At 46.5% G+C, this 250,958-nt stretch overlaps 2 protein-coding genes across 3 annotated transcripts; both read right to left on the bottom strand.

Moving 5' to 3' along the window:
* Positions 1-74,776: 74,776 nt before the first annotated feature.
* Positions 74,777-108,268, bottom strand: LOC142245930 (putative methyltransferase DDB_G0268948). The gene is made up of 6 exons (XM_075318938.1): positions 108,158-108,268; positions 95,874-96,037; positions 95,571-95,784; positions 84,184-84,284; positions 81,525-81,662; positions 74,777-74,969 (listed from the first exon to the last, which is right to left on the bottom strand). The coding sequence occupies exons 1-6, from the start codon at positions 108,266-108,268 to the stop codon at positions 74,882-74,884; spliced, it is 816 nt and encodes a 271-aa protein (XP_075175053.1). The 3' UTR covers positions 74,777-74,881.
* Positions 108,269-120,136: 11,868 nt separating this feature from the next.
* On the bottom strand, positions 120,137-228,489 carry LOC142245128 (putative methyltransferase DDB_G0268948). Of its 2 annotated transcripts, none has more exons than XM_075317486.1 (8): positions 207,833-207,922; positions 188,632-188,792; positions 166,916-167,079; positions 166,612-166,825; positions 159,933-160,033; positions 153,007-153,144; positions 147,399-147,517; positions 120,137-120,428 (listed from the first exon to the last, which is right to left on the bottom strand). In XM_075317486.1, the coding sequence occupies exons 2-7, from the start codon at positions 188,740-188,742 to the stop codon at positions 147,430-147,432; spliced, it is 816 nt and encodes a 271-aa protein (XP_075173601.1). In that variant the 5' UTR covers positions 188,743-188,792; positions 207,833-207,922; the 3' UTR covers positions 120,137-120,428; positions 147,399-147,429. The 2 variants fall into 2 exon arrangements, with proteins under 2 accessions (XP_075173601.1, XP_075173600.1); XM_075317485.1 differs by lacking the exon at positions 207,833-207,922 and adding an exon at positions 228,398-228,489 and having other exon boundaries at positions 120,139-120,428.
* Between the last annotated feature and the right edge of the window lie 22,469 nt (positions 228,490-250,958).

Raw genomic sequence — 250,958 nt, 5'->3', positions numbered from 1 at the left:
GGGCTGTGGCGGCGCTCACAGTTATCTCAAGTGCTTCAGGAAGGGAAAAGGGAAGGCCGCAGAGTCTTCGTCAAAAAGGGAAGACCCCAGTGAGGGTAGATCGGATGGCGCCGTTTCTAAGTAGATACCCGGATCGGGTGACGGCGGAATTGTTGAGTGAAGGTTTTAGTTTTGGTTTCAAGATACCGTCAGTTGTTAAGACGGGAGAGATTCGTTTAAAAAATTTACAGTCGACTCGCCTACATGGTGAGATTGTTGCAGATAAGTTACAGAAGGAGGTGGAATTAGGACGTATGTCGGGGCCTTTTGATGCCCCTCCATTGCCTGACTTGGTGGTGTCCCCGTTGGGGTTGGTCCCAAAAAAGGAACCTAACAAATTTCGGCTGATTCACCATTTGTATATCCTACTGGCAGGTCGGTGAACGACGGTATTGATCCGGAACTGGTTTCGGTATCGTATGTTTGTTTTTATAAGGCGGTGGAATGGCTGAGGAAGCTGGGTCGTGGCTCGCTTTTGGCAAAAACGGATGTGGAGGCCGCCTTCCGTCTGTTACCGGTGAACCCGGACAGTTTTCACCTGTTGGGGTGTTGGTGGGAGGACAAGTTTTATGTGGATTGTTGTTTGCCTATGGGCTGCTCAATTTCATGTTCCTATTTTGAAAAGTTTAGTTGTTTTATGGAATGGGTGATTAAGGAGGAGGCGGGCCTGGATTCAGTGTTGCACTATTTGGACGACTTTTTGTGTATGGGGCCTGCTGGATCTCCGCAGTGTTCCCTTTTGCTTCGGACAGTGGAGCAGGTTGCTCGCCGTTTTGGTGTTCCATTGGCACCTGAGAAGACGGAGGGTCCTGTTACGGTTTTGAAATTTCTCGGAATTGAGTTAGATACCATTGCCATGGAGTGCCGCTTGCCGGAGGACAAGCTGACGGATTTGAGGTGTTGTGTACATAGGGCCCTGGAAGCCAAGAAAATTTGTTTACGGGAATTGCAGTCCCTCTTAGGCAAGTTGAATTTTGCTTGTCGGATTTTGCCGATGGGAAGAGTTTTTTCCCGTCGTTTGGCTCAAGCCACCGCCGGTGTGTTGCACCCTTTGCATTTTGTACGTTTAAAGGTGGAACACAAGGCGGACTTGCGAGTGTGGTCCCGTTTTTTACAATTGTATAATGGCCGTCCATTGTGGTCATTGTGGCTTCGTGAGGTGGTGTCCAATGATGAGTTGGTCCTTTATACGGATGCGGCGGGGTCCAATGGCTTCGGGGCATATTTTGGGGGGAGATGGTGTGTCGGCAGGTGGCCCGAATCTTGGTGGGTTTCCGGTTTGACCAGGAATTTGGCCTTGTTGGAACTTTTTCCCATTGTCGTGGCCATAGAGGTTTGGGGGCAGGATCTGAGAGACAGAAAGGTGCATTTTATGTGTGACAACCTGGGGGTCGTTCAGTGTGTTAACAAGTTGACAGCTGATTCCCCTCCGGTGGTGGATCTCTTGCGGCATTTGGTGTTGAAGTGTCTGGAGCTGAATTTGTGGGTTTGTGCGGTGCATGTGCCGGGTGTTCTGAATTCTGTGCCTGATGCTTTATCTCGCTTCCAGTGGGACCGTTTTCGAATGCTGGCGCCGGTCGCGGAGCAGCAGGAGACCGTGTGGCCCGTCTGGTTGGGTTGTGGGACCTGGTTTGCAGCCGGCCTGGGATTTGATCAAACAATCGGTGGCACCCAGTACGTGGCGCAGCTATACTGCGGCGTGGGATCATTGGCTCGAGTTGGTTGCTGAGGTTGGAGGTGATGTACATGAAGATGACAGGGTTTATTTAGGTTTATTAATGATGGGTAGAGCGAAGGAAGAAGGCCTGTCATGGTCGGCGGTTGCTAGCAGGCTGGCTGGCATGGCTTTCTTTTTTAGGTTACTGGGCTGCAAGGACGTCACTAAGGATTTCATGGTGCGTCAGGCGTTGAAGGGCTACCATAGAGCAAGGGCGTGCCGAGACCTTAGGCGCCCGGTGTCTTTTGAGCTGCTGGGCAATTTGTTGTCAGTTTTGCCCCGTGTGTGCTTTTCAGAGTATGAATGCCGTTTTTTCGGGACCGCTTTCGTTTTGGCCTTTTTTGGTGTGTTTAGGATCAGTGAACTGGTGAGTAGGAATGTGAGGAGTCACGGGGGTTTGTTGTTGGAGGACGTGGCATGTGGTGTGGATGTGGTACAGTGTTGCTTGAGACGATCAAAGACGGATTAGCTGGGCAGAGGTCATGTGGTGGAACTGTGGGGTGTACCTGGCCTAGCGGAGTGCCCCGTCAAACAGGTTTTGTCATTTTTAGAGGTGAGGGGAACCCGCCCTGGGTCCCTTTTGTCTCATCAAGACGGGTCAGCCTTGTCCAGTTACCAGTTTGTCTGCATCTTTCGGAGGTGCCTGCAGTGTTGCGGTCTCAACGAGGCTGAGTTCGCGTCTCATTCCTTTCGGATTGGGGCTGCGACTCAGGCGGCTCGTTGGGGCCTGGGCGCGCAAGTTGTCCGTAAGATTGGACACTGGGAATCGGCTAGGTATAGATCCTACGTGCGGCCAACCTTGTTGTAATGTTGTGTGGGGGGTCGGGGCGGTATTTGCTGGGTCCTCATTACCCCCTTTCTTCCCCATGTCCCCCCCCATGTTGTCACTTTTTGTCTCGTAGGATTACCTTTGTTGGTATGGGTGCTCGGTCACTCGTATGTGTACTGGGGTGCGTTTCGTGCGGGAGTAAGACCGAACGGCCGTCAGCTGGGGGTCCCCAGGGAAAAGGCGATGGATCGGCATCAGGGGTATGCTGTGGAGTGAAGTTTTGCCTACCTGGCGCCACCATGCAGAATTGGATAGACCCCCGGACGTGGTAGTGCTACACGCGGGTGGGAATGACTTGAGTCTTCGGGCGTCCAGAGACCTGAACCAGGACATAAAAAGTGCGACTGCCTGCGGCTCCTGTCATCCCACCCGGGTCTAGTGATCGTGTGGTCTGATATTGTAGCGCGGCGGGCATGGCGGCGCGCCAGGTCGGTGGAGGCTGTTAACAGAGCGCGTAGCAAAGTTAATCGTGAGATTAGGCGTTTTTTTTCTCGGGTCGGGGGTGTCTCGGTTCGGCACCCGGAGTTGGAATCGGCGTCCGCCAACTTGTTGTGGCGGGACGGGGTCCATTTAAATTCGGTGGGGAATGATATCTGGGCCTTAGGGCTTATGGAAGGGGTCGAGAAGGCTTTGGTGTTGTGGGAGGACTCGCGCGCACAAGGGGTCATGCGCACTCGTGGTGGCGGAAAGGAGGGGGTTGTCTGAAGGTGGGGGTTTGCACAGAGGAGAGGACGGAACCCAGTGCCGGAGCGGGTTACCTCTAGCAGTGCAATTGTTTGGTGAAACGGGTCCTTGCTGGGTTGAGTCTCAGCGGGACATGGTGTGGGCAACATCTGGCCAGGGCTCTCGAGTCGGTGTGTTGCGGCTGAGGGTCAGGAGGTGGGCTGATGTTGCAAGGAACAGTTTGGTCAACCTTCAGTTACCCCCCTCTCCTTTTTCGGGTGTTCTTCAATGAAGATGTGTAATGTTATATGGCTTATGTTTTTGTTATTAATAAATGGGGCTGCTGTGGCCTTTATATCCAATGTCAAGCAGTGTTTTGTGTTTATTTTAGATAAGAACCCTGGTGGGTAGGGGGTGTTGGGTGAATGATAAGGCCTTCAGTCAGACATTCCGGAGTCAAGGAATAGCCCGGACTGCTGCCCCAAAGGGGCTCAAGGGAGGGCAGCATGACTAGTAGGGATGCCAGGCCATAGGGTCAGTAAGGGGTTAATGTAGGATGTAGTTTGAGCGGGAAATCTGGGGGTGGAACTAAGGGGCAGTTAGGACTAGGGGTCAGTTGATTGGTCAGGGGGTGGTGCTGTTGGGGGTTGTATATAGGTCAGGTCAAAGGGTGGGAGGGCATTCTTACCTGGACGGTGACTGGAATCGTTCCCGCCCGCCCGCCCTGATGATGGATTCAACATCGACGACGAAGAGGAGGAAGATCGTAATTTGTCGCAGCGGCGGAAAGGAGGGGGGTGTCTGAAGGTGGGGGTTTGCACAGAGGAGAGGACGGAACCCAGTGCCGGAGCGGGTTACCTCTAGCGGTGCAATTGTTTGGTGAAACGGGTCCTTGCTGGGTTGAGTCTCAGCGGGACATGGTGTGGGCAACATCTGGCCAGGGCTCTCGAGTCGGTGTGTTGCGGCTGAGGGTCAGGAGGTGGGATGATGTTGCAAGGAAGAGTTTGGTCAACCTTCAGTTACCCCCCCTCCTTTTTCGGGTGTTCTTCAATGAAGATGTGTAATGTTATATGGCTTATGTTTTTGTTATTAATAAATGGGGCTGCTGTGGACTTTATATCCAATGTCACGCAGTGTTTTGTGTTTATTTTAGATAAGAACCCTGGTGGGTAGGGGGTGTTGGGTGAATGATAAGGCCTTCAGTCAGACATTCCGGAGTCATGCCTTATTGAGTAGTATGAAATCATCAACTCACTAGTATCAATTAGTTCTTATCAGCTGTAGTTCTAAATTGCGTAATAACAGTGCCAGTTTGTAAAAATAGACTTATTTCGCAACGAACTATAGCAGCACAAAGTGATTGGCCCCAAAAGTTCTGAGGAGCCAAAGCACACAATTGATGATAATGATCTCTAAGGCTTGCAAGCAATAAATCAATAACAGCATACAATCAATAGCAGCACCTGTATTACTAAAGTGCCTTAAGCTGGGTTTACACACTGCATCATCGCAAAGGACATCGCTGTAACGTCACCGGTTTGGTGACGCAATAGCGACCTCCCTAAGTCTCTGCTAAGTCTCTGGTGAGCGTTCAAACAGGCAAACCTGGCCAACAACGCAACAGCGATCCGGACCTGCAGAGCGACCTAGCTGGTTGTTGGGGACGTTGATAAGCAGCCTTTTGAAAGGGAAGTTGCTAACAAAGTCGCTCCAAAGTCTTCACACACTGAAACTTCATGCTGCACAGCGGGAAACAAAGGACCTAGGAATGGTCCTGAACGATTTGTAATGATTACAACTTCACAGCAGGGGCCGGGTCGCTGATAGGTTTCACACACTGCAACATCGCAAACAACATCGCTATTGCGTCACAAAACCGGTGACGTTACAGCGATGTTGTTTGAGATCTTGCAGTGTGTAAACCCAGCTTAACATAAGTGCGAAAATGTAAACATACACTGGTGAATAACAAAAAGTCATACTGCTGACCTATGTAGAATGTAAACATAACCTTGATAGCACCTCAGACACGCAGTTGATAGGTGTTAGGTTAGAACCCATAAAGCCAATAGCAACAATAAGAAAAATAACAGCATACAACAAATAATTCTTCCTATAAGGCCCCCTTCACACACACGTGAAAAACAGGTGCGTGTCTTACGTTCCGTTTTTCGTGTCCGTGTTCCGTATTTTATGTCCGTTTCTCCGGTACATTTGACATCCGTGTGATGGCGTATGCTAGCCGTGTGTGCGTGTCATACGTATGTACCGCCCTGAGAGGGGCTCGGCCGCTCCCTTGCCGGGCCGAGCCGCTTGAGGTCCGGGCTCGGGTTGTCGGTGGCTTGAGCGCCTCCGGACTGGGGGCCACGTCGCTCTGTTAAGGAGAGGCAGTGGGGTGGTGGTGTGGGACGAGGTTCGCAGCCGGGGGCCGCGTTGTCATTGGACGGGTCGTGATGCCACCCACGGGTTGTGGTGACGGGATGCACCACAGCTGCGGCGGGAGTGAAGGGGGCTCCCGGGATTGGTGTTGAGGGCGTAGCCTGGATGTTAACCCCTCCATGGGTAGGGGGGGTGTGTCCCGGGGCCCGATGGGATGGGCGACAGTGATGTCGGGGTGCAAGGTGCCATGCTGCGGTGCGATGTCGTGCCCGGATGGCACTGGTGTACTCACTATTAATTCACACTCAGAGTCACTGGTAAACCAAAGTTCGGGTATGGTCGGGTCCCGCAGCTGGCTGCTTGTGTCCCTTGTGAGGCTGATGGTGGCCCCTTTCCCTTGCACCTCTTGTTTTGACTTTTGGCTCCCCTGCCTGGACAGTGGTAGCCCGCTCCCCGACGTTTAGCTGCCGCAGGAGCCCTCGGTTGCCCGAAGGCGCTGGCCCGTCGGGTGTTTGGCCCTTGGCGGTGGCTCTCACCCGGTATCGGTGGGCTGTTGCCTTCTTTCGGGACTTTGGGTGAGGATGAACCCGTAAGTCCAGACTGCAATCAGTTAATTTGCCTACACTCAGTGGCTTCCAAGCTAGGACGGGGTCTGAGTACCCGGTTTCTGGTGCTCCGGTAAACGGTTGACTCCCCGATTCAGGTCCGGCGGGCTCCAACCCTGCCTGGTCCCTACAGTTCCGCCGGTCATACACCGGTACTCCTGCAGGCGGCCACCACCGTCTGCCTGCCTGACGTTACAAGGGTCCCAGGCTCCTACCCGGGTCCCTGACAGCTCTGCCCCTCTACACCTCCTGTCACTGTCACTCCACAACTCGAACTCCCAAACTCGACTGTTTGTATTTCCTGCCTCAGGACAGTAGTCTCTTCGGTGGGCGTGTCTTTCCACCTGACTCCACCCACCTGGTGTGCCCTACTTGCCCTGAGGCATAAGGTCTCCCTTTCGGGTGACTGTTGTGTCCTCACAAGGGATGGGGGTGTGTGTGTGCGTGTTGGTACCTGTGACCCCTGGTGTCCAGGGCGTCACACGTACATGCAATGTCCGTGTGTTGTCCGTGTGAAATGTTCCGTGTGTGATGCACAATGATGTAGCTAGTAGCTACATACCTGCTGACAGCAGACAACGACGCGTGATGAGAATGAACTCGGGTGAACTTCACCCAACTTCATTGTCATACCGCGGCTCTGTCTGTGTGTCGCATCCTGATTAGCGGTCACCCGTGAACGACTCACCGGTGACCGATAATCCCCTGAGTGACTGAAGTGAGCTGCGCGATTTGCGCTGCTGTCACTCAGGTTACCCGCGGCTAGCTGGAGTATTCCACCCAAAACCACAACTCACCTGTGACTTCATCGCTGATCGCGCAGCACACTTCAGTCACTCGGGAGACTTGCTGTCACAGTTGGAGGATCCAACGGTGGCCATGAGTGACCTGAGTGACGTCATCGCTGATTGCGCTTCTCTCCTCAGTTGCTGCGTGGAGTTGACAGGAGCGGCGGTGTTCTACTGCTACTCCTGTCACCTTCATGTAGCAGAGCTGAGAGCGTTACAGGACCCCCGTGGATTACGCTGGACCTGGAGGGGTTTTCGGAGCTTAATAAAGTGGTGAGCGAGGGTATTATTTTATTTTGATTATTTCAAATAAAGGATTTTTCGTTGTGTGTGTTTATTTTCTTTAACTTACAGGTTAATCATAGAAGGTATCTCGGGGAGACGCCTGTCATGATTAATCTTAGACTTAGTGGCAGCTATGGGCTGCTGCCATTAAATCTTTATTACCTCGTAATTCGGGATGAGTCGGGTACAGTCCCGGGACTGTCGCATCTAATGGATGCGGCAATTCCGGGCGGCTGCTGGCTGATATTGTTAGGCTGGGGGGCTCCCCATAATGTGGAGCTCCCAATCCTGAGAATACCAGCCTTCAGCCGTGTGGCTTTAATCTGGCTGGTATCAAAATTGGGGGGGATCGCACGCCATTTTTCTTAATTATTTTTTTTTTTTTTAATGCTCGATATTGACATGCCCACCGGCGGCTGTGATTGGTTGCAGTGACAGCTGTCACTCAGCGTGGGGGCGTGTCTCACTGCAACAAATCATAGGCGCCGGTGGGCGGGGAAAGCAGGGAATACGAGATTGAATAATGAGCGGACGGCTTTTTCAAAATAGTAAATGCCGCCGGAGTTTTTTTTAACAGCTGTGCAGCGCTGCGCCGGTGATCAGGGAACGGTCAGTATGAGAGAGGGGGAGACTGACTGACAGACTGAGAGAGGGACAGACAAGAGAGAGAGACCGACCGACGGACTGAGGGAGATTGCTGAAATACACAGAAAAAAAAGATTGACCGACATCGCTTCAAAAAAGCACAATACGTACACGGACCACTACGGAGATGCATCTGTGTCACGTACGTGTGCTCACGGACCCATAGACTTTCATTGGGTGTGTGTGTGCGTGTTCCGTGCAGAAAACGGACATGCATCCGTGTAATATGGACACACATACGTATCATGCACACGGACACATGGACAGTACGGAAAAATGCACGTGTAACTACAAACATTGAATAACATTGGAATACGTGTGTCCGTGTCTCCGGTATATATGGAAACGGACCAAACACGTACCGGAGACACGTGCGTGTGAAGGGGGCCTAATACAAAGGAAGACACTGACCATACTGGAATACAGCAATTATATGACTAGTAACCTTAAATAATTGACCATGAGATATATATATATATATATATATATATGTCGTGGGCGAAGAGGACGCCACTGCGCTGCGCTCGCTAACGCTCGGGTCCGGCGCTGCTGCGATGGCTGCTCGGTGGCTCAAGCGGTGGGCCGGATCCGGGGACTCGAGCGGCGCTCCTCGCCCGTGAGTGAAAGGGGTGGTTGGTTTGGGGAATTTAGTCCGTGACGCCACCCACGGGTCGTGGTGAAGATAGGCACCACCGCTGCTGGTGACGGGGAGCGATGGTAGGGAGCAGCTGGGATGTTGTTTTCTCCCTCCGTGGGTAGGGGCCGGTGGTCCCGTGGCCCGATGATGTGACGGGGAGGCAGGGTTGGTGAGGTGCAGGGTTGGTGAGGTGCAGGGTTGCAGGGACAGCGCGGCGCGGTTCCGGATGGCACGGGTGTACTCACTCAGCAAGAAAGGTACAGAGTCCTCAGTAAACCAAACGGCTGGATGGACGGGTCCCGCAGCCGGCTGCAGTGTCTCTCCCCGGACAGGTGTTGGCGGCTGTCTTTCCCTGCACCTTGATGTTCTCCTTCTGACTACTATGGATTCCCAACGGTAGTCCCGCTCCCCGGTGTATGGGTACCGGAGGAGCCCGTTTGCCCGCAGGCGCTGGCGCTTGGGTCTCTAGCCTTAGGCGGTAGCTGTATACCCTCACGGTGTGGGCGGTTGCCTTCAATCGGGACTTTTGCTGTTATGAAACCCCTCTGGTTCCAGTCACATTCAGATCTGACTATTATCGGCGGCTCCAAGCCTGGTCAGGGTTCGATGGCCCCTGCCTGTGTGTACTGGCTTCACTTCGCTCCCCGGTCGGTACCGGCGGGCCGTCGCCCGTCCCCGGTCCAACGGTTCCGCGTTGCTCCACTCCTCCTGCAGACGGCCACCACCGTCTGCCAACCTTGCTGTCAGTGCCTGGGCCACAAACCCAGACACCCAAGTGTTCACTCCTCTCACGTCAAACTCCAAACTCTATCTCACACTTTTCCCGCCTCCAGGCCTGTGAACTCCTCGGTGGGTGGGGCCAACCGCCTGACTCCGCCCCACCTGGTGTGGACATCAGACCCTGGAGGGAGGCAACAAGGATTTTGTGTTTGGCTGTTGTCCCTGTCTAATGGGGGTGGGGGTGTTTGTGTGTTATCTGTGACCACCTGGCTAGGCCAGGGCGCCACATTCCCCTTTGGTGAAATGCAGACCGTCCGCGGGCTGCTCGTCCATCACCGGTTTTATTTTTCTTTTCAAAAACTGTAAAAATATAAATAAAAGGAAAACATTTTAAACATAAGTATTTTTGTTAGGACACTTGAACGTTGCACATATATACAAAAACATTTTTAATAAGGACGGATGTCTTCCACTCTCCCACCCAAGCAACCTAGCCCTGATGCTGCCCCTAAGAAGTGGGCAGCACCCCTTGACCCCAGTCCAGGTTCTGGCTGCCCGAGCGGGAATGGGTACGGTTACTCGCACCCGGCTGTCACTTAAGGGGACCCCACGTCCTTGGGGGACCCCTGACCCCCGGAGGATGGCCACTGGTCCTGGTGGTGGCCGGGCCCCAGCCTGCTCTGCTGCGGGCCCTTCCTCCAATCTGCCTCTCCGGAGGTGGCTCCGACGGAAAATCACCACTCAACTTATTTACAAGCCCACAAGTTCGTGGGTGGCTGCCAGTTCTCGGCCATGTCCATGAGTAGTCTCTCATGCAGGGGGGGTTAAAAGTACACAGAGTCCCTCCGGAGACAACTTGCCGGCAACGGCCAGAATAATCACATGGACAATCAGATGAAGGTTCACGGTTCATTAAAGTCATTCAATCACACTGCTGAGGGTCCCAACGGGGACAACTGCTTGCAACGGCGAACCACTGCCACTACTGCTCACTTCCGTACTCCTCACCCGGCTCCAGGTTAAGAAGCACGGATTCCAACCCCTCCAGCGCACGGCAGGCGCGACGAGGAAGAGCTGCCCGGTATCCATTATTTCCGCTCTGAGGGATGTAAGTGGCATCCATGTCATACAAGCCGAAGACTCCCTCCTCCTCCGAGACAGACTCCGTGTCCGCCCCCGAGCCACTGTCATCTGACTCCAGGGGGTTAATGGTGGGACTTGGCAGGTCGGTAACGGTTTCCAGCTGAGCCCAGACTCGAGGCTCCTCAGTGGCAAGTGACGCGTCATTGGCCGGTGTATGGAGGTCTGCCCTCGGTTCTTCTACGTTACCCGCTCCAGCGATTGATTGGCTGGCTTCCTCTTGGGCCTCCGGGCCCTGGCGGGGCAACACGGACTCTGCCACCTCCATTGGGGACGGTGATCTGGGTGGGGTGGTATGGGCGGTCAGCACAGGCGATGGGTCGGGCCCTGCTGGGGCTAGGGGTAGACCGAGTCCTTCAGCCGCAGCGTCCAGTCCTCTAGGGACACAAAGGTGTGGGTCTCTCACCAGCTCCTCTAGCATGATCTCTATTTCATGCGCCCGCACGACCGTGGCCAGCTCCTCCATCTCAGCGGTCCAGCGATTTAGAAAGGTCCCGTGCTTGGGCCCGGTTACGGCAGCACAGCAGCATCACTTGGGTATTCAGCCAAGCCGCCGTCCCTGGGGCAGGCTCCGGAGACTCAGGCCTCTCAGGTGGTGCGGACATGTTGCAAGCTGCTTCCAGGAACCGGATATATTTGCAGAGTCCTGGCGTCCCCACTTTATAGCTTCGGCTACATTAGGCAGACACACACCTGCCCCCCCTTGGTTCTCTTCAGCACTTCCGTTTGTTGGGGGCGGGGCTTTGCTTTCGCGCCTTTCCTGCTCGGAGAAGACGCTCGAGCGGGAGATTTTCACACCAAGATGGCGGGCACTTCACAATTTTTGGCCATACGCCGCCGGCGGAGATCACAAGGCGCACTTCTACTGGTGAGTAGAGGGGTTCAATCCTGTTCGTTGTCGCGGGCAGGGAGGACGCCACTGCGCTGCGCCCGCTAACGCTCGGGTCCGGCGCTGCTGCGATGGCTGCTCAGTGGGCCGGATCCGGGGACTCGAGCGGTGCTCCTCGCCCGTGAGTGAAAGGGGTGGTTGGTTTGGGGAATTTAGTCCATGACGCCACCCACGGGTCGTGGTGAAGATATGCACCACCGCTGCTGGTGACGGGGATCCCGGGAGCGATGGTAGGGAGCAGCTGGGATGTTGTTTTCTTCCTCTGTTTGTAGGGGCCGGTGGTCCCGGGGCCCGATGATGTGACGGGGAGGCAGGGTTGGTGAGGTGCAGGGATTCAGGGACAGCGCGGCGCGGGTGCCGGATGGCACGGGTGTACTCACTCAGCAAGAAAGGTACAGAGTCCTCAGTAAACCAAACGGCTGGATGGACGGGTCCCGCAGCCGGCTACAGTGTCTCTCCCCGGACAGGAGATGGCGGCTGTCTTTCCCTGCACCTTGATGTTCTCCTTCTGACTACTATGGATTGGATTCCCAACGGTAGTCCGCTCCCCGGTGTATGGGTACCGGAGGAGCCCGTTTGCCCGCAGGCACTGGCCCTTGGGTCTCTAGCCTTAGGCGGTAGCTGTATACCCTCACGGTGTGGGCGGTTGCCTTCAATCGGGACTTTTGCTGTTGTGAAACCCCTCTGGTTCCAGTCACATTCAGATCTGACTATTATCGGCGGCTCCAAGCCTGGTCGGGGTCCGATGGCCCTGCCTGTGTGTGCTGTCTTCACTTCGCTCCCCGGTCGGTACCAGCGGGCCATGAATAGTACATAACCCCAGCACTCAAATGAAGGCGAGAGAATATTTGTGATGCAAGTGAATTTATTGGCACACTGCAAAAGTGAACCTAACCAGAGCAACACCGACGTTTCGGCGTAGAGCCTTTCTCAAGGTAGTTGCCTGCAAGGTGTGAAAAATAACAAAATAAGTGCATATATGTACATGTGGGACATAGAATATGTACAGGATAAATACAAGAATATTTACAAAAATATACATGTAGGGAAAGAACATACATCAATGGTTACAGCTTGATGGCGCGGGTCCCATAGGACAACCGAAATGTATAAAGAGAGGTTCTTTCACAGTTGCAAAGTGTGCTCTAATAACATAAGGGAGAAAATAATTAGTAAGCATGTTCCAAATAGAGAGGTACCATGGGAGAAAATGGTTTGAGGGGCAACGGTACAAACCAAAGACAATATCCTGGGATAGAGATGGCAGAGTAAGCGTAACAGAGGCAGAATGTGAGAGTAATAGAAATGAGACATAGATAGAAGAAAGAGAGAGAAAAAAAGAGAGAGAAAAAAAGGAGAGAGAGAAAAAAAGAGAGAGAGAAAAAAAGAGAGAGAGAAAAAAAGAGAGAGAGAAAAAAAGAGAGAGAGAAAAAAAAGAGGGAGAGAGAAAAAGAGAAAGAGAGAGAGAAGAGAGAGAGAAAGAGAGAGAGAGAGAAAGAGAAAAAGAGAGAGAGAAAAAGAGAGAGAGAGAGAGAGAGAAAGAGAGAGAAAGAGAGAGAGAAAGAGAGAGAAAGAAGAGAGAGAAAGAAAGAGAGAAAGAAAGAGAGAGAAAGAAAGAGAGAGAGAAAGAGAGAGAGAGAAAGAGAGAGAGAGAGAAAAAAGAGAGAGAGAGAAAGAAAAAGAGAGAGAGAGAGAGAAAAAAAATGAGAGAAAGAGGGAGAGGGAGAAAGAGAAAGAAAAAGAGAGAACGAAAAAGAGGAAGGGAGAAGGCGGAAAGGGAGAAAGAGAAAGAAGGAAAGGAGAAAGAGGGAGAAAGAGAGCGGGAAAAAGGAAAAAGAGGAAGAAAGAAAGAAAGAGAGAAAGAGGGAGAAAGAAAGAAGAAAAGAGGGGAAGGAGAGGGGGAGGGAAAGAGAAAGAGCATAAAAGAGAAAGAGAAAGAGATCCTACCACCAGGGTTTTACGACACTATGATATGGACAGTAAATTTTCTGCAAGGGGCTATCCACCATATGTAAACCCCCCCCCTTCCAATACTACTTCTAATGTGGGACATGACAAAAGGATTCCGTTTGTGAGTACGTACCATCCATTCACTCCCCTTATTAACGGTATTATCCTCAAACATTGGCCTCTCTTACACCAAGCCTATCCCTCTGTCTCTGAGTTTGACTCTCGACCCCCTCATTTGCTATAAACGCCCCCAGAACCTGAAGGACACATTGGTTAGGGCAGACATTGGTCCCTCCAAACCCACGGTGAAACAAACGTTTTTTTCCAGCCAACGTAAGGGCACATTTCCCTGCTTGCACTGTTTACAGTGCTCACACATAACCAAGGGGGAATATTTCACCCACCCACGTACTGGCAAAAAGTTCCCAATTCCGGGGTACTTCACATGTGAGTCCAACTACGTTGTTTATCTCATCAAGTGTCCTTGCGGTCTCGGATATGTGGGTGAGACCACCCAACATATCCGGGACCGCATTAACAAACATAAATCCACCATTCGTTGCAAACAGACCACACTACCGATTCCTGCACACTTCATCACAGCTGGCCATACAATACCGCAACTCAGATTCCAGGTTCTGGAACATATTGATCAACCTCGCCGTGGTGGTAATCGTATCAGAATACTTAGAGAACGTGAAGCCTACTGGATCCACACGTTACAAACTTTGGAGCCCCTAGGGCTCAATAGGGAATATGAGGCCCCCATTTAACCTACTTCTCAACTTTTCCTTGCATTTTTCTAGTTGGCTCACTAGCCCTCTTTATGCCGTTTGACCCATAATAGTAGGATTTTTCCTTTGTGACTTTTTCTTAATGTGTTATGCATCTGACCTATGGCACTCTAATAGGCCTATTGTATTCCAATTCTTATGTATTTCTATATGGACATATTTTGGTCTTCTGTATCCCTTTGTGCCTACTGTATACCTATACTATTTATATATTTTTTTCCCCTTATATATTGTAATACCGGTTTGCCCAACAGGATCTGACCTATTGCACTCTAATATGATTCTTTCGGCTCATATGTACTAATGCTTTTTTCTCCATTTCCTTTCCAGATCTCCCACAATTGATCCCTTGCTCTCCTGCACCTCTCCTTAGTGGCACGCTCTCCTCCACGCCCCGCAGCAGGTAACGTCACCCACCTATAGTTTCTCCATAACGCACGCAGCCCTGCACTATTGCTGCGCCCCCCTCTATTACGCCTTTGCCTGCCCATACACCATGTGACTGCATGTGTCACTAACATGGGCCGCTCTGTGCGTTCCACACGAGCGTTCCACAGCGCGTCACCGGATGTGACGTGTCACCGGTTCTGACGCGCTTCCCTCCATCCTCCACGGCCATTCCTCCTCCTTATAATGGCGCCATACAGCGTCTGGGGCACACGCCGCTGCTGCCACACACCCAGCCCCTGCTGTTGTCCACAGGCCGTTACTGCAGGTAACGCTCCTTCTTGCCTTCCCAGGCTTCAGCTTTGCACCCTGCTATCGACCTCACCAGGCCATGATTTTCTCTTTACAGGCGTTCACCCATCCTCCACAGTGACACTGTCACTCCTCTGTACATGGTATGTAGCTCCCTGCTCCTTATGGCTGCTTGATTCTCCTGCTGTTTTCTTCCTCTACCTCCTTTTTCTCTCTTTCTCTTTTTCTCTTTCTTTCTCTTTCTCTTTCTCTTTTATGCTCTTTCTCTTTCCCTCCCCCCTCTCCTTCCCCTCTTTTCTTCTTTCTTTCTCCCTCTTTCTCTTTCTTTCTTTCTTCCTCTTTTTCCTTTTTCCCGCTCTCTTTCTCCCTCTTTCTCCTTTCCTTCTTTCTCTTTCTCCCTTTCCCCTTCTCCCTTCCTCTTTTTCGTTCTCTCTTTTTCTTTCTCTTTCTCCCTCTCCCTCTTTCTCTCATTTTTTTTCTCTCTCTCTCTCTCTTTTTCTTTCTCTCTCTCTCTTTTTTTCTCTCTCTCTCTTTCTCTCTCTCTCTTTCTCTCTCTCTTTCTTTCTCTCTCTTTCTTTCTCTCTCTTTCTTTCTCTCTCTTTCTTTCTCTCTCTTTCTCTCTCTCTTTCTCTCTCTTTCTCTCTCTCTCTCTCTCTCTTTTTCTCTCTCTCTTTTTCCTCTTTCTCTCTCTCTCTTTCTCTCTCTCTTTCTCTCTCTCTTTCTCTTTTTCTCTCTCCCTCTTTTTTTCTCTCTCTCTTTTTTTCTCTCTCTCTTTTTTTTCTCTCTCTCTTTTTTTCTCTCTCTCCTTTTTTTCTCTCTCTTTTTTTCTCTCTCTTTCTTCTATCTATGTCTCATTTCTATTACTCTCACATTCTGCCTCTGTTACGCTTACTCTGCCATCTCTATCCCAGGATATTGTCTTTGGTTTGTACCGTTGCCCCTCAAACCATTTTCTCCCATGGTACCCTCTCTATTTGGAACATGCTTACTAATTATTTTCTCCCTTATGTTATTAGAGCACACTTTGCAACTGTGAAAGAACCTCTCTTTATACATTTCGGTTGTCCTATGGGACCCGCGCCATCAAGCTGTAACCATTGATGTATGTTCTTTCCCTACATGTATATTTTTGTAAATATTCTTGTATTTATCCTGTACATATTCTATGTCCCACATGTACATATATGCACTTATTTTGTTATTTTTCACACCTTGCAGGCAACTACCTTGAGAAAGGCTCTACGCCGAAACGTCGGTGTTGCTCTGGTTAGGTTCACTTTTGCAGTGTGCCAATAAATTCACTTGCATCACAAATATTCTCTCGCCTTCATTTGAGTGCTGGGGTTATGTACTATTCATGACTCTTTTTTCCCCTAAGCACCTATACTAAGTGGTTGAGCCTGGAATTACCATTGTCTTACGGTACCAGCGGGCCGTCGCCCGACCCCGGTCCTATGGTTCCGCGTTGCTCCACCACTCCTGCAGACGGCCACCACCGTCTGCCAACCTTGCTGTCAGTGCCTGGGCCACAAACCCAGACACCCAAGTGTTCACTCCTCTCACTTCAAACTCCAAACTCTATCTCACACTTTTCCCGCCTCCAGGCCTGTGAACTCCTCGGTGGGTGGGGCCAACCGCCTGACACCGCCCCACCTGGTGTGGACATCAGACCCTGGAGGGAGGCAACAAGGATTTTGTGTTTGGCTGTTGTCCCTGTCTACTGGGGGTGGGGGTGTTTGTGTGTTATCTGTGATGACCTGGCTAGGCCAGGGCGCCACATATATATATATATATATATATATATAAAGGTATTGCTTAGCTGATTTGCTGATGCTTATCAAAATGAAGCTGGATTGCTTCTGCTCTACACGTTTCCCCCCCAATGTCCTTTCTCACGCGGTTCCTCAGGGGCACCCCCAATCTGGTCTATAAAAGTGGTGGCAGCCTCATCCATCTGGTCAAACAAATGACCCAATCGACACCTGGAAGCTTACAACGTGTCTGCTCCATTATATATATGTCGCGGGCGGAGGAGGGGACGCTGCACTCTCCCACTGCTCAAGGCCGGCTGCCGCTGCTGCTGCGACCTGCTGCTGCTCGGTGGCTCGAGCGATGGGCCGGATCCCGGGGACTCGAGCGGCGCTCCTCGCCCGTGAGTGAAAGGGGTTTGGTTTTTGGGATAGTTTATTGTCCGTGACGCCACCCACGGATGTGGTGATAGTATGGACACCACCGCTGCTCTGTATGGGGATCCCGGGAGCGGTGACAGGGAGCAGCAAAGTTGTTAGTTCTCCCCTCCGTGGGTAGGGGGTGGTTGTCCCGGGGCCCAGTGATGAGGTGGGGGATGCTGGACGGCAGAGCCGGTGCAGGGCTTGGTGGGGTGCAGGGACGTGGGGGCAGCGCTGTGCCTCACGGCACTGTGGTACTCACTCAGCCTGAGACGGTGACACAGTTCTCGGTAAAACACACGGCTGGAAAGATGGTTCCCACGGACGGCTGCTGTTGCTTTTCCCCGGTAGTTGACGGTGACGGTCTCTGTCCCTGCACCTAATGAAATGTTGGTAGCGATGGGTTCCCACCGGTAACCCGCTCCCCGGCTTGGATATGTGCCGGAGGAGCCCCTCGTTGCCCGCAGGCGCTGGCCCTGAGAAACTGGTTCCTTGGCAGTGGCGGTGTCTCTCTCTAACGGTTGGACTGTTGCCTTCAATCGGGACTTGGTTGTTGGGAGACCCAGAGGTCCCCTTCACTGACGGATTTGGCAAATTCACGGCGACTCCTAGCCTTGCCGGGATCCGAAAGGCCCATGCCAATGGTGCTGGCTTCTCTTCGTATACCGCTCCGGTACCGCCGGGCCACCACCCGTCCACGGTCCTTTCGGCAACCTCCAAGCAGCCTCTCCTGCAGACAGTCACCGCCGTCTGCTAACCTTGCTGTTCTCAGTCCGGGGCACACACCTGGACCAACTTCAGGCTTTCTCAACTGTCACCTTTACTGTCACTACTCTCACTTGCTCCTCTACCACTTCCTTCCACTTCACTCCTCAAACTCTATCTAATCTAATCTGCCTGGTTTTCCCGCCTCCAGGGCTGTGAACTCCTCGGTGGGCGGAGCCAACCACCTGGCCCACCCCCTGGTGTGGACATCAGCCCCTGGAGGAAGGCAACAAGGATTTTTGTGTAGCTTTGATGTACCTATCCGGGGTGTAGGGTGTGGTGGTGTCATGACCTGTGACCCCTGGCTTGCCCAGAGCGTCACATTCCCCCTTAGCAAAATGCAGACCGTCCGTGGGCTGCCCGTCCAACACCGGTTTTATTTTTCTGAAAAGAGATAAAACATAAACAAGTATAATAACTTCATCCCACAACGGGAGGCACGGTATTTAAACGTTGCAAAACGGTAACTTTTTAAACGGTTGCTGCTGCCGCTCTCTCCCACCCAAGTAACCTGGCCCTGATGCTGCCCCTAAGAAACAGGCAGCACCCCTTGACCCCAGTCCTGAACCAGTTACCCGAGCGGGATCTGTCCTTCCCCTCCAGAGGGTAGCCACCGGTTCCTGTGGTGGCTGGGCCCCAGCCTGCTCCACTGCGGGCCTCCCTCCAACCTGCCTCTCCGGAGGCGGTAGCGGTGGCTGCAACACAACATTTTTATTTACAAGCCACTAACGCTTGTGGTTGCCCTGCAAGTTTTCGGGCCTGTTCATAGAGAGTTCCCTATGCAACTTTTGAAGGGTCCCCACGGGGACAACAATGCCGGCAACGGCCGGTTCCAATCATGGTTGACAATCAGCTGAGGCTTTGGTTGATTACTTTCATTTTATCTCAAAACTTTTCAAAACTTTCAACACACACACAGACTTCCTCCCCCCTTTTAAAGGACGGTTTCCCTGTACCTAAGTGGGGGTCTACCTAGGTTGGGACGGGTGACCTCCGGGGTCCGGTGTAAGTAGGGCTAGGCAGTGGGGCAGAGGGAACAATCAGTTCCTCCTCCCTGCTATCGTGTGGGGCAGGCGGAGGCATAGGGGAGCTGGGTACAGGTTCATCCCTGGGCACTGCCACTGACTCACGGTTGACCGCCTCCATCACTTTTTCATCCACGGGTTGTGGGAACAGTATCACTGGAAGAATCACCGCGGCGTTCTGTGTAGTCCAGTCCGCTGGGAAGTCTCCCATCGCAGTGTGGATCACCTCTTTTGCCTTCTCTGCTGGTGGGGGAACCGGTACTTCAGCCACCGCTCTTAAGGCTGGTGGGCACCTTTTCAGATGGTCCCGGGAAACCGTGGCCAAAGTGCCCCCTTGGTCACGACTGATTTGGTAGGCCTTCCCATCTTCCCATCCTGTGGGCTGTATGACTTACGGGGTTTGTTCCCATTGATCATCCAGCTTGTGGGTTCTCCTCTTCCGCTGCAGTACGACATCTCCGGGCTGAAAAGGGCCAGCAGATGCCTTTTGATTGAAGCGCTGCTCCTGCAGTTCCTGACTCCGACTCAAGTTCATCTCAACATATTCTTGAATCTGCCGGTATTGTGCCCTTCGCCGAGTTTCCCATTCAGCTGTCGAAGGGAGTGCTTCTGGGGCCTCCAATCCCATTTCCAGGTCGACTGGCAGTCGGCCGGGGCGAGCCCTCATCAGATATGCTGGGGTGCACTTCGTTGAGCTGGACGGGATGTTGTTGTACATATCGACCAAGTCGGGTAGCTTCTCTGGCCACAGGTTCCGCTCTTCCAGCGGTAACGTCTTGAGGAGTCCCAGGACCAAGTGGTTCATTTTCTCACACATGCCGTTGGTCTGGGCATGGTAAGGGGTGGTCCGGATCTTCTTGCAGCCGTACAACTGGCAGAACTCATGGAACACCTCTGCTTCAAAAGCCGGGCCTTAGTCAGTAAGCACTTTCTCTGGGTATCCATGTGGCCGGCAGAAATAAGCCTGGAACACTCTAGCGGCAGTACGACCAGTTAGGTCCTTGACTAGGATAACCACCATGAACTTCGAATAGTGGTCTACTATGGTCAACGCGTATGCATACCCACTTTGGCTGGGGGTGAGCTTGACATGGTCCAGGGCGACCAGCTCCAGCGGCTGATGTGTAATGATCGGGCGTAGGGGCGCCTTCTGGCTGGCCTCGTCCTTCCTCCTCAGCGTGCAAGGACCGCACTCTCGGCACCAGGCCTCTACAGACTCCCGGATTCCACTCCAATAGAACCGCTCTCTCAACAGCATCTCCAGCTTCTTCCATCCGAAGTGTCCGGCACCATCATGGTATGCCTGCAAAACAGTGGGCACATCAGCTTGGGGAATAACCAACTGGCGGATTTTCTCATGAGTCTTCGGGTTGATCAGCTCACGGTACAGCTTCCCTTGATGTAGATACAGCCGGTTCCGTTCCTTCCACAAGCGTTGGGCTTCAGCTGGGGCGGCAGGGTCCATCCCAACAGCGCCTCGTTCCACCAGGGTCTTGACTAGGTGGACAGCGGGCGCCTGGTTTTGAGCTTCCTGCCACTCCTGACTGGGCAGTGGATCCAGGTTCACCCGTTGTTGGTGGACATGTACCTTCTCAGTTGGTGGCTGGTGAAATGCAGGCAACTCGATCTCTTCGAGGTCGTCATCCTCGCACACTTCTTCTGACAAGTGGGGCATCCGAGAGAGTGCATCAGCATTAATGTTGACACGACCAGCCCTGTATTTGATTGTGAAGTCATAGTTGGCTAGCCTGGCCACCCACCGCTGCTCCAACGCGCCAAACTTGGCCGTGTCCAGGTGAGTCAACGGATTGTTATCCGTGAAAGCGGTGAATTTTGCTGCGGCCAAGTAGTGGCGGAACCGCTCGGTGATAGCCCATACCAGTGCCAGGAGCTCGAGCTTGAAGGAGCTGTAGTTCTCAGGGTTCCTTTCCGTTGGCCGGAGATTTCGGCTAGCATAAGCAATCACTTTTTCCTTCCCGTCCTGGACCTGGGACAGGACTGCCCCTAAGCCCACATTTCTGGCATCTGTGTAGAGGATGAATGGGCAGCCGTAGTCAGGGTACGCTAGGACCTCCTCTCCGGTCAAGGCCGCTTTCAGCTGGCGGAGGGATTCCTCATGCCTTTCTTCCCACACCAGTGGGGCTCCGATGGGTCTACCACCTTTGGTCTGTCCCACGAGGAGGTCTTGCATGGGGGCAGCCATCATTGTATACCCCTTGATAAAGCGTCGGTAGTACCCCACCAGACCCAGAAACTGCCTTACTTCCCTCACTGTGGTTGGTCTTGGCCAGCCTTGGATGGCAGTGATCTTCTCAGGGTCGGGGGCGACACCTTCTGCACTCACTACATGCCCCAGGTACTGGACTCTGGGTTTCAGCAGGTGACACTTAGAGGGCTTCAACTTCATCCCGTATTTGGCAAGGGACGCGAACACCTCGGCCAGGTGCTCCAGATGGGCTTCATACGTCTGGGAGTACACAATCACATCATCCAAGTATAACAGGACGGTCTCGAAGTTTAGATGTCCCAGACAGCACTTCATCAGCTGTTGGAAGGTTCCAGGGGCGTTGCACAGCCCGAACGGCATACTATTGAATTCACAGAGCCCCATTGGGGTGGTGAAGGCGGTTTTCTCCCGGTCCTCCGGTGCCACTGCCACTTGCCAGTATCCACTGGTGTGGTCAAGGGTAGAGAAGTAATTTGCAGTTCTCAGTGCGGCCAAAGACTCTTCGATACGGGGCAGTGGATAAGCATCTTTATGCGTTATCTGGTTAATCTTCCGGTAGTCCACGCACATCCGCATGGTGCCATCCTTCTTTTTGACCAGCACCAACGGGGCGGCCCAGGGACTACAGCTGTCCCGAATAACCCCTGCCTCTTTCATGTTCCTCAACATATCTTTGGCGCATTGGTAATGCGCAGGGGGAATAGGCCTGTACCTCTCTTTGATAGGGGGGTGCTCACCAGTGGGGATGTGGTGTTGTACCCCTTTGATCTGCCCCAAGTCTAATGGATGTTTGCTGAAGACTTGCTCATACTCCCGCACCACCCTGTACACCCCTTCTTTGTGATGTGTAGGGGTATCGTCAGTGCCCACGTGTAACTGTTGGTGCCACTCATTTAACTCCCCTTGGGGCGGGTGAGTGCTGGTAGTAGGTGGGGAGACTGGGGGAGCTGCCTCGTGGATAGTGTGGGGATCCACGGTGAGCAGCTTGGCAAGGGTGGCATACCGGGGAAGCCTGACTTCTTCCTCCCCACAGTTCAGCACCCTCATGGGCACTCTCCCCTTCTTTACATTTACCACCCCTCAGGCGGCCATTACGGTGGGCCAGTGTTCGGAGGGCATGGGCTCTATCATGGCAGGGTAGTCATGCCCCTGAGGCCCTACCGCCGCTCTACACCAAATCATCATCTCGCTCCTAGGGGGTACAATCAACGGAGCAGCATCCATCACTCTCACTCCACCAATCTCTCCCCCTGTTGAGTTTACATGCTGGCGGTACATCAAGGCTCGGATCTCACGCTGCACAGCTCTCTGTCGGCTCCCCGCCGCCGTGGCGGCCAGCTGCTGCAGTAGGGCCAACACATCACCCATACAGTGCTCCATCACATTGGTTCCTAGCACTATTTTCGGGTTATGGTCACTGGGTTCATTCATGATCACAATCATACCCTGGTGTTGCAGTTCAGCTCGCCCCACTGTCATAGCCACTTGTTTATACCCCACTTGGGTCAATGGGAGTCCATCAGCAGCAATCAGTGTTATACTAGTATCTGGGGGTGCCAGCTCGTCTGTCCCCCAATACCGCTGGTATAATGTGTATGGTATGGTGGTTACCTGTGATCAAGTGTCCAAGAGAGCCATCACCGGTATGCCATCCACAGCCACGGGGATGATGGGCCGGGCCCCGATATACCGGTCCTGCCAGTCTGGGGGGCCACGGGGTTCTACTCCTGAGGATTGGCCCGTGGCCCCAGGGGTTGCTCGTTTAACGGGCACTGTCGGAAGTAATGGCCAGGCTTGCTGCACTTGTAGCAGGTTGGAGGTCTGTTCCGTGAGTTGTTAGCACTTCTCCGCTGCATCCAGGGAACATCCTCAGGGCTGTCGGCGAGCTGTATTTTGGTCGGAGGCTGGGATCTGGTCAAAGGTTGGAGTGCAGCGAGAATCTTGGCGAGGTCTCCGTCCATGCGGCGGACCTGGGCTGCCAGTTCTTCCATTGTGCTTCTGGGAGCTGTAGGCATTGGAGAGGCTGGTGGGGCAGGGGCCACCACGACGGGGGCCGTCTCAATTGGCCACGGGGCTGGCTCCGAGATTTCTGAAGCTGGGGGTTGCAGTGCTTTAATGGCCCGTTCCTTTAACACAGCAAAGTCCACATCAGGGTGTTCCAGGGCCCACAGCCGGAGCTGTTTGCGATCCTCAGAGGACCTCATCCCCTGCACAAATTGCTCTACTAACATCTTGTTGCTGTCCGCCTCATTGATAGTGTCTACCCGCTTTAGGGTGCGAAGGGCGGTTTGCAGACGTAAAGCGTAGTCCCGAATGCTATCCACAGACCGTTGCCGGCACTGGTAAAACTGCATCCTCAGCTCAGCTTCGGTACGGGTCTCAAAGGCAGTCTGTAGCTTCTCAAAGATGGTGGCTACAGAGAACCGGTCCCCCTCGGCCCAGGTCTCCACTTCCTGCTCAGCCGCACCGGTTAGCTGGCACAGCACTACCGCTGCACGTTGCTTATCAGTCACGGGGTACAATTCCAAAAGCGGATTAAGCTTTTTCCGGAAGACCTGTAAAGCATCAGGTTTCCCGTCATACTGCGGTAGCCAGGTAGCTCCGGGCACATAGGGCAAGGAGAACGGCATCACCTGAGCGAGAGCGGGGGCTGCGGCACCTCCCGCCAGCACGGCCGGGACCTGCGGCTGCGACCACCGCTCCTCCAACGGCTCCGTCGGGCGCAGACATCTTGTTTCCGTCCCCCTTAGCCTCTTTCCGGCCCCTCCTCTATCGGGGCGGGGTTTTGGCCTTCGCGCCTCTGCTACTCGAGAAGACGCTCGAGAGGGAACTCTTCGCGCCAAAGATGGCGGCTTCTGAAATTTTCCGGCCGGACACCTCCGGCGGTCACAAGGCGCACCTCTACCCAACAGCAGAGCGGTAAGATCCTGTTCGTGACGCCAAGTTGTCGTGGGCGGAGGAGGGGACGCTGCACTCTCCCACTGCTCGGGTCCGGCTGCTGCTGCTGCTGCGACCTGCTGCTGCTCGGTGGCTCGAGCGATGGCCCGGATCCCGGGGACTCGAGCGGCGCTCCTCGCCCGTGAGTGAAAGGGGTTTGGTTTTTGGGATAGTTTATTGTCCGTGACGCCGCCCACGGTTGTGGTGATTGTATGGACACCACCGCTGCTCTGTATGGGGATCCCGGGAGCGGTGACAGGGAGCAGCAAAGTTGTTAGTTCTCCCCTCCGTGTGTAGGGGGTGGTTGTCCCGGGGCACAGTGATGAGGTGGGGGATGCTGGACGGCAGGGCCGGTGCAGGGCTTGGTGGGGTGCAGGGACGCGGGGGCAGTGCTGTGCCTCACGGCACTGTGGTACTCACTCAGCCTGAGACGGTGACACAGTTCTCGGTAAAACACACGGCTGGAAAGACGGTTCCCACGGATGGCTGCTGTTGCTTTTCCCCGGTAGTTGACGGTGACGGTCTCTGTCCCTGCACCTAATGAAATGTTGGTAGCGATGGGTTCCCACCGGTAACCCGCTCCCCGGCTTGGATATGTGCCGGAGGAGCCCCTCTTTGCCCGCAGGCGCTGGCCCTGAGAAACTGGTGCCTTGGCGGTGGCGGTGTCTCTCTCTAACGGTTGGACTGTTGCCTTCAATCGGGACTTGGTTGTTGGGAGACCCAGAGGTCCCCTTCACTGACGGATTTGGCAAATTCACGGTGACTCCTAGCCTTGCCGGGATCCGAAAGGCCCATGCCAATGGTGCTGGCTTCTCTTCGTATACCGCTCCGGTACCGCCGGGCCACCACCCGTCCACGGTCCTTTCGGCAACCTCCAAGCAGCCTCTCCTGCAGACAGTCACCGCCGTCTGCTAACCTTGCTGTTCTCAGTCCGGGGCACACACCCGGACCAACTTCAGGCTTTCTCAACTGTCACCTTTACTGTCACTACTCTCACTTGCTCCTCTACCACTTCCTTCCACTTCACTCCTCAAACTCTATCTAATCTAATCTGCCTGGTTTTCCCGCCTCCAGGGCTGTGAACTCCTCGGTGGGCGGAGCCAACCGCCTGGCCCACCCCCTGGTGTGGACATCAGCCCCTGGAGGAAGGCAACAAGGATTTTTGTGTAGCTTTGGTGTACCTATCCGGGGTGTAGGGTGTGGTGGTGTCATGACCTGTGACCCCTAGCTTGCCCAGGACGTCACGTATACAATTTTAAATTCCTCCCCAGATCGTCCCCCCCAACAATGGGGTACCGGCCCGAGAGAGGGTCTCCTGGGAGAATGGTTTGACCAGTCTATCTCAGAGGTGTCTGTCCACACATATAGCCAAGACTTAGCAGCATCCAAGGACTCAGGAGTTTTGTAAATCATCAAGGCATCTTTTAATTTTTCTGAAAGGCACTGACAGATTTGGCTTCTCTGAGTCAGGTCATTCCATTTATTGTCAGTTGCCCATCTTTGAAATTCTGAACAAAAAAGGCCGCTTTACATGCTGCGATCTTGCTAGCGAGATCGCTAGCGAGCGTACCCGGCCCCATCGTTTGTGCGTCACGGGCAAATCGCTGAACGTGGAGCACAAATTCGCGCGGACCCGTCACACAAACTTACCTGCCTTCGTCGCTGTAACCGGCAAACCGCCTCCTTTCAAAGGGGGGCGGTTCGTTCGGCGTCACAGCGACGTCACTAAGCGGCTGCCCAATAGAAGCGGAGGGGCAGAGATGAGCGGACGTAACATCCCGCCCACCTCCTTCCTTCCTCATTGCCGGCGGCCGCAGGTAAGGTGAGGTTCCTCGTTCCTGCGGTGTCACACATAGCGATGTGTGCTGCCACAGGAACGAGGAACAACATCGTACCTGCAGCAGCAACGATAATTGGGAATAGGGGGGATGTCACCGATTAGCGATTTTGAACGTTTTTTGCGACGATTCAAAATCGCTCATAGGTGTCACACGCAACGACATCGCTAACGCGGCAGGATGTGCGTCACAAAATACGTGGCCCCAACGACATCGCTTTAGCGATGTCGTAGCATGTAAAGCGGCCTTTAGTCTCTGCTGACTGATCACCCTGCTGGAGGCAATGCAGCCTGGACTCAGCCAAGGAGACTCGGTCAGGATCATCATAGATGAGACGCAAGGCATCAAAAAATTCATCCACTGACCGGAGCCATGTGGCAAAATGAAAGCCCAGGATTGCGGTTCCCCTTGCAACAGTGAGATCACAATCCCCACCCACTGTTCTCATCTATAGAGGAGTAAGGCCAAAGCCTAAAGTACAGTTTACAGGTTTCCTTCAAGACAAAACATTTGCCTCTACTCCCTGCAAACCTGTCTGGGAGAGCAATTTTGCGCTCTGGCTAGACCTGCCTACCCGCAAAATCCCCAACATTAGGAGTTTGCGACCGCTGCTGCTACTGCACAGCTAACTTAAGGTCTGCAAACTCAATAGACATACTCTGCAGCCGCTGGGCCAAGGCAGCAACAGGATCAATGATGAGGGTGGTGGTAATGTCAAGCTAAGTACGGGCAAGTACCAAGCGAGCTGCAAAAGGTAAGGGAAGGTGGAGATGGTGACACGTGACCAAACCTACAGCTGGTCCCTGGGGTCCCTCACCCCCCTAAATAGGTTCCGCACCTATGTGCTAAGCGGGATACGTGACCCTAGGTATCCCTAGTGCTGGACCTTAAATAGGGAACGGGTGAGATGAGCTCTTTGTCAACCCCACTAAATGCTAATGAAAGAAAACATGGGGGAAAAGCATGAATTTCTTATCCACAGATGACATAGTAAGGAATTCAGCAAGCTTCAGCAGCAATACTACAGATGAGAGCAAGCCACCTGCTTGCAACCAGAGTTAGAATGAACTGATTAGTTTCACCAGCACTAGGCCAGGGAAGAAGGGAGTATTTAAGCACCAAGAGAATACTGATGGTCAGCAGCTGGGTGTAAGGCGATCTCCTGCTAGGTCCAAAAAGGGAAGAGATGAAAATCCAGCAGGAAAGCTACCTATTACAATGAATAATGACAACATGAACAATAGAAAGTCAGAGAGAATTTTGCAAACCAAACTCTGAGCAGCTGTCAAGCCCAGAAACTTTAAAGTTGATTTTAAGAGAACCTTTAACATTCCTTGAGTAGCTGCTGAGACATATGGAGGCTGTGATCTGTTACCATACTTCACAGCTTCCAGGTGTCACAACAGCTGGAACTACAAAAAACTTTAAAGGCTCCTTTAAGGCTCCTGGGCCTCACAACTGTTGGACTGTCAGATTGCGAGACACGACGCCACAGCATTCCAACATTCTAGCAGTCAGGTCAGCGGAGGTCACACTGGAGCTCCCCGCTGCTCTCAGTGAAAGTGGAACCCACTGCTCAATTGTGGGACATAGCCGTACGGCAATCTGTCAGCAGGTTCCACTTTCACTGAAAGCAGCTGGGAGCCTCGACTGTGACTGGGTCTCCCAGCCGATATCCTGACTGATGTCACCTCTTCTCACCACCGGGTCAATGTTTCCTGAAGTCTGCAGTGATCACTCATAGTATTGATCCCTGCAGACCCTGGATGTAGCAGAGTCGGGGTGGTCATGGGATCTCGTGTGAATTATGTTGGACCTGCAGGGGTGTTTTGGGAGTTAATGCATTGGTGAAACAGGGTGTGTTTTTTAATTTCAAATAAAAGATTTTTCTCTGTTTGTGTTTTTTTTTTCACTTAGTGTTAGTAATCAGGAGGATCTCATCGATCCCTCCCCATTACTAATCCAGATTTTAATGGCAGCTGTGACTTTTGACAAATCATAGCTGTCATTAGCCCCTTATATTACCCAGATTGTCACTGCACAAGGGCAATCGAGGTGAACCGGGGAAAGTGGCGGGATTGCCGCATCTAATGGATGCAACAATTCTGGGTGTCTTCAGGATGATTTGTTTAGCCTGAAGGGCCCCAATAACGATGTGCCTCCCCAGCCTGAAAATAAAATCCCCCAGCTGTTGACTTATCTTAGCTGGGTATCAAAATTGGGTGAGACCAAACTTTTTTTTTTAATTATTTATTTAAATAATTTAAAGAAAGTCAGATGGGGTTCCTCTAAGGCTATGTGCGCACGTTGTGTTCTCTGCAGTGCGAAAAAGAACGCACCCTCTGGCAGACTGGACACTGAGTTTTTAAAATAAAATGCATCCATAACGCATGCATTTTGGATTCTTTTGGATGCATTTTTGACAGTGCGTTCCCCTGGCAATTCAGCTCTGGAAAAACAAAAGAAAAAACTCCTAAGATTCAATTTTAATATAATCCAATTAAAAGGGAAGGGAATCTTCCAAAACCAAATCAAAAAATCCTTTCAAAATACAATAAGTGTCAATGTTAAAAAAGCCACAAGGGGGGGGGGGAAATCTGACCCTCACAATGCCCTATATTCACCCCTTCCTTGCCGCGGAGGTCGACGCCCTAAGAGCCTGCGCAGTTGGCGCCCCGCTCTACGTCGACTCTCCCTCCTGGCCCTATACTGGCCCTAGGAGCTGTGAGGTGATGGTACTGTGAAGGATTCACACATTCAAATGAACCAATTTTTAAGATCAAATATAGATAACATCAATAACCTATGTCCAATGTAATTAATTGGAAACATATACGGGCACAATGACCCAGAGCCCACTCAATAAACTCCAGTGGTCCCTAATCGAAACCACCCACGGGTTGAATCTTAGGAGTTTTTTCTATTGTTTTTCCATGACTGCACTACTAATTATTGATTTATGAATACCAATTAAGCTCTGCTACATGCTGGCTGACAGCCGACACAGACAGAGTCGCGCGATGAGGATGAACTCGGGTGAACTGCACCCGACTTCATTGTCATGCCGCAGCTCTGTCTGTGTGTGGCGTCCCGATTATCATCTTCACTGCACACATCTCGACATCCCCGCACACATCCCGACATTACCGCCGACATCCCCGCACACAACCCGACATTCCCGCACACATCCTGACATTACCGCTGACATCCCCCGCAAACATGCTGACATCCCCGTACACATGGCGACATTCCCGCACACATCCCGACATTACCGCCGACATTCCCGCACACATCCCGACATCCCCGCACACATCCCGACATTACCGCCGACATCCCCGCACACAACCCGACATTACCGCCGACATCCCCGCACACATCCCGACATCCCCGCACACATCCTGACATTACCGCCGACATCCCCGCACACATCCCAACATCCCCGCACACATCCCGACATTACCGCCGACATCCCCGCACACAACCCGACATTCCCACACACATCCTGACATTACCGCTGACATCCCCGCAAACATGCCGACATCCCTGTACACATCCCGACATTCCCGCACACATCCCGACATTACCGCCGACATTCCCGCGCACACCCGACATCCCCGCACACATCCCGACATTACCGCCGACATCCCTGCACACAACCCGACATTACCGCCGACATCCCCGCACACATCCCGACATCCCCGCACACATCCTGACATTACCGCCGACATCCCGGCACACATCCCAACATCCCCGCACACATCCCGACATTACCGCCGACATCCCCACACACAACCCGACATCCCCGCACACAACCCGACATTACCGCCGACATCCCCCCACACGTCCCGACATTACCGCCGACATCCCCGCACACATCCCGACACTACAGTCCTCATCATCACTGCACACACACCGGCATTACCTCAGTGACGTCCCTGCTGACAGCGCGATTCACTTCAGTTGCTGCGTGGAGCTCACAGGGACGGCGGTGTTCTACTGCCGCTCGTGTCAGCTTCATGTAGCAGAGCTGGATGCGTCGCGGGACCTCTGGATTACGCCGGACCTGTTGGGGTATTTGGGGATTTTAATACAGTGGTGAAAGAGGGTGTTTTTTTGTCTTTTATTACAAGTAAATGATTTTTTCGGGTGTATGTGTTTATTTACTTTCACTTACAGGTTAATTATGGAAGATATCTTGGGAAGATGCCTGTCATGATTAAACTAGGACTTAGTGGCAGCTATGGGCTGCTGCCATTAACCCCTTATTACCCCAATTGCCACCGCACCAGGGCAATTCGGGATGAGCCGGATAAAGTCCCAGGACTGTCGCATGTAATGGATGCAGCAATTCCGGGCGGCTCCTAGCTGATATTGTTCGGCTGGGGGGCTCCTCATAACGTGGTGCTCCCCATCCTGAGAATACCAGCCTTCAGCCATGTGGCTTTATCTTGGCTGGTATCAAAATTGGGGGGGGCCACACGTTTTTTTTTAATTATTTATTTTACGGCACGATATAGACCCGCCCACCTGTGGCTGTGATTGGTTGCAGTGAGACAGCTGTCACTCAACGTGGGGGCGTGTCTGACTGCAACCAATCATATGCGCCGATGGGGAAAGCAGGGAATACGAGATTGAATAATGAGCGGCCAGCATTTTCAAAAGAGGAAAAAGCCGCCGGAGCAGTGTGAATGCCGTGCAGCGCCGCGCCGGTGATCGGGGAACGGTGAGTATGAGAGAGGGGGGGGGAGACTGACCGACGGACAGAGAGAGGGACAGACAGACAGAGAAACCGACTGACAGAGAGAGAGAGAGAGACATACAGAGCGACCAACTGACAGAGAAAGAGACCAACCGACAGACAGATGGAGATTCACCGACATCCACAGACAGAGATTGACCGACATTGACAGAGAGAGACTGAAAAGACTTGCGTTTAAAGCATGCGTAACGCAACAAAAATGCAATCCAAGTGCATTTTGGTTGCGTTGTGACCCACATCATTGATTTCAATGGGTGGAGAATGCAGCTACAACGCATAAAAGAAGTGACATACTGCTTTTTTTTCGCAGCGATTTTGGGCATCCAAAACGCTGCGTTTACAAACGCAGCGTGTTCATTGATTTTTCGGCTTTCTCATAGACTTTGCTGGGGAAGCTGAACACATGCAGTTCAAAACGCAGCATTTCCGCGGGAAAAAACGCAACGTGCGCACATAGCCTTATTTGGATACACAGCCAAGATAACATGCACAGACTGGCTGCAGCCTGTAGCCATATGCTTTATCTGTGCTGGGTATCAATATTAGAGATGAGCGAACCGGTCCCCGGTTCGGCTCGAGGCCGGTTCGCCGAACGGGGGTCCCGTTCGAGTTCGGTTCGTCGAACGTTCGACGAACCGAACTAGAACCAATAGGCTATAATGGGAGGCAATCACAAACACATAAAAATGCATTATAAATGTACACAAACAGTTAATAAACATTGCCATAACACTTACCGGTCCTCGCGATCCCTTCTGCACTCTGTCTCCTGCCGCTATTCCATCCGATGATCGCTGAATCCTCCCGGTGACCTGCACTGCAGCAGAGAAGCAGGACCTATCGTGACGTCAAAATAGCCATGTGACCAGTCACGTGGCTATTATCTCATTGGCTACAGACTGGTCACATGACTATGACACGTCATGTAGGACCTGCGAGTGCATCTCTCCGGTACACGGTGCACATATGTGTATCGCCGTGTACCGGCGACATGCTCTAGCACACGGTCGACTCCCCGTTCCGTTAGGGACCGGCTGACACAGCCGGTCATTAACGGAGATCACCGTTGCCATAGCAACGCAGTTAGCGGTGACGTCACCGCTAACCGCGGCTCCGGGAGCACCGTTGCTATGGTAACGCGTCTGTCAGCGTTACCGCTAGCAGCCAGCAGTGATCACTCACGGAGTGAAGGCTGCACGCTGCTTCCCGATTGTAGTGAGCATTGTAGTTAGGATGGAGGTTCCCCCAGCCCCAAGTGATGCCCCTCACTACAATCGTCACTACTACTACACTAGAAAGAAAGAAGACAGAAGAGCAGGATCGTGGAGGGCTGACAGGGGTAATAAAGATGGAGTCTCTAATGTGTCTGTGTATTTATTTCTATTAAAGTATTTTTTCTCTGTGTGGTGTCTTTTTTTAACCCTTTATTGGAGATTCTTAATGGCCGGGTCAAACGTGCCTGACATTAAGAATCTCTGGCTTAATACTGGCTGGTAAAACAAAGCCAGTATTAACTCATGATTACCCAACAAGCCACCCGGCTCCAGGGCTGTTGGAAGAGTTGGATACAGCGCCAGATGATGGCGCTTCTATGAGAGCGCCATTTTCTGGGACGGCTGCGGACTGAAATCCGCAGCAGAGGCGCCCACAAACCTCGGGCTAACCTGTGCTGCGGATTCCAATCCCCAGCTGCCTAGTTGTACCCGGCTGGACACAAAAATAGGGCGAAGCCCACGTCATTTGTTTTTTAATTATTTCATGAAATAAGTGAAATAATTAAAAAAAACGGGCTTCCCTATATTTTTGGTTCCCAGCCGGGTACAAATAGGCAACTGGGGGTTGGAGGCAGCCCGTGGCTGCCAGCTGTACCTGGCTAGCATACAAAAATATGGCGAAGCCCACGTCATTTTTTTGGTGGGCAAAAAACTTCTGCATGCAGTCCTGGATGGAGTATGCTGAGCCTTGTAGTTCTGCAGCTGCTGTCTGCTCTTCTCCATACAGACAGACAGCAGCTGCAGAACTACAAGGCTCAGCATACTCCATCCAGGACTGTATGCAGAAGTTTTTTGCCCCCTGAAAAAATTATGTGGCTTCGCCATATTTTTGTATGCTAGCCAGGTACAGCAGGCAGGTACGGCTGCCCCCAACCCCCAGTTGCCTATTTGTACCCGGCTGGGAACCAAAAATAAAGGGAAGCCCTTTTTTTATTATTTCATGAATTTCATGAAATAATTAGAAAACAAATGACGTAGGCTTTGCCCCATTTTTGTGTCCAGCCAGGTACAACTAGGCAGCTGGGGATTGGAATCCGCAGCACAGGTTGGCCTGAGCTTTCTGGGCCCCACTGCTGCGATTTGCAGTCTGCAGCCGCCTCAGAAAATGGCATTTTCATAGAAGCGCCATCTTCTGGCGCTGTATCCAACTCTTCCAGCACCTGCCTGCTATACCTGGCTAGCATACAAAAATATGGCGAAGCTCACGTCCTTTTTTTGCAGCTTTTTGGCAAAAAAAAAAAAAAATGCTTCCCTGGATTTTCCATTGCCAGTGAAGGTAACACCAAGCAGTGGGGGTTAGCAGCCAGTAGCTGCTTGGATTACCCTTAGCTAGCAATACAAAAAATGCAGTGGGAGCTAACATATATTTTTTTTAATTATTTATTTAAATAACTAAAAATAAAATGGGCTTCCCTGTATTTTGATTGCTGGACATCACAGTGCTGTAAAAATAAATCTTTAAAAAAATGACGTAGCGCTCCGCGGTATTTTTGATTCTCAGCGCAGATAAAGCAGACAGCTATGGGTTGCCACCCCCATCTGCCTGCCGTTACCTTGGTTGGCAATCAAAATACAGGGAAGCCCATTAATTTTTTCTATTTAAAAAATAGTTAAAAAAAAAAAATTACGTTGGGTCCCCCCATTTTTGATAGCCAGCTAGGGTAAAGCAGACGGCTGTAGCCTGAAAACCACAGCTGGCAGCTTTACCGTGGTTGGGGATCCAATGTGGAGGTCCCCTCAGGCTCTTTTTTATAATTATTTTATAAATATTAATAATTACACAATAAAAGTAGGGGACCCCCCAAATTGGATCACCAGCCAAGGTAAAGCGGACAGCTGTGGTCTGGTATTCTCAGGGTGGGAAGGTCCATAGTTATTGGGCCTTCACAGCCTAAAAATAGCAGGCCGCAGGCACCCCAGACGTGGCGCATCCACTAGATGCGCCAATCCTGGCGCTTCACCCCAGCTCATCCCGTGCCCTGGTGCAGTGGCAAACGGGGTAATAAATCGGGTTGATACTAGCTGTAAAGTCACCTGAGATCAAGCCCAGCAGTTTGTGATGTCATGGCGTCTATTAGATACCCAACATCATAAACTGTCAGTACTAACAAAAACAAAAAATCGACAAAAGAAATTTATTTGAAAAAACAGTCCCCAAAACATTTCCTCTTTCACCAATTTATTGTAAGAAAAAAAATAAAGGGGTCCCACGACGACTCTGGACCGTCTAGAATATGGGGGGGGAGACACTCAGGGAACGTATCCCCCATTTTCTAGGAGTGCGGACCCTTCATGTGAGGAGTGTGGGTGCAATGAATCTGCACTCACTCTCCCCGGGTCCACAGCAGCAGAGTCCATGTCGTAATGGTTGCTACCAAAGCTGCAATGCCCTGCTCAATGAGGTAAGGGCATGCCTAATCAGGAGAACTACTGTAGAGGAAGCTCTGCTCACTGGTATATAGGTGCTCAGAGGTAATAATAGATAAAATTAGTGAGTAACCTCGGCACTCTATATCTCCCAGACTAAGTCAGTAAGTCACAACGGATAGTAATGCAAAATCACTCTTTATTGGTCCGTATTAAGAAAATTTTTTTTTCATAAGCATATATGTTTTTGTCCAAAACAAGTTACAAATGACGTTTCGGCCTGAGCCTTCGTCAGATTGGACTTATCTGCATGTAATCATGAAAAATGACAATAATCAGTATCACATAAGAGTGAGAGAACAATAACATAAACTCGAACAATGTAGAGGTACAATTGGGATGCAGCAAAAAATTGCAACACAGCAAGAAATGAAACACATGATACAAATGTCATAATACAGTACAAGGACAATATAGTAATGACAAATATGGGGTCAGAGTAGACTTAGACAGCTCTGGTACGAAAGAGATGTCAATCATAAAGTAACATGTGCAGTAGGTGTAGAGCTACACTATGCATGGCAGAGCTAATGGGTAGACCGACCATAGAAAAAGTAGAGAAAAAGTGGAGAAAAAGTGGAGAATAAGTGGAACATAAGAGGAGAAAAAAAAGTGGAGAAAAAGTGGAGAAAAAAGTGGAGAAAAAGTGGAGAAAAAGTGGAGAAAAAGTGGAGAAAAAGTGGAGAAAAAGTGGAGATTAAGAGGAGAAAAAGTGGAGAAAAAAGTGGAGAAAAAGTGGAGAAAAAGTGGAGCATAAGTGGAGAAAAAGTGGAGAAAAAGTGGAGCATAAGAGGAGAAAAAGTGGAGAAAAAAGTGGAGAAAAAGTGGAGAAAAAGTGAGCATAAGAGGAGAAAAAGTGGAGAAAAAGTGGAGAAAAAGTGGAGCATAAGAGGAGAAAAAGTGGAGAAAAAGTGGAGAAAAAGTGGAGCATAAGAGGAGAAAAAGTGGAGATTAAGAGGAGAAAAAGTGAGAAAAAGTGGAGCATAAGAGGAGAAAAAGTGGAGAAAAAGTGGAGCATAAGAGGAGAAAAAGTGGAGATTAAGAGGAGAAAAAGTGGAGAAAAAGTGGAGAAAAAGTGGAGAAAAAGTGGAGCATAAGAGGAGAAAAAGTGGAGAAAAAAGTGGAGAAAAAGTGGAGAAAAAGTGGAGAAAAAGTGGAGATTAAGAGGAGAAAAAGTGGAGCATAAGAGGAGAAAAAGTGGAGAAAAAAGTGGAGAAAAAGTGGAGAAAGTGAGAAAAAAATGGAGATAAAGTGGAGAAAAAGTGGAGAAAAAGTGGAGAATAAGAGGAGAAAAAGTGGAGAAAAAGTGGAGAAAAAGTGGAGAATAAGAGGAGAAAAAGTGGAGAATAAGTGGAGAAAAAATGGAGAAAAAGTGGAGAAAAAGTGGAGAAAAAGTGGAGCATAAGAGGAGAAAAAGTGGAGAAAAAGTGGAGAAAAAGTGGAGCATAAGAGGAGAAAAAGTGGAGAAAAAAGTGGAGAAAACGTGGAGAAAAAGTGGAGAAAAAGTGGAGCATAAGAGGAGAAAAAGTGGAGATTAAGAGGAGAAAAAGTGGAGAAAAAGTGGAGAAAAAGTGGAGCATAAGAGGAGAAAAAGTGGAGAAAAAAGTGGAGAAAAAGTGGAGAAAAAGTGGAGATTAAGAGGAGAAAAAGTGGAGCATAAGAGGAGAAAAAGTGGAGAAAAAAGTGGAGAAAAAGTGGAGAAAGTGGAGAAAAAAATGGAGAAAAAGTGGAGAAAAAGTGGAGAAAAAGTGGAGAATAAGAGGAGAAAAAGTGGAGAAAAAGTGGAGAAAAAGTGGAGAATAAGAGGAGAAAAAGTGGAGAATAAGTGGAGAAAAAAATGGAGAAAAAGTGGAGAAAAAGTGGAGAAAAAGTGGAGCATAAGAGGAGAAAAAGTGGAGAAAAAGTGGAGAAAAAGTGGAGAAAAAGTGGAGCATAAGAGGAGAAAAAGTGGAGAAAAAAGTGGAGAAAAAGTGGAGAAAAAGTGGAGCATAAGAGGAGAAAAAGTGGAGAAAAAGTGGAGAAAAAGTGGAGCATAAGAGGAGAAAAAGTGGAGAAAAAGTGGAGAAAAAGTGGAGAAAAAGTGGAGCATAAGAGGAGAAAAAGTGGAGAAAAAAGTGGAGAAAAAGTGGAGAAAAAGTGGAGAAAAAGTGGAGAAAAAGTGGAGAAAAAGTGGAGATTAAGAGGAGAAAAAGTGGAGAAAAAGTGGAGCATAAGAGGAGAAAAAGTGGAGAAAAAAGTGGAGAAAACGTGGAGAAAACGTGGAGAAAAAGTGGAGAAAAAGTGGAGAAAAAGTGGAGCATAAGAGGAGAAAAAGTGGAGAAAAAGTGGAGAAAAAAGTGGAGAAAAAGTGGAGTAAAAGTGGAGAAAAAATGGAGAAAAAGTGGAGAAAAAGTGGAGATTAGGAGGAGAAAAAGTGGAGAAAAAGTGGAGAAAAAGTGGAGCATAAGAGGAGAAAAAGTGGAGAAAAAAGTGGAGAAAACGTGGAGAAAACGTGGAGGAAAAAGTGGAGAAAAAGTGGAGAAAAAGTGGAGAAAAAGTGGAGAAAAAGTGGAGCATAAGAGGAGAAAAAGTGGAGAAAAAAGTGGAGAAAACGTGGAGAAAAAGTGGAGCATAAGAGGAGAAAAAGTGGAGATTAAGAGGAGAAAAAGTGGAGAAAAAGTGGAGAAAAAGTGGAGAAAAAGTGGAGAAAAAGTGGAGCATAAGAGGAGAAAAAGTGGAGAAAAAGTGGAGAAAAAAAGTGGAGAAAAAGTGGAGAAAAAGTGGAGAAAAAGTGGAGAAAAAGTGGAGATTAAGAGGAGAAAAAGTGGAGAAAAAGTGGAGAAAAAGTGGAGCATAAGAGGAGAAAAAGTGGAGAAAAAAGTGGAGAAAACGTGGAGAAAACGTGGAGAAAAAGTGGAGAAAAAGTGGAGAAAAAGTGGAGAAAAAGTGGAGCATAAGAGGAGAAAAAGTGGAGAAAAAAGTGGAGAAAACGTGGAGAAAACGTGGAGAAAAAGTGGAGAAAAAGTGGAGAAAAAGTGGAGAAAAAGTGGAGCATAAGAGGAGAAAAAGTGGAGAAAAAAGTGGAGAAAACGTGGAGAAAAAGTGGAGAAAAAGTGGAGAAAAGTGGAGCATAAGAGGAGAAAAAGTGGAGATTAAGAGGAGAAAAAGTGGAGAAAAAGTGGAGAAAAAGTGGAGAAAAAGTGGAGAAAAAGTGGAGAAAAAGTGGAGAAAAAGTGGAGCATAAGAGGAGAAAAAGTGGAGAAAAAAGTGGAGAAAAAGTGGAGAAAAAGTGGAGAAAAAGTGGAGATTAAGAGGAGAAAAAGTGGAGCATAAGAGGAGAAAAAGTGGAGAAAAAAGTGGAGAAAAAGTGGAGAAAGTGGAGAAAAAAATGGAGAAAAAGTGGAGAAAAAGTGGAGAAAAAGTGGAGAATAAGAGGAGAAAAAGTGGAGAAAAAGTGGAGAAAAAGTGGAGAATAAGAGGAGAAAAAGTGGAGAATAAGTGGAGAAAAAAATGGAGAAAAAGTGGAGAAAAAGTGGAGAGAAAGTGGAGAAAAAAATGGAGAAAAAGTGGAACACCCTTTGGTACCTTTCATGTGGCACTAAGGGGTGCTTAGCTTTGTATTTAGCCAAAAAAATGAAAAAAAAAATGACATAGGGTTCCCCCTAGTTTTGTAGCCAGCTAGGGTAAAGCAGACGGCTGCAGCCTGCAGACCACAGCTGGCAACCTCACCTTGGCTGGTAATCCAAAACTGAGGGCACCCCACGCTGTTATTTTAAATTAAATAAATAATTAAAAAAAAAAACCACGTAGGGGTCCCCCAAAATTGGATCACCAGCCAAGGTAAAGCAGACAGCTGGGGCCTGATATTCTCAGACTAGGGAGGTCCATGGTTATTGGAATCTCCCCAGCCTAAAAATAGCAGGCCGCAGCCGCCCCAGAAGTGGCGCATCCATTAGATGCGCCAATCCTGGTGCTTCGCCCCAGCTCATCCCGCGCCCTGGTGCGGTGGCAAACGGGGTAATATTTGGGGTTAATACCAGGTGTGTAATGTCACCTGGCATCAAGCCCTGGGGTTGGTGAGGTCAGGCGTCTATCAGATACCCGACATCACCAACCCAGTCAGTAATAAAAAAAAATACACGACAAACACATTTTTATTTGAAAAAACACTCCCCAAAACATTCCCTCTTTAACCAATTTATTAGATTGAAAAACAAATCCAGGTCTGGTGTAATCCAAGGGGTTGCCATGACGATGCACACTGTCCCAGTCAATGAAGAGCAGGATGTTCCCCATTGGCTGGGAGAGCAGTGCAGTGACCTGAGCTAACATCAATGGGTCAGCCCAGGTCACTGCAGGGCATGAGAAGTGCTGCTGTCAGTGAGGTACATTACCTGCGCTGATCTCCAGCACACTGACAGCCCCTGTCACTGAGGTCAATGACCGGCGCCTTCACATCAAGTATCGCGAGAGGTCCGTGACGTCACCGCCAGTGTCAGTCTCGGGTCGGAAGCGAGAGGTGATGTGACAAGCGGCGGCCATGGAGGACAGTGACAGCGCTGAGGTCGGGATGGCGGGACTTCATCACCGCAGGTAAGCCGAGCGAGCGAGCGAGCGAGCGAGCGGGCGGGCGGGCGGGCGGGGGGGGGGGGTGGATGTGTGTGTGTGTGTGTGTTTGTGTATGTGTATGTATGTGTACATGCCGCGGGCAGGAGGGGGTGGAGCGAGCTGAGCGGGAAAGTGTGGGCTTCCTGCACGTAACTAAGATAAACATCGGGTTACTAACCAAAGCGCTTTGCTTGGATACCCGATGTTTATCTTGGTTACCAGCTTGTGGCAGGCTGCCAGCGATGGCTCCTGCTCACTGTAGCTGTAAAAACCCTGCTTTTTGCTGCTAGAACCGTTCTCGAACGTATCTAGAACTATCGAGCTTTTAGCAAAAAGCTCGAGTTCTAGTTCGATCTCGAACAGCCCAAAAATCACTCGAGCCGCGAACTGGAGAACCACGAACCACGAACCGCGCTCAACTCTAATCAATATACTGGGGACCCTGCAAAATTTAGCTAATTAATTAATTCATTCATTTATTTACACTCCATTAGGGAGTCCAGACAGCTACAATGAGGGCAGCCAATAATAGATGCCAGCACAACAGCAGTCTGACTGCAGCCATTTACAGAAGCCAGCAGAGAGGGTGGGCATGGAGCAAGTGCATTTGTATGAGTTCTAATGAGCAGACATGGAAGAAGTGTGACAGCCAAGGGGAATCTCAGTAAAGGCCGCTTTACATGCTGCGATATCGGTACCGATATCGCTAGCGTGTTTACCCGCCCCCATCGGTTGTACGACACGGGCAAATCGCTGCCCGTGGTGCACAACATCGCCCAGACCCGTCACACATACTTACCTGCCTAGCGACGTCGCTGTGACTAGCGAACCGCTTTATTTCTAAGCGGGCGGTCCGTGCGGCATCACAGCGACGTCACTAAGCGGCCGCCCAATAGAAGCGGAGGGGCAGAGATGAGTGGGACGTAACATCCCGCCTACCTTCTTCCTTCCTCATTGCGGGCAGGACGCAGGTAAGGAGAGGTTCCTCGTTCCTACGATGTCACACATAGCGATGTGTGCTGCTGCAGGAGAGACGAACTACATCGTTACTGCAGCAGCAACGATATTCGAGAATAGACCCCCATGTCACAGATAAGCGATTTTGCACGTTTTTGCGACGATGCAAAATCGCTCATAGGTGTCATACGCAACAACATCGCTAAAGCGACCGGATGTGCGTCACAAATTCTGTGACCCCAACGAGATCGCTTTAGCGATGTCGTAGCGAGTAAAGCGGCCTTTAGTCTTTTTTTTTTTCACTGCGCCTCCCAATCACAGTAATGCCAATAGCAAAGATGGCAGCATTACTTTGATTAAAAGGCAATCCCAGCATGTTTAGTGGCTGAAAGTCAGGCTCTAAACATGCTCAGAGGGGTCTCAAATCTCACGAGGCAAATACCAAAATGCATGGCTAGAAATGGATATTGCGAATAATAGTGCCAAGTACACTGTGTGCAGAATTATTAGGCAAATGAGTATTTTGATCACATGATACTTTTTATACATGTTGTCCTACTCCAAGCTATATAGGCTTGAGAACCAACTACCAATTAAGTAAATCAGGTGATGTGCATCTCTGTAATGAGGAGGGGTGCGGTGTAATGACATCAACACCCGATATAAGGTGTGCTTAATTATTAGGCAACTTCCTTTCCTTTGGCAAAATGGGTCAGAAGAGAGATTTGACAGACTCTGAAAAGTCCAACATTGTGAGATGTCTTGCAGAGGGATGCAGCAGTCTTGAAATTGCCAAACTTTTGAAGTGGGATCACTGAAGAATCAAGCGTTTCATGGCAAATAGCCAACAGGTTCGCAAGAAGTGTGTTGGGCAAAAAAGGCGCAAAATAACTGCCCATGAATTGAGGAAAATCAAGCGTGAAGCTGCCAAGATGCCATTTCCCACCAGTTTGGCCATATTTCAGAGCTGCAACGTTACTGGAGTATCAAAAAGCACAAGGTGTGCCATACTCAGGGACATGGCCAAGGTAAGGAAGGCTGAAAAACGACCATCTTTGAACAAGAAACATTAGATAAAACGTCAAGACTGGGCCAAGAAATATCTTAAGACTGATTTTTCAAAGGTTTTATGGACTATTGAAATGTAAGTAAAGGCCGCTTTACACGCTGCGACATCGCTAGCGATGTTGCTAGCGATCGTACCCGCCCCGTCGTTTGTGCGTCATGGGCAAATCGCTGCCCATGGCGAACAAAATCGCTAGGACGCATCAAACCGACTTACATTCCTAGCGACGTCGCTGTGGGCGGTGAACAACCTCTTTTTTAAGGTGGCGGTTCGTGTGGCGTCACAGCGACGTCAATCAGCGGGCCACCAATAGAAGCGGAGGGGCTGAGAGCAGCCGCATTCACGTCACTCCCACCTCGTTGCTGGAGGACGCAGGAATGCTGTTGTTCGTCGTTCCTGGGGTGTCACACGTACTGATGTGTGCTTCCTCAGGAACGATGAATAACCTGCGTCCAAAATGAGCAACGATATTTGAGAAATGAACGACGTGTCAACAATCAACGATTTTTGCCATTTTTCGGATCGTTAGTGGTTGCTTGTAGGTGTCACACGCAACGACGTCGCTAACGACGCCGGATGTGCGTCACGAATTCCGTGACCCCAACGATATTTAGTTAGCGATGTCGTTGCGTGTAAAGCGGCCTTAACTCTTGATGGGCCAGATGGATGGGCCAGAGGCTGGATCAGTAAAGGGCAGAGAGCTCCACTCTGACTCAGATGCCAGCAAGGTGGAGGTGGGGTACTGGTATGGGCTGGTATCATCAAAGATGAACTTGTGGAACCTTTTCGGGTTGAGGATGGAGTGAAGCTCAACTCCCAGACCTACTGCCAGTTTCTGGAAGACGACTTCTTGAAGCAATGGTACAGGAAGAAGTCAGTATCCTTCAAGAAAAACATGATTTTCATGCAGGACAATGCTCCATCACATGTATCCAACTACTTCACAGCGTGGCTGGCCAGTAAAGGTCTAAAAGATGGAAAAAAAATGACATGGCCCCCTTGTTCACCTGATCTGAACCCCATAGAAAACCTGTGGTACTCATAAAATGTAAGATCTACAGGGAGGGAAAGCAGTACACCTCTCGGAACAGTGTCTGGGAGGCTATGGTGGCTGCTGCATGCAATTTGTATCGTAAACAGATCAAGCAACTGACAGAATCTATGGATGGTAGGCTGTTGAGTGTCATCATAAAGAAAGGTGGCAATATTGGTCACTAATTTTTTGGGGTTTTGTTTTTGCATGTCAGAAATGTTTATTTCTAAATTTTGTGCAGTTATATTGGTTTACCTGGTGAAAATAAACAAGTGAGATGGGAATATATTTGTTTTTTATTATGTTGCCTAATAATTCTGCACAATAATAGTTACCTGCACAAACAGATATCCTCCTAAGATAGCCAAATCTAAAAAAAACCCACTCCAACTTCCAAAAATATTAAGCTTTGATATTTATGAGTCTTTTGGGTTGATTGAGAACATAGTTGTTGATCAATAATAAATAAAAATCCTCAAAAATACAACTTGCCTAATAATTCTGCACACAGTATATATAGCTTATAGAGCCTAGTCCCCTCTCCCCTACATATAGTGTCGCGGGCGGAGGGGACACGCTCGCCACGCTTGGGTTCGGGGCGGGGCTTCTGCTGCCGCTGCTTGGTGGCTCGAGCGGTGGGCCGGACCCGGGGACTCGAGCAGCACTCCTCACCCGTGAGTGAAAAGGGATGGTTTGGTTGGGGAGATTGTTCGTGATGCCACCCACTGGATGTGGTGATGATGGCACTACCGCTGCTGGTAACGGGGATCCTGGGAGAGATGGTAGGGTGCAGCTGAGGTGTTGTCCCCTCCGTGGTGTTATGGTTAATATTTTATATTAAGTTTTGATTATCATTTAATCGATTTATATTTGTTTAATAATTTTGTATTTTTGTATTAGCTTTATAAGTGTTATTCATAAAAGCAATAGCACTGGGTGTAGTCTCTTTAAGGAGGCTTTTGTCTAAAGTTTCTTTGTTACTGAAGGTCCAGAAAACTGGACAGATCTGGTTTTAAGGAATTCAGCAGGGTCCATAATTTACGATTTTGTTATTTCCAACTTTCATTCCATTTTTGGTCATGTACTAAGCCGTCCCCTTATCTTTTGTGGTTTTAATAAACTACTGTTTGGGCATCTGAGTTTCAGACAAAGCCTGGTACACGGACATTAACTGTGTGTTCTTGTGTTTGTCTCCGATGCATCGCTATTAATTGGACCAACATTGGCAGATCTGGAGATCACTTTGCATCTCACCCTAAATTAGCTCTCCCAGGAAAGGGGTTTCCACGACAGAACATGGTGCCTGAAACCCGGGATGGTTACTGGACCTCTCTGTGACCCGACTACAAAGACCTTCCCAGGAACCACTGAACAAAATCCGCGGTGAGTAACCCATTGTGTTACAAATGTTTCAGTGCTTTCTGGAGGTCCGAGACGGGTACGTAGTGATCTAACAAGACCATTCTTATCAAACCTCTGCCAGTGTTTGGATTTTGTGTGTATGATTGAAATAATAGAGATATGCCATCTGTGATCTGTTATATGTATCAATGTGTTTTTAAATGTGCGAATGATTGTTGAAGGAAATTGAATGAAGAGTATATCATCTCAGCAGTTGAAAGATTATATGTTGTCCTGTGTTTTCTATATGACTGTTATGTCTGGAATTATATTTTAAGTTATGAGGATCCTTTAATGTGGGACTGATTGATCTTTGAGTGACGGATGTATTGTAAAAATCTGATAAACCATTGTGCTGGTGTTTATGTTCTCTTGCATTTGCATTTAAGATGGGAATTGGCTTAATAGGAGTTGTAGTTTGTAATCATCCAGTTTATCCAGACAAAGAAACATATAGCCAGAGAGGGAAAACTTATTGTAGATTTTATTTTTGGAGCTGCGCCCTCTACAGGACAAGAAAGGGAACTTGTTTGAGTAGTTGAAATCTGATATGCTCTGGTCTGGATACACGGTCTCTTTTGTGTTTGATGTAATCTGTTTGAGTCAGAGGTAGATGGAGATTTTGTAGGAAATTAGCTTAGTCTCCCATGATATATTATATTGAGAAGTAGAAGTAATCCCAATAACTGTTGGTAGTAGAGTTTATGAATTGTTATTTGTTTGGTTCTGTCTCAGAATTGTACGGGTACAAAGGGCTGGTAACCTGATGCTTCCTAGAAATTCTTCTCTTGTGAGAACAGTGGTTCTGGGAGTAGAAATCCTTCTCTTGCGAGCAAATTGGTGCTGGGAGAAGAGTAGAGTCTTCTGCGGTTAAGACTCTATGGCCCATTTCAGTTCTACGGTTAACTGCGGGCATTGAAGTTGCAGTCAGAGGACTGGCAGCTATAGGAAGTAATTAGCCTCAGAGGTACCACCCATGTCCCTACAAAGGATATAGAAGAAAGACGAAAAGGGAATGAAGCAATGGATTGATGCAACATGTTATTGGAATTTTTTTTGATTTGGGAGACGTTTTTCTGCAAATGTGAAGCCTGTTTGAAAGATAAAAACAAACACTTTAGAATGTGGTAAAGTATCCAAGTGTCTCTCACTGAGTGACCATAAATCAGATTAAACCATTCATGGTGGTGTATATGTAATCTGTGATAGTATAAAGGCAGTAAGAACCACTCCCCTCGAGCTACTCTGCGCAAGAGGTTGAGCTGAAGGCATTCGCTGTAATGTGCAGTCTGGGAAAAGGTAAGAAGAGTAATGTATTTTCTGACTCACAATACGCTTTTGGGGTAGCACACGACTTTGGCGTCATTTGGCGGAGCCGTAATTTCCTGACCTCTGTTGGCAAACCCATAAAGTATACGCAGGCGGTAGAGCAGCTACTCGCAGCACTCACCATTCCCCAAAGGGCAGCCATAGTCAAAGTATCGGCACTCACACGGGAACAAACTCCCCTTGCAGTAGGGAATGCACTGGCCGACAAGCTGGCTAAAGAAGCAGCAAGACTACCTCTGACAGGAATACTGGCCATAACAGACATAGTCCTCTAAGGGAGCTTAGTGACCGAGAGTGCGGGGCGCCACGTTTCAGCAAAGGAGGCTGGCACCGTACCGGCCCCAGTGGCCGTTGATCGTGAACTGTTTCAGGTCTTCCAGACCCAGGCCCCCTCAAACGAACAGAATGCAATGCACTGTACGGTCAGAGTCAGTGGTATGGCAGGTAAACACCCGGATTTGCCTCCCTCGCTGCCTGTTCCCCATGATGGCTGCCCTGGCACATTCCCCGGTGCAAAGGTATGACGTGTGCGGTAGTGCTGCAAAACTGATGTGCCCCAGGGTTCCCGAATATGGCTGCAAAGTATGTCTTGTTTGTGCAAAAACACAGCCCCGGTAGGCCTATTTGAGTTCCGCAGAAATTCAGCACCAAAACCAGATTACTCATTTCAGAGACTGCAGGTGGACTACATACTGCTGCCTAAGGTGGGTACTTATAAATATGTCCTGGTATGTCTGAAGCTTAGACCGTGAAGAAAGATAATACAAAGACCACAATTACCATCAAGAAAGTAATAAGTAAGGTGGTTTGCAGATATGGATTTCCCAAAACTATAGAAAGTAACAGAGGTGCTTACTTCAATGGAGAATTAAATGAAACAGATCATGGCTACTTTGGGATTAGAACATGCTTTCCACATTCCCTTTGACCCACAAAGTAGTGGGAAGGTGGAACGCTTTAACGGTACTCTTAAATTAAAGTGCATGGAGGAAACACACTTGTCCTGGGTAGATTGCTTGCCCACCACATTGCTTTCAGTGAGAACTGCCCGAAGAGGTATAAAGAAGCTGTCCCCATATGAATTAATGTTTGGTAGTATTCCTGAGACAGAATTATATTTCCCACAGCAATTGCAGGCCTCGTATGCTTTTCTCACTGAATATGTCGCTGAGTTGCACAAACATCTGACTGTTACTCATAACTGTGTTCTTTCCTCCATCCCAGACCCCATGTTTATAAGCGGCACACACACACCGGCACCAGGTGACTGGGTCGTGGTCAAGAGACACATAAAGAGACCATTGGAGCCTAGATCCAGGGAACCATTCTAAGTGATGCTAACCACTGCCACTTCTGTCAAGATCCAAGGCAAAGATACAAAGATAACCACTCTACAAAATATAGCATAGACGAGTAGGGGAAAATCTCATAATATAGTTTCATCCTAGTGGATTAAATATTAAACCCCAATCAAAAGGACGTCATAGAATATACTCCAAAATAGACTCAAAAAATCGTGTAAAAAACACGTATAGGAGACTTATTCAAAAATATCACATTTTATTAATATAAATATAACCAAAAAAGGTAAAATCATTGTACATACATAGAAGTATGAGGTAAGTGGATTCTATATTCACCCACCCATCAATGAACCACCCAGGTCAGCCCATCATAGTATAGAGACCATAGATAAACAGCAAGTGCAATAAATGGTAAAGGCACATCATGTGAACAAATAGTCACATCAAACAATCGCCCTATATGGACTTACCCATGGTGTAAAGATAGGAAGCCAAACGGGGGTGGTTCAGAGGTGGACAGGCAAATACCCTTCAACCCGGACGCGCGTGTCGCCAAAGCTTCATCAGCGGGGTGCAGGCGAATGGATAATCACACAGTACGCTCCTCATTTATAACCGTAGCTGCCCTGATTACAGGTGCCGTTCTCCATGTGTGTGGATCGCCGATGATACAGCGCATGCGCGCAGGACGGGGCACCCGGAAGTAGCGTCACCACACGGCAGCACTCATCCCCGACGCGCACGTCAGAGGGAATCCCCTCAGTGACGTCACCAGACATGCGCATCGGGAATATTGAGGCCGCCGCGCGGCGACATCCGGAGGCCGCGTCCCGCGCGCACGCGCAGCAGCAGCATCCACACTCAGGGAATGTTTGGTATAGTAGCCGATAACAGGTATATACAAGGGATCTGACTCATAGAGACCTGACAAGGGGATGAATATTAACAATAAATAGATATCCATTCGCCTGCACCCCGCTGATGAAGCTTTGGCGACACGCGCATCCGGGTTGAAGGGTATTTGCCTGTCCACCTCTGAACCACCCCCGTTTGGCTTCCTATCTTTACACCATGGGTAAGTCCATATAGGGCGATTGTTTGATGTGACTATTTGTTCACATGATGTGCCTTTACCATTTATTGCACTTGCTGTTTATCTATGGTCTCTATACTATGATGGGCTGACCTGGGTGGTTCATTGATGGGTGGGTGAATATAGAATCCACTTACCTCATACTTCTATGTATGTACAATGATTTTACCTTTTTTGGTTATATTTATATTAATAAAATTTGATATTTTTGAATAAGTCTCCTATACGTGTTTTTTACACGATTTTTTGAGTCTATTTTGGAGTATATTCTATGACGTCCTTTTGATTGGGGTTTAATATTTAATCCACTAGGATGAAACTATATTATGAGATTTTCCCCTACTCGTCTATGCTATATTTTGTAGTGATTATTTCTGTGTTTTTCACAGCTTGTGGTGGCAAGGACATGGATTATAAGGCCCGAGACAGTTCGTGGCTTAATTTATTAAATGAGGTTTTCAAGGAGGATTCCCTGGGGAGTGGTGGTGAGAGTCGTAAGGATCTTACACTGCATATTCGTAATCTTAAACAGTTACTTCACCGCAGAACACGAATTTGGTGGAATAAAGGGTTCTTAGAACAATATGTTACCAAGGGATTAATCCCACGGGGCCTGCGCATACAGGTGTTCCCATCATTTCTAATTGATAAGGAATGGTTTAAAGATAAATGGGAGGAAAGTGCCAACCAATGTCCATTAAAATTTATGGAACTGCTAATTAAATTAAATGGTGAAAATCTGAAAGAAATTGAGAAGGAGATTGAGACCCTACAAGATTTCGTTTATAAAGAACTCCCAGCCAGTGAGTTACAAAAATTTAATGCTGAATTGGAAGCTGACTTCATCAAGTGGGAGAACGAATTAAAAACCACTAAAAGCAAAAAGTTCCAAAGGGATCTTTCTGATCTTCAACTAAACCAAGTCTATAGGTGGAATAAAAAGAAATTTCCACTACGTGGTCTAAATAGATCAAGATCCTTCTCTATTTCCTCTGTTACCTCTGGGGAAGAGTCAGAAGTTGATGGTGCCAAGGGTGGGCCTGGTTCGTCATACCGCCAGAAATGGGATAAACCGGGAGTACTTCGAAGTTATAAAGGAAAAAACGGGAATAAACGGAAGGAAATCTCCCCAAATGGCGCCCAGGACACCAAAAGAAAACAGAATAACTTAGAGGTAATTAATTTATCACCTTATAAGCTGTCTGATGCACAATGTCAGGTATTGAAATTGGGCCTGACCTTTGTCCCCAATAATAGATTTGATTATTTCACATCTGTGAAAGATTTACATCTATTTTCACGCAAATTGGTTTTGGGGAAGTTGCATCATAAACGTGACACTCCAGAGGTATCTTTGTCCACTATTGAACAAGAGGCCCTTAGGGATTTGGAGGATTTGCTCAGGGAGCAGGAAACTGGTTCCTTGAGCAGATTTCCTGGGAGGCTTCTTCCAAAATCGACCACATTCCCCCCCTTGTCTTTGTGCCCTCAGGTGGAAATTTTCACGAAATTGGTTCTGGAAGATTTCAGGGCCATTCAAATGTTTCCAAAAAGTGATAATCTGTCTAGAGCCCAGAGAACGGCAATAAGTGAACTGAGGGACATGAAGGACATTGTAATCAAGAGCGCCGACAAGGGCGGGAATGTGGTGGTATGGCCAACTAATAAATACGAACGTGAAGCCTTCCGCCAGTTGAATGATAAGACTACATACCTACAACTGGATAAGAATCCAATTCCAGCCTTCAATGTGGAATTGCAGGAGATACTAGATAGAGCATGTTGCAATGGAGTCATCCCCCAAAAAGTTATGGATGGTTTGATTGTAAAACATCCAAAAACCCCAACGTTTTATCTACTCCCCAAGGTCAACAAGGATGCCACCAATCCCCCTGGACGTCCCATCGTCTCGGGGATTGGTGGCATCTGCGATCCTATCTGTAGGTTCGTGGATCATTATTTAAAACCTCTGGTCCATGATTTACCATCTTACGTCAGAGATACCTCTGACGTACTAACTAAAATGGAGGGACTTCACATCGACGAGGATATGTGGATTGTGACGGCCGATGTGGAGTCCCTTTATATGTGCATTTTGCACAAGGATGGACTGGAGGCTGCTCAACTGTTCCTGGGGAGTAGTGGATGGGGTGGCGCTGTTCGTGGATTGATAGTGGAGCTCCTTGAATTCGCTCTGACGCACAATGTGTTCGTTTTTAAAGACAGATATTACCTCCAGCGACGTGGCACCGCCATGGGGGCAGCATGCGCACCATCTTATGCGAATTTATTTTTGGGCATGTGGGAGCGCCAACTCTTCCATGAGAACAGCATGTTTTGTAAACATGTTGTTCTCTGGTTGAGGTATATAGATGATGTGCTGTTCCTGTGGCAGGGTGCCAGGTCAGAGTTGGAGGACTTTATGAGAGCTATTAATGTCAATAATTTGAACATCAGACTGACACATTGTGCGCATCAGAAGCGGATGGAGTTCTTAGATATATTATTTGAAGTGGATAGTGATGGTGTGTTGCAGACGGATATTCACAGAAAGGACACTTCTGTGAATTCCCTTCTGCACGCATCATCAGCCCACACTCGATCCACGATCAGGGCCGTCCCCACTGGACAGTTTTTGAGGGTCAGGAGAGTGTGTTCCACTGACCAGAGATTTGAGACGCAGGCTGAGGACCTTGGGGAGCGTTTTCTACAGAGGGGGTATAGTAGACGGAACATCAAAAAAAGTTACTTGTGGGCTAGGCATACACGAAGGGAACAGCTCCTTTTCAAACCGACTCCCCCGGAGACTACTGATAATGTACTAAGGTTTATTTCAACCTTTAACTGTAGATGGGGTGAGATGAGAGACTCTTTGTCCAAGCACTGGTCGGTTTTACAAACAGACCCGGTTTTGGCGGGTCTTATCCCAAAGTCGCCCCTTATGACTTCTCGGAGGGGAAGAAACCTTAAGGACATGCTGGTGGAAAGCCACTATGTGGCTAAGCCAGGTAATCTCTTCGGTATCTCTGAGGGACTTTCGAGGAGAGAGGGTGGCTGTTTTCCATGCGGGGATTGCCTGGCCTGTAGGGAGAGAAATATCATTAGGGGTCTCGAGTTTTGCTCTGCTAATGGTAAAAAAACATTCAAAATCTTGAAACGTATCTCCTGTAATAGCACATACGTCATCTATCTGGCAACGTGTCCGTGCCAAAAGTTATACGTTGGACTTACATCACGGCAACTGCGGACAAGAATTAGAGAGCATGTTCGTGACATTTTGAATTCAAAACAGTGTTTAGATTTATCACTTCTTAGAACCCTTCCACGACACTTCCATGTTCACCATAATTGCGACCCCTCAGGGTTAAAGGTCAGAGGGATTGATATTCTACACTGTGGCATTAGGGGGGGCGATCTAAAAAAGCGGCTGGCCCAAATGGAGTGCCGTTGGATTGTTACTCTAGGCACTATGGCCCCTATGGGGCTTAATGAGAAACTAAGTTTCTCCTCCTTTTTATGAGTTTTCAGCCATGGGTTTGCCCCTCCTAAATGCCTCTTAGACATGTTGATTGCATGTGGAAATATTTATGGTTCTGTAACATGGTGGTGTCTCTGTGAGTAAAATCTTTGATGTATCTGATTGAGATATATGGGATTAATCTTTATGCAGTGTTTTTCCAGGACTCTTTTTAATTTGTGTTGTCTTTATGTATTATTTTAACAGTAAACTCCATGTACATTCTCCTCATTGTTACTCTGGATGTTTGATGATGAATAAGGAAAATGACCAACTGACAGGAAGGATGGATGGACCATCTTGACTACATTATAAATTGCCATTCCACCATGGGAACCTTGATGTGAATGAACGTAGCAGCAAACATATGGCATGAACTTCGGATTTATTAAATTGGATATACTTATGTGGCTTGTTATTGATGTTCTATCTATTTTCATGCAATGATGTGTAATTGCTGGCTAATGATGTATGGTACATTCTTATATGGATGGCAATTTATTTATTTATATAGTAGGGAGACATTTGGGCTGTATAATATGATGGCAACTTGATCTGAGCTATTAGGTATATATTGATAGAATATTTTCATATTCAATATTTTCCTGTCATTGTATTTCCCTTTTTTTCCCCTTTGTCTTTCTTTCTATCTCTCTATTTATTGTTAATATTCATCCCCTTGTCAGGTCTCTATGAGTCAGATCCCTTGTATATACCTGTTATCGGCTACTATACCAAACATTCCCTGAGTGTGGATGCTGCTGCTGCGCGTGCGCGCGGGACGCGGCCTCCGGATGTCGCCGCGCGGCGGCCTCAATATTCCCGATGCGCATGTCTGGTGACGTCACTGAGGGGATTCCCTCTGACGTGCGCGTCGGGGATGAGTGCTGCCGTGTGGTGACGCTACTTCCGGGTGCCCCGTCCTGCGCGCATGCGCTGTATCATCGGCGATCCACACACATGGAGAACGGCACCTGTAATCAGGGCAGCTACGGTTATAAATGAGGAGCGTACTGTGTGATTATCCATTCGCCTGCACCCCGCTGATGAGGCGTTGGCGACACGCGCGTCCGGGTTGAAGGGTATTTGCCTGTCCACCTCTGAACCACCCCCGTTTGGCTTCCTATCTTTACACCATGGGTAAGTCCATATAGGGCGATTGTTTGATGTGACTATTTGTTCACATGATGTGCCTTTACCATTTATTGCACTTGCTGTTTATCTATGGTCTCTATACTATGATGGGCTGACCTGGGTGGTTCATTGATGGGTGGGTGAATATAGAATCCACTTACCTCATACTTCTATGTATGTACAATGATTTTACCTTTTTTGGTTATATTTATATTAATAAAATTTGATATTTTTGAATAAGTCTCCTATACGTGTTTTTTACACGATTTTTAAAGATAACCACTCTGCCTTTTGGATTATGCTGATGGTAACTGTACCTCTTGTCCTATCAATGAGGCACTAAAAGAGGACTGTGATAACAAACTGATAAAGCATCACCAAGTTCTGTTCCAAGATATGGACTCTAAAGCACTAAGAACTGTTGGATATGCACTCCGAGCCCAATATCTTCTAATTCTACGCCATATCTTGCAGATCCCCTGATCCTATATGAGGACTATAAGTTACGCCTGTGATGCTCACACTCTTAGGACTGGAAAAACTGTGAGAGTACTTCAATTACTCGTGATTATTTGTAATGATAGTTGTTTCCAGAAAAGTGACCATGGATGTTTTGAGCAATAGTGAACTGTGGTTTACACATTCTGTGTAGACTTGTGAACAACTTTACCAATTTAACTAACATTTTGAGTCTAAAGGTCCAGTCACACTAAGCAACTTACCAGCGATCCCAACAACGATAGGGATCGCTGGTAAGTTGCTAGGAGGTTGCTGGTGAGATGTCACACTGCGACGCTCCAGCGATCCCACCAGCAACCTGACCTGGCAGGGATCGCTGGAGCGTGGCTACACGAGTTGCTGGTGAGCTCACCAGCAACCAGTGACCAGCCCCCAGCGCCGCGTGGAAGATGCTGCGCTTGGTAACTAAGGTAAATATCGGGTAACCAACCCGATATTTACCTTGGTTACCAGCGCACGGAGCTACACGTGCAGAGAACAGGGAGCAGTGCACACTGAGCGCTGGCTCCTTGCTCTCCTAGTTACAGCACACATCGGGTTAATTACCCGATGTGTGCTGCAGCTAAATGTGCACAGAGCAGGGAGCAGTGCACAATGCTTAGCGCTGGCTCCCTGCTCTCCTAGTTACAGCACACATCGGGTTAATTACCCGATGTGTGCTGCAGCTAAATGTGCACAGAGCAGGGAGCAGCGCACAATGCTTAGCGCTGGCTCCCTGCTCTTCTAGCTACAGCACACATCGGGTTAATTAACCCGATGTGTCCTGCAGCTACATGTGCACAGAGCAGGAGCTGGCACTGACAGTGAGAGCGGCGGAGGCTGGTAACAAAGGTAAATATCGGGTAACCAAGGACAGGGCTTCTTGGTTACCCGATGTTTACATTGGTTACCAGCCTCCGCAGAAGCCGGCTCCTGCTGCCTGCACGTTTAGTTGTTGCTGTCTCGCTGTCACACACAGCGATCTGTGCTTCACAGCGGGAGAGCAACAACTAAAAAATGGCCCAGGACATTCAGCAACAACCAACGACCTCACAGCAGGGGCCAGGTTGTTGCTGGATGTCACACACAGCAACATCGCTAGCAACATCGCTGCTACCTCACAAAAGTTGTTCGTTAGCAGCGATGTTGCTAGCGATGTTGCTTAGTGTGACGGGGCCTTAAGACATCCTGAAGGAATGAGGTCTGTCTCAAAAACTGCTGAAATTTGTGTACCAAACTTTCGAAGCAAAGGACGTTTGACTGATATGTGTTGTGTTGGGAGAACCACTGACATAATACACTGCATAATTCCTAAGGATTTATATCTAGTACTAGAAGGTGGCCCGATTCTACGCATCGGGTATTCTAGAATTTACGTATTGTGTAGTTCATGTATGATTTTTGTTATATATATATATATATATATATATATAGATGTTGTTGTGTGTAGTTACCAAGTGTTTGTGTAGGGCGCTGTACATGTTCTGGGTGTTGTCTGGGTGTGGCGGGGGGTGAGAGCGATGTTGTATGTGTGTTGCTTTGTTTGTGGAGCGCTGTGTGTCTGTAGCGTTGTGTGTGTGTTGCGCGGTTTGTGTGTGTGTGGTGTGTTTTGGGGGGAGGTATGTTTTGTGCAATGTGTGTGTTGTGCGGTATGTGCGTATATTTGTGTGTGCAGCGTTGTCTGTGTGTGGGTGTCTGTGTAGGGCAGTTGTTTGTGGTTCCCAGTATGTGTGTGTGGTGTGTTGTGCAGTGCGCGCGTGTGTGTGTGTTGGGGGGAGGTGTGCACTTCCCATCGTGCTCCATCCCCCATGCAACGCACTCACCATCGTGCTCCATTCCCTATGCTGCGCACCCCCCATCGTGCTCCATTTCCCATCCTGCGCACTCGTAAACGTGCTCCATCCGCCATGCAGCGCACTCCCCATCGTGCTCCATCCCCCATGCTGCGCACTCCCAAACGTGCTCCATCCGCCATGCTGCGCACTCCCAAACGTGCTCCATCCGCCATGCTGCGCACTCCCAAACGTGCTCCATCCGCCATACTCCGCACTCCCCATCGTGCTCCATCCGCCATGCAGCGCACTCCCCATCGTGCTCCATCCCCCATGCTGCGCACTCTCAAACGTGCTCCATCCGCCATGCTGCGCACTCCCCATCGTGCTCCATCTCCCATGCTGCGCACTCCCAAACGTGCTCCATCCGCCATGCTGCGCACTCTCAACCGTGCTCCATCCGCCATGCTGCGCACTCCCAAACGTGCTACATCCGCCATACTCCGCACTCCCCATCGTGCTGCATCCCCTATGCTGCGCACTCCCAAACGTGCTCCATCCGCTATGCTGCGCACTCCCAAACGTGCTCCATCCCCTATGCTGCGCACCCCCCATCGTGCTCCATCTCCCATCCTGCGCACTCCCAAACGTGGTCCATCCGCCATGCTGCGCACTCCCAAACGTGCTCCATCCGCCATGCTGCGCACTCCCAAACGTGCTCCATCCGCCATGCTGCGCACTCCCAAACGTGCTCCATCCGCCATGCTGCGCACTCCCAAAGGTGCTCCATCCGCCATGCTGCCCACTCCCAAACGTGCTCCATCCGCCATGCTGCGCACTCCCAAACGTGCTCCATCCGCCATGCTGCGCACTCCCAAACGTGCTCCATCCGCCATGCTGCGCACTCCCAAACATGCTCCATCTGCCATGCTGCGCACTCCGAAACGTGCTCCATCTGCCATGCTGCGCCAGCATCAGCCTCTCTACCCGCAGCATCAGCCTCTCTCCTCCCAGCATCAGCCTCTCTCCCCGCAGCATCAGCCACTCTGTCCCCAGCATCAGCCTCTCTGTCCCCAGCATCAGCCTCTCTGTCCCCAGCATCAGCCTCTCTGTCCCTAGCATCAGCCTCTCTGTCCCCAGCATCAGCCTCTCTGTCCCCAGCATCAGCCTCTCTGTCCCCAGCATCAGCCTCTCTGTCCTCAGCATCAGCCTCTCTGTCCCCAGCATCAGCCTCTCTGTCCCCAGCATCAGCCTCTCTGTCCCCAGCATCAGCCTCTCTGTCCCCAGCATCAGCCTCTCCATCCCAGCCTTCCCCTGGATCAGCCTCTCTCATCCCAGCATCAGCCTCTCTGTCCCCAGCATCAGCCTCTCTGTCCCCAGCATCAGCCTCTCTGTCCCCATCATCAGCCTCTCTGTCCCCAGCATCAGCCTCTCTGTCCCCAGCATCAGCCTCTCCATCCCAGCCTTCCCCAGGATCAGCCTCTCTCATCCCAGCATCAGCCTCTCTGTCCCCAGCATCAGCCTCTCTGTCCCCAGCATCAGCCTCTCTGTCCCCAGCATCAGCCTCCCCATCCCAGCCTTCCCCAGGATCAGCCTCTCTCCTCCCAGCCTCCTCCAGCACGCCATGCTCCTCTGCCGACACTCACAGATACGATCGCATACACTCACACACACCCGATCGCATACACTCACACACACCCGATCGCATACATTCACACACACCCGATCGCATACACTCACACACACCCGATCGCATACACTCACACACACCCGATCGCATACACTCACACACACCCGATCGCATACACTCACACACACCCGATTGCATACACTCACACACACACACACATTGACGATATCGCACATACGCGCTTATACTCACAACATCCGGAGATACCACATGCTTCTGGCCATGTGATCCTCCGGCAGGTCCTGGAAGCTCACAGCACAGTATCGCCGCCGAGAAGCAAGCGATATCCCAGGATGTTGTGAGTATGTGGATGCGATGTGATGTGTGTGTGATGTGTGTGTGTGATGTGTGTGTGTGATGTGTGTGTGAGAGTGAGTGTGATCTGATGTGTGTGTGTGTGTGTATGTGTGTGTGTGTGTGTGTATGTTCCGCCGCTGCAGGACCTTGATGGGTGGATGCGATGTGAGGTGTGTGTGAGGTGTGTGTGAGAGTGAGTGTGATCTGATGTGTGTGTGTGTGTGTTTGCTGTTATGTGTGTGCGTGTGGATCTTCCGCCGCAGCAGGACCTTGATGTGCTGGTAACCATGCTACCATGGTTACCAGCGCATCACGTCCCCCACTCGCACGGGAGCCCACACCAGCATACGGCGGCAAGGCCAGCAATGCGAGGGTAAGTGTCGGCTGGGTTGGCGGCGTACGCTGATGTGGGCTCCCGTTGGGGGAGGGGGTGGGTGGGGTTGTACAGTACTTACCTGGGAGCCGTGACCGTGTCAGTTCGGGGAATGCGCGGGGGGGGCAGAGCTAACGTCCATTGCGTGAGGGGGGCGGGGCGTGGCGTGGCCGAGTTGCCAATGCCTGCAGGGTGCCGGGGCGAGAGGCCAATCTGTGGGGGGGGCGGAGCCTGGGCGAGCGGCTGGCCAATCAGTGTGGGGGCGCAGCCTGGGCGAGCGGCCAATCGGTGGGGGGGCGGGGCCATGGTGAGCCCAGCGGCCAATCAGCTTTGTGTCACCGTAAGGACACAATGTCACCGGAAGGACACAATTTTGAAGCATGACAGACAGACAGACAGACAGACAGACAGAATAAGGCAATTATATATATAGATGTGGTCACCAGGCCTATAAATGACTTCCCCGGGGCGCAGAGGGGATCGACACCTCTACACGCCTTATACCGTTACCTTCATATTTCCTCATGGTGTTCTAGATATAAGTGCTTTATCCAAACATTCCCTATATAACCGAGCTGCAGACAAATGTCTCCGACAATTTGGTTCTCAGGTATCACTGGGTGGCTGATGGGCATTCTACAGATGGGAATGTTGGTACTATTAGTGTATGTAGCTGCTAGAATTGGTATATTTGTTATGACAACACTATGAAAAGAGACATGTAAGATCAAGTATCACAGGCCGTCAGTTACAACATGTGAAAAATACCTCAGTGCTCCCTTAGTAAATATATATGATGACATTTACAAACAAGATATCTATCGGTGAACGGGGTTAGCCCCTCCATGCTGTCATAGCATGGAGATATAGCTGATGGATAAATTGTCTGTAAATAATAAAAAGGGAGGAATTGTTATGGTTAATATTTTATATTAAGTTTTGATTATCATTTAAGCAATTTATATTTGTTTAATAATTTTGTATTTTTGTATTAGCTTTATAAGTGTTATTCATAAAAGCAATAGCACTGGGTGTAGTCTCTTTAAGGAGGCCTTTGTCTAAAGTTTCTTTGTTACTGAAGGTCCAGAAAACTGGACAGATCTGGTTTTAAGGAATTCAGCAGGGTCCATAATTTACGATTTTGTTATTTCCAACTTTCATTCCATTTTTGGTCATGTACTAAGCCGTCCCCTTATCTTTTGTGGTTTTAATAAACTACTGTTTGGGCATCTGAGTTTCAGACAAAGCCTGGTACACGGACATTAACTGTGTGTTCTTGTGTTTGTCTCCGATGCATCGCTATTAATTGGACCAACATTGGCAGATCTGGAGATCACTTTGCATCTCACCCTAAATTAGCTCTCCCAGGAAAGGGGTTTCCACGACAGTGGGTAGGGGGGTTGGTGATCCCGGGGCCCGGAGGTGTGACGGGGAGGCCGGATGGCTGGGGTGGAGGGACTGCGCGGCGCGGTGCCGGACGTCACTGGTGTACTCACTCAGACAATCACTGACAGACTCGTAGGTAAGCCAAAACGGCCGGATGGACGGGTCCCGCAACCGGCTGCCGTGTTGTTGTTGTGCTCTCTCCGGACGGCTGATGGTGGCTGTCTTTCCCTGCACCTTTGAGAATGTTCTTGACTCCTGTGGTTGCTCACCGGTAGTCCGTTCCCCGGCGTATAGATGCCGTAGGAGCCCGCTGGCCCTGGAGGAGGCGCTGGCCCTTGGATCTCTAGCCTGTGACGGTGGCTGTATATCCTCTCTGGGTGGACGGTTGCCTTCAATCGGGACTTGGTTGTTAGGAAACCCCTGGGGTCCCTGTCACATTCGGATTTGACTATTGACGGCGGCTCCAAGCCTGGTCGGGGTCCGATGGCCCTGCCTGTGTGCTTAGCTTCACTCCGTTCCCCGGTCCGGTACCGGTGGACTGACGCCCAACCCCGGTCCTTACGGCTCTGCGGAGTTCCACCAACTCCTGCAGACGGCCACCACCGTCTGCCAACCTTGCTGTCAGTGTCTGGGCTCCAACCCAGACACCTCAAGTGTTCACTCCTCTCCCTTTCACCTCCAAGACTGAACTGACACCTTTCCCGCCTCCAGGCCTGTGAACTCCTCGGTGGGTGGGGCCACCCGCCTGGCTCCACCCCACCTGGTGTGGACATCAGACTCTGGCGGGAGGCAACAAGGGTTTTTGGTTTGGCTGGTGTAACTGCCTAGGGTGGGGGTTTGTGTGTTGGTATGTATGTGACTACCTGGCTAGTCCAGGGCGTCACACTCCCCCTTGGTAAAATGCAGACCGTCCGCGGGCTGCCCGTCCATCACCGGTTTTATTTTTCAAAACTGTAAAAAGATAAATAACATATTAAAACTTCAACATACGTATATTTTCAAGTCTTCCCTTACAGAAGGTGCATTACTTTTAACGTTTCAAACATTTTTATTAAACGGACGGGTTCACGGTCATCTGCTCTCCCACCCAAATAACCTAAACCTTGATGCTGCCCCTAAGAAACGGGCAGCACCCCTTTATCCCAGTCCAGGTCCAGGTTACCCGAGCGGGAACGGGTACGGTGTCTCGCACCCAGCTGTCACTTCAGGGGACCCCACGTCCAGGGGGACCCCTGACCCCCGGAGGATAGACACCGGTCCAGGTGGTGGCTGGGCCCCAGCCTGCTCTGCTGCGGGGCCCTTCCACCAATCTGCCTCTCTGGAGGCGGCACGGATGGAAACCAGCCCGCCAAACTATTTACAGGCCCACAAGTTTGTGGGTGGCCTGCCAGTTCTCGGCCATGTTCATGAGCAGTTTCTCATGTGGGTGGTAAACACAAAGAGTCCCTCCGGGGACAACTTGCCGGCAACGGCCGGGATAATCACTGTCGACAATAAGGTGAAAACTTCGGTTGATTTGTGTTCATTCAAAGTGCTGAGGGTCCCAACGGGGACAATTTGGTTGCAATGGAGGACAGCTGCCACTATTTGAGGTCGCACTCATCCAAGACCTCTTCCAGCTCGATATCCGGACAGCTCGGTGAAGGAGGGGGCAGGGGCCGCATCTGCACACCGCGGCTCTCCCTTTGTTTAACGTCTAGGGCGAACCAGCCCCTCTCCCCGCAGTGTCGGGTGTAGGTTACCAGGTCACCCAGCAACAGATCGCGACCTGGGTGGCCTGTTGGGAGGTGTGAGTTAACGTCGTGGTGAGCCAAAAACACTTCGGCCTCCAGGTCCGGTTTGTAAATAAAGCCGAACCCCCTTTTTGGGTCAAACTTCCGGACTTGGCCTTCATACACCGGGCCCTGCACCCGAAAGGTGGCATTGGGGAGAGCATCCTTCTCCTTAATCACTCGCGCCATCACTTCGGCCCTCTGCTGCTCCCTGGCGGCGATTTCTCGGCCCACCTGGCTTGGCTCCCTGTCCCAGTATCGGTTGCTGGCATACCCCTGCGCTCGGGTCGGGCCCCGCTGGACCGCGCCCACACCGGCCACAACCGGTACTCTCTTGTGGGGGTCCTGCAGTGATGTGGCCTGAACTGCTGCTTTGCAGTGTCGGCCCGGCGCAGCCTCAGCCGAGGCGTGGGACTCAGGGACAGCTGGCCTCGCCGGTTGGGCCTTCGGGCCCGCAGTGGCCGGTTCTTCCACGGCCGGGCGGACTGCCGGGGCCGGGACGGTCTCTGGTGCGGCCACTTCCGGGGCCGACAGCTTCTCGTCGCGGACGGGCACTTCCCATGGGATCTTCCATGGCAGCGGGAGGGATACTGGCCGTTCCCAGACAATGCCCCCAGGCCGGTCCTCTAGGGCGGACGGGCTAGATTTCGCTACCGATGTTGGGGGTAGCGGACCGAGCGGATGGGCAACAGCAACTAGTACGGATGGCGGGGGAGGCAGGAGGGTGAGCGGACGCAGGCCGGGCCCCTCAGCCGCAGCGGCCGGTCCTTCTCGGACACAGGGGCGTGGGTCACTTACCCGCTCCTCCAACACTACCTCCACCTTGCATCTCCGCACGGCCGCTGCCACTTCCTCCATCTCGGCCACCCAGCGCTCCATCAAGAACCGGACCTGGGTTCGGAGGCGGCAGCACATTTGTGCGGTCCAGGCTTCCACCCACGCCGCCGTTCCTGGCGTGGGCTCGGGAATTTCGGCATCACCGGACGGGACGGACAGGCTTGCTGGCAGACTTCCAGGAACCGGATATGTTACAGAGTCCTGGCGTCCCCGCTTTTTATGCCCTCGGCTACATTAGGCAGGCTTTCACCCGCCCCCCCCTTGGTTCTTTCTAGCACTTCCGCTTGTTGAGGGCGGGGCTTCACTTTCACGCCTTCCCTGCTCGGGGAAATCTTCGCACCAAAGATGGCGGCGCTTTAAATTTTTCGGCCGGACGCCGCCGGCGGAGACTGCAAGGCGCACTTCTACTGGTAAGTAGATCGGCTCGATCCTGTTCGTTATGCCAAGTTGTCGCGGGCGGAGGGGACGCGCTCGCCACGCTCGGGTTCGGGCCGGGGCTTCTGCTGCCGCTGCTCGGTGGCTCGAGCGGTGGGCCGGACCCGGGGACTCGAGCAGCACTCCTCACCCATGAGTGAAAAGGGATGGTTTGGTTGGGGAGATTGTTCGTGAGAGATGGTAGGGTGCAGAGATGGTAGGGTGCAGCTGAGATGTTGTCCCCTCCGTGGGTAGGGGGGTTGGTGATCCCGGGGCCCGGTGGTGTGACGAGGAGGCCGGATGGCTGGGGTTCAGGGACTGTGCGGCGCGGTGCCGGACGGCACTGGTGTACTCACTCAGACAATCACTGACAGACTCATAGGTAAGCCAAAACGGCCGGATGGACGGGTCCCGCAGCCGGCTGTAGTGTTGTTGTTGTGCTCTCCCCGGACGGCTGATGGTGGCTGTCTTTCCCTGCACCTTTGAGAATGTTCTTGACTCCTGTGGTTGCCCACCGGTAGTCTGCTCCCCGGCGTATAGATGCCGTAGGAGCCCGTTTTGCCCACAGGCGCTGGCCCTTGGATCTCTAGCCTGTGGCGGTGGCTGTATATCCTCTCTGGGTGGACGGTTGCCTTCAATCGGGACTTGGTTGTTAGGAAACCCCTGGGGTTCCTGTCACATTTGGATTTGACTATTGACGGCGGCTCCAAGCCTGGTCGGGGTCCGATGGCCCTGCCTGTGTGCTTAGCTTCACTCCATTCCCCAGTCCGGTACCGGCGGGATGACGCTTGACCCCAGTCCTTACGGCTCTGCGGAGTTCCACCAACTCCTGCAGACAGTCACCACCGTCTGCCAACTTTGCTGTCAGTGTCTGGGCTCCAACCCAGACACCTCAAGTGTTCACTCCTCTCCCTTTCACCTCCAAGACTGAACTGACACCTTTCCCGCCTCCAGGCCTGTGAACTCCTCGGTGCGTGGGGCTAACCGCCTGGCTCCGCCCCACCTGGTGTGGACATCAGACTCTGGCGGGAGGCAACAAGGGTTTTTGGTTTGGCTGGTGTAACTGCCTAGGGTGGGGGTGTGTGTGTTGGTATGTATGTGACTACCTGGCTAGTCCAGGGTGTCACAATAGCATATATAGCCTAGCCCCCCCTTCAACACATAAAGCATATATAACCTAGTTCCCCCATCTCACAGACTGCATATATAGCTGTGGCGCCCTGGCCTAGCCAGGTCGTCACAGATACCATACATACACCCCACCCCCACTAGACAGGGACACCAGCCAAACACAGAACCCTTGTTGCCTCCCTCCAGTGTCTGATGTCCACACCAGGTGGGGCGGAGCTAAGCAGTTGGCTCCACCCACCGAGGAGTTCACAGGCCTGGAGGCGGGAAAAGTGACAGTTTAGTCCAGGAGGTGGAAGTGAGAGGAGTAAACACTTGGGTGTCTGGGTTTGTGGCCCAGGCACTGACAGCAAGGTTGGCAGATGGTGGTGGCCGTCTGCAGGAGTGGTGGAGCAACGTGGTACCGTAGGACCGGGAACGGGCTACGGCCCGCCGGTACCAACCGGGGAGCGAAGTGAAGCCAGCACACACAGGCAGGGCCATCGGACCCTGACCAGGCTTGGAGCCGCCGACAATAGTCAGATCCGAATGTGACTGGAACCCCAGGGGTTTCACAACAGCAAAAGTCCCGATTGAAGGCAACCGCCCACACCGTGAGGGTATACAGCTACCGCCTAAGGCTAGAGACCCAAGGGCCAGCGCCTGCGGGCAAACGGGCTCCTTCGGTACCCATACACCGGGAAGCGGACTACCGTTGTGAATCCATAGTAGTCAGAAGAAGAACATCAAGGTGCAGGGAAAGACAGCCGCCATCACCTGTCTGGGGAGAGACACTGCAGCCGGCTGCGGGACCCGTCCATCCAGCCGTTTGGTTTACCGAGGACTTTGTACCTTTCTTGCTGAGTGAGTAAACCCGTGCTATCCGGCACTGTGCCGCGCTGTCCCTGCAACCCCGCACCTCACCGACCCTGCCTCCCCATCACATCACCGGGCCTCGGGACCACCGGCCCCTACCCACTGAGGGGGAAAACAACATCCCAGCTGCTCCCTACCATCGCTCCCGGGATCCCCGTCACCAGCAGCGGTGGTACCTATCTTCACCACGACCCGTGGGTGGCGTCATGGACTAAATTCCCCAAAGCAACCACCCCTTTCACTCACGGGCGAGGAGCGGCGCTCGAGTCCCTGGATCCGGCCCACCGCTCGAGCCACTGAACAGCCATCGCAGCAGCGCTGGACCCGAGCGTTAGCGAGAGCGCAGCAGCAATGGCGTCCTGCGACATAGCCACGTCCCCACTCTCCCACATATAGTCTATATTGCCTAGTCCCACCTGTCCCATATATAGCCTATATAGTCTAGTCCCCCTCCCCAGTTATAGCCTATATAGTCTAGTCCCCCTCTCCTACACATAGCATATTTAACCTAGTCCCCCTCTCCCACATATAGCCTATATAGTCTAGTCCCCCCTCCCCACATATAGCCCATATAGCCTACTCCCTCCTCTCTCACATATAGCATATTTATCTTATTTCCCCCTTTCCCACATATAGCCTATATAGCTTAGTCCCCCATTCCCACATATAGCCTGTATAGCCTAGTCCCCCCTCTCTTACATGTAACATATATAGCCTAGTCCACCCTCCCCCACATATAGCTTGTATAGCCAGTCCCTCTTCTCTCACGTGTAGTGTATATAGCCTAGTCCTTTCTTTCATACATATAACATGAATCACCAAGTCTCCCTATCCCTCATATACTTGTCATGTGGTGTTCTACTTTGCCCTTGCTGGTGTGTTATGGTGGCGTCGGACTCTGTTTACACTGCAAAGTCTGACAAGCAACCTAAGGTTTCCTAGTTATTCAGCTTGAAACGGACATCGGCTGTTTTAGCTTCACTGCTCTTCAGTCCAACAGGCGTTAATTACTGTTGGCTTGTGAACTGCTGCTAGGAGCTCAGGCTACTAATGACCATACACAGCCACCTTCACTTTTTATAAGGTACTGGATCCGGTTTCTCATCTCCAAACATAGCTCAGCTTTGCTTCAGCGATACCGGTCCTTTCATGGTGATCCAGAGCCTGGTGATCTGTTGTGTGCTTTCCTGTGTGGTGTGGAAATATCCCGGTTGTTAGTTTATTTCCTCCCTGTGTTTATTTCTTCCTTGGCACTAATTGTCTCTCCCTTTTGTCTTATCGCTGTGTGTATGAGTTTGGTTTTTTCCCCTGTCTGTGCTATTTGCTACTCTGGCCCTGGCCATTTCCTGGGGTGGGGGAGAGGGGGTTTTAGATCAGGGTTCGGACAGGAGTTATGGTTACGCTGGCGGTCCAGAACTTGCTACCATTAAGCGTATCTCTGGGATAAGGGCTAGCGCAGGCTTCATAGTCAGAGGGGATGCTTATAGGTCCTTGCTTCACTTACCCTGTCACTCGCGTGACAATACTGATGTCACGCTTGTGGATGTGGACTCAGTGTGCCACGGGAACGGCTCACCCTGAAGAAGTAGTATTAAGCGACTACCTTATCTTCATGAAAACCTCTGATGGTGAGGTTAGGCTTGTGTTGAAAGGTAGCCACCAGGACCTCTTCAGGGAATCAATCGGTATTGTGGTAGCTAAACCCAGTGGTCAAAGATGTTGGACAGCTGGTACAGACTGGTACGGCAGGCACAGCAGGTACTTTCAGATACAGCAGGTTTCTGGCTGGTACGGCAGATTCTGGCAGGTACAGCAGGTTCCCCCTATATTTCATGTTTGGTAGATGTGGTTCTGTTTTGTGGAGTGGAGTTGACTACCAGCACTTACATTGATGAATGTGCAATGTGATCTAAACCTTTTAAGTGCTGCAGTTCTCTTGTTAGGACAAAGCAATTGAAAGTAAATCTACAAGATTTCTTTCAGTCTCCTTATTGTCATGCTTTTGTAGTGCTTTTACTTTTTGAAATTTTCCAGGCACTGTTTATACTCTGCTGACTGCTGAGACCCTGAACACCAAACAAAAACCTTCCCATGTCCGATTAAACACACAGACACAAATGTAACCAAAAATAAAAAACTTTACTGGAGAGCTTTATCACAAAACACCAACTCTCTCTTTTCTTTTTTGTGGAGGTAGGTCGGTCACAGCTAAATTAACCATAACTATTAGGAACTTTCAAAACGAAGCGTTGTGCTAGGCCGGACTCCCGGCGCACTTCAGCTTACAAAACATACCTGTTTTGGATAAATACCGCTGTGACTTGCATAATTCACAGAACATTAGGGAGGGAGGGTGGGTGGGTCAGCTTCATCCAGTTCTCACAAAGTGAGGAGAGACCGGAAACAGGAAGAGAGAGACTATATAGGGGGAAACTTTGGAACTCTGGGAACAATCCCATAGGGCAACAACCCATAAGGGGAGGATGTGTAAAATCGGACATGGATAGGATGCTTAACCCTGTACTGCCTGGGCACAGCAGTCCGGGTGCATCCAGTTAAATACTGACATGCCCTATAGACTGCTGAGACCCTGAACACCAAACAAAAACCTTCCCATGTCCGATTAAACACACCGACACAGATGTAACCAAAAGAGCTTTATCAAAAAATACCAATATACTCTCATCTTTTCTTTTTTGTGGAGGTAGGTCGATCACAGCTAAATTAACCATAAGTATTAGCAACTTCCAAAACGAAGCATTGTGCCAGGCTGGACTCCCGGCGCACTTCAGCTTACAAAACATACCTGTTTTGGATAAATACCGCCATGGAGGAGCAAAGGCTTTAGACTGTGCTCTGACCCCCACCCATAAATAACAACGCCTGCTCTATGCCGTCTTGCAGACCAGACAAGAATATGTCTAAACCGTTTTCGTTCAAATGAACACCATCTGTAATCATCAGGGACGAATTGTCCCCTTCCAATTGTCTGTGTCTAACAACAATTCCAGCCTTGAAACGCACAAAACGCGATATACGCGAATTGAGCGTACGGCGACAGGGCTCGAGCGCTGCAGCACCTTGGACCCTCCGCCATACAACCCGAGAAACGACCTCGGACCACACGATGGCCAGCTCTGGAAAAAATGCATGAAGCTTATTCAAGTCCGATCGCGTGGTAGTAATGAGCTCTGCCAAACGTCGGGAACCGAGGTCATTTCCCCCGACATGGATGACAAGGACCACTGGTGATATGGCTGACCTAGCGATCCCAACTACTTCCGGGAGAACCTGAGGCCAGATCAGACCCCTAATTCCTCTCCAGTTGACCTTGGAATCACGAAAACCAAGGGCCCGTCCACCAGGTCGATTCTCAGCCTGCTGTCCAGCCCAGAAAATATACGAATGGCCGAGCAGCCAAATCACCGGTTTAGCAGCGCCTAAAAGTAAAAAACTGTTAGTGCGGGAACAGAAACTAGCATCTCAAACAAACCACCTGCAATGGAAATTATTAATGGAGCAGTAATTCCGGTCTGATATAACGCGCAAAACAAGCCGAAAGCCAGTGGCCAATACGGTGAATGACTTCATTGGGCAATCCCGCCCGGTCTGCCTCCGTCGCAGCCCCAATCCTAAAAGAATGAGTACCAAACTCAAACGGAGAAAAACCCAGACATTTGCGAAAAACCGTCAGGAATTGAAATCTCGTCATAGGGGAACCATCCTCATGAACTAGGAAGGAAAGGTCACCATGGCGAACAGACATATAGTTATGAACTAATCTAACGGGGCACACCGGGCCAGATATAGAAAATAAGGGTATCCAGCAACCCTTCCCGAATTGGTCAGTCTTAGATTTACGTATGCGAATACGTAAACCCCCATTACACAAGATAACATCGTCATGCCAAAGGCCACCGTGGGTGCCCTTGGTAGAAGACACCAACTCACCAATGCGTAATGCGCCGAAAAAGGCCAGAAAAAAAGAGGCGGAGAAGAGGGCCGACTCGAAAGGAGAAGGACAAACGGCGTAATTGCTGCCAATAATGCGAGACAGGAGGCTAAAGGAAACTGGCTTCTTGCTCTCCCTGTTAGGCCGCCCTCTGCTCCATCCCTTGACCACCTGCCGCACTATAAAAACTTGGTAACTTCAGCCCATCCACGTAGTTTAAAATGGAAAGCGAGGCCAGACAACCGGTTCCTAGCGACCGCGCCGGACAACCCATTATTGTACATGTGCATCAGGTATTGGCAAGTAACTTCCAGCCTGGAAGACTCGGATGTAGCAATCGGATGGCCCGCGGCGAAAACTAACCATTCATACCGTAAGAACACCATGTCATCGGGGTCACAGAGGATGTCAACAACGGCATCAACTGCAGTCCAGCAGGTCCCACATGCTGGGTGGGCACGAGAGTCCCTCTGCTTGGGCATGAGGGTAAAGGTGCCGGAATTTCTGGAAGTCAAAACAGGAAAGAGAATCAGCTATAATGCTACACGTTCCCGGAATATAGCGAGCTCTAAACCAAATGTTGAGCTCCAAACATTTTAAAACCAAAAATCTCATCAGCTTAATGACAGGCAGGGAAGACGAAGTCAGGTGATTAATCGCGTGAACAACACTCGAGTTATCCGACCAAAATAAGATACGCCTATTTTGAATAGCAGAACCCCAAATTGACACTGCCGTCACAATGGGGGAACAACTCAAGGAGCGTTATATTGGAAATGAAACCGTTGGTGTGCCAGGAAGAAGGCCAACGCTCAGCGCACCATTGGTCCTTGAAGATAACGCCAAAACCCAACAACCCGGATGTTTCGGAAAAAAGTGATAGATCTGTATTGGACACAAAACTGTCTTGGAAACAAGTGCGACCGTTATACCTTGAAAGAAAATCTTTCCACACAGCCAAATCCTCCCGCAAGCGAGAGGTAATCCAGATACGATGATGGGGGAGCCGAACACCTTTTGTAGCCATGGAGAGCCTGCGGGAAAAAATTCTGTTTTCTGGCATGACACGGCAGGCGAATACTAGGAGGCCCAACAACGATTGCATCTGATGTAGAGTCACACTCCGAACAGCACAAAACCCCATTATCATAGATAGCAGCTTCGACACCTTCTCATCTGGAAGCCGGAAAACCATCGCATTTGTATCAATGTCAATACCTAGAAAAGACAGGACTGGGGAAGGACCGATAGTTTTGTCCTTTGACAACGGTACACCAAATCTGCCCATTAGGGTGCAGAACGTATCCAATAAAAATTGACAATGGGAGGAGCCTTGAGGGCCCACAAACAGGAAGTCGTCAAGATAATGAATGACGGATTGAGAACAGGATTTAACTTTGACCACCCACTCCAAAAAGGAACTGAATAACTCAAAATAGGAACATGAGATTGAGCATCCCATAGGAAGGCACATGTCATACTAATAATAACCATCTATGAAGCAACCCAATAAATGGTAACAATCCTGGTGGACCGGCAGAAGGCAAAAAGCCGACTCAATGTCCGACTTGGCCATGAGTGCTCCCGGACCAGCCTTCCTGACTAACGCAATGGCTCTGTCAAAAGAGACATAAGTAACCGACGCATCAGACTCGAGTATACTGTCATTAACGGAAGAACCTCTGGGGTGAGACAGGTTGTGGATCAAACGGAATTTTCCAGGGTCTTTTTTTGGTATGACCCCGAGAGGAGACACTCGTAAGTTGGAAAATGTTGGGGAAACAAAGGGGCCCTTGATTCTGCCTTTAGTTAACTCAGTTTTAAGCTTGTCTAGCAGAACATCATGGAGTTCAGTCGCGGACTTAAGATTTTGGGCAAAAAGAGGGAGTCTGGTAAAGTTGAAGGGGATGAAGAACCCGAAACTGAAGTCAAAGCGCAACTGTGCTGCAGCCTCTTTATTGGGTTAACGACGATTTAGCTGGCAATTATGGGGAAGGGCGAGGGCACTTGACTGCAGCGTGTGAGCCTCCACAATTGGAGCATTCATGTTTATATCTGCAGAGACCGAAGAATCGGCAGTGACCCTCATTGAACAACCAGCATGTGCCGGGTCTGCGCACCGGAGTTGCTAGAGGCCGCGAACGGAAAGGGGGTTTTCGGGGTCATCATGAAACGCAACCAGGAATCCGTAGCTTTTACCCCCCAACCTAAATGGTGTTGAAGTGCTAAACGACGACGAAAATAACGACGACGAAAATCTTCGTCGTAGCGCCACCAAGCCGACCCGCCATGCACTTTGAACGAGTTATAAATTGAATCGGCGTATATAAAAAGTTCGGAACAACATTCATGGTGCTTTTGACCCATAACACAACCCAGAACAAAAAAGGCTTGCAGCCAATTGTTAATTGTTTTGGCGACTCTTGGTTTCCTATCAAAAGGCCGATCGGCAGCCCGTCGCTCTTTGTCAATCGTGAATTGTTCAGTGGATACAAGGGACCAAATGTCAATGTAGTCATTGGCCCATATTTTATGAGTGGTCTCGGTATCGAGGTGAGAGCCCAAAGGAGAAATACCACAAGAAAATGTGTCCTTATGTATATCGGCACGAGGAGGGGGCTGGAGTCTCTTTTCAGGTTGTCGGCCAAGTAATAAAGGGTTAACTAATATTTTATTACCCGGTGTATTGATATGTGCTAGCAGTGTTTGTAATGACATAGCTGTTGTATCAGGCCCTGCCCACGTCCCAGAATAATTGTACTCACCGACCACTGGAGTATCTGTAGGATTAAGCGGCATCTGTGGAGCCACTGCTGAAACGTTCGACTGGTCTACATATTGCTCGGCGTCCCTCTGGTGGCTTGATCTGCATCAAGAGTGCCTACAAGACACTCCAGACTCATCAGACGAATCCGCCGTGGTTGATGGTGAACGCCATCTTGAGGACCGGGAACGATGGCATCTGCGATAGGACCTGGACCGGCACGCAGAATAGCCGGAGTGTCGATCATGATCCCTATTGGAGCGACTATGCCTATATGGGCTTTGGGAATGCGAAGAGGATGAGGAGGCAGCAGAGCGGTTATCGCGCCCACGGCGTCACCGACTGCGGGCCGTGCTTCTAGCACCTGCTGCATAATCAACCAAGGGAGCAGATTGAGTAGGGAGGACAGGGGGTACCATCTGCTCTGTGGGAGGCAAAGCCATCACCGCAGATGCTGCAGGAGGTGAAGCAATGCTACACCTAGGGTAGGGTAGGTATGCTAGGGTGCTACATTTATAGTGGCTGGTGCCACAGTTCCCACCCTGCATACCTCTGAGGCATTGCAGAGTGGGAGGGAAGGGAGAGCAACGGCCGAGGGGGGTAGTGACTGTGCAGCACACTCCTCTGCTGAGGAGGAGGAGCTGGGGCTGTTATGGCCTCCCATAGCAGAGGGATTAGGCCTTACAGGAGCTGGAGGAGGTGCAGCGCGCGTGAGTGATGGGGGAACACCCGACGGCAGGAGAGCAGGGAGCGTTAATGTGGCAGCGCCGCTTTGCCTGTAGGACGGGTAAGGCTTGTGGCCGCTGCCTGCGGTGGAGTCAGGCGGGTGGGTGGAGCTACACGCGAGGCACGTGCACGCGCGCGTCCCGTGCGCGAGGCGCGCACAAGTTCCCCGCGCGTGTGCTGAGACGTCCCTGCAGAGGGACTCAGACGCTCCGGAGGGCGGATTGAACGACCAGGCCGCCTGCCGCCCGGTTGCAGTGTCTGAGCCTCAGGACGGGGAGAACGCTGCTCACTTAGAATGGCAGCAAGCCATGCGTCCCCTTCCCTCCTGATCCTGTCCCTGACAGCGTCACCCAGCATGTCAGACATCTCTCATCAGCTTCATCCGGTTCTCACAAAGTGAGGAGAGACCGGAATCAGGAAGAGAGGGACTTTATATAGGGGAAAACCTTGGAACTCTGGGAACAATCCCATTGGGCAACAACCCATAAGGGGAGGATATGTAAAATCGGACATGGATAGGATGCTTAACCCTGTACTGTCTGGACACAGCAGTCAGGGTGCATCCAGTTAAATACTGACATGCCCTATAGTTTTGGACCACTACGCAATGCTGCTTGATGCAATGAAGTATAAGGCCCTGTGAGCACTGGAAAACGGAATTTTCTTAAGAAAATTCGGCAGGGTCTGAAAGATTACCGCATCCGCGGTAAAAAACCACGGCAAACCGCACCCAAAAACCGCATGCGGTTTGCTGCGGTTTTACCTCGGTATTGTTTGCGGTATTGCCACATGTGGGTTGGTACATGTGCTTTAATGCATTCAATGCAATAGCACATTGAAAAAAAAAAAGTAATTTCCTTCTGAGACAGATAGCAGACAGATAAATAGATAAATAGACAGATAGAAGAATAGAAGACAGATAGAAGAATAGATAGAAGGATAGACAGAGGGATAGATAGATAGATAGAGTCCCTGTGAGCACACGCTGCATTTCTCCCCAGCGGTAATGTGTGTTCACATTACCGGCCGTGGGAAATGCCCTGTAATTACCTCTGCTGTCTCATTGCGAGGCTGCATTCAGTATGTGTCAGTTGCGGCTGAATGCAAGCATCGCAGGACGTGGATTACGCTGGAGCTGTGTGTTTCGGGGGGGTTAATAAAGGGGTGAACCAGGGGCTTTTTTGTGTTTTATTTAAAATAAAGTATTTTTCGGTGTGTGTGTTTTTTCACTTTACTTATGGGTTGATCATGTCAGCTGTCTCATAGACGGTGCCATGATCAAGCTTGTACTTAGTGGCGGCGATCCGCCGCCATTAACTCCTTATATTACCCTGATTACCACCGCATCACGGCAACAGGAAGAGACGGGGACACTCCGGGACTGCCGCATAATGGATGTGACAGTCCCGCGGCAGCTGTGGGCTGATATTCTTGGCTGCGGGAGGGGGGGGGGACATTAACCCTGCCCCTCACCCTCCCCAGCCTGAGAATACCGGACCGCCGCTGTGTGCTTACCTCGGCTGGACGGTAAAAATACGGCGGAGCCCACGTGTTTTTTTTCTATATGTCCGTTTGATTTGTATGTACATTCTATATGTCTGTGTGTGAGTGTGACATGTGTGTGTTCTATGTCTGTGTCTGTGATGTGTGTGTGTTTACTCTCTGCTCTGCTTCCTCTTCCTGCATAATGACATCCCTTCCCTGCAAACCGCAGGTTAGTGATGAACATTACCGCAGGTAAACCGCGAAATACCGGAGGGAATAACGCAGGAAAACGCAATGAACCACACAGAATTTGCTGCCTGCGTTATTCCCTGCAGGATTTCACGATTACATTGCAGTCATTGGAGTGAAATCCCGCAGCGACGTGCGGAAAAGAAGTGACATTCATTTGTTTTTCCTGCGGTAATCCCGCAGCAAAACATGCAGCTGTCATAATCCGCAATGAATCACTGCAGAGATGTTATGAACATAACATGCAGCAAAACCACAGGAAATCCGCAGCAAAAACCGGCAAGTGTGCACAGGGCCTAAAGGTCTCACAGATATTCAAACAGCAGGGCAAGCTGGAAAAAAACTGTTTCTTGTTAGATTGAGCTAATAGATTACACTGCCTCTACGCTGCTGTTTTGTACCGCTATGCAAATCTGCGTGATGGAATGCATTATAAGGTTTCAGAGATATTCACACAGCAAGGTACTCTGGAAAACACTCTGTTTTGTGCTAGATTGAACTAATAGATTACACTGCCTGATGCAGCGCTGTATTTGATTTAGAATTACATACATCTATCTGTCATGGGGTGTGACGGAATCACAAGAAACAGGGGAGTGTAAACTGGCCCTCAGGCAAGGGGAACCTTAGCTGACCCTGATGTCAAAGGTACGTTTGAAGGTGACGATGTGTGGGCTGTGTTCCTTGCCCTAGCTCCTAAATAACCCTGGTCTAGAGTCCCCCCTCCGTCCACCCAAGAGAGGGCTGGGACAGGAGTGTTTAATCCCACACAAATAAACAGACGGGGGGGGGGACACAAAACTCAAAGTTACTGTCATGATCCAGGACTGCTATTTTACGCTCCAGAGTTTCTAAGGCCTGGCCTGGTCATGTCAGGTGTTATCTCCCATCGACCTCATTCAGGTTTCAGGAGACACTATATCTGGGCGCTGCACCAGCATTCCAGTGCTGGTTATAGTTTTGCTCTGCAGCCTGTGACTGGATCTGGTGAGATTTCCTGTTTGATCTGACTCCTTGTTACCATACCCTGACATGTACCTTCCCCCTTTCATCTGTTTGTACCAGTCCCTGACTTCCCACTCCTGTCAGTTGTTTACCCATCTTGGTCCATCCTCCTTCCCATGTTTGTGTCTCCTCACCCTCTAGTCTTGTCTTTTGTTCACTCTGCCCTTTGTGTTTCCCTCTGCATACCTGATCTCCTGGCACCCGACTTTGGTTCTGTTTTCTGACTGATTTTGATCCTCCCTTTGCAGTGACTTAACTTTCCTGGCAAGACCCTGACTGCTTGACTAGTCTATTGTCCCCTGGTGGTTTGCCTGTGAACTGCCTGCTGAAGTTACTCTGCTGTACTTCAGCATCCTTTCTGTTACAATGTTACTTTGACTCTCCTTCAGTACTCTGCTGCAACCTAGTGGGGAATATTCTGTACTACGTCTTACCAGCCCTTTGTACAGTGTGACACAACAATCACTCACAGAGGTATAGACAGTAGGTGATCAGGAGGAAACTAAAGAAAGGGAGGAAATTATCAGACAACAAAAATATTTCCACAACACACCAAACAGCACACAGACCTTCACCATTAATTGGATATCAAAGCACAAGCACTTGGATCGCATAAAGCTATCACCAGCATGAGAGACAAGGCTCCACCATCTTAAAAATGGAGGAGGCAACTGTGATAGATCTCCTGCAACCTGTGACTCAAGCAGTAATCCACAGGCTAGCAGAATTAACTCCTACAAGCCTAATTACTAACAAGAGCACAGCTGGTTGATGCTCGAGCCTTTCTGTGCAACTCAAAAGCAGCATTGTGTGGAGTGTCTGACACCTGTTTGTGAACAATGTCAGATGTAGTCCTGACACTCGGAGAGTTTTATGCCAGACACTGTGTGACACTATCACTGTCTCTCACTCCCACAGCATCCTATCCCTACAATGTATTTGTTTTTTCCTAACTGCACCTATCACTGTACACCACCCCAACAGTGTACTCTCCCTATTCTAGTGAAGGTAAAATGGTGCTGCGGCCCATGATCTAGCCTTTATATAGGCCGAGTGACGAGTGTGCCAGCCAATCACAGCCATGCCAATACTTGGCATGGCTGCTATGGCTCCAGAAGTGTCCACAGGCTAAAGCTTGCTGATTGGCTGCTCTGCAACCATTCAACAAGTTTTATTCAGGTGACATACCTGAACAATCACTGAAAGTACAGTCAAAAGTCTGTGTTCAGGGTTCAGCTCCGGACACAAGGTGTCCAGTAGGAACAATGAAATTTACTTTTCGGGTAGGGATAGTTGCCCCTTTATGAGTGTAGTTAATTCCATCTTTACCATTCTAAATTCTTAATTCTTACCTCTTACTTTTCAAAAATGTTAGCCTTGCAGACCTGTGTTGTTATCACTATTATCATATTGTCACTGAGTTGGATCATAGCAGTGCCAGTACGCAGACACTTACATTTGGATCTTCTAAATGACATTACTATTTCATATGCTACGGTAGTTCAGTTTAAGCCCTCAACGTCATCTGCCGTACATGTCTGGTGCAAGTCTGGAATTGGCATATCTACTTGGCTCACATTCGTAAAAGTCTGATCTACCAAAGAATAAAATAAGTGAACCCAATTGATAAACAGAAAAAAAATTAAAAACAACAAAATTGCATTTATTATGGTCGATTATCTCGCCCCAAAGAAAATAAGACCCCACAAACCTCTATCAACTAAAAAAATGAAAACATTGCAGCCAGGTCTCTGAATATGGTGACACGGTTTAAAAATTATTACAAATGTCAATTTTTTCACAACTAAAATAATATAAAAAAAACTGGACACGTTTCTTATAGCTGTAATCGCATTGAGGAGGAGAATCATATCGCCAGGTCATTTTTACTTCACAATATACACCGTAGAAACAATTCCCAAAACGTTATGGCTCTTGAAAGATGAAGATTGAAAAACAAAAACGCAAAAATTGAAACTGGCCATGTCAGGAAGAGGTTAATATGACAAGACAAATGAATACTCCACTCTGAATATTTGTATTTGCAAGGTTTCCACTTTAATGTTTGCGAGCAAGGACGCAGTAGTATTTCATATGCATGTTCAGGCAGTCAGAATCAGCGTTTTCTCCAAGTATCTCTCGGAATCTGTAAAAATAAGATTTATTCTCAATGATTCATTGCAAAAATATTTTTTTATTATAAGTTATATCGAATGTAATATTGTACAGTTGGATCTGTGGGAGAAGTGCATTAGTGTCCACCACGGCAAATTTCCCAACCCTTCCCATGATATCTCAAACCTTACATGTCTTTTTTAACTTAAGACTAAACCTTTGCTAATAATTTTGTTTGTTTTTTTTTTACTATGTTGAGAATACTGATGAATTTTTATTTCAATTATAGGTCTGGCTTTATATTGTTGTGGACTTCTGAAGTATACCTTAACCCTTTATGGTATATATTGAAATAAAGTACATGAATCTTTAAAACACCACTCCAGCAGGTTTTTATTTAGCACTGGAGTGGCGCTGTGAATGTAAGCCCCCTGCTCCCAGTATTATACTTACTCTCTGGCTGCTTTATCCTTTCTCAGCACCCCTCCTGTCCCGCAGCATCCATAAATTCTGACTGGCAGAAGTTACATCACAAACTCTCAATGCAGGTCTATGAGAGCCAGAATGAGGCTCTCATAGACTTCATAGCCTTATATTGAGTTGTTACCTCCAGCTGCTCTATGAAACACTGGAGCTGCCGCAGGTCACAAATCACAGGAATCCGCCGACCAGAGTGACGCTGTAAAAATATAAAGTCGACGGAGAATGAGTAAAATATGGGGCAGGGGACTTAGATTTAAAGCACCATTCCAGCGCTGAAATAAAAAAAAAGTTGGAGTGGTGCTTTAAAACTGTAACAGCAAAATACAATATTAATATTAAATATCACTGTCTGTCAAAAGTAGATCTCTATAATTTAGCCATTATATAAATCTAGGAAAGTACCGTTTTTTTCGTTTTATAAGATGCCCCAGATTATAAGACGCACCCCAAATTTAGAGATAAAAAAGGTAATGATATTTAGCAAATAGAATCACCAGTTGGTGATTCTGCGGGGACAATGCTCACAACTTAGATCAATGAACAGCACCAGTGAGAAAATAAATATAAAACCTAGCTTTTAATCTTACTCATTAAAATTGTGCGATATATTAAAAAATACACTTTGGATCACCCTGCGGGTAGCCAAAGGCCCGTGTTCCTGTCACGGGCGGGGGGTGCGCCGCTGCTCGACCGCGCTCGTGGCTCGGGTCAGGCTGCTGCAGCTGCTGCTCGGTGGCTCGAGCGATGGGCTGGATCCGGGGACTCGAGCGGCGCTCCTCGCCCGTGAGTGAAAGGGGTTGGTTTGGTTTGGGGATTGAGTTCGTGACGCCACCCACGGTTTGTGGTGATAATGGGACACCACCGCTGTTCTGGACGGGGATCCCGGGAGCGATGACAGGGAGCAGCTGAGATGTTTCTCTCCCCTCCGTGGGTAGGGGGGTTTGGTGGTCCCGGGGCCCGGTGATGTGGACTGGAAGATGGATGGCGGGAGTTAGGGAAGTGCAGGGTCGCGGGGCAGCGCAGTGCCAGACGGCACAGTGGTACTCACTCAGCCAGTAACGTACACGGAGTCTCTGGTCAAACAAACGGCTGGATGGACAGGTCCCACAGACGGCTGCGGTGGTCACTCCCGGTAGGTTGGCGGTGACTGTCTCTCCCTGCACCTTTGGTGTGTTGTCGGCCTCGATGGCTTCCCACCGGTAGCCCGCTCCCCAGCGGCGTGTTCCTGTCACGGGCGGGGGGGTGAGCCGCTGCTCGACCGCGCTCGTGGCTCGGGTCAGGTTGCTGCAGCTGCTGCTCGGTGGCTCGAGCGATGGGCCGGATCCGGGGACTCGAGCGGCGCTCCTTGCCCGTGAGTGAAAGGGGTTGGTTTGGTTTGGGGATTGAGTTCGTGACGCCACCCACGGTTTGTGGTGATAATGGGACACCACCGCTGCTCTGGACGGGGATCCCGGGAGCGATGACAGGGAGCAGCTGAGATGTTTCTCTCCCCTCCGTGGGTAGGGGGGTTTGGTGGTCCCGGGGCCCGGTGATGTGGACTGGAAGATGGATGGCGGGAGTTGGGGAAGTGCAGGGTCGCGGGGCAGCGCAGTGCCAGACGGCACAGTGGTACTCACTCAGCCAGTAACGTACACGGAGTCTCTGGTCAAACAAACGGCTGGATGGACGGGTCCCACAGACGGCTGCGGTGGTCACTCCCGGTAGGTTGGCGGTGACTGTCTCTCTCTGCACCTTTGGTGTGTTGTCGGCCTCGATGGCTTCCCACCGGTAGCCCGCTCCCCAGCGGTGTGGTTGCTAGAGGAGCCCCTCTTTGCCCGCAGGCTCTGAACCTGGGAACTCTAGCTGTGGCGGTAGCTGTATTTCCCTTCACGGTTGAGCGGTTGCCTTCAGTCAGGTCTTTGGCTGCTGAGGAACCCCGAAGGTTCCCATCGCTGACGGATTTGACCGCTTTAACGGCGACTCCAAGCCTGATCCTGGTCTGTAGGCCCTGCCGAGTGGTGCTGGCGTTTCTTCGCTCCCCGATCCGGTACCGGCGGGCCACCGCCCGACCCCGGTCCTTACGGTTGTGCGTCAATCGGCCTCGCCTGCAGACGGTCACCACCGTCTGCCAACCTTGCTGTACGTCCCCGGGCCATGTACCCGGACACGGTCAGTCAGCTCCTCGACTACCACTTTCCTCAACGGTAAAATTGTTCTGAGTCCTTTTCCCCACTCCAGGGCTGTGAACTCCTCGATGGGCGGGGCCAACCGCCTGGCTCCGCCCCACCTGGTGTGGACATCAGCCCCCGGAGGAAGGCAACAAGGATTTGTGTGTGACTGGTGTGCCTAACCGGGGTGTGGGGTGTGTTGTTGTAGTTTCTGTGACGTCCTGGCTTGTCCAGGGCGCCACATTCTCACACAGTGTAAGGGTACCCTTGGACAATTACCGTAAGGGGATAACAAGCATGTGTGTTTAGGGTAATATGGTCAGACTGTCAATATGCACAATAGTATAGGGGATGAAGGACAGTGGTCCTACTATCAACATACAATATATATATAACATTAGATATGTCAGTCCCACAATTACTGGCAGCAGGATATAGCCTTTTACCTCTTTACTGATTAGTAAACACACAAGTAAAGCAAAAATATGGAAGGGTCTCGCCCATTTAGATGATCTTCCAATACTTAGCACAGCATTTTCTTATTGGGGGGGTCACAGCGGGGCTTGAAGTCCGGGCTTGATGTAACTTGCCCTAAACCCCCTTGACTCCCATCCTTACAAGGACGGTCCACATCTGAACCTATGTCCTTGTACACAACCACCCCACATGCCTCCCGACGGGTTTCATCACAGAATAGTGACTCCTCAGGGGACCGAGCAGGAAAGAAAAATGTAGAGGGCCAAAGATGGTGTGGCACCTGCAGGGTCCATACACCAAATGCTGCAAACCGTTAGCCCCATGAGTGGTGACTTATAAATGTATAGTCAGGGCCCACACAGCCAATCCAAACGACCTGTTCCCTGTGCGTACCGAGCCACCAGAAGTCTCCGTACACAACCAGCTGACTTCCTCAGCGTCTTTCTGTCCAACATCTGGTGACTGTTCTCCCCCGCCACCGGCCACTACACGTGCAGGGTGTTGTGAATGTTAGTTATGTTTTGGTTGCTGGGAGACTCCCTCTGGTGGCAAGAAATGGTTTGAACTTGGACCAGGTGTGTTGTGCAATGGGTGTTTCCTTTGATAACTCTCTGCTTATTTAAATCCTGGTCTGATTGCAGGCTGTTGCCGGATGTCAGTTGTTCTTTGTATCTCCAGCCTGCTTCATCCTGCTCTACACCACATCTATCCCAGATAAGAAAATAGGGGGGAAGCCAGCACTGCTTATGAGTGGGATGCAATTATGACGAGATAAAAAGTGTAACATTCACAAATTCATTCCTACTGTATCAATTCAATGAGATTTTTAGCAAATAATTGATCAATGATTTGAGCCCCCCTGCCCCGTCACGGCAAATCTCTATAAGGGGGGTCCCTACACTACAGTATATAATATACATGTGTACCATGTGGTCTCGTGTAATGTGCAGGACCATATAGGAACACCACCTACCAAAATGCATGTTGGTGCCTGTTCACACACAGCCACCGCCCCCTGTTCCTTAGGCATTAGTACTTAAGCACCACCTGCCTGGGGCTGTTCCGCCCTTCATCCATGTCTGCAGGTCTGACACTGTGGGGGCTAGTTCAGACATTGTGCTAGTGGCAGGCACCTGGACTGCCTCTTTACTCGCAGTTGTCAGCCCTTGCAGCATGGGAGCGGTTCTGACACTTCTCAGGTAGGTGGTGTTCCTATATGGTCCTGCACATCACACGAGACCACATGGTACATATGTATATTATATACTGTAGTGTAGGGACCCCCCTTATAGAGATTTGCCGTGACGGGGCAGGGGGGCTCAAATCATTGATCAATCATTTGCTAAAAATCTCATTGAATTGATAAAGTAGGAATGAATTTGTGAATGTTACACTTTTTATCTCATCATAATTGCATCCCACTCATAAGCAGTGCTGGCTTCCCCCCATTTTCTTTCATCTATCCCAGATAAGTTCTTGCTCTTTATTTATTGTCTGGTTCTTTTGCTTATCTGGGTTTGTCATTTGCTGTGGTTGTTTTCAGTTTTATTTGCATGCAGGGATTTTCCCCCTCAGTGATTTGTTGGGGAACTCCCTGAAGTTCTGTGTGGAGTATAGCTCCTTTGAGTCCATGTGTTTGTGACTTGTTGAATTTGTTATGATTCTTGTTTTCTGTTCATTGGTATGACAAGGGCACCTGGTATAGGACGGAGTTTAGATCGTGTGATCTGAGGGCCTTTTTGTACTATCAGGAAGTTGGTATTTTGCAGGGTTTTTCTCTGGCCACCATCAGTCCCTTTCCTGTCCTTTCCTATTTTAGTCAGCGGGGGCCTCACCTTTTGCTAATCCTGTCATCTATATGTGTATTGTGTTTTTCCTATATCACCGCAGTCTTTTAATGTGGGGGGCTTGCTATTCTTGTCTATTTTTTTGAGGCAGATAATTATTCATCTTTTCTACCTTTAGGATAGTTAGTTCTCCGTCTGGGTTCGCGGTGCACAGGATGTTAGTTCACCCCTCGGCTACTTCTAGTTGTGATGGTTAGTAAGGGGATGGCGGCCAGATTAGTTGCCAATGCTCTTGTTACCTTTTGCCAATGATTTGTGGTGGTCTTCCATGGTTACGGCTCAAAACAGCAGGGTCTGACTAGCGTGTCCGCTCTCCTGTGTTTCCACTTTAGACTGGCTACCTCCAGCTCCTTTTCCTGACTGCAGCTGCAACCTAGCTTCCAGCCTCTCTACTGCACTCCTTGATTGGATGTGGAGGCACACCCCCTCCTGGGTCTACCCAGGGGTCCCCTCAATGGTGTGTGAGACCAGGTCACTATGAGTCTGTGCGTACAAACCCTATTCCAGCCTTTTGGATTACCTGTTTGCACTCACCCAGCATGGGTGCAGTACTCAGTGGCTCCTGACCAAGTCAGGGGTGCCACACTAGTACTACTCCTCTTTCGGGATCCAGAGTCCTCCTTCCATTGACAGGGTATGACATGTTGGCCATAGCCAATCAATGGCTGCTGCTTGGCAGCAGTGTTGATATTCCATAGGAGCAAAAGCAGCAGTGTTTTGTCTAGCTTTAACAGAATGACAATGCTCCAGTTGAGCAGCTGATGATCACAGAGGAGTTCTGGTCCGGTAAGTGAGTTTTTTTCCAATTGTTAAAGCACCTTGGGTCCATTGAGCTTAATGCCACTTTACACACAGCGACATCGCTAGCGATGTCGCTGGTGAAAGCACCCGTCCCCATCGGTTGTGCGTCATGGGAAAATCGCTGCCCGTGGCGCACAACATCACTATCACCCGCAACGTCGCTGTGGCCAGCGAACCGCCTCTTTTCTAAGGGGGCGGTTCGTGCGGAGTCACAGCGGAGTCACTAAGCGGCCAGCCAATAGAAGCAGAGGGGTGGAGATGAGCGGCCATAACATCCCGCCCAACTCCTTCCATCCTCATTGGCGGCGGCCGCAGGTACGATGTTGTTCCTCGTTCCTGCGGTGTCACTATACATGTTTGGTATCTACTAACTCAATCTGACCTGGGGAATCATAAGCCAGATCAGTTTTACCATATAGGGAATAAGGTAAATAAAAAAAACAAAAACAAAACAAAAACAATAGCAGAATGACACTTTTTTGCAATTTCACTGCACCTGGATTTTTTTCCCCATTTGCCAGTACTCTACAGTATATGGTAAAAGTAATGGTTTCTTTTGAAAGTATAACTTGTTCCGCAAAAAACAATCCCTCATACAGCTATGTTGACGGAAAAATAAAAAAGTTATATCTCTTAGAAGAAAGGGAAGAAAAAATGAAAATCAAAAATGGAAAATTAGGTTATTTCTAGATCCAGAAAATTACTCCATATGTGTTTCTTCTTCAGGACAGTTAAAATTCTAATTTACCTATGTCAATCTTCCCAAATGAAAACCAAAAGATTATACATCATATAAATAGTAAAAATAAAATATTAAATGCCATGGCACACCTTTTTTCAGTTTGCATTAGCAATTTCTCTGCTCCTTTCACATCTTTTTCTTTGAACCGCTCAAACATATAAATGGCTTGGATGAATCCAATCATTTCTGGAATAGACAGCTGAATTTTGTCACATACATCTGTAATACTAGAAGAGAAGAATAGGTGCTTGAGATATAATTTATGTGGCACAGTGCAGTAAATGGAATATTTTAATCAACATGGTAAAATAATAACAATACACCGTGTGCAGAATTATTAGGCAAGTTGTCTTTTAGAGGATTTTTTTTATTATTGATCAACAACTATGTTCCCAATCAACCCAAAAGACTCATAAATATCAAAGCTTAATATTTCTGGAGGTTGGAGTGTTTTTATTTTAGATTTGTCTATCTTAGGAGGATATCTGTTTGTACAGGTAACTATTACTGTGTAGAATTATTAGGCAACTTAATAAAAACCAAATATATATTCCCATCTCACTTGTTTATTTTCACCAGGTAAACCAATATAACTGCACAAAGTTTAGAAATAAACATTTCTGACATGTAAAAACAAAACCCAAAAAAATTAGTGACCAATATAGCCACCCTTCTTTATGATGAAACTCAACAGCCTACCATCCATACATTCTGTCAGTTGCTTGATCTGTTTACGATCAACATTGCGTGCAGCAGTCTCCACAGCCTCCCAGACACTGTTCCTAGAGGTGTACTGTTTTCCCTCCCTTTAGAGCTCACATTTTATGAGGGACCACATGTTCTCTATGAGGTTCAGATCAGGTGCACAAGGGGGCCATGTCTTTATTTTGTCATCTTTGAAACCTTTACTGGCCAGCCACGCTGTGGAGTAGTTGGATGCATTTGATGGAGCATTGTTCTGCATGAAAATCATGTTTTTCTTCAACAATATCGACTTCTTCCTGTACCACTGTTTGAAGAAGTTGTCTTCCAAAAACTGGCAGAAGGTCTGGGAATTGAGCTTCACTCCATCCTCAACCCGAAAAGGTCCCACAAGTTCATCTTTGATGATACCAGTCCATACCAGTACCAAACATCCACACCTTGCTGGCGTCTAAGTCGGAGTAGAGCTCTCTGCCCTTTACTGATCCAGCCTCTGGCCCATCCATCTGGCTCATCAAGAGTCACTCTCATTCCAGCAGTCCATAAAACCTTTGAAAAATCAGTCTTAAGATATTTCTTGGCCTAGTCTTGACGTTTTTCCTTATGTTTCTTGTTCAAAGGTGGTCGTTTTTCAGCCTTCCTTACCTTAGCTATGTCTCTGAGTGTTGCACACCTTGTGCTTTTTGATACTCCTGTAATGTTGCAGCTCTGAAATATGGCCAAACTGATGGCAAATGGCATCTTGGCAGCTTCATGCTTGATTTTCCTCAATTCATGGGCAGTTATACAAGGAGGTGTTTAAAAAAATGTTCCTGTGCTGAGATAATCTTATATATGTGTCCTTGCTGTGTACTGTGTAATGGCTGTGTCTGACCATACAGGGACATAGTTTGATCATTCTGCATCTCCTGGGTAAACTTTGTACATCAAAGTTCAATCCTAGTTGGATGCAACTATGATGACGCCTGACAAGAAAGTGGTTTTGGGGGCTGAGTTCATGGGAAAGCGCCCCATGGTGTCAGAAACTGGTTAGAGTGCTTTGTTACCAAAACCATATTTTTTTCTTACTACACTGTGTGCAGAATTATTAGGTAAATGAGTATTTTGATCACATGATAATTTGTATACATGTTGTCCTACTCCAAGCTGTGTAGGCCTGAGAGACAACTACCAATTAAGTAAATCAGGTGATGTGCATCTCTGTAATGAGGAGGGGTGCGGTGTAATGACATCAACACCCTATTTAAGGTGTGCTTATTTATTAGGCAACTTCCTTTCCTTTGGTAAATGGGTCAGAAGAGAGATTTGACGGGCTCTGAAAAGTCCAACATTGTGAGATGTCTTGCAGAGGGATGCAGCAGTCTTGAAATTGCCAAACCTTTGAAGCGTGATCACCGAACAATCAAGCGCTTCATGGCAAATAGCCAACAGGGTCGCAAGAAGCATGTTGGGCAAAAACAGGATATGGACAAGAGTACTACTCGAGACGGACTGAGGTCCCCAAGTAGTTTTAGGGATCCAAATCTCAAGGCACTAGGATGAAGGAACCCACCGAGCACTACACCGGACTGACCTCTGAAGGAATCCAGGTTCGACAGGGCCCATCACAGCGGGTGACTGGTACTACCAGGTTGAGTGGCATAAAAAGTGAGTAAAGACACCTGGAACCACAGCAACCGACTCGGACTCTTATTACTGGCGCCGCCACCCCACGCCTCAGCACCAAAGGCCATTGCCATCACTACTCCCCTCATCATCCTCCCCAGGGCCCACTCCCCCTTGTGGGAGTGCTAACATGCTGAGGGGGTGGACTAGTCGGGGGAAATAACGCCCTTGTGACAAGTCACTGTGCTCAGTAGCATCACATAAAGGATCTTTAGAAATACTTTTTCTACAGATCTCTTTATTTTTGTTACTAGATGCTGGGACAGTTAACCAGTAATTAGCAATATGGAAATCAGCATTACAGGGAAACTATAAATACTGGTCTTTTACAACAATGCTTTCATGAATAGAAAAGTGAACAACCAGCAAATAAAAACTTACCGTTCTTTGTCTTTTAATGGAATGGCATCATATATATATTGGTACTGATAAAACATGTCATGTGTTACATTATCAAAATACTGGTACAATACATCCCACACCTACAAAAATGTAAAATAAAAACCTATTAATAAAAACAAGCACTGAAGTTTTTAACATGATTGGTCTGGCCACAAGTTTTTATTCAGCCAAAATTTTGACAAAATAATGAACCTTAAATAAAGGAGGTAATTAAAAGTACAGTACAAGACAACCCCATTCTAATCACATAGTGATTGGTGCAGATGTGAAGCCGCGTTTTCAAGTGCTTTTATAGTACAGAAAAGCTTTGATTCCGCACATAAAAAAGTAACTGCAATTTTTCCATGCATTTTTTTTAAGTTTCACATAGAAGCCTCTAGAGAAAAATAAAGCATCAAAACCGCAGAGTTCATGAAATCACATCCACAATCAGTAGAAAAAAATGCAGCATTTATGCTACATGTGAACACGGACTAAATATGTCCAAGAAAAGTTGATGAGATATTATGAAATCTCCACCCTCGGAGCGTCTAAAGAGGCCGCTGCAGTGTACGCTTAGGGTGTTTTTTTCTCTATAAATATCTTTGTGGAGAATGAAAAGAAACACAAGCAAGAAAAGTGCTGTTGGATTTTTAAATGCCGAATCAAAGCTTTTCTGTAGTGTTAAAATGCATTAAAAACATGGATTCACATCTACACCAAACATTTATGAACTATTGGGGAAAACACATAAAAACGCAGCAAACACGCAATGAGAGAGGATTATTATTGTGCTGTGTGGTGCGGATACCTGCAGAAAAAATGCAGCATTTACGCTACGTGTGAACATGGCCTCAGCGATACATTTTATGGGTTTAATAGAGAAAAATAATCAATTGCGCCATGTTTTTACTCCATTTACTGATCCCCATAAATAATCTGATCACTGTGTTGTGCTGCTCGTTATGATTACAGGGACATCAAATATGTCCATGTTATTTGCTGATTTGTGATGTTTATGATTTTCTAAGAAAAAAAAACAAAAAAACACAATCAATTAAATTATTCTATTTTTTTTTAATTATTTTTAGGAATTCTATTACAATAAAAAAAAGTCTATTTTCCTCTACCTCTAGAAGACAAGAGATAGAAATGCTGGTCTGTACATTGGATCGCTATGTCCAGTGTAATCTGCTGTGTAAGAGTCTAGAATGCAGGTTCAGCTACATAAAATCCTTGGTTTATGATCATAGACCTTGTGGCTCAGCAGCTAAGGGCTACAGGAGCATGTTTTAAAGCTGCTGGTTTGATTCCAAGAGAGGTGTGAAATTAAAAGTTTTTTTTTTTAGATTTTTGTAACTTTTCTCAGTTTTTTATAGTAGTTTTATAGGAACAAAAGAATCCCCCTGCTTCTCTCACCTACATAGAGGTACAGTATCTACCTACCTACATCTCTATGTACAGTGCCTTGCAAAAGTATTCAGCCCCTTTGAATTTTTCAACCTTTTCCCACATTTCAGGTTTGAAACATAAAGATAAAAAGTGTTAACGTTATGGCGAGGAATCAACAAGTGGGACACAATTGTGAAGTTGAACGAAATTTATTGCTTATTTTAAAATTGTATAAAAAATAATAAACTGAAAATTGGGACGTAAAATATTATTCGACCCCTTTAAGTTTAAACTTTGTAGTGCCACCTTTTGCTGCAATTACAGCTGCAAGTCGCTTGGGGTATGTCTCTATCAGTTTTGCACGTCGAGAGACTGAAATTCTTGTCCATTCTTCCTTTGCGAACAGCTCGAGCTGAGTGAGGTTAGATGAAGAGCGTTTGTAAACAGCAGTTTTCAGCTCTTTCCACAGATTCTCGATTGGGTTCAGGTCTGGACTGTGACTTGGCCATTCTAACACCTGGATACATTTATTTGTGAACCATTCCATTGTACATTTTGCTTTATGTTTGGGATCATTGTCTCGTTGGAAGACAAATCTCTGTCCCAGTCTCAGGTCTTGCAGACTCTAACAGGTTTTCTTCAAGAATGGTCCTGTATTTGGCTCCATCCATCTTCCCATCAATTTTAACCATCTTCCCTGTCCCTGCTGAAGAAAAGCAAGCCCAAACCATGATGCTGCCACCATCATGTTTGACAATAGGGATGGTGTGTTCAGGGTGATGAGCTGTGTTGCTTTTAGGCCAAACATATCGTTTGGCTTTGTGGCCGAAAAGGTCGATTTTGGTTTCATCTGACCAGGGCACCTTCTTCCACATGTTTGGTGTGTCTCCCAAGTGGCTTGTGGCAAACTTTAAATGACACTTTTGATGGATATCTTTGAGAAATGGCTTTGTTCTTGTCACTCTTCCATAAAGGCCAGATTTGTGCAGTGTATGACTGATTGTTGTCCTATGGACACACTCTCGCACCTCAGCTGTAGATCTCTGCAGTTCATCCAGAGTGATCATGAGCTTGTTGCCTGCATCTCTGATCAGTCTTCTCCTTGTTTGAGATGAAATTTTTACACAACAGTATCACGGACCTGCCTGTTGCGTTACTTGGTCTTCATGATGCGTTCTGGGCTTTAAACAGAACACTGAGACTATCACAGAGCAGGTGCATTTGTATGGAGACTTGATTACACACAGATGACATATTTGTCATCAGTAATTTAGGACAACATTGGATCATTCAGAGATCCTCAATGAACTTCTGAAGGGAGTTTGCTGCACTGAAAGTAAAGGGGCAGAATAATATTGCACGCCCCAATTTTCAGTTTATTCTTTTTTACAAAAGTTTACAATAAGCAATACATTTCGTTCAACTTCACAATTGTGTCCCACGTGTTGTTGATTCTTCACCATAACATTGAAATTTTATGTTTGAAGCCTGACATGTGGGAAAAGGTCGATAAATTCAAGGGGGGCAAATACTTTCGCAAGGCACTGTAGTTGAATAATTTACCTCTGCTTTCTCTGCCTGAAATACAGATCAAGATTACCAAATCCTTATATGCCATTCAATGAAGGCCATGGCTCAATAGTAGAGCCTCTTCTTATGGAGAAAGAGTTCATGAGTTCTAGCTGTGCCCTGGTAAATCCAGGCAGATGAGAATTTAATTTTGCACTGCTCTTCTTGAGTTAATTTGTTCACTGCACTAAGGGTAGAAGCCGGGACAAGAGTAGTAATCAGCGGACTGTGGGAGAGAGCCCTCAAATTGAGACAGGCCCGTTGAATCTGGGATGTTGGGAGGTATGCTCTAGGAGTGCCACTCTTTACCATTGGTAACACAATTTTTCTGAGACCCCTCTCACCGTCTCTTCCAGTGTGCATCAGACAGCCCCAAGGGGTAATTTTGGGGTCAGCCCTTGCACATAGTGAAACAGCAGCATTGACACACTCAGTCCTACGAGATCCTTCATCTGGCTCTGTACCAGTTCCCATCCTCTGCATAATACGCTCCAAAGATCTCTTGTCTCAGTGGTAAATATCTTCTTATTTGTTCTCGGTGCAATACCCTCCAAGGGACACATTTTTTCATTTGAGAAGCCGTAAATCTCTCTGGTTGGGGATATGGCAGACGTCATCCCCAGGGGTAATTTTGGAGACCACCCTTACATATACTGGAACAGCAGCATTGACACACTCGATCCTATTAAGTTCTTCCCTAAGCTCTATACTAGTTCCCATCACCTGCATAATAAGCTCCACCGATCTCTTTATTTCAGTGGGAGATATCCTTTGATTTGGTCTTTGTACAATACTCTCCAAGGGATACATTCTTTCATTTGAGAAGCTGTACATCTCTGGTTGTGGATGTGGCAGACATTGTACCCAGGGATAATTTTGGGGGCTGCCCTTACACATATGGAACAGCAACTTTGCCACACTTGGTCCTATGAGGTCCCTCACCTGAGCTCTGAACCAGTTCCCGTCACCTGCATAATATGATCCACAGATTTCTTGTCTTGGTGGGAGATATCCTCTCATTTGTTCTCTGTGCAATACCCACCAAGGGACACATTCTTTCATTTGTGTATCTGTCAATCTCACTGGTTGTGCATGTGGCAGACGTCATCCCCATGGGTAAATTTTGGAGACTACCTTTACATATAGCAGCAGCATTGGCACACTTAATCTTATAAGTAGAGATTAGCAGACCTCAGGCTTGAGGCTTGGGCTCGGAAAATTACATAAAAATTCTCGTGGTGAGTATCGTGTTGTGCTTGTATGAGTGATTACATGCATTGTCCGCACTGCTGGAAGTTTTTGTTTGTCACAAATTAGGCTCCATTCAATGTGCCAGTGAGTATGGGATCAACGAGGGCACCCCAGATTTGGACTATGGTATACCTGGATTAGGGATTTGACAGGAAATTAATTGGAAAAGAGGGTGTCTTTTGTGTTTATTTATTTAATTAATTTCTCTTTTTATGTCTTTTCAGGTTCAACTTTGGAGAATATCGGAGGACATCAAAATGGATTACGGTGGACCTTTTGTACTTTTATAAATGTTTTAATAAATTGGTCAACAAGGGAGGGAGTCGTTTTTTTTCTTGTAATAAAAATGTTTTTATTACTTTCAAATAATGGAATTCGTAATGGGGGGTGTCTAGTAAATGCCCACCCATTACTATTACCAGGGCTTGATGCCAGCTGCCAAATCACAACTGCATCAACCCCATTTATTACCCTGTTTGCCACCGCACCATGAATGGGAAGAGCTGGGTCCAGCGCTAGAATTGGAAACGGCTGCAAGCTGCTATTGTTAGGTTAGAAAGAGCCAAATAACCATGGCCCTTCCCACCCTAATAATATCAGCCCCCAGTTGATTTCTGTACCTTGGCTGGTTTTAGAAAAATGGGGGGACCCCACATAATTTAAAAAAAGGACCGTATGTCATTTTTTTATCAAAAACATTTTTTAAAAACAGCTGGCTAGGTTAGCTATCACTCTATCGAGCTATTTAGTTATTTTTTTCTATCTATTGTATCAATTCTATTCTTTCTATTTTTTATCTATCTATCTATCATAGTCATATATCAATTATTCTACCATATTTTGTTTCTCCTTTAAAAAATACACAAAAAATGCGGCAAAACTCTTCTTTCATGTGCTTTTTGGGCCACAAACTGCATTTCTGTGTCCACAGGTAAAAAGATGCCCGCCCCTTCAACTACCCAGGCAGTGATTCCGACACCGTAAGATCCCCAACTGTGACCCCCACAGATCTCAGCACTGCAGTGAGTAACTGTCTCCTCTTTGTTACTATGTTTCATATTCAGTTTGCACCTGTCCACATTAGAAAGATAGGATGTGACATTGGTCTTTTTCTCAGTTTACAGGGTCATGCCTTCTGATTGAGCAGTCCTGGTCTTCAAACTTAGGCGGGCTTTGCATGTTGCGACATCACAAGCCGATGCTGCGATGTCGCACGCGATAGTCCCCGCCCCCGTCGCAGGTACGATATCGTGTGATAGCTGGCGTAGCGAAAATTATCGCTACGCCAGCTTCACATGCACTCACCTGCCCTGCGACTGTCGCTCTGGCCGGCGACCCGCCTCCTTCCTAAGGGGGCGGGTCGTGCGGCGTCATAGTGATGTCACACGGCAGGTGGCCAATAGTGGCGGAGGGGCGGAGATGAGCAGGATGTAAACATCCCGCCCACCTCCTTCCTTCCGCATATCCTACGGAAGCCGCGGTGACGCCGGTAGGAGATGTTCCTCGCTCCTGCGACTTCACACACAGCGATGTGTGCTGCCGCAGGAGCGAGGAACAACATCGGACCGTCGCGTCAGCGTAATTATGGATTACGCTGACGCTGCACCGATGATACGATTACGACGATTTTGCGCTTGTTAATCATATCATCTAGGCTTTACACACTACGATGTCGCATGCGATGCCGGATGTGCGTCACTTTCAATTTGACCCCACCGACATCTCACCTGCGATGTCGTAGTGTGCAAAGCCCGCCTTAGTTGATTTTAATGCTCCATTTGCAGGTTCCTCTTTGCCCATCAATTGTAGTTTTTTTTAACCCAAACAGAAGCATTTTTGATAGGGACCCAACAAATGGGAGGTCGCCTTGCCGCTGGCCTATGGGCTCACATAAAATCTGGCCAATTTTGTGTGCTAAGTATTTCAATTTTTATATGTTTTTTTTCATAGCAGTAATGCATGTCTATTTTCCCATATTCATTGTTCCACATATCTTAGTACTGCAATGAGCAACTGTCTCCTTTTTGTTACTATGTTTCATATTCAGTTTGCACCTGTTTAAATTAGAAAGATAGGATGCACCATCAGTCTTTTTCTTAGATATGTAAAAAAGCATCATGACAGCACCAGTAGAGCATTGCCTTTAGGTTATATAGGTAAAGCTTGGCGATTGGTGCTCTTGAAGAGGCAGTGCCTCCGTTTCCTGTGTGTTATGTACTAGACAGTTCAGGCAGCGCTTCCTCTCTCAACTGCGAACTTGGGCTAACCCATCCCCAAAAAGTGTGGAAAAAAGAAAAAGAGTGGGAGAAGAGTTTTGAGTTAGGTCGCCTGAGAGTGAGAGAGGAGAAGCTGTTTGTGTTTTGCCTGAGAATGATGGCTTCAGAAGAGGTACGGTGCCGGCTGCAAGAGATACGGCGAGCCAGCCATGAGAGAGCTTTGGTCACTGTTGAGTGAGTACCGGACTGAGACACTCCTAGGTTGGCAAATCCGAATAAAACAGTTCCCCCTGCCTTGCAAGGAGAAGTGCGCACCAACGAGCATCACAGCATTGAGCTCCTGGGAGTGGACTTGTTTCCTCTTAACTGTACCTTGAGTATTTACAGGAGGGCGCATTTAACAGGTTGTAGCATAGGCCTCCTTAGCTAGAGCATGGTATCTGTGCATCCTGAGTAGCGGAGGAGAGCTAGGTTGCTAGTGCAGTGCAATTGTAAATAGATTGTGCTTGCCGAGTTTTACTGTTGTGGTGATCCTTGTAATAGCTGGGGCAATATACTGTTGGTGAGCGCCAGCTATAAATTGCAGTGTGTTAAACTTTACGGGTTCCAGATTATCTACCCCTGCTCGCTTATATAAATGCTTATCTCCTGCCTGTTAATAAAGCTTTACCCTTGTTTCTGCAACCTCGTCCTGCGTACCGCAATTGAATCCTGCACTGCAGTTGTCCCTCAGCCATTGCTTCAAGTGGCGCAGCAAGCAGGGTAGAATTACCAAGATAGCGGCAGCAGACAACGGTGGGAATGTTATTGCTAATGCTGAAACTAATGTTAATGGGGGTGTGGTAGACAATGGTAGAACCCCTGCAAGGACCCTTCTGATGGGCACCATACTCAATGTGCTACTGAAATTTGATTGCAATAATATTCCCCTGGCCAACTGCGTGCCCTGGCTGCAGGGGGCCCTGAAGGTCCATAATATCAGCCCAGGCCTAGAAGTGGATATTGCCTTCACTACCCTCTGAAGGAGTTAGTGGGGTTCCTGGAGGAGATATACAGTGAGATCTCTAGTGCGTGATGTCTCCAGGCCACATTCTTCTATAGCCTGCTGCAGGAGGAAGAGGGTATCTCCTAGCATGCCTCAGCGTTGCAAGAAGTTCTAGCAGAGGTGCGAAAAAAAAAGCGAATGGGATAAATGGCATGGGTTGTGCTGACCGGATACTCTGGGAATAGTTTATTCTGGGACTCTACAACATACCGTTATGGTGAGTCCTGTCAGAGTGGGTTTAGGCAGACCTGGCCTCACATGTCTTCAAATTCCATCTGAGGCAGTGGCCCATCGCTAACTCTGATGGGAATCTGAACAGAGAAGGGGTGCTAGTCCAGGTGGTGCAAGACCTGCAGAAGGCCAATGTTAAAGATGTGGAAACCGAGGACACCTGCCAAAGAGTGTCAGAATAGCACCCAAACTCAATAAGAGCCACCATTAAACTCTCAACCCCTGCAGTAGTGCGGCACACTGTGGGCAAGGCGAAAAGGTAGGTCACTTCTCATAATAATGAGCATCTAATTGCAGGACGTCTCATCCTACGTGCCAAATTTTAAGGTGTTCCTGTGGACTATTTGGGGGACACCAGGTCACAATTAATGACCATGCCCAAGGCCTACTTCAATTGACACTTCCAGGTGATGGCCAAGCCAGAAAAGGAGACCCTGATCCAGGTGACTGTTGTCAAGCAACGACCAATCATGGTCACAGGGTTGTCTGGTTGAATGTTTGTGTCTGTAGGAAAAATGTAGGAAGTAAAGGAATCCTGTTAGTCACGCAGCCTGCTAAAGAAGATGTGCCAGGTGCCAGTGATAATGGGCAAGAACATCTTCCGTGAACAGGACCAGACAACAGAGAACAGTAGAGAAGGGTTTCACACCGCGCCAATGACCGACAATTCCTGTAAAACTCTGTTAAGCCAAGGTTCAGATGAGTTGTCCTTCTACAAGCCTTGCTCCTGACCTCCTTGTAGCATAAGTTACCTCCTGGTTTTCATCATCCATTCACTCTAATTTCCTTGTCTCACTTCTCTATGAACACCTGTTCAGGTCTCTAATGGAGAAGTCTTGTAGTATTGGATATCAGTTCAAGAACTATATACCCGGTATCAATCCACCATGGGGTACAGCATGTAGCTCATAGCCAGGTGTCAGGTAGAGACACCTGGCTATGAGCTACATGCTGTACCCCATGGTGGATTGATACCGGGTATATAGTTCTTGAACTGATATCCAATACTACAAGACTTCTCCATTAGAGACCTGAACAGGTGTTCATAGAGAAGTGAGACAAGGAAATTAGAGTGAATGGATGATGAAGACCAGGAGGTCACTTATGCTACAAGGAGGTCAGGAGCAAGGCTTGTAGAAGGACAACTCATCTGAACCTTGCTTAACAGAGTTTTACAGGAATTGTTGGTCATTGGCGCGGTGTGAAACCCTTCTCTACTGTTCTCTGTTGTCTGCCAATTGGGGACTGCTGCCGTGACCTGGAGTTACATGCTTGCATAGGAGTTGTGACTTTCACAACCCCCTTTGGTGAGTAGGATTGCATATTTAAGACCCCCTATATACCGGGGTAAGACCCTATTGCGCTTCTCTTTCCACAGAATTTTTATTCGTGAACAAGACCAGAACATGTTTATAAAGTGAGACCCTGGCTACTGGAAGAAGGCCACCTCACATAAACCTCTTCAGGAGGCCTTCCAACTATTAATCCACGTTGGTAGGACACAGAAGAGTGTCCCAGCCCACCAGTAAGTAGGGGTCATCCAGGTCTCTAGAAAAGGGCCTGTGGTCCTGCCCCCAAAGCAAGAAAGTGTGCTATGCCTGCCAGTCGGGACTTAACATAAACTTGAAGGGATGAAGTGCTTGTTGAGCTAGCAGTCCTGGGAAGAGTTGACCAGGAGGTTATGATAGCTCGCACGCTAGCTATGGTCTAACAAGGATGAGTCCTGGTAAGGGCTATAAATGTGGGTCCCTGAGAAGTCCGCTTGCCTCTGAGGAGAGAAATGGCCAGTGTACCTACATAGAAGTGAGGTGGTGAGGCAGAAGGAAGTAACCTTGTCTCCGGTGGAAGGTTCAGTGTGGAGGTCTCTGGGGGAATAGAAAAGACGCCGTCTCCAGAATGGAGTGGACGAACCATCCTGGAACAAATTAAGTTGAACATGAAATCTCTTGGCCCTTAGCATCTGCGGGCAGCAGTAGAAGATATGCTGTGGAAAAACCAGGCCTCATTCACTCACCAAGCTGAAGACTGGTTGTACCGAGGCCATCACCTACGAAATACCAATGGGGTACACTCGGCAAATCCCTCCCAAGGAAAGGGAAAACAGCAGGAGAAGAATTTGGGCAGGAACAAGAGACCTTGGGTCTCTTGAGAGTGAGCGAGAGAGGAGACACTGCCTGTGTTTTGAGCCAAGATCAATGGTTTGAGAAGAGGTAGAGTGCTAGCTGCAAGAGATACAGCGAGCAGGACCGTGAGAGAGCCTTGGTCACTATCAATCAAGTACCGGACTGAGACACTCCTAGGTCAGAGAGTCCGAATAGTAGAAGAGACATGACCCAGAGGAGACCTTGGGTCTGAGTGAGAAGACGAGTCCCCCTACTCTGCAAGGAGAAGTGCGCACCGACGAGCATAACAATACCAAGCTCCCGGGAGTGGACTTGTTCCCCCTCAACTGTACCATGAGTCTTTACTGCTGTGTGCACTTAATGTGCACACTTAATAGGGCATAGTGTAGACCTCCGTAGCCTGAGCACATTATGTGTGGCCAGAGTAGCAGAGGCTCACTAGGTTGTTAGTGCTGTGCAGTTGAAAATAAATTGTGCTTGCTGAATTTTACTGTTGCAGTCATCCTTGTAATAGTTGTGGCATCATATTGTTGGTGCACGCCAGCTAGAAATTGTAGTGTGTTAAACTATATTGTTGCCAGATTATCTACCCCCGGTCACTTATATATATGCTTACCTCCTGCCTGTCAATAAAGCTTAAGGCGGGCTTTGCACACTACGACATCGCAGGTGCGATGTCTGTGGGGTCATGTCGAAAGTGACGCACTTCCTGCGTCGCTCTCGACATCGTAGTGTGTAAATCCTAGGTGATACGATTAACGAGCGCAAAAACATCGTAATCGTATCATCGGTGTAGCGTCGGCGAATTCCATAATTACGCTGACGCGACGGTCCGATGTTGTTCCTCGCTCCTGCGGCAGCACACATCGCTGTATGTGAAGTCGCAGAAGCGAGGAACATTTGCTACCTGCGTCACCGCGGCTTCCATCGGCTATGCGGAAGGAAGGAAGTGGGCGGGATGTTTACATCCCGCTCATCTTCGCCCCTCCGCTCCTATTGGCAGCCTGCCGTGTGACGTCGCAGTGACGCCGCACGACCCGCTCCCTTAATAAGGAGGCGGTTCGCCGGACAGAGCGACGTCGCACGACAGGTGAGTGCATGTGAAGCTGCCGTAGCGATAACATTTGCAACGTCAGCTATCACAATGATATCACAGCTGCGACGGGGGTGGGGACTATCGCGCTCGGCATCGCAGCATTGGCTTGCGATGTTGCAGCGTGCAAAGTACCCCTTACTGTTACTCCATAAAAGTGTCATAATACTCTGACAGCATTATTGCCAGAAACCAAATGTGAGTCAGAAACTCATCCAGGCATCTTCCTCATGCTGTTCCCATTCAGTTTCAACACTTTTCTATCCATTGTAGAATTTTAACAGCCTTCCCAGAGCTACTTCCAATATCCTCTAGAAAATTATTCAAGTTTCCCATTGACTTGTTTTTGGTTTGTGTTTCGGAACAAATACACGAATAATAGAAATGATTCAGCTCGAGTAATCCAAAGCCGAATATTTTATTATTTGCCCATTTCTAATTACATCCAATATTCATCAGTAAGTTACCTCTGACATTACTTCATTCATCTTGTGTGAAGAATTGTTATATTCAAAGTCAGGAAATGGTTCAAAAGAATGGACAGCCAAGCATCCTCCTGTCTTCAGCACTCGATTTGCCTCATTAACAAACTTGTCTATAGTGAACCAATGAGCTGCTAAACCAGCATGTACCAGATCCACAGAAGCATCCTTCAGAGGTAACTTCTCAGCAGGAGCCACCCTACAGGAAGAGAACAGATTTTTGACAGTGTCACTTATGTCATATCCTCTCATATGAGCAGACAATTATAAATCCAGTTCAGTACTCACATGTATGACACATTTTTTGCCAGAGAAATTTGCTTAGCCACACTTATTTGGGAGTCACTGATGTCTAGTCCCAGGACCTTCTTGAAGTGAGGAGCTAGAGGTAAAGTGTAACGTCCAGTCCCGCAGCCAACATCCACCGCCATTTCAAGGGGCCGTCCATTTGACTTTAGAAAGGGTAGAGTACATTTTGTAACATTAAAATTCTTTGAATATACATTATGTTTAACATAATGAGTGATGTACATGCTAGGTATATACAACAATCCTTTAGTCATTTTATCCATTTACATACAAAGTGCATCTCAATAAATTAGAATATCGTCAAAAAGTTAATTTATTTCAGTAATTCAATACAAAAAGGGAAACGCAAAAAAAGTGATCTATTTCAAGTGTTTATTTCTGTTAATGTTGATGATTATGGCTTACAGCCAATTAAAACCCAAAAGTCATTATCTCAAAAATGTTTAATATTATATAAGACCAACTGAAAAAAAAATATTTTAAATTCATAAATGTTGGCCTACTAAAAAGCCTGTACAGTAAATGCACGCAATACTTGGTCGGGACTCTTTTTGCATGAATTACTGCATCAATGCGGCGTGGCATGGAGGCGATCAGCCTGTGGCACTGCTGAGGTGTTATGGAGGCCCAGGTTGCTTTGATAGCAGCCTTTTTGCTCATCTGCATTGTTGGGTCTGGTGTCTCTCATCTTCCTCATGACAATACCTTATGGAATCTCTATGGGGTTTAGGTCAGGTGAGTTTGCTGGCAAATCAAGCACAGTGATACTTTGGTTATTTAACCAGGTATTGGTACTTTTGGCAATGTGGACAGGTGCCAAGTCCTGCTGGAAAATAAAATTTCCATCTCCAAAAAGCTTGTCGGCAGAGGGAAGCATGAAGTGCTCTAAAATTATCTGGTAGACGGCTGCGCTGACTTTTGTCTTGACAAAACAGAGTGGCACTGGTCTTATACCCACAGATGACATTGCTCCCAAACCATCACTGATTGTGGAAAGTCACACTAGACCTCAAGCAGCTTGGATTGTAGCGTCTCCACTCTTCCTCCAGACTCTGGGACCTTGATTTCAAATGAAATGAAATATTTACTTTCATCTGAAAACAACACCTTGGACCACTGAGCAACAGTCCAGATCATTTTCTCCTTGGCCCAGGTAAGATGCTTCTGGCATTGTGTATTGAACGTGAGTGGCTTGGTACAAGTAATGCGACAGTTGTAGCCCATGTCCTGGATACGTCTGTGTGTGGCGGCTCTTGAAGCACTAACTCCAGCAGCAGTCCACTCCTTGTGAATCTCTCTGAAATTTTTGAATGGCCTTTTTTTAGCAATCCAATCAAGGCTGCAGTTTTCACGATTGTTAGTGCCCCTTTTTCTACCACACTTTTTCCTTCCAGTCAACTTTCCATTAATATGCTTGGATACAGCATTCTGTGAACAGCCAGCTTCATTAGCAATGACCTTTTGTGGCTTACCCTCCTTGTAGGGTGTGTCAATGACTGCCTTCTGGATATCTGTCAAATCAGCAGTCTTCCCCATGATTGTGTAGCCTACTGAACCAGACTAAGGGACCATTTTAAATGCTTAGGAAGCCTTTGCAGGTGTTTGGTGGTATTTATTCTAATTTTCTGAGATACTGACTTTTGGGTTTTCATTGGCTGTAGGCCATATTCAACAACATTAACACAAGTAAACACTTGAAATAGATCACTCTGTAATGACTCTATGTAATATATACATTTACCTTTTTGTATTGAATTACTGAAATAAATTAACTTTTTGATGATAGTCTAATTTAATGAGATGCACTTGTACATTCTGTATTCTCTATATTGGAGCACATTCCTACAGAAATTTTTGATTTTTAATCTAAAATTTGTGTATACTTTGGTAAGTCAGAATTTAGTGATAGTGCAAATATGGTTGGTTTGTTGCATTTATTTCGAGATATTGGCAATTTGTTTTCTTTGCTAATTTGTAAAAATGACAACAGGATGTGCAGTCATTTGGTAACAATAAACTGATAAGTTGTTCTGTTGATGTTAATGGAACATATTAACAGAATACCTGTAACATCTGTTTCTCAGAAGCTAATTCAAAGTTCACAACTAATATGGTTACTCTTCTTGTTATCACTTTTTCATAATGGCCATTGCAACAAAACAGAAAAATGCCAATAACGCTTCAAGCAAATATAACATAATAACCAAATTCTGGCTATTGCTCAAACTTATGAGTGTGTAGCCAATATTAGTTTTTGGGTGGAAACCTCTTTTAATATAACTATCCCCAATGGCAAAGTATCTGCTAAAAATGGAGTCTATCACAGCGCACCAGCTACAGTATGTTAGTGTAGAAATCTAACTGTACATCACAGACCATGCTATAGCAAGCAGATGTCAGCTGTGTTACACAGCTGGGATCTGCCTATAAGAGAAGCAAATGAAGCTATCTCTGATTCCTGCTATTTAATCATTTAAATACCTATTGTGCATTAGTACTGTGCTGGTGGGTTACCATGGAAGGAGAGGGACTGGAGAAGTCCGCATTGTTGGCATGTTGGTATTCCTATGAAGCCCTTTCTTCAAAGGAGACCGGGAGGATGGTTAGTGGTTTGTTCTGTGCTGCCAGTCAAATATGATGCTGCGTGTTATTCCAAAAACGTGGTCTATTACGTCAACGTGTTTTGAACCTGCCTCCTTTCTTCATCAGGAAAAAAGAAAACCACAATACAAGAATACAATATCAATAAGCTAATTGAGGTTTGACATTTGAATTTGAGCTTGAAAAGAGCAGATGACTTGTCAAAGTTCAATAAGTATTATGCTACTAGAGCGAGAGAGAAAAAACAATAAAAAAAAAACATTTATTCAAAATTACTGTTGTGTACAAAGATATGTTAGAAAAAGTTAGAATAAAAAAGGGAGAATAAAAGGAAAAGTAAATTATAGAAAGAAGAATAAATATTACAATTATTTGGCATCCGAACTGGTGATTGATGTGAGTAAATGTAAGGTGACCGGACTACATGATCCTCTTTAAACTGTTACATATCATGTGCTCTTCTGGAGCTCAAATTCAAAACCTTTAAATCTTTGTTAGCTTATTGATATTATACTTTTGTATTGTGGGTTCTTTTTCCTGATGAAGAATCAAGGCAGCTTCGAAACACATTGAATTAATAAACCACGTTTTTTTGGAATGACGCACAGCATCATCTTTGACCAGCAGCACAGAACAAACCACTAACCATTCTTCCTTCCTATTAGCTCTTTGAGCCCGTAGATCTGCAGCAGCGGTCATTAATATACCTTATTTCATCCATCTAGGTGAGCACATATGATCATCTACTTTACCATTTTTTCTCGGAAAAAAACCATTGTGCTGTTTCTTCTTCCTAGCATTGCTTCAAAGGAGAGTGTCATTTTTCCTATATATGGCAAAACTAGTATTGCGAAAGAAAGACTACGAAACGCGCGTTGGGGGCTGTCCCTGATATGTACATTTCTACTAAACGCTGATATACCACCACTGTATGTGCACGTATATTCTGTACTATAGCTAATATATATACCACCTGTTATATACCATTTGGTATGCACACTTCTATTTAATACTGATACCACCACTGGTTTAATAACTAAGCTAGTATATTCATATGAACTCAGTACAATGGCTGATTTATATACTATCTGATTTAACCATTCCATTATACACAGCAATTATTTACTAGTGTCTGTACAGGGCATACTAATTCCCCCATTTTGAGTATATAGTAATTTCATTTTATACATGCACTTTACATTGTATACTTATACTTTATTGTGGATGACTTGTATATACTTTGCAATTATTAATTTTACAGTTCACCTATTGTCTATTTTTACACTAGTACTACATGTCCATACAGCAACCGCATGGCTGAAGTTTTATACAACTTAATCTACTGAATCTAAATATTCTATCTACACACAGTAACTACAGTGCTGGCCAAAAGTATTGACACCAATGCAATTCTGTCAGACAATACTCAGTTTCTTCTTGAAAATGATTGCAATCACGAATTCTTTGGTATTATTATCTTCATTTAATTTGTCTTCAATGAAAAAAAAAAAAATTGTCATAAAGTTAAATTGGATATAATTCCACACCAAACATAAAAGAGGGGGTGGACAAAAGTATTGGCACTATTTGAAAAATCATGTGATGCTTCTCTAATTTGTGTAATTAACAGCACCTATAACTTACCTGTGGCACCTAACAGGTGTTGGCAATAACTAAATCACACTTGCAGCCAGTTGACATGGATTAAAGTTGACTCAACCTCTGTCCTGTGTCCTTGTGTGTACCACATTGAGCATGGAGAAAAGAAAGAAGACCAAAGAACTGTCTGAGAACTTGAGAATCCAAATGGTGAGGAAGTATGAGCAATCTCAAGGCTACAAGTCCATCTCCAAAGACCTGAAAGATCCTGTGTCTACGGTGCGTAGTGTCATCAAGAAGTTTAAAGCCCATGGCACTGTGGCTAACCTCCCTAGATGTGGAAGGAAAAGAAAAATTGACGAGAGATTTCAATGCAAGATTGTGCGGATGGTGGATAAAGAGCCACGACTAACATTCAAACAAGCTCAAGCTGCCCTGCAGTCCGAGGGTAGAACAGTGTCAACCTGTTCTATCTGTCGGCGTCTGAATGAAAAGGGACTGTATGGTAGGATACCCAGGAAGACCCCACTTCTTACCTCGAATACTTAAAAAAGCCAGGCTGGAGTTTGCCAAAACTTACCTGAGAAAGCCTAAAACGTTTTGGAAGAATGTTCTCTGGTCAGATGAGACAAAAGTAGAGCTTTTTGGGAAAAGCCATCACCATAGAGTTTACAGGAAAAAAAAAGAGGCATTCAAAGAAAAGAACACGGTCCTTACAGTCAAACATGGCGGAGGTTCCCTGATGTTTTGGGATTGCTTTGCTGCCTCTGGCACTGGACTGCTTGACCGTGTGCATGGCATTATGAAGTCTGAAGACTACCAACAAATTTTTATATCACAGGGAAAGAAATAAGGATTTTTTCCTTTCCCAAATAGGAGTATACAACGTCACAGTAATTTCAAAATTTTATTATTATCAAAAGAAAATCCACACACAAGAAAAAACCATACAATAAAAAGTGAGTTGCAGTCAAATGAGAAGAGTATATACGGGTTTGAATGGTATTATGTTGCACAATGACATTCAATAAAGTGACATGTGCTGTATATCTAATCATCAAAAAGAACCTGGTTAGTCAGATTATATTGCACCAAGAATGTAATAATAAAGTGACAAGTGCAAGAGCCTATTGTAATAACAATATGGGTCTGTGCAAAATTCCTGCAGATACAATATTATTGCACAACCCTCATAGGCCTTTCATATATGGCACAACAATAAATATAGTCACTGCCAGTATCACATTCATGAATTCCAACCGCTCCTGCATGCACCGCTACGGTACCACCTGCTGAAAGTAGCTGTACCGCGTGGAATTATCTGCTATGTATGCACAAACGCAGATGCGTCCCGTGCAAGGTGGAACCGCAGGGAGTACGATCAAGAGCGGCCAGGAGAATGAATGGGACACTGCAACATTATTGGAACAGACCAGAATCAACAGCAGTTATGGTCCTATAATGTAAATATGTGCTAAATCAAAGTTGCTCAAAAAGGATGATGCCGTAACCACGCACTGCGCAACTTCACATGTGCTCACTAAATGCGCTCACCATAACGGTATAGCGCAATTAAGCGTGAATACATACACAGAATATCGTATCCACCGCATCACAGAAGAGCAACACTATACCTGGGATGATGATATCACCGCGAACACCCGATTCCCCGACACGTGTTTCGCTCCCTGTTGAAGGCGGGAGCGAAACACGTGTCAGGGAATCGGGTGTTCGCGGTGATATCATCATCCCAGGTATAGTGTTGCTCTTCTGTGATGCGGTGGATACGATATTCTGTGTATGTATTCACGCTTAATTGCGCTATAGCGTTATGGTGAGCGCATTTAGTGAGCACATGTGAAGTTGCGCAGTGCGTGGTTACGGCATCATCCTTTTTCAGCAACTGGGATTTAGCATATATTTACGTTATAGGACCATTACTGCTGTTGATTCTGGTCTGTTCCAATAATGTTGCAGTGTCACATTCATTCTCCTGGCCGCTCTTGATCGTATTCCCTGCGGTTCCATCTTGCACAGGACGCATCTGCGTTTGTGCATACATAGCAGATAATTCCACGCGGTACAGCTACTTTCAGCAGGTGGTACCGTAGCGGTGCATGCAGGAGCGGTTAAAATTCATGAATGTGATACTGGCAGTGACTATATTTATTGTTGTGCCATATATGAAAGGCCTATGAGGGTTGTGCAATAATATTGTATCTGCAGGAATTTTGCACAGACCCATATTGTTATTACAATAGGCTCTTGCACTTGTCACTTTATTATTACATTCTTGGTGCGTTATAATCTGACTAACCAGGTTCTTTTTGATGATTAGATATACAGCACAGGTCACTTTATTGAATGTCATTGTGCAACATAATACCATTCAAACCCGTATATACTCTTCTCATTTGACTGCAACTCATTTTTATTATATGGTTTTTTCTTGTGTGTGGATTTTCTTTTGATTATAATAAAATTTTGAAATTACTGTGACGTTGTGTACTCCTATTTGGGAAAGGAAAAAAATCCTTATTTCTTTCCCTGTGATATAATCATTACTCGTGGAGTGTCCGTTGATGGATTTTACCAAATTTGTGGTTCTACCAACAAATTTTGCAGCATAATGTAGGGCCCAGTGTGAGAAAGCTGGGTCTCCCTCAGAGGTCATGGGGCTTCCAGCAGGACAATGACCCAAAACACACTTCAAAAAGCACTAGAAAATAGTTTGAGAGAAAGCACTGGAGACTACTAAAGTGGCCAGGAATGAGTCCAGACCTGAATCCCATAGAACACCTGTGGAGAGATCTCAAAATGGCAGTTTGGAGAAGGCCCCCTTCAAATCTCAGGGACCTAGAGCAGATTGCCAATTAAGAATGGTCTAAAATTCCAGCAGAGCATTGTAAGAAATGCATTGATGGTTACCGGAAGCGGTTGCTCGCAGTTATTTTGGCTAAAGGTTGTGCAACCAAGTATAAGGGGTACTTTGCACACTACGACATCGCAGGTGCGATGTCGGTGGGGTCATGTCGAAAGTGACGCACTTCCTGCGTCGCTATTGACATCGTAGTGTGTAAATCCTAGATGATACGATTAACGAGCGCAAAATCGTCGTAATCGTATCATCGGTGTTACGTCGGCGAATTCCATAATTACGCTGACGCGACGGTCCGATGTTATTCCTCGCTCCTGCGGCAGCACACATCGCTGTGTGTGAAGTCGCAGGAGCGAGGAACATCTCCTACCGGTGTCACCGCGGCTCCCATCGGCTATGCGGAAGGAAGGAGGTGGGCGGGATGTTTACATCCCGCTCATCTCCGCCCCTCCGCTCCTATTGGCCACCTACCGTGTGACGTCGCAGTGATGCCGCATGACCTGCCCCCTTAATAAGGAGGCGGTTCGCCGGCCAGAGCGACGTCGCACGGCAGGTGAGTGCATGTGAAGCTGGCGTAGCGATAATGTTCGCTACAGCAGCTATCACAATGATATCGCAGCTGCGACGGGGGCGGGTCTATCGCGCTCGGCATCACAGCATCGGCTTGCGATGTCGCAGCGTGCAAAGTACCCCTTAGGCTAAGGGTGCCAATACTTTTGTCTGGCCCATTTTTGGAGTTTTGTGTGAAATGATCAATGATTTGATTTTTGTTTCATTCTCTTTTGTGTTTTTTCATTGCAAGCAAAATAAATGAAGATAATAATTCTAAAGAATTTGTGATTGCAATCATTTTCAAGAAGAAACTGAGTATTATCTGACAGAATTGCAGGGGTGCCAATACTTTTGGCCAGCACTGTATGTACCCGTCTCCCTATAGAATATACCTTTTATATATTTGATCTATTGGGGGTGATCTGTATATACTTTTCAACCATTTGTTCTATATGGCAAAAGGGAAATCTATATTCTCTTAGAAATATATCAATTGTCTATTATTGTCATATCATATATACCCTTGGGATTTTTTCACAATACCATGACTTATCCCTTTTATTATTTTTTTTACTTATCCCTTTTAAAAGAAAAACATTTTTTAATTGATTGATATCAATACAATTTATATATTTTTAATATATTGCCAGTGCATTTTGTTTATCGGTGTTATATTTACAGACCACATTGTCTTTTACAGTTAAGATTTTTTTTTTAAAACCACTAAATCATATATTTTAAAAAAAAACCCTTACAGATTTGGGAATCACTCTAATCGCACTAATCATTAGAAACATATTAGCAGGTCATTTTTAAGTCACAATGAATGGTTTAAAAAAAAACCCTGAAAATACTGAAAAGTTCTATTGGATGTGGTAAATCCGCAGGTAAAAAACATACAAATGTTTTTACTGCACTTTTGCAGCAGAAACTCAATAAAAATGTATGTAATCTGCAGATAACTGTATCAATAAACTTTTGTCAAACCTAAATACCAGGAAGTATCAAAAACAAAGCAAAAACGTCAAAAACGTACTAAAAACACATAAAAAAACGCAAGTTACCTAATTTACTTAATAGGTGCAGACATGATGCAGAGAATCTACAATATCAAAAACTCACTAAAAGCTCATAGTGGGAACGTAGTCTTACATTTCTATTTTCATAAACATTCTAATTTAGGAGCATTTTTTCCTCACACATGGCTAAAAGACAGTATTAATGTATTGTTATTTTATGGGGAATACAAGTATGTCATAAAATAGTCTTTCAAAAAGATGTAGTGAAAATTGCGAAGAGAAAAAGTCCATCACAATAAAAATAAATACTAATTCATGCAACCAATCATGGACAAATAGAATGGACTAATCACCAAAAAGGCAAGAAATAACAGCAAAAAATCATGATCAGACATCCATAGGAATATAGTATTTATTAATAAGGAACAGTGAATAATTGTGGAATACAAATAGAGCCAGTGGTGGAAAGAAACAAAAAGCTGTTGACCTGCCAGTCATAAAAATATTATATATATATATATATATATATATTTATATATATATACACTCTCAAAGTTATAAAGAAATATAGTATATAAATACAGATACCTGATTTTACAGTATATAACCAGTAAGGCAGTGCATATATAAGAGGAGACATTAATGATGTATACAACCCTCTTGCTGACAGAGGCAATATATATGTGGAGCACCAAAATTCAAGGTGCGGACTATATAAATATATATATATATACATATATATATATATATATATATAGATGTTGTTGTGTGTAGTTACCAAGTGTTTGTGTAGGGCGCTGTACATATTCTGGGTGTTGTCTGGGTGTGGCGGGGGGTGAGAGCGGTGTTGTATGTGTGTTGCGTTGTTTGTGGAGCGCTGTGTGTCTGTCGCGTTGTGTGTGTGTGTGTTGCGCAGTTTGTGTGGGTGTGGTGTGTTTTGGGGGGAGGTATGTTTTGTGCAATGTGTGTGTGTTGTGCGATAGCGATATGTGCGTATATTTATCTATGCCGCGGTGTTTGTGTGTTGGGTGTTGTGTGTGTGCAGCGTTGTCTGTGTGTGTGGGTGTCTGTGTATGGCGGTGTTTGTGGTTCCCTGTGTGTGTGTGTGTGTGTTGGGGGGAGGTGTGCACCTCCCATCGTGCTCCATCCCCCATGCTGCGCACCCCCCATCATGCCCCATCCCCTATGCTGCGCATTCCCCATCGTGCTCCATCCCCCATGCTGCGCACCCCCCATCGTGCTCCATCCCCCATGCTGCGCACTCCCCATTGTGCTCCATCCTCCATGCTGCGCACTCCCCATCGTGCTCCATCCTCCATGCTGCGCACTCCCCATCATGCTCCATCCCCCATGCTGCGCACCCCCCATCGTGCTACATCCCCCATGCTGCGCACCCCCCCATCGTGCTACATCCCCCATGCTGCGCACTCCCCATCGTGCTACATCCCCCATGCTGCGCACTCCCCATCGTGCTACATCCCCCATGCTGCGCACCCCCCATCAGGCTACATCCCCCATCGTGCTACATCCCCCATCGTGCTACATCCCCCATGCTGCGCACTCCCCATCGTGCTACATCCCCCATACTGCGCACCCGCCATCATGCTACATCCCCCATGCTGCGCACTCCCCATCGTGCTACATCCCCCATGCTGCGCACTCTCCATCGTGCTACATCCCCCATGCTGCGCACTCCCCATCGTGCTACATCCCCCATGCTGCGCACCCCATCGTGCTACATCCCCCATGCTGTGCACCCCCCATCGTGCTACATCTCCCATGCTATAATAGTTCTCCTATTATACTCAGAGAGGAGTATAATAGGAGGACTGTAATAGGAGGAGTAGTCATGGGGGGAGAGGAGTATAATGCCGGCTCCCTGCACATGTGTACCGGGAGCCGGTGTACACTGGTAACTATGATATACATCGGGTAACTAAGGGACCTTAGTTACCCGATGTGTATAATGGTTACCAGCGTTCACGGGCTCCGTCAAGATCCCAGCATTGCAAGGTTATGTCTGGCGCTGCTGGAATCGTGACGGAGCCGGTGTACACTGGTAACTATGATACACATCGGGTAACCAAGGGACCTTAGTTACCCGATGTGTATAATGGTTAACAGCGTTCACGGGCTCCGTGAAGATCCCAGCATCGCAAGGTTATGTCTGGCGCTGCTGGGATCGTGACGGAGCCGGTGTAGAAGCAAGCGATATCCCAGGATGTTGTGAGTGTGTGGATGTGATGTGTGAGGTGTGTGTGAGAGTGAGTGTGATCTGATGTGTGTGTGTGTACTCACCTGGGAGTCGGAGCTCCGTGTCAGTTGGGCCAGAGCGAGCGTGCATTGCGTGAGGGGGGCGGGGCCTGCAGAGAGCCGGGGCGAGAGGCCAATCCGTGTGGGGGGGCGGGGCCATGGCGAGCCCAGCGGCCAATCAGCTTTGTGTCACCGTAAGGACACAATTTTGGAGCATGACAGACAGACAGACAGACAGACAGACAGACAGAATAAGGCAATTATATATATAGATATGCCCTAAATATATAAAGGAGTTACATCAAGACCAGATCATGATGACCAAAGCCCTTATAAATACAGGGGCACCAAAATTCAAGGTGCAGAAAATATATATATATATATATATATATATATATATATATATAAAAATGTATATCTGAATATTGCACATATTCCATAAATATATAAGGAAGTTACATCCTTAGCTGTTCCCGTGCTTTCTCAGGTGATTATAATGCATGGACTATGTCATATTATCTCTGGAGATGTGGTTCCTCTCCTCTTGCATTAGTATATGCACCCCCATACTATCATTGGACTTCCCTGTATGTTTATTTGGGCTTTGGTCTTCATGACCTGGTCTTGATGTAACGTCTTTAAATATTTAGGGCATATGTGCAATATTCAGATATACAGTTAGATATATACTCTGCATCTTGAATTTTGGCACTCCTCATATAATAATAATAATAAAAATAATAATCATCTTTATTTCTTTAGTGCCAACATATTCCACAGCACTTTACTATCCAGAAGGATCATATACAAACAAGTAACAGTTATGGAAAATACAATATTTAGAGGGAAAAAAAGACAACCCTGTTCGTGAGAGCTTACAATCTACAATGAAATATGGGAGGGGGGGGGTGGGCAAGGTACAAGTGCTTATTTACAATGACAATCCAGCCATCTCAAGGAAATGGGGGATATATATATATAGTCTCTGTCAGCATGTGGGTTGTATACATCATTAATGTCTCCTCTTATATATACACTACCTTAATGGTTATATACTGTATAATCAGGTTTCTATATTTATATACTATATTTCCTTCTAGCTTTGAGGTTGTGTATGTATATGGTTATAATATTTTATGATTGGCGGGTCAACAGCTTTTTGTTTCTTTCCACCACTGACTCTATTTGTATTCCACAATTATTCACTGTTCCTTATTAATAAATACTATATTCGTATGGAGGTCTGATCGCAATTTGTTGCTGTTCTTTCTCATAAAATAGACATGCGCAATTAACAAAAAGGTACAAATAGGATGGGAATTCTTACTTTACTCAGTATCTTACCTTCTTATGATACTTACTTTTGCTTTCACATAAGATAAAACTATATTGGTGATTTCACTGGAGACTGGAATCATATACTTTTGATAAGTTAATGAAAATGCTGACTTGTTGAATAAGTGGACGGCCATGATGATATGTGCTTGCGTTTGATGTTGCTCATTCTGATGGGTATATATGGTGAGTGCATTTACACGATGTACCGTGATTCTCTTTCCACCATTTCAAAAGATTTTTATTTGTTTAGTTTTTTGTGGCAAGAGAACACAGTGTAAAAAGTACACAGTCAACAGTACAGACGTACATGAGATAACAGAGAGCGAAGTTCAGCGATTCCCTCTAATTAGAGATGAGCACTGAGCAGCTCCTTTTTTTAAATGGTTTTATTAAAATTTTGACAAAAATATACAACAAACTTTACTTTAACAAAACAACCCAACAATGCTTGATATACTTGAACATCTTGAATTTACATAAACCTTATCATGTTGGTAACTAACATAAAAGGCAATACAATGCATTTAATACATCATGGAGGCCAGTAATAGAAGAAAGGTATATAGTTAACACATCAGGTTCCATATGCTGTATATATAGAACTTTTTAAATCGGAAATATTAATATTAAGAAACTCAGAGATACAGTGGGTACGGAAAGTATTCAGACCCCTTTACATTTTTTACTGTTTGTTTCATTGCAGCCATTTGGTGAATTGAAAAAAGTTCATTTTTTTCTCATTAATGTGCACTCTGCACCCCATCTTGACAGAAAAAACCCCAGAAATGTAGATATTTTTGCAAATTCATTAAACAAGAAAAACTGAAATATCACATGGTCATAAGTATTCAGACCTTTTGCTCAGACACTCATGTTTAAGTCACATGCAGTCCATTTCCTTGTGATGCTCCTTGAGATGATTCTAGTCCTTCATTGGAGTCCAGCTGTGTTTAATTAAACTGATAGGACTTGATTTTGAAAGGCACACACCTGTCTCTATAAGACCTCATAGCTCAGATTGCATGTCAGACCAAATGAGAATCATGAAGTCAAAGGAACTGCACAAGGAGCTCAGAAACAGAATTGTGGGAAGGCACAGATCTGGCCAAGGTTACAAAAGAATTTCTGCAGTACTCAAGGTTTCTAAGAGCACAGTGGACTTCATAATCCTTAAATGGAAGAAGTGTGGGACCACCAGAATGCTTCCTAGATCTGGCCGTCCAATCAAACTATCAAACTGAGCAATCGTGGCAGAAGAGCCTTGGTGAGAGAGGTAAATAAGAACCACAATATCACTGTGGCTGAGTTCCAGAAATGCAGTAGATAGATTAGAGAAAGTTCCACAAAGTCAACTATCACTGCAGCCCTCCAGCAGTTGGGCCTTTATGGCAGAGTGGCCCAACGGAAGCCTCTCCTCAGTGCAAGACATATGAAAGTCCGCATAGAGTTTCCAAAAAGAGATAGAACTTTTTGGGGATAATTCTAAGTGGTATGTGTGGAGAAAACCAGTTACTGCTCATCACCTGCCGAACACAATCCCAACAGTGAGACATGGTGGTGGGAGCATCATGCTATGGGGGTGTTTTTCAGCTGCAGGGACAGGATAACTGGTTGCAATTGAAGGTAAGATGAATGCGGCCAAGTTCAGAGATATCCTGGAAGAAAACCTCTTCTAGAGTGCTCTGGACCTCAGACTTGGCCGAAGGTTCACCTTCCAACAGGACAATGACCTTAAGTACACAGCTAAAATAACAAAGGAGTAGCTTCAGAACAACTGTGGGATCATTCTTGACTGGCCCAGCCAGAGCCCTGACCTAAACCCAATTGAGCATCTCTGGAGAGACCTGAAAATGTCTGTCCACCATCGTTCACCATCCAACCTAATGTAACTGGAGAGGATCTGCAAGGAAGAATGTCAGAGGATCCCCAAATCGTGGTGTGAAAATTTTCTTGCATCATTATCAAGAAGACTCATGGCTGTACTAGCTCAAATGGGTGCTTCTACTCAATACTGAGCAAAGGGTCTGAATACTTATGACCATGTGATATTTCAGTTTTTCTTGTTTAATAAATTTGCAAAAATGTCTACATTTCTGTGTTTTTTTAGTCAAGATGAGAGTGTACATTAATGAGAAAACAAAAAGGAACTTTTTTTGAATTTACCAAATGGCTGCAAGGAAAAAAAGAATGAACAATTTAAAGAGGTCTGAATACTTTCCGTACCCACTGTATTAATCATACACTCACACCATATAAGACACACCTACAGTTGAAACCAGAAGGTTATATACACTATCTAAAAAGACACATCTGCATGTTTTTCTCACTATCTGACATGAAATCATAATAAAGCGTTCCTAGGTTAATTTAGAACCAAAATTATTTATATTTGCCAAATGCCAGAATAATGAGAGAGAGAGAATGTTTTAAAGCCTTTTTATTACTTTCTGCAAAATCAAATGTTTACAAAGATTTCATCAGTATTTGGTACCATTGCCCTTAAACTGTGTGACTTGGGTCAAATGTTTTGAATACCCTTCCACAAGCTTCTCAATAGTTGGTAGGAATTTGGGCCTATTCCTTCAGACAGAACTGTGTAACTGTGCCATGTTTGTAGGCCACCTTGCTTACACCGGCCTTATCAGCTTTGCCCATAAAATTTCCATAGGATTGAGATCAGGACTTTGTGATGGCCACTCCAAAACATTGACTGTGTTATCCTTAAGCAACTTTGTAACCAGTTTGGCAGTAGCTTCAGGTCATTGGCCATTATGAAGACCCATTTCCTCCCAAGCTTTAATTTCCTGACTGATGTCTTGAGATGTTGCTTCAGTATTGTCACATAATTTTTTTCCTCATGATGCCATCCATTTTGTGAAGTGCACCAGTCCCTCCTGTAGCAAAACAACCCCACAACATGATGCTGCCACCCCCATGTTTCACAGTTGGGATTGTGTTCATAGGCATCAAAGCTCCTCCCTTTTTTCTCGAAAACGTAACAATGGTCATTATGGCCAAACATTTACATTTTTGTTTCGTAAGACCACAGGACATGTCTCCAAAAATTAAGGTCTTTGTTTCTGTGTGCATTTGCAAACATTAATCTGACTTTTTTATGTTTCATTTGGAGTATTGTCTTCTTCCTTGCAGAGTGGCCTTTCAGCCCATCTTCATACAATACTGGTTTCACTGTGGATAATGACACAATCTTGACAGCTTCCGACAGCATCTTCACAAGGTCTTTTGCTTTTGTTCTTAGGTTGATATACAAATTTATGACCAAAGCAGGTTAATCTCTGGTACACAGAACCCGTCTCCTTCTTGAATGGTATGATGGCTGAACATTCCCATATTGTTTGTACTTCCGTATAATTGTTTCTACAGATGAGCGAGGAACCTCTAGGTATCTGGAATTTGCACTCAAGGCTGAACCAGATTTGTGCAAGTCCTGAGATCTTGGCTGTTTTCTTTTGACTTTACCATGATGCTACACACAAAGCAGTGTGTTTCAGGTGTGCATAAAATACATTCACAGGTGTGTCTCTAATTAACTTAGATCTTGTCAATAAACCTATCAGAAGTTTCCAAAGACATGATATCATCATACGGGCTGTCCCATATTGTTTAAAGGCATAGTACTCAGTGTATGTAAACTTTTGACTTTGCAGAAAATAATAAAAAATGCCTTAAAACATTCTCTCTCTTTCATTATTCTGAAGAGAGAATCTGAGGAGGGAAAAGGCGCAAGAAATAGGGTCTTACCCGGTATATAGGTTTAAGGCAAAAAGGGGATGAATACACTCACCTGATCAGGTTGTGACAGTCACAACCCCTGTGCAGACTTGTGTGAGTGCTGAAGTGGTTGAAGCTGCGGCCCCGTTGGAAAGAGTTAAAATGTTCGGAGTGAAAAGACGGGTTTATATACCGCGCTAGAAACCACTATTTCATTATTCTGGCATTTCGAAAATATAAATAATTTTGGTTCCTAATTGCCCTAAAAGGGGAAAGGTTTATTCTGTTTTCATGTCAGATAGTGAGAAAAACATGCAGATGTGTCTTTTTAGATAGTGTGTGTAAACTTCTGGTTTCAACTGTACCTCTAGCCTCTCACTCTCTCACTCTCTCAGTCGATTTTCTTACAGTGCCATGTACACTTGAAGGAAGCCAACTTCCCCATATATTTACAAATTTGTATGCACACTTCCTAGTAGAATATACAATTTTATACATTGGGACATATTTGTAGGGAGAATACTGTAGGAAACTCATATTGCTCATGCATGAACAGAAACACTTCCTAACAAAATGGAAGTACAATACTTTAGGGTACGACCACACCGAGTAAATAAATGACTCCATCTCTGCTTAGACCTACAATTCATATCACATGGAGAAACGTCTATGTACTTTAGCCTTTCTGGAGTGTAGTAAGCTGGATTGAATATATCAATCCCTAGTGCTAACAACTGAGGAGAAGTATATGTTTTTCACGTCTTTTCATTTTTACTCTATCAAGACAAGAATATCTCCTACCCTTTAGGCTTTATGCTTACAACTGAATAGAGACTCTAGAAGTGTATCTGCCTTGGTCAAAGGTTTAGATAAGTAAATGGTATATAAAAGTTGTGCAAGTTTTAAGAACCCAATGGAGATATGCTCTGAGCCAAATTGGTAACACATTGCTGTGTTTATAGAAAGTTGGCTTGTCCATATCTCTCAAGGAATTAATGAAAGGATAGGTAGAGTTCAAGGAAAGGGTTAAATGCTGCACTGCTGTTGTAGAAAATCCAAGACCAAAAAGATAGAAATTGTGATATTTATTCATCTACACCTTTCAGCGATTATTCTCCTTCTTCAGGACCAAAAATGACATGTATGTGATTTTTGGTCCTGAAGAAGGAGAATAATGTCTGAAATCTGTAGACAATAAATATGACGATTCCTATCTATTTGATCTTGGATTTTTTTCAATGGCAGCCCGGCGTTTAACCCCTTCATTGATTTACCCCTATCATCTTCCACCGGGTAGCTGCAGAAGCCATTGCTACATGTTTATACAGTGGTTGTCACTTTCACAACTACTATAGGTGACGTGAGCCTTCCTGATCCCTTCATATCCACTACACTACTCGGGTAACACCCTATCTACGCTTTTTGTCTCCCTCAATTTGGAATTCATCAAATGGTAGTGGTTCAGAAGAGCTTGAGAAGATATAGATAGTACATTTTTCTGAACAACTTATCTCAAAAGACCAGGTTTGGTAAAGAATATAGATGAAATAGGTGAGGTTTAACCCACAGTAGCAAAATGGGTGAAATGGCCTAATAGGAAAGTCAGGGTCAATAGCTTACCATCCCTTGCTGTTGCTGTAGATATCGCTCTGAGGAATCCCACCGATGGGTGCTGGTGATCCGCTGGTGCACACAGGGTGAACTATAAAGAAGGCAAAAACCAACACTAGCATGTGGTAAAAACCAAAAAAGTCTTTATTGGAATTCCATTAAAGGAATAAAGAATCCAAAAGTACATGACAATTTTGGATTTATCCCTTTAATGCAACTTCACTAAAGAAAGACTCTTTTGCATTTTACTGCATGGTAGTGCTGGTTTTCACCTCTTTTTATAGCAGTCTAATACCTAATACCACTGCCAGAGACATTACAACATTGCGCTTAGATAAATATAAATTTACCAATTAGAGTAAACTATAAGCACATTCAAAAATACGCCATCCTTAACTGTCCCCAGGATGACACCGGGGTAGGTAGCAAAGGCTTTGCTGAACCATGACTTGTTCATCTTGGCTCCTTTTTAAAAACACTGCAAGCAAGGGTTACTCCAAGCGGAGTCTCCCTTTTTTCCAAAAATTGGGCCACGCAGACACCCACCCCTTCAGTGGCAGCACTTGTGCCCCAGTTGTACACTTCACAGGTAGATTTGGATCAAGCACATTCAAAATACACAAGCATTTACTCTCCCCAGGATGACACAGGGGTAGTAAATTCCTTGTGGATCCATGACTTGTTCATTTTGATGAACGTTAGTCTGTCCACATTGTCACTGGACAGACGCGTGCGCTTATCTGTCAGCACACACCCAGCAGCACTGAAGACACGTTCAGAGACAACGCTGGCAGCTGGACACGACAAGATCTCCAAGGCGTAAGTGGAGAGCTCTGGCCATTTTTCAAGATTTGAAGCCCAAAATGAGCAAGGCTCCATTTGCAAAGTCATGGCATCGATGTTCATTTGGAGATACTCCTGTATAATCCTCTCTAGCCGTTCACTATGTGTCAGACTTGTTGTCTCTGGTGGCCTTGCAAAGGATGGTCTAAAAAAATTATGAAAAGATACAATAAAATTGCTGTTACCAGCACCAGATACGGTGCTGCTGGTTCGGGTAGACTGTTGAAGATGACGAGACCGTCCCATGTTTGTCGAGTTACAACTGGGAGATTCACTCCGTGCACCACGGGTGTTTGGTGGAAAAGCTGAGTTAAGATCGAGTAACAGCTTCTGCTGATACTCCTGCATACGTGCGTCCCTTTCTATGGCTGGAATTATGTCACAAAATTTGGACTTGTACCGGGGATCTAATAATGTGGCAAGCCAGTACTCATCATCACTTCTAATTTTGACAATACGAGGGTCATGTTGGAGGTAGTGCAGCAAGAAGGCGCTCATGATTCTGGCGCAGCCATGCAGGCCAAGAGCACGCTGTGTTTGTGGCATAGAGGTGCTAACCGTTCTTTTTTCCTCTGACATCTCCCCCCAACCTCTTTCAACTGAAATTTGACCAAGGTCTCCCTCATCCGCTGAGTCTTCCATGTCCATGGACAGTTCGTCCTCCATTTCTTCATGTTCTCCTGCACCTTCCTCAACATTTCGCCTGCTACCTTGTGCCCTTGTTGATCCCTGTCCCCCATGGTCCCATGCCTGCCGCCTTGGTGATGATGAACGTCTGGACCTTGGTGATGTTGTTGTCTCTTGTGCATATGAATCCTCCTGTAGTTCCTCCCCTTCCTGTTGTTCCAACCCCTGAGTCCGAATAGTGTTTAGCGTGTGCTCCAGCATGTGAATGACTGGAATTGTCATGCTGATAATAGCATTGTCAGCGCTAAACATATTCGTCGTCATGTCGAAACTGTGCAGAAGGGTGCATAGGTCCTTGATCTGAGACCACTCCATCAGGGTGATCTGCCCCACCTCTGCATCTTGTTGGCCCAGGCTATACGTCATGACGTATTGCACCAGGGTTCGGGGGTGCTGCCACAGTCGCTGTAACATGTGGAGAGTCGAATTCCAGTGTGTCGGCACATCGCATTTCAGGCGATGAACCGGCAGGCCGAAAGACTTCTGGAGCGATGCAAGTCGCTCAGATGCGGCGGTTGAAGGCGGAAGTGAGCAGACAGTTTTCGTGCCCTGTTCAGAAGGCCATCTAGGCTGGGATAGTGTGTTAAAAATTGCTGGACAACAAGGTTGAACATTTGAGCCATACAAGGTACGTGTGTCACCTTGACCAGGCGAAGGGCCGCACCCATGTTTGCAGCATTGGCACACACGGCCTTACTAGGCTGCAGGTTGAGTGGAGACAACCATTTACCAAACTCAGTCTCCAGAGCTGCCCACAACTCAGCCGCTGTGTGACTCTTATTTCCAAGACATTTCAAGATAAAGACCGCCTGATGCCGTTGCGCTCTGCTGCCAGCATAGTAATGAGGGGTGCGTGATTCCTTCTGCACAGTTAGAATGCTGGTGGCCTGACCAGGCAGGCTTGGGGCGGAGGTGGAGGACCCAGACGAGGTTGAGGAGGCAGAAGCAGTGGAGGAACTTGGACAGACAGGGAATTGGCACACAAGTCGTGGGGACGGCAAGACTTGTGCAGCAGACCCTTCACCATCTATCACCATAGTTACCCAGTGCCCAGTCAGCGACATGTAACGTCCCTGTTAATGCTTACTGGTCCAAGTATCGGTGGTGAAATGCACCCGTTCACACACAGAGTTTCTCAAGGAAGCGGTGATGTTATGTGCGATATGCTGGTGTAGCGCAGGCACACCTTTCTTAGAGAAGTAGTGGCGACTGGGCATCTGGTACTGGGGCACAGCGACAGACATAAGGTCTCTAAAATCCTGTGTGTCCACCAGGTGGAAATGCAGCATTTCATTAGCCAAGAGCTTACAGAGGGATAAAGTCAACCTCTTAGCTTTGTCATGGGTCGCAGGAAATGGCCTTTTATTTGTCCACATCTGAGGGACAGAGATCTGGTTGCTGTGTGTAGACGGTGGTGAGTAGGGTGTCCCTGGAAAAATGCAGGTGTAGACATGATGTTGCCTTCATCCAACGTTGGTGCTATCGATGTCTGAGAGAGCTGTACACACGCACTTCTTTCCCCTTCCAAACCAACTGACGACCTACCAAGCAAACTGCCTGTTGCGGTTACAGTGGTGGAAGTTGTGCGTAGAAAACCAGGTGTGACAGCTGTCCCCACAGTCCGAGAAGATGAAGAGCGCGCGGATGCACTGGAAGGGGCAGGCGGTGGATGGTCCGCTCCGCTAGGCCGCATTGCAGCACGGTGAGCTTCCCACTCGGACATATGATATTTATTCATGTGACGATTCATGGAAGAAGTTGTCAAACTGCGGAGGTTTTGGCCTCTACTAACAGATTCCCGACAAATTTTACAGATCACATGATTTGGGCGATCCTTTGCTAGGTCAAAAAAGGACCAGGCTAGGCAAGGCTTAGAGGGCATGCGACCTGCTTAGCCCCCCCGATTAGTGATCAGAGGTGGCTGAGGATGCAGTTGTAGACGTGCTACCAGTACTCCTCCTCTGTCCAGGAAGGTGCAAGGTAACTTTGTCGTCAGTTGCATCCTCCTCCACCGCCTCTGTTGACCTCCTCGGGTGCCTGACTGTGGGTTGACAGTAGGTGGGATCTAGAACTTCCTCATCAAGCGTTGTGTTTGCACTCCCCTCCCCCTCAGACCGAGCTTCTTCCTGCCCTGACTGAATATTTAAGTTGTCATCCCAATCTGGTATCTGCATCTCATCGTCATCAGTATGTTCCTCATTGTCTATAACAACAGGTGTTACAGTTTGTGAATAAGGATCAACATTATGCTCAGAAAGTTGTTCCTCACTGCCTGAATCTGAGTCACAAAGGTTCTGGGCATCACTGCAGACCATTTCCTGGTCTGTACTCACTGTAGCTTGGGAGCAGACCTCTGATTCCCAGGCTAGTGTGACTGAACAGCTCTGCAGACTCAGCCATCTCTGTTACACCATACTGTGCAGGGAGGATGGAGACTTGAGAGCTTGGAGAAAGCAAGTGTGATTGGAATGACAACTCAGAGGACTGGTGTTTTTTGGATGCGGTAGTTGAGGTGGAGGAGAGGGCACTTGTTGGACCACTTGAGATCCATTCAAGCATTTTCTTTTTTTGAGCAACATCTACCTTTGTTCCAGTTCTTCGTGTCCGTAAAAAAGGGAGCACATCGGATTGTCCACGGAAAGTAGTAGACATCTTACTTTTGCTGGTAGATGGCCTATCTTCAGCAGATGTTAATGGAGCTTTGCCACCTTCCCCACGGACACAAACTTTTTTTCCTTTTCCAACACGCCTGTTCCCCTTTCCACCAACATCTGTCATTTTGCCACTCATTTTGATTGAAACAAGATTGTGCACTTAAAATGTGGTAGCAAAAATTGAGAGGTGGTGTAGATTGCAGCAGTGGTCTACTTTATTGACAGCAGAATAAACAACAATAACTATCCCCGACAATGCAATTATGGCCCTTAAACTGGCAGCACAGTTTGCTATTCTAATAGCTTAGTAAAAATGAGTTTGAGGGTGCAATGCAGAGGTGATGGAAATAGCTTGGCACCAGTGGTACACTAATGAAGTCCAACAGCCACTTTTAGGATGCCACTAAGTTTCCTCAGTGTTTGCTATTATAATGGCTTAGTAACAATGAGTTTGAGGGTGCAATGCAGAGGTGCTAGAAATAGCTTGGCACCAGAGGGACACTAATAAAGTCCAACAGCCACTTTTAGGATGCCACTAAGTTTCCTCAGTGTTTGCTATTATAATGGCTTAGTAAAAATGAGTTTGAGGGTGCAATGCAGAGGTGCTAGAAATAGCTTGGCACCAGTGGGACAGCTAGGAATTAGCTCGGCTTTTTGCTGCTAGAACCGTTCGAGAACGGAACTCGAGCTATCGAACTTTTAGCAAAAAGCTCGAATTCTAGTTCGATCTAGAACACCCCCTAAAATCACTCGAACCGCGAACTGGAGAACCACGAACCACGCTCTACTCTAGAGATGTCGTAGCGTGTGTCACGTCCGAACGACTGTTAACGAGCAAAAATACTCACCTTATCGTTGCTCGTTGACACGTCGTTCATTTTCATAATGTCGTTCCTTCTTCTGCGCGCCGATTGTTCGTCGTTCCTGAGGCAGCACACATCGCTACGTTTGACACTCCAGGAATGACGAACACAGCTTACCTGCATCCCGCCAGCAATGAGGAAGGAAGAAGGTGGGCGGGATGTTCCGGCTGCTCATCTCCGGCCCTCCGCTTTTATTGGGCGGCCACTGTGTAACGTCGCTGTGACGCCGAACGTCCCTCCCCCTTCAGGAAGAGGATGTTAGCCACCCACAGCGACATCGTTAGGGAGGTAAGTACGTGTGACAGGGATTAACGACATTGTGCGCCACGGGCAATGAATTGCCCGTGATGCACAAACGACAGGGGCGGGTGCGATCGCTCATGCGATTGCACGATATACCGTAGCATGTAATGTCGCCTTTAGAAATCTCAGTTGGGTTGATGATTTTGCCTCCAGTTTGATCTTCCAGGTATTCTATCCTAGTTCTAGCAATAGACTTTCTGACCGTGCGAGCTAAAAGAGAACTTGCTCTATCCCCTTAAGCATAAAATTTTATTTACCTTACATTTATTCATGTTTTTGTCATAAGTAAACAATAAATTAGTCCTCAAGTCATTCCAAAGGGATTTCAACTCCAAGGACTGATATTGAGTCGTGCAGTTCTTGTTTGTGTGTTCTAGCAGGGAAATTTTATCTAAGATTTCCTTAATCGCTGAATATCTAGTTTGTGGGGATTTCAATAGGTAATTATTTAGTCTCCAGGAAGATGGAAGAGGGGAAAATGTTAATCAGCTATTTCAAGAGTAATTGGGGCATCGTCCGACCATGTAATGTAGCCAATGTTCGTATTCGTACATAAATTTAGGGCAGTTTTATCTTCTAAAAACTAGTCGATTTGAGAATACATATTGTTTCTTGGGGAAAAGTGTGTAGAATCTTTTTTTATTTGTATCCACGAGTGCTCTCCACAGGAGACTGCAGCCACAAGTGTTCTCCTCTACGCAGGACACTGCAGCCGCGAGTGCTCTACGCATGACAACGCAGCTGTCTGTGCCCACAATTAGTGTTTGGGCAATTGTGGACTTTCTATCTGTTCTCCCTGCGCAGAACACTCACGGCTCCGCAGCATAATTTGATATGCCACGGCTCAGGATGCTAGAAAACATGGCATTTTCTGCTGCGGGAAAATATGCTCAGTGGGCACAGGATTTCTGGAAATTCCAACCAGTGTGCTTGTACTGTAGAACACAATATTTTGGACACAGTGAAAACACACTGCATCCAAAACGCTGTGAATACTGATCATGGGCACACAGCCTTAAATGTAAAAAGTTATATAGCAATTTTGGAATTTTGTAGCCTGCTACTGTCATAGCCTATAGAGTAGACAGAAACAAAGCCACAGACATGATGCCCATTGTGGTGTTGCCCCATAGAGTGGTTGTGTGGGAGGCATGTGGAACTATTTGTCCCTGAATTACAGGATAATTACACCCTTGTGCACTCAGGATAAAGAATCACGCAATCACCCTGCTGATTATTTGGTGCATTAAACCTGTTGCCTTTCATGTCAGAAGAACTTACCATAACTGCTATACTCAAGTACAGTTTAGAAAAACAAACCCTATTTTATTGTGGTAGCCAAGGGAAAGAGGGAAGCTCAACTATGCTAGTGGTGGGTTATAATGAGGAGGTCTGATAGCTAAACATATAGCCCCATGATCTTCAATCCTGGGCATGACAACTACAGTAAACATAGCAAATTTTAATGAATTCAAAGTAGCACATTCTTAAATCTTTATAATGTGTGGTACCACAGAAAAAGAAAGCATTAAAACATGAAGGTATTCAAAGATGGAGCAACAAAACGTGAGCATTATTCTTGTCGAGTTGGTCAAATCCATCTGTAAGATAAAAAAATAGAGAGATAGAATAAAAGTCATAATCTATATAAAAACTACCTTAATTAATAAGGGCAAGTACAAAACAAATGGTGGCTTAACCTCTTAATGACGGAGCCAATTTTGACCTTAATGACCAGGCCAAATTTTAGAAATCTGACCAGTGTCTCTTTTTGAAGTAATAACTCTGGAACACGTCAACGCATCCCGGTGATTCTAAGACTGTTTTTTCATGGCATATAGTACTTCATGATAGTAAAATTAAATTTAGGACAATACTTTTTGTGTTTATTTGTGAAAAAAATTAGAAATGTTTACGAAAATTTCACAATTTTCAAATTTTTTACTTTTTATGCCTTTAAACCACAGGGTTAGGTCACATAAAGTAGTTAATAAATAACATATCCCACATGTCTATGTTACATAAGCACAATTATTAAAACATTTTTTTTCCTTTTAGGAAGTTAGAAGGGTTAAAAGTTTAGCAGCAATTTCTCATTTTTATAACGAAATTTACAAAAACAATTTTTTAGGGACCACATCACATTTGCGGTGACTTGAGGGGCCTATGTGACTGAAAATACCCAAAAGTGACAGCATTCTAAAAACTGTACCCCTCAAAGTGCTCAAAACAACATCCAAAGTTTATTAATCCTTCAGGCGCTTCACAGGAATGAATGCAAAGTGAAATGAAAAAAAAAAAAAAAAAGATTACATTTTCCCTAAAAATGTTACATTATCTCCAATTCATTCACTTTTACAAGAAATAGAATGACAAAATGGACCCCAAAAATTGTTTCAGTTTTTTCTGAGTGAACTGATACCCCACATGGTCAGAAACCTCTGTTTGGACACACAGCAGGGCTCGGAAGGGAAGGAGCACCATTAGAATTTTGGAACACCACCAAATCTGCACCTCCTGGTGAAAAAATGCAGTCTAGGTGCAATTTTATAACAGGAGATGCAGATTTGGTGCAGAAACGTCTTTATCAGATTTCTGCACCAACTTTGTATCTCCTGGGAAAAAAAGTCACACCGAAACTGTGTCAAAACCATGTTTTTTGTGCAGTTTTCTGTCAGGTGATTCAGATTTGGTGCTGGAATTTATACACCAAATTCAAATTCCTGCACCAAAAAAAAAAAAAAAAAATCGCATTCATACTGCATAAAACTTGCATTGCATTTTGATACTTTTTTTTCCCTAGAATATGCAGACTGGATGCAGAAATTTGTTGTATAAACTTCAGCACCAAATCAGCAACTCCTGGCAAAATAATGTGCAAAAATGATTTTGACGGATGTTTCAGTGCGTTTTGTTTGGTGCAGACATTTCAGCACCAAATTTGCATCTCCTGGCAGAAAACCGTACCGGAACTGAATCAAAACCATTCTTGTGCGGTTTTCTGCTAGTTGATGCAAATTTTGTGCTGGAATTTATACATCAAATTCCTGCACCAAATCTGCATCTCTTGGCAAAAAACACAGTTATCTGTCAGGGAAAGCGGGTCTGATTGAACTAAGATCACCTGAGGTGAGGTCACTGAGTTTAATCAGGACACATGAGATGAGTTTACCTGGGGGAACCGTGGGAACCTCCAGCTGTAACCGCACATTAACTTACTTCTCACAGCTGCGGCTCAATCAGTCTCTGCCTGAAGCCGCAGCAGGCGGTCATGTTTTCTAATGTGCACGTGCGCTTTGAATTCAGTATGTAGCAGAGCTGGGACCATCATGGGACCTTGTGTGGATTATGTTGGACCTGGGTATTTTGAAGTTAATAAATTAATTGGAGTATAAGGGCAGTTTTTTTAGACTCTGGGAGTGTGACGCTATCAGGGTCACTGTATACCAAGGCCAAAGCCACAAAAAATTGTCCACCAACTGCAATGACTGAGAGTTGATCGGTAGAGCGAAGACCCAGGATTGGGGATCTCAACTCAACAGAGAAACAACAATCCCCACTCTCTGTTCTTCACTCCCTGAAAATATAGTTTACAGGCTTCCCTGAAAACTATGAATCTATCTCTTCCCCCAGAAAACCTATCTGGGAGGTCAGTCTTGGGATCTGGCTGTGTCTGGGCATGAGCAGAGACGAGAAACATGGCAATTTGTTGCAGCTACTGTACCACCTGAGAACGCAGCTCTGTGGTCTCGTATCAGGTGTGCAGGAGCTGCAGCTGTGATAATGCCACACTTGGAGATGATGAAGTCCGAAAGCACAGCATGATACTGGCATTCAGACCTATGGGCATCTGTTGCACTACAAAAAACTGCAAACACAAAGGGAAACACAGGAGACACCTAAACAGTGGGGACCCTAGCTGTATTGAGGGAGGAAGGGACACCTCCTGCGCTCTCCCCAAGCTGTACCTAAGCTCTCTAGCATCCCTATACAAGGTATTTTAACCTGTCACCAAGCCGGATACCTAATCCCTCACTAGCTCTGCAAACATGTGGGCTAGTGAGATGGCTGGCGGGAAACTCTAGTCCCACCATTGCACTAATAAACATGGAAGGAAGGGAAAGACAGGCAGGGGGATAAACAGGACTGCACAAACACCAAAATCCATTGCTGCAGACAGACTCCAAAGTAGGAGTAGGATGGGCACAGGACAGTACCCTAGCAGCTCCTTCCAACCAGGATGGCCAGTAGAGAAAAAATGCTATCAACAGCAAGTATTGCCAGGAAAAAACCCACTACTTATACCTAAGGAGTTGTGGGCTCAAAGCAGCTACAGCTGAGCTGCACTGCTATCAGCTGCTGGCAACAAAACTGACAATAACTCATGAAACACCAAAAGAAAGGAAACCATTTAAATGTAGTCTCAGATGGAAATGAGAGGCTCCAGTTCAAAACCTGCCACTAGTCTCTAAAAAGTAGGGAGATGACCATGGCGCTAACCTCAGGAGACCTCAATGAACTCAGTAACCTCACCTCCGAAGGTACCCTGAGGTTAGGTTAGCTGTGGTCACAAGTGGAGGGCCATGGGAATCTCTAGCCGTGACCGCAACTAACCTGAGTTAAATCACCGTTGATCACTGCAACTCAGTCTCTGCTTGAAGCTCACAGCGAGCGGTCATTGTTTTATGGCCGTGCGTGGTGTCCTCAGAGCTGGAATCATTGTGGGACCTCATGTGGATTACATCGGACCTGTTTTTTTTGGGGGTGAATAAAATGGTAAAAGAGCTTTTTTTTGTGTTGTTTGTGTTTATTTATTATCACTTACAGGTTAGTAATGGAGGGTCTCATAGATGCCTCCCATTACTAATCTAGGGCTTATTGGCAGCTGTGAGCTGCCATTAAGCCCTTATTACACCAATTGCCACTGCACTAGGGCAATCGGGAAGAGCCAGGTAAAGTACAGGGATTGTCGGATCTAATGGATGTGACAACCCTGGGCAGCTGCAGGCGGTTATTTTTAGGCTGGGGCTCAATAAGCATGGGTCTCCCCAGCATGAGAATACTAGCCCCTAGGTGTAATGCTTTATCTTGGCTAGGTATCAAAATTGGGGGGAACCGCACAACATTTTTTAAAATTATTTATTCTAAAAATAGCCGCATGGGGTTCATCTTATTTTTATACACAGCCACGATAAGTGCATGGCTGGGGCTGCAGCCTTTAGTCGTGACTTTATCTGTGCTGGTATCAATACAGGGGGACCCTACACCAATTTGTTTTATTTATTTACTAGCGTTGCCTCTGGATAGTACCTAAGTGTCACTCTGTCTCTCCCATTCGCTCTGTTGTTCTCTCTGTCTCCCTCTCTGTCTGTCTCTCTCCCTGTCTACCTGTCTCTCTATGTTTCTCTGTCTCTCTCTGTCTCTCTGTTTCTCCCTCTGTCTCTTTGTCTCTCTGTCTGTCTCTCTCCATCCGTGTCTGCCTCTCTGTCGGTCTCTCTCTGTCTCTATCTGTCTCTCCCTGTCTGCTTCTCTGTTTGCCTCTCTCCCTCTGTCTCTCTCTGTCTGTCTCTCTGTTTCTTTCTGTCTCTATTTGTCTTTCTTTGCCTCTGTCTGTCTTTCTGTCTCTTTCCATGTCTGAAACTCTCTCTCTGCATCTCTCTGTCTCTCTCCCTGTCTGCCTCTCAATGTCTGTCTCTACGCTCTTTGTCTGTCTCTCTGTTTCTCTCTCTGTCATGCTCTGTCTGTCTCTGTTTCTCTCTATCCATTTCTCACTGTCTCTCTCTGTTTCTCTTTGCTTGTCTCTCTGTCTGTCTCTCTCTCTCTGTCTGTCTTTCTGTCTCTCTGTCTGTCTCTTGGTCTGTCTGTCTCTTTCCCTGACTGTCTCTCTCCCTGTCTGCCTCTCTGTCACTTTTTGTCTGTCTCTCTGTTTCTCTCTATGTCTCTCTCTCTGTCTCTCCACCAAAATCATATTAACTGACACTTAAGCTGTCTCTTTCAGTCTGTTTGTTTTTTTGTCTCTCTTTCAGTCTGTCTCTCAGTTTGTCTCTGTCTCTCAGTCTGTCTCTCAGTCTCGCTACTGAAATTATATTAACTGACACAAAATTTTCTTACACTAAGAATGTCCTTCGTTGCCTATAGCAACCAATCAGAGCATCTATTAATGACCTGTAGCTCCCAGCTCCATTGACTTTATTGTAAGCAGATACTTTGGCGAATAACTAAAACGTGGGGTTAAAATTTTCCCCTCAAAACATAGTCTATGACGTCCACTGAGTCAAATGGGGTGTCTGTGCAACATTTTGTGATTGTAAATGCGATGGTGCTGATTCCTTTAGTGGACATACACACAGACATACATAGATACACTGAGCTTTATATATTAGACTAACTGTAGTACTCGAGCGTTGTCCGGGATAGTAACTATCTCTCTTCGAGTTTCTGTCTGTCTCTGTGTGTCTGTCTCTGTCTGTATCAGTTTCTCTGTCTGTCTCTGTAGCAGTCTCTGTCTGTCTCTCTCTCTGTGTCTCCCTCTTTCTCTGTGTCTGCCTGTGTCTGTCTGTCTCTCTCTGTCTGTCTCTGTGCCGGGGCTGTCTCTGTGCCGGGGCTGTCTCTGTGCCGAGGCTGTCTCTGTCTCTATCTCTCTGTCTCTTTATCCGTCTGTCTCGGTCTGTCTGTCTTTTTCTGTCTCTCACTCACACATAAGCTTCTTATACCAACAGTTTATTTTGTTCCTATAGCAACCACTGACAGTTGCTTTTAATAGCCCGTATCTCCCAGCTCCATTCAGATTAATGGAGGCAGGATTTTTGAGAGTAACTGTAAAGCGCGGGGTTAATTTTTCACACCCAAACATAGTCTATGACGTTCCCTGGGTCACATGAAGTGTCTGTGCAAAATTTCATGATTGTAAATGCGACGGTGCGGAATCCTTTAGCGGACATACACACACATACATACACACACTGAGCTTTATATATTAGATTTATTTATCATCAGTATAAGGATACAGACATAATTTTTTATTCCAACCAATCACAGATGATGTCTCAGAGAGTGGGGGCGTGGTCCAATGGCAGAGAATCTGAGACGCTGGTGGGCGGGGAAAGCAGTGAATATGCATTATGGATAATTATTAGTGATGAGTGAGTACGCTTGTCACTACTCCGTACTCGCACGAGTATCACTGTACTCGGGCTACTCGGCGGGTACCGAGTAATCTCGCGATACTCGTGCTATACTCGTGGTCTTCATCCCTGCATGTTGACCCTCTTTTGAGAGCCAGCCCTCATGCAGGGATTGGTTGGCAGACCACTGCAATGCGACAGCCCTGTTAGTTGTGGAATTGCAGTATTTGGCCGGCCCGCACAGCGTGACCGAGCCTTTATACCGGCAGGCGCGCTATGCTCTGCACACAGCCATCCAGACAGTCAGTGCAGGGAGAGTGTTGCTGTTTCAGGGAAAGGTTTGCGGCCCTTTATAGTTATTTCCGTAGCAGGGCTGCAAACAGTGTGACCAGAAGTCCTTCTCAGGACTATTGTAGTTGTATACAGGCAGGCAGGGTATAGCCAGGTCGGAGTGCAGACGCAGAGTGTGCTGTCCTGTGGAACTGGGGCCTAGAGCTGGAGCAGCTTGGCCCAGTGAAACAGGAGGAGCAGAGAGGCACAGAAGAGACTCGGACATCGGAGTCTGTGGCCACCAGGGCCTAAAATACTCCCTGGTAGCCGAATCCGAAGGGCAGGAGAGCTGCAAGCACCTGGCCCATAAACAGCCCGAAGGTACAGCTGCATCATCAGGGCCCGGTGTGGACTCCAGCAGAGAAGCACCAGAGAGGGCCTGTGCAGCCTACCACAGAGGGAAAGGGACGTACCACCGGTCCCAGCAGCAAGAGGGCCATTGCTAAATCCAGAGAGCAGGGTCCTATCACAGTAAGGAAAAGAACAGGAGTAGGCCTCATACTCATCTGGCCAAAACGACATCTCAGTTACTTCCAGGCCGGCCGGAGCCCTCTACCACCTGTAACGGTCTCCCAGGACTAACCATTTGTGAAGTAAAAGAGGAGAAGGTAAAGAGACTGTTGTTTGTGCCTGTTTTTTTCATTGCCTGTCGGCCCTGCACCGTGTTATCCACACAACACCATAGACTCTCACGAGCACCAACAGTGTCCCCGGGGCACCGCTCCACCTGTGGGGAGCAGTACCACCATTGCTGCCATATCATCACCCCGGAGGCCTTACACAGCAGCGGCGGCTTAATAGCCGCATACCACAGGTGGCGTCACGAACACAAACCCCAAGTCACCAGCCATATTTAACTGACACCCACCAGGGCCACGGAGTCGGGCCCCGCCACCACTGACTACCCCCGGACTAGTCCGGCCCGGCATCGGGTGTCCCATAGCCCTGGGGTGGGCGAGTCACGTGCAGCAGAGCATTGCTCCACTCTACCCAGCCCCGCTACTGCTGCCGCCCCTCCCCCCGCCGTTACCATCTCTAATGACACCTCCTCCCTCCCCTCTACCCAGCCCCCGCTCTGCCCGCCGCTGCTGTGTGTGTGTGTGTGTGCGCTTCACTGCATGTGAGTACCTGTGTGTGTACCGGTGATACTGTCTGCAGGGTTGTGTATCTAATTCTATCCTGTGTGATACTGTCTGCTGAGCTGTGTATCTAATCCTCTCCTGTGTGATACTGTCTGCTGAGCCGTGTATCTAATCCTATCCTGTGTGATACTGTCTGCTGAGCCGTGTATCTAATCCTATCCTGTGTGATTCTGTCTGCTCAGCCATGTATCTAATCCTATCCTGTGTGATACTGTCTGCTGAGCCGTGTATCTAATCCTATCCTGTGTGATACTGTCTGCTGAGCTGTGTATCTAATCCTATCCTGTGGGATACTGTCTGCTGAGCCGTGTATCTAATCCTATCCTGTGTGGTACTGTCTGCTGAGCCGTGTATCTAATCCTATCCTGTGTGGTACTGTCTGCTGAGCCGTGTATGTAATCCTATCCTGTGTGATACTGTCTGCTGAGCCGTGTATCTAATCCTCTCCTGTGTGATACTGTCTGCTGAGCCATGTATCTAATCCTATCCTGTGTGATACTGTCTGCTGAGCCGTGTATCTAATCCTATCCTGTGTGATACTGTCTGCTGAGCTGTGTATCTAATCCTATCCTGTGGGATACTGTCTGCTGAGCCGTCTATCTAATCCTATCCTGTGTGGTACTGTCTGCTGAGCCGTGTATGTAATCCTATCCTGTGTGATACTGTCTGCTGAGCCGTGTATCTAATCCTCTCCTGTGTGATACTGTCTGCTGAGCCGTGTATCTAATCCTATCCTGTGTGATACTGTCTGCTGAGCTGTGTATCTAATCATGTCCGGTGTGATACTGTCTGCTGAGCCGTGTATGTAATCCTATCCTGTGTGATACTGTCTGCTGAGCCGTGTATCTAATCCTCTCCTGTGTGATACTGTCTGCTGAGCCGTGTATCTAATCAGACAGCTGCAGAACTACTAGGCTCAGCATGCTCCATCCAGGACTGTATGCTGGAGGGAGAGTCAGGGGGAGCAGACCTACAAGGCTCAGAATACTCCATCCACCAGTGGATGCAGGAGAGCAGACAGCAGCTGCAGAACTACAAGGCTCAGCATCCTCCATAAAATAGTGTATGCAGGAGAGCAGACAGCAGCTGTCGAACTACAAGGCTCAGCATCCTCCTTCCAGGACTGTATGCAGGATTTCTTTGCCCCTCCAAACAAAAAAAATGACGTGGGCTTCGCCATCTATATATATAATTGCCTTATTCTGTCTGTCTGTCTGTCTGTCTGTCTTGCTCCAAAATTGTGTCCTTACAGTGACAACCGTCGGATTGGCTGCTGGGCTCGGCCTGGCCCCGCCCCCCCACGGATTGGCCGCTGGGCTCGGCCTGGCCCCGCCCCCGCATGGATTGGCCGTTTGGCCAGGCCACGCCCCCGCACGCGGTGCCGCTAGGCCACGTCCCCTCATGCAGGGTTGCTAGGCTACGCCCCTCACGCGGTACCGCTAGGCCACGCCCCTCACACTATGCCGCTAGGCCACGCCCCTCACACTATGCCGCTAGGCCACGCCTCTGCACTATGCCGCTAGACCACGCAGTGCCGCTAGGCCACGTCCCCTCATACTATGTCGCTAGGCCATGCCCCCTCACACTGTGTCACTAGGCCACGCCCCCTGACACTATGCAGCTAGGCCACGGCCCTCACACTATGACGCAAGGCCACACCCCCTGACACTATGCCGCTAGGCCACACCCCCGCACTATGCCGCTAGGCCACGCCCCCGCACTATGCCGCTAGGCCACACCCCCTCACACTATGCAGCTAGGCCACGCCCCATCACACTATGCATCTAGGCCACGCCCCCTCACACTATGCCGCTAGGCCACGCCCCCTCACACTGTGCCGCTAGGTTACGCCCCCTGACACTATGCCGCTAGGCCATGCCCCTCACACTATGCAGCTAGGCCACACCCCCTCACACTATGCAGCTAGGCCACGCCCCTCACAATATGCATCTAGGCCACGCCCCCTCACACTGTGCCGCTAGGTTACGCCCCCTGACACTATGCCGCTAGGCCACGCCCCTCACACTATGGTGCTAGGCCACGCCCCCTCAAACTATGCAGCTAGGCCACGCCCCCTCACGATCCTGCTAGGCCACGCCCCCTCACACTATGCATCTAGGCCACGCCCCCTCACACTATGGCGCTAGGCCACGCCCCCTCACACTATGGTGCTAGGCCACGCCCCCTCACACTATGGCGCTAGGCCACGCTCCCTCACACTATGGTGCTAGGCCACGCCCCTCACACTATGGCGCTAGGCCACACCCCTCACACTATGGCGCTAGGCCACGCCCCCTCACAATATGGCGCCAGGCCACACCCCCACACTATGCCGCTAGGCCACGCCCCCACTATGCCGCTAGGCCACGCCCCCCCACGTTAGGAACCTGTACACCTCCCCCCAGGAAAACTCCTCCAATTATACTCCTCCTATTATACTCCTCTCTGAGGGGTTTGCAGCATGGGGGATGGAGCACGATGGGGGGTGAAGCATGGGGGATGCAGCATGATGGGGGGTGCCCAGAATGGGGGGATGAAACACGATGGGCGGTTCGCAGCATGGGAGATGGAGCACGATGGGGGAGTGCAGCATGGGGGATGGAGCACGATGGGGGGTGCCCAGAATGGGAGGTTGAAACACGATGGGGGGTGCACACCATGGGGGATGGAGCACGATGGGGGGTGCAGCATGGGGGGGATTTAGCACGATGGGGGGTGCCCAGAATGGGGGGGATGAAACACGATGGGGGGTGCCCAGAATGGGGGATGAAACATGATGGGGGGGTGCGCAGCATGGGGGATGGAGCACGATAGGGGTGTGCAGCATGGGGGATGGAGCACGAGGGGGGGTGCACACCTCCCCCCAAAACACACACACACCGCCACACGCACCGCACAACACACCACACACACTGGGAACCTCAAACACCCCCCTACACAGACTCCCACACACACAGACACCGCCGCACACACACATATACGCACATACCGTGCAACACACACATTGCACAAAACATACCTCTCCCCAAAACACACACGCACTCCACACCCACACAAACCGCGCAACACACACAGCACCACACACAGATAACACTGCAGCCACACAGCGCTCCACAAACAACGCAACACACGCACAGCGCTCCACACAAACAACACCGCTCTCACACACCCACACCCAGACAACACCCAGAACATTTACAGCCCCTACACAAACACTTGGCAACTACACACAACAACATCTATATATATAACAAAAATCATACATTAACTACACAATAAATTCTAGAATACCCGATGCGTTAGAATCGGGCCACCTTCTAATATTTTTGTTACATAGTAGTTACATAGTTACTAAGGTTAAAAAAAGACCTAGGTCCATCTAGTTCAACCTTCCTCCACCAGTTCTACACCTGGTCACCAAGTCATTTATAACCAACAATGTTGTGTGTACTAAGGAAATCAACCAGCCCTTTTTTGAAAGCTGTTATAGTATCTGCCATTACTACCTCTTGTGGTAGGGCATTCCACAGTCTGACTGCTCTAACTGTAAAGAACCCTTTCCTATTTAGCTGTCGGAATCGCTTTTCTTCCACTCGCAGTGAATGCCCCCTGGTCCTTAGTATTGTCTTCGGAAGAAATAAGTCATGTGCCAGTCCTTTATATTGACCACACATGTATTTTTACATATAAATGAGATCTCCTCTGAGACGTCTTTTTTCTAAGCTAAACATATCTAACTTTTTCAACCTGTCATCATATGGGAGGCCTTCCATTCCTTGTAGTAGTCTAGTTGCCTGCCTTTGAACTGACTCTAACTTCTGAATGTCCTTTTTAAAATGTGGAGCAGATATAGCAACATGTGAAAATAAAACTTAACCTTTAATTGGGTATATTAAAAATACCATAAATATAGTGATCCCAACACCAATAAAAACCAGAAAAAATGTTGAGGCCAATTGGTTCATGTATTCATGGCGTCAACATATTTCAAAGTACAGGGGTACGAATCAAGCGTCACCCCTTACCAACGGCACGGGTTGGGTACCACCGTTTGGGTTAGGTGATGATTTATGTTTAAATTTTACCTTGATGGCATGTCACATATGCATAATTAGCTGGGTAAATAATCGCACTCATTCATGCCTTCGGGCATTGGTACCGATTGAGTCTAGTGACATATTATCCCCATGGTGATCACATACATGTTCGGCAAGCTATATATGTCTACCAATTAATTTAGCTTGCTGGTGGTGCCACTAACAGTTATTGACATACGAGGTTTTCTTCCCGTGCCGTTGGTAAGGGGTGACGCTTGATTCGTACTTTGAAATATGTTGACGCCATGAATACATGAACCAATTGGCCTCAACATTTTTTCTGGTTTTTATTGGTGTTGGGATCACTATATTTATGGTATTTTTAATATACCCAATTAAAGGTTAAGTTTTATTTTCACATGTTGCTATATCTGCATTAACTGTACATGTTGGAATTTTTCTCTGATACCTACTGGTTTAGAATTTGCTATATTTGTTTAAAATGTGGAGCCCAAAACTTAATCCCATATTCCAGATGTGGCCTTACAAGTGATTTATAGAGGGGTGACAATACGTTGGGATCACGGGATCTAATCTCTCTTTTTATACACCCTAGAATCTTGTTTGCTTTTGCAGCTGCTGCTTGACATTGAGTGCTGCTTCTCAGCTTATTTGTAATGAGAATACCCAAGTCCTTCTCCTGTTCTGTAGTCCCGAGTTTACTTCCATTTAATGTATACACAGTTATAGGATTACTCCGTCCAAGGTGCATTACTTTACATTTATCAACATTAAATCTCATTTGCCAAGTATCTGCCCATTCTGACATCTTATCCAGATCTTTTTGTAATATTATACTATCAAGTTCAGTTTTTAATATCCTACATAGTTTGGTGTCATCAGCAAAGACTGACACTTTACTATCAATCCCATCCACAAGGTCATTAATAAAGAGATTAAAAAGAAAGATGCTTTGTATGCTAGCCGGGTACAGCAGGCAGGTACGGGCTGCCCCCAACCCCCAGCTGCCAATTTGTACCTGGCTGGGAACCAAAAATATAGGGAAGCCCTTTTTTTTTTTAATTATTTCATGAATTTCATAAAATAATTAAAAAAAAAAAAAGGACGTGGGCTTCGCCTAATTTTTGTGTCCAGCCGGGTACAACTAGGCAGATGGGGATTTGAATCCACAGTGCAGGATGCCCATGCTTTCTGGGCACCCCCGCTGCGAATTGCAGTCCGCAGCCACCCCAGAAAATGGCGCTTTCATAGAAGCGCCATCTTCTGGAGCTGTATCCAACTCTTCCAGCTGCCCTGGTGACGGTGGCTCACTGGGTAATAATGGGGTTAGGCCTAGCTTTATATTATCAGCTGGCCCTAAGCCCGAGTTTCATGGTGTCACACCAATATTAGACATGGCCACCATGAATTTCTAGTAAAGATAAAAAAAAACACACCACACAGAAAAATATTTTTATTAGAAATACAACACAATTAGTGACTCCATCTTTATTGAAATAAAAAAAACCCCTCCGCAGTAATCCTGGGTCAAGGGTCCCGCTTCGTCCAGTCCGGATCCAATATCATCTGATCGGTTTGCTGGAAGGCAAAGCGATCAGATGATATGTCAGTATCAAGGAAGTGAATCACATGACACAGCAGCTGATTGTATAAAAGCCGTTTGTTATAAAAGCCGTTTGTTATGATCCGGAACATGGAAGATCACCACAAATCATTGGCAAAAAGGGGACAAGAGCCTTGGCAACTAATCTGGCCGCCATACCCTTACTAACCAACACAACTAGAAGTAGCCGAGGGGTGAACTAACATACTGTGCACCGCAAACCCAGCCGGAGAACTAACTATCCTAAAGGTAGGAAAGATGAATAACTCTCTGCCTCAGAAAATAGACAAGAATAGCAAGCCCCCCACATTCAAAGACTGCGGTGATATAGGAAAAACACAATACACAGGTAGATGACAGGATTAGCAAAAGGTGAGGCCCCCGCTGACTAAAATAGGAAAGGACAGGAAAGGGACTGATGGTAGCCAGAGAAAAACCCTGCAAAATACCAACTTCTTGATAGTACAAAAAGGCCCTCAGATCGCTCGATCTGAACTCCGTCCTATACCAGGTGCCCTTGTCATACCAATGAACAGAAAACAAGAATTATAACAAATTCAACAAGCCATAAACACATGGACCCAAAGGAGCTATACTCCACACAGAACTGCAGGGAGTTCCTCAACAATCCACTGAGGGGAAAAATCCCTGGAAGGAAATAAACTGAAACCAACCACAGCAAATGACAAACCCAGATAAGCAAAAGAACCAGGCAATAAATAAAGAACAAGAACTTATCTGGAGTGGATGTGATGTAAAGCAGGATTAAGCAGGCTAGAGATACAAAAAACAACTGACATCCGGCAACAGCCTGCAATCAGACCAGGATTTAAATAAACAGAGAGTTAAGAAAGGAAACACCCACTGCACAACCCACCTGGTCTCTGTCCAAACCCTTCCTGGCCACCAGAGGGAGCCTCCCAGCAGCCAAGACATAACTAACATTCACAACAGTACCCCCCCCTTGAGGAGGGGTCACCGAACCCTCACCCACGCCACCGGGTCGCTCGGGATGAGCATAATGGAAGGCGCGAACCAACCTGTCCGCATGAATGTCAGAAGCCACAACCCAAGAGTTATCCTCCTGCCCATAACCCTTCCATTTCACAAGGTACTGAAGCTGACGCCTACTGCGATGGGAATCCAGAATTTTTTCAATCTCATACTCCAGATCCCCTTGTACCAAAACAGGGTCAGGAGGTGCTGCTGCAGGAACTGCCGGCTCCACATGTTTCTTCAACAAGGACTTATGGAAGACATTGTGAATCTTAAATGACGCAGGCAGAGTCAAACGGAAAGATACAGGATTAATAATCTCCAAAATCTTATAAGGTCCAATAAATCTAGGCTTAAATTTAGGAGACGGAACTCTCATAGGAATATTTTTAGAGGACAACCACACCATGTCCCCTACTTTAAACCGGGGACCAACAGTCCGATGCCGGTTGGCAAACTTTTGGGCAGTTTCTTGGGACTGAAACAATTTATCCACTACCTGCCCCCAAATCTGCTGCATTCTGTCGACCACCGAATCCACCCCCGGACAGTCAGACGCCTCAAGCTGCCCTGAGAGGAACCTAGGGTGATACCCAAAATTGCAGAAAAAGGGGGACACCAACGTGGTAGAGCTAGCTCTATTGTTAAGGGCAAATTCAGCCAAAGGCAAAAACGAAACCCAGTCATCCTGATCCGCAGAAACAAAACACCGTAAATAGGTCTCCAGAGTCTGGTTAGCCCTTTCAGTCTGACCGTTGGTCTGAGGATGAAACGCCGAGGAGAAAGACAGCTGAACACCCAATTTGGAGCAAAAAATCCTCCAAAACCTGGATACAAACTGCACCCCTCTGTCAGAAACAATGTTTTCGGGAATACCATGCAAACGGACAACATGTTGCAAAAACAAAGGCACCAACTCTGATGAAGACGGCAACTTAGATAGGGGAACCAAGTGGACCATCTTGGAGAATCTGTCACAGATCACCCAAATCACAGTCATTTTCTGAGAGACGGGAAGCTCTGAAATAAAATCCATAGAGATGTGCGTCCAAGGTTTCTTAGGTACAGGCAAAGGCAATAATAGCCCACTAGAACGTGAACAACAGGGCTTGGACCTAGAACAAACTCCACACGACTGCACAAAACGACGGACATCTCTCAGGTTTATCCCCCTGAAATTCCGCCAGTGCCAACCGCAGATCAGGCGAAATAGCCGAGAAAACTACACCATCATTCAGGATAGTAGACGGTTCGACAACCTCCAAAGAGTTAGCGCAGAAACTCCTGGAAAGGGCATCGGCCTTAACATTCTTGGTGCCCAGCAAAAAAGAGACCACAAAATTAAACCAGGTAAAAAACAAAGCCCACCTGGCCTGCCGAGGATTCAACCTCTTGGCCGATTCCAGATAGATGAGATTCTTGTGGTCCGTAAGCACCACAACTTGATGCCTAGCCCCCTCCAACCAATGCCTCCACTCTTCAAATGCCCACTTCATAGCCAATAATTCCCGGTTCCCCACATCATAATTCCGTTCAGAAGGAGAAAACTTCCGAGAGAAAAAGGCACAGGGCTTAAGTTTACCCGAAGTAGCGTCTCGTTGAGACAGAACAGCACCTGCTCCGATCTCTGAGGCATCGATCTCAACTTGAAATGGGCGAGACACATCAGGTTGCTGCAGAACTGGGGCAGAAGTGAATCGCCTTTTAAGCTCAGGAAGGCCACAATAGCCTCAGGGGTCCAATGCTCAGCATCAGCTCCCTTCTTTGTCAAATCTGTCAGAGGTTTGACAATGGCAGAAAAATTGGCTATAAATTTACGGTAAAAATTAGCAAACCCCAAAAACCGCTGCAGGGATTTTAGAGAAGTCGGTTGCACCCAGTCGTAAATAGCCTGAACCTTAGCCGGGTCCATTTCGATAGCGGAGGGAGACAGGATGAAGCCCAAAAACGAAATCCTTTGCACCCCAAAGAGGCACTTTGACCCCTTAACGTACAGTGCATTATCCTTAAGTATCTGAAAAACCTCCTGTACTTGCCCCACATGAGAGTCCCAATCATTAGAAAAAATCAAGATGTCATCCAAATACACAATCAAAAATTTACCAATAAGGTCCCGAAAAATATCATTCATGAAGGCCTGGAAGACGGAGGGTGCATTAGTGAGCCCAAAAGGCATCACTAGGTACTCAAAATGCCCCTCAGGAGTATTAAAAGCCGCCTTCCATTCATCACCCTCCTTAATACGGATGAGATTATACGCACACTTGAGATCCAGATTCGTAAACCATTTGGCACTCTGCACTCTAGAAAACAGATCAGACATCAGAGGCAAAGGGTACTGATATTTGACTGTAATTTTATTAAGAAGACGGTAATCAATACAAGGCCTCAACGAACCATCTTTCTTAGCAACAAAGAAGAAGCCAGCACCCAAAGGAGAAGATGAGGGCCGAATGTGCCCCTTCTCCAATGATTCTCTGATGTATGACCGCATGGCATCATGTTCGGGCACAGACAAGTTGAAAATCCGCCCCTTGGGAAATTTACAACCGGGCACCAACTCAATGGCACAGTCACAGTCCCGGTGTGGGGGCAGAGAATCAGATTCCTGGTCATTAAATACATCACGGAAATCAGACAAGAAAGCCGGAACATCAACTGCCTGAGCAGACGTGGACGACACGGAAAGGTCCTGATGCAAACCTTGACAACCCCAACTAACTACTGACAAGGATCTCCAGTCAAGAACCGGATTATGGGTCTGCAACCACGGAAATCCCAGTACCAAGGTATCCTGAAGATTATGCAATACTAAAAATGTACAAGTTTCCTGATGCGCTGGTGCAACTCTCATAGGCACCTGGGTCCAAAATTGGGGTTTATGTTCTGCCAAAGGGTTAGCATCAATGCCCCTTAAAGGAATAGGAGTTTGCAAAGGAACCATGGGAAAACCACAATCCCTAGCAAACCCAAAATCCATCAAATTGAGCGCTGCCCCTGAGTCCACAAAGGCAAATGCAGAAAAGTAAGACAATGAGCAAATCAATGTGACAGACAAAAGAAACTTTGGTTGCAAAGAACTCACAGTAACAGAAGTAGCCAATCTCCTTTCACGTTTTGGGCAGACAGAGATGTTATAAGAAGCGTCTCCACAATAGAAGCACAGTCTATTCTTCCGTCTGAACCCCTGCCGACTAGCATTAGAAAGGACCCTATCACACTCCATAGGCTCCAAAGGCTGTTCCACAGGCACAAAACCAGCAGGTATCTTCCTGCGCTCACGTAAACGCCTATCAAGCTGAATGACCAAGGTCATAGAGGCATCAAGACCAGAAGGGACGGGAAATCCTACCATTACATCCTTCACAGCATCCGCAATACCCTTGCGAAAAAGAGCCGCAAGCGCATCATTCCATTTGGTAAGGACCGCCCACTTACGAAATTTCTGACAAAACGTTTCTGCAGAATCCAAACCCTGAGTTAAGGACAACAAGACCTTTTCTGCTTGGTCCACAATATTGGGTTCGTCATATAATAATCCCAAGGCCTGAAAAAAGGAGTCCACATCATTGAGAATCGGATCATCAGACGCTAAAGAGAAGGCCCAGTCCTGAGGGTCACCACGCAGCAAGGAGATGACAATCTTAACCTGCTGTACGGGATTCCCTGAGGACTTAGGGCGCAGATCAAAAAATAATTTACAATTATTTTTGAAGCTCAAAAATCTCGACCTATCTCCCGAAAAAAATTCAGGAACGGGAATTTTAGGCTCTGCAAAGGGAGTCTGTGCAAGATAAGACTCTATACGACGAACCTTAGCATCAAGATGAGCAACACGCCTACCCAATTCATCCATGCTAGACAAAAGAAATCTTCCACAGAACCCAAAGAAGAAGAGGAAAAACACCAAAAAAAAAAAAAAATTTCTCAGCAGCTTTTTTTTTTCCTTCTTAAGAGTACCCTTTAAATTTGTTTGGCCAGATGTACTGTTATGATCCGGAACCATGGAAGATCACCACAAATCATTGGCAAAAAGGTGACAAGAGCCTTGGCAACTAATCTGGCCGCCATCCCCTTACTAACCAACACAACTAGAAGTAGCCGAGGGGTGAACTAACATCCTGTGCACCGCGAACCCAGCCGGAGAACTAACTATCCTAAAGGTAGGAAAGATGAATAACTCTCTGCCTCAGAAAATAGACAAGAATAGCAAGCCCCCCACATTCAAAGACTGCGGTGATATAGGAAAAACACAATACACAGGTAGATGACAGGATTAGCAAAAGGTGAGGCCCCCGCTGACTAAAATAGGAAAGGACAGGAAAGGGACTGATGGTAGCCAGAGAAAAACCCTGCAAAATACCAACTTCTTGATAGTACAAAAAGGCCCTCAGATCGCTCGATCTGATCTGAACTCTGTCCTATACCAGGTGCCCTTGTCATACCAATGAACAGAAAACAAGGATTATAACAAATTCAACAAGCCATAAACACATGGACCCAAAGGAGCTATACTCCACACAGAACTGCAGGGAGTTCCTCAACAATCCACTGAGGGGAAAAATCCCTGGAAGGAAATAAACTGAAACCAACCACAGCAAATGACAAACCCAGATAAGCAAAAGAACCAGGCAATAAATAAAGAGCAAGAACTTATCTGGAGTGGATGTGATGTAAAGCAGGATTAAGCAGGCTGGAGATACAAAAAAAACAACTGACATCCGGCAACAGCCTGCAATCAGACCAGGACTTAAATAAGCAGAGAGTTAGGAAAGGAAACACCCACTGCACAACCCACCTGGTCTCTGTCCAAACCCTTCCTGGCCACCAGAGGGAGCCTCCCAGCAGCCAAGACATAACTAACATTCACAACAGCCGTTTATACAATCAGCTGATGCATCAGTGCAAAAAAAAAATACTTATGTGCTGATTACCGGCAGATCCTGGAGCGGAGTCTGATCCCGTCCGATCGCTGCATGAGCTGCCGGTAATCAGTGATGAAGTCTCCTGACGGCATCCGCTGATAGGTTGAACCGGCCGGGCGCCGGCATCACCCCGAGACTTACGATCAGCTGACACGTCAGGTGACTGCATCAGGTGATCCATCGCCAGGTCCTGCAGGCATACGTACTCGGGGAGACTGCACACAGCCGGAGCGGCGGTACCGGGAGAGGAGCTGGGAGCGGACATGGCACCGGGAGTCTGCAGACAGGTGAGTATGAAATTTTTTTTTCTACTGTTCACTTTTGATTTCGCAGCTGTCTCCACCTCCCGTCCAGACATGGTGCCGCACGTCAGCAGACATGCACAGGACTGGAGGTGGAAGCGGCGGTGACGGTACCGGGAGATTTCACGCTTCTGTATTTACTGACAGAAGGAATCCTCTTCCTGTACATGTCCCTTTACTATCCACCTCCTGCGTTTGTAGCTGCGTTTTTGGTCTTAGAAACGCAACAAAATGCACCAAAACGCAGCTATAATAACAATTTGCGTTTCCCATTGCGTCTTTCAACATCCCATTGCACTCAATGGATGAAAAACGCGGTGAAAAACGTGGGAATAATTGACATGCTGCGTTTTTGTGGTCACCACAAAAACGCAGCTAAAAAAAAAAGCTGTGTGCAGACAGCAAAAATGAAAACTCATAGACTTTGCTGGGGGACGCAAAGTCATGCAGTTTTCTGGGCAAAAACGCACCCGAAAAACGCGCAAAAACGCCACGAAAAACGCACTGTGTGAACTTACCCCATGTAATCCTATCCTGTGTGATACTCCTGCTGTCCTTGGTGACACTTTAGACATTTCTGGTCACCAACAAAATGGCTCTGCACTATGTCCCTACATGTCATTCTCTGTTATCTGTTGTAAACACTCAGATTAGGAGGGGCGAGGCGTGCCATCATACACTGGAGAGCAGACTCCACCCACTTTTCCTGCAGTTGTAATGTGAGCTTTTTCTACAGTAGGATTTCTGTAGGATTTCAGAAGGTGCTCCCCCTAGTGTTTGGCCCTGTGCGCACTTACCGGATTTTGCCGCGGATTTTCCGCGGATTTGCTGCATGTTTCGCTGCAGAAAATGTTCATAACATCTCTGCAGTGAATCACCAGCAAAACCTATGGGAAAAAAAATCCTGTGCGCACTAGGCGGATTTTGACAGCTGCATGTTTTGCTGCGGGATTCCCGCAGCAAAAACAATTGCATGTCAATTCTTTTCCGCACATCGCTGCGGGATTTCACTCCATTGACTCCAATGTAATCGTGAAATCCCGCAGTGAATAACGCAGGCAGCAAATTCTGTGCAGTTCATTGCATTTTCCTGCGTTATTCCCTGCGGTATTTTGCGGTTTACCTCCAGTAATGTACATCGCTTTCCTGCGGTTTTGCAGGGAAGTGATGTCATTACAGGAAGAGGAAGCAGAGCAGAGAGTGTAAACACACACAGATCACAGACACACACAGACATCACAGACACAGACATCACAGATACAGACATAGACACAGACACATAGAACACACATAGAAATCAAATGGAAATATAGAAAACAAAACACGTGGGCTTCGCTGTATATTTACCGTCCAGCCAAGGTAAGCACACAGCGGCGGCCCAGTATTCTCAGGCTTGGGAGGGTGAGGGGCAGGGTTAATGTCCCCCGCCTCCCTCCCACCTCCCGCAGCTGAGAATATCAGCCACAGCTGCCCCGAGACTGTCGCATGCATTATGCGGCAGTACCGGAGTGTCCCCGGGTCTCTTCCTGCTGCCGTGATGCAGTGGCAGTCAGGGTAATACAAGGAGTTAATGGTGGCGGATCACCACCATTAACTCCAGGCTTGATCATGGCAGCGTCTATGTGACAGCTGACATGATCAACCCGTAAGTAAAGTGAAAAAACACACAGAAGAATCCTTTATTTTAAATAAAACACAAATAAGCCTCGTTCACCCTTTTATTAACCCCTCCCGAAACAAAGCTCCGACGTAATCCACAGCTCCGGCGTCCTGCGATGCTTGCATCCAGCTGTCACTGACACAGACACTGCTGAATGCAGCCTCGCAGCGAGACAGCAGAGGTAACTCCAGGGCATTTCCCATGGCCGGTAATGTGAACTCACTGCCGACCGTGAGAAATGCAGCGTGTGCTCACAGGGACTCTATCTATCTATCTATCTATCTATCTATCATCCTTCTATCTATCCCTCTGTCTGTCTATCTATCTATTCTTCTATCTATTCTTCTGTCTATTTCTCTATCTCAGAATGAAATGACTTTTTTTTCTTTTTTTTTTTTTCAATGTGCTTTATTGCATTGAATGCAATAAAGCACGCGGCAAAACCGCAGCAATACCGCGGTAAAACTGCGGCAAACCGAATGCGGTTTTCGGGTGCGTTTTTTTACCGCGGGTGCGGTAATCTTTGAATACCTGCGGAATGTTCTTGAGAAAATTCCATTTTCCAGTGCGCACAGGGCCTTTAACAGTGGAAAATATCAAACTTTTTAATTTTTTTTTACATTTTGCACAATTAAAAACAAATAATAATATTTAAACAAAACATTTAAACATTATTACTTTAAATTTTTTCAGTTATTGAAATTTTTTTTTTTGACGATACCTTCCCTTTAAGGACTCTCTCTCCAGCTACCGAGTTGTTTTGTGTCAAAGACTATTCTGAAGTGATTTCCTGTATGTTCTGTAACTTCCCCACCTCCCAGGCCGTTGCCCTGGTATCCGGGAATTTCCCAGGCTGGCTGACTTCCTGAGTTGTGTAACTGACTGGCTCACTAATTGGGTGTTTGTGTGAATGTTGTATAAGTGCTAAACACCAGCGATTAACCTCTTCATTACCCGGGATAAGTACTGCACCTTAAGTGAGATGCAGTACCCTGTGGCGACTGAAGCCTCAGAGGCACCACATGTGCTGTAGAGGAAGGACTGTTTTTAAGGTAGGTACAAGATATCACACATGTGAAATTGTAACTGAAGAACTCTGGAAACTGTTCGGTAGAGAGTCATTTCTTAAAGTGAATCGGTGGTCTCCATCTCAGTCTGAACCACTATCCAGACTAGAGATGAGCCACTACCCTAGTGTTCGAGTTCGGTTCGTCGAACGGCGGGTGTGTTCGTCGAACGTTCGTCGAACACTTTCGAACACCATTGAAAACAATGGCAGGCAAACACATACAAACATGCACACACACATATTATGCTCATCTTACCTTCCATTCCATCGCCGGCCTCCTGGGACTTGCAGTTCGCCAGTACAAGATGTGTACGGGTAACCATGTCGACCGATGCCGCAACTTTCGCTGACAGAGCGCTGACGTCAAAGGCAGGAGCCGCTTGCCTCTGATTGGCCAGCGCACTGCCTTTGAGTAGCATCTGACAGAGGAAGTTCCTCCCTTGTCGCAATGGTTAAGCGATACACATCCTGTAGCGGTGAACTACGTGTATCTGGTAACCATCGCGACGAGGGAGGAACTTCTTCTGTTAGACGCTACTCAAAGGCAGCGCGCTGGCCAATCAGAGGCAAGCGTCTCCTGCCTTTGATGTCAGTGCTCTGGCAGCGGAAGTTCCGGCATTAGTCGCGATGGTTGCCCAATACACATCTTGTACCGGCGAACTGCAAGTCCAAGGAGCCCGGCGATAGAATGGAAGGTAAAGTGAGCATAATATGTGTGTGCGTGTATGTTTGTGTGTGTTTGTGTGAGTTTGTGCATGTTTGTGCATGTTTGTGCATGTCTGGAATGGCACAATAGGGGACCAGGATGGGACATTTAACAAGTTGTGGAAGGAATTGTCTGCATTGCAATGAATTCCTATGGGAAATCTTGGTTTGCTGAACGAGTAACTTGGGTAACAAGCACACTCCCAGAACGGATTGTTCTCGTTAACCAAGGTTCCACTGTATTAACATTGAATGACAGTATTACTGTGAAAAGCCAGTTACGCTTTTGGTGATCGAACCGTTATCGAACATAACCTCGAACTGTCAAACTTGAAGCTAATTGTTCGCGTTCGTCGAACGACTCGAACATCGCCTAAAACAGGTCAAATTTGAGATTGGCGAACAGTTCGATTCGAACAACACTCATCTCTAATTCAGACCTGTCCTGACAAATACAATGGCAACTTGTGGCCACCTAAGAGGTACAGCCTACATCCACAAGTCCATTCACCAAGCCAGGATCAAGGTTTTCATCAAAACATGAGAAACTCGAGTCAGTATCAAAAATAATGGCAGATAATGTGCCTAATAAATTTCCCATAGTGAGAGTGGACCGCCCGGACAGCTCCCGGGGTGGTCTACTGTCACTATGGGTAATTATTAGGCACATTATTTGCTATTATTTTTCCAAATTTATATAATCTCTTGTGTGACTGTGAATACATAGGTAAAGGCCCCGTCACACTAAGCAACATCGCTAGCAACATCGCTGCTAATGAACAACTTTTGTGACGTTGCTAGCGATGTTGCTGTGTGTGACATCCAGCAACAACCTGGCCCCTGCTGTGAGGTCGTTGGTTGTTGCTGAATGTCCTGGGCCATTTTTTAGTTGTTGCTGTCCCGCTGTGAAGCACAGATCGCTGTGTGTGACAGCGAGACAGCAACAACTAATGTGCAGGCAGCAGGAGCCGGCTTCTGCGGAGGCTGGTAACCACAGTAAACATCGGGTAACCAAGAAGCCCTGTCCTTGGTTACCCGATATTTACCTTTGTTACCAGCCTCCGCCGCTCTCACTGTCAGTGCCGGCTCCTGCTCTGTGCACATGTAGCTGCAGGACACATCGGGTTAATTAACCCGATGTGTGCTGTAGCTAAGAGAGCAGGGAGCCAGCGCTAAGCATTGTGCGCTGCTCCCTGCTCTGTGCACATGTAGCTGCAGCACACATTGGGTAATTAACCCGATGTGTGCTGTAACTAGGAGAGCAGGGAGCCAGCGCTCAGTGTGCGCTGCTCCCTGCTCTCTGCACGTGTAGCTCCGTGCGCTGGTAACCAAGGTAAATATCAGGTTGGTTACCCGATATTTACCTTAGTTACCAAGCGCAGCATCTTCCACGCGGCGCTGGGGGCTGGTCACTGGTTGCTGGTGAGCTCACCAGCAACTCGTGTAGCGACGCTCCAGCGATCCCTGCCAGGTCAGGTTGCTGGTAGGATCGCTGGAGCGTCGCAGTGTGACATCTCACCAGCAACCTCCTAGCAACTTACCAGCGATCCCTATCGTTGTTGGGATCGCTGGTAAGTTGCTTAGTGTGACTGGACCTTAAGGTGTAACAGTAGATAAAAACGCTGATTGTTTACAGCAGCAACTTTTATTAACTGCTGAAGTATATCTTGGATCTTGGATGCATTGGGGCATTCCCACTGGGTGGCCCCTTATTACATCCCTAACATGTAATAAGGTGTTATATTGTATATATTTTGCATGAATGTAACTATCTGATTATACTACCATTTATTGAGAAAGGGATAACTTTGACTAACTCCTGATATACAGTACAGACCAAAAGTTTGGACACACCTCCTCATTCAAAGAGTTTTCTTTATTTTCATGACTCTAAAAATTGTAGATTCACATTGAAGGCATCAAAACTATGAATTAAAACATGTGAAATGAAATAGTTAAAAAAGTTTGAAACAACTGAAAATATGTCTTATATTCTAGGTTCTTCAAAGTAGCCACCTTTTGCTTTCATTACTGCTTTGCACACTCTTGGCATTCTCTTGATGAGCTTCAAAAGGTAGTCACCGGAAATGGATTTCCAACAGTCTTGATGGAGTTCCCAGAGATACTTAGCACTTGTTGGCCCTTTTCCTTCACTCAGCAGTCCAGCTCACCCCAAACCATCTCGACTGGGTTCAGGTCTGGTGACTGTGGAGGTCAGGTCATCTGGCGTAGCACCCCATCACTCTCCTTCTTAGTCAAATAGCCCTTACACAGCCTGGAGGTGTGTTTGGGGTCATTGTCCTGTTGAAAAATAAATTATGGTCCAACTAAACGCAAACTGGATGGAATAGCATGCTGTTGCAAGATGCTGTGGTAGCCATGCTGGTTCAGTATGCCTTCAATTTTGAATAAATCCCCAACAGTGTCAGCAGCAAAGCACCCCCACACCATCACACCTCCTCCTCCATGCTTCACAGTGGGAACCAAGCATGTAGAGTCCATCCGTTCACCTTTTCTACAAAGACACGGTGGTTGGATCCAAAGATCTCAAATTTGGACTCATCAGATCAAAGCACAGATTTCCACTGGTCTAATATCCATTCCATGTGTTCTTTAACCCAAACAAGTCTCTTCTGCTTGTTGCCTGTCCTTAGCAGTGGTTTCCTAGCAGCTATTTTACCATGAAGGCCTGCTGCACAAAGCCTCCTCTTAATAGTTGTTCTAGAGATGAGAAGGTGTGTCCAAACTTTTAGTCTGTACTGTAGCTGTACTGCCATCTATTGGACACTACAGAGAAAATAAATAAATTATGCTAGATGAAATGATGCTTTTACTGCAGTGTTGACTTGGTTGCTATCCCTCTGTCTCAGAAGACTAAAAGAAATAAAAATCTCTCTGTGAACAATTTTTCTGTGATCGGCCCTTTACCTGTCTTGAATACATAGTAAAGAATTGGGAATTTATTATTGTACTTTTGATCCTTTCAGTGCTATATATAAAACTTGTGATCACCATTTAGGATTTATAATAAATATTCAGTCAATAACAAGTAAAATTATAACCCTGTAGTGGATTTAACGGATTAGCTTTGTTTTGTTTGTGATCTGATTACTGTGATACTAGGCACAATATTTTAGTAAAAAAACTTTTTTGTATGTACCAATGTTAAACAATAAATGTATTTTGATACTGACTTGAGTTTCTCATGTTTTGAATTTGTTGATGGAGTCATAAGGTATCTTTAAGATGAGTTGTTTGAACTTTTGTGTCTTGACCATGGTTTTCATGTACCAGAGCGTCCAAAGTCAATCACTTGACCATGACTACTCTACAGTATTAAAAGTTTGATAACGGTTTGAGGTAGGTAGGAGTTAAAGTGTTGTGAATTCCATCAGAGATGGTGCTGTCCCTGGGAGAGTTTCTGGACTCCCTCTGGTGGCTATTGCTGGTAGTGAGTCTGATTCTGCATCTGTCGCTCAGACAGGTGTAGAAGAGGATTGCTGTTTCAGGTAGCCTATGGAGCCCAGCCTGGGGGCATAAAGGAATGCTGTCTCTGTCTAAACTTTGCTAGTGATAATTGATTTTTCCTCATGGGAAGATGTCCTGAATCCTTGTCCTCCAACCTTTAGTCTTTTTGCCTGCCTCTTTAGGTTTTTGTTTTTCTTTTTGAGCCATTTTTTAGATTCTCCAGGAATGCTTTCAACAGCGGTTTTTCGTTCCTTTGTATTGGTTCTAGTCCCATGTCATCCTGAGTCTACAGCAATGCCTGATAAGTATTTTGCTCTCTTGGACTGGGCTTCATTGGGGCTGAATTTGCACTGAAAGGCTTTTCTGCTTGATTTATGCCTTTTCCTGAACTTGTGTTTGAGAATATTATCTTTTGTTTCTTGCTGGTGAATAAGTGCTTTTTCTGCACCATTTTTGGAGAGCAATTTATTCCCAGCAAGAAAGGGAGTTGGTACTCCCTGTCTGATCAGGATTTGTATTTTTGTATCTCATGTGTTTTTTGTAGTTATGATCTTTTCTATTACATTTGCATTTTCCATTTAAATGTATTTGCACAAGAGTTCCTGATATAGTGGGAGGAAGATCGTGTGATCTTTAAGGGAATATTTTATTATCAGGTACTGGTATTTTTTCAGGGTTTTTGCTGACTGCAACCAGTAATCTATCCTATCATTTTGTATCTTGCCAGCAGGGCCTCACTTTGCTTAACCCTATGCTTTCCATCTGTGTGTTGTTTTTTCTTACATCACTGTCATTACTGTATATGTTGGGGGCTTTTTACTTTCCTTTGGGGCTCTTCCGAGGCAAGTCAGGATTCCTCATTTCATCTTTGAGGTTAGCTAGTTCTCCGGCGGTGACGAGGCATCTAGGTTGGTTAGGAAGGCTCCATCGCTACTTCTAGTTCTATTGTTGTAGTCAGGGAATTGCAGCCAGCTAAGTTTCCAACTACTCTTTGTGCATTGTCATCAACCTTTTAATGGGATTTTTGTAGATCTTTTGGCGGTCTCCTGACCATAACATTAAAGTGTACACCTACATCTTGTAAATTCTGGAGTAAAAGGTTGCAAGAACACGTTATGTGCTATAATGACATTAAATTAATATTACTCATGTTAGCTTTATTCAATATAATAAAGAAATAAAACTCTACTTTGAATAGTTGGGTCCAGCAGGTCTCCACATTATTGTTTACAAGCAAGGACACAGTAGTATTTCATATACATGTTCATGCAAGCAGAATCAGCCTCTTCTCCGAGTATCTCTCGCAGTCTGTAACAAAACGTATTATTTAGCAATAGAAATGCGGCAAATGCCTTCCATAAACTAAACTGTGACATATTTCCAGTCTTAAATTATATTTCTTCATGCATTTTTTGGCATATAGTTTATAATGATTTTCCTGTATGGCGGAGGGGGTGCAGTGTACCAGCAAAATGGAAAAATCCCCCCTTCCTAGATCCCAAATTTTCCATCTTATCGTAACTTAAAATATTTATGCTGTAAGCAGGGCCAGATTAAGGTTGGTGGGGGCCCCTGGGCAGAAAATCTGGTGGGGGCCCCATAACGTTAACATTTTTAGCCATAACAGTAGAGCGCGAACCGTAGCATTTAGATATAAATCCAATGAACATTTATCTTATCCTGTTCTGCCACATTCAGATTTACAGTACTACAATACAGATACAGTCCTGGATCACTCACAGCCGTCACTTATACACACAGTACAATAGAGATACAGCCCAGGATCACTCACAGCCGTCACTTATACACACAGTACAATACAGACACAGTCCAGGATCACTCACAGCCGTCACTTATACACAGAAAGTAGAGTTAGGCTATGTGCGCACGTTGCGTTTGTCTCTGCAGAAATTTCTGCAGCAATTTGAACAGCACATGTGCGCTTCAAATCGCTACAGAAAGAGTCCGTAATGAAAAGCCAATTTCATGCACTCTGAGTGCAGCCCCTCCCATAGACAGAGCAGGAGCTGCATCCAAAGCACATGAAAGAAGTGACATGTCACTTCTTAGAACGCAGCGCTTCAGGCAGCAGCCGAATCGCTGCGCTCTAATACACCACGTGCGCACGGCTCCTGCATAATCTTCATAGATTATGCTGGGGACGCAGGACGCATGCAGTTACACTGCAGTGCAGATCGCAGCGTAACTGCATGCAAATACGCAACGTGCGTACAGAACCTTACTCACATATTTTTTATTGATCCCAATGTTAAGGCAGTCCGGGTCGGCTCCAGGTCTTTGTGGCCTCCGGGTGAAAGAGTCTCAGTGGACCCCATCCACACACAGACACGCATACACATATACAGGCATACGTATATATATATACATATTTGAAGACAAATTCAGAAAAATACATATAAACAGACAAATATATGCACAGTCATATACACTGACATACATGCAGACACAGACGCATTAGGGCTCGTGCGCACGTTGCGTAATTCCATGCATTTACGCTGCGTATAGCACTGCAGTGTAAATGCATGCGTCCTGCGTCCCCAGCACGATCTATGTAGATTGTGCATGATACGTGCGCACGTTGCTTTTATGAACGCAGCGATTTGGGTGCTAAAATGTTGACCCAAATCTGTGAGTTCATAAAATGAGCATGTCAATTATTCCGTGCGCTATGGATGCAGCTCCTGCTCTGTCTATGGTGGGGGAAGCAGCCAGAGCGCAGGAAATTGGCATTTTTTGTAAAGAAAAACTGCATCCATTATGCAGTGTTTCTGCAGTGATTTGACGCGCACATGTGCTGTCACATCGCTGCAGAATATTCAGCAGTTACGTGTGCATGAGGTTTTACAGGTATTAATATGGGGAAATCGCCAGCAGCCTCACTCACCTCTCCCGCTTGTTTCCGTCCAGCTCCTTTAGGACATGTAGCTGTGATTCACGATGGCCATCACTAACAGACATGACTGCACACTGGCAGCACTGCTGTATATACATCACAGGAGGGGCTGGGGGCTACAATATATACATCACAAGAGGGGCAGGGGCATAGACGTTACTGGAGTGGCAAACAGTTCTGGTGGTGTACTCATTACTGGGATGGGTGACATAGCGCTCTGGGGTACCCATATAATTCTGGGGGGCTGCACAGACTGCTTCTTACACACACAGCTCTGACACACACACACACACACACACACAGCTCGGACACACACACACACAGTTCTGACACACACACACACAGCTCTGACACACACACACACACACACACATCTCTGACACACACACACACACACATCTCTGACACACACACACACACATCTCTGACACACACACATCTCTGACACACATACACAGCTCTGACACACACAGCTCTGACACACACAGCTCTGACACACACAGCTCTGACACACGCACACAGCTCTGACACACACACACACACAGCTCTGACACACACACACACACAGCTCTGACACACACACAGCTCTGACACACACACAGCTCTGACACACACAGCTCTGACACACACAGCTCTGACACACACACACAGCTCTGACACACACACACACACACAGCTCTGACACACACACACAGCTCTAACACACACACAGCTCTGACACACACACACACACAGCTCTGACACACACACAGCTCTGACACACACACAGCTCTGACACACACACACACAGCTCTGACACACACACACAGCTCTGACACACACACAGCTCTGACACACACACACAGCTCTGACACACACACACACACATCTCTGACACACACACAGCTCTGACACACACACATCTCTGACACACATACATCTCTGACACACATACATCTCTGACACACATACACACACACAGCTCTGACACACATACACAGCTCTGACACACACAGCTCGGACACACACACACACAGCTCTGACACACACAATGCACCCACCTACCACCCCTACACACACACAATGAACCCCCCTTTACCGCCTACACACACACACACACACACACACAATGCACCCCCCATCACACCCTACACACACACAATGCACCCCCCTTTACCCCTACACACACACACACACACACACAAAATGCACCCCCCATCACCCCCTACACACACACACAATGCACCCCCCCATCACCCCCTATACACACACACACACACACACAATGCATCCCCTATCACCCCCTACACACACACACACACACACACACACACACAATGCACCCCCCATCACCCCCTACACACAATGCACCCATCACCCCCTACAAACACACACACACACACAATGCACCCCCCATCACCCCCTACACACACACACACACACACACACTCAAATACAATGCACCCACCTCACTATTCCTCCCTACACACACACAAATACAATGCACCCCCCATAACTCCCCCCACACAAAACACACATACAATGCACCCACCCATCACCCCCTACACACACACACACACACACACACACACACAATGCACCCACCCATCACCCCCTACACACACACAAAATGCATCTCCCCATCACCCCCTACACACACAATGCATCCCCCCATCACACACACACACACACAATGCACCCCCCATCACCTCTACACACACACAATGCAGCCCCCCATTACCCCTCCCCCCACACACAATACAATGCAACCCTCATCACCCCCTACACACACAAATCACACTGCCCCATCCCTACACACTCCTGCCTCTCCCCCCCCCTCGGAATACAGTACTCCTCCTCTGCCTGTCACAAAGCTGTGTTCCACTTCCTTCACAGATGTTCCCCGTTATGTGTCCTCAGCCCCTCCCCACTCATCATCATTAATTAAACCTGTCTCTTCGGCTCCTTCATGGAGTGCTTACCATCTGATGTCCCGTGTGCCGGCGCCCGCAGCACTGTGATGAAGTCAGCAAGGTGCTGATCTCATCACGTTGCTGCACGTCGGGGGCGGGGCCCAGTCCCGGCGCGCTGTTCAAATGTATTTACGTCTGAAAGACACAAATACATTTGAATAAGAAGAAGGAGGAAGCTGCGAGCACCGGCTCCGCTGCGCTCATCTGCATTATGTGCATGCCGGGCACACAGCACACAGCAGAGCCGGCACAGCACAGCGCTGCCTCCTGATCCTGCTGCAGCTAGTGTGTCGGGCCTGCATGCACACACTGCGGAGGAGCGTGGCTGCACATACAGCGGCCCATTCCACCGTGCCCCTGCTTCTAGGGGGGGGCAGGTGCCCCCCCGCCCCTCGCTGGGGACGCCCATGACGGCCGCAGCACATAGCAGGGAGCTCATTGGCACACCTCTGACCCCGGAAGTGCAAGCGCTGGTACTTCCGGGGTCATTCAGCATCCTGTGTCCGCAGTTTGTTTTTGCGTCTTAAAGACGCAGATACAAATAAATGCCGGTGCACCGCCCCCCCCCCTTCCCCCTCCGAAAACACAGCTGATTTATTAGACTGTCTTTACGGAGGGGGAGAGGGTGTGAAGAAAAAAAAAATGCTGACAAGTATGGTCCTGGTGGTGGGGGCCCCCTTAGAAGCTCTTTTGGTGGGGGCCCCTGGGCTGGAGCCCCGCCTGCCCTGCCTATAATCCGGCCCTGGCTGTAAGACATGTCGGTGGCTCTTGATTATCTGGGAATCCTTTTGCTTTTCTTCTAACATTAGAGACTTAAAATGTGTGAAGGGCAAAATGGATTTAATTCAGTATCAGGAAATTCTGGGAGAAAACACTATTCGTTCAAGGCCATTGTAGCACACAAACCCCAAAATATTAGTAAACTTAAGTCCAATATCCATTAGAAATGAGCCAAGATTTTTCAAGAACACTGCCAGAAGCTGTGGCTCGGTCATAACAGCCACAACATTATCTATTGACATAGGCAAATTTATCCATCCCAAATCAAATTTGGCTCACATTTCGCAGAAAAATAAGATTCAGGAGAATCTAAGTTTTTGTAATTTGGTTCCCATAATGAACCTTCATCTTTTCACAGTTACAAAACCCATAAATCACAGTTCTGCTCTAATCATCTCTTCATATGGGTTTGATCTTCATTTTCAAAGCCTATCTTTGGCACTGACTAGGCTGCAAAGTGTCATTGTATTGTAGGCCAAAGCAGATCATGACATCGTGTGAGGCCTAGTCTATGACTAAACCTTACACGATGTAATAACATGCTTCACACCAAGACATCACGACACTGTGAGACCTAGTCAACGCCAGAAGTGGTAAAGACCAGACTGGGTCTTTGAAGATGAAAGGTGAAGTCCTGTGAAGAGAAAATCAGAGACCAAAATAATGAGGACAAGGTTGAGGAGATATACAAAGGATGTAAGGACAGGGAAAAGGGATTATAATTTGTTTTAATTTTAAAATCTTATTTTTTATGTTTTGGGATTTAGAGAGACGTCTTCAAAATATAATAAGACACATTCAAATTCTATTGAAAAATGTAAGACATTCTATAGATTTATACACCAATTGAGTGAATCTGCTAAGTTGGAATATTAGATTTGCTCATACTTAATGCTCTACTAACTACTAAAGATGCTGGCCATTATGTGGTTCAATAAATAAGACTGCAATAGTAACTAAAAATTTGGATTTTGTGATGAATTTGGAGAAGCCTCTTGTTGCTTTAGTTCTTTTGAGCTATTAAATTGTTCTTGTTTGATTAGCTTATTGCAGAGAGCAGAAGGTTTGTACATTTTGCAAATAAACCTAGCTATATCTATGAAATATTAGAAGCCAAGAAGATGTAATAAAGGCATGCATTTATATTTTACCTTTCTTCAATTTGTTTTAGAAATTTTTCTGCTTGTTTTAAATCTTTTTCTTTGAAATCCTGATACATATAAAATGACTCGATGAATCCAATAACTTCTGGAACAAACATTGGAAATTTCAGCGATATATCGGTGATGCTGTAAGGGAAGAGAAGAGTTGCTTATAATATATTTTATTTGGCAAAGTACACAAAAATCAAATATTTTACCAAGAAAAATATGGCATTTGTTCATCATACAGACACACAAAAAAAGAATAATAAGCAATCAAAATGTCATAAGTAAAAAAAAAGTAAGAAATGAAAACACCAAACCATCCTGCAAAAATAAGCCTTGATATGGCTCGTTATGAAAAATAAATAAAAATGTTACAGCTATCAGAATATAGAGATGCAAAAGCAAATAAAGTTTTGTAAAGTATGGATTTTAGTGTGTAAAATCATTGCAAATCATCATGTATAGCAAATCATAAAAAAGTGATACCTTCTGAAGAATAACTTGGTCTTATCACGGTTACTGCAAGGTGAACCACTCAAAAAATATAAAAAAAAAATATGTGAATTGCTGGTTTTTGGTCATTCTTCATTTGAAAATTAGGAATAAAAAGTAATCAAAAATTATTTCCCCAAAATGTTTGCCAACAAATCTCTAACTTGTCAAGCAAAAAAAAAGCCCTCATACAGCCCTGTTTGCCAAAAAGTAAAAGTTGCAGCTTAGAATATTTCAACAGAAAAGCTATTTATTATATATAAAAAAAATAGTTTTTACTGTGTGATAGAAGCAAAACATAAAAAAATCAATATAACTATAGCATCGCTTTAATCGCACCAACCCGCAGAATAAATCAGTGTTAATCACTAATATCGCATGGTAAACAGCGCAAAAATAAAAATGAAAACACTTCTTGTGCTGCTGTCTATTTCTTCATTCTACCTCTCCGCTGAACACTTATGTTAGGGCTTCCGCGTAAATCCCCAAAAAATGCAATTTAGACAACCCCCCATTGTTATTATTCACTATAATGAGGTAGATGGAAACACTTGGGACACTGCTGGAATAGAGACCAGATGGAGTCCAAAGTGCCTCCATCTGCCACATTAGAGTGAGTGGTTCCAGCTGGGGTATCATCTGACTCACATTTTTAGGCTACTTTCACACATCCGGCTTGAGCTCTGCGGCTCAATCCGGCTGTGCAAGCTATGCAACGGATGCGGTGAAAACACCGCATCCTTTGCATAAGTTTTTCCTTTGCAGCCAGTCCGGTTTTTGCCGCTTGCGGCATGCTACTGAGCATGCGCAGTGGCAAAAACCGCATGCGGCGGACGGATGCGGTTATTGCCGCATTACGCCGCATCCGGCCGCCATAGGCATGCATTGAAAAATGCGCCGCATCGGCCGAATGCGGTGCGATGCGGTTTTTTTTGCCGCACAAAAAACGTGCCAGGCAACGTTCCATCCGGCCGCCGTATCGGCTAAATCTGCCGGATGCGGCAAAAAACGGACGGAACACAAGGCCATGCGGCACAATGCGGCACTAATTAAAGTCTATGCAGGAAAATCGCAACCGGCAGCAAAAAAAAACGGTTGCGATTTTCCTGCAAAGTGCCGTATTGTGCCGCATAGCAAAAACCGGAGGTGTGAAAGCAGCCTTAGGGATTTATATGGAACCCTGATGTAAGTTCTCAGCGCAGAATACAAGAGTGTGATTCCAGACTTACAGTATACTGAAAGTGATCAAAAAATGTTCTGTACTCCAAAATTTTGCCAATGAAACCCAAAACTTACCCCCATAAAACCAGCCCCCACATAGGTCTGTCACCTGTCACTGGAAATATCAGAGGGGGGGGGTCCCCACATTACCGCTAGAACAAATACTCTGGAAAAGTGAAGATTCCCACCCCAAAATAAAATCCAGTGACATCTGCTCTCCAAAATCCAAGTGTCCTCCTAGTTCTGAGGTTTCCTGTGCCTAACCACAGTAAGCGACTTTGCATTCCAATAATCAGATAGCGCTGTTCATTTTCTGAGCCCTGCATGTGCCCAAACATCAATTTTTAACCATTTATGGGGTTTCCCTTTATTTGGGAGAAATTGCATAACAAATTATGGCATCTATTTTCTCCTATTATACATTTTCAAAATTACAAATTTTGGGCTAAAATAATATTTTATCAGAAAAAAAATGCAACTGTCACGCTGCTCTAGTGGAGAAACTGACACAAGGTGCAGTTAGCAGACAATCCACTGGAGGGCGAAAAAGCAGCAGAGTAGTCAGCAGGCTGAGTGAATACCAGGATGTCAAGTGGAAACCAGAGGGAGAAGAAAATTGTAGTCAAGTGCAAGCCGAAGGTCAGAACGAGGAAGTAACGCCAATGTCAGGAGGGAAAAGACACAGACAGGACAGGACAGTTGGGGTCACATGTAGGGGTTTCTGATGTTTTGGTGCTTTAGAGGCTCTGCAAATGGGACATAGTGACCGCAATCTATTTCAAACAAATTTGCTTTGTAAAATTCAAATATTCTGTTCCGAGCCCTTTTTGACTACATGTGGGGTATTGCTGCGCTCATACGAAACTGTGGATAACAAACTGTGGGCAAAAGAGGTTTTTCTGGAGTCAGCTCACCCATCCATTCATAGAACAGTACAGCGGAAAATAGCCATGTCAGCTGGGCAGTAATATAGGAGGAGGAAAAACTACAGCATCCAAATTCCATAAAATCTATGACATGACATATGTCTTATGACATGCAAACTTTGTAATTTGCGATATGTTGGCTGTATATCAGGGCCACTCAAGGTCAGAATCTGGAGACATTTGTCCGATGCGGTAAAAAAAACTCAGACAAATGATCCGCTATAACCAAGCATTTTTCTACAATATATGGTGGAGATACCTGCATCTGTAAAATAAAGGGAATTGAAAAGGTTAAATTACCAGTGCAGGGTTGAGATCTTGGTAGGATTTTGTTTAATCGTGAGTCTTCATGGATTTACCGCTTACAAAGCAGAATACCACAGGGATTAAATAAAATACATGACATTATACTCCATTATGATTGAATATATTATGTGTTAAATTGTTTTCATTTATTCATATGAAATTTAAATGTATATGTACAGTTAGGTCCAGAAATATTTGGACAGTGACACAAGTTTTGTTATTTTAGCTGTTTACAAAAACATGTTCAGAAATACAATTATATATATAATATGGGCTGAAAGTGCACACTCCCAGCTGCAATATGAGAGTTTTCACATCTAAATCGGAGAAAGGGTTTAGGAATCATAGCTCTGTAATGCATAGCCTCCTCTTTTTAAAGGGACCAGAAGTAATTGGACAAGGGACTCTAAGGGCTGCAATTAACTCTGAAGGTGTCTCCCTCGTTAACCTGTAATCAATGAAGTAGTTAAAAGGTCTGGGGTTGATTACAGGCGTGTGGTTTTGCATTTGTAAGCTGTTGCTGTGACCAGACAACATGCGGTCTAAGGAACTCTCAATTGAGGTGAAGCAGAACATCCTGAGGCTGAAAAAAAAGAAAAAATCCATCAGAGAGATAGCAGACATGCTTGGAGTAGCAAAATCAACAGTGGGGTACATTCTGAGAAAAAAGGAATTGACTGGTGAGCTTGGGAACTCAAAAAGACCTGGGCATCCACGGATGACAACAGTGGTGGATGATCGCCGCATACTTTCCTTGGTGAAGAAGAACCCGTTCACAACATCAACTGAAGTCCAGAACACTCTCAGTGAAGTAGGTGTATCTGTCTCTAAGTCAACAGTAAAGAGAAGACTCCATGAAAGTAAATACAAAGGGTTCACTTCTAGATGCAAACCATTCATCAATTCCAAAAATAGACAGGCCAGAGTTAAATTTGCTGAAAAACACCTCATGAAGCCAGTTCAGTTCTGGAAAAGTATTCTATGGACAGATGAGACAAAGATCAACCTGTACCAGAATGATTGGAAGAAAAAAGTTTGGAGAAGAAAGGGAATGGCACATGATCCAAGGCACACCACATCCTCTGTAAAACATGGTGGAGGCAACGTGATGGCATGGGCATGCATGGCTTTCAATGGCACTGGGTCACTTGTGTTTATTGATGACATAACAGCAGACAAGAGCAGCCGGATGAATTCTGAAGTGTACCGGGATATACTTTCAGCCAGATTCAGCCAAATGCCACAAAGTTGATTGGACGGCGCTTCATAGTACAGATGGACAATGACCCCAAGCATACAGCCAAAGCTACCCAGGAGTTCATGAGTGCAAAAAAGTGGAACATTCTGCAATGGCCAAGTCAATCACCAGATCTTAACCCAATTGAGCATGCATTTCACTTGCTCAAATCCAGACTTAAGACGGAAAGACCCACAAACAAGCAAGACCTGAAGGCTGCGGCTGTAAAGGCCTGGCAAAGCATTAAGAAGGAGGAAACCCAGCGTTTGGTGATGTACATGGGTTCCAGACTTAAGGCAGTGATTGCCTCCAAAGGATTCGCAACAAAATATTGAAAATGCAAATATTTTGTTTGGGTTTGGTTTATTTGTCCAATTACTTTTGACCTCCTAAAATGTGGAGTGTTTGTAAAGAAATGTGTACAATTCCTACAATTTCTATCAGATATTTTTGTTCAAACCTTCAAATTAAACGTTACAATCTGCACTTGAATTCTGTTGTAGAGGTTTCATTTCAAATCCAATGTGGTGGCATGCAGAGCTCAACTCGCGAAAATTGTGTCACTGTCCAAATATTTCTGGACCTAACTGTATATGTCTGAATTTATATCTTTGGGATAATTTTAGGACCGTAGGGAAAATTCTGTGATTGGACAGGATATGATGTAAAATGCTGAGGACACATGGTTTTACTTATACAATGAATAAGGACATGTAGATCCCAAATACATTTGTGTGTTAACTTGGATATTCCTTGTTATGCGTTTTTCTGTTTTGATGAAATTAAAGTTTTTTAAGAGAATTTCTAATAAATCTGGATGCCGGAATTTTTTCCCCTCCTATATAACAAACTGTGGGCTTCAATTTTTGTTGTTACCTCTTGTAAAGTGGAAAATGTGGTGCTAAAGCAACATTTTTAGGGAAAAAAACCTGAAAATTTTCAATATGACAACCTAATCTTATTAAATCCTGTGAAGTACCTGTGGATTAAAAAATGTTCACTATACTCCTTAATACTCCTTGGGTCTAGTTTCCAAAATGGGGTTACTTGTGGGGGATTTCTGGTATTTAGGTATCTTAGGGGCCCTGCAAATATGACATGGAGCTTCAAATACTACTGTACATTTTGTAGATCATTCCCTGGACCGAGCAATTAAAAGCTAAAAGCTGGAATCTTTGATGGTTCTCATACTGTATATTCGTAAACTGATGAATGATTCCATACAAGAATGACATTAAGGCTTCGGCCTGGAAGAGTTTTGTCTCTGTTACGAAGAACTACTTGGATAATCACAGAGCAATTATGAAGAAATGGTGCAACATATGGGCACAAGGATGCACTATCAGGTAACTTTGGAATCATCAGTGAGGAACAAGGCGAGAGATTCCCCCAGGATATGAAGGTGGTGGAGGAGAGATATAAAGGCAGATGGGATGTACACATAATGGCAGACTACTGTTGGAGTCTCCAACATGATTGTCCTGATGACACATTAAATTAAGTAAAATATATCTTTGTACCGTGTTAGCCAGTAGAGATAAAAAAATTGTTTAAAAGAACAGAGAGTCCTCAGTGGTTGATACCTTTTAATGGCTAACTGAAAAGATGGTAATAATACCATGCCTGATGAAGAGACCTGAGTAGTCTCGAAAGCTTGCAATTATTACCATCTTTTCAGTTAGCCATTAAAAGGTATCAACCACTGAGGACTCTCTGTTCTTTTAAATAATTTTTTTACATTAAATTAAATCACATAAACAGCTTTTTTAAGCATTGAATTGATATTAGTAACAAATAATAACTAATATTGTATCAAGTAATGAAATCATACAGAACTTTTCCTGTCATTGTTAGATATTTATAATTTTTTTAATGATTTTAGACTGCTTACTTTCTAGTTGTAGCAAAAATAATAATACTCTTGCCAATTTGAATGCTTTTCAACCATATTGCATTAATACATTAACTATTACATATATCAGGAACACAAACATAATATAAAACTGTTCAGACATTGTTGGCACCAAAATAATTGTATACCTGTCACGTTTGTTTCCTTGCAAATAGAGACCAGTGACAGCCTTTGGACTGGAGCCGCTTATCTGGCCCTCTACATTTAAATGAGTGTCTTTTCTCTTGGCACTGAAGTAGTTAAGTGTCAGTTTTTCTGTTGCAGCCTTTCCAAGCAGTTCCTTGCTGTTTGCTTTCAGCTGCACTTACTAAGTAGTTACACCCTTCAGGTTTAAATAGTGGTGTATCCCAGGAATCCCTGCTGAAGATACAAAGTCATTTGGTCTCTAGCCACCTTTGAGGAAGGGTCTGCAGTTGAAGTTTCCTGTGCTCAGTCTATATCCTTTTGGTTGTTTTTCCCCATTTGTCTTAACTTAACTGGTATGTTGTTAGTGCAGTGGTGAAGTCTAGTATACACCATCTGCCCCTCACTAGTCAGAGCTACTGTAGGGTCTTCCGAGGGTCTCAGGTTCCTGTTCGGCGACAGTTGCGGAGACTGTATAGGGACTGGCTAGGAGAGGAAGGACAGCACCCCACCACATTTGCTACACCAGGCAAGCATGACAATACCATAGTCAATGTGATTTGAAACAATTACAAAGAAAATAGCTCTGGAACTGTAACAAAATCTTTTAGTAATTCTAATGCAATCAATATTGCGGGAGACCTGGAAAAATGTGGTGTTTTAAAACATGTGCGCATAAATGAAAAGTAAAATTAAATAAGTAAAAACTTACTGTTCCTTGTCTTTTAGGGGAATGGCCTCATAAACATTTCGGTACTGACAAAACATTGTATTTACCGAATTATCAAGATGTTTGAATAAAATATCCCATGCCTATAAATAAATAAATAAATGATAAAAATGTGGTTATTATTGATATTTGTTAACATGGTTTGGGTTCCCCATGCTCACTAGACAATAGGTTTCTGAGATTACCATTTTTGTGCAAGGGTGCTTCCATTTTGTACTTCCTACTAAAAACTTAACTTTCCGCTGCCCTGACAGCTGCATGTATGCCAGTGATTTCAGTCTTCTGATTTGGTACTGTGAACTAGTATTTATTTGATGAACTCAGTCAAATCAGCCGTTGCACAGGGAGATAACACCTATGTATTGATCTCCAACTTTGTTAACCCAGTGAATCCTCTAAGTTAAAAATTTTCTATTGGGAATTTTGATTGAATCACATTTTTCAGAGGTTTTAACGGAAACTCTAATATAAGTTGTCAGTGTAGAGCACAGGATATTTGAGAGCCAAGCACCTTAAAACAAACAAACAACATTTCAGGGCAGGCAACATGAGTAAAAAACCTTGAAAAATAAAGTCTACAAAGGAGCTGCCATTTTTTAGACAACTCCTTATAAATAGGCCCCCAAATTGAATCACCAGCCAAGGTAAAGCAGACAGCTGTGGTCTGGTATTCTCAGGCTGAGGATGCCCATGGTTATTGTCTTTTCATCATAGAGCTAACAAAAAAGTGGACTAAAACGAGATCAAAAAGTTATTTGTAAAAAAAAAAAAATAAAAAAATTGGAGATCTGGGCACAAGGTATAAGCACTACAATTGTCTGGGCACTACAAGGTCTTTGAAGCACCTAAAGGCTTAATAGACTTCTTGAAAGTGGTTTTGAGCAATTTGAGGGCTACAGTTTTTAGAATGGTGTCACTTTTAGGTATTTCCTGTGACAAAGGAACATCAAAGTCACTTCAAATTCGTTTCATAAATTTTGTTGGAAAAATGAGAAATTGCTGATAAATGTTCAACCCTTCTAACTTTTTAAGAAAAAAATGATGTTTAAGAGACTCGGAGGTGAAGGGGTTAAAGCATATAATTCTGCTCTTCACCTCTCTAAACAAGTCTACTTCACCATTCTCATCACCTCCTTATTAGTGATGATCGAGTATGCTCGCTACTGCTCAATACTCAATTGAGCATTGGGGTGCTCGGGCACGCTCGTTATTCATTCGAGTATCGTGGTTACTCGATTGTCATGCTTGAGTCACCGCCCCGTATGTTTCGTGGTTGTTAAATATGCAGGGATTGCCTGCCATACACAGTAATGCTGTAGCCATGTTGGCTACTGGCATTACTGTGATTGGCCGACCACATTGTGTCACCAGTTTATATATAAGAACTGGAGCCTGACATACTGTCCTCTAGAAGCAGTTTAGAGAGGGTTGATCTACAAGGGAGAGCTTAGATTAGAGTAGGGTTTGTACGCTTGCACCCTTTAGTGCCTTTTATGTGGCACAAATCGGTATTTTTAGCCTTGTTTAACATAATAAATAAATAATTTGAAAAAACTGACTTGGGGTCTCCCCTATTTTTGATAACCAACTAATGCCAGCCGACAGCTGTGGGCTGGCATTAGTAGGCTGGGAAGGCCCACAGTTATTTGTCCCTTCTCAGCCAAAAAATACCAGAAATAGTGTATCACATTAGATGCGTTCATTCTGGCGTTTCACCAGCAGCTATTTCTGATTGCCCTGGTGCGGTGTCAATCAGTAATATGTTTGGGGGTTGATGTCAGCTGTGTAATGTCAGCCCTGGTTCACCATTAAAAAAAACAAAAAAAAAAATCCATGAAGAACCAGAGTAGTTCAAGGAATCTGACATAGTCCACAAATGGGAACCTTAAAGGGGTTATCCGGCTTATTTTGACTTTTTCTTGTTATTACACTATTGGGCTACATTGGGGCAGGTAAGTAGATAATGACTACCTACCTGCCCTGCTGTCAGCCCCTTTCCCCTGACTCAGAGCGGTCATGTGACCGCTCCTACCGTGATTTTGCTGCTTCCTGTGATATCACGACGGCAAGTGCAGGAGCTTGTGCGCCTGCCTAGTCGACGGGCAGCACAGGCGACGTCATGTACCTGCCTTGCTGGGAAGGTACAGTGCGTGTCGTCCCCGCCCCCCTTCCCTGCACCCTCCCACACATTCCATAGTGCAGGGGTCTCGCTGCCTGTACGCTGCATGTGTGGCGCCCCTGACCTGGTCAGGCACCACTGTTTACTGCACCCATGCTGGGACAGTACTTCCAGGTAATTCTGAAGGCCAGAATAGGGTGTGTACGCACAGACACATAGCAACCAGGTCTCCCACACCTTAGAGGAGACCCTTGGGCAGACCCAAGAGGGGGCAGTCCTCCACATCTCATCTAGGGGTGTAGGAGGGGGGCTGGAAGCTAAGGTGGCAGTGGCTGTCAGGAAAGTAGGAGGAGTTAGCCAGTCTGAAGTGGAGAAGCACAGAAAGTGGCTGGAGACAGACGTGCACTGACATGCTAGTCAGACCCTGCACGTGTAGTAGCCGTTAGCGGGGGAGAACGGTTACCAGCAAGTCGGACAGAAAGATGCTGAGGAAGTCAGCTGGTCATGTACGGAGACTCCTGGTGACTAGGCACGCACGGGGAACAGGCCCCTAGAGTAGATGTCCATTTATTTGGTCTGCTAAACCTGTGGGGGGAACCACAAGTCCCACAACAACCAATTTGAGTCCGAGCATCAGCAGCAATGAGGGGGCCCATAAGGAGGATCGAGCCTGGAGCCATCTTCCTTGGTCCACGCTGCCAGCAAACTGGCTAAAAAGGGGAGAAAAGGCAGTAGCGACTTCCCTGGATGAATCCCATGCTACTTCAAGTCAGGGGTTATCCGAAACAAGAAGTGCTAGGAAGGCGAGTTAACGGTTACCCTTAGACCAGCCTGAAGAATACCTGGTTTCTCCTGGTTTATCTCAGCATCGCCCAGGTTACCTCACAAAAACATCTGAAAGTGAGTAAATAAGTTGAAAAACATCTTGGACTGTGACCGAGTTATTCTAGGACCTGTTGTTCTACACACCCGAGCCCCTGGGGCCAGCCTCACTCACGGGAGGCCATACCACCAGACTGCAGACTCCATCAGCCCCAGATGCTCGTTAAACCTGCAGTGGCGGTCACCTATAACCCTGACCGCAAACTGTGAGTGGCGTCACGACCCTCATGTAAATAAAACTGACATACCTGTGGCCAGAAATATCAACAAGTGGAGCCCCTGAGGCATCCCCGAAGGTGGAGTGGTGTCCCTGAGGCGAGCGCTGCAGGTGGGCGACACACATGCAGCACCCATGCTGCTGGAAGCATGCAGGTAAATGGGCCCCTTGCTGAACGCGGCCTGTGCTGGGAGCCCATGCAGTCAGCGCTGTGTATCAGATGCCAGATTCCAGGGCACCCTGCAGAGCCTCTGTATACAGCGATGATCATCCGCCGGCCAATCAGAGGCAGCAGCTGATCACTGGAGAAGCTGCATATAGAGGAGTCCCTGCACAGTGCCTGGAGATCTGACATCTGATATACAGCGCTTGTGATGCCCTGGGCAAGCCAGGGGTCACAGGTCACAACACCACATGCACCCCACATTCCCTGCAGGTACACCTAGGTCAAAACGTAAATCCTTGTTGCCTTCCTGCAGGGGCTGATGTCCACACCAGGGGGTGGGCCAGGTGGTTGGCTCCGCCCACCGAGGAGTTCACAGCCCTGGAGGCGGGAAAACCAGGCAGTTAGTAAGTGAGAGTTCAGTTTAGGAGGTGAAGGAGTAAACAGTGAAGAGTAAGAGGAGAGTTGAAAGTGAGAGTAGTGACAGAGAAAGTGACAGCAAGAAGCCTGAAGTTGGTCCGGGTGTGTGCCCCGGACTGAGACAGCAAGGTTGGCAGACGGCGGTGACCGTCTGCAGGAGAGATTGCTCAGAGGTTGCCGAAAGGACCGTGGACGGGTGGTGACCCGGCTGTACCGGAGCGGTATACAAAGAACAGTCAGCACCAGGGCAGGGGCCTTTCGGATCCCGGCAAGGCTAGGAGTCGCCATAATTTTGCCAAATCCGTCAGTGAAGGGGACCTCTGTCTCCCAACAACCAAGTCCCGATTGAAGGCAACAGTCCGACCGTTAAGGGGAGACACCGCCACCGCCAAGGCACCAGTTTCCCAGGGCCAGCGCCTGCGGGCAAGAGAGGGCTCCTCCGGCTCATATCCAGGTCGGGGAGCGGGTTACCGGTGGGAATCCATCGCTACCAAAAGACTATACATAGGTGCAGGGAAGAGACCGTCACCGCTAACTGCAGGGAACATCAGCACCGTAACCGTCCGAGGGACCCGTCCAACCAGCCGTTTGTTTACCGAGAACTGTGTCGTGTTTACTGGCTGAGTGAGTACCTTCGTGCCGTGCGGCACAGCGCTGCCCCTGCACCTCCACAGGCCCCATACCCGCCTGTCCACCGTCCCAACCCCATCACTGGGCCCCGGGACCAACAAACCCCCTACCCACGGAGGGGCAAATCAACAACTGGCTGCTCCATACCATCACTCCCGGGCTCCCCAGACAGAGCAGCGGTGGTGTCCACTCAATCACCACAACCGTGGGTGGCGTCACGGACAATAAACTATCCCAACAACCAAACCCCTTTCACTCACGGGCAAGGAGCGCCGCTCGAGCCCCCGGGATCCGGCCCATCGCTCGAACCACCGAGCAGCAGCAGGCCGCAGCAGCAGCGGCAGCCGGACCCGAGCAGTGGGAGAGCGCAGCGTCCCCTCCTCCGCCCGCGACACGCTGACTGCACAGATCTCGATTAACAAGGAGGGGACTGTGACCGTAAGAGACAGACAGGACACCGAGGGAACGAGGAGAGGTGAGGAGGATTTGTATTTGTGTTTTTTGTGTGTGTGAAGACTGGCAGACTAAGGGGCAATTCTACAGGACAGAGCATTGCTATAAAAAGAGGAGCAGGAAAGGGGCCATTACTACAGGATGTGCAGAAGGATGGGGCACATTACTATAAGATGGGCACATTAATATAAGATGGGGCACAATACTAAATTATGGGGACATTACTATAGTATGGGGACAGGGATGGGCACATTACTATAGTATGGGGACAGGGATAGGCACATTACTACATTATATGTGCGGTGGATGTGAGGTGATAGTGCTGTAACAGGTGAGAGAAGCAGGATCACTGCTCTGTACTACCAATGAATGGAAATACAAAGCAGTGATATCTCATCAGCACAAGCACCTCACATCCACATCACATATCATGTACTAATATGCCCATCTTTGCTGGGGCGATGAGAGATCAGTGTTGAGAAGAATACTGACAGCCAATGAGTGTGCAGGGGTCGCGGCCAGCTCTGACTGTGAGGTTCGGCACAGGTAGATGCCATGTTTGCTTGAGCTGCATGTAAACAAAGAGCTGCAGAGAATAAAGGGATAATTAAAGAGGAACAAAAGTTAGAAAACCCAAAAAAATAATGTAGGTATGTTTTATATGACAATACAGCACAGATTAGCTTAAAACATTTTTTGGAGTTCATGTCGGACAACTCCTTTAAAAGACAAAAATAGAGCGATAAAGAAATAAAAACAAGAGACAGTCCCTCGTTCACCAATTTATTATTTAAAAAAAAATCCCTGCAGCTCCAATGTAGTTAATTGCTTTCTCACGAGTCACGACATCCACCGATTCTGTAGCACAACCTATATGGAACCTCATTCTGACAATGACGCTTCATAGGTCATTCCTGTGCAAGCTGCGCTCTGCACATTCACCAGATATTGCAGAGCGCAGCCTGACTGGTAGTGACTTACAAAGTATCATTCTCAGGGTACGCTCACATGAGCGTGAAAATCGGACGAGTGCAATGCGAGAAAATCTCGCATTGTACTCTGACCAATGTTAGGCAATGAGTGCGAGCAGTTGGGCAGCTTTTATCGCATCCAGATTCTAGATGCGAGAAAAGCGGCAGCATGCTGTGATTTTCTGCTACAGCCGTATCTCTCGCACCCATTCAAGTGAATGTATGCTAGAGATACATCGGACTGCACTCGGATGTTATCCCAGTGCTGTGCGATATACGCACAGACTGACAATGGAGGAGATGGGAGGATTAACCCCTCCCTCTCCTCCGCAGCTCACGCACTCAGCTTCACAGCTGTGACCTGATCGCAAGATCGGGTTACAGTCACATGACACTCGGCTCACGCTCGCAGCAGAGCCTGAGCCGGGGGGTCATTAGCATATCGCATCTGATGCTCTCGCATTGGATGCCATACGCTCGTGTGAGTCCAGCCTCAGAACAAGGCTTCAGGCTGTTCTACAGAATCCGTGGATATCGTGGGAACACCATGGACATCAGAGCTCCGGGGATTTTTTAAAATAGGTATCTAGTGATTGAGGGACAGTCTCTAATTTTTATTTTTCTACCTCTCTCTTTTTATGTCTTTCAGATTCCCATTTGTGGACTTTGTCATATTCCTTTGACTATTTCAGATCTTCATGTTTTTTTTTTTTTTAATAAATTGTCGTAACATAGACTATACTATTTAAAAAGGCTAAGGGTATAAATGCTACCTACATTATATCTAAACTAAGTCAGTAAGTTACCTCTTTCATTACTCCAGTTAGGTCGTATGACAAATGTTTGTATTCAAGCACAAAAAATGGGAAAAAAGCGTGGGTAGCAAAGCATCCTCCTGTCTTCAGTACTCGGACTGCCTCTTTAACAAACTTGTCTATAGTAAACCAATGAGTGGCTAGACTAGCATGTACCAGATCCACAGAAGCATCCTTCAAGGGCAAATTCTCAGCTGCAGCCACCCTATAGAGGACAGACGATTGTTAGTGTCACTTATGCAATCTAAACCTCTCGTAATAAGAGCATTATTAGGAAATCCAGTTCAGTACTCACATGTATGACACATTGTTTGCCAAGGCCACTTGATTAGCCACACTTATTTGGGAGTCACTGATGTCTAGTCCCAGGACCTTCTTGAAGTGAGGAGCTAAAGGTAAAGTGTAACGTCCAGTCCCACAGCCAACATCCACCGCCATTTCAAGGGGCCGTCCATTTGTCTTTAGAAAAGAGCAGAGTACATTTAGTAAAATTAGAATTCTCTCCAAGTACATTATATTTATTATACTGACAGATGTACATAATAGTGAAAAGAAAAAGATAGTATATATAGTATATATATAGTATAACAGAGAGCAAGGGATTGTATATTCTCACCTGCCTGGGTTGTGACATAGTACACTCCACACTTGTAAGAATGAAGTGCTGCTGCTCCGACCACTGACCCACACCAGTGGGAAGACACGTATTCAAACCAAACAGGAAAAAAAAAGTTGATTCCTGGGTGCTGCCACAGAGTGAAGATAAGGATGTATGTTTTCTGGATCTTTAATCATTAAATGCGTTTCGATCCATAGAACATACACCCTTGTCTTTAATCGCTTTTTTTTTTCCTGTTTGGTTTGAATATAAAAAAGCAACAAGAAAGAGGAATAAATATCATTACTTACAGCAAAGATGGAACTGCAGCTGTACATTACCTAGGCTAAAAACTATTACTCCAGCAGGATACAGCTAAGCCCCCACAAGGTGGAGGCATCACAGGTGCAGGAGGAAAAAAAAATCACACACACTCTTCCAAAATATGGAGGAGACGATTGCTGGAAGGTAAAATGGCTTGCATAGAGCGCTGTTCAAAGTTGCAGATGCACAGTCACAAACCCGTAGCCTATTAGGCGACACCCATATTATTAGATCAGGTGGGCTGCCAACCCGTATTCCATCTGTGCATCATACAGGGACAGGAACTCTAATATGCAAGGCCTAACAAAAAGAGGCCTATCTGTATCCTGTACAAAAAAATATGAGGTTTTTAGTTGGTGTTATGGCCATAAGATGGAAGCCTACAACCCTCGTCATAGGATCCTCATGCTTGTAGGTCCCTACACTATATATAATATAAAAAAATATTATCTAGTCGGGGCTTAGCTGTATCCTGCTGGAGTAGTAGTTTTTGGCCTAGGTAATGTACAGTTCCAAATCCATCTGTTTGGTTTGAAGATGTAAATAATACATACAATTAACTGGTATATTATACAGTACAGACCAAACGTTTGGACACATCTTCTCATTCAAAGAGTTTTCTTTATTTTCATGACTCTAAAAATTGTAGATTCACATTGAAGGCATCAAAACTATGAATTAACACGTGGAATAAAATACTTAACAAAAAAGTGTGAAACAACTGAAAATATGTCTTATATTCTAGGTTCTTCAAAGTAGCCTCCTTTTGCTTTGATTACTGCTTTGCATACTCTTGGCATTCTCTTGATGAGCTTCAAGAGGAAGTCACCGGAAATGGTTTTCACTTCACAGGTGTGCCCTGTCAGATTTAATAAGTGGGATTTCTTGCCTTATAAATGGGGTTGGGACCATCAGTTGGGTTGTGCAGAAGTCTGGTGGATACACAGCTGGCGTACTGAGTAAATGAATAAACTGTTAGAATTTGTATTATGGCAAGAAAAAGGCAGCTAAGTAAAGAAAAATGAGTAGCCATCATTACTTTAAGAAATGAAGGTCAGTCAGTCTGAAAAATTGGGAAAATTTTGAAAGTGTCCCCAAGTGCAGTGGCAAAACCCTTCAAATGCTACAAAGAATCTGGCTCACATGAGGACCGCCCCAGGTAAGGAAGACCAAGAGTCACCTCTGCTGCGGAGGATAAGTTTATCTGAGTCATCAGCCTCAGAAATCGTAGGTTAACAGCAGCTCAGATTAGAGACCAGGTCAATGCCACACAGAGTTCTAGCAGCAGACACATTTCTAGAACAACTGTTAAAAGGAGACTTTGTGCAGCAGGCCTTCATGGTAAAATAGCTGCTAGGAAACCACTGCTAAGGACAGAAAACAAGCAGAAAAGACTTGTTGGGCCAAAGGACACAAGGAATGGACATTAGACCAGTGGAAATCTGTGCTTTGGTCAGATGAGTCCAAATTTGAGATCTTTGGATCCAACCACCGTGTCTTTGTGCGATGCCGAAAAGATGAACGGATGGACTCCACATGCCTAGTTCCCACCATGAAGCATGGAGGAGGAGGTTTAATGGTGTGGGCGTGCTTTGCTGGTGACACTGTTGGGGATTTATTCAAAATTGAAGGCATACTGAACCAGCATGGCTACTACAGCATTTTGCAGCTGTATGCTATTCCATCCGGTTTGCGTTTAATTGGACCATCATTTAGTTTTTAACAGGACAATGACAACAAATACACCTGCAGGCTGTGTAAGGGCTATTTGACTAAGAAGGAAAGTGATGGGGTGCTATGCCAGATGACTTGGCCTCCACAGTCACCAGACCTGAACCCAATCAAGATGGTTTGGGGTGAGCTGGACCGCAGAGTGAAGGCAAAAGGGCCAACAAGTGCTAAACACCTCTGGGAACTCCTTCAAGACTGTTTGAAGACTATTTCCGGTGACTACCTCTTGAAGCTCATCAAGAGAATGCCAAGAGTGTGCAAAGTAGTAATGAAAGCAAAAGGTGGCTACTTTGAAGAATCTAGAATATAAGACATATTATCAGTTGTTTCACACTTTTTTGTTAAGTATTTCATTCCACATGTGTTAATTCATAGTCTTGATGCCTTCAATGTGAATCTACAATTTTCAGAGTCATGAAAATAAAGAAAACTCTTTGAATGAGAAGGTGTGACCAAACTTTTGGCCTGTACTGTATTATATATATATATCACACACACACACACACACACACACACACATATACATATACATAGAGTTGTGCTCAAATTTTACATACCCCAGTTGATTTTTGCTTTTTTTCATAAAATATGAATGATAACAGAAAATCTTTTTTCCACTCATGTTTAGTGGTTGGGTGAAGCCATTTATTGTCAATCTACTGTGTTTTTTCTTTATAAATTATGATGACAACCAAAAACATCAAAATGATGCTGATCATATTGATCGTACTGTTCCCCCTATAACATCAATGACAGCTTGAAGTCTTTTCTGGTAGTTGTGGATGAAGCTCTTTATTTTTTTAGATGTTAAAGCTGCCCATTCTTCTTGGCAAAAAGCCTCCAGTTCCTGTAACTTTCTGGGCTTTCTTGCATAAACCATGGGCTTGAGTTCTCCCCAGAGTGGCTCAATGATATTGAGGTCAGGAGACTGAGATGGCCACTCCAGAACCTTCACTTTGTTCTGCTGTAGCCAATGACAGGTCGACTTGGCCTTCTGTTTTTGATTGTTGTCATGTAGGAACGTCCTATTATGTTCCTTGTGCAGCTTCCGGGCTGATGAATGTAAATTTGCCTCCAGGATTTGCTAATAACATGCTGCGTTCATCTTTCCTTCAACTTTCCTGTGCCTTTGTATCTCACACATCACCACATCATCAGAAATTCACCTCCATGCTTTACAGTAGGAATGGTGTTCCTTTCTTCATAGGCCTTGTTGACACCTCTCCAAATGTAACGTTTATGATTTGAGCCAAAAAGTCAGATTTTGTTCACATAACTCCAAATTACCTTGTTTGAGAAATTTGGAGGCTTGTCTCTGTGCTGTTTGGAGTATTGTAGGCGAGATACTTTGTGGCATTTGTGCAGTAATGGCTTTCTTCTGGCAACTCGACCACGCAGCCCATTTTTCTTCAAGTGCCTCCTTATTGTGCGTCTTGAAACAGCGTCAGCAATAGTTTTCAGTGAGCCATGTATTTCAGCTGATGTTATTTGTGGGTTTTTCTTTGCATCCCGAACAATTTTCCTGGCAGTTGTTGACAAAATTTTTGTTGGTCTACCTGATCATGGTTTGTTTTTTACAGAGCCCCTGATTTTCCATTTGTTAATCACAGTTTTAACACTGCTGACTGGCATTATAAATTCCTTGGATATCTTTTTGTATCCCTTTCCTGTTTTATACAGTTCAACTATCTTTTCCCATAGATCCATTGACAATTCTTGCAATTTCCCCATGACTCACAATCCAGAAATGTCAGTGACTGGATGAAAGATGCAAGAGTCTGTCTGAATCCCAGAAACTCACTCAGCTTTTATGCACACACACTGATTACTAGCAAATAAAGGTAACATCCTCACCTGTGACCTATTAGCCATTCAAAACCATTTGTGTCAACTTCTGTGCATGTTATCAGGCCAAAATCACCAGGGTATGTGAATTTTTAATCAGAGTCATTTGGATGTTTTTGATTGAAATTATGATTTAAAAAGAGAAAACACAATAGTTTGACAATAAATGGCTTCACCCAACCACGAACCATGAATGGAAAAAAAGATTTCGTGTTATCATTCATATTCTAAGAAAAAAAACTAAGAAAGCAAAAATTCTGCCAGGATATGTAAACTTTTGAGCACAACTGTACATACATTGTAATATAACCTCTTCACGAGCTATGGTGTACCAGCACATCCTAGGACGTATCTATCTCTTTCATGCGGGCTTGCGCAGCAAGCCGCATGTTTCCCCACACGTCGAATGATCTGATTAGCCGGTGAATCGGAGATCCACACACACGTCAATCTCCAACAAGGAACGCCCCATTTTCCACCACCATCGGCGGCCCCGTGATCACGGGGTGCCGATGGGTTGTCATGGTTGTCACAGGAGATCAGCATTTCTGTTGTTCAGAGCAGTGCTGAGCATTGCTTGGTATAGCAAAAGCGATCAGAGTGTATGAGCTTCAAGCCACCAAATTGCACTGGTAAAACAATAAAAAAATGTAAAAAACATAAAAAAATGAAAAAAATACAAAAAACACAAACGTTCAAATCCCCCGCCTTTTGTCCTATTGAAAATAAAACAATTAAAAAAAATACACATATTGGGTATTTCCGCTTTCAGAAATACCCAATCCATCAATATAAATATAAAATAAATTAATGGATTGGTAAAGGACATAACAAGAAAAAAAATCAAAATGCCAGAAATAAGGTTTTTTTGGTTGCCGCAACTTTGCAATAAAAGGCAAAAAAAAGCAATGAAAACATCCTATCTACTCAAAAACGGTATAGTTAAAGACATCATCTCAGTACGCAAAAAATAAACCCAATACAGCCTCAGATCCTAAAAAATGAGAATGGTACGGGTCTTGAAAAATGGCGACAAAAGCATAAATCTTTTTTTTTACAAATTTCTGAATTTTTGTTTACCACATAAACAAAAATAAAACTATGCACCTCTTCTTAAAGGGCCAGCGTCCCGGGAACAGGATATGGGTGATTTCAGGTACAGGGTATATAAGACTTCCTTTTTCATGTGGACGGTGCCTGTTCAACGTGTTCACGGAGCTAGGTGTTCAGGTCCCTCTGTATTTTGTACCCTGACTAACACTGTCACCTCCGCAGAGTCCGTCTGCCGTCCTGACCTGGTCCAAGGTTGCTGATGTCCCAGGAAGTGTCTCGGTGACTGATTGCTGAGGATCCCGCCATGTCCCGTCAGCCTGAACCCGTCACCTGGATTTCACCTGGATGCTTCAACCTGCACGTCCCGCAGGATCCGGTCCCCGTCTGCAGTTACTACTCGGCACCTGTACTTGGTTCCAGTCATCTGTCCTGCCTACGGTTCCTGTTGGACTATTAGTCATCTCCTGTACAGACTTCTGTAGGACCCGTACTCCGTACTCCCAGTGTTCCGGCTGCCGTGCATTTAGGCCCTCTGGTGGGGTGACCGGACAGTCCCTGTATAGGGGTTAGCTCCAGGTTGCCTCTCTGGGGGAGTCCGGTGCACGGTCCCGTGAATCCACCTCCAGGATGTTACAACATGTTAGTTTTACTATATAGTGCATATGGTAAATAAAAAACTCAAAAACAATTGTGGAATTGCATTTTTTTTGCAATTTCATGGCACTTATAACTTTTTTCTCTATTTCCAGTAAAATAAGTGGCAGAATAATTGGTATAGTTCATAAGTATAAGTCGTCCCGCAAAAAACAAGCCCTCATATGGCTATATTGGCAGAAAAATTAAAAAAGGTATAGCTCTTGGAAGGAAGGGAGAAAAATAAAAATGAAAAATGGAAAATCGCCAGGTGCTGAAGGGGTTAAGCGGAGTCTGAAGTCTTCTAAAGTACGACTTTTCAATTTCTCACTATTTGGACAGTTCTCTAAAGGTACTTGCACTCACAAAATGTTGCTTTAATTACAAATTTTGAAATTTCCTAAGGAGCAATAAGAAAAAATTGACTCCACAGTTTGTTATGCCCTTTATCCTACATCTAATGATACTCTGTATGTATTTTCAGAAATTACTGTTTGGGTATATGGCAGGGTTAAGGAATACTATTTTATTTTATACGCGGTGCTCGTTTGAGCATGTCCGTGTACCGGCGAAATGCTCTGGTACATGGTTGACTCCCCGTTCCTGCATGTGGACGCTCTTTACAGAGTCAGCCACATTCAGGGACTAGCTGTCACAGCCGGTAAATAGCGGCATCGGGAATCACGTGATCGGAGCACCGTTGTTATGGTAACCCGTCTGTAAGCGGTGACGTCACTGCTTACAGCACGCAGCGGCACTGGGAATCACGTGATCGGAGCACCGTTGCTTTGGTAACCCGTCTGTCAGCGGTGATGTCACCGCTTACAGTCGGCAGCCTGTGGTCACTCTCACTGAGTGATTTCTGCACGGAGCAGCAGTGTCCTCCTCCCATGCAGTGCTGTCTGACGTAGCAGAGCTGCATGGGTTGAAGGAGAAAGAAGACAGAAGAGCAGGATCGTGGAGGGAATGCGAGGGAGTAATAAACATGGAGTCTCTAAGTGTGTCTGTGTATTTATTTCTATTAAAGTATTTTTTCTCTGTGTGGTGTCTTTTTTTTTTAATCCTTTATTGGAGATTCTTAATGGCCGGGTCAAACTTGCCTGAGATTAAGAATCTCTGGCTTAATACTAGCTAGTAAAACAAAGCTAGTATTAACTCATTATTACCCAGCGAGTCACTATCACCAGGGCAGCTGGAAGAGTTGGATACAACGCCAGATGATGGCGCTTCTATGAGAGCGCCATTTTCTGGGGCGGCTGCGGACTGCAATTCGCAGCAGAGGGACCCAGAAACCTCGGGCTAAGCTGTGCTGCGGATTCCAATCCCCAGCTGCCTAGTTGTACCTGGCTGGACACAAAAATGGGGCGAAGCCTACGTCGTTTTTTATTTTAATAATTTCATGAAATTCATGAAATAATTAAAAAAAGGGCTTCCCTATATTTTTAGTTCCCAGCCGGGTACAAATAGGCAGCTGGGGGTTGGGGGCAGCCGTACCTGCCTGCAGTACCTTGCTAGCATACAAAAATATGGCGAAGCTCACGTCATTTTTTTGTAGTTTTTTGGCAAAAAAAATAAAAAATGCTTCCCTGGATTTTCCATTGCCAGTGAAGGTAACATCAAGCAATGTGGATTAGCAGCCAGTAGCTGCTTGGATTACCCTTAGCTAGCAATACGAAAAATGCAGCAGGAGCCCATATATATTTTTTTTTAATTATTTATTTAAATAACTAAAAAAAAATGGGCTACCCTGTATTTTGATTGCCTGAGATTACAGTGCTGTAAAAATAAATCATTAAAAAAAATGACGTAGTGCTCCGCGATATTTTTGATTCTCAGCGCAGATAAAGCAGACAGCTACGGGTTGCCACCCCCATCTGCCTGGCGTTACCTTGGCTGGCAATCAAAATACAGGGAAGCCCATTAATTTTTTTTATTTAAAAAAATAGTTTAAAAAAAAAAAAAATGACGTGGGGTCCCCCCATTTTTGATAGCCAGCTAGGGTAAAGCAGACGGCTGTAGCCTGAAAACCACAGCTAGCAGCTTTACCGTGGTTGGTGATCCAATGTGGAGGTCACCCCAGGCTCTTTTTTATAATTATTTTATAAATAATAATAATTACAAAAAAAAGTAGGGTCCCCCCCAAATTGGATCACCAGCCACGGTAAAGCGGACAGCTGTGGTCTGGTATTCTCAGGGGGAAAAGGTCCATAGTTATTGGCCCTTCACAGCCTAAAAATAGCGCCAATCCTGACGCTTTACCCCAGTTCATCCCGTGCCCTGGTGCAGTGGCAAACGGGGTAATAAATGGGGTTTGCATACTGCAAAAAAACTGAAGGAGGGAAAATACATAAATTTACCCAGGATCCATAGCTTCAACCTACATGAGGCGGTCACATGTTCACTCCAGTGCCATTTTCTACTGCTTTTCACAGCGTAGAGCACTCTGGTGATTTTCCTGTGCTTGTACACTTCATATCAGTCTTTTCTGTCATTATAATGGCAGAAAGACACATAATGTCCCACTCTCCTGCATTTTGTAATTTTGCACCCTTTGATGCCTTTCATGTGGCACTAAGGGGTGCTTAGCCTTGTATTTAGCCAAAAAAATAAATAAATTTAAAAAAAAAATGATGTGGGGTTCCCCCTATTTTTGATAGCCAGCTAGGGTAAAGCAGACGGCAGTAGTCTGCAGACCACAGCTGGTAGCGTCACCTTGGCTGGTAATCCAAAACTGAGGGCACCCCATGCTGTTATTTTAAATTAAATAAATAATTTAAAAAAAAAAACACGTTGGGGTCCCCCCAAAGTTGGATCACCAGCCAAAGTAAAGCGGACAGCTGGCGTCTGATATTCTCAGACTAGGGTGGTCCATGGTTATTGTACTCTCCCCAGCCTAAAAATAGCAGGCTGCAGCCGCCCCAGAAGTGGCGCATCCATTAGATGCGCCAATCCTGGTGCTTCCCTTAAGCTCATCTCGTTGCCCTGGTGCAGTGGCAAACGGGGTCATATATGGGGTTAATACCAGATGTGTAATGTCACCTGGCATCAAGCCCTGGGGTTCGTGATGTCAAGCGTTTATCAGATATCCGACATCACCAACCTAGTCAGCAATAAAAAAAAAAATAGAGGACAAACACATTTTTATTTGAAAAAACACTCCCCAAAACATTCCCTCTTTCACCAATTTATTAGAAAGAAAAACAAATCCAGGTCTGGTGTAATCCAAGGGGTTCCCATGATGATCCATACCATAGTCAATGTCCCAGTCAATGAAGAACAGAATGTTGCATATTGGCTCGGAGAGCAATGCAGTGACCTGAGCTAACATCAATAGGTCAGCCCAGGTCACTGCAGGGCATGACAAGTGCTGCTGTCAGAAGGATAGCGAGGTACATTACCTGCGGTGATCGCTGCACTCCTGATAGCAGAGCTGTCACAGCCGCGGACACCGTACAGTGCGGGCATATGCTGACACTGCAGTGACAGCAGCCGCGGACACTGTACAGTGCGGGCATATGCTGACACTGCAGTGACAGCAGCCGCGGGCACTGTACAGTGCGGGCATATGGTGACACTGCAGTGACAGCAACCGCGGGCACCGTACAGTGCGGGCATATGCTGACACTGCAGTGACAGCAGCCGCGGACACTGTGCAGTGTGGGCATATGCTGACACTGCAGTGACAGCAGCTGCGGACACCGTACAGTGCGGGCATATGTTGACACTGCAGTGACAGCAGTCGCGGGCAGCTGCGGACACTGCTGAGCGGGCAGCCGCGGGGCTGGAGCTGGAGTGGGATACAGACTGCAGCGGCATCCAATGGAAGTCACACGCAAGTGCTTCTGTGTGGCTTTCGGGGATTTTTGCACACGTAGCCAGAGTAAACATCGGGTTACTAAGCAAAGCGCTTTGCTTGGATACCCGATATTTACCTTGGTTACCAGCTTTCCGCAGGCTGCCAGTGATGGCTCCCTGCACACTGTAGCTGTAAAAAGCCACGCTTTTGGTGATCGAACCGTTCTCGAACGCAACTCGAACTGTCGAGCTTTTAGCAAAGCGTTCGAGTTCGATGTCGAGCACCCCCCAAAATCACTCGAACATGAAATTGGCGAACCTCGCTCAACTCTACTCATGTACCTGATCTAGGCTTTTATTGCAACAGGATTAAAAGTTATATTTTAGCCTCTTAAAATTGCTATTCTATATATTATTTAAGTGGCCTCCCTCGATATTGAGGACTGCTGTGTGAAAAAAAAATATTGCTTTAGAACTCAATTTTTGCTTTACATTAGAGGTAATAGGAGAAAATGGACCAATCAGTCATGCACTTTGTGACAAATGTGGTGATACCTCATATATGGTCAGAAACTACTATTTGGGGACATGTCGGAGCTCTGAAGTGAAGGTGTGCTATTTCATTTTTGAAGGGCAAATTTGGTTGAAATAGTTTGTATGCTGCGCATAGCTACTGAAGTGTCAAAAGCAGAAACATTCATCTTATATAGTCCATTTTGAAAACTACACCCCTCAAGAAATTCATCTATGGGTTTGGTAAGTATTTGGAACCCATATATGCTTTCACAGAATTTTTTAGCACTGGGTTGTAAAAAAAAAAACCTTGCGATTGTCCACTAAAATGTTGTTATAGCCAAACATTTTCAAATTTTTCAATGTCACAAGGGGTAACAGGATAAAGAGTTCCTACAATTTGTTACTCAAATGCAGTAGAAAAACTAATGGTTGATGGACAGATTTTCCTGAAATGCCGTATTTTTCATTTTATAAGACACACCGGATTATAAGTCGCACCTCAAATTTGGAGACGGAAAATAGGAAAAAATATTTTTTAATTTTAAAAAAGGGTCCATCTTATAATCTTAGGGCATCTTAATCCTAATGTTCATGAGGGGGCAGCAGTAGTGGTGGAGCGGCTCTGGAAGGTCACAGGAAGCAGAGCAATGCTGCGGGCTCGGAAGAGGGGGTGTTGCAGTTCAGGAGGGTTGGCGATACTGTGGGCTCAGTGGTGTCATGATGGCGGGCATCATTGATCTGCCTTGATGTCTCGGCGGCGGGTGTTATTGATCTAACTGCAGAATCCATTGAATCATCCTCGGTTGACGAGATAGACTTCAAGAAAATGGACATGGAGGTGACGCATGCTCAGATAGAACTCTGCGGTGAATTTCTTGAAGTCAATCACGTCAATCTGCGCACGTGGCACCTCAACGGCCATTTTCTTGAAGGCCATTGTGTTAACCGTGGGTGATTCAATGGAGCCCGTAGTCAGCTCAGTTCACCGGCCGTCAAGACACTCCAGTGACCCTCCTGAGTCGCTCCACTGCAGTGACACCCCTGCAGCCCGTCGGCAGATCAATGGTGCCCGCCACCGCGACACCACCAAGCACGTCCTGTTACCCTCCTGAGCCGCTCCACTGCTCCTCTGACCCCTCAGTATCATCAACCCTGCCTCCTATGACCCAACTCCACCACCGCCACCCCAGTAAACCATATCTGGATTTCAAGACACGCCCCCATTTCCCCCCAGTTTTAGGGGGGAAAAAGTGTGTATTACAATCTGGAAAATACGGTAGATTCTAATAGGCATTTACAGAGCCCCAAGGCATCTGAATCCTCAAAAAAATGACCCGATTTTGGAAATATACCTCTAGGGAAATTCATTTATAGTTGTATTTTGATCCCCCAAGTGTTATACAGATATTAGCATGCAACATATGTTACAAAGTGAAAATTGTAAATATGCCCTTGTGATGCACATAATACATATTACACTACAGTGTGAACTTTTCCCACATTTTTTCGCGTTACACCCACAAATTTAAATTTATTTTATTGGAATTTTATGTGATTTAGTAACACAAAGTAACAAGTGTTTGTGAAGTATAATGGAAGTGATACATTTTCCAAATATTTAAAAAATATAAATCTGAAAATTGGGAAGTTCATTGTGACATGCATTTGTATTCAGTCTCATAACCTTAAATAAAATCCTTGAGTGACCAATTGCCTTTATTAGTCAGATAATTAGTAAATGGAGTCCACCTGTGTAATTTATTCTCAGTATAACTACTGTTGGTTTGTGAAGGTCTGAAATATGACATTCCTCTTCAGCTTCATATTTTTAGCAGCAGAGGCCTGAAAATGTTCTTGGAAAATTGTCTAATATTTGGAATTCTTCAAAATTCCCTCCACCTTCACTAAAACCCAGTTGCAGCTGCTGCTTCCACTATGCTTCACTGTGGGTATGTACTGTGTATTTTTCCTGATGAAGAGAATGGAATACGTTGAAACACATAGAAAATAAACCAAAAGAATCATCTTGTGCATCCTGTATTCTTTTGACCAGATATTTCCAGTAGCATAGTTACAAGTCACGTATATTTCCTACAACTCTCTGCTTCATCCCTCGTGTGACCTACAGCAGCTGATATTCTCTAAAGTTCTTGTGTGACACACAACTAAATCTGGTGAATACACATCACTTATCTATACACAATTGTTTTATGGTATCACTCTATTGCGCTTTTCTTGTTCCTTAGTACCTCTCCCCTGTACCCCTGATTATATGAGAGGACAAAATCATTCAAGTTCAAGTCCGCAAGTGAGGCAAAAGTAAATAAAAAAGAAGGGAATTTTGTTTACTTACCGTAAATTCCTTTTCTTCTAGCTCCTATTGGGAGACCCAGACAATTGGGGTGTATAGCTACTGCCTCCGGAGGCCACACAAAGTATTACACTTTAAAAAGTGTAACCTCTCCCCTCTGCCTATACACCCTCCCGTGCATCACGGGCCCATCAGTTTTGGTGCCAAAGCAGGAAGGAGGAACTTATAAATTGGTCTAAGGTAAATTCAATCCGAAGGATGTTCGGAGAACTGAACCATGAACCAAAAGAACAATTCAACATGAACAACATGTGTACACAAAAGAACAACAGCCCGAAGGGAACAGGGGCGGGTGCTGGGTCTCCCAATAGGAGCTAGAAGAAAAGGAATTTACGGTAAGTAAACAAAATTCCCTTCTTCTTTGTCGCTCCATTGGGAGACCCAGACAATTGGGATGTCCAAAAGCAGTCCCTGGGTGGGTAAAAGAATACCTCGATAAAAAGAGCCGAAAAAACGGCCCTCTCTTACAGGTGAGTAACCGCCTCCTGAAGGACTCGCCTACCTAGGCTGGCATCTGCCACAGCATAGGCATGAACCTGATAGTGTTTCGTGAAGGTGTGCAGACTCGACCAGGTAGCTGCCTGACACACCTGCTGAGCCGTAGCCTGGTGACGCAATGCCCAGGACGCCCCCGCGGCTCTGGTAGAATGGGCCTTCAGCTCTAAAGGAATCGGAAGCCCAGAAGAACGGTAGGCTTCAAGAATCGGTTCCTTGATCCACCAAGCCAAGGTTGACTTGGAAGCCTGCGACCCCTTACGCTGGCCAGTGACAAGGACAAAGAGCGCATCAGAACAGCGCGGGGGCGCAGTGTGCGAAAAGAAGAGCCGGAGTGCTCTCCCGAGATCTAACAAGTGCAATCCTTTTCACAATTGTGAACTGGATGAGAGCCAAAAGAAGGTAAGGAGATATCCTGATTGAGAAGAAAAAAGGAGGATACCACCTTAAGTAGGCGTTCCGGGACCGGACGCAGAACCACCTCATCCTGGCGAAACACCAGGAAGGGGGCTTTGCATGACAACGCTGCTAGCTCAGACACTCTCCGAAGTGATGTGCCTGCCACTAGGAAGACCACCTTCTGCGAAAGGCGTGATAGAGATAACTCTGAGAACGCTAAGAGCCAGGACTCAATGGCCACCCAGTCAGGTTGAAGACCGCAGAATTCAGATGGAAAATGGCCCTTGGGACAGCAAGTCTGGTCGGTCCGGGAGTGCCCACGGTCGACCCACCGTGAGGTGCCACAGATCCAGGTATCACAACCTCCTCGGCCAGTCTGGAGCGACGAGGATGGCGCGGCGGCAGTCGGACCCGATCTTGAGTAACACTCTGGGCAGCAGCGCCAGAGGAGGAAATACATAAGGCAGTCGAAATTGCGACCAGTCCTGAACTGATGCGTCCGCCGCCAGCGCTCTGTGCTGGTGGTTGATGTACGCGACCGCCGTGGCGTCGTCCGACTGTATGCGGATCTGCCTGCCCTCCAGCCACCGCTGGAACGACTTTAGGGCTAGCTACACTGCCCTTATCTCCAGAGCATTGATCTGAAGGGAGGACTCTGTCAGAGTCCAGGTTCCCTGAGCCCTGTGGTGGAGGAAGACCGCTGTCCACCCTGACAGACTCTCGTCCGTCGTGACCATAGCCCAGGATGGGAGCAGGAAGGATTTTTCTTTCGACCAAGAAGTGGGAAGAAGCCACCCCTGAAGAGAGGCTTTGTCTGCCAGTGAAAGAGAGACGTTCCTGTCTAGGGACGTCGACCTCCTGTCCCATTTGCGGAGAATGTGCCCTTGGAGTGGACGCAGATGAAACTGCGCAAAGGGAACTGCCTCCGTTGCTGCCACCATCTTCCCTAGGAAGCGCGTGAGGCGCCTTAAGGGGTGAGACTGGGCCCAAAGGAAAAGTGCACCCCTGTCTGCAGCGAACGCTGTTTGTCCAGCGGTAGCTTCACTATCTCTGAGGGAGACTGAAACTCCATCCCGAGGTAAGTCAGTGATTGGGTCGGTGTCAATTTTTACTTTGGGAAATTAATGATCCACCCGAACCTCTGGAGAGTCTCCAGAGCAATGTTCAGGCTGTGTTGACATGCCACCCGGGAGGGTGCCTTGACTTAGGAGATCGTCTAAGTAAAGGATCACCGAGTGTCCCTGAGAGTGTAGGCCCATCGTCACTGATGCCATGACCTTGGCGAAGACCTGTGGGACTGTCGCCAGGCCGAAAGGCAGAGTCACGAGCTGAAAGTGTTCGACCCGGAGGTGAAACACCGGAAGCGTTGATGCTCTGGTGTAATCGGCACATGGAGATAAGCATCCCTGATGTCGATTGATGCTAGGAAGACTCCCTGGGACATCGAAGCGATGACTGAGCGGAGAGATTCCATCCGAGACCGTCTGGTTCTCACGTGTCTATTGAGCAGAATGAGGCCCGGAACGGACCGGAATCATCCGTCCTTTTTTGGTACCCCGAACAAGTTGGAGTAAAGACCGCGACCACGTTCTTGAAGCGGAACGGGGATCACAACTGCATCTGCAGAAACGAGTCGGAGGACGAGAGCTGAGCTCTATCCTGTAACCGTGAGACGGAATGTCTCTCACCCATCGGTTTTTCATCCAATTGCTCGCCAAACAGACGGTCGCCAGAAAATGGCAAACCGGTTAAGAACTTCTTGGAAGCAGAGTCTGCCTTCCATTCGCGTAGCCACATGGTCCTGCGGACTGCCACCGAATTGGCGGATGCTACCGCTGTACGGCTCGCAGAGTCCAGGACGGCGTTCATGGCGTAGGACGAAAAAACCGACGCCTGAGAAGTCAAAGACAGAACCTGCGGGGCAGAGGTACGTGCGACCGCATTAGTCTCAGACAGACAAGCTGATAGCTTGGAGTGCCCACACGACTGCGAAGGCCGGAGCAAAGACGCGCCTATGGCTTCATAGATGGAGTTCATCATGAGCTCTATTTGCCTGTCAGTGGCATCCTTGAGCGATGAACCATCTGCCACTAATACTACGGATCTAGCCGCCAGTCTGGAGACTGGAGGATCCACCTTGGGACACTGAGCCCAACCCTTGACTACGTCAGGGGGGAAGGGTAACTTGTGTCATTAAGGCGCTTAGTAAAGCGCTTGTCCGGAAATGTTCTGTGCTTCTGGACAGCATCTCTGAAGTTAGAGTGATCGAAAAACGCACTCCGTGTACGTTTGGGAAACCTTAACTGGTGTTTCTCCTACTGTGAAGCCGACTCCTCTATAGGTGGAGTTGGGGGAGAAGGACTAGCACCTGGTAGATGGACGTTATAAGGTCATTTACTATGGCGTCCCCTTCAGGTGTATCCAGATTGAGAGCAACGTCAGGATCAGAGCCCTGAGCTGCGACCTCCGCTTCATCCTCCAGAGAGTCCTCATGCTGAGACCCCGAACCGCGTGATGAAGTCGGGGAAGGTTCCCAGCAAGCCCGGTTAGCCTGTCTGAGGCTGCGGTGCGTGTCGGAGTTCTCACCGTGGGATCTGGGAGCCACCCCAGGAGCCCTTTGCTGTATCGACCGAGAGGGGCCTGGGGACGATGAACTCACAGTGCCCTGGCCCTGTGTTACTGGTCTGGACTGCCAAGCTTCTAGTATCTTAGCAAACTATCTGTCCATAGACTGAGCCATGGAATGTGAAGCGACTCAGAGAGCTTCTCAGTCAAAATTGTAAACTCTGTCCCTTCCATCTGTGCAGTGGAAACCGGCGGTACCACCTGAGCCGAGGGTCCCACCAGTGCCGGAGGCTCCGGCTGAGTGAGTGCCACAGGGGCCGAGCATTGTCACAATGAGGGTAGGTGAAACCTGCAGGTAACATAGCCGCACAAAAGGTACAGGTTGCAAAATAAGCCTGTGCCTTGGCCCCCTTGCTTTCTGCGGACGACATGCTGTTGTCTCCTCTTAGAGATATAGCCAAAAGCAAATAATGCTGCCGAATAGGGAAAATGTATACAATATATATATATATATATATATATATATATATACACACACACACTTCGGCACCCAAGGGGGGCCAGCACCTGACAACTGGTGTGGCTTACCAACCGCCCAAGCGGTGGTGTGTCCACCAGATTCCCTGCCTGGGACTCCCAGAGCTGCAGAGCTCATTCTGAAATCCTCCACCGGCAGAAGTGATTATAACAATGGAGCCGTGGAAGTGCCTAATAAAGTGTGGGCATCTGGTGCCCCACAGTGCTCAGAGAGGGGGGAGGAGGATACCAAAGCATGCTCCAGCCCTCACTGCCGACGTCCAGTCGGCTGTCCCGCTCTTACCCCTGACTGGCAGGCCCGGGGGCGGGAGTACATGGTATTAGGCCGCAAAAGCCGGGGACTAAAGTTAAAAGCGCGGCCGGCCAACAGGCGCGGTCGGCGCGGTAGACCCGGCTCACACACCACACAGCAGCCGCTGCGGCGTCTGTAACACAGGCGCTGCATGCACCGTCCCTAAGGGGACACAGAGTACCTCCTGGATGCAGGGCCCTGTCCCTGATGATATCCAGCCTCCTGTCTGTCAGATTCCCCCAGGGGCTGCGGAGGGAGCCCGGTCCCAGTGAACGGCGACCGGTTAGGATCCCACTTCTCCCAGAACTGCGGAGCTCGTTCTGAAATCCCCCACCGGCAGAGGTGATTATATCAATGGCTACCAGCGTTCTAAGGGGAGGATGGAGCCGTGGGCGTGCCTAATAAAGTGCGGGAAACTGGTGCCCCACAGTGCTCAGTGAGGGGGGAGGATGATACCAAAGTATGCTCCAGCCCTCACTGCCGACGTCCAGTCGGCCGTCCCGCCCTTACCCCTGACTGGCAGGCCCGGGGGCGGGAGTATATGGTACTAGGCCGCAAAAGCCGGGGACTAAAGTTAAAAACGCGGCCGGCAAACAGGCGCGGTCAGCGCGGTAGTCCCGGTCTCACCAACCACACAGGAGCCGCTGCGGCGTCTGTAACACAGGCGCTGCATGCACCGTCCCTAAGGGGACACAGAGTACCTTATGGATGCAGGGCCCTGTCCCTGATGATATCCAGGCTCCTGTCCGTCAGATTCCCCCAGGGGCTGCGGATGGAGCTCGGTCCCAGTGAATGGTGACCGGTTAGGATCCCACTTCTCCCAGAGCCTCTAAGGGATGGGGAAGGAAAACGGCATGTGGGCTCCAGCCTCTGTACCCGCAATGGGTACCTCAACCTTAACAGCACCGCCGACCATAGTGGGGTGAGAAGGGAGCATGCCGGGGGCCCTGTGGGGGGCCCTCTTTTCTTCCATCCAATATAATCAGCAGCTGCTGCTGACTAAAATGTGGAGCTTGTGTGCATGTGTGCCTCCTTCAACACAAAGCTAAAAACTGATGGGCCCGTGATGCACGGGAGGGTGTATAGGCAGAGGGGAGGGGTTACACTTTTTAAAGTGTAATACTTTGTGTGGCCTCCGGAGGCAGTAGCTATACACCCCAATTGTCTGGGTCTCCCAATGGAGCGACAAAGAAATGCCTTTTTTCCCTTACAATTTTCTTCATTATGTCATGTATTACATAATGGGAGACCAGACGAACGGTCACAAATTGTTTACCTAAGGGCTTGTGTATACGGCTGTAAAAATTAGACTAGTGATAACCATCGTCTTGAACTTATCATGACCATGTTATCCTAAAGGGTAATGCACAGACATGTACAATTTTTCGTAGTATGCACAATTTGCCTCTGAGAATCAGCTGGCACTAGTCCATTCAACTCCATGGGTCTATGGAAAAAAAAAAAAAAAATGGGACTGCGTTAGGATAACATCCAAGTGCAGTCTGATTTTCATGGATTGATAATATAGAATATAATATAAATACAATTAACAATGTAAAGGAGGTGGAGAAACTTTTTTCTTTCCACCCCTGAAAAATTGGATCACACTTTGAACAAACGCACAATCAGACCGATTTTCTCAGATGAGTGAAAAACGGTAGTATGAACCTAGTCTAAGGGTATGCTTACACATTGTGATTTTTACATGTTTTACTCTCATTATTTCCATGCACTTTTCAAAAAATAAAAAAAGGCAGTCTAAAGGCTGCTTTACACACAACGATATCGCTAGCGACCTCGTTAGCGATGTGACACGCCCAGATCGTTGTTACGATTTGCCAAGATCGCTCATAGGTTGTTCTGTAACAATCACACGTACACATCTCACAAACGACGCTACATTGTTCAGCAATATATTGTTTGACCAAGGCAGTCGTGTGGATGTTGTTCGTCGTTGGCAGGGTGTCAAACGTAGCAATATGTCTGCTGCGTTCCAAATGACGAACAATATTTTGAAACTGAACGACGTGTCAACGATCAATGATTTTCACCCTATTTGCGATCGTTTGGAGTCGCACGTAGGTGTCACGCGCAATGACGTCGCTAACGATGACGGAAGTGCGTCACGAAGACCGTGACCCGGACGACATATAGTCAAATAAATCAGAGCACGTAAAGCGGCCTTAAGAGGAATGTGGTCTAAGGAGAAAACATTTCTCCTTGCGAAGACCTGACAAACCAGTCTGGCTGTCAGTGAGGAGTCTTGTAGCTGCAATGCTCCTCTGGGAAATATAGCATTGCAGCTATAAAGGGAGTGTTACACACAGCGATATCACTAGCAATACTACTGGTGAAAGCACCCGCCCCCGTCGTTTGTGCGTAACGGGCAAATCGCTGCCCATGGCGCACAATATTGTTCGGATCAGTCACACGGGACTTACCTGCCTAGTGACGTCGCTGTTGCCAGCAAACCGCCTCCTTTCTAAGGGGGCGGTTCGTGCGTGGTCACCTCGGCGTCACTAAGCGGCCGCCCAATAGAAGTGGAGGGGCGGAGATGAGCGGGACGTAACATCCCGATCACCTCCTTCCTTCCTCATTGCCGGCGGCCGCAGGTAAGCTGCAGTTCGTCATTCCCAAAGTGTCACACGTAGCGATGTGTGCTGCCTCGGGAACGACGAACAACCAGCTTGCTCAACAATCAATGATTTTTTAAAAAGGAACGACGTGTCAACAATGGACGATTTGGTGAGTATTTTCTATTGTTAACGGTCGTTCGTGCGTGTCACACGCAACGACGTCGCTAACGATGGCGGATGTGTGTCACGGAATCTGTGACCCCGGCGATATATCGTTAGATACGTTGCTGCATGTGACGGGGCCTTAAGACTCCTCACTGGCAGCCAGAATGGTTTGTCAAGTCTCCGAGAGGAGAAAGGTTTTCCCCTAAGACCCCACTATAGCTTCTCACGCTGCCTGATCATATTTCATACTTTGCACTGACGAAGGGCAATCACCCCGAAACACCGTGTCTGCAAATTGAGGTTCTGATCTGGCATAAATCCTAAGTCTTATGAAAGGCTTGTTAAAGGGCCAGTTTTGACTTTTAGGATTGCTATCTCCAATACGTGGCACTGGAGTTTGTCTCCTTCCTCACTGAAGAGACAATTTAAATAGGAAATTGTAAAACATTGCTTCTTTATTCTATTTAGTATGAAGGTTAACACCATTTGTTACGAGGGGGACCCGGGGAAGCGTGCCAAGATGGGAAATGGACTGCTTCCGCCGGTCAAGGTCCACTGTGCGGTGTAAGGGACCGCCGCTATGGTGGGTGAAGAGTGAGCGGGTTGCTGCTAGCGATCGTCTGGAATGTCACAGACGATCTATGTACACCGATCTGCCCTAACCCGTGAGGGTTGTATGGCACAGATCTCACGGCTCGGTGTACCTGTTGCACGGGGAAGCACAGAGGTGCCCACGCACATGTGCCAGTGGAAGTCACGAGAATATGGCACGAGGGTAGCACAGAGGTGCCCACGCACGTGTGCTTTCAATAACCAGGTGAGTCCAATGGAGACTTGAGGAGCTCACCTGGGACAGGAACACGGCCTGTTGACGGGGGTACTGCCGGAGCAGCAAGGCAGGAACACGGCCTGCAAACGAGGTACTGCCGGAGCAGCAAGGGCCAAGCCCACAAGAGACAGTAATGCCTGAGCAGTGGCGTGGCAGCACGCTGCCAGACATCCAAACATAGAAGGACGGTCACGCACCGCCATGATGGCAGGGGGAGCTTTTAAGGAGGTGCAGCTCCACCCGAGGGCGGGCGCGAGGCGGAGATGACGGACTTGACCCAATCAGGGTCCACGACGTCCCAGCCTGGCCAGTCAGGATTCACCACGTTACCAGCCTTGTCATCAAGCCGTGTGACGTCAGTGAGCGAATCAGGACCCACCACGCATTGCACATGCTCACCCTCCTGCCTCTGGGAAATAGAGGCGGGATCCTCGGTCTCACAATGTGCAGAGATAACGGGAATCTCACTGCTTCCCTGAGCAGTAAACCTCTGCACATTGCGCAGCCTCGCAGACCTTTGGGGCCGCTGAGCAGGAGAGTCTGCGGCAGGCCAGGAATGGGAGACCGCTTCACTCCTTGTAACAGGAGAACCATTAGGGGTCACCCTTCTGCTGCCTCTCTGAGAAGGTATCTCCTGCACACTGCGCAGTCTGGCAGACCTTCAGCGCTGCTGAGCAGGAGTGCTCGTGGCAGGCAAGGAATGGGAGACTGCCTCAGTCCTTGCCTCAGGAGAGCCACGAGATGTAACAACCATTAACTTCAATAGCACAGTGACACAAATGTCCAAAAACTCATGGGCATATGTGGCACAGTTCCTAGAGATCCATGGCTAATTTCTTCTAACTCTGAGAAACCAATATAATAGAGATATCATACTTACAAGGTGAATGGTATACCCCACTAGTCAAATAAGACTTTTTTCCCAGGCTGGACATTCAGATTATGTGTATGGATAGCGATGACTGGACTGGCTGCATGTCTCCTGGCCTGAATTTAACAGTCTTATATTTATGGCAATTAGTCTGTTGCGTTTGAGTGTGGTGAGCCCTTGGCCAGTCCACTCATCACCGTCTGTAAGGTGAATGTAGTACCTTTGGCACCAGCCATAGTTAGATATTTCCAGACTGAATAGTAAGGGAATGTTCCCATTCACAGTTCAAAGAAAAGGTGCTCCAGAATTAATGGGGAATGCAAGTCTAGTATAGCAGACATGCCAGGAGAACTGATATTACAAATAAATAGGATTGGAATCTTTGACTCAATAGAACAACTTCTTATTATACTTACTTTTTGTTTCACATAGGATAAAATCATATCGGTGATTTCATTGGAGACTGGAATTATAGACTTTTGATATGCTAATGAAAATGCCATCTTCTTGAACAAGTGGACCGCCATGATGATGTCTTCGTACTTGCTTTGATTTTTCTTAGTTCTGATATAAGATTCTGTTAAATGGAGACATACATTATCATTACAGTGTAGAGGGTGGTGTCTGCCTTTTACCATTTCAAAATACAATTTAGTAATGGTAGATACAGAAAAATATCACATAAGCAGAAAAATTACAACAAATACAAACAAGACAAAAAAATCATGAATAGTGATGAGCGGACTTACAGATAACTGTGACCGGTGGGTCCATATTATCTTTTTTTAAAAACCCAGTTGTGGTCTGGAATCCGATGCCCATATAAGTCTATGGGGATCAGAATCCAGAAATTAAAAATTTGGTAGAAGGGATGGGGAGATAGCAGCATGTGCGCTGCACTTACAGAGGTTCCGGCATGGCGGTACTCTGCTTCCAGGTCATGCATTCACTTCCTGGGCTGCTAATTGCCTTAATTGAATATGCCTTGCTTTCCACGCCCACTGGCGCCTGTGATTGGTTGCAGTCAGACGCACTCCACACGAATGGCAGCATGTCAGCTGACTGCTTCCAATCACAGGCTTTATGCACGTTTATATTGTAGGCCGGGGTCACACTGGCATGTGGCATCCAATGTAAGAGCATTGGATGCGATATGCTAATGAACCTCGGCTCAGGCTCTGCTGAGATCAGATCAGAGCTGCTGAGGAGAGGGCGGATGCTGCAAAGTCTGTTAGGCTGAAACCCCCCTTATCTTGGCTATGTATCAAAATAAGAGGAACCGTATGCAGCTTTTTTAATAAAATTATTCAAATAAATAGTTTAAAAAAAAAAACAGCGTGCCGTCACCGACAATTTTGATACAGCGGGGGGCTGTTATTCTCAGAATGGGGAGGGCCATAGTTAGTGGCCACCCCCAGCCTAACAATAGCAACCTGCAGCTACACAAGATTGTTGCATCTATTTAATGTGACAAGCCTGGCGCTTTACCCGGCTTCCGTCTGCCGACATGCTTTTTGGAGATGGAAATTTCATTTTCCAGAAGGACTTGGTACCTGTCCACACTGCCAAAAGTACCAATACCTGGTTTAATAACCACAGTATCACTGTACTTGATTGGCCAGCAAAATCACCTGACCTAAACCCCATAGAGAATCTATGAGATATTGTCAAGAGGAAGATGAGTGACACCAGACCCAACAATGCAGATGAGCTGAAGGCTGCTGTAAAAGCAACCTGGACTTTCATAACACCTCAGCAGTGCCACAGACTGATCACCTCCATGCCACGCTGCATTGATGGAGTAATTCATGCAAAAGGAACCCTGACCAAGTATTGAGGCATTTACTATACAGACTTTTCAGTACGCCAATATTTCTGAGTTTAAAATTATTTTTTTCAGTTGGTCTTATATAATATTCTAATTTTCTGAGATAACGACTTTTGGGTTTTCATTGGCTGTAAGCTATAATCATCAACATTAACAGAACACTTGAAATAGATCACTCTGTGTGTAATGACTCTATTTAAGATGTGTTTCCCTTATTGAATTGAATTACTGAAATAAATTAACTTTTTTTATTCTAATTTATTTAGATGCACTTGTATGACATGGGCTAATTTTAGGGGCATGGGTAATTTAATTTGCATAAGGAGAATACTCATGCAGCCTAGTGGGAGAGAGTTTTACAAAACAGTGGCAGCCACTCGCCCAGAAAGGTTGTAGCAGAACATTGAAAGAAAGAAGTTACAGTTAATAATTGTGCGATATAATGAATACATGTGAAAATAAATGAAAAAAGAAGAAAGACAGTGAAAAACATACAAGTGCTAAAAAGAAAAAGTATTTTAACCCCTTACCAACATATGATGTACTATTACGTCATGTACCAGCTCCCTGATTTTGATACGGACTTGCAAGCCGAGCCTGTATCTTTTCCTACAGATTATGGCTGTCTTTTACAGCCATCATCTGCCTCTAACAGCTGTAGGGAAGTGGAGGTTTATCTACGAGAGTTAAACTGTTTAATTCTGCTGTTAATCTCTCACAAAAGTATGTAATGCAAGTGCGCATGTCCTTCCTCGTTGGTATTGGCACGCCTGTAATATGACCACAATGTGCTGATGGTTTGCCATGACAGCCGGGGGTCTGATGAAGACCTATCATGGTGTTACTTTTTTGAAAACCAGCTTGCAGCTGATGTTCATAGGGCACCATGATTTTTGCTATATACAGCAATGTTGTGGCATGCCCGTATATCACCCCCATTCACTAATTAAAAATTAGGGACAACAAAAAAAAATACACAGATTTGGTATCGCTGCATTTGTAAAAGTTTGAGCTATCAAAATATTAATTAAATTAATCCAATCTGCAAACAGAGTAACAAAAAAAGTCAGAAATGCGGCTTTTTAGCTGCCACAACACAACAAATATGTAATAAGAGGTGATCAAAACATTGCAACTAATCCAGAATGACATCAATAAAAACATTGACTCGAGGTGCAAACAAGAAGCCCTCAGACAGGTCCATATCCTGTAAATTGAAACTGTTATGGCTCTAAGAAAATTGTGACACCAGCGAAAATGTAATTATTTTTAACAAATTTCAGATTTTTTTTCACCGCTTAAAGGAGTTATCCGACATACACTCCAAAAAAAATTGTAAGCTAATCTGTGCTGTATTGTCATATAAATCACCCCTACATTGTTATTTTTAGTTTTCTAACTTTTGTTCCTCTTGAATTCACCCTTTGCGCACGTTGCTTTTTACCTGCTTTTTTGCTGCTTTTTCTTCTGCGCTGTTTAATGCCAAAATCATACCTCCCAACTTTTCAAGAAAGGAAAGAGGGACAAAGTATGCGGCGCGCTGCGCGCGCCGCGGCAAATTTTGACCACGCCCCTAGCCACACCCCTAGCCACACCCATTTAGCAGTAAGGGTCATTCAGCAGATGCCCCGGACTGTTCATTCAAATTTATAGCAGTCAGAATTTTTTTATATTTCTGTGTCACTATATGACATGTTGCTTATTTGTGCCTATCAATCTGTGTTCACACGTTGCATAAATTCTGTTTCTTTTTGTTTCTGCCTGCACTATACTACACAATAACAATCTTCTCTGTTTTTTCCATTTTTGCTGCATTTTTTCTGCCTTTTCTCCACTATTTAATGTGTTTTTGGTTCACATGTGAGTCTGCGTTTCTAAGTGTTTTTATGTACAGAGAAGCTTTTTCCTGCATTTTTTTAAGCTCCACATAGAAACCTCCAGAGAAACCACCCCCCCCCCCCCCCCGAAAACCGCAGAATTCAGCGGCGTCTTTTCATGGAATCACATCCACTTTACTTGGACAAACACAGCAGAATAAATGTGCAAAGAAACAGCAGAAAAATATGCAGCATTTACACTACATGTGAACACGGACTAATTGTCCAAGCAAAGTGGATGAGACGTCCTGAAATCTCCGCTCCTGGTGCGTGGAAAGACGCCGCTGAACTGTGCGGATTTGGTGTTTCTTTCTTTATAAGCTTCAGTATTCACATCAGCAACAAACATGTATCAAATAAGGGGGACAATGTATAAAAAATACCGCAAACACGCAATAATCATAGAACATTGTTATTGCACTCGTGGCGCGGACACCTGCAGAAAAAATGCAGCATTTACGCTATGTGTGAACACGGCCTCAGTGATCCATTTTTATTACATTTTTTTATGGGTTTTAATAAAGAAAAATAATAAATTGCGCCTTTTTTTCCCGCCATTTACCGATCCCCATAAATAATCTGATCGCTGTGTTGTTCAGGTCATTACGATTACAGGGACACCAACTATGTCCATGTTATTTGCTGATTTGTGATGTTTATTATTTTATAAAAAAAAGTGCAATAAAATTACATTATACTATTTTTTTTTTATTATTTTTAGTAACTTTATTAGAACAAAAAAAATCCTCTTTTCCTCTCCCTCTAGAATACAGGACATAGAGATGCTGCTCTGTACAATGTAGCTGTGTGCTGTGTAATCTTGTGTGTAATCAGAGGCTGCATTGTAGGTTCATTTATGTGAATTCCTCCCTCTGACATCATCAATCCTAGTGGCTCAACAGCTAGAGCAGCTAGGAAAGCCAGGAGGTTGCTGCACACAAGTTTTGAACGCTGCTGGTTTGAATCCAAGGTGGTCAAGATGAAAAAAAAATAAAAAAATTGTATTTGTATTTTTTTCCTCATTTCTTTATAGTAGTTTTATGGGAACAAATGAATCTGACTCTTTCACCAACATTGAGATACAGTATTTATCTATCCCTCTATCTATCTATAATTCTATCTATCTATCTATCTATGATTCTATCTCTCTATCTATGATTCTATCTATGATTCTTTATATAGGTACCGTCACACTAAGCAACTTACCAGCGATCCCAACAACGATAGGGATCGCTGGTAAGTTGCTAGGAGGTTGCTGGTGAGATGTCACACTGCGACGCTCCAGCGATCCCACCAGCAACCTGACCTGGCAGGGATCGCTGGAGCGTGGCTACACGAGTTGCTGGTGAGCTCACCAGCAACCAGTGACAAGCCCCCAGCGCAGCGTGGAAGATGCTGCGCTTGGTAACTAAGGTAAATATCGGGTAACCAACCCGATATTTACCTTGGTTACCACCGCACGGAGCTACACGTGCAGAGAGCAGGGAGCAGCGCACACTGAGCGCTGGCTCCTTGCTCTCCTAGTTACAGCACACATCGGGTTAATTAACCCGATGTGTGCTGCAGCTAAATGTGCACAGAGCAGGGAGCAGCGCACAATGCTTAGCGCTGGCTCCTTGCTCTCCTAGTTACAGCACACATCGGGTTAATTAACCCGATGTGTGCTGCAGCTAAATGTGCACAGAGCAGGGAGCAGCGCACAATGCTTAGCGCTGGCTCCCTGCTCTCCTAGTTACAGCATACATCGGGTTAATCCGATGTGTGCTGCAGCTACATGTGCACAGAGCAGGAGCCGGCACTGACAGTGAGAGTGGAGGAGGCTGGTATCGAAGGTAAATATCAGGTAACCAAGGACAGGGCTTCTTGGTTACCCGATGTTTACATTGGTTACCAGCCTCAGCAGAAGCCGGCTCCTGCTGCCTGCACATTTAGTTGTTGCTGTCTCGCTGTCACACACAGCGATCTGTGCTTCACAGCAGGACAGCAACAACTAAAAAATGGCCCAGGACATTCAGCAACAACCAACGACCTCACAGCAGGGGCCAGGTTGTTGCTGGATGTCACACACAACAACATCGCTAGCAACGTCACAAAAGTTGTTCGTTAGCAGCGATGTTGCTAGCGATGTTGCTTAGTGTGACGGGGCCTTATGATTCTATCTATCTATGACTCTATCTATCTATGATTCTATCCCTCTATCTATGATTCTATATCTATCTGTCGTGTATCTATATATCCCTCTATCATCCATCCCTCTATCATCCATCCATCCCACTATCATCCATCCATCCCTCCCTCTATCCCTCCATTCATCCCTCTATTATCCATCCATCCATCCCTGCCTCTATCCCTCCATTCATCCCTCCCTCTATCCCTCCATTCATCCCTCCATTCATCCCTCTATCATCCATCCCTCCATTCATCCCTCCATTCATCCCTCTATCCCTCCATTCATCCCTCCATTCATCCCTCTACCCCTCCATTCATCCCTCCCTCTATCCCTCCATCCATCCCTCCATTCATCCCTCTATCATCCATCCATCCCTCCCTCTATCCCTCCTTTCATCCCTCTATCCCTCCATTTATCCCTCCTTCTATCCCTCCATTCATCCCTCCATTAATCCCTCTATCATCCATCCCTCCCTCTATCCCTCCATTCATCCCTCAATTCATCCCTCTATCATCCATCCATCCCTGCCTCTATCCCTCCATTCATCCCTCTATCCCTCCATTCATCCCTCCCTCTATCCCTCCATTCATCCCTCCATTCATCCCTCTATCATCCATCCATCCCTCCCTCTATCCCTCCATTCATCCCTCTATCCCTCCATTCATCCCTCCATTCATCCCTCTACCCCTCCATTCATCCCTCCCTCTATCCCTCCATCCATCCTTCCATTCATCCCTCTATCATCCATCCATCCCTCCCTCTATCCCTCCTTTCATCCCTCTATCCCTCCATTTATCCCTCCTTCTATCCCTCCATTCATCCCTCCATTAATCCCTCTATCATCCATCCCTCCCTCTATCCCTCCATTCATCCCTCAATTCATCCCTCTATCATCCATCCATCCCTGCCTCTATCCCTCCATTCATCCCTCTATCCCTCCATTCATCCCTCCTTCTATCCCTCCATTCATCCCTCTATCATCCATCCATCCCTCCCTCTATCCCTCCATTCATCCCTCCATTCATCCCTCTATTATCCATCCATCCATCCCTGCCTCTATCCCTCCATTCATCCCTCTATCCCTCCATTCATCCCTCCCTCTATCCCTCCATTCATCCCTCCATTCATCCCTCTATCATCCATCCATCCCTCCCTCTATCCTTCCATTCATCCCTCCATTCATCCCTCTATCATCCATCCATCCCTCCCTCTATCCCTCCTTTCATCCCTCTATCCCTCCATTCATCCCTCTATCATCCATCCATCCCTCCCTCTATCCCTCCATTCATCCCTCCATTCATCCATCCCACCATCCATCTTTGCAGCTGAATAATCTGCTTCTGGTGTCTCACCTGCAGTATAGAGGTCAAGATAACAAAATCTTGCTATTGCTTTCAATAGAGGCAGTAGCTCAGTGGTTAGAGCTGCTGCCTTTGAAACAAAGAACTCACAGCTCCACGAGTTCGAGTCCCAGCCGCCCCGAAAATCCAATGATAATTTAATTTAATTTATTCACTTCACTGAGGGGAGGAGCCGGGACATCAGCTGTGAGCCACGGGAGTGCGGGACAGCCCTGATAAATCGTGCAAGTCCCGCAGAATCCGGGACGGTTGGGGAGGTATGCCAAAATGGATGTGTTCTTCTATTCAAGCAAAGTCTATGGGAATTTGGGTTTCTTGTTCACACTATGTTGTTCAAAATGCTGCCTTTTTGTGGCAGAACTTTGGTCAAAAACTCAGCTTTGCAGTGCAAAACCCAAATGGCAAAAACAATTGACATGTTGCTTCTTTGAAAAGCTGAGTTTTTGACCAAAGTTCTGCCACAAAAAGGCAGCATTTTGAACAACATAGTGTGAACAAGAAACCCAAATTCCCATAGACTTTCCTTGAATAGAAGAACACATCCATTTTGGCATTAAACAGCGCAGAAGAAAAAGCAGCAAAAAAGCAGGTAAAAAGCAGGTAAAAAGCAGGTAAAAAGCAACGTGCGCACATACCCTTATTCTCTGCAGAACCTTGTTTACATTCAGCTCCAGCAAACATGACAATTTCCTGTATTCTTGGTTGCCAAACCTCAGTCAGAGCTGGCACCACCCAGCCTCAGTGTCCAGAAACGCCCCCTGCCCTCCCTCTGCACATTCAATGGCTGTCAGTATTCTGCCCGGCACCTGACCTCTCAGTATGTGACAGAGCAGAGATCCAGCTTCTCTCATCTGTGACACAGCAATCAGCTCACATCCCATCAACAATGGTAACAGAAAGAGTTGTTACATGTTCCTCACCCCTTATAAATAAATGAATACTGTGTAAGGCCCCCTTCACACGTCAGTGATTCTGGGACGTTTGTACTTTTTTTTAAATGTACCAGAATCACTGACATACGCAGACCCATTATAATGAATGGGTCTGCTCACACGTCAGCGATTTGTCACTGCACGTGTCTCCGTGCAGCGTACCCGCGTGTGCGTGATTGCCGCACGGAGACATGTCCATTTGTTTCTGGCATCACTGATGTCTCACGGACCACGCAGTGGTGTGGTCCGTGAAACACGTGCCAGAAAAAAACGTGCTTTTAAAATAAAAAACATTTTAACTCACCCGGCGTCCAGCGATGTCCTCTGCAGCCCGTGCAGCTTGCTGCTTCTGAGCCGGCTCATTATTGTCGCGCATATTCATGATGCGCGACACAGCCGACCCTGAAGCAGCTGCTGCGGGGGTCAGCGCCGGCCGGATGCTGCACCGCGGGAGCGATCAGCACCATGGAGAGCGGGAGCGCGCACAGGTGAGTTAATCTCTATGTGCAATCACGGGCCACGGAGAACGGATCCCGGATTGCACTTAGACAACCCACGTGTGCCGTGAATCACGGCACACGCAGGGACATGTGCGTGTTTTACACGCCAGTGAAAAACGTCACTGTTTTTCACTGACGTGTGAAACGGGCCTAAGGCAGACTATATAGCACCCAATGTTAGTCTATAGTAGATATATACGCCATGTATGTATGGTACATGTGTGTGTGTGCGTGGTTTGTGTCATATAGTTATGTGTATACATATATATATATATATATATATATATATATATATATATGCACATAGATTCTCCAGGCTTATCCCTCTATGTGTCACTATATGAATTGACACATTGGGCTACGAATGTAGAGTGTGCAGATTGCATACGAGTGGTCACATGACCATTCATTTTGACTGTTGACAACTGTGTCTGCTGCATGTGATGTGAGGATTCACATATCTACACTGTGTAGCAGCAAGCAAGAAATAGTGCGATAATAATAATAATCATGATCATCTACAATAAAATATAATTACTGCAGATTTTTGTGAAAAATCTTGACCACTATTTTTTCCTTGGGCTACATGATATTTTGGTCATGCTGTCATACATCACAGCATGGCTATGTCACTACTAGCATGATGCAGGTCTGTGAGGTGGCTTTCATTTCCGCACTGTCTCGTTCACCGTCTGTCTCGTTCACCGTCTGTCTCTGTCTGTCTCTAGCTTTCCGTCTCTTTTCTTTCCCTGTCTGTCTCTCTCTATCCGTCTCCCCACTGACATCTTATTACCTCTTATACTAACACTGCCCTTTGTTACTATAGTAACTAATCACAGCTGAGATTAATAAACTGTAGTTCCAGGCTCCATTCACTTTAATGGAGTCATGTTTTTTGGAGAGTAACTGTAAAGCGCAGGGTTAAATTTTCCTGTGAAACCGTAGTCTACGACGCTCCCTGGGTCACATGGGTCATCTGTGCAAAAAAACATTATTGTAAATGAGATAGTGCGGATTCCTTTAGCGGACTCACACACACACACACACACACACACACACACACTCAGCTTTATATATTAGATTATATAGCTGGGTAACAGTTAGAAGAAGAGGTAGGGGGAAAAGTGTCAGGGAGCCTAGTCCAGACCTGGCACAACCTAGTAAATATGCCTGTTTGGCTGATATTAGGAATGAAGGGCCTGGACTAGGGTCACTACAGCAGGATGTTGCTCCTAGCAACCAGGAAAACAACTGCTGTAGGAAGGAGGGAAATAGGAGTGCAGCAAAGCCCAGACAGATGTTGGTGGTAGGGGACTCTATAATTAGGCGGACAGACAGGGTCATCTGTCGCCGAGACCGTGAATGCCGAACAGTGTGTTGTCTGCCGGGTGCTCGGGTTCGGCATATTGCGGATCGGATAGACAGATTGCTGGGTGGGGCTGGGGAAAACCCAGCGGTCATGGTGCACATTGGTACTAATGACAAAGTTAGAGGCAGGTGGAAGGTCCTTAAAAATGATTACAGGGAACTAGGAGAGTCCAGGACCTCCAAGGTGGTGTTGATAGAGCAGATAGAGACAGTGAGACAGTAGGGGTCAATGAAGGATTAGGGGGGGATGGGACATACAAGGAATGTAGGGAGGCTAGGAGTAATAAAGGTGTTAATAGGATTAAATGTCTACTGGCAAATGCAAGAAGTCTTGCAAACAAAATGAATGAATTGGAGACTCTTATGTCAACCATGGATTATGATGTGGTGGGCATTACAGAAACCTGGCTGGATGAAAGCCATGACTGGGTGACAAATATACAGGGTTATAGTACATTTAGGAAGGACAGGAAAGGCCAAAAAGGTGGTGGGGTGTGTATATTTATTAAATCTAACCTAAAACCTGTGTTGTATGATGACATTGAGGGGAACAGCAACAATGTAGAGTCAGTATGGGTAAATGTACATGGGGAGGGGAATAATGGAAAAATGCTAATTGGAGTTTGCTATAAGCCTCCTAACATACCTCAACAAATTGAGGGTGAAATGCTGGAACAAATTGAAAAGGCAGCTAATAATAATAATCGGGTTCTTATTATGGGGGATTTCAACTATCCAGACATTCAGTGGGACATAGAATCTTCTGGTTGTGCTAAAAGCTGTAAGTTCTTATCTACTATTCAAGACCATTTCCTCTCTCAGATGGTAGGTGAACCGACCAGGGGAGATAATTTGCTAGATCTGGTCCTGTCAAATAGACCGGATACAATTTCAGATCTACAGGTCCGGGAGCACTTGGGCACCAGCGATCATAATATGGTAAGCTTCAACATAATATTCAATAGAACATTTCAAAGGGGGAATGCTAAAACCTGGAATTTTAGGAAAGCTGATTTCAACAAATTAAGGGAAGAGCTTAAATGTGTAGATTGGGACAAAGTCATGGTAACTGGGGATACCGAACATAAATGGGGTAAGTTTAAGGATATACTACTAGAGTCCTGTAAAAAACGTATACCCTCTGGTAATAAAATGTCCAGGAATAAAAAGAAACCACTATGGATAAATAAGACTGTACAAAGTATAATAAAACAAAAACAAAGGGCATTTAAAATCTTAAAGGCTGAGAATACAGAAATAGCATTTCAGAAGTATAAAGATATCAATAGGAAATGTAAAAAAGAAATCAAACAAGCAAAATTAGCTACTGAAACAAAAATCGCCAATGACATTAAAATAAATCCCAAAATCTTTTATAAATACATTAATGCCAAAAGGAAAACAAAGGATAGTATCGGCCCCTTAAAATATAATAAGTTAGTTATAGAGGACAAACAAAAGACTGAGATATTAAATAGGCATTTCTCATCTGTATTCACAAAGGAACTGACTGTACCAGGGATCATTCAACAAGTGAAATATCAAAGTTCACCACCCGATATAATTAATTTAACACAAGATGAAGTACGCATACGTCTGAGTAAATTAAACATTGACAAATCCCCAGGGCCAGATGGCATTCATCCACGAATATTGAGGGAATTGAGCTCCGTAATCGACAGACCGCTGTATCTCATCTTTTTAGACTCACTTGTAACAGGGTTGGTGCCTCAGGATTGGAGGATTGCTGATGTGGTACCGATATTTAAGAAAGGTAAGAGGGTAGATCCAGGTAACTACCGTCCAGTAAGCCTGACATCAGTAGTATGCAAAGTTTTTGAGGGCATTTTAAGGGATGACATGCAAAAATATATTGCAGAAAATAATATGATAACTGACAAACAGCATGGATTCATGAAAGATAAGTCGTGTCTAACCAACCTGTTGGGGTCCTATGAGGGGGTAAGTGCAAACCTGGATATTGGTAATGCAGCTGATGTGATTTATTTGGACTTTGCAAAGGCATTTGATACAGTACCACATAATAGCCTTATACTAAAGCTCCAGAAGCAAGGACTAGGGGACACAATATGCAACTGGGCAAGGAATTGGCTAAAAGATAGGAAACAAAGAGTAGTCATAAATGGTACATTCTCTAAATGGGCTATAGTCAGCAGTGGGGTGCCGCAGGGATCTGTGCTTGGACCGATTCTTTTTAATCACTTTATTAATGACCTTGTGAATGGGATTGATAGTACAGTGTCAGTCTTTGCCGATGACACCAAACTATGTAGGATATTAAAAACTGACCTGGATAGTACAATATTACAAAAAGATCTGGATAAGATGTCAGAATGGGCAGATATTTGGCAAATGAGATTTAATGTTGATAAATGTAAAGTAATGCACCTAGGACGGAGTAATCCTATAACTGCGTATACATTAAATGGAAGTAAACTCGGGACTACAGAACAGGAGAAGGACTTGGGTATTCTCATTACAAATAAGCTGAGCAGCAGCACTCAATGTCAAGCAGCAGCTGCTAAAGCAAACAAGATTTTAGGGTGTATAAAAAGAGAGATTAGATCCCGTGATCCCAACGTATTGTTACCCCTCTATAAATCACTTGTAAGGCCACATCTGGAATACGGGATCCAGTTTTGGGCTCCACATTTTAAAAAGGACATTCAGAAGTTAGAGTCAGTTCAAAGGCGAGCAACTAGACTATTACAAGGAATGGAAGGCCTCCCATATGATGACAGGTTGAAAAAGTTAGATATGTTTAGCTTAGAAAAAAGACGTCTCAGAGGAGATCTCATTTATATGTATAAATACATGTGTGGTCAATATAAAGGACTGGCACATGACTTATTTCTTCCAAAGACAGTACTAAGGACCAGGGGGCACTCACTGCGAGTGGAAGAAAAGCGATTCCGACAGCTAAATAGGAAAGGGTTCTTTACAGTTAGAGCGGTCAGACTGTGGAATACACTACCACAAGAGGTAGTAATGGCCGATACTATAACAGCTTTTAAAAAAGGGCTGGATGATGTCCTCAGTACACAAAACATTGTTGGTTATAAATGACTTAGTGACTAAATGTAGAACTGGTGGAGGAAGGTTGAACTAGATGGACCTAGGTCTTTTTTCAACCTAAGTAACTATGTAACTATGTAACTGTGTGGCATCTGTTGCGTTCTGTATATGGTCCGTGTGTCATCTGCGTACCTTCCTATTTTTTTCATACTGCAAAAAAACGGAAGCAGCTAGATAGATAGAGGGATAGATAGAGACAGATAGCTAGAGGGATAAATAGAGGGATGGATGAATGAATCAAGGGATAGATAGAGGGATAGATAATAGATGAGAAAGACCAATATAATGTCCTACCCCCCCCCCCGCATATTCTAAGCTGGCACCCTTTAGTGCCTTTCATGTTTCATGTGGCACTAAAGGGTGCTTAGCCTTGTATTTAGCCAATAAATAAATAAATAATTAAAAAAAAAACAACGTGAGGTCCCCCCTATCTTTTGTAGCCAGCTAGGGTAAAGCAGGCGGCTGCAGCCTGCAGACCACAGCTGGCAGCTTCACCTTGGCTGGTAATCCAAAACAGAGGGCACCCCACGCTATTTAAAATTAAATAAATAATTTAAAACAAAAAACGTGGGGTCCCCCCCAAATTGCATCACCAGCCAAGGTAAAGCGGACAGCTGTGGTCTGGTATTCTCAGACTAGGGAGGTCCACCGTTATTGGACACTCCCCAGCCTAAAAATAGCAGGCTACAGCTGCCCCAGAAGTGGCGCATCCATTGGATGTGCCAATCCTGGCGCTTTGCCCCAACTCATCCCGTTGCCCTGGTGCGTTGGCAAACGGGGTAATATATGGGGTTGATGCCAGATGTGTAATGTCACCTGGCATCAAGCCCTGGGGTTGGTGAGGTCAGGCGTCTATCAGATACTCGACATCACCAACCCAGTCAGTAAGAAATAAAAAATAGACAACAAAAAAAGTTTTATTTGAAAAAACACTCCCCACATTCCCTCTTTCAACAATTTATTGACAAGAACAATCCAATCCGGGTCCGGCGTAATCCAATAAGGGGGTCGCACGGCGATCCATACCATAGTCAATGAGACTCCCAGTCAATGAAGAACAAAATGTTCCCCATTGGCTGGGAGAGCCGTGCAGTGACCTGAGCTAACATCAATAGGTCAGCCCAGGTCACTGCACGGGATGCCGAGCGCTGCCATCAGGAGGTTAGATGAGATCATTACCTGCAGTAACGATCTCCTGCACTGCCGACGTCAGCGCTGTCACTGACTTCTATGCCCGCTGCGTTCTACGCAGTATCGCGAGAGCCCGTGATGTCACTGCTAGTGACAGTCTCGGGCCGCCCGCGAGACGGGCAGAGAAGGCAGTGACCGCGGTGACGTCAGGAGGCAGGAGATCGTCACAGCAGGTAATTATCTCATCTAATCTAACCTGCAGCTACATGTGCAGAGAGCAAGGAGCCGCGCACACTGAGCGCTGGCTCCTTGCTCTCCTAGCTACAGTACACATCGGGTTAATTAACCCGATATGTACTGCAGCTACATGTCACAGTGCAGAGAGCAGGGAGCCGCGCACACTGCTTAGCGCTGGCTCCCTGCTCTCCTAGCTACAGTACACATCGGGTTAATTAACCCGATGTGTACTGCAGCTACATGTCACAGTGCAGAGAGCAGGGAGCCGCGCACACTGCTTAGCGCTGGCTCCTTGCTCTCCTAGCTACAGTACACATCGGGTTAATTACATGATGTGTACTGCAGCTACATGTGCACAGAGCAGGAGCCGGCGCTGGCAGCGTGAGAGCGGCGAGCGGCGGAGGCTGGTAACTAAGGTAAATATCGGGTAACCACCTTGGTTACCCGATGTTTACCGTGGTTACAGATTACCGCAGGCTGCCAGACGCCGACTCCTGCTCCCTGCTCGCTTCATTTCGTCGCTCTCTCGCTGTCACACACAGCGATCTGTGCGTCACAGCGGGAGAGCGACGATCAAAAAATGAAGCTGGACATTCAGCAACGAGCGGCGACCTCACAGCAGGGGCCAGCTCGTTGCTGGATGTCACACACAGCGACAGCGACGGGACGTCGCTGCAACGTCACAGTCATGGTGACGTAGCAGCGACGTCGTCGTCGCTGTGTGTGACACCACCTTTAGCAGTCAGTGTCCCGCTCCCTGCCAGCCTCGCGGCGTGAGAAGCTGCTGATACTGCGGGCAGACACTGACATTGCAGTGCGGGCAGCTGCGGGGCTGGCAGGGAGCGGGACACAGACTGCATGGGCAGTGATGACAAGCAGCGCTCGTCATCCCCGCGGCTGCACGCACTGCAGGGTGAGAAGCAGCTTATACTGCAGAGGGGGGCAAACACTAACACGCTGCAGTGCGGGCATCCGCGGGGCTGGCGCGGGACACAGACTGTACACACACAGATGACCCATGATGACACAGACAGCGCGCACAGGGGAGGGGGGGGAGACAGTTCCCAGGGCGTCAGGCAGTAAACATGATAAAGCGCTGGGGACACAGCGCTGACAGTGTATCTGACAGCAAGTGTTCCTTGCCATATTGAACTGGACACTGAATCGGCTGGAATTCAGGGCGCACGTAGCTGGGCACAGGAGGCGGGGGAGGGAGACTACGGAGTGTGTGGGAGGTTGTGGGCAGAGTACGGGGTGCAGGGGAATGTGTGGGAGGGTGCAGGGAACGGGGGCGGTTACTCCACGCACTGTACAGCCCAGCAGGGAGGCGACATGCTGTTCCAGATTTGCATGTCAACATGGCCCTGCCCATGTAGACATGAAATGACCGGAAGCAGCAAAATCGCGACAGGAGCGGTCACATGACCACTCTGAGCCAGGGGAGAGGGGCTGACAGCAGGGCAGGTAAGTGGTCTCGATCTACTTACCTGCCCCAATGTAGCCCAATAGTGTAATAATGAGAAAAAGTCAAAAGAAGCCGGATAACCCCTTTAACTAAAATAAAAGCTATACATGTTTAGTATCTGTAGAATTATAATTCCAGGTAATTTTTTTCTGTACGATGAACAATGTAAATAAAAAAAAAAAAAATGAAAATACTGTGGAATTGCTTTTATTTTTGTTGCTTCACTGCCCTTGGAATTGTTTCCTGTTTTGCAGTACATCACTTGATAAAATGGATGATGTCATTCAAAATTACAACTCATCCTGTAAAAAAACAAGCCCCCACACGGCTAAGAAAAAATAAAAAATGTTTTGGCTCTTGGAATAAGGGAGGAAAAAACAAAATTGCAAAAACTGAATATCGTATGGTGGGGAAAAGGTTAATGGAGTGCATTACTAAACTCTGAGTAAGCCATAGGAGAACATATTGATTGCGACACCACACATAATCAAGGAGTGTTCACAGAAAGCAAATTTGCAGCGGACACTCTCTGCAGGGGCAGATTCGTAACAAATTATGCTGCTGAACAAAAATATAAAAGCAACACTTGCTTTGTTCCCATTTTTCATTAGCTGAACTCAAATATCAGAGGCCTTGTTCACACAATGCGTTTTTACCCTCTTTTTTGCGTTTTTGCTGCAGAAATTTCTTGAGAAAATGGTTGTAACCTTTCTGCAGACTTTCCCCAGCAAAACCTATGGAAATAAAATTACTGTGCGCACACTGCGTTTTTTTCTCAAGAAAATTCTTTCTGCAGAATTTCTTGAGAAAAAGAATGTACGTCACTTCTTTTCTGCAGGTACCTGCGCTTTTTGCCCTTTAGAATGTAAGCCCGCAAGGGCAGGGTCCTCTTCCCTCTGTACTAGTCTGTCTATTGTAACTTGTATATGTATTCTGTATGTAACCCCTTCTCATGTACAGCACCATGGAATCAATCTATATTCTATTATCATGGAATTATCTATAAATAAATAATAATAATAATAATAATAATAATAATAATAATAATAATAATAAATAATGCTAAAAAAACGCAGGGACCAACCTGCGGAAAAAACGCACCAAAACCGCATCAAAAATGCACAAAAATGCGGTTTTCGTTGCGTTATCGGTACGTTTTTTTGAACGCAAGTGCGTTAATCTTTCAGACTCTCAAGAAATTTCTTGAGAAAAATACTTTTTCTAGTGTGAACAGAGCCTTACCACGGATTTGCCGCGGATTTGCTCCAGAAAATGATTCTAACATTTATGCAGTCATTCCCCAGCAAAACCTATGGGTATAAAAAATGCTGTACGCACACTGCTTTTTTTATACCTGCAGCTTTACCCGCGGAATTTCCGCTGCGGAATTAATGTAAATGTCACTTCCTTTCTGCAGGTACCTGCGGTTTTTGCCATAGATAATGGTAAAAAAACGCAAGGACCAACTCGCAAAAAAACTGCGGCAAAACCGCAGCAAATCATGGCAAAAACGCAGGTGCGGTTTTACCGCGTTTTTTGCCACAGGTGCGGTATTCTGCCAGAGGGTGTAGAATAAGTCTATTTTCTAGTGTGCACATAGTCTAAAGCGGGCTTTACACACAGCGACATCGCTAGCGATGTCGCTGGTGAAAGCACCCGCTCCCGTTGGTTGTGTGTCACGGGCAAATCGCTGCCCGTGGCGCACAACATCGCTAGGATCCGTCACACGTACTTACCTGCTTAGTGATGTCGCTGTGACCGGCGAACTGCCTCCTTTCTAAGGGGGCGGTTAATTCGGCGTCACAGCGGCATCACTAAGCGGCCACCCAATAGAAGCGGAGGGGCAGAGATGAGCGGGCGGAACATCCCGCCCACCTCCTTCCTTCCTCATTGCGGGTGTCCGCAGGTACGGTGATGTTCCTCTTTCCTGCAGTGTCACACATAGTGATGTGTGCTGCCTCAGGAACGATGAACAACCTGCGTCCTGCAACAGCATCGATAAACGACGTGTCAACGATCAACGATTAGGTGAGTAATTTTGATCGTTAACGGCCCCTCATTAGTGTGGAGTAGGAAACTGGATAGTGGATAGTGGGAGCATTACCTAGTAGAAGACTACATAGGTAAGGATAGTTGACCTCGGGGAGATCAACATCCAACACCGCGGAGACACTATCACATATTTTTCAATGCAGTGACACTAGAACAAGGCCCCCTGGGAAAATATGCAAAACAAGAATGCTACAGAGACACCATCACATGTTTCTCAATGCTGGCAAGAAACTAGCCAGGTCTTTCATCATTGAGAAACATGTGATGGTGTCTCCATGGCATTCTTGTTTTGCATATTTTCCCAGGGGGCATTGTTCTAGTGTCACTGCGTTGAGAAACACGTGATTGTGCCTCTGCGGTGTTGGATGTTGATCTCCCTGAGGTCAACCATCCTTACCTATGTAGTCTTCTACTAGGCAATGCTCCCACTAGCCAGTTTCCTACTCCACACTGATGAGGGGCAAATACCCCGAAACAGCTGTCTGTGGATGGATACCATGTTTTGGTATAGGCGGTTTCCTTGACTGGAGACTGCCCTTCCCGTGGTTGTTCCTTCCCGGTGAAAGATCTGGCTAGCTTCCTGCCAGCGTTGAGAAACATGTGATGGTGTCTCCACGGCATTATTGTTTTGCATATTCTCCCAAGGAGCCTTGTTCTTGTGTCACTGCATTGAGAAACACGTGATGGTGTCTCCGCGGTGTTGGATGTTGATCTCCCCGAGGTCAACCATCCTTTCCTTTATAGTTACTATTTGTCCATCTCTAATAGGTACTTAATATAATCACATATAGCAAACCATTGAAAAGGGGATTAAAATGCCCCAAAGGAACTAATGATGGTCAGGAAACCTTTCTGGGTGGAAATATATTGACACTATAACATAATTTAATATACTGTAGATAACACAGTAATCTAACCCTGCAAAATGAGATCATGAATGCTGAACCCAGGATCATCCCAAATAGAGTTGAAGTAAGGCTATGTTCACACACTGCATCTTTTACTGCATTTTTGGTGCGTTTTTGAGTTCACTAAGATGCACCAAAATGCATGCCTTTCCTTCTCCCAGCAAAGTCTATGAGATTTCAATTTTGCTGTCCACACTGTGCATCTTTTTTTGGTTGCATCTTGGCTGCGTTTTTGAAGATGTAGTATGTCAATTCTTTTTGCGCTTTTTCCAGCGTTTTTGAGTCCTTCCAGTTAATAGATTTGACTTAAAAAGCGCATTGGGCAAAATACGGTAAAAACGCTGCATCTTTGTGGTTAAGAAATGATGCAGTGTGTGAACATAGCCTAAGCATAAAAATATATACAATTTATAAATATACAAATGTGTAATAATCATAATGTCAAATTAGAAATTAGAATGAAAATAACAGTTAAAAAATACAACTAAAGCTTACAGCCAAATTAATATGGAAGCAGTATATACAGTACGTACCGCAGGACTACAAGAGCAAAAACAGCAACTCTAACAAGGGAGAATAACGGCTCCAATTCAGATTGAAAACTGGGAACTACATAGTATAACATACACTGAAGGAGATAAGATATGTAACTGGAGTGTGCCAAAAACAAACATTTCCAAAAGGAAACTAACCTGAATAAAAAAATTAGAATTCGTATAACTTCCCAGAGGACGGAGAGCAGTAACCTCTTCAGAGTGAACAGAACGTGATATGCAGAATTACACGCACTGAAGGCATTAAGATAATTGACTGAGTGTGTCAAAAGAAAGCACTTTTTTTTTTTTTTTTTTTTTTTTTTTAAAAAAGGAACATAAAGGAAAATTATAAATTACCGGAGGACAGAGTGCAGTAAATTCCAAAACCAAAGGCGCTTACAAATAAGAGGCAGCTGAACTCTAAAAAAAAGTGAGTAAACAAAATGCATAATCCAAAGAGAATGATAATTACTCCTAGGTAATATATCAACAGGGAAAATGTCTATGTGAGCGATAAATAAAAAAATTATAATAAGGATTGTGATTATACAGTCCTATATAATCAGACTTATATATCACTTCTTTCTATGTAATTCTATAATCCAATTGCACATGTTTCTTCAGAAATGTCTTTAGTTCCATAACCACCGAGGACTCTCAGTTTTTTAATCAATTTTCTCTCTCTTTTTATTATGAATAGATGAGTGGACCACTGGAAGTTCGGTTTGGTGATTTCAGCCGGACTTTAGATAAAGTTAGGTTTGGGACCTGGACTTGGCCTGAAGTCCCATGGAAGTCACTAAATGGGAAATTTGATTCTCCGCCCACATGCAGCCATTTCCGGGGCAGGATTTTTAATTTTTAATTTTTTTGTGTGCACACTACATCTGATCATGCTGTTGTTACCCACAGCGAGAGCCGATCAAGTACTGCAGGTAACTCATACTAGACTGAGCAATTGAGTGTACCTGAGCACAGTGATGCTCGCTCGAGTGGTTTACATACAGGGGGTATGGAAAGTATTCAGACCCCCTTTAAATTTTCACTCTTTGCTTCATTGCAGTCATTTGATAAATTCAAAAAAGTTCATTTTTGTTCTCATTAATGTACAGTCTGCACCCCATCTTGACAGGAAAAAAATCAGAAATGTAGAAACTTTTGCAAATTTATTAAACAAGAAAAACTGAAATATCACATGATCATAAGTATTCAGACCCTTTGCTCAGACACTCATATTTAAGTCACATGCTGTCCATTTCCTTGTGATCCTCATTGAGATGGTTCTTCTCCTTAATTAGAGTCCAGCTGTGTTTAATTAAACTGATAGGACTTGATTTGGAAAGGCACACACCTGTCTATATAAGACCTCACAGCTCACACTGCATGTCAGACCAAATGAAAATCATGAGGTCAAAGGAACTGCCCAAGGAGCTCAAAGACAGAATTTTGGCTAGGCACAGATCTGGCCATGCTTACAAAAGAATTTCTGCAGTGCTCAAGGTTCCTAAGAGCACAGTGGCCTCCATAATCCTTAAATGGAAGAAGTTTGGGACCACCAGAGATCTTCCTAGACCTGGTCATCCAGCCAAACTGAGCAATCGTGGGAGAAGAGCCTTGGTGAGAGAGGTAAAGAAGAACACCAAGATCACTGTGGCTGAGCTCCAGAGATGCAGTAGGGAGATGGGAGAAAGTTCCACAAAGTCAACTATCACTGCAGCCCTCCACTAGTCAGGCCTTTATGGCAGAGTGGCCCAACAGAAGCCTCTCCTCTGTGCAAGACATATGAAAGCCTGCATAGGGTTTGCAAAAAAAAAAAAAAAAACACACGGACTCCCAGACTATGAGAAATAAGATTCTCTGGTCTGATGAGATGAAGTGTAATGGCCAGAGGTCCTATTAAGATCCAGTGAGTCACAGACCGAGACTGAGGCAGAAATGAACAACAGTATTTTACTGAAATGGGGGTCAAATTACGGTGAAATGTAGAATATAATAAGCTCAAAAACATTACCATTAATAATTTTCACACACTAAGCGCTAGCCGAAAATCAATGCACCGATCTCAGAGATCCCAGTATATGTAAATCACATTTGGGACCCGGAACAAATTTACCTACACGTTAAACTTATCAAACTGGAAAGACGATGTAAATTAGGTGAGGGTGGTCTGATGGAACCTCTGAGATGGCGCACTGAGTATAACTTATCACAGATAATAATACAATACACTAAATTAATGATGACTATACACTTATCACAGGGATACCCGGGTATCTCACAACCTATGGTACCATTAAACTCCAATGTAACTTTACACCGGTATGTTTCCACGTGGGCTGCAGCAGGTCCAGAAAAATAAAAATAAAACTTTGGTGCCAAAAATAAGTACTTATTGCAAAAAAAAAAACCAAAGTTTGGCAGCTATCAGCCAATGCCAGAGTCACCTGTCAAGCACTTTAATTCTGTAGCCTCAGGGTGCAGTCTGGGGATCACTCCTTTCCAGGGCTTGTCAGAATCCTTCCAATGGGGATGACACCGGACGCCGTCTCTCTTATCGCAGTCACTCACGGCCTTACTGGACATCAATCACTTGCTCTGTCAGGGAGGGAAACATCTCCTCAGCTTCTCCTCAAATGCTCTTTCAGTTGGACCCAGGTCTGCACAACTGGATCGCTTATCACACAGTGATGTGGTATTGTCTTCGCAATTTCTGTTTCCCTTCACTCTCCTCAGATGCTGTCACTGGCTCTGTTCACCAACAAGTCTCTTGGTCACCAACCGGGGCTTACAACCAACTTTTTAAGGCCCATATTGCTTCACCTACTACGTTTTCAAAAACCCGTTGCCATGGACACCTAACTCCCTCCTTGCACTTCCTGGATCTCCACAACTACTTCCTGTTTATCGCTCAGACAGACAGGCAGACTCCGCAGGGTCCTAATGCTCGCCCTGTATTGTCATAGTTCACTCTCTTACATGCCACCCCACTAGAGGTTGGCGTCCTCGACATACCTCCCCACTCAAAATCATCCTGTGCGTAGCGCTGAGGGGGTATTCCTGCCGTAGGTCGAGTGGTTCTCCGAAGGTCCTTCCCAACGGATTCTGTCCCCGAAGGGGCAGGAGTCCCTTCAGAAGTGTCATCAGAGGAAAGGCGTGACACTGCCCCCTCTTGAAGTGCGACACCCCGTGACCCATTATTCATGTCAGGTGGCTGACTCAAGCCGTCACCCTCGAAAGGACATTCCACCGGCTCAACACTCTTTCCACACAGGTGCAGATCATTCACAGGGGGCAGATAAACAGGCGCAGAGGAGGGCTCATCATCAAACTCAAAAACATCAGGAGTACCTGACCCTTGGGACACAGCCTCTGGTTCCGTAGAAACGGGAGCCACGTCCTCAAACCAGCACCGTTGTAGCATGTTACGGTGAAGATTACGAGTGAGCCCCCCTGCCCCCACGGGCTCGACCTCATAAACTGGAATCTCAGGGTTCACTCGTCTCTTTATCAGGTATGGGGTCGCCTCCCATCGATCGGCCAGTTTCCCTGTCGGTCGTTTGACCCTCACCAACACTCTATCCTCTGGGGAGAAAGGTTCCGTCTGCACAGGCCTCGTGTCCCTATGAGACACCTGATTGAGTCTATTACCCACCACCTGATGCACCACTCTCAGTCGCTGCTGGTGTTCCCGAACCCATTCAGATGCAGTCCGAGGGGAATCAGAGGAGGGATCTGGCATGTTCAAATCTTCAATATCCCTCCCAGGTCTCCCAAACATCAACATGTGTGGCGAATAGCCCATAGTGCTGTGCAATCGATTGTTGTAGGCCCACATTAGTTCAGGGAGGTACTCAGGCCAGTGGCCCTGCTGCCCTTCCTCTAATGTTCTCATCATCTGTATCAAGGTACGATTGAAACGCTCACAGGCCCCATTTCCTTGGGGATGGTAAGGTGTCGTTCTTGAATGTGCTATGCCATACAGCCGGCGCAGCTCTTCCATTAGTGTCCCCTGGAAACATGCCCCCTGGTCTGAGTGTATCCTTTGCGGACACCCAAACACTTGGAGAAAATGACGACACACAGCCTTAGCCGCCGACTCCGCTGTCTGATCTCTTGTCGGCACTGCCACAGCATATTTAGTGAAGTGGTCTGTCATTACCAAGCAATAGGAGCACCCAGACGTCGAGTATCCTATCACGACATAATCAATCATGAGCAATTCCAAGGGGGCAGACGTTTTAATGGTTTGAGTAGGGGCCCGCTGCTCAGGACTCTTACTGAGCCCACAGACCCGACATTGCCGACATGCCTCCGCTACCATCCCTCCCAAGTCAGGGCAATAGAGGGTTCGCTGTAACCACTGGAGTGTCTTTTCACTACCAAAGTGGGCTCCTTTCTCATGTGCCTCGCGGGCAACCATCGGACCCATCCCTACAGGGATTACCAGTTGGTACCGGTGTTGCAGCTCCGATGGCAGATACACCTTACAATACAAAAGATCCTGTTCCACACACAACTTATCCCACTGTCGAAATAGTTTAATTCCTTCTGCGGATAGTTGGGCCTTGTCCTCTATACTCGGCCAAATCCCATTTTGTACCCAGGTGCGCACTCGCGAGATGTCTGGACACTCGTTTTGATCTTTTGCCCAATCTGATGGCGTTTTTCCCAGGACACACGGCATCCCTGATGCCACCCCACTTGAATGTACCACACTGCGGAAGATAGGTACCTGCCCCAAGTCAGGGGTCTCTGTGTCCTCGAGCTGGTCATCAATGCTTTCTCCCCTAAATCCAAGGGGTACCCTCGACAATGCGTCCGCATTACCGTTTTCTCGCCCCGAGCGAAACTTAATCTGATAATTAAACTTAGCAAGGCGAGCGACCCATCACTGCTCCAACGCTCCCAGTTTCGCATTCTCTAAGTGAGCAAGAGGGTTATTATCGGTCATGACCAACACCTCAGCTCCCGTTAGATACTCAGCAAAGCGCTCCGTCATTGCCCACACCAGGGCTAACAGCTCTAGGCGAAACGAACTATAATTAGCCGGATTGCGCTCAGTGTCCCTTAAAGACCTGCTGCCATAGGCAATGACCCGCTCCCGGCCATCCTGAATTTGGGCCAGTACCGCCCCCAACCCGTGAAGACTACCGTCAGTGTACAACAGGAAAGGGGTATCAAACCTGGCATATGCCAACAAAGGGGCACTCGTTAGGGCGGCTTTCACCTCGTCAAATGCCTTTTGCTGCTGAGGCCCCCATTGGATAGGGCGGTTGCGAGGACCCAGCGCCGTCCCTCTTAAAAGTTCATTCAGGGGACCCACTACTTGTGAAAACCTGGGCACAAATCGTCGATAGTACCCTGCCAATCCCAAGAAAGCCCGCACCTCCCGTAGAGTCTGAGGAGGTGCCCACCCCTGTACCGCTAAGATCTTACTGACTGAGGGTAACACCCCGTCGGGGGTCACCACATGGCCTAGATACTCTATGCGACTCTTGAACAGTTGACATTTCTTTGGTTTTATCTTTAAGCCATGGCGACTGAGACGTTGGAGCACTTGGCGCAACTTCTCAAGATGGTCTTCAAATGACGTTCCGAACACCACGATGTCATCTAGATATATCAATACCGATTCAAAATTCAGGTCGCCTAAACAGTGTTCCATAAGGCGTTGAAAGGTCCCCGGGGCATTACTGAGTCCGAACGGCATCCGGTTGAATTCATAGAGCCCCATTGGCATAACAAATGCTGTCTTTGCCCGATCTTTCTCAGCCATTGGTACCTGCCAATATCCACTCGCCAAGTCCAACGTTGAAAAGTATTTGGCCCGTCCTAATGCAGACAGGGACTCCTCTATCCGAGGCAACGGGTATGTGTCTCGCACAGTGTGCGCGTTTAATTTCCGATAATCCACACAAAATCGGAGGGTCCCATCCTTCTTTCGGACAAGGACAACGGGAGCAGCCCAAGGACTTTGGCTCTCTCCTATTACTTGATTGTCGAGCATACTGGCAACCATGCCCTTCACCTCTTGATAAAGTGTCGGGGGAATCTGATGATAACGTTCTCTAATGGGAGGGGTGTCCCCCGTGGGAATCTCATGCTCAATCGTCGGTGAGCACCCGAAGTCTTCTGCATGTCGCGAGAAGGCCTCTTCATGTTCCCACATGACCCTCTCCAACTGTTCTAGTTGCACGGAAGTCAGTTCCTCCCGATCTACTCCCATCTGATCCATGATCACACGACCATTCCATTCTTTGGTAGGAGATTCAGGCCCTGCTACTTCGACCGCATATGTCCAGGATGACTGTGGGTCTGGCCGCAATTCAAACACCGCTTTGTCAGGCATCTTCCCCTCTGGCACGAACAGTTCAGCTAGGATGGTCCCAGCAGGAATGGTAATAGCCTCCTCCAACACGTTAATGCATCTGACTGGCACCCGTTCATTCTTCACAATCGTCAGAGACCGGGCCACATGCACCTTGGCACAAGAGGACTTCTCTGGGGCTGGCTCAAGTAATACCTCAAGTCCATTCAGCCTCTGCGCCGCCCCCACTGGCAACATCAAGAGTTCCTCCTGTCGGGGCGCCAGTGAAATCGTGGTCCGTGATGGCACTCGGACAAGGCCCACCCGGCCCCCAGGGACTGCACTTTTCAGCAGATCACAGTTCAGCACTAGGCGGTGTAACATTCTCTGTGTCGGTCGGTGACCTGTAGCACGAGTCCAGTAACGGGGTCCCTCACGGGCATACATCTGATGATTTAGATCTCGCAGAATGTTCATTCCCAGTGTCACTTCCATCCCTCTTCTAGGGGGGTGGTCCACCAGCACTACCCCTTTCTGACCCAGCTCTTGACCAAACATTTTCAGTCTCATCCACACGATCCCTTTCACCGTCAGCTGGCCATTGTTAGCGGCAGTAAGTCTTATCATTCGACCATCTTCGGGAACCACTAGTTGACTGAAGTATTTCTCGAAAACTTCTAGAGGCATAATGGTACATTCAGATCCCGTATCAACCAAGCAATTCATCTTCCGTCCTTCAAATTCTGCTTCTAAGACTGGACTCCATGCAAACAAATCTTGCTCATTCCGTTGGGGGCTTTGTGAGGGGGGGGCCACTGCAAATTGCCCTCTCAAGGCAGCGGCTGGGAGTTTAACATCGGCGGAGGAGTCTCGGGGACTGTGGACATCCGGCAGTATCGTGACATGTGTCCCCGGCGCCCGCACCTCCAGCAGGTGACTGCTCCCTGGGGACGGGGGCTTGAGTCATTCAAAGAGGGCGGTCCGGCTGTCAGTGGAATCACCATCCCAGAGGGTGTAGCTGGTGGCCTCTCCAGGGGAGTAGGGGACGACCCAGCTCTGATTTTAGACACTTCCAGCTTTAGCTCCTTCAACTCAGCACGCAGAGCTTGTACAACATCTACCAGTCCTTCCGCTCCTGACAATTGCATTCCGCCTCCCTCCAGCGGTGTACTGTCCACAGCCCCTTGAACTACCAGAATGGACTCTGCCTCCCTTTCCACCGCGGCTTGGTAAATCTGCCAGAAAGATATTTCTGGGGTAGCCCGGGCCACCTCATACAGTTTATCCCGAAGGAGCCTGTTAGCTAACCCTGTGATGAATTGGTCCCGGAGCAAGTGGTCTACCTCCCGGAACGCTCCCAGGGCCCCTGGATCTAGTCGCTGCACTTCATTCAATGTTTCCTGTAGCGTATTAGAGTACTGCATCAGAGACTCACTTTCCTTTTGAGGGCGGTTAAAGAAAAATGATCGAAGCTGGGTCACACGGGCACGGCCTCCAGAACTCCCCTCTAACAGTACCAAAATTTTCTCTAACGTACTTCTCTCAGCCTCAGGTCGTATCATCACCGTCCGCCTAGCGTCGCCTTCTAGTGCGTTCAATGCCAGTTCTGCTCGTAATGCAGGAGTCAGATTACACATCCGCAGAATACTCTGGACCCTCTCTGCCCAATCCTGCAACGCCATATTACGCCCGTCGTATTTCGGCATGTGCTGGAGTAAAGCTCCTACCGGTACATGCCCACCCACATTCGCCGGGGCTGCCAAAAGACCCGCACCCAGCAGCGGGGCTGCTGATGCGGTGGGATCATTTCTTCCTTCGCCGCCTCCGTCCATGACAAACACTGAATCCTGCCGACTACGCCAAAAATGTAATGACCAGAGGTCCTATTAAGATCCAGTGAGTCACAGACCGAGACTGAGGCACAAATGAACAACAGTATTTTACTGAAATGGGGGTCAAATTACGGTGAAATGTAGAATATAATAAGCTCAAAATCCCCTTAAAAACATTACCATTAATAATTTTCACACACTAAGCGCTAGCCGAAAATCAATGCACCGATCTCAGAGATCCCAGTATATGTAAATCACATTTGGGACCCGGAACAAATTTACCTACACGTTAAACTTATCAAACTGGAAAGACGATGTAAATTAGGTGAGGGTGGTCTGATGGAACCTCTGAGATGGCGCACTGAGTATAACTTATCACAGATAATAATACAATACACTAAATTAATGATGACTATACACTTATCACAGGGATACCCGGGTATCTCACAACCTATGGTACCATTAAACTCCAATGTAACTTTACACCGGTATGTTTCCGCGTGGGCTGCAGCAAGTCCAGAAAAATAAAAATAAAACTTTGGCGCCAAAAATAAGTACTTATTGCAAAAAAAAACAACAAAGTTTGGCAGATATCAGCCAATGCCAGAGTCACCTGTCAAGCACTTTAATTCTGTAGCCTCAGGATGCAGTCTGGGGATCACTCCTTTCCAGGGCTTGTCAGAATCCTTCCAATGGGGATGACACCGGACGCCGTCTCTCTTATCGCAGTCACTCACGGCCTTACTGGACATCAATCACTTGCTCTGTCAGGGAGGGAAACATCTCCTCAGCTTCTCCTCAAATGCTCTTTCAGTTGGACCCAGGTCTGCACAACTGGATCGCTTATCACACAGTGATGTGGTATTGTCTTCGCAATTTCTGTTTCCCTTCACTCTCCTCAGATGCTGTCACTGGCTCTGTTCACCAACAAGTCTCTTGGTCACAAACCGGGGCTTACAACCAACTTTTTAAGGCCCATATTGCTTCACCTACTACGTTTTCAAAAACCCGTTGCCATGGACACCCAACTCCCTCCTCGCACTTCCTGGATCTCCACAACTACTTCCTGTTTATCGCTCAGACAGACAGGCAGACTCTTCCTAATGCTCGCCCTGTATTGTCATAGTTCACTCTCTTACAGAAGATAGAACTTTTTGGTGATAATTCTAAGCGGTATGTGTTGAGAAAACCAGGCACTGCTCATCACCTGCCCAACAAAATTCCAACAGTGAAACATGGTGGTGGCAGCATCCTGCTATGGGGGTGTTTTTCAGCTGCAGGGCCAGAACAACTGGTTGCAATTGAAGAAAAATTGAATGCGGCCAAGCACAGAGATATCCTGGAAGAAAACCACTTTCAGAGTGCTCTGGACCTCAGACTTGACCAAAGGTTCACCTTCCAACAAGAGAATAACCCAAAGCACACAGCTAAAATAAAGGAATGGCTTCAGAACAACTCTATGACCATTCTTGACTGGCCAACCAGAGATCTGACCGACATCCAATTGAGCATCTCTGGAGAGACCAGAAAATGGATGTCCACCAGCGTTCACCATCCAACTTGATTGAACTGGAGAGGATCTGCAAGGAAGAATGGCAGAGGATCCCCAAATCCAGGTGTGAAAAACGTGTTGCATCATTCCCAAGAAGACTCATGGCTGCACTAGCCCAAAAGGGTGCTTCTACTCAATACTGAGCAGAGGGTCTGAATACTTATGACCATGTGATATTTCAGTTTTTCTTGTTTAATAAATTTGCAAAACATTCTACATTTCTTGGGGTTTTTTTTTTACAAGATGGGGTGCAGAGTGTACATTAATGGGAAAAAAATGAACTTTTGTGAATTTACCAAATGGCTGTAATGAAACAAAGAGTGAAAAATTTAAAGGAGTCTGAAATCTTTCCGTACCCACTGTACATCCAACATACATTAGATGACACACAGTACATTCCATGATATAAACTACATTTTCTGTGTTGCAGTTGATCAGTTGTTTAATGTTATGAACTGATCTCTGATCATAGTTTGAAAACCAAAAAGGTGATGAAGTGGATTGCAATAGTTTGCTGCTCAGCTCAATTATAAAAAAAAACCAAGGAGAAAATTGTAGAAAAAATACCCTGACTATAAATAAATAAATTGCAAGTGCTTAATAAACAGGGTACTTAGTATATACATTTTTGCAAAAAGGTAAGAAGCTGTCTCACCTCGTCACGGTGTACCCATCTGAGACAGTCCCTAACCTACTAAAGTTAAAAACATATTCTGTACCTGACTAGTGTCATGTCAAAACTTCAATATGGATGGTAAAGTGGTTAGCTGGGTCCCAGATTAAATACACAGCAAAAAGTGAAAAGCAGGTAATTGTTCAGCCTCAGTATCAGGAGGGCTGCACCCCCAACTTGTATTAAAGCAAGATAACAGACAAAAAAAAAAAAAAAAAAACCAAAAAACTGAGCTGTGACAAATAAGCTCAATTATGTCCAATAGGCTCACCTATTAGTGATGAGCGAGTACTAAAAAGCTCGGGTACTCGAGGCTCGGGCCGAGCATCCCAAGATACTCGTGTACTCGGCCCGAGCACCGAGCCCAATGTTATCCTATGGGAGACCCGAGTATTTTTGTGAAATGACCCCCGGCAGCATGTAGAAACCCTAAAAATGTCACAAAAGTCTCAGAAGAGTGCTCAAATGACATGGCAACAGCATGGGGAAGATCCCTTGAAGCATTTATCACTCAAAAGTCACAGCTGTGAACAATTTTGTTCGCGTTTTACGCCATTTTTACGGACTCACCAGAAAACCTTCAAAAATGACACCAAAATGAATTTTCATGGCGGAAATGTTAAGGGCACATACCCAATAGTGAGATAGAGCTAATGTATGTTACTTTTTGAGATTAATACATGAAAGATTTTACGTAAAACATTGTGTGGCACTCCGATGTCCCTGAAAAGAGACGTACATAAAGGCCTCTGAGTCTAATGTGCCCATTTTGAGGAAGTGAGTCTTTGTAGTATTTTCCTTTGCCAGGGCAGTCCAAAATTGTGAGGTTCACCAATGCCCCTGCATACAGACGTGCATGAGGGCCTGTAAACCTGAAGTGCCCATTGTAAGGAAGTGGGTCTATTGTAGTATAGCCCTTAGGCAGGGCAGCCAAAAATTGGGAGGCTCCACGTTGTCCCTGGATAGAGACGTGCATGATGGCCTGTAAACCTGAAGTGCCCATTGTAAGGAAGTGGGTCTATTGTAGTATAGCCCTTAGGCAGGGCATCCAAAAATTGGGAGGCTCCACGTTGTCCCTGGATAGAGACGTGCATGATGGCCTGTAAACCTGAAGTGCCCATTGTCAGGAAGTGGGTGTATTATAGTATAGCCCTTAGGCAGGGCAGCCAAAAATTGGGAGGCTCCACGTTGTCCCTGGATAGAGACGTGCATGAGGGCCTCAAAACATTGTTCCCATTGCAAAGGAGCGGGTCTCCTGTCGTTGTAATGTCCATTCTGCAAAGAATGGGCGAAAAAATTTACCACTGGGGGTATACCTGAAACAAAGGCCTAACTATTGTAACGGTCATCATGGTGGCGCATGAGGAGAAGGAGGAGCAGTCCAGCGATTATCCAAAGTCCAGAAGTGTGTACCCATGGGTGAGTGGAGGTACATGGCAAATTCCCGTTACAAACTTTAAATTCCGCTCTCATTTGCTGGTGGTGTGGTGAAGTCTGGCCCAATCCAACCCTTGTTCATCTTGATCAGAGTCAGCCTGTCAGCATTTTCAGTTGACAGGCGGGTGCGTTTATCTGTAATGATTCCACCTGCGGCACTAAAAACACGCTCTGACAAAACGCTAGCGGCAGGGCAGGCCAGGACTTCCAAGGCGTAGAGAGCCAATTCATGCCACGTGTCCACCTTGGATACCCAATAATTGTAAGGCACAGAGGAATGTCGGAGTACAGTTGTTCGATCTGAAAAGGTACTCCTTGAGCATCTGGGCAAACTTAGGATTTCTTGTGGCACGACCCCGCACCTCAGGGGCTGTGGTACGTGAGGGGCTGAGAAAACTGTCCCACATCTTAAAGACTGTTCCCCTACCTCTGGTGGATTGGACTTGTGCCTCTCTCGGCTGTACGCCTTGGTTGTCCACTGATTCCTGACCTATGCCGCTAGCGTTTTGTGAGGGGAATGCTTTGCCTACTTCCGTGACTATGGCCTTCCAGAACTGCTGCATTTTGGTTGACCTCTCCGCCTCGGGAATAAGAGACATAAAGTTCTCCTTGTAGCGTGGGTCTAACAGTGTTACCAACCAGTAATGATTGTCGGCCAAGATGTTCTTAACGCGAGGGTCACGAGACAGGCAGCTTACCATAAAGTCAGCCATGTGCGCCAGACTCTTAACAGCCAGGACTTCAGTAGCCTGACCAACACGATGACTGAACATGCTGTCCTCCTCCTCCTCCTCCTCATCTACCCTGTCCTCTGGCCAGCCACGCTGAACCGAGGATATGACTGGTGTGCATGTCATATCCTCAATTTGGCCGGAGAGTTGCTCCATGTCTTCATCCTCCTCCTCGTCATAGTCCTCCACTGCACGTTATGATGAGACGAGGCTGGGCTGTGTGTTATCACCCACACCCACTACTGTTTCTTGCTGAAACTCATCGCGCTCCGCCTGCAATGCATCATGTTTGTTTTTGAGCAGAGACCGTTTTAGAAGGCATAGTAGCGGTATGGTGACGCTAATAATGGCGTCATCACCACTCACCATCTTGGTGGAGTCCTCAAAGTTTTGGAGGATGGTACATAGGTCGGACATCCATCTCCACTCCTCAGGTGTTATGTGTGGAGTTTGACCCATTTCCCGACGGCTTAGGTGATGCAGGTACTCAACAACTGCCCTCTTCTGCTCACATATCCTGACCAACATGTGCAGAGTTGAATTCCAACGCGTGGGGACATCACACACCAGTCTGTGAGCCGGAAGATGCAAACGGCGCTTAAAGCCGGCAAGGCCGGCTGAAGCAGTAGGTGACTTTCGAAAATGTGCAGACAGGCGGCGAACTTTTACCAGCAGATCAGACAGCTCTGGGTATGACTTTAGAAAGCGCTGAACCACGAGGTTGAGCACATGGGCCACGCATGAAACATGTGTCAGCTGGCCTCGCCTCAAAGGCACCACCAGGTTCCGGCCATTGTCACATACGACCTTTCCTGGCTTTAGGTTCAGAGGTGTGAGCCAGTGATCTGCCTGCTGTTTCAGAGCTGTCCACACCTCTTCTGCATTGTGGGGTTTGTCACCTATGCAGATTAGCTTCAGCACAGCCTGTTGCCGCTTCGCCGAGGCAGTGCTGCAGTGCTTCCAGCTTGGGACTGGTGTGGAGGGTAAAGTGGATGAGGATGTGCAGGAGGAGGAGGAGGCTGAAGAGCATGACATTCCGGAGCTGTAGAGTGTGGGTGAAACCCTGACTGAGGTAGGGCCTGCAAACCTTGGTGTGGGAAGGACGTGTTCCGTCCCTCGCTCAGACTGGGTCCCAGCTTCCACAATATTAACCCAGTGTGCCGTCAACGAGATGTAGCGGCCTTGCCCACAAGCACTTGTCCACGTGTCTGTGGTTAGGTGGACTTTGGGTGAAACAGCGTTGTTCAGGGCACGTGTGATGTTTTGTGACACGTGGTTATGCAATGCGGGGACGGCACACCGGGAGAAATAGTGGCGGCTGGGGACCGAGTAACGTGGGACAGCTGCCGCCATCAGGTCGCGGAATGCTTCTGTCTCCACCAGCCTAAAAGGCAACATTTCCAGCGCAAGCAGTCGCGAAATGTTAGCATTTAGAACTGTGGCATGTGGGGCGTTGGCAGTGTATTTGCGCCTGCGTTCAAAGGTTTGCTGAATGGATAACTGAACGCTGCGCTGGGTCAAGGACGTGCTTGATGATGGTGTTATTTCTGCGTAGGCAACTGCAGGTGCAGGACCGGAGGAGGCTTGTTCGCAGGCAGCATGGACAGGGGATTGGCTCGCATGCACAACCAGCGAAGACGTAGCAGTGACATCAGCAAGCACTGCTCCTCGACTCTGTTGTACTTCCCACAAAGTCGGGTGCTTGGCTGACATGTGCCTGATCATGCTGGTGGTGGTCAGGCTGCTAGTTTTGGTACCCCTGCTGATGCTGGCACGGCAGGTGTTGCAAATGGCCTTTTTAGAATCATCTGGAGCCAACTTAAAAAACTGCCAGACTCAGGAAGACCTAACATTTGTACAGGCACCTTGTGTCGTGTTGTTGTTCCGGGGAACGGTTGCCTGACTTCTGCCTGGAGCCACCACCCTGCTTCTTACTGCCTGTTGGGATGCTATGCCTCTCTCCCCCTGTGCACTGCTGTCCTCGCTCTGCATATCCTCCTGCCAGGTTGGGTCAGTTACTGGATCATCCACCACGTCGTCTTCCTCTTCCGCACCCTGCTCCTCCTCCTGACTTCCTGACAATTTTGTCTCATCATCGTCCACCCCTTGTTGAGACACGTTGCCAACTTCGTGAGAACGTGGCTGCTCAAATATTTGGGCATCTGTACATACGATCTCCTCATGACCCACTTCAACATGAGCTGGCGAGAGGCCAGAATGTGCGAATTGAAACGTGAACAGCTCTTCCGAGTGTCCAAGTGTGGGATCATTAATGTCCGAGGACATGTACTCAGCCTTGTGGTAGGAAGGAGGATCAGGTTCTGAAATGTGCGGTGCAGTATCACGGCTACTGACACTTGACCGTGTGGAAGACAGAGTGTTTGTGGTGGTGCCAATCTGACTGGAAGCATTATCCGCTATCCAACTAACAACCTGTTGACACTGGTCTTGGTTCAAGAGCGGTGTACTGCTGCGGTCCCCAAGAATTTGGGACAGGACGTGCGAGCGACTAGATGTAGCCCTTTGTTGTGGCGAAATTAGAGCTTGCCCACGACCTCGGCCTCTGCCTGCACCACCATCACGTCCACTTCCTTGTTCCTTGCCAACGCCCTTGCGCATTTTGCAATGCTGTGCTGACGTGTATTCACTAGACTTGTGCGTTATATCCAAGTTTGTGCAAATCGTGCACCTGTACGCTGCCACTGACAGGCACACACGTGCGGTTTTTAAATGCAAGCACGGACGCACTAAGAACCTAACAGGTTTTTAGGAGCAAAAATTACTGAGAAGTCTGACACTATCAGCCACTGCTGACTGACGTGTATTATACACTACACTTGTGCGTTATATAATAGTTTGTGAAAAACGCACACAAGTGCACCTGTACGCTGCCACCGACAGGCACACACGTGCGGTTTTTAAATGCAAGCACGGACGCACTAAGAACCTAACAGGTATTTAGGAGCAAAAATTACTGAGAAGTCTGACACTATCTGGACTGTTTTAGACTGTGTACACCAGCCCCAGATATGATGAAGGCTGGTATACGGTCACCACTAGGAATGGCTATATACCCTGCCTGCCTGCCTGCCTGTATACTGCTACAATAGTCCTGATAAGGACTCTTCTGGTCACTAGCCTGTATTCCTATGGGGAGATAAGGTATGCACACCAGTGACTATGTAAGGGGAATACATCGAATAGCAGAAACTGCTGTGTGAATACTGACTTGAAAAATCCAATAGCTATATGAAGAGTGAAAATGTGAAAAATGGAATCTGCATTACTGCCATGAACATATGAATCAAGAGAAATTTAGCTACTGAATTGATCAATGCAATAGAGCCCCAACACTACGCCAAAGTATTTCTCTACGTTGGGGTCCCTAGCTTGTGTGTGTCCTCTCATGCAGTTAAAAAACTTACCGTGTTCTTGGCAGTAATGCAGATTCCATTTTTCACATTTTCACTCTTCATATAGCTATTGGATTTTTCAAGTCAGTATTCACACAGCAGTTTCTGCTATTCCATGTATTCCCCTTACATAGTCACTGGTGTGCATACCTTATCTCCCCATAGTGATGTTTTTTTAGGTTTTTTGCACCCAGTTCAGACTTAGAATGGTGTTCCAAACGTTATTCGTTATTGTTAGTAGTTTTTCGTTTGTGAACCCTCCCCACCACACCTATTGCCAATCCATATAATACGCATAAATAGCCTGGGTCTCAGCTTCCCATACACGGTAAGTTTTTTAACTGCATGAGAGGACACACACAAGCTAGGGACCCCAACGTAGAGAAATACTTTGGCGTAGTGTTGGGGCTCTATTGCATTGATCAATTCAGTAGCTAAATTTCTCTTGATTCATATGTTCATGGCAGTAATGCAGATTCCATTTTTCACATTTTCACTCTTCATATAGCTATTGGATTTTTCAAGTCAGTATTCACACAGCAGTTTCTGCTATTCCATGTATTCCCCTTACATAGTCACTGGTGTGCATACCTTATCTCCCCATAGTGATGTTTTTTTAGGTTTTTTGCACCCAGTTCAGACTTAGAATGGTGTTCCAAACGTTATTCGTTATTGTTAGTAGTTTTTCGTTTGTGAACCCTCCCCACCACACCTATTGCCAATCCATATAATACGCATAAATAGCCTGGGTCTCAGCTTCCCATACACGGTAAGTTTTTTAACTGCATGAGAGGACACACACAAGCTAGGGACCCCAACGTAGAGAAATACTTTGGCGTAGTGTTGGGGCTCTATTGCATTGATCAATTCAGTAGCTAAATTTCTCTTGATTCATATGTTCATGGCAGTAATGCAGATTCCATTTTTCACTTTTTCACATTTTCACTCTTCATATAGCTATTGGATTTTTCAAGTCAGTATTCACACAGCAGTTTCTGCTATTCCATGTATTCCCCTTACATAGTCACTGGTGTGCATACCTTATCTCCCCATAGTGATGTTTTTTTAGGTTTTTTGCACCCAGTTCAGACTTAGAATGGTGTTCCAAACGTTATTCGTTATTACTAGCCTGTATTCCGACCTGGCTATACCCTGCCTGTATATAGCAACAATAGTCCTGAGAAGGACTCTGCTACTGTACTCCGACCTGGCTATACCCTGCCTGCCTGTATACAACTAGAATAGTCCTGAGAAGGACTTCTGGTCACACTGTTTGGAGCCCTGCTACGGAAATAACTATAAAGGGCCGCAAACCTTTCCCTGAAGCAGCAACACTCTCCCTGCACTGACTGTCTGGATGGCTGTGAGCAGAGCACAGCGCGCCCGCCAGTATAAAGGCTCGGTCACGCTGTGCGGGCCGGCCAATCACTGCAATTCCACAACTAACAGGGCTGTGGCATTGCAGTGGTCTGCCAGCCAATCCCTGCATGAGGGCTGGCTCTCAAAAGAGCGCCAACATGCAGGGATGAAGACCACGAGTACAGCACGAGTATCGCGAGATTACTCCGTCCCCGCCGAGTAGCCCGAGTACAGTGATACTCGTGCGAGTACCGAGTAGTAACAAGCATGCTCGCTCATCACTATCACCTATCTTACCAACAGGTAAATAGATAAAAAAACAAAAAAATGTATAGGGGCAATCCAGGACTAAAATCCATAATGTTTATTCAATTGGACATCTTAAAAATCCATTAAGATAACATGAAGAAGAGCCATCTTACGCAGTTAGAGCATGTACACACTCTTAATCATAGATAATAAAATCAAGATTATATCACAAATATATACAAATATACAAAGGAAACATCCACCAATCTAAGAATAATTAGCAATCTTGATTAATTTATGTAAGTATGAATAAAGAGTCCTTCACGTACTTTAACCCATCACATCAAAAAAGCTTGATGGATATCAAACAATACCTACAATTTATTATTTATTTTCTTCATAAAAAAAAAGTGTGAATAAATATAATGACACTTCATTCATATATTAAGTTATTTACTCTGCATATCATATAGAAATTTATATCTATAATTAAACATAAAGACTTGCAGCTCTTCCAACAGTGTGAACAGGTGCGTATCTGTTCATAATGTATAACATATATATCAAGACAAACAGTCGCACACTATAATGGCAAAAGATTTAAAATAATAGCAATCTAGAAAAAAAGTTTTTTGAGGCGTTTGGCATATTAGAATGGCCATTTCCATCCCTGCTCAGTAGCCACATCACGGCAACCTCATTATGCAGGGTCCTACTCTATACTAGCTACATGTAAGGGCCCATTAGCCCCAGGAGTGTAAAGCTTTTAATGGGGGGGAGGGGGGGTCACTCTCTGCCCTTACATGTAGGTTTTTTTAAAAAAAACAATAAACACATAGAATCCAAATTGCCATTATGCTTGTCCAAAAAATGTTTGCAATCACCTGCATAATTCCTGTTTTTTTATTTTTTATTTTATTTTAAATATATTATGTATGTGTCCTGCCAGAGCAGAGGAAAACTATAATGACAAACAAAAAAACAATATTTGATAGAGACTCTGCAGACTACCAGCAAAATCAGGTTTATACATGGAGGAAAAATAATACTCCCCGACATAAATACATTTTAAATTTTAAATACATTTTAAAACATGGCAATACACCCGAGGAGCATAATTTAAGTACACAAAGACATGTATTTTTCTCTTCCTCATAAACGGACTTTGATACAAATAGTTCTATCGTAGAGGCTATTTTAATCAATTCTAGAAAAAAGTCATCTCCCTCAATAAACAGGAGAGGAAACGCAGTAGAAAGAAGAGAATTGCCACCCAGGAATGCTTCCAACTTTAAGAAAAAAATCTAAACATGTTGGGTAATAATGCAGTTATTGGTTTTTTGACTCCCATGATTTTGTCTTCCCTGCAAATGACCATGCTTTCAAGGGGTTTGAATTATGTTACCTTCTATGACTTTGACCTGTTTCACACTTTGTTTGATGTAAATAAATTTGTTAGACTCTTAACTGTTAAAAAAACCCATTGTTTTTGGTAAAGATGATTATAATACAGGCGTAAATATGGTAGAACCTTTGGAAGATTTATATCTTATTGATACCTGCCATACATTTAGTGAGCAAAAAGTCCATATTATATTTCAGGTTCTATTTAGAGAAAATAATAATGTAAGTGAGGGAAATGGATCAGACGTGAATGTTCAAACAAAAAAATCCTAATTATTATCCTAAAGAATCGTGGGTAGAAGCTTTGGATGCCTACAAACTATAACCAAAGAATCTCTCGAAGAATGAATTTAGAGCACTATCGGATTTCCCAAAAAATAAAAATCTAGTAATTAAGAAGGCAGATAAAGTGGCATGTGTTGTGGTTTTGGATGCTGACTTTTATAGACTACAGGTGTTAACAATGCTAAATGATGTTCAAACATATAAGAAAGTGTTAAAAAATTCAACAGATGTATGTCGGGAAAAATTAATAAACTTGGTGGTGGAGTGTTGCCGTGTAGGCACATTGAAGGCTCATACATTGAAGTTTATTAATAAAGACAACTGCCCTATAGCAATTTTTCATGGTCTCCCCAAGATGCACAAAGAAAGATTTCCACCCCCTCTGCGCCCTATAATTTCTGCAATTGGATCTCTTGGGGAATGTCTCCAACATTTGATCTATCGCATACCGGTTTATTTAAAGGATGGCACTTCCATTTTGCTGGCCTTTGACAAATTGAACTGGCAAGCAGACTATAAATTTGCCACATGTGACATTATAGATCTGTATTCTTCGATTCCACACAGAGTGGCCCTTCTGGCAATCTCTTATGATCTTGATTGATTGAGTACCTATGGTAGGGTACTTTAGGGGAATTTATATTGCAATCCATCAATTTTTTTGCTTAACAATAAGTTTGATGGAGATTTCTTTTTCCAAGTGAGAGGACTGCCAATGGGTTCTTGTTTCTCAACCACTTTGGCTATACTGGTAGTTACTTAGTGGGAAGAGAAATATAGTTTTGCCCCTGCTAACCTCTTTTCTGACTATTTCATCTGATATGGCCGCTATGTGGATGATATATTACTAATCTGGTCCAGTAACGTAGCGGTCATACCAGATTTTATGAACAACAGTAATGATATTAATTTAAACTTTTCCTGTAATGGTCCGAACGATAAAATGGAGTTTTTGGATTTACTAATGGAGAAGAAGGTAGATGAAAACATCATTGCATGTTCAATCTATAGGAAGCTGTTCAGTGGGAACACTCTCCTTAGAACTGCTAGCTGTCATCCCTCACATACGACATTCTCAATTCCGTATGGAGAAATCATTAGGGCAAAACGTATATGCTCTGATTAACTCATTTTCAATAGAGAATATTTTACTATTGGTAATAGACTTCGTAACAGAGGTTATCATCAAGATATTTTCAACAGGGCACAAGTAAAAGATAGTGGTCTCAATAGACAAAATGTTTTAAAAAAAAATATCTCTCAAAGGCTTCTGCCTGGAGAGCCTGCATGAAGCCTCTGCCTTCACATCACAGGAGAAAGCCTTAGACCTGAGACCCAGACAGGCTCTCACTGACTGGTTGGGGCAGTGGACGTTGAGGAGGCCTTATGCTGGGAAGTGGTCCTTTCTAACCTCACAGCTGTACTGGGAAGCAGGGCCTGTAACTGCCTAGAGTCTAAGCTAACCACACCTGCACATACCTTCTTAGTTGCTGAGGACTCGGCTCTGACAACTCAGTTATCTCTTCTCCTCCGTTATTGTTGAGTGCTGAAGGGAAAACTGAAGGTGGGAGTATCAACAAGTGAGTGACTCTTTACTCCCATAGAGCCATAACTAACAGGTGCATGCACGCATCTCTGCAATAAATCTGATCTTGATTGAATTCCAACGACTCTGTTACAAAACGTGCCGAAACACACAAAACTTGCTGCTAGGAACATTAGTGTTTAATTTTATTTACACGAGCTGAGGTCTCAAATTATTTAACATTGGTAATAGCCCAGCTATAAAATTCTCAGCCTCATTACATCATGATACTGCAAAACATTTAAGTGCAGTTTCCACCTGCTTGTTTCCCTTTTTTGATTGTTGGCTCTGGCTTCATAAAGCCAGGTAGGGAAAATAAACAGGTGGCAAGCTTCACTTAATTCTTTGATAACAGTGCTTGCTTAAAGTGACAGCTGATATATGCTGCCCAACTTATACAGCCACAGTATAATTTCAGCCAAGTATGTTTGACTCAGAAATATACTTTAAAAACTATACTGGAGATTAATATATGGCAGAGACCTGACAATCCTGTTTGAATTACCAAACTCATTCCTTGCAGTGGAGCACCATTAACTGGCAAAAGTGGCTTCACACTGGTCCTTTCACATATACATTTTAGTGCCTGGGAAAGCTACCATGGTGTGACCGTAATGAGCATGGACAGGTACTAAATGAACCCAGGGCATCCATCAGCGACATAAGAAAACTTTCTTGTTTGAGCTGCCATTCTTTGCCCATCAAGTTCATGTAAACTCAGAATGTTGGCACGCAGGAAAAGGTTATATACACAACAGAACAAATTGGACCTTTACTTTGAGAAAGACCAGTATATGAACCAAACCATCCCACCACCCTATCCAGGCTCTTTAATTTCTAATCATTCCAGTTCCTTCAGATAAAGCAACTGTGTCTGCCCATTCTTCTAAATTGAGATCCCCAATTGCTAACTTGGCAGACAAAGCTTCTTGATCCAGATACACACCCCGCAAGAAGTTGAACATTAAAGACAATCATCACCCCACTTTCCTCTAAGCATCCTTATAAAAAAAAGTTGCTACTCTGACCATGTCGTCTCCTCTGGCAAAACAGCCAGATCATCTGCATCAGGTGCCCTCTCTCCTTTCCATACTTCAGAAGAACCATCATTAAGCACGCTCCCCAGGGCCGCCATCAGGGCATTACAACCATTACTTGTGTAGGGGGTCCAGTGAAGAGTAGAGTTGAGCGCGGTTCGCGGTTTGAGGTTCTCCAGTTCTAGGCTCGAGTGATTTTGGGGCCTGTTCTAGATCGAACTAGAACTCGAGCTTTTTGCAAAAGCTCGATTGTTCTAGAAACGTTCGAGAACGGTTCTAGCAGCAAAAAAACAGCTAATTCCTAGCTTGGTTTCCGCTGTAATAGTGTAAGTCACTCTGTGAATCACACTATTATGACATTTCAGTGTATAGTGTGCGTGAACAGCGCCTTCAGATCACTGCTGTTTCTATAATGGCGATCGCCATTTTTTTTTTTTTTTTCCTTGTCTTCCTTCCCTAAGCGCGCGCGTGTAGTGGGGCGGGCCAGCATGTCAGCCAATCCCAGACACACACACAGCTAAGTGGACTTTTAGCCAGAGAAGCAACGGCATGTGTGATAGGATGTCCATGTCACATGTCCCTGCATTATAAAACCGGACATTTTCCTCCAGGACGCCATTATCTCTTCTGCGTCTTTGGTGTCAGACATCACTGTCGCAGCTCCGTCCTTTGTCCTATCGCCGATACAGCTGTATGCGCTCCATACACAGCGCTGGACAGCTTAGGGAGAGCACTTTCTAGCAGTCCTTTTAAGGGCTCAAACCGGCAGGGTCAGAGCCATAGGTGACAGGTCCTGAAAACAGCGACAGCGTCTGTGTAGCCAAGGTCAGGGATTTCCTCCCTGCATTTCCCTATTAGGAGGGAATAGAAAGGCAGGCTTCCATTCCTCTACCCAGAGCCCCACAATCCTGCCACTGTACCCTCCTGTCCTCTGCACACTCCAACTCATTATAACTAAGCCATTATACTAGCAAACACTCAGTGTACCTAGTGGCATCCTAAACGTGGCTATTGGACTTTGCTATAGTCCCACTAGTGCAAAGACATTTGCAGAGCACGGTTGCCTGCATTGCACACTCCAACTCATTATAACTAAGCCATTATACTAGCAAACACTCAGTGTACCTAGTGGCATCCTAAACGTGGCTATTGGACTTTGCTATAGTCCCACTAGTGCAAAGACATTTCCAGAGCACGTCTGCCTGCATTGCACACTCCAACTCATTATAACTAAGCCATTATACTAGCAAACACTCAGTGTACCTAGTGGCATCCTAAACGTGGCTATTGGACTTTGCTATAGTCCCACTAGTGCAAAGACATTTCCAGAGCACGTCTGCCTGCATTGCACACTCCAACTCATTATAACTAAGCCATTATACTAGCAAACACTCAGTGTACCTAGTGGCATCCTAAACGTGGCTATTGGACTTTGTTATAGTCCCACTAGTGCAAAGACATTTGCAGAGCACCTCTGCCTGCATTGCACACTCCAACTCATTATAACTAAGCCATTATACTAGCAAACACTCAGTGTACCTAGTGGCATCCTAAACGTGGCTATTAGACTTTGCTATAGTCACACTAGTGCAAAGACATTTGCAGAGCACCTCTGCCTGCATTGCACACTCCAACTCATTATAACTAAGCCATTATACTAGCAAACACTCAGTGTACCTAGTGGCATCCTAAACGTGGCTATTGGACTTTGCTATAGTCCCACTAGTGCAAAGACATTTCCAGAGCACGTCTGCCTGCATTGCACACTCCAACTCATTATAACTAAGCCATTATACTAGCAAACACTCAGTGTACCTAGTGGCATCCTAAACGTGGCTATTGGACTTTGTTATAGTCCCACTAGTGCAAAGACATTTGCAGAGCACCTCTGCCTGCATTGCACACTCCAACTCATTATAACTAAGCCATTATACTAGCAAACACTCAGTGTACCTAGTCTCATCCTAAACGTGGCTATTGGACTTTGCTATAGTCCCACTAGTGCAAAGACATTTGCAGAGCACCTCTGCCTGCATTGCACACTCCAACTCATTATAACTAAGCCATTATACTAGCAAACACTCAGTGTACCTAGTGGCATCCTAAACGTGGCTATTGGACAGTTGTCTAGTCACACTAGTGCAAAGACATTTGCAGAGCACGTCTGCCTGCATTGCACACTCCAACTCATTATAACTAAACCATTATACTAGCAAACACTCAGAGTACCTAGTGGCATCCTAAACGTGGCTATTGGACTTTGCTATAGTCACACTAGTGCAAAGACATTTGCAGAGTACCTCTGCCTGCATTGCACACTCCAACTCATTATAACTAAGCCATTATACTAGCAAACACTCAGTGTACCTAGTGGCATCCTAAACATGGCTATTGGACTTTGCTATAGTCCCACTAGTGCAAAGACATTTGCAGAGCACGTCTGCCTGCATTGCACACTCCAACTCATTATAACTAAGCCATTATACTAGCAAACACTCAGTGTACCTAGTGGCATCCTAAACGTGGCTATTGGACTTTGCTATAGTCCCACTAGTGCAAAGACATTTGAAGAGCACGTCTGCCTGCATTGCACACTCCAACTCATTATAACTAAGCCATTATACTAGCAAACACTCAGTGTACCTAGTGGCTTCCTAAACGTGGCTATTGGACTTTGCTATAGTCACACTAGTGCAAAGACATTTGCAGAGCACGTCTGCCTGCATTGCACACTCCAACTCATTATAACTAAGCCATTATACTAGCAAACACTCAGTGTACCTAGTGGCATCCTAAACGTGGCTATTGGACTTTGCTATAGTCACACTAGTGCAAAGGCATTTGCAGAGCACCTCTGCCTGCATTGCACACTCCAACTCATTATAACTAAGCCATTATACTAGCAAACACTCAGTGTACCTAGTGGCATCCTAAACGTGGCTATTGGACTCTGCTATAGTCCCACTAGTGCAAAGACATTTGCAGAGCACGTCTGCCTGCATTGCACACTCCAACTCATTATAACTAAGCCATTATAATAGCAAACACTCAGTGTACCTAGTGGCATCCTAAACGTGGCTATTGGACTTTGCTATAGTCCCACTAGTGCAAAGACATTTGCAGAGCACCTCTGCCTGCATTGCACACTCCAACTCATTATAACTAAGCCATTATACTAGCTAACACTCAGTGTACCTAGTGGCATCCTAAACGTGGCTATTGGACTTTGCTATAGTCCCACTAGTGCAAAGACATTTGCAGAGCACCTCTGCCTGCATTGCACACTCCAACTCATTATAACTAAGCCATTATACTAGCAAACACTCAGTGTACCTAGTGGCATCCTAAACATGGCTATTGGACTTTGCTATAGTCCCACTAGTGCAAAGACATTTGCAGAGCACGTCTGCCTGCATTGCACACTCCAACTCATTATAACTAAGCCATTATACTAGCAAACACTCAGTGTACCTAGTGGCATCCTAAACGTGGCTATTGGACTTTGCTATAGTCCCACTAGTGCAAAGACATTTGCAGAGCACGTCTGCCTGCATTGCACACTCCAACTCATTATAACTAAGCCATTATACTAGCAAACACTCAGTGTACCTAGTGGCATCCTAAACGTGGCTATTGGACTTTGCTATAGTCACACTAGTGCAAAGACATTTGCAGAGCACCTCTGCCTGCATTGCACACTCCAACTCATTATAACTAAGCCATTATACTAGCAAACACTCAGTGTACCTAGTGGCATCCTAAACGTGGCTATTGGACTTTGCTATAGTCCCACTAGTGCAAAGACATTTGCAGAGCACGTCTGCCTGCATTGCACACTCCAACTCATTATAACTAAGCCATTATAATAGCAAACACTCAGTGTACCTAGTGGCATCCTAAACATGGCTATTGGACTTTGCTATAGTCCCACTAGTGCAAAGACATTTGCAGAGCACCTCTGCCTGCATTGCACACTCCAACTCATTATAACTAAGCCATTATACTAGCTAACACTCAGTGTACCTAGTGGCATCCTAAACGTGGCTATTGGACTTTGCTATAGTCCCACTAGTGCAAAGACATTTGCAAAGCACGTCTGCCTGCATTGCACACTCCAACTCATTATAACTAAGCCATTATACTAGCAATTTTTGCTGCCAGTTTAAGGGCCGTAGTTGCATTGTCAGGGATATTTATTCTTTATTATTCTGCTGTTAATAAAGCTAGACCACCACTGCAATCTACACCACCTCTCAATTTTTACTACCACATTTTCAGTCCACAATCTTGTCGCAATCAACATGAGTGGCAAAATGACAGATGCTGGTGGAAAGGGGAAGAGGCGTGGTGGAAAAGGCAAAAAAGGTTTTGTCCGTGGGGAAGGTGGCAAAGCTCCATTATCATCTGCTGAAGATAGACCATCTACCAGCAAAAGTAAGATGTCTACTACTTACCGTGGACAATCCGATGTGCTCCCTTTTTTACGGACACGAACAACAGGAACAAAGGTAGATGATGGGCAAAAAAGGAAAATGCTTGAATGGATCTCAAGTGGTCCAACAAGTGCCCTCTCAGCCACTTCAAGTACCGCATCCAAAAAACACCAGTCCTCTGAGTTGTCATCCCAATCACACTTGATTTCTCCCAGCTCTGAAGTCTCCATCAGCCCTGCACAGTATGGTGGAACTGAGATGGTTGAGTCTGCAGAGCTGTTCAGTCACACTATAGCCTGGGAATCAGAGGTCTGCTCCCAAGCTACAGTGAGTACAGAACAGGAAATGGTCTGCAGTGATGCCCAGAACCTTTGTGACTCTGATTCAGGCCGTGAGGACCAAATTTCGGAGCATAATGTTGACCCTTTGTCACAAACTGTAACACCTGTGGTTATAGACAACGAGGAACATACTGATGAAGATGAGACTCAGATACCCGATTGGGATGACAACTTAAATATTCGGTCAGGGCAAGAAGAGGCTCGGTCTGAGGGGGAGGGGAGTGCAAACACAACAATTGATGATGAAGTTCTAGATCCCACCTACTGTCAACCCACAGTCAGGCACTCGAGGAGGTCAACAGAGGTGGTGGAGGAGGATGCAACTGATGACGAAGTTACCTTGCGCCTTCCTGGACAGAGTCGGAGTACTGGTAGCACGTCTACAACTGCATCCTCAGCCACCACTCTGCCTCTGAGCATTATTCGGGGTGGATCAACAGGTCGCATGGCCTCTAAGCCTTGCCTAGCATGGTCCTTTTTTGACATAGAAAAAGATCGCCCAAATTATGTGATCTGTAAAATTTGTCATGGTTCTCTTAGTAGAGGTCAAAACCTCAGCAGTTTGACAACTTCTTCCATGAATCGTCACATAAATAAATATCATATGGCCCGGTGGGAAGCTCACCGTGCTGCAATGCGGCCTAGCTGAGCGAACCATCCACCGCCAGCCCCTTCCAGTGCATCCGCGCGCTCGTCATCTTCTAGGACTGTGGGGACAGCTGTCACACCTGTTTTTCCACCCACAACTTCCACCACTGTAACCGCAACAGGCAGTTTGCTTGGTAGGTCGTCAGTTGTTTTGGAAGGGGAAACAAGTGAGTGTGTACAGCTCTCTCAGACATCGATAGCACCAACTTTGGATGAAGGCAACATCATGTCTCCGCCTGCACTTTCCTCACAAACCTGCATTTTTCCAGGGACACCCTACTCAACACCGTCTACACACAGCAGCCAGATCTCTGTCCCTCAGATGTGGACAAATAAAAGGCAATTTCCTGCGACCCATGACAAAGCTAAGAGGTTGACTCTATCCCTCTGTAAGCTGTTGGCTACAGAAATGCTGCCTTTCCGCCTAGTGGACACACAGGATTTTAGAGACCTTATGTCTGTCGCTGTGCCCCAGTACCAGATGCCCAGTCGCCACTACTTCTCTAAGAAAGGTGTGCCCGCGCTACACCAGCATGTCGCACACAACATCACCGCTTCCTTGAGAAACTCTGTGTGTGAACGGGTGCATTTCACCACCGATACTTGGACCAGTAAGCATGGACAGGGACGTTACATGTCGCTGACTGGGCATTGGGTAACTATGGTGATAGATGGTGAAGGGTCTGCTGCACAAGTCTTGCCGTCCCCACGACTTGTGTGTCAATCCTCTGTCTGTCCAAGTTCCGCCACTGCTTCTGCATCCTCCACCTCATCTGGGTCCTCCACCTCCGCCCCAAGCCTGCCTGGTCAGGCCACCAGCGTTCTCACTGCGCAGAAGGAATCACGCACCCCTCATTACTATGCTGGCAGCAGAGCGCAACGGCATCAGGCGGTCTTTAGCTTGACATGTCTTGGGAATAAGAGTCACACAGCTGAGGAGTTGTGGTCAGCTCTGCGGTCCGAGTTTAATAAATGGTTGTCTCCACTCAACCTGCAGCCTGGTAAGGCCGTGTGTGACAATGCTGCAAACCTGGGTGCGGCCCTTCGCCTGGGCAAGGTGACACACGTACCTTGTATGGCTCACGTGTTGAACCTTGTCGTGCAGCAATTTTTAACACAGTATCCCGGCCTAGATGGCCTTCTGAACAGGGCACGAAAACTGTCTGCTCACTTCCGCCGTTCAAGCGCCGCAGCTGAGCGACTTGCATCGCTCCAGAAGTCTTTCGGCCTGTTGGTTCATCGCCTGAAATGCGATGTGGCGACACGCTGGAATTCAACTCTCCACATGTTATAGCGACTGTGGCAGCACCGCCGTGCCCTGGTGCAATACGTCATGACGTATAGCCTGGGCCAACGAGATGCAGAGGTGGGGCAGATCACCCTGATGGAGTGGTCTCAGATCAAGGACCTATGCACCCTTCTGCACAGTTTCGACATGGCGACGAATATGTTTAGCGCTGACAATGCCATTATCAGCATGACGATTCCAGTCATTTACATGCTGGAACACACGCTAAACACTATTTGGAGTCAGGGGGTGGGATAACAGGAAGGGGATGAACTACAGGAGGATTCATATGCGCAAGACACAACAACATCACCAAGGTCCAGACGTTCATCATCACCAAGGCGCCAGGCATGGGAGCATGCGGGACAGGGATCAACAAGGGCGCATGGTAGCAGGCGAGATGTTGAGGAAGGTGCAGGAGGACATGAAGAAATGGAGGACGAACTGTCCATGGACATGGAAGACTCAGCAGATGAGGGAGACCTTGGTCAAATTTCAGTTGAAAGAGGTTGGGGGGAGATGTCAGAGGAAGAAAGAACGGTTAGCACCTCTATGCCACAAACACAGCGTGGACTTGGTCCGCATGGCTGCGCAAGACACATGAGTGCCTTCTTGTTGCACTACCTCCAACATGACCCTCGTATTGTCAAAATTAGAAGTGATGATGACTACTGGCTTGCCACACTATTAGATCCCCGGTACAAGTCCAAATTTTGTGACATAATTCTAGCCATAGAAAGGGACGCACGTATGCAGGAGTATCAGCAGAAGCTGTTACTCGATCTTAGATCCGCTTTTCCACCAAACAACCGTGCAGGTGCAGGGAGTGAATCTCCCAGTTGTAACTTGACAAACATGGGATGGTCTCGTCATCTTCAACAGTCTACACGTACCAGTAGGACCGTATCTGGTGCTGGTAACAGCAATTTTATGGAATCTTTTCATAATTTTTTTAGACCCTCCTTTGGAAGGCCACCAGAGACAACAAGTCTGACACATAGTCAACGGCTGGAGAGGATGATACAGGAGCATCTCCAAATGAACATCGATGCCATGACTTTGCAAATGGAGCCTTGCTCCTTTTGGGCTTCAAACCTAGAAAAATGGCCAGAGCTCTCAACTTACGCCTTGGAGATTTTGTCGTGTCCAGCTGCCAGCGTTGTCTCTGAACGTGTCTTCAGTGCTGCTGGGTGTGTGCTGACAGATAAGCGCACGCGTCTGTCCAGTGACAATGTGGACAGACTGACGTTGATCAAAATGAACAAGTCATGGATCCAGAAGGAATTTACAACCCCTGTGTCATCCTGGGGAGAGTAAATGCTTGTGGATTTGGAATGTGCTTGATGCAAATCTAGCTGTGAAGTGTACAACTAGGGCACAAGTGCTGCCACTGAATGGGTGGGTGTGTGTGGGGCATAATTTTTGGAAAAAAAGGGAGACTCCGCTTGGAGTAACCCTTGCTTACATTGTTTTTAAAAGAAGCCAAGATGAACAAGTCATGGTTCAGCAAAGACTTTATCTACCTACCCCGGTGTCATGCTGGGGACGGTTAATTATGGCGTATTTTTGAATGTGCTTGATGCAAATCAAAACATCCTGTTTGCAACTAGGGCCCAAGTGCTGCCACTGATGGGGTGGGTGTCTGTGTGGCCCAATTTTTGGAAAAAAGGGAGACTCCGCTTGGAGTAACCCTTGCTTGCTGTGTTTTTAAAAGAAGCCAAGATGAACAGAGCTGGGATCAGGAAAGACTTTGCTACCTTCCCCGGTGTCATCCTGGGGACGGTTAATTATGGCGTATTTTGGAATGTGCTTGATGCAAATCTAGCTGTGAAGTGTACAACTGGGGCACAAGTGCTGCCACTGAATGGGTGGGTGTGTGTGGGGCCCAATTTTTGGAAAAAAGGGAGACTCCGCTTGGAGTCACCTTGCGGTGTTTTACATGACTTTAGAAGGGCGTGCCATGCCTATATCTGTGTCTCCTCCTCTTTTTCCTTGTCCAGCTCTTTTGTTTTTGCATAAGTATATGTCCTTGTCACTTTCCCATGTGTTTGTGTTGTGTTGTGAGTTGTTTGTGACCTTTTGGACACCTTTGAGGGTGTTTTCTAGGTGTTTTTATGTGTTTGTGATTGCCTGCCATTGTTTCCTATGCAGTTCGAGTTCGGTTCGTCGAACGTTCGACGAGCCGAACTCGAACGGGACCTCCGTTCGGCGAACCGACCTCGAGCCGAACCGGGACCGGTTCGCTCATCTCTAGTGAAGAGGTGGGGCTCAGTCAAGCCTGGGGTAATTACTAAGCTTTATTAATCCCCGAGCTGGCCAGGCCCCCCTCTTCACCGGGTCCCCAGACACAGCCGCAGCCGAGGTGCTAGGCAGTGACGCTTCAGCTACTATAAATGGATAATTTGCATGCGAAAGGGTGGAGCATGCAAATTATCCATGTGCTGGACTGGAGACCGGGTCACTGGAGCAGAGGGGGCAGAGGGGCTTGGGGAGGAGAGATGCACGTCAGAGGGCGCACGTGATGAGCAGAAGCCCAAAGGGGGTTCCGAACTCACTGGCAGAACAGGCCCCTCCTCTTTCATTCTTCTACTCACCAGGCCCCAGGTGTGTAGAGGCGGCTGGCGGGCTCAGGGGGGCGCCTTATGCGGGGGTCCACGGTGTCTCCCAGCAGCTGCATGGGAGTTGGACATTCTCTGAGCCACTGTCAAGCTGACCGTGGCTCACAGAATCTGCAACGTTGGAAAGGAGTGGGCAGTGTGAAAGGCATGTACCATAAGAGGGACTGAGTGTTCATCATGTTTTGTGCAGAGAACACAGTGAGGGGAAATTATTTATTCAGGAGCGCAGTGTGGGGTGGATATTTTTTTTCAGGGACATTATAATGACACTCTTATTTTTCAGGCATCGTGTTGAGATGTGCTGGAGAAAAGCGAAGAAGATAGAAGTCTGCAGAGATGAGCTGTGGCCATGAAAAATCGTCATGGCACCTAGAAATGAAAAAGAACTACTCTTCAGAGACAACATCATCTATAAGGTATCTGGATGTAAATGTTTATTTGTGATACTTACTAATTCCAGTACTGTGTTTCCTGTATGGTCTGATAAGAATTGATAACTACAACTCCCAGCATCTTCTTACCATTGTTAAGGACATACTAGAAGTTCTAGGTTCATGCCATAAATAAATATACAGGGCTGATATGACATGACAATTGATGAACTGTACACCGATTCTTGTGATGTATTCCTGTACTGATGAGGGTTTTGATGCTGTTTCTATACTTAAGAGTTATATACAGTCATGGCCAAAAGTTTTGAGAATGACACCAAAATTATATTTTCACATGATCTGTTCCCTCTGTTTTTTAATTGTGTTTGTCTGATGTTTACATCACATACAGAAATATAATTGCAATCATATTATGAGTACCAAAAGGTTATATTGACAGAATGAGTTAATGCAGCAAGTCAATATTTGCAGTGTTGACCCTTCTTCTTCAGGACCTCCTGCAATTCTCCCTGGCATGCTCTCAATCAACTTCTGGACCAAATCCTGACTGATAGCTGTCCATTCTTGCATAAGCAATGCTTGCATTTTGCCAGAATTTGTTGGTTTTTGTTTGTCTACCCGTCTCTTGATGATTGCCCACAAGTTCTCAATGGGATTAAGATCTGGGGCATTTCCAGGCCATGGACCAAAAATCTCTATGTTTTGTTCCATGAGCCATTTAGTGATCACCTTTGCTTTATGGCAAGGTGCTCCATCATGCTGGAAAAGGCATTGTTGGGCGCCAAACTGCTCTTGGACAGTTGGGAGAAGTTGCTCTTGGAGGACATTCTGGTACTATTCTTTATTCATGGCTGTGTTTTTAGGCAAGACTGTGAGTGAGACGATTCCCTTGGCTGAGAAGCAAGCCCACACATGAATCGTTTCAGGATGGTTAACAGTTGGCATGAGACAAGACTGGTGGTAGCGCTCACCTCTTCTTCTCCTAATAAGCTGTTTTCCAGATGTCCCAAACAATCGAAAAGGGGATTCATCTGAGAAAATGACTTTACCCCAGTGCTCAGCAGTCCACTCCCTGTACCTTTTGCAGAATATCAGTCGGTCCCTGATGTTTTTTCTGGAGAGAAGTGGCTTCTTTGCTGCCCTACTTGAAACCGGGCCTTGCTCAAAGAGTCTCCGCCTCACAATGCGTGAAGAAGCACTCACACCAGCCTGCTGCCATTGCTGAGCTAGCTCGGCACTGCTGGTAGTCCGATCGATCCCGCAGCTGAAACAGTTTTAAGATACGGTCCTGGTGTTTGCTGGTCCTTCTTGGGCGCCCTGGAGCCTTTTTGGCAACAATGGAAGCTCTCTCCTTGAAGTTCTCGATGATGCGATAGATTGCTGACTGAGGTGCAATCTTTGTAGCTGCGATACTCTTCCCTGTTAGGCCATTTTTGTGCAGAGTAATGATGGCTGCACGTGTTTCTTTAGAGATAACCATGGTTAACTGAAGAGAAACAATGATACCAAGCACCAGCCTCCTTTAAAAGTGTCCAGTGGTGTCATTCTTACTTAATCATGACTGATTGATTGCCAGCTCTGTCCTCATCAACACCTACACCTGTGTTAATGGAACAATCACTAAAACAATGTTAACTGCTCCTTTTAAGGCAGGAATGCAATGATGTTGAAATGTGTTTTGGGGGTTAAAGTTCATTTTCTTAGCCAATATTGACTTGGCAAGTAATTGCTGTTAAGCTGATCACTCTTTATGACATTCTGGAGTATATGCACATTGCCATTAGAAAAACTTAAGCAGTAGACTTTGTAAAAATTAATATTTGTAGCATTCTCAAAACTTTTGTCCATGACTGTAGATGTATTTATGTACTGCTGGTGGTTCTGATAATGAATTTATCTACTGTTGAGCATTTTGATGCTTTGTTTCTGCACCTGTGGTGGTTCTGGTGATGTATTTCTGTACTGATGGGCATTTTTATGCTTTGTTTCTGTACGTATGGTGGTTCTTGTGATGTATTTCTGTACCTATGGTGGTTTTGGTGATGTATTTTTGTACTGATAAGAGTTTTGATGCTGTGTTTCTGTACTGATGAGGGATTTGATGCTGAGTTTCTGTACTGATGGGGGCTCTAGTGATGTATTTCTGTACCTCTGGTGGCTCTCGGTTGATGTATTCCTGTGCTGTGATAATTCCAGATCCTGTACAAATGTAACAGTTCAGAACTTGTAAGATTCTATTATACAGGGCTATGTTAATAAAGTATTGTGGCATCTGCCAGTTTAAGGGTTACTATGTGTTTTTAATGTTAGGCACATTAAAGGGGTTGTCCCACGTTTGTTATGCATCTGCACTGACTCTATGTGTCACTCTATGTGACTTCAGACTGCAGTTCTCACAGCGCGCACACTTCACGCTGTCAGGATTCTCTGGTGCCGGCAGTGAGAGTGGGAGGTTACAAAACCACAAGTATGCTATTTACATACATGTGGTCACGTGTCGACTAGACATGCGTGGCCTTGATCAATGAAAATGAATTGCATGAGGCCACACATGTCTAGTCACAATGTGGCCATATACAAGTATACAAATTGCATATTTATGCTGACATGACCGTCCAATCTCACCATTGGCATTAGAGAATCCTAAAAGATTGCAGACGTTCATCTCAAACCTGGACAAGCCCTTTAATTATAAAATTAAGCCCTGTAGCATGCCCAATCCTAACAGCGTGTAATATGTTCACTGCCAGTATTTGGCTTTGCTTGCTGGTTCCAGCAGTCATCACATGGCCACTCCACTCATATGTGATTTTCATACTTATGGTTATGTGACAATTACCTTTTCTTCTTACCACTCTCTTTTTCACTGAAAATTAAAAGAATTAGAAAGAGCAGCTCATCATCAGATGACCAAGTATGAAAATCGCATATGAAAGATTGGTCACATGACGACTACTCAGACTGCTTTGGGGGAGGGAGTTGAGTGCAGATATGGAGTTTTTCCCAGAGTGGACAGTGAGAATGTGGAAGGTTTGAAGACTGGAGGCGGAGCTGGGGTGGAGCTGTGCAGAGGCGGGGCTGGGGTGGAGTGTGGGCAGAGTCACAAGCAGCCTGAAAATTTTGCCAGTATGAGGTCCTGAAATTCCTGGTGGTGGCCCTGCCCTCCGCAAAGAAATGCTGCTAGCCTTCAACTCTTCATTGCAAAAATGCTTTATACAATTGCTGGAGCCAGTCAAAGTACAAAATCTTGAGATTAAAGTTAGTCATGTGAAAGGGTGGAAAAAAATGCACTGTCTAACAACCAAAAAGTAAATGCACATAAAAATTCAACAAAGGAGATTGGACAACTTAAAACCAAGCTTGCCGACCTGGAGGATCGATCACGCTGTAATAATATGAAGTGCAGGGGCATACTGGAGGAGATGGCATAGCAAAACCTGAAGCATTATCCCCAAGACCTCAAGAAAACCCTTCTTTCGTAGTGCCCCTCACAAGATATAGCGGATAAGCTTTGGAAGAAAGCGCAAATAGGGTCTTACCAGGCAGGGCAACAGGTAAGTATAGGTAAACACACTGACTTGGTGGGGTTGTGCCAGTCACAACTCCTATATTCACATTTGTTGATATTTTCTTTGATGTCCTGATGAAAGAGACTTGATCTATGAAACGCTGTGACCTATACAAAGATATAAAGACATGAAATAATCAACATGATTCCTACGGTGATAGTGCAGCATACACCCGATTCCTCCTGCCTTAATTTTAAGAATTGCAATTGACAGAGCAAAAAGAGTTCTGTTACGTGTCGTGGGTCTGCTGGTCCGCGTCCTCCTTCGTCTCCCTTTGGTTCTCTGCCACGGTGTTCTACCTGCCTGAGAACTCCATAGCTGCTGAGGCTAAGTCCTGAAATGGGGCTTCTGAGCATGCGCGAGTAGACAAGCTGCTTTCTGCACTAAGTCAGCTTTGGCTCGTTCTGAGCATGCTCACCCCGTGGCAGCCGCTGATTGGTCACGGGTGACATCATCGATGACGCGGGATCAAGTGACTATAATGCACTTGCTGCTGATTGGCCGCAGGTGACGTCATCACTGACGTTCTCGAATCTGATTCGCCGAGAGCCGATTGGGTGCTGGGCGCCTCCATCTTGTTGGGGGTGCTTTATCTATATAGAACACTGCAGCACGCTGCTCGGCGCTCAGTTGTTCTTGGTGCATGCATGAGGTAGCCGCCTCATGTGTGAACTCTCCTACTAGCTAGCCTATGCTTACAGTCACAAGCCAGTGAACACCCGCTAGTTAAGCACTCCTTACTAGAGTTGAGCGCGGTTCGTGGTTCATGGTTCTCCAGTTCGCGGTTCGAGTGATTTTTGGGGGGTGCTCTAGATAGAACTAGAACTCGAGCTTTTTGCTAAAAGTTCGACAGCTCGAGTTACGTTCGAGAACGGTTCTATCAACAAAAAGCCTAGCTAATTACTAGCTGGCTTTTCACTGTAATAGTGTGAGTCACTCTGTGATTCACACTATTATCAAATTTCAGCGTATAGTGTGCGGGGGGGTGACGGGTTTTAGATCTGTTGTGCTGAGAAAATGCTGATCGTCATTTTTTTTTTCTAAGCGCGCGTGTAGTGGGGCGGGCCAGCATGTCAGCCAATCCCAGACACACACTGCTAAGTGGACTTTTTGCCAGACAAGCAAGGGCATGTGTCATAGGCTGTCCATGTCACATGTCCTTGCATTATAAATACGGACATTTTCCCTCAAGACGCCATTTTCTGCCTTCTGCGTCTGGGTGACAGCCACTGCTCACGCAGATCATGTCGCCGGTCCTGCTGTGTACGCTATCCACACAGCGCTCTACTGATTAGGGACAGAAGTTTATTTCAGCCCTTTTCAGGGCTAAATTCATCAGGCTCAGAGCCATAGGTGACAGTCCGGTCCGTGGAAACGCTGTATACAGCTTCAGATAACAGCGTCTGTGTACCTAAGCTCAGGGAAATCCTTGCTGCTTTTCACCATTAGGAGGGATAGAAAGTGAGGCTTCCTTTCCTCTACACTGACCCACAACCCGGCCACTGTACCCTCCTGCACATTTTTGCAAAGCCATTTTAATGTAAAAGAGTGCTGCCAGTTAGAGTCATCCAAAGAGTGGCTGCTGTACTCCATTATTGTGCCACTTGTGCCAAGCAAGTCCCACCACCTCTGCATTCTCCCCTCCTGCACATTTTTGCAAAGCCATTTTAATGTAAAAGAGTGCTGCCAGTTAGAGCCATCCAAAGAGTGGCTGCTGTACTCCATTATTGTGCTACTTGTGCCAAGCAAGTCCCACCTCCTCTGCATTCTCCCCTCCTGCACATTTTTGCAAAGCCATTTCAATTGAAAAGAGTGCTGCCAGTTAGTGGCATCCAAAAAGTGGCTGCTGTACTCCCTAAGTGTCCCACTGGTGCCAAGCAATTTCCAGCACCTCTTCATTCCACCCTCCTGATCATTTTTACTAAGCTATTATAGTAGCAAACACTGCTGAAACTTAGTGGTATCCAAAAAGTGGCTGTTGGACTCCATTGGTGTCCCACTGGTGCCAAACAGTTTACAGCAACTCTGCATTCCACCCTCCTGCTCATTTTTATTAAGCTATTATAATAGCAAACACAGCTGAAACTTAGTGGCATCCAAAAAGTGTCTGCTGTACTCCATGAGTGTCCCACTGGTGCCAAGCAATTTCCAGCACCTCTGCATTCCACCCTCCTGCTCATTTTTACTAAGCTATTATAATAGCAAACACAGCTGAAACTTAGTGGCATCCAAAAAGTGGCTGCTGTACTCCATTAGTGTCCCACTAGTGCCAAGCAAGTTCCAGCACCTCTGCATTCCACCCTCCTGCTCATTTTTACTAAGCTATTATAATAGCAAACACTGCTGAAACTTAGTAGCATCCAAAAAGTGGCTGCTGTACTCCATTAGTGTCCCACTAGTGCCAAGCAAGTTCCAGCACCTCTGCATTCCACCCTCCTGCTCATTTTTATTAAGCTATTATAATAGCAAACACAGCTGAAACTTAGTGGCATCCAAAAAGTGTCTGCTGTACTCCATGAGTGTCCCACTGGTGCCAAGCAATTTCCAACACCTCTGCATTCCACCCTCCTGCTCATTTTTACTAAGCTATTATAATAGCAAACACAGCTGAAACTTAGTGGCATCCAAAAAGTGGCTGCTGTACTCCATTAGTGTCCCACTAGTGCCAAGCAAGTTCCAGCACCTCTGCATTCCACCCTCCTGCTCATTTTTACTAAGCTATTATAATAGCAAACACTGCTGAAACTTAGTGGCATCCAAAAAGTGGCTGCTGTACTCCATTACTGTCCCACTGGTGCCATCCAATTTCCAGCACCTCTGCATTCCACTCTCCTGCTCATTTTTACTAAGCTATTATAATAGCAAACACTGCTGAAACTTAGTGGCATCCAAAAAGTGTCTGCTGTACTCCATTAGTATCCCACTGGTGCCAAGCAATTTCCAGCACCTCTGCATTCCACCCTCCTGCTCATTTTTACTAAGCTATTATAATAGCAAACACTGCTGAAACTTTAAGGGCCATAGTTGCATTGTCAGGGATAGTCAGTGTTGTTTCTTCAGCTGTCAATAAAGCTAGACCACCTCTGCAATCTACACCACCTCTCAATTTTTACTACCACATTTTAAGTGGACAATCTTGTCGCTATCAAAATGAGTGGCAAAATGACAGATGCTGGTGGAAAGGGGAACAGGCATGTTGGAAAAGGAAAAAAAGTTTTTGTCCATGGGGAAGGTGGCAAAGCTACATTAACATCGGCTGAAGATAGGCCATCTTCCAGCAAAAGTAAGATGTCTACTACTTTCCGTGGACAATCCGATGTGCTCCCTTTTTTACAGACCCGAACAACTGTAACAAAGGTAGATGATGCACAACAAAAGCACATACTTGAATGGATCTCAAGTGCTCCAACAAGTGCCCTCTCCTCCACCTCAACTACCGCATCCAAAAAAAACCAGTCCTCTGAGTTGTCATCCCAATCACACTTGCTTTCTCCCAGCTCTCAAGTCTCCATCTGCCCTACACAGTATGGTGGAACAGAGATGGCTGAGTCTGCAGAGCAGTTCAGTCACACTATAGCCTGGGAATCAGAGGTCTGCTCCCAAGCTACAGTGAGTACAGACCAGGAAATGGTGTGCAGTGATGGCCAGAACCTTTGTGACTCAAAGTCAGGCCGTGATGACCAAGTTTCTGAGCATAATGTTGACCCTTATTCACAAACTGTAACACCTGTTGGTAGAGACAATGAGGAACATACTGATGACGATGAGACGCAGATACCAGATTGGGATGACAACTTAAATATTCGGTCAGGGCAGGAAGAGGCTAGGTCTGAGGGTGAGGGGAGTGCAAACACAACGCTTGATGAGGAAGTTCTAGATCCTACCTACTGTCAACCCACAGTCAGGCACTCGAGGAGGTCAACAGAGGCGGTGAAGGAGGATGCAACTGACGATGAAGTTACCTTGCACCTTCCTGGACAGAGGAGGAGTACTGGTAGCACGTCTACAACCTCAGCCACCACTCTGCCTCTGAGCATATGTCCTCTAAGCCTTTCCTAGCCTGGTCCTTTTTTGACCTTGCAAAGGATCGCTCAAATCATGTGATCTGTAAAATTTGTTGTGAATCTGTAAGTAGAGGCCAAAACCTCAGCAGTCTGACAACTTCTTCCATGAATCGTCACATGATTAAATATCATATGTCCCAGTGGGAAGCTCACCATGCTGCAATGCGGCCTAGCAGAGCGGACCATGCACCGCCTGCCCCTTCCAGTGCATCCGCGCGCTCTTCATCTTCTAGGACTGTGGAGACAGCTGTCACACCTGGTCTTCCACGCACAACTTCCACCACTGTAACCGCAACAGGCAGTTTGCTTGGTAGGTCGTCAGTTGGTTTGGAAGGTGAAACAAGTGCATGTGTACAGCTCTCTCAGACATCGATAGCACCAACGTTGGATGAAGGCAACATTATGTCTACACCTGCACTTTCCTCACAAACCTGCATTTTTTCAGGGACACCCTACTCACCACCGTCTACACAGCAGCCAGATCTCTGTCCCTCAGATGTGGACAAATAAAAGGCCATTTCCTGCGACCCATGACAAAGCTAAGAGGTTGACTTTATCCCTCTGTAAGCTCTTGGCTACCGAAATGCTGCCTTTCCGCCTGGTGGACACACAGGATTTTCAAGACCTTATGTCCGTCGCTGTGCCCCAGTACCAGATTCCCAGTCGCCACTACTTTTCTAAGAAATGTGTGCCTGCGCTACACCAGCATGTCGCACACAACATCACTGCTTCCTTGAGAAACTCTGTGTGTGAACGGGTGCATTTCACCACCGATACTTGGACCAGTAAGCATGGACAGGAACATTACATGTCGCTGACTGGGCACTAGGTAACTATGGTGATAGATGGTGAAAGGTCTGCTGCACAAGTCTTGCCGTCCCCACAACTTGTGCGTCAACCCTCTGTCTGTCCAAGTTCCTCCACTGCATCAGCCTCCCCAACCTCGTCTGGGTCCTCCACCTCCGCCCCAAGCCTGCCTGGTCAGGCCACCAGCGTTGTAACTGCGCAGAAGGAATCACGCACCCCTCATTACTATGCTGGCAGCAGAGCGCAACGGCATCAGGTGGTCTTTATCTTGAAATGTCTTGGAAATAAGAGTCACACAGCGGCTGAGTTGTGGCCAGCTCTGGAGACTGAGTTTGGTAAATGGTTGTCTCCACTCAACCTGCAGCCTGGTAAGGCCGTGTGCGACAATGCTGCAAACCTGGGTGTGGCCCTTCGCCTGGGCAAGGTGACACACGTGCCTTGTATGGCTCACGTGTTGAACCTTGTTGTCCAGCAATTTTTAACACACTATCCCGGCCTAGATGGCCTTCTGATCAGGGCACGAAAACTGTCTGCTCACTTCCGCCGTTCAACTGCCGCAGCTGAGCGACTTGCATCGCTCCAGAAGTCTTTCGGCCTGCCGATTCATCGCCTGAAATGCGATGTGCCGACACGCTGGAATTCGACTATCCACATGTTACAGCGACTGTGGCAGCACCGCCGAGCCCTGTAGCAATACATCATGACGTATAGCCTGGGCCAACGAGATGCTGAGGTGGGGCAGATCACCATCATGGAGTGGTCTCAGATTAAGGACCTATGCACCCTTCTGCACAGTTTCGACATGGCGACGAATATGTTTAGCGCTGACAATGCCATTATCAGCATGACCATTCCAGTCATTTACATGCTGGAGCACACGCTAAACACTATTCGGAGTCAGGGGGTGGGACAACAGGAAGGGGAGGAAGTACAGGAGGATTCATATGCGCAAGGGATAACAACATCATCAAGGTCCAGACGTTCATCATCACCATGGCGGCAGGCATGGGACGATGGGGGAGAGGGATTAACAAGGGCGCATGGTAGCAGGCAAAATGTTGAGGAAGGTGCAGGAGAACATGAAGAAATGGAGGACGAACTGTCCGTGGACATGGAAGACTCAGCAGATGAGGGAGACTTTGGTCAAATTTCAGTTGAAATAGGTTTGGGGGGAGATGTCAGAGGAAGAAAGAATGGTTAGCACCTCTGTGCCACAAACACTGCGTGGACTTGGTCCGCATGGCTGCGCAAGACACATGAGCACCTTCTTGCTGCACTACCTCCAACATGACCCTCGTATTGTCAAAATTAGAAGTGATGATGACTACTGGCTTGCCACACTATTAGATCCCCGATACAAGTCCAAATTTTGTGACATAATTCCAGCCATAGAAAGGGACGCACGTATGCAGGAGTATCAGCAGAAGCTGTTAATCGATCTTAGCTCGGCTTTTCCACCAAACAACCGTGCAGGGAGTGAATCTCCCAGTTGTAACTTGACAAACATGGGACGGTCTCGTCATCATCAACAGTCTAACCGTACCAGCAGCACCGTATCTGGTGCTGGTAACAGCAATTTTATTGAATCGTTTCATAATTTTTTTAGACCATCCTTTGCAAGGCCACCAGAGACAACAAGTCTGACACATAGTCAACGGCTGGAGAGGATGATCCAGGAGTATCTCCAAATGAACATCGATGCCATGACTTTGCAAATGAAGCCTTGCTCATTTTGGGCTTCAAATCTTGACAAAATGGCCTGAGCTCTCCACTTACGCCTTTGAGATCTTGTCGTGTCCAGCTGCCAGTGTTGTCTCTGAACGTGTCTTCAGTGCTGCTGGGTGTGTGCTGACAGATAAGCGCACGCGTCTGTCCAGTGACAATGTGGACAGACTAACGTTCATCAAAATGAACAAGTCATGGATCCGCAAGGAATTTACTACACCTGTGTCATCCTGGGGAGAGTAAATGCTTGCGTATTTTTGAATGTGCTTGATGCAAATCTAGCTGTGAAGTGTACAACTGGGGCACAAGTGCTGCCACTGAAAAGGTATCTGTGTGGCCCAATTTTTGGAAAAAAGGGAGACTCCGCTTGGAGTAACCCTTGCTTGCAGTGTTTTTAAAAAAGAGCCAAGATGAACAAGTCATGGTTCAGCAAAGACTTTGCTACCTACCCCGATGTCATCCTGGGGACGGTTAAGGATGGCGTATTTTTGAATGTGCTTGATGCAAATCTAGCTGTGAAGTGTACAACTGGGGCACAAATTCCCGGGAGAGATGGTAGGGTGCAGCTGAGATGTTGTCCCCTCCGTGGGTAGGGGGGTTAGTGATCCCGGGGCCCGGTGATGTAACAGGGAGGCCGGATGGCGGGGGGTACAGGGTGCAGGGGCAGCGCGGTGCCGGATGGCTCTGGTGTACTCACTCAGATAGACAATGACAGAGTCCCTGGTAAACCAAACGGCTGGATGGACGGGTCCAGCAGCCGGCTGCAGTGTTGTTGTTGTGCTCTCCCCGGACGGCTGATGGTGGCTGTCTTTCCCTGCACCTTTTAAAAAGTTCTTGGCTCCTGTGGTTGCCCACCATAGCCCGCTCCCCGGCGTATAGGTGCCGTAGGAGCCCGTGTTGCACGCAGGCATTGGCCCTTGGATCTCTAGCCTGTAGCGGTGGCTGTATATCCTTTCTGGGTGTACGGTTGCCTTCAATCGGGACTTGGTTGTTAGAGAACCCCGGGGGTTCCTGTCGCATTCGGATTTGACTATTGACGGCGGCTCCAAGCCTGGTCGAGGTCCGATGGCCCTGCCTGTGTGCTTAGCTTCACTCCGTTCCCTGGTCCGGTACCGGCGGGCCGTCGCCTGACCCTGGTCCTTACGGCTCAGCGGAGTTCCACTAACTCCTGCAGATGGCCATTACCGTCTGCCAACCTTGCTGTAGGTGCCTGGACTCCAACCCGGGCACGGCAGTCGTTTACTCCTCTCACTTCAAACTCCTAAACTGATCTGTCTCTTTTCCCGCCTCCAGGCCTGTGAACTCCTCGGTGGGTGGGGCCAACTGCTTGGCTCCACCCCACCTAGTGTGGACATCAGGCCCTGGAGGGAGGCAACAAGGGTTTTTGGTTTGGCTGGTGTATCTGCCTAGGGTGGGGGTGTGTGTGTTTTTACCTGTGACCCCTGGCTAGTCCAGGGCATCACATGTACAACTGGGGCACAAGTGCTGACACTGAAGGGATGTCTGTGTGGCCCAATTTTTGGAAAAAAGGGA

The sequence above is a fragment of the Anomaloglossus baeobatrachus genome, chromosome 7 (assembly GCF_048569485.1).
Source record: "Anomaloglossus baeobatrachus isolate aAnoBae1 chromosome 7, aAnoBae1.hap1, whole genome shotgun sequence".
Classification (NCBI taxonomy): domain Eukaryota; kingdom Metazoa; phylum Chordata; class Amphibia; order Anura; family Aromobatidae; genus Anomaloglossus; species Anomaloglossus baeobatrachus.
Note: the sequence above shows the minus strand (reverse complement) of the source record. Positions and strands in the feature narration are given on the sequence as shown.

What these genes read in the sequence shown, in the direction of transcription:
- LOC142245930 (XM_075318938.1), bottom strand. Translation starts at nt 108,268, where the DNA reads ATGGCCGTCCACTTATTCAACAAGTCAGCATTTTCATTAACTTATCAA. An exon ending in TATCTTATGTGAAAGCAAAA is followed by an intron (nt 96,038 to 108,157) that starts GTAAGTATCATA and finishes CCCTTTCTAAAG; the next exon opens with TCAAATGGACGGCCCCTTGA. An exon ending in GCAAAAAATGTGTCATACAT is followed by an intron (nt 95,785 to 95,873) that starts GTGAGTACTGAA and finishes CTCTTCCTGTAG; the next exon opens with GGTGGCTCCTGCTGAGAAGT.
- LOC142245128 (XM_075317485.1), bottom strand. Translation starts at nt 188,742, where the DNA reads ATGGCGGTCCACTTGTTCAAGAAGATGGCATTTTCATTAGCATATCAA. An exon ending in TATCCTATGTGAAACAAAAA is followed by an intron (nt 167,080 to 188,631) that starts GTAAGTATAATA and finishes TCTTTTCTAAAG; the next exon opens with ACAAATGGACGGCCCCTTGA. An exon ending in CTAAAACAAATTGAAGAAAG is followed by an intron (nt 147,518 to 153,006) that starts GTAAAATATAAA and finishes GTTTTGTTACAG; the next exon opens with ACTGCGAGAGATACTCGGAG.